The sequence below is a fragment of the Protopterus annectens genome, chromosome 6.part0 (genome assembly GCF_019279795.1).
Source record: "Protopterus annectens isolate FY-2018-M chromosome 6.part0, PAN1.0, whole genome shotgun sequence".
Lineage (NCBI taxonomy): Eukaryota > Metazoa > Chordata > Ceratodontiformes > Protopteridae > Protopterus > Protopterus annectens.
In genome coordinates, this window is record NC_056737.1 from 1,522,252,700 (window position 1) to 1,522,541,057 (window position 288,358).

The following is a 288,358-nucleotide window of genomic DNA, read 5'->3' on the forward strand; positions in this document are numbered from 1 at the left end:
CTGATCAGGGATGTATTTCCTTCTTGGGATTTGCTTTTTTTCTGAACTAGTTTCCTCCTTCTATTGTATAGCCTGTTTATTGCAGAGGTCCACCAAACTGGTTTCCTTCTCTTAGGTGAGTGAGTCTTGGTTTTGCTAGGGATGCCACCATCCATGCATCCTTGTAGGTGCTCATAGAGTGCATTTGTGAAGGTTTCTGCATCTTGGGCAGCTTTATCCTTTAGCGTGGGGGTTGTGAAACTTACCACCTCTGTCTTAAGTAAGGTGAAGTTTGCTTTAGAAAAGTTTTTTACTGTGGTTTCCTTAGTTGGGGGTGGTGGTGGGGTGTGGTCATCCAGAGTGATTAGTTTATGGTATGATCTAACCAGTGATGGGTTGACCTCTGGTGTGGAACACCTGTTACCCATGTTGGTGATGACCAGGTCCAATATGTTTTCACCTCTGGTAGGAGAGTTTACCAGCTGATCCAGGGCGTTTGAGTTGATGAATTCCAGGAAGCGCTGGGCCTGGGAGTTTGTACTTGAGTAGTTTTCCCAGTGAATGGTAGGGTCATTGAAATCGCCCAGTATCAAGGTGCTCGGTAGGACCTTCATGTTTTCCAGTGTCTCCAGAAAGGGGGAGTGGTGGTCCTGGGTCATGGAGGGTGATCTATAGCAGGCCACAATTTGCATTGCAGATCTGCCAGATGATAGTTGCACATGGATGATCTCAGAGGTATCATGCTGCGCCACTAACCTGGAGGTGTAGGTATACTTGATGAATATGGATACACTCCCTCCTTTTGTGTTTCGGTCCGTCTTCTGTGGCTGAAATGTGTGGTATGTGTTGTAGCCCGGTAGTGCTGGGGTACTCTCTGGAGCCTTGAACCAGGTTTCAGTCACTGCATAGATGTCGACTTTCTCCATACTGAGGAATGCTTTGAGCATGTGCATTTTGAGATTTAAACTCCTGGCGTTGAGTAGCATAAACCTCAGTTTTTTGTTAATTGTGCTGTTTATGGAGGTGGGTTTGACTTTTGAGCCTTGCCTAAAAAAGGCTCTATGAGGGCAGCAAGAGCCTTGGCCAGTATTCGAAAGCCTAGTGGTGACAGGTGCAAGCTGTCTTTTGAGAAGCATTGCGGCTTGTATAGCATGTTGTCCCAGGCTTACAGACACTGGATCCGCTTTGAATGACACCAGAAGCTTAGCCAATTGTTGAAATTGATAATTTTTTCTTTATACTGAGGCATCATTCTTGGTGAGGGCAGGATGCTACTCAGGTCAGGGTCATACCAGCCTGGGCTACATGATCAGAGAGCTCTTCCATGTCTCTTTTCATGTAGTCCAGGGAGGTACATCTCAGGTCATTCACACCAACATGAACAATGACAGAGTCATATTTGTACTTGTTCTGAAGTGACCTGAGTGCTTGTGTTATGTGGCAGATTCTGGCTCCCGGCAGGCAGCTAACAGAAACCTTCTGCTTGTCCAGCTTAGTGAGTGGGTCGTCAGTGTGCCTGACTATAGAGTCACCTATTACTAGTGTTTTAGGTATGTCATTTCGCCTTAAGGGCTGTGATTGTGCGGCACACGGATTTGGTGTTTTATGTGTTGCCTGGTTTGTGACGGGAGGTGCAGGTTGTTTGGGTGTCTGCTTTGGAGGTCTCTGATGCTTTTGCAGGTTTTTATTTAGAGCCTCCAAGTATGATTTTGTGCATTTAGATGTATTTTTTGCCAGTTCTGTTTTAGTAGGTCTGTGTGCAGCTGGAGGTGTGGTGCAAATGTTAACCTTCTCCTCTTCACTGTCTGTTCCAGTCTTGGGTGGAGACAGCTTAGCTTCCAGTTGTATAATTGCATCTCTCGCATATGTTACTGTTTTGTGGTAGGAGCAGAGGGTTGTCCGTGTACATGAGGCAGTTGTAACATTGCCTCAGGATACCCAGATTCACCAGCTGGACTGGAGAGTACACCTAAAATTGCCCTTTGGTCATGCCTTAATAGTTGGGTGTGCTGCTTAGTCACTTGGTTGGTGAGGGGTGAATAAAGAGCCTTGCCCTGCTGGGCAATCAGTGTCAGGGTATATTAGTGCTTGCTATTAGGTCTGAGCAAGTGCTGGGCTGTAGGATGCTTTTTGAGTGCATAGGTTGAGAGTTAGACTAGTTTCAAGGGAAAAACTGAAGAGGAGACTTAGTGGAGCCGGGAATAATTTAACCATAGCAAACTGGCGCTGCCCAGTGCACAAAACTGTGCAAACATGGTTTTTATAGTAGGGAAATAAAAGAGATAGAAATTAGCCCAAAATGGCCAATAAACTACTAACTTCTGGGCTGGAACCACTCCTCCAGGGGCATATAGGTTGCTCAAAGCTTCCCTCTTTCACAGGTGAACAGAGAAACTTCCTTCTATTCAAGTAAGTTATGGGCAACTCAGAAACTAGTATCACAGCCCTGAATTCAGCACTAGCCTGAAAACTGGATTTTTTTGTTTTTTTATTTTGCTTTTTTTAAAAGATAAGGCAAAACAGTAAACAAATACACTTAAAACAGCTTTAAATGACTACAAACGATCAGAAAAGGCTATTGCAATTTACTGTGTAGCCTACAACAGTTAAACAAATTATTTATACAAAAAACAACTTTTTACAAGTGCAGGCAGTCAAATAAGTACAATATGTGAAAAAACAAGCTTTTAAATCACAATAAACACTGGAAAAATCTGCATTTAGGTGGAAAACAGTTAAGTACAGCAAGAAAGTACAGAGAGCTGATACTTAATCACTCTGAAGTCTCTCTTCTAAGTTAGAAGGCTTGTATCAGTTTAAGGCTTTCTAGCGCTACCCAGTAGGTTAGCTACAGGAAAGATGGGAAACAAGCACAGATGTGGTCTTTTAAACCAGAAAGTTGAAAGAGACATACAAACTATCCAAATGGTCAATAAACTACAATTTCTGGGCCAAGAACCTCTCCTCTTGTGGTAGACAGGCTACCTCATGCTTACCACTCCCACTGATAAGCTGGAAGGCTTTCCTCCAATACAGAAAGGCTTGGGGGGATCAGAAGCTTACCAACAGTCCTGGATACAGCAACTCTGTATCTGGACTAGGCTAGTTGCAGGAAAGGTGGGAAACAAGTGCAAGTGCGGCTTTTAAACCAGAACATTGAAAGAGATGAAAAAAAAAAACTGCCCAAATAGCCAATAGCTACAATTTCTTGGCCATGAACCATTCCTCTTGTCATAGATAGGCTACCTAATGCTTACCACTCCTACTGATAAGCTAGAAGGATTCCCTCCAACACAGAAAGGCTTGGGGGGGGCTCAGAAGTTACAAAGAGTACTGGATACAGCAAATCTGTACCTGGACTAGACTAGTTACAGGAAAGGTGGAGAACAAGTACAAACACAGGCTTTTAAGCCAGCAAGTTGAAAGAGATGGAAAACTGCCCAAACGGCCAAATAAAACTACAATTTCTGGGCCAAAACTCACTCTTCCCATGGAAGATAGGCTACCTAGTGCTTACCACTCCCACTGATAAGCTAAAAGGCTTCCCTCCAACACAGAAAGGCTTGGGGGGCTCAGAAGCTTACTAACAATCCTGAATACAGCAACTCTCTAACCGGACTAGGCTAGTTATAGGAAAGGCAGGAAACAGGCGCAAGTGTGGCGTTCAAACCAGAAAGTTGAAAGAGATTGAAAAAAACTGCTCAAACAGCCAATAGCTACAATTTCTGGGCCAGGGATCACTCCTCTTGTGGTAGATAGGCTACCTGATGCTTACCACTCCCACTGATAAGCTAGAAGGCTTCCCTCCAACACAGAAAGGCTTGGGGGACTCAGAAGCTTACAAAGAGTCCTGGATACAGCAAAACTGTACCTGTACTAGACTAGTAACAGGAAAGGCAGGAAACAAGTCAAACACAGGCTTTTAAATCAGAAGGTTGAAAGAGATGGAAAAGCTTCCCAAACGGCCAATAAACTATAATTTCTGGGCCAGAAATCACTACTCCTGTGGTAGATAGGTTACCTAGTGCTTACCACTCCCACTGATAAGCTAGAAGGATTCCCTCCAACACAGAAAGGCTTGGGGGGGCTCAGAAGTTACAAAGAGTACTGGATACAGCAAATCTGTACCTGGACTAGACTAGTTACAGGAAAGGTGGAGAACAAGTACAAACACAGGCTTTTAAACCAGCAAGTTGAAAGAGATGGAAAACTGCCCAAACGGCCAAATAAAACTACAATTTCTGGGCCAAAACTCACTCTTCCCATGGAAGATAGGCTACCTAGTGCTTACCACTCCCACTGATAAGCTAAAAGGCTTCCCTCCAACACAGAAAGGCTTGGGGGGCTCAGAAGCTTACTAACAATCCTGAATACAGCAACTCTCTAACCGGACTAGGCTAGTTATAGGAAAGGCAGGAAACAGGCGCAAGTGTGGCATTCAAACCAGAAAGTTAAAAGAGATTGAAAAAAACTGCTCAAACAGCCAATAGCTACAATTTCTGGGCCAGGGACCACTCCTCTTGCGGTAGATAGGCTACCTGATGCTTACCACTCCCACTGATAAGCTAGAAGGCTTTCCTCCAACACAGAAAGGCTTGGGGGACTCAGAAGCTTACAAAGAGTCCTGGATACAGCAAAACTGTACCTGTACTAGACTAGTAACAGGAAAGGCAGGAAACAAGTCAAACACAGGCTTTTAAATCAGAAGGTTGAAAGAGATGGAAAAGCTTCCCAAACGGCCAATAAACTATAATTTCTGGGCCAGAAATCACTACTCCTGTGGTAGATAGGTTACCTAGTGCTTACCACTCCCACTGATAAGCTAGAAGGCTTCTCTCCAACACAGAAGGGCTTGGGGGGCTCAGAAGCTTATCAACAGTCCTGGATACAGCAAATCTGTACCTGGACTACACTAGTTATAGGAAAGGTGGGGGCCAAATGCAAAACAGGCTTTTAACCAGAAAGTAGAAAGAGATGGAAAAACTGTACAAACGGCCAATGAACTACAATTTCAGGGCCAAAACTCACTCTTCCCATGGTAGATAGGCTACCTAGTGGTTACTACTCCCACTGATAAGCTAGAAGGCTTCCCTTCAACACAGAAAAGCTTGGGGGGGCTCAGAAGCTTACCAACATTCCTGGATACAGAAAGACTGTATCTGGACTTGACTAGTTACAGGACAGGCAGGAAACAAGCTTAGAATTTTTTTATTTTTTTTTATTTTTTTTTTTTACAGAAAAGCAGCTAGAGCAGCAGTAAATACAGTTCAAATTGCAGTGCAGGCCAGCACACCCGAGTGTGTAGCAGCACTACTGCAAATACAGTTTAAATAAATGCAATTAAATTAACAAATGACTAAAAAACAAGTGCAGAAGGCAGTATATTAGAAGGCTACCAACAAGCAGTAATAAGTGCAGAGTAAGAGCGACTGAACAGATAACAGCACGCAGAAGAGCAACTAAGACAGTTACAGTAAGAGCAGCTGAATTTTATATATATATATATATATATATATATATATATATATATATTTTTTTTTTTTTTTTTTTTTTTGAGGGCGGGAACAGAGCAGGAGTAAGAGGCTACAGGGGTTGTCTTTCCCAAATGCTCTCTTTGTACACAGTAGGAGTGCCTGAAATCAGAATATGATCCCACTGCATTGACTTGAATGAGCAAATGAGATGGGCCCAGAAAGAGTATCCAAATACAAATCTACAAGAGGGGCGGGCAGTTTCAAAGCCACCAACATTAACACTAAAACAAGAACAGGGACGGTGGGTGGGGAACTAACTGTAGAGAGACAGCCACAACTTCAGTTGAGTTAATATTCAGTGAAAAACACAAATAAATAAATGAAATACAGTACTATATGAAAAAGAGCAGATAAAAGTGTACTTAAATTCACTTATATGTCCAGCTGATTTCAGGTAGATGTTAGCCGGCCAAAGCTCAGATAATAAGCAGAGATAACTCAAAATGTACCACTTATATAAGGTAGGACAGATTATCAGTATTGAGGTGAAACTACCCCCCACTGCTATCAATGGCAAAACAGAAATTCTAACAAGTACTCTGTAGAGAGTCAGCCACAACTTCAGTTGAGTTAATATTCAGTGAAAAACACAAATAAATAAATGAATTACAGTACTATATGAAAAAAGAGCAGATAAAAGTGTACTTAAATTCACTTATACGTCCGGTTGATTTCAGGTAGATGTTAGCAGGCCAAAGCTCAGATAATAAGCAGAGATAACTCAAAATGTACCACTTATATAAGGCAGGACAGATTATCAGTGATGAGGTAAAACTACCCCCCACTGCTATCAATGGCTACACAGAAGCTCTAACAAGTACTCTGTAGAGAGACAGCTACAACTTCAGTTGAGTTAATATTCAGTGAAAAACACAAATAAATAAATTAAATACAGTACTATATGAAAAAGAGCAGACTTATACATCCAGTTGATTTCAGGTAGATGTTAGCCAGCCAAAGCTCCTCAGTGCCCCATCTCTGAAGCCGTACTCACTGTTTGCTGTACTGTTGCATATGCGGCGCCCCCTTCCCACTTCCGGGATTAATCAGCTACAGGTTTACATAGATTTGCAAAAAAAAAAAAAGAGCGAAGCTGGAGTAGAAAAACTTATTTGCTGACTTCATTATTTTCAAGGAACACCAGTCTGTAAATCTAGCTGACGGTGGGCGTGTGCAGGACTCTACACTTGTGTTCCCGTTTAGGCACCATAATATAGGCTTATTGAGCGGTAAACAACATTTTGGAGATAGAAATATTGTCAGTGCATGTACTTGTGTCCTTGCCTTCTACTAGTGTTTATAAAAGCTGTTTTCTATAGGGAGTAGGGGGTGTGCTTGTAAGAAAATAAATGTATTTCACGTGTCAACATAGTTTTGAAATGTTGGCACCATCGCACAAAAGTACACAGAGCTTTTTCTACAAATGAGCTTTTGTGAATTAACTTGGTAACATTGAATGTATAATGCAAGGGATATAGATTTTACAATGTATTTTCACAATAACAGTTTTTAAACATTTTAGCTTAAAATGTTAGTATAAAATGTTTTTGGCTTTATTTGTAATCCTAGTAATAGTTATTGCTTCCACAACCTGTGTATAATGTACCAGTATTGCATTTTTAAACTATTGATAGGCAGAAAGAATGGCATGAAAAGTACTTTAATCAAGCGCCAAGTTGGGAATGGGATTCCAGAGTCTAATGGTGATGTCTGAGTTACTTCAGTCATAAAATAAACGTTCATTGAAGGGAACTGTTTAACTAGTTGTTTTTGTTAATTTACCCTGTGTAGTGTTGTATCCAGCCAAGGTTTCTTTTTTCTGGGATGGGGGGTGGACCGGGTGGTTAAGTAGACAGGGTGGAGCTGTTTGACAGGTATGAAAATAAACCAAGATGTATTTAGCAGCATGTAATTGCATACGTTTCACCTGTCCACAACTTTCAGGGACCACCCTTTATTTGACTCTCATTTTAGCTCTGTCCTTCTCCTAAAACTAGTGACATTTAGATAAAAGGTGGTGAGTTACACACAATAAGAATAATTAGTCGCAGACTTCTGTTAGATCATAAAATATATATTAATTCACGTTCTGTTATTTTGTCAATGTGTCAGGCTAGTAGTAGTAATGTCCCTGAATATTTCTATATTTTTCTCTGATTCATTTTGAGCTACGTCTCGTTATTCTATGGCTATGGCAGTACAAATGCAGAAAATTATCATAATGGTTATGTTGGTCTAGTTGGTCACTATTTCTTTAATTACAGATGATATTAAAATCATAGTACATAGCTAGAAAGGTCAGAATGAATATGTGCAGTCTTTTGGGTACTAACTAGACCCTAGCAAGTTGTAAATGAGTGGGTATGTAGGAGTAAATCAGGCTGGAAAAGAGGAACAATCCTTTAAAATAGGGACATTTTAATGTTCTGTGTGTGGTATCATTAAACATTTCATACAATATGAAATAAATTAGCAAATTCAGAAATAACACATTTTCTTATTGTGTAGATTATATAAAGCTGTGTTAGTAAAGCAGGTAACTTGTCAGTGTCAGTCTAAAGGTCTTGAGTTTGATTCTTACATAAGGCAGTTTGAAATTTTAGAAGTCTGGATAGCTCAATCTATACAGCGTCTGACTTTTAATCTATGGGTCCAGGGTACAAGTCCCTGTTTGGGCACTATTAAGTTTGTTTTGCCAGTTGATACAGAGGTTAAAGTTTTGCGCTTTAGTTGCCGTGTTACAGGGTTTGATTGCCTTAGCCTTCATTTGTTTACCATGTGACTTGAAGATGTCACTTAGTCACAGGTTGTGTCCAGAGGGCCTGCCAGCTCAACAAATAGGTAATTGATAGGTAAATAGGTAATCTGTTTTTTTTTTTTTTGTTTGTTTTTTTTGGCACTAGACCCTTACAAGAGGTGAATAGCAGTCTTTGTGCTCATAGTTAAATAATATGTGTACCCTTAACCATGCCAAATTTTAAGAAAATAAGTAAGTTTAGGAGAAACAAGCCTAAATCTGAAGCCAAAAATCATAGTGCTATGCTAAAATGATAGAAATTGAGAGGTGTCTTGCACACAGACACAAGGCCTATATTGTCCCATGGCCTCATCCATATATATATATATATATATATATATATATATATATATATATATATATATATATATATACTTTCATGGCACCTAACAGTCACAGTGTAAAAGTGCCTTCACAGGCATATTGCCTTCTCACACTCCCCATGTGGTCCACACTCTGATTATGCTATACACCTTTATGGCTGGATTAGGAAGAAGATAAAATAAGTTGTGACACTACCAGCCCAGCTATCTCAAATTTTGTAAATAATTCTATGTTATCTCTGAATGTTGATATGATTTATACAGAACTATATGTTATGTACAGAGCTTCAAGAATGTACCCACAACATACCCTGATGGAACTCAGAAGATTAACTTAGAAAATGTCAAGAAAATAAGTTGAAATTAAGTGCTTTACGGTGTTCTACAAAAGTTAGTTTTAATAGGTTCATAGGTTCATAGGTAGGTACTAGGCTATCTGCTCGAGGGCATTTATAAGCCAAGTCAGAGTGTGTCAGCTTTTGCCACCCCATTGATTAATTAACTGATCCTCTGTCAAGCAGAGCCAATGAAGTGATCCCAGGGGTGTATTTTCTGTTACCCATCCACTCGTCAATGTTTCTTTTGAAGAGTGTTAGTGAGGGGCTCTGCCTGATGTAATTTGGAATTTTGTTCCAAAGCATGGAGAGTCTCTGTGACAGGAATCTATCCCTCCAGCATGTTCTATTTATTGTTGTGGTGAGGTTTAGCTCACTAGAACGCATGGCTCACAGTGACTTGGATTTCTTTAGGTGGAGCATGCCCATCAATTCTGAGTAGGACATGGCTTTGTAAGTCAGGCAGAGATCACCACTGAGTAAGCGATATGCCACTGAGTACAGCCGAAGTTTTTTCAGTCGGGCTGCATAGGACATATGTTTGAGGCCAGTAATCCTCTTGGTGAGGTACTTTTGTGGTCTTTCCAGCTGTTAGAAGTGTCTTGATGGTACATCCCAAATGGAGCATTGTACTCTGTGAGGGGTCTAATGAATGACGAGTAGAGGGGCACTATAACCTCTTTATTTCTAGATGTGAACCCTTTAGTAATTAGATTGGCCACATAAAAGGATTTCCTAGCTACTTTGGCAATATGATTGTCAAAGAAGAGACTACTATCTACCTGGATCCCCAGATCTCTTATTACCTCTTCTGTATTAAGGGCGCTGCCACCTATGTGGTAATTGTGGGTGTTTTCTTTTTCCCAGACGGGATGACTATGCATTTTTTGGCATTTAGCTTGAGGCCATGACTTTGACACCAGATGTCCATCTCAGTAAGGCCCTTTTGGAGGATGTCCGTGTCAGCCGGAGAGTCAATTATGGCTCCCAGTTTGCAGTCATCAGCGAAGTTGGTTAGCCATAGTCCTCCTGTGTTTGCCTGTACATCTGAGAAGTATGTGCCAAACAGTAGGGGTCCCAGCACCGAGCCTTGCGGGACACCACTTGTAACTGGTTTAGAGTCAGACCTGGAGCCCGCAATTCTTACTGTGTGAGTTATGTCTGTAGGCCTGTTGGCAACCCATCTCATGACGTAGGGGTTTATGTTCAGGCTGGTGAGTTTTTCTGTAATACCTGAGTGGGGAATGATGTCAAAAGCCTTGGCAAGGTCAAGGTAGGCTGTGTGAACCACCTTTCCTTCATCTATGGCCTTGGTGACTGTCTTGAAGAAGTCAACCAGGTTTAGTTAGCATGATCTGCCTTAACAAAGCCAAACTGGGTTGGGCCAAGTATTTGGAGGTTCCAAATATCTTTGATAATGAGTTCCATGATGATGAGCTCCATAGCCTTGCAGACCAGGCTAGTCAGTCTTATGGGGCAATAATTACCAGGGTCATTTGTGGCCCCCCTCCTTTGTGGAGAGGAATAACCATTGTGCGCCATTCTATGAGCCCGTAGCCTGTGGAGAGACTGAGGTTGAACAGAATGTTTAGGTGGGGGGTTAGTTTATTCTGTAGTTCATTCAAGATGCAGCCTGGGACACCATTGATGCTGTGTTTTTGGCTTTTGAAAGGGCTGTTTTCACCTGTGCATCTGTGATTTTTGGGACACTCCACTTTTCCGGTATTGTCGTGAGCCCTTTTGGAAGTGATAGGGGGGTGAAGTTTGCACTGAATCTATCTGCCAGGATGTTGGCAATATCAGTAGGTTCAGTATATTTTGTGCTATTTTGCACAAGTTCAGTGCATATCTGCAAGTTGCCACTTAGATTCTTAACATAGCTAAAGAAGGCTTTGTGGTTATCTTTTGAATCCTTGGCTATTTTTCTTTCGAAGTTAGCCTTGGATGATTTCATGTGTGACCTTAGTTTCTTACTGATACTGATCAGGGATGTCTTTCCTTCTTGGGATTTGCTTTTTCTCTGAACTAGTTTCCTCCTTCTATTGTATAGCCTGTTTATTGCAGGGTCCACCAAACTGGTTTCCTTTTCTTAGAAGAGTGAGTCTTGGTTTTGCTATGGATGGCACGATCCATGCATCCTTGTAGGTCCTCATAGAGTGCATTTGTAAAGGTTTCTGCATCTTGGGCAGTGTTATCCTTTAGTGAGGGGGCTGTGAAACTTACCACCTCTGTCTTAAGTAAGGTAAAGCTTGCTTTAGAAAAGTTTTTTACTGTGGTTTCCTTAGTTGGGGTGGTGGTGGGGTGTGGACATCGAGTGATTAGTTTATGGTCTGATCTAACCAGTGACGGGTTGACCTCTGGTGTGGAACACCTGTTGCCCATGTTGGTGATGACCAGGTCCAATATGTTTTCACCTCTGGTAGGAGAGTTTACCAGCTGATCCAGGTCATTTGAGTTGATGAATTCCAGGAAGCGCTGGGCCTGGGAGTTTGTACTCAAGTAGCTTTCCCAGTGAATGGTAGGGTAATTGAAATCACCCAATATCAGGGTGTTCAGTAGAACCTTCATGTTTTCCAGTGTCTCCAGAAAGGTGGAGTGGTGGTCCTGGGTCATGGAGGGTGATCTGTAGCAGGCCACAATTTGCACTGCAGATTTGCTCGATGTTAGTTGCACATGGATGATCTCAGAGGTATCATGCTGTGCCCCTAACCTGGATGTGTAGGTATGTTGGATAAGGATACACCCCCAACTTTTGTGTTTCGGTCTGTGTTCTGTGGCCGAAACATGTGGTATGAGTTGTAGCCCGGTAATGCTTGGGTGCTCTCTGGAACCTTGAACCAGGTTTCAGTTACTGCACAGATGTCAACGTTCTCCATACTGAGGAGTGCTTCTAGGGCATGCATTTTGAGATTTAAACTCCTGGCGTTGAGTAGCATAACCTCAGTTTTTTGTTAATTGTGCTGTTTACAGAGGTGGGTTTGACTTTTGGGCCTTGCCTAAAAAGGCACTATGGGGACAGCAAGAGCCTTGGCCAGTATTCAAAAGCCTAGGGGTGACAGGTGAAAGCCATCTCTTGTGAAGTGACACGGCTTGTGGAGCATTTCGTCCCAGGCTGACAGACACTGGATCCCCTTTGAATGACACCAGAAGCTTAGCCAATTGTTGAAATTGATCATTTTTTCTTTATACTGAGGTATCATTCTTGGTGAGGGCAAGATGCTTCTCAGGGTCAAGGTCATACCAGCCTGGGCTACATGATCAGAGAGCTCTTCCATGTCTCTTTTCATGCAGTCCAGGGAGGTATGTCTCAGGTCATTCACACCAACATGAACAATGACAAAGTCATATTTGTACTTGTTCTGGAGTGACCTGAGTGCTTGTGTTATGTGGCAGATTCTGGCTCCTGACAGGCAGCTAACAGTAACCTCCTGCTTGTCCAGCCTAGTGAGTGGAACATCAATGTGCCTGACTATAGAGTCACCTATTGCTAGTCTGTTAGGTATGTTATTTCGCCTTAAGGGCTGTGATTGTGCGGCACACTGATTTTGTGTTTTATGTGTTGTCTGGTTTGTGATGGGAGGTGCAGGTTGTTTGGGTGTCTGCTTTGCAGGTCTCAGATACTTTTGCAGATTTTTATTTAGAGCCTCCGAATATGATTTTGTGTATTTATGTGTATTTTTTTAGTAGGTCTGTGTGCGGCTGGAGATGTGGTGCAAGTGTTGGCCTTCTCCTCTTGACTGTCTGCTCCATTCTTGGGTGGAGACAGCTTAGCTTCCAGTTTGGCTGTATCGTTGCATCTCTCGCATATGTTAGTGTTTTGAGGTTGGAGGAGAGGGTTGTCTGTGTACATGAGGCAGTTGTAACATTGCCTCAGGATACCCAGATTCACCAGCTGGACTGGAAAGTGCACCTGAAGCTGCCCTTTGATCATGCCTGAATAGTAGGGTGAGCTGCTTAGTTGCTTGGTTGGTGAGGGGTGAATAAACAGCTTTGCCCTGCTAGGCAATCAGTGTCAGGGTATATTAGTGCTTGCTATTAGCTCTGAGCAAGTGCTGGGCTGTAAGATGCTTTCTGAATGCTTAGGTTGAGAGTTAGACTAGTTTCAAGGGAAAAACTGAAGAGGAGACTTAGTGGAGCTGGAAATAATTTAACCATAGCTAACCAGTACTGCCTGGTGCACAAAACCGTGCAAACGCGATTTTTATAGTAGGTAAATGAAAGAGAAATTAGCCCAAAATGGCCAATAAACTACTAACTTCCGGGCTGGAATCACTCCTCCAGGGACAGGTAGGTTGCTCAAAGCTCCCCTCTCTCACAGGTGAACAGAGAAACTTCGTTCTATCCAAGTAAGGTATGGGCAACTCAGAATCTAGTATCACAGCTCTGAATTCAGCACTAGCCTAATGCAGCAAGGAGACAGGATGTCTAGAGCTAGACATTTTTTTTCTATTGTCTTAGAGAGAAGCAGTTACTAGGTTTAAAATGTAAAATGTGTTTTATTGCTTTATGACTTCCTAGCAGCTGCACAGATCTGAGAGATAAGTATTTCTCCCACAGAGATGTGAAAATTCTGTTAAGTTTCTGTTTAGCCTGGAAACTGAATCAAGTGGCAGAGGGATGTCATCCAAGCTAACCCAGCAGTAATATTTGATATTGATTTAAGAACTCTCTCAGAGAGACACTGTGCATTTTGGATTTTGTCTTTGACCTGAAAACATCCACTCATCATCACATCTGCCCTTCTCTGTAACTGAGATTCAGGGCATAGTATCTCACTTAGATATAGATAGGAATATAGTAAAGATTAGTGTAGATGTTTTCTATATTTATTTGAGACTGTCCTGCAATGTTGTTTTAAAATATTTCCTGTGATTTTCAACTCTGAAGATACTGTGTTGATTGACTGAGTCTTGTTCTTTTATTATTTATTATTAAATATATTTAAACCTATCTTTGTGGCTGATATTTGTGAGACATATTTAAGCTCTTAGAGTACTTGCATATGTATTTGGTTACACTGTACAGGCCACTCCTAAATAGCCTTGCTCTTGGTCAAAACTACCATTTGGATTAATAGTAACATTACATAGTAGGATTGGACATCCTTTGTAAGGACCCTTTAGTAGCTGATAAGACAAGGTTGGTGGCAGTGAAAACTACCTTATAGTCTAGGCAGAAGGGGGCATAGCTAGTAGAACTGTCCCAGCCTTCCCGAGGTGTGTGTCTGTGTCTGTGTCTGTGTGTGTCTATATCTGTGTGTGTCTGTGTCTGTGTGTGTGCTTGTGTGTGTCTGTGCGTGTGCTTGTGTGTGTCTGTGTGTATGTGCTTGTATAGAAACCAAAGCTCAAAGTGTGTGTATGTCAACTACTTGGGGAGAGGTACAAAGCACTGGTTGGACAGAGAGGATGCTGAAGGTCTTGGCTTGGCCCCTCAGCTGAGATCTTAACCCTATAGCTGTACTAGTGGGGAGTCTTATTGGGGATCTGGAGAAAAATTAGAAACCAGCCCCAGACTGACTGTGATCTCTGTGTGCTCTTAAGGGAAACTGTACTTTACTATGTGTATACTTGTCATCCTCCCGTTGTGTATACCCCTCACTGTTGCCAATGGTGAGGATTGAGGCTCGTTGATTACTGAGCCAGTGCACAGGCATCACAAAAGTAATTAGCACAGTTATATATTTCAGATTCTCTCTTGTACCCCCCCCCCTGCCCCCCAGGGCCTTCTCTTTCCATCCCTGATGCTGGATTTTGAAGAAAGTGAAAGAAAACAGGATTATGGACCGTGTTTCAGTTTGTTGCATTTGCAAGAAATCACTGTGTGTTCAAGTGTCCTGGCGCTCTAATTTTGGCTTGTGTTTTCTGTCAGATATAATCTGTCAAAATGTTCTATGGTCATCAGCTACTGTCTGAATTTCAAGATTTCATATCTATCAGAAAATGCTTGCTAATGGAAAAGTAGTATGACAGTTTAACTGCATTACAAGGTAATGGATCGTGTTTCAGTTTGTTGCATTTGCATGAAATCACCGAGTGTTCAAGTGTCCCTGCGCTCTAATTTTGGCTTGCATTTTCTGTCAGATATAATCTGTCAAAATGTTCTATGGTCATCAGCTACTGTCTGAATTTCAAGATTTCATATCTATCAGAAAATGCTTGCTAATGGAAAAATAGTATGACAGTTTAACTACATTACAAGGTATATTTTCTTCCTGTAGTATAACAAAATGTTTTACTGATTTTCATGAACTTAAATAATTGAAGGAAATAACTGTAGTGGCTTTCATGGGGAGTGACCTACCTGTGGGTGTGGCTCAAATAGGGGTGTTTCATGAGTATGGTGTGGGTGGGGCTTAAAGGGCGCTGGACCACTACTTTGCTTATGGCACCATTTCAGCTAAGGCCAGCCCTGGGTAGATGTTAGCCGGCCAAAGCTCAGATAATAAGCAGAGATAACTCAAAATGTACCACTTATATAAGGCAGGACAGATTATAAGTGATGAGGTGAAACTATCCCCCACTGCTATCAATGGCTACACAGATATTCTAACAAGTGCTCTGTAGAGAGACAGCCACAACTTCAGTTGAGTTAATATTCAGTGAAAAACACAAATAAATAAATTAGATACAGTACTATATGAAAAAGAGCAGATAAACGTGTACTTAAATTCACTTATACATCCAGCTGATTTCAGGTAGATGTTAGCCGGCCAAAGCTCAGATAATAAGAAGAGATAACTCAAAATGTACCACTTATATAAGGCAGGACAGATTATCAGTGATGAGGTGAAACTACCCCCACTGCTGTCAATGGCTACACAGAAATTCTAACAAATACTCTGTAGAGAGACAGCCACAACTTCAGTTGAGTTAATATTCAGTGAAAAACACAAATAAATAAATTAAATACAGTTCTATATGAAAAAGAGCAGATAAAAGTGCACGTGTGTGTGTGTGTGTGTGTGTGTGTGTGTGTGTGTGTGTGTGTGTGTGTGTGTGTGTGTGTGTGTGTGTGTGTGTGTGTGTGTGTAATATATGAATATATCTTGATTGCTGCATGTCTGAGGATCTTAGGAAATCAAAAGTAATGGTGTAATTTCAGGAATGCTTAGCACAACATAAAGTATATAAACTGTAGGTTGTTACAGGAAATAGAATTATTAGTTAAAAGTAAGTACAGCACATCACCTAGGTAGTATCACACCTGTATCACACAAACCAAGTCAGAATTCCCTGATCAGAATATCTTTTCCTAAATGAAGAGATCATGATGACTTAATTACTGCATTTTCATATATTCAATTTGCATGGAGTTCATTGGTCAATAACCAAGGGTAAAATAAATAATTCAAAGAGGTTGCAAAGTTAATTGAAGATTTCTGCTGTAAATAAATCACAAAAGTTAAATACATGAGGACTGTGCTCAGATCAGTGAGTATGAATTCAGTGGAGCTCGACTCAAGTGTTGCCGTAACATAATTTGTATCATGTGGTGCTTAATACTGCAATATGTATCTAGTTGAAACAAGAAAGGTTTTCTGAACCCCATTTATGCTAGGGTAGTACTAAACAAGGTAAACTGCTGTACTATGCAAACTTGTTTTGTTAATATTTGGAGATATAAGCAAAACTACAGCAGATGCAAGAGGTTCTACCACTGAAGTATTCATGAGTTTTTTTCTCATGGTCACGTTCAAATGAGGTGAGGTATGACAATAGTCTACAAGGTCATACTACAGTGGCAGTTTGTGGTAGTAGCAAGAAATATGTATACTAGATGTGTCATATGCTTTAAAATTTGCTTTAACAACAGTATCATATATTATTGGTGGTTTCATGGTCCAGCAAATTCCCAGATGGTTCTTTTGAATATCAAAATAGCAGAATGACTGTTGTATAAGCATTTGTAAGTGATCCAGCTTCCTTTGTCCCTATAGACTATTAACCAGTTTGAAGCTCTGGCTAGTACAGCTTCTGTACACTGCAATAAAACAGAAAGCATGCAGTGTGCATGCTGTGCACTGTAGAGTGCTGTAACAACCTGGAGATGGGACTGCATGAGTGGTCATGAAGGAACATAGGGCTGGTATTCACAGAGGTCAGCCTTAAAAATAATGAGATGCAAATGAGAAATGTATATGCTAACGAGGTTGTTTTGCAATTCACAGTCTGATATCCCTGCTGTACATGCATGTGTTGTTATATGCAAAGCTTTGCCTTTGATATTTGAGTTATAATACATGAATTTGTTTGCAAAAGCACTTTTGTGACACACAAATGAATTATTTCCACCAGCAACTCTTTCATTAGTTTGTATTAAGGATGCACAAGCACTAAAATGACACAATAGATTATTTTTCCCAATGATCACTTCAGTAGTCTGAACATGTATGCAAAAGCACTTCCCTGATACACAAATTATTTCCCCAAATGACCCCTTCAGAAGAATGTCCAGGTATGGATAAGCACCAAAATGAAACATTCACCCAAGTGACCTTACAGTAAAATGTCAAGTAATGGATGAGCACCAAAATAAAACATTCACCCAAGTGACCCCTTCAGTAAAATGTCAAGGTATGCACAAGCACCAAAATAAAACAGTCGCCCATGTGACCCCCTCCAGTTAAATGACCACATATGTACAAGCACAAAAATTAAACATTCCCAAGTGACTCCTTCAGTAAAATTTCCAGGTATGCACAAGCACCAGCCGATCTCACCTCGCATCTCTATATTCTCCTGGAAAACTGCTGCTTACTGGCATAAGTTCAGGGATATTTACGCACTTCGTATGCAAATGAGATTATAGAGTCATGTCTATGAATTGTACTCATACACAAAAAAAAGCATCTTGTTAAGGGACAGGTGGTTAGATTAGCTAGGATGATAAGTGAGATTGATATGTTTTATCATGAAAGAGATGTGTTATGTAATATGTTGAGTAAAAGAGGGTATTCACACAAATTTTTAGAACCAATCCTGCAAGAAGTCACTGAGAAAAGGGAAAAAGGAAATTTTTTTTCCACTTTTGGGTTTAGGTGTGGGCATGGACCCACAACCTGAACCACAAAATATTAATACTATTACAAGTAGTACCACAAGAGATAATCAGTGGTCCTTTGGGAGGGCATGGATTTTGACGTACACCCCCCCAGTTCTCTGAGTTAAAAGATCTATTGTATAAAAATAGTTTTTTACTGAACTATGATGAGCAAGTGGTGAGTAAAATAGGAGAAAAACCCAAAGTGGTATATAAAAAAGTATTAGTATAAAAATATGTTAGAAAGTAAGACGAGTGAAAAAAGTATGCAACAGGGTGGATATACCAAGAAATGTGGCCACTGCTCTCTATGTAGGTTTATATTAGAGGGAGATTATGTTGAACTACCTATGGGGTAGTGCGATCTTGGGACAAGAGCAATTGTGGTACCAAAAATGTTGTTTATTTAGCCCTTTGCCAGGTTTGTGAAAGATATGTGGGGAAAACTAAAAATGTTTTCAGGACACGCATTTACCAGCACACATGATATAGGGAGAGGTAATAATAAAAATGCTTTGGCAAAACACCTTATTCAGTTTCCTGAACATAATTTTAAATTTCATGTACTTGAACATGTTGTTTTGGATGAGAGAGGGGGACCCAGTGACACTTTTTTAGAGTATAAAGAATTGCTGTGGCAATTGTGGGTCAGTGCAGTGAACCCCCAGGTTTAAATGAAGTTATATCATTAGTTATTTTTTTAAAACTCAAATCAGAGTTTTATTTTTAAATTTATGTTAGATATTTTAGGGTTACTATATCATAGTTTTATTATATATTTAGGATATAATATATGTTTTTTATATATATGAATATGTGTGTTTCACAATAAAAGCATAGAAAGTTGTGTTATATGATGTACTGTTTCACATGTGTATGTTTTTATTATGAGTATTGGCACTTTAAAAACTAATGGCAACTCTTCTAATTAATCAATTAAGGTTAGGGTGGGGTCATATATGGGGCAGCCACGGTGGTGCAGTGGTTAGCGTTGCCACCTCACAGCAAGAGGTTCTGCGGTTTGATTCTCAGCTGGGGTGCCTTCTGTGCGGAGTCTGCATGTCCTCTCTGTGGTTGTGTGGGTTTCCTCCCAGTGCTCCTGTTTCCTCCCACATCCCAAAGACATGCAGTAGGTAAATTGGACACTCTAAATTGGCCCTAGGTGTGAGTGGGTGCGTGTGTGAGCCTTCTGTGGAAGGTTGGGTGCCGGGCTGGCAACTCAACACCGTCAAACTCTACTTCCAATCATGAGCAGACAGATGGTCCGCTGTGGCGACCCCTAATCGGGAAAAGCCAGAAGAAGAAGGGTGGGGTCATATATATATATATATATATATATATATATATATATATATATATATATATATATATATATATGTATATATAAAATGTGAGTCTTTTTTTATTGCATTTATTCTAAAGAAGTCATAGTTCCCAACTGACGGAAGCGCTAAATAAATTGTTGATTCCAGCTCGTGGTGGTCCTGTGCCTTTGTGTATTTTCATACACATATGTGTAAAGCCTTTTAACAGTGTAGTAGCTGCTCCCCTATCACTTAAGTGTTAAGCATGTTATGCTTTTGTGATAAGGAGGCAGGTTTATAACAACCCCTTCTCATATGGATATACATGCTGAAAGTCTGGGATTTGCATATCCACACAGTACCACCCCTCGCAGATCACTGCTACAAAAATACAAAGCCCCGAACTATGAATACCACCTTAGTAGGTTATACCATGTAGAACTGTAGGAAGGCACTGCACTGCACTGACCTGTTCTGTACCGTGCAGTGCCAGCGTGGAGAACTGCTATGTAGCAAAGTAATAATGACCAAATCATTTTCAGATATAAATCTCATCTGTAGAAACTAGAAGAAAAAACAGGTCCCACCACTTACATAAGACAGAATGCTGTGGATTGTCCTCCATGATCTCACAGTATAACTTCACCCATTGGAATGAGCAGACATATAGTTTACTAAAACTAAGTAAGTAACTTTTCCTAGGCCAGTGAACAGCCACGGTTGTATATTGTTAACATTCTCTACTACAGCTAGCAAAGTTTTTAAAAGTAAATGTTGTAAGCTATGCACAGAAACCAGGTATATAATCACCGGCCAGACAAATGCTTCCTGAACTCAAACTACTATAAATTGCTGAGAGAGAAGAACAAATATAGAAAGATACGTCAACAGTGTCTGCTCTGTTTTTATCTGACTTTTCTATTGGCCTAATATTGACCCACTTATCTATTATAACTTTATTTTTGTTTACTTTATAGAATCAAAGTGAAAATATATTATCTATATGAAGCAAGTAATTGTGCTCCACAATGTGGTTATTTCAGCCATTTCACATATTCACTATCAAAGTAAAATGCTCTTCTCCAAGTATCTATTAAAGCATTATTGTTAAATGACTATCTGTGATGTGCAACAATACACATATACACATGTACACAAATGCACCCACACATACACATGTACACACACACACACACACACACACACACACACACACACACACACACACACACACGCACACACACACACACGCACACACGCACACACGCACACACACACACACACACACACACACACACACACACACACACACACACACACACACACACACACACACAAAATCCATGCACTACTGCAACTTCCCTCAAGTCCTATTGGACCTTGTGACCTCTGGGTGATTGGTCTTTATACTACAATCTATAAGGATACCCTTGATGGGTGTTTTAGTATCCTATGAAGTCTGCTGTTTGATTCCTGCACATGCACAAGCATAGGTTCATAGGTTCATAGGTTGATACTAGGCTATCTGCTCTATGGCATTTATAAGCCTAGCCAAAGTGTGGTTGGCTTTCACCACCCTTTTAGATTAGTTGACTGTGCCTCTGTATAGTAGGTCACAGAAGGTAGCCCTTTTAAGGTTAGTTTACTGTATCTCTGTCAAGCAGCGACACAGAAGAGATCCCAGGGGTAAACTTACGATCTCCCATCCACTTGTCAAGATTTCTCTTGAAGAGCGTCAGTGAGGGGCTCTGCCTAACATGGATTGGGATTTTGTTCCAGAGTAAGGGGAGCCTCTGGGATATGAATCTGTCCCTCCAGCATGTCCTATTTATTTCTGTGCTGGGGTTCAAGTCCCTGGAGTGTGTAGCTCTAAGGGATTTGGATTTCCTGAGGTTAAGCATGTCCATTAATTCTGGGTTGGACAAGGCTTTATATGTCAGACACAAATCGCCTCTGAGTAGGCGGTACGCAACTGAGGAGAGCTGGAGTTTCTTTAGCCGAACTGCATAGGGCATCTGTTTGAGCCCCTTGATCCTCTTGGTGAGATACTTTTGGGGTCTTTCCAGTTGCTGAAGGTGTCGGGTAAGGTACATCCCAAATGGGGCATTATACCCAATTATGGGCCTGATAAGTGATGAATAGAGGGGCACAATGACCTCTCTTGATCTAGATGTGAACCCTTTCATGATAAGGTGGGCTATATAGAAGGTCTTTCTAACCACTTTGGCAATGTGATTGTCAAAGGAGAGATTGCTATCTACTTGGGTCCCCATGTCCCTAATTACTTCTTCCGTGCTTAATGGATTACCACCTATGTGGTAATTTGTGGGCACTTTGTTTTTCCCAAAGGGGATGACTATGCACTTTTTGGCATTTAGCTTTAGGCCATGGCTCTGGCACTAGTTGTCAGTCTCTGTGAGACCCTTTTGGAGGATGCTTGTGTTAGCCAGAGAGTCAATTACAGCACCCAGTTTGCAGTCATCTGCTAACTTGGTCAGCCATAGTCCACCCGTGTTAGCCTGTACCTCTGAGAAATATATACTGAACAAGAGAAGTCCCAGGACTGAGCCTTGTGGGACACCACTTGTAACTGGTTTAGAGTCTGACATGGCACCTGCTATTCTGACCATGTGGGTTCTATCTCTGAGCCAGTTTGCAACCCATCTTGTGACATAGGGATTGATATTTAAGCTGGTGAGCTTATTTATGATGCCCGAGTGGGGTATTGTGTCGAAGGCTTTTGCGAGGTCCAGGTAGGCTGCGTGGACTACCTTTCCTTCATCTATGGCTTTGGTAACTGTTTCAAAGAAGTTGACCAGGTTCAAGAGGCAAGATCTGCCCTTAACGAAGCTGAATTGGGTAGGATCCAGTGTCTGGAGGTTCCCAATGTCTTTGTTTATGATTTCCATGATGATACGCTCCATAGCTTTGCAGACCAGGCTAGTCAGGCTTATAGGGCGATAGTTTCCTGGGTCTGTTGTGGCACCACCTTTGTGGAGTGGGACCACTGTTGCTGTATGCCATTCCTTGGGTACATATCCTGTAGTAAGGCTGAGATTGAACAGTGACTTTATATGAGGGTTTAGTTCTTCTTGGAGCTCATGTAAGATGCAGCCCGGGACACCGTCTGGTCCCACTGATGCTGTGTTTTTTGCTTTGGAGAAGGCAGCTCTCACCTGTGCATCTGTGATCTCAGGAAGGCTACACTCTGTTGGAATAGACATTTGCTCTTTTGGGGGGGAAGGGGGGGGAGAAGTTTGTACTGAACCTTTCTGCTAGGATGTTGGCAATTTCTGTGCATTCTGTGTATTTTTTTGTCATTTTGCACTAACTCAGAGCATATCTGGGAGTTGCCTCCCAGGTTTCTGACATAACTAAAGAAGGCCTTGTGATTATCTTTAGTGTCTTGTGCAATTTTTCTTTCGAAGCAGGCCTTAGATGATTTTATGAGGGATCGTAGTTTCTTGCTAGTACTGATCAGTGACACCTTCCCTTTTTGGGATTTTGCTCTGTCATGTAGTAGCTTTCTCCTTCTGTTGTATAGCTTATTTATGGCTGGGGTCCACCAGACAGGTCTCCTGCCTTTGGAGGAGTGAGTCTTGGTTTTATTTGGGATAGCATACTCCATGCATTCCTGTAGGTGTCCATAGAATGCTTTTGTAAAGGATTCTGCATTTTGGGCCATATTTTCCAATGGCCCGGGGGCTTTGAAGGATTCCACCTCAGTTTTGAGAAGTGTGAAGTTTGCTTTTGAGAAGTTCTTCACCGTGGTTTCCTTGGCTAGGGGTGGGGACAGAATATGGATGTCCAGTGAGATTTGTTTATGGTCTGATCTTACCAATGAGGGGTATACCTCTGGTGTGGAACATAGAGACCCCATGTTGGTGATGACCAGATCCAATATGTTTTCCCCTCTTGTGGGAGTGGTGACCAGTTGTTCCATAGCATTTGAGTTTATAAATTGTAGGAACCATTGGGCGAGGGTGTTTGGGCTTGAGTAGTTTTCCCAATCGATGTTTGGGTAGTTGAAGTCACCCAATATAATAGTGTTTGGAGAGACCTTCATATTCTCCAGTGTTCTCAGGAAAGCCGAGTGAGGTTCCTGTGTTTGGGAGGGTGGTCTGTAGCAGGCTACAAACTGAAAGGCAGTTTTGCCCACTGTTAGTTAGGTATTCTATGTGAGTGCATATCTGTGTTTGTGAGTAAGTCTGCCAACACCTTTTTTTTCTGTTTTTTTTTTTTTTTTTGTTAGTTGTATAATGCAGGTGTTTGAAAAGTGGCTTAGGTATTTGACAGCTAGCTCTTTGGGGGAATACAGTGATGTTGTACAAGAGTGATGGTGAACCTTGTGTGCCAGGAGCTATTGAAATGCCAAACCCAAAATAATTCAGTGCACTTCACATGAGCAATCAATGCAAAAGCAGTGTTTTTGGTAACTCGGGTGTTGGTGATCTCTGACATGTCACCCAAAACATTGTGGTTTGTGTCATCTTCGACAAGTGTGTCATAGGTTCGCCATCACTGCACTAGACCTATGTGTCTTTGTTTTGTTTAGGGGCAGGTGTGGTGCTCATGTCTGTCTTAGTGAATCCTACCAGTATCTGTTGAAGCTCTCACCAGTGATTTATGAACTATAATGGCCTATCTTTTCTCATTCCTCAACTAGTAAAGTGCATGCTTGTTATTGTTGGAGAACTTCATTATGGTTGCTTTTTACTTGCAAAGAGAATCATGGGTGTCAGAAAAACAAGACTCATCTCTTCTAATGATCATGAGAAAACATTGCATTTATTTCCTTCTTTCTGCCTCTCATTACAGTGAATTAGGTATGCAGTAAGTGCAGGTGGGTAATAAATGATCAGCTGCAGCAAAGCAGCAGGGGAGAAGAAATTTTGGAGTAGTAATAAAAAGAGATTTTCTTTTTTTTTGGTGATCTCCATTTGACACTTTCCAGCACACATAATTTAACATTTGGAATATTAACTAAAGGAATATTAACTAAAAGAATTCACATTATAATTTAATTTCTTATATTGATCTTAAAAAAGTTATTTTACCTGCTAAACTTAAGTCACCCACTGTAAGTCATTTCTGTAGTTTAAAAAAGACATCTGCTAGACACAAGTTGCATGACATAGCATGAGATTACTCCTTTCATTTACAATGTCTCCTTTTTCTCTTTTACAACAATGCACATTTCCATCAATTTTCAATTTCCACCTCATGAGGCAAGGATAGATGCTTTAAAAAATGCACAAAAAAGACACACACCACTCCCATGCCAGTATCTGCTATAAGCAGCCACTGATTTTCCCAATCTATCATATTGCACTGATTGTGTTTCTTCTTCACTTACAATTTGAACAGACCCCTAGCTGAGGGAGAATGCTGAGAATGTTCGCTGGCCTGACACAAGTCAGTTTGATGAGACAATTACAATGTTTTGTTTTATACTATTCTACCTTCTTCAGGAAATGTTGTATATACAGAAAGGGAACTAAACACAGCTATCCATCATGGAATGAACACTACAGCAGGAGCCCCTGCAGCTGGAGGCATTGAATGATTAGTCTTTAAAAAAACAGCATCCCTGTTTTAAAGTAATTTGACAAAATGACTTCAAATATCATTTAAATGCATTTAATTCATTGTGACATTTGAAAGGAACACTTGCAATCATTAGGACACTTAAAGTAACTGCAATGCATTTCACTCCTCATTAGCAGTTAAAAGAGAAGAATTCTTTTTATTTAATTTAAAGCCCCACTGTTCAGGTGGTATGCCACACCTCAACTCGTAAGTGACCTGGGACACACTTGTTTAACACTAACTGTGTTTCATTAATTAAAATTCAGCAAATTAGTAATCCATTCAAAAGAGTAAAACACATATGCAAAACTTTAAAACATATTTACAGAGTAGAATTTCAGCTGATACATTTTAAATTTGGTTAGGCTATCTCTTTTGATAATATTTACAAATAATTTTCTATCCTTTATGCTATAATTATAATTATTTAAACTATGGTGCTTAATTGTTATGAAGTAATTGTTAAGTTGTTTTATACTGAGAAAAAATATTGTCACTGTATAATCTAAAATGCATAAAATCTTTTTGTTTGCTTAAAATGATATATGTACCATTAATAAAATGTACATTCAAGGATTTCCTAAGTACCATTCACCTTTTACTGCTCATTAAATCATGGGCCATGATTATATGGTTTCATTTAAATTGATACACATTAAATAACTTAGATACAGACTCAAATCAAGTGTATTTCTCTTTGATAATGTTAAAATCAGTAGATGTTACTGCTCTGCATAAATATCAGTTAATGTACTGCAACTCTACAGCCTTGCAATTCGAAATTGTTTTCTCCATATATTGTTCTAATAGATGCAGTGGTCACTCAGTAAGTATATCTTAGTTTTACTCTTGGCATATTTGTATATGTAAAAATAAAATGAGACACAAGCAATATTCTAGAATTATTTCATTTGGATGGCTAATTGTGATTAAGCAAACAGGCAGCAGTAGAAATGCAGCACATCTGTTTTGGAAAAAAATGCTGTGTCATATTGGAGCCACTTTATAATCACACAGAACTGTATTAGAATTTAACTGCTCTCTATTGCAAAGTTATCTGTTGTTTTCTTTCTGATTTACCTGATATTCATACTCTGCAGCAATTCATTAAGATGTATTTTGTATAAATTGTCCAAGTTTGACCTGAATTAGTTGTCTAACCTTCCTACTCAGATGTAAATCAAATTTTTTATGTTCATTATGGTACTGTAAATGTATTGTAATGTTCATTGTGGAACTGTAAATGTACTGTAATGTTCATTGTGGAACGGCAAATATATTGTAATGTTCATTGTAGAACTGTAAATATATTGTAATGTTCATTGTGGAACTGTAACTGTATTATAATGTTCATTGTGGAACTGTAAATGTATTGTAATGTTCATTGTGGAACTGTAAATGTATTGTAATGTTCATTGTGGAACGGTAAATGTATTGTAATGTTCATTGTGAAACTGTAAATGTATTGTAATGTTCATTGTGGAACTGTAAATATATTGTAATGTTCATTGTGGAACTGTAAATGTATTGTAATTCTGCTTATTCAATATGGAGCTTTTCTCCCCAGGCCTCCTCTAAAAAAGGACATGTGTCCAGTTGGACTTTCCCGGTAAACAAATGTAAATTAAATAAATAAAAAAGTAGCAAAAAATAAAATGTATCTTAGACATGAAAACAATCTGTTGGAGATGTCTGCCTTCTGAGAGGTTGTTTGACAGTTCAACTCAGGTGGATTTAAGACTGCAAGCTATTAATGAGCTTTGCCTTACATAGGAATCTCTATCTCTTAAATATTTCAAACAGTGAGACTCTGAGCAAGGCACTTGACCAGACATTGTGCCTAACTCACCTCTAAAATGTTACACTTGTGTCCAGTGGGATTACGTGTTGTAAAATAAAAAAAAAGGACAGGTTTTCATTTTCATTACAATTATTTAAATGGCTCTAAACAGCTCATGTGTCACACAGAGAAAACATAGAAGTTTATTTACATGACAATAGAAAACCATCAATGTTATTATCAATTTTGTTAAACTGCTTAACACAAAATTATAAATATGGAATAAACATGATTACTGAGCATTCTGATTGCTGGATGCTACTATATATAAATGTATACTCAAACCATAGATACGTATTGTTCAGTGATATTAATAGGCAGTTTACTAAATATATATACATATATATATATATATATATATATATATATATATATATATATATATATATATATATATATATATATATATATATATACACACACACACACACACACACACACACACACACACACACACACACACACATACATTGAGACTAACCTAACATGCATTAGAAGTCATAGAAACTGGGCAAACTATGATAAACTCACACACAGCTAGAGACTATTAATTCATAAGCATAAGCACAATTTACTTCAATTGCAGGATAGTTAATGAAGAACAAAAGATTAATTGGCTCATTAAATTAAAAATATAGCCCAATAACAGTGTGATTGAAAACTACAGGAAAGGGGTATTATATTCCTGTCCAGTTAGGCCTCTACCAGTAAAATGGGGCAGCAACTAATTCAGCAGCACACAAAGGGGAACGCCGGGGAGAAGAGAGTTTAGTAATAGGAAAGGGTTTGACACAGGAAAATTAGAGCACACATAGATGGGCAAAGAGCAATTCTTGAACAGAACTGGCATAACACAGGTATTCTTTCATTGCCATCTTTGCATAGGTGGCACAGTTAATGTTGTCTCCTCACAGCAAAAGGTTCGATTTCAGCTGGGATGCTTTCAGTGCAGAGTCTGCATGCCCTACTTGTGTTCACGTGGGTTTCCTCTGGGTGCTCTTGGTTTCCTCCCACTCTCCAAAGACATGTGTATGGAGCATTTCTCCCCAGGCCTCTGCTGAAAACAAGCTCAGTCCCAATCGGACTTTCCCAGTAAACAAACAGTAGATAAATATTTGTCTAATGTTGTCTTTCCAGATAATCACATACATACATGGAGGAGAATAAACAAGGCAGTCTGGGACAGTGACAGGAACTTTGAATTAGTGCTATTGAAAAAAAAAAAAAGTTTTTCGTTTTTTTCAGCTATGTAATAACTTATACCAAAAAATCTGTGAAAAAAATCAAGTGCATCTATGCATTTTTTGAAACATCTAATTTTGCCTAACAGAGGTAAAAATTTCAGGTTTCTTGTAGCTTACTCTTCAATCCCAGATGTTATAATTATTAACAAGATACTAAATGGTTTACTCACTGAAATACTGAGTGTCAGTAAAGTAAAAGTCCCATATTATAAGTAACCATCAAAACTGTTTTGATGAGTCTGTTGATTGATAGCATCCTTTTCATTATCATAACTGATTTAATGATTATATGAAATCTAAGGCTGTTTTCCATATAAATAAAGTAGATAGTTATCATACTACAAAAGCTAGATAGAAGTATTAAACAGCATTTAAATGCTAAACACATCTGATGTTGAGGAGAAGTGAAGAAATGTCCATTTATTAGTTTATTAGTTATTATACTATCAAGGAAAAAAATGTCATCTTTGTTCTCTTGTTTTCCATGTCTCATTATTTGCATTATTACCACTCTGTAAAGTATTGATTATTACTATTTCTGGAAAAGAAACATTATGTAATTGAAAGAGTTTGATGCAATCCTAATTGTGTTGAGGTATACCTTACAGTAATTTAATTACGGCAATCACTGCAATTCGTTAAAGGGCCTAACTACCACTAAAAAGGCCCTGCTGCCACAATGCAGTGTTTTGTGATTCAGAGAAATGTTAGCCATGAAGAGGAAGCATGTATAGATGAACTTGACTCTTTTTTTTTCACAGATTTTTCTGACTTGCAGTTATTATGATCATTACTGATCTTCATGTCATAGTAGTAAATTGCTACTCATATGGGCTTTGCATCTCTCCTATACATACAACATACAAGTACACAACACACACACACACACACACACACACACACACACACACACACACACACACACACACACATGCATCACAGTCCCAGTACCTTTTACTAAACTCTCTTCTCTCCTGTGGTTCCCCCACCCCCATCCCCATAATAGAGGAAGTCCCATCACAGCATGTGTTTTGTATATCCTGATGGCTAGTGTTTCTCCCACACTGATCCTCATCTTGCAGTTGGTGTCATTTTGGCAGTTAGAGGCAGGTTAATGTCTGGCTTCTAGTGTTTTCTCTCACTCCCTGATCTCCTTTCTGAAGTCAGTGACATTCTGGCACTTATAGATAGTGTAATCCCTGGAGTTTATTGTTTCTCCCTACCCCATATCACAATTCTGAAGTCTGTGCTGTTATGGCACTTAGAGGTAATGCAATACACTGTGTCTAATGGGTCCCCCACCCCTAATTCCCATACCACTGTCAAGGGAGGTAATTGAACAGACTTTTTGGCCATGTTCACTACTTGGACATGGTGGAACTAGCTGTAACTGTCTTCATGGCACAATGATTTTTTTTAATCACTCAGCATGTAGATGTTCTACTGGAGGTAGCTCTGTTGGAGAAAGCAAATGGCTAATTAACATGCTCCTCTCATCTGGACTTAGTCATCAGCATTCAGTACACCTGCAACACCAACTCTACACAGTGCTGCATGTCTACATTTTAGAGCACTGTAAAGCACTACACGTTTATGTGCTAGAGCACTCTACAGCTCTGCAGCACTGAATGTCTATATGCTAGAGCAGTGTACAGCACTGCAGCACTGGATGTCTGTGCTAGAGCATTGTACAGCACTGCAGCACTAGATGCCTGTGCTAGAGCACTGTACAGCACTGCACTACTGGATGTCTGTGCTAGAGCACTGTGAAGCACTGCAGTACTGCACATCTATGTGCTAGAGCACTGTATAGCACCATGTTAGGCCTGTTGCTGAATACCAAAAGTTTATTGTTATGTATTCAGAGAGGTGCACACATTGCCATACATACTTGAATTCCCATTCTTTATGGTTTATATATTGCCCATGGCTGGAGTCATAAGTAAAATTTGTCCACTTGTTTTGTGCATTTACATCATGGTCAACAAAGATAGATATAAAAATAAGAATATTTGCATTTCACATACTGATACATTAAACTGGTTTTGTAAAAAAACATTGCTAGCATTTTATTTCTGGTTATAGTTATATTCATAGCCATTCTAAACCTATTTGTTACAACAAATGAGACTGGATGTGCCAGTTAAAATATATATTTAACAGAAATTATATATTTGTTATTAAATTATGTAGGTGTTTCCTTGTTAGTCACTTCTCCTATTAAAAATGTGCATGCTGGCAAGTCTCGTTCTGATTAATGTGCAGAAATATAAAGCCCTGCAATAGCATCAACCATTTATCATCTGACATCATATCAGAGTTGCACTTAAGATTCCCTGCACAATATGTGCTATTTCTGTGTTGAGTCAGCAATTGCAGACTGTGTATCCAGCATAATAGACTAGTGTGTTAATTCCTGAACAATTCAATAGCATGACAGTTGTTATTGTTTTTGTTCTAAGATCAACATGTTATGAACTGACTAAGCAGGTTCTAATCTATATTCATAAAAAGTTAACCTTTAGCATTTCCACCTTCTTGCTACAATATTCATTACTTCACTTTTCAGATTTATTCTTTAGTTTTGATTTTATAAGTTTTGTATTTGTATATTGTAAGCAATGCAGATGTTTGTAAATCAGATCTGAAACTCACAACACTTTGGTTTAAACCATTAAGGCATCCTAAAAATAAACTGAGTAAGGTCATGACCTACATTCGATAAATAAGAAAATTATTCTCTGGAATTATAACTAAATAGAAATCCCGTTGTATAAACTGTTAAATTTTCTAGCAGATAAGCACCTGCTGCAAATTTGCTGTAAAGTTTTTTACTCAGCACTCAAAATAGCATTATGTTAATAAATTTTAAAATGTATTGATCACATGTTTTTATGAAAAGATTAGGATTGTTTTTAGTTGATAATATTGACTAGCTGTCTTTTAGCTGTTGTCTTATTTTTCACAAATGCAAATTGCAGCTGTCAGTTTCTCAGTGTCTCTGGGATTAGGAGACAAAAGTACTTCCTGGCATTATTTCAATACATCATTTTTCACAGGTCTCTCCTACAGTCACAATGCTTGTTAAATTTCAATCTTTACTCTTGGTTTCCAGTTTGAATCCTGCAGACATCTTTGTGTGAGCATTTTGTGTCTATGTTCCTTACAAAAAAACATACTTATGTGTTGAAATAGTGTGGTAAAGTGGGCAGTAATGATTGTTACTCTGGTTTCATTCCAACTTAAGATGACTTCTGTTTTTCAAAATGTGCATGTTTTTAAAGCATCTGCACATATTTTTATAGGGGTCACTATTTTTATTCCACGTCCCAAAGTTATGCAATTATATGAAGTGGTAATTCTCAGATTGCTCTTGTGTGGTTGCAGATAGTGCATATTTATTCTCTGATTTGCTAGTGCTTCACCCAGAACTGGTTCAATATCTTATGTCCACTGGTTGGTAAGATAGTTTCCACCACCATGTGATTTTGAATTGTATCAAGTGTGTGTGTGTCTTTCGGCTTTTCCCGGTTAGGGGTCGCCACAGCGGAACTCCGGTCCGCTAATGATTGGCAGTAGAGTTTTATGTGCTGGTTTGCCGGGCCTAACGCACAACCTTCAACGAAGGAATGCCCATTCACGCATGTCATCACACAGCAGACGCTCTAACTGAGAATCGAACGGGCAACGTCTAACTGTGAGGCGAGTGTACAAAATGGCCAGTTGGTAGCTGAACAATAAATGAGTTAAACAGTTTTTTTTTTCTGATCATTTATAGCAGTGGTTAGCATCAGTTCTCCGAGGTTCTCCTCTCTCCCTCGGGCGGGGGTGCCTGCTGTTGGTTGTCCTCCTCCTGGTCGTGGGTGGTCTGGTCCCCTCCGGGTTCAAGCTCACATCCCATCCCAATGCTGCAATTGGATTGGGGTGACTAAAAATGGCCTAGGTGTGTGTGTTGTGTGTGTGTGTGTCTGTGGGCGCTGGGCTGGCAACCTCGACACTGTAAAACTCCACTGCTGTTCAATGTGCGGACAGATCCATGATGTGTGGCCCCTAACTGGGATAATAAATAAAGAAGAAGAAGATGAGGTACATACAAGTAAAAGCAATGTGTTGAAATGACATTTTTTTGTGTTTCTAATTAAACATATCCTTATGCATGCATGGGAAAAATTTTCCTGTTGTTATTACCCATGCATCCAGGCTATCACTCCTGGCCAGAGATTTACATATTAATGTGTACAGTAAGGCAGAAGAAGAACATTCTGCACATAGATCTAAATAAAGTGTTTAAATCCCTATATTACTTAAAAACATTCAGCATATCTCTGAGCAAATCTAAAGAAAAGCATAATGAAGAGTATAAATAGTCAAACTTCACATTTTATAAAACATTTGCAAAAACATATATATTTAGCATGTTAAGGAGCAGGTAGTGGATCTTTTCAAAAATGTTCTTAAAATACTTTCAAAGGTGATACAGTGGAACAATATATAGTTGTCTCATGTGATGAAATACACCATGACAGGTTATGAGCTCAGAATACCACGTGTGCACTAATATAGTATGAACATAAATTTAAACTATATTTTTTCTTATAACATTATTTAATTTATATTATTATTATGCCTCTTTATTTCTCACTTTCACAACAGTTTGCATAAAGAAGTAAAATAAAGGCATAGTTCAAGGGAAGTTTAATTTAATATTATAAGCATCTTTTTATTTTCACTCATGTTAGCTCATCATTTTTAACTGTGAGTTTATAAATGCCGTTGGTTGTTTTTCAGTATGTGCATTGTGGTGTTATATTGAAAATACAAGGAACATCAGAAACATAAATAAAAGCTTGAGACCTTCTGTGAGAACTATTGTCATGTACTATCATATAAACGTCTTTATAAGTCGAAACATGCAGAAAGTGTAGTGGCTCAGTCATGCATGAAAAACATACTGGATACATACCTCTGAGCTGTCCGGATTTTTGCAGAATGTCCAGATTTTTGCCTCAAAATTTTTGTCTGGTCCTTATAAAATTTGTGATTTTCTGGCAAATTATTTGGATGATCTGATGAATGAACTCACTAAATAATGACATACATTTAAGTTTCAGACATCATGTCCTTCATAAAATACATGTTAACACAAACATTGTTATTCTAGCAACCTTCTAAGTTTATAAAAACAATATTTAAAACATGTCCCTATTTTTGGGCCTTTATCCACCCATTATATCAGCCTTTGTCCAGATTTCTTGGGCTAAGAGGATGAGAGGTTTGACTGGACTGTATGGTGGTTCAGTGTTTGCATTTCTGCCTCATAACTCTATGGATTAATCATGTTTTCTGGTCACTGCTTCAGCAGATCTTTCACACTCTGTTTGTGTCTGCATCAGTTTTTATTTTATTTATTTATTTTTTAATTACCCATAATATTGTTTATATCCCCCTGCTGTCATAACCCATGTCAAAGCTGAAAAGGGATCAACCTAGTTTACTGGTGCTACAGCCATCCAAAAACTTCATAAATTATATATTAACTTTTGGGTAGTCCTGTGTATAAATCACTCTTAGAACTTCATCATACATAATATCTTTTACTTATCCTGACTTATTAAACTTGTAATATGTTTAAGTAAACAGGTAACTATTTTTGCAACTTTAATAACAGCAATAAATACTTATTACTTATCTTTCAACTATTACTCGGTTAAAAAACACAGTTTTATTAAAACACTATCTCTGTTTAATTTCTGACTTAAGCATCTTTCTTTATCGAATGTAATTTAATCTGAAACTAGCCATACAATGCATATGTGTATGTTTTTGTCTGTGTCTGTGTGTCTGTCATAGTGTGTATGCATTTGTGTGTACATATTTATCTAGATAGCTATAGAAAGACAGAGATGGATATAGCTATAGATATATGTTTAAATATTTATTTCCTTGCATATTTGCTGGTTTTATATCTAAAGTGTACATTTCATTACTATGACTTATGAAACTGTGCCATTTAATTCTAATTTTGTTAAAGTTTCCTCTGTTTTGGTTATTTTTACATGTTTTATTTCTTGACTTCACTGTAAATTGGGTCTATGAGCTCCATTAGACTACTATAGTAAACAAATGAAAACAAAGGTATTCATTAATTAGTTAAAATAAAAAAAAAGTATTCTACAGTGAGTTAAAAAGAACAAGATATATATCTAAGTCATGTCTAATAAAGTTGGGAGAACAGTAGAATGTCAAAAGTACTTTCATTTTGCAGTGAAACTTTTGCTCTTCTGCATCATTACTATTCCATAACAACATCCATAACAACGTCTGGGATACAAACACATTATGGTAAACCTTCTGTTGATCTTCATAAGAATCATTCCATAACAAAATTTGGGGTACAAGTATTTAACATTTATGATAGTTTTTTGTTATGTGGTGGTACTTATGAGTTCAGTTAACTCTTCAGTGCATCTGGGTTATTTCATATATATTGCACTTGTGTTTTTTGTCAGCTATCAACAAACTGGATTGCATTCCTTAGCTCTAATATTTGGGCTAATATCTAGACTCCTTCCCAAAAATATTTATCTTTCATCTTCTTTTGATTACCTTTATCTTGGTAAATATTTGTTTTGGAAATATGCATTATTATTTTCAGCAAACAACCTATCTTTTGTTATCCTCTGTTCTGCTGAGCTCATTTTAAGTAAATATATATAATGTATAATGCTACTATTACATCTTACTAGACTACATTATATACACTGCAACAGTATTATATGGCAGCTAGAAGCAGAAAAGGGGCCCAAACCCACCTTATTTGCCTTCTTTTATGCCACTACTAGCTCTGCTGTGATCAAATATTACATTTCTTCTAAAAGCCATACTTTACATATTCTGCAAACAACTGAAACCTGTAATATTGCAATACTTTTCTAAAAGTCACAATTTATGGATTTTGCAAAGCACTGTAATACGTGATATAGTCATTTTTTTTCTAAAAGTTACATTGTATGTATTCAAAGTACTGTAATCTGTAATATATTAACAGTCTTCTAAACAATGTAATTTATGCATTCTGCAAAGTACTGGAATATGTAATATGGTAATACTGTTCTAAAAAGTCATAAAGTATATATCCTACAAAGTACTGCAATCTGTAATATAGTAGTATTCTTCTAAAAGTCACAATTTCTATGTTCTACAAAGTACTAGTTTCCGTAATATATTAACATACCACTAAATGGCATAATTTATGTATTCTATAGAGTACTGGAGTATGTAATATGGTCATTTTATTATAAAAGTCATAATTTATGCATTCTACAAAGTACTGGAATTCATAATATGGCAGTATTATTGTAAAAGTCATAATTTATATATTCTACAAAGTAATGGAATCTGTAATATGGAAACATTATTCTAAAAGTCATAATTGATGTATTCTATAAGCTAATTTAATCTGTACTATGGCAATTATTATGAAAGTGTTCATTTATATAGTGTACAAAGTTGTAGAATCTGTTATACAATATTATTATGACATTTGTTCACAATCTGCTCTGATCAGCTTTCATTTTTACAATTAGTGAAAAAAAATGGAATAAGCCATCCAGTCCATAGCTAGTGCACAGTAAGTAACCATTTACCCCTTAGCTTTTTTGAAGTTATCATACCCATGAGGCAGAATAAAGATTTAATATATCCCAATGTTTTTGTTGCAGTAACTGCATCATACTGACATTGGGTTACTGAGATAGACATGTCACTAGTTTCATTCCCTTGATTGATACCCCTCACCCCTACAATTCACAAAGGTTTAACATGTCTGTCTGCCTGTTACCACTGTTGGTTTGAACTGATCATAATTGTACCTTTCTTGTAACAATCATGTGAAGTATTTCTGTGTAATATACCAGGTGTCATTTGTTTCTACTGCACCATAACTCCACTGATTTAGCCAGAAGCATGGAAGTCACCACACCAGTGTGTACCAACCATTATGGCACAGAAGTGCAAATCATTTGCAGACACATTTACAGAAATCAACATCTGTTATATGATTTTAGACGTAGAATACAAAACAAAACTCATGTGACCTATGCTTATAAAAGTTAAATTGACACATTTGTTTAACTTAAACTGTAGAGTTGGAGCTATGCTGTGTATCATATTAGTATCTATAAAAGTAATTTATGTAGATTTTTTTCACTGTATTTACCAGATTCCAGTGCCAAGACACTTAGAATTTAAACTTTATTCTCTCACGTGCTGTTTCTGTTGTTTGCAATAATATGTCATGCCTGTATTTTCCACTTAAGCCAATTGGAGAAAGAAATGCAATTTAAGTATGGTACGAGTAAATACCACAACTGATTTACATCAGTTTTCATGCTAAAACTCCAGAGTTCACAAACACATTGCCTAAGATTAATAAAGGTTACCACAAAGTGTAAACCTTCTGTATTCAGGAACAGCCCTCCCACAATGCTTGCAATGTCCAGTCACTTAGAAAAGCTACCCTAAGGTAACCTTTATGAATCCCATCTGGATGCCCGTATTTTCTGTAAATAATATATTTTACATGAAAAAAATCTATTTTTATTGTCTTCCAACAATAAATCAAGCACAGGTTAATTTACTAGACTTTTGTTCATTATTGTATGAAACTCTGATAAATGAATATCAAAATAATGTAACCAAGTTTATCAAGACAGAAAAGCATTTTATTGAACATAAAAGCGGTGTGCATTTATACATTGTTCTTCAGCACCTTGATGCAGACAAACTGATAAGTAATGACTTGTAATGTTGATACAATGTCACCATGCTTTTGCAGTTGTTACAGGTTGCTTAACAAGGGAATTAACCTGACTGACTGGAGAAAACACTTATTTGTTGCTAGATAAAAAGTAATTGTAGCTGCAACTACCACCATGAGAAGTTAGCAGTGTTGTTGAAAGTTATATATTCTGACTTTCAGTCATTTTTCTTTAATCAAGTATGTTTGCATCCTCTTAATACTTAGGCATACTAATATAGTTGACATACAATGTAATTAATATGCATTTCCTTTTTTGTGTGTTTTCTGCCTCCACAACATGATAAACTTTGTCATCGGTGTTCATTGTTATTCTGTGGTTGACCTGACTCATTCACTGCATGTAATGAACAGGATAGCCAGCCTTAGGCATAGGCCAACTAGGCGGTCGTCTAGGGCGCCGTTCTAGTAGGGGCGTTTTTCCTGTATTTATTTGGTGTAGATAGACCAGAATGGGGGCACCAGGTGGTGTGATGGGGGCGCCGTGGAGCCTTTTTGCCTAGGGCACCAGTTGACCTAAGGCCGATTATGCGATTATTGTAACACCTTCTGCAGAGGCAAAGTTTGGTCTATAGAGAGGAGTAATGCCTGTTTTTCAAGGTTTTGTAATACAGTAAGTAAGTAGATGATGGTCAGTATATTTTATATATATATATATATATATATATATATATATATATATATATATATGTATACATGTATGTGTGTGTGAGTGTGCATGTGTATGTGTGTGTGTAAGTTGTCAACTTTAGTCAAACTAAAAAAAAACTGCATGTTCTAGTTCTTAAACAATGAATAGTTTATACTTTGTTTTACTGTGGCTAGCTTTCAGGTATGAGTTTTACATTTTATCATACTAATGCAAATTTCAGACAACATTCTTTTTAATAAATGCCAAATTCCTTAGTGGTTTTAGTAACTTCTGTTTAATCTCTTCTGACGTAACTGTCTTAAGAAATGTGTGATCAGTACACAGAGCATATGGCATGTATTAATACCAGTGTAAATTTCAAACTATATGTTTTTTTTCTGCTTGCAGCATCATAATTATTTATCAAAAATGATAGCATATGATTCTTCTTCATTCAGAGAAAAAGACTGTCAAAATTCATGTAGGTAGCATTGTAGTAGAATTAAAATGAATGATTACTATTAATTAAATGTCAAGAATCCTTTAAGTATGTTCTAGCATTTAACTATGACAATGCATGTTCATAGTAATAAAATACTTTTCTACTCTCTTTGTCACTTTAACTTGAAACATGTAATAATTATAGTAAACAAGTCAGTGCTATAGTTATAGCATTTGTGAACATTATGACATCAATATTAATTTATGTTACAAATGTGTGTAAGCGATGAAATGCAATCTGCATAACTCAACCTCATAGAGCAAGAAATTTAGGCAAAGCTATAAATAAAAGTGGGACAAAGGCCCAAAAATGGGGACAATTTTTAAATATTACTCTTACAAACATAGAAAGTTGATAGAATAACAGGTTTTGCTTAAGCATGAATTTTCTGAATGGTATGAAGTCTGAAACTCATATGTCTATCATTTTCTAACTTTGGTCTTTAATAATTTGCCGCTAATTTGCCAGAAAACCACAATTTTATGAAATACGGACCAAAATTTGAGTTAAAAATCTGGACATTCTGTGAAAATCTGGACAGTTGAGAAGTATTGTGCCTGCAGATGAAAATGCCTTTATGAAATCTGTGTTTCTTCATACAGAAATATGGCATAAGATCCAACATGTTTCAATAAACATTTATGAAATCTTTATGTTTACAGATTCTGTTTTTTTTCAGTACTCTTGAAATAAAATCAAAATTCACACTAGCAGATAATGTACAAAGGAATTATAGTCTGTAAATGACTGTAATTTTATTATCCAAATCCTGAAAACAGAGCTAAGCTATTTCTCATCATACTGGAATATTTATAGGGTTTGCAAATATATGCACACAGTTTCATAAGGCCTTGCTCTGAAGAATGTATTGTATCCTGAAATATAGCCTGAAAGGTTTGGCCTCACAGGGAGTATAGCTGCAACAAAGGAAAGCTAAGAGCCATTTGGTTTGTTTGTGAGCGGGCTGGGGCTCTGATTGGCAGCCCTCTACAAAATGCAATGTTTCTGCAACTATCTTACAATGCCAAATTACAAGCAGATTTATCACCTTCACGACACATAGGTCTGTGTCCTGGGAATGCTACTGGCTGGGAAACACAAAAAGAAATAAAAAAAAAAGCAGCGCAGCTTGCAATACTGGTCTTATCTTCACACACTCCTTTCAAAATGCAAATGCACACATTCTAATTACATGGAGACTGCAGATACATGATACATCATGGAATCTATTGCACACAGATATTACTCTGCAGATTATGATAAAACTCCAGATACAGCTGCAGTATTGAACTGCGGAGCCCTCACTGAATTCTAGTGCACTGCAAGGCTTGACTCTTATTCATATTCATGCTGTTGTTGGGGAAGTACTACCACCTCAGACCATAAATTCTATGCCTAACAAGCTTCCCGCTGACCTCCATCTTGAGCTATTTATATAGACGATTCTATTTGAGCTGCACATGTATAGATAAGAGTTATTCTTCAAGCCAGTGACCTTTCATTATTTTAAAGAGGAAATCTTTGCCCTGCCATTGCAGACATGTGGAAATTGTATTCACAATGGCAATGCGGAATGGAATGCTGAAAATGAGTAACTTGTGTAGACATAATTTTTTGTCTGCACAATGAAACAACATTGATGAATACTGCAATCTACTTGTCCAGTACTCTCTGTAAGATCCTAATAACATGTAACTATGAAACAGAGATTCTTTAAATGACATCTTGTTCCATTAGATGTTACAAAAATATACAAACTGCCTTATGCGACATGAATAACTTCTCTTAGCAGTGAAATACATGGAGAAAAAGATGGCATTTGTGCTGTTTGAGAAAAAAAAACTCTGGTGATAAGTCCAGTTTCTTCACATTACAAATGCAAAAAAAAAAAAAAAAGTAATTCGTACTGAAAATGCTTTTCCTGGGTGCAGAATTAACTAACCCAAGACAAAATTCAGTGAAGCCAGACTCCATGGGGGGGGGGGGGGGGGGGGTCAGATGATGAATTTCTTAATCCTGTATGCAACAATTACCTTTAAATATAGCTAGAGCACAATGTGTACATGTTGCATGTGATATAGAGACATGTGAAAGCAATTTTTTTCTTGAGTCTGAATGATAACATGTAGGGTGGCAATGAAGAAGAGCACAAATGTATGATGACTGTACCAGATGAAAAATGGAGGAAGTTAGTGGCAATCTGCCAAGATTTTTCCCAGTCATTGACTTTCAAAGAGGAGAGGGATCCATACAACAGAATTTACCATGACTTCTGGAAGCAGATGCTGCCTGTTTTTCTTCTTAGATTTTTCTGCAGTACTAAATAAATGAATGAATGAAGGTGACTGTTTTTTAGCAATAGCATTTTGTGTGATATTTCATATGAATTGCCAGATGATTTCCTTCCCCCACCCCAGTTTCTGCCTTTCAGGTCCAGCCTTTTGTCTGGCTATTTAAACAAGCAAATGTATGCAGTTTTATCTTTTGTTACTGTGGGCACTGATTTGATTCAGCTTACCTTCTTACTGCATAGCTATCCATTACTGTATGTCACCTCAGGTTTTAAGATACAGAAAACGGTTTCATTCTCTGAGTTTACCCTTTAATCAAATTAAAAATGAAAATTTGTTTTTATTTACTACACCAAGCATTGCAAACAGCATTGTCCTTATTGTGTTTTTCTATACTTATATACTTGAGAAACTTAATTGTATACAGCATTTAACTTGAGCACGTTACTCATTTGTGGCATCTGCTCCATTTGTTTTACCACATCGTGTACAGCGACATACACAGTGCTCTTTACGATCAGTTCAGTTATGGAGAACAGAGAGACCTTTAGAAATAATACAAATCTATGACATTGCATTTAATTTCATTAAACGATTGTAGTAAAAAGATAATTTCAAAAATGCACCTTGACTGAGTGGCCAGCAACATAAAGATATGAGACTTAACAAAAAAGTAATTTCCTCCAGTTAAAATATCCTGTGGTCAGATAAAAATAACCATAAAAAACTATGAGGTGTTGACATATTGTAGTGTGACAATATCACATTTTTGTTGCAAGAAAAACTAATTCCATATTGTCCAGAAATAGCAAATTTCCAGGTCAAAGTTAATGTTAGTAATTGAAAGACTCTTTTAGTAGCATGTCAACACATTTCTCCAGGAATACAGACATTATTTGAAGAGGAGGCCCTTCAATAGCTCATATACAATATAACTATAAAACTCTTCATTATGTGTTGCATAAATTTTGATTAGAAGCCCTCATTGGAAGATTTTAGCCATCCATCTTGACAGCTTTGTGCTTTTTCTCAGGTGATAAAAATTCTAGAAAAACAGATAAAACCTCAGGCCTTGACAGCATACTAGATCACATACTTACAACTGAAACAAGCCACATCAAATTATCTGATTTTATAGCTGACTCCATCAGTGACCATATACCTATATTTATTGTTTGGGGCCACATTGCTGCAGTCAAAATATAGGGAACATTGTTGTAAATTGCTTCAATAAATTTCCACATTCTATAAACTAGAAAATACTGTACCACATGCCACTTAATGATGATGCATATTATTTTAGTTCAGTATTTCTGAATGTATTCGTGGCACTGTAGATATATAAAACAAAAAAACCCATCCAGGACATATTCAACATCAATGTTATGGTGTTTTATAGACATATTTTCTGGCGCATCTCTAAACATTCTTAACTAAAGGAATACCCTATTTTATTTTTTCTAACCAGCAAACAAGTTCAAAAAATGGGGGGGGGGGGGGGCATTCTGGTATCATATAATAAAGCTACTTATTCCAGGACAAAATTCTACTCCTTCATTTTCCTCACTTGAATGGCAACCAAGAATGCTACTCATTTGGAAACTTTTCTTCCATTATAGCACAAAAAAGAAAAAAAAATGCTATTCTGAGGATTAGCTACTACCATTCTGTTTTTACCCCACAGACAATTTCATCAGGTTTACCACATACATGCTTCAATAAGTTGAAACCCAAGCTGATTCCATGATTTCATTTAATATGTGCCAAATTCTTAAAAAAATGTTGCAATGGATATTGCTCACTCAGTATTAATATTATTTAACATATTTATCAAAAGTGAATCTTGTTCCAGTAATCTGGAAAAGACCCTGTATTTATGAATAAAGATGAAACAGCAGTTGTATTAAACAATTATCATCACAGTTTAGCTTATCTCCATTATTGTAATTCTGGAAAATGCACTTATTAACAACTTCTTTAACATCAAAGCAGATACAACCGTATCTTAAATTTACAGCATAGTTTTAGGCTGAACTAAGAGACTAACACTACCTTACTGGTGGTTACACAACACATTTATGACCAAGTAGATTATCTTTGCCTGAGTCTATTTTGGAGTTCTCAGAAGCATTCAATACTGTGGAGCATACAGTAGTTTTCATTTGCCTAAACAACTGCATGATATCTCATCATACTACTAATTTGTACAAAACATATCGGGAATACTTCCATCTTCCAAATACTGCCTGTTACTCTTAAAGTCCCCCAGCCTCAGTTTCAGGCCCATAGTTTTTTTTTTTTGCATATATTTGTCAATTACATTGACTGTTCTTGTGAAGAAGCTGAACGTATCCAATATACTGATACCTCTATAAATTCTGTATGTTATACTAACAGCAATAGAGCTTTGATTCATTACAGCTATGAATTAAAATTATGAGGCTATGTCTTAGCTCTCCTAAACTCAAAAATATGCACTTCTCAAGCAAGAACCAAAAAATCACTATAACATCACTATCATATGCACTGAAAACTCTACTACCTATATTCCATCAAAAGAAAAATATTTCCATTAATCAATTTGCATAACTCACCAGGTGAGGCTGAAATCTCAGCAAAGTTGTTTGATTTCATTGCTGGTAATCAGAATTAAAAATGTCGCAGCTAGTAATGTATCCAAATCCAAACAAAAGCTATGTACTCAGTAAAGAGTTAAGTGTCTCAGTTATCTGCCATTAATATGCAGTTAAACCAATTGCTTCTATTTTCTGCTCATCTTTTAAGTCTCTATTTCTCTATAAACTTCAGATGGCTTGCAATAAAATAATCACATTTCTTGTAGGATATCATTGTCAAACCCACCATTCCTTTCCTGCTGTTGGAGTTTAGTCAGCAGATTCCTTTGTTTAGTTGACATTTGTTCATAAACTCCTACATACTGTTAACAGTCCTGTTTTTTCTCTCTGCTGCTCACTGACCATCAGTCTGCTGACCATCAAGCTTCACTACTGATTGCTCCTGATTTAACCATTCAGTGAGATGTAATTGTGGACTTGACAAGCATGCAGTCATTAAGTTTTTCAGTTTTGCATAGTTCTAACCCTGATTTTGTTGGATAACATGGACACCAAAATCACTGCAGGGGTATCCTACACTCTTCCCCATGGGTTGTGCAGGGCCCCTAACATATGTCACTAGAAAGCTAACATCACATGGTTGGTATGTCCAAGATCATGTCCCCTGGTCTTGTAGCCATTATGAATGTTTAAGCCTTCACTTGACTTGGAGGAGTCAGCTTTCTGGGATCACTGTCTCACCTCCCCCAGGATGGATCAGCTAGTGTACACTAGTCACTCCTGTCCTTCCCTGTGAGGCTTTTTCAGTATTTGAGATGCTCACTAATCGGTCCAAGGTAATTTGGGTCATCATCACAGATTTCCTCGCAGAGTAGTACTTTGACTAGTACTGTAGTGCGTTGAGAGGCTAACAGCATGTTTAGAACATCTATTAGCCAGTTAGAGCAAAACTAAATGAGGACTAAATATGAAGATGCTGTCTATATGGCACATGTGGGGGTCTCAGAAACCAAATTATTTAAAATATCTTGGAAAAAATCTACTGGCACAATGGAATTGACTGTATGTGTGTGTGTGTGTGTGTGTGTGTGTGTGTGTGTGTGTGTGTGTGTGTGTGTGTGTGTGTGTGTGTATGCATATTTGTGTGACTTCTGAGGTTTAACATCTTATCACTTGATACTAAAAATGCATTCTGACCAATTGTATTAATTATGTATTATGTTACAGATTAAGGACCTCCCTTTAGTAATGCAAACTTAATAATTAGTGCTTGTGGAATAGCAGGCATTTGTACTTGTTAATTTTTTGTAGACTTATACACTAACTGTGCTTCTTATGTTTACTCACATTTGCCTGTGTTATTTGCACAAAACATATACCCTATGAAACCCAATATAAATAGCATGTAGTTTTTCTTATCTTTATAATGCCAAGGAAACCTTAAATAATCATGTATTAAATTGTTATGCACTGTATGTATGTATGTAACATATTTTGTCAAAGTTTATTGGCCTAGGACTCTTATTGTACTCTAACTCATAAGATCACAAAGCTGATATTAATATGTAATGATTTTATGTATTTTAGTGTTTATGGAGCTTTTCCATCCACAAATTAACTAAAAATGGATTTCTTTAGGATCAACATTCTCAGTGAAGAAATGTAAATATCTATCTATCTATCTATCTATCTATCTATCTATCTATCTATCTATCTATCTATCTATCTATCTAATCTATTATCACTGATCCTTTTTTAATATATCGCCTACAACCACCTCTCAAAGACACTTACACATTGTTTTAGATATGTCTCTCTATTTTTACCCTTCATGTAGAGACCCATAATAATAAAGAGCCATGATGACTTAAAAAAGCAGCCTATGTAATATCCTATCTCCTTACACCAGGAGGAAGACGTTCCATAGCCATCAATATACTCATTCCAAGAATCAAATATACACAACCCCTTATTGTTGCAAACACAGCTGTCAATACTACATTATTACAAACCTCCGTGGAACAAAAAGCACTACACTTCATCACCTAGTTAAGAATAGAGATCACCACTGCCCTACAATAAAAAAATGATAGATGGCTTTTCAGTTTGAGCAATAAAAGAGCTATTGTTTAACAACCTTTACTTAAAAGCTTATTGATAATAGATATTGTCCACCTTTAAAGGTCAGAATCTTTAACAGGGATTGTAATTATACTCTTAGACATATAGACAACAATCATTTAACCAGACCCTCTTACAAATGAGCCATGGCTGAAAAAGCCTTCTGTAAAAATGTACCTGCCAGTTGGAACAAACCCCCAACAGAAATAAAACAAGTAAGCAAACTTGCCAGCTTCAATCTACAACTAAAAAAATATATCTGATAAAACAGCATGCCTGCAAATGCTTCAGACATATGGGCTAGAAATTATTTCTAAGGCAAGAGACAGTTACATATTACATCTACTGGCTTAATACTAATTCAGGTCTTATCAAATTAATTGTAATGCTTCTTTGGAATTGAACTGTAAATTAAGTTGCTCTGTCAGTAATGAACTGTGCCTCCCTTAAATAAATGATCTGCTCCTAAATGAAAGTTTAGTACTATGCTATGTCTACAACTATATTACTGCCAATTTCTTGTAAGTTTCTATGTAAACAATTTTGTATTTTTTCTGCCCTGGGTCATGACTGAAAAGGGTCTTTGGACCAGCTCATGGACCCGGTTAAGAAATGTTAAATACAAATAAATACATTTGCTTATTGTGCTTGAGTACTAAACCATCTGGAAGACTTTGAAGCTCAGCCAGTGAAGCAGAATAGTACAGTTTCCAGCAGATGTATGCCTTTCTCTGCCCAAATACGCCTTCTCATACCTCCCTTTACTCCTGCTCTACTTCCTTTCCTGCTACAACTTCCTACTTACTACACTACACACTAGTCCCACAATCTCTCATGAAAAGCAACCAAAAGGCATTAGCATATCTTCTATATCTGCTCTTCAGTCTTTTCTTTAGATACTCCCCTCCCAAAAATTAAAATTCCCCCTCCCCATACTTGGGGATGTCAACATAAACTGGTTAAACCTACAGGCCCCTACCTCTACTACTAGTATTAACTTTGTATGGCTTTACCCAACTAGTCTCAGCACCCACCCACCCACACAGACAGATCCCATACTCCTAGTACTCTGTTAGACTCGATTTTAGTTTCTGATCCCCTAAAGTACCATAACCCCGAAACCCTATCCAACTCTCTAAGTGATCACTCCCCCGAAAAAGTACTAAGATACACACCTCACTTCTCTAAGCCATATAAATACATCACTTGTCGTAAACTAGCTAACTTCTGCCCTGCAACTTTTAGTGATCACCTCTCTAGAATCAGCTGGTCACCCCTAACATTACTCTCCTTAGAAAAAGCTGCCCACTACTTTAACTCTACCTTCCTGAACACCCTGAGTTCACTTGCTCCTCTCTGTAGAGTCAGAATTAGATCTAATTCAGCCCCGTGTTTAACATATGACACCAACATAATAATGACAAGTAGAGACAGGATATGGAAACTAAGGCTAAAACTAAACTTCCTTCCCACCTGATAAAATATAAAGAACTCAGAAACCTGGCTAAAAACACATTATTAAAGACAAGAAGGACTACTACCTCAACCCCCCAGTTGCTCAAAATCCAACCCCAAATAATTCTGGAACTCAGTAAATCAAATTCTATACCTAGGTCACCCATCTTCCCCCAACCCATACCCTAATTACACCCCTGTAGAAACTGCCACCATTTTTAACACCTACTTCATTGAATCCATATCAAAGATGGTAAACCCTATCCCCCCCATACTAACTCAAAAGACTACACATCAACACCCCCCTACCTACATTCTTCTAAGTCTTTCTCCCTTGAACCTGTTCCCACTAACTATATTAAGTCTCTACTCTTCAAACTTAAACCTTTTCTTCTTCTGCTGATAATCTCCAACTCTATTTCCTACAAACAGATGCTGATTCCATTGCAATCCCTGTATCTATCTTAATAAACTGCTCCATCTCTGAATCAAAAGTCCCATCTAGTTGGAAAGAATTCTACACATTACCCATACACAAAGGAGGTAACTGTAATGAAATTTTCAACTTCAGACCAATTGCCATACTCTCTCCTCTCTCTGAAATATTAGAAAAATGCATTCACAAGCAAGTTATGCAGCACGTAATACAGGAAACCTTACTCACTCCAACCCAGCATAGCCTTCGCCCACAACACAGCACAACTACTGCCCTACTAGCCTTCATCCATACTATCTCTCTGGCAAGAGACAATAATAAACTTGTCTCCTGCCTTTTCCTCAACCTCTTTAAAGCCTTTGATACTGTCTCCCACTCTCTCCTGCTAAACAAACTGTCTAACCTCAACTTCTCCATTGCCACCATTGGCTGGTTTTCCAGCTATCTCTCTGAGTGTAAACAATCAGGGACATGGCTCTCAGCACTCTCCCCTTCTCTTCCTTTAAAGATAGGGGTCCCACAAGGATCCATCCTTGGCCCATTATTCTTTACACTAATCTTCTCTATACCTCCTGCCCCCAGACATCCCTCATATAATATGCAGATAACACTACAGTCATCACCATCTCAGACACTCCTTCAGAGCTTATCTCTGCTACCCAAGAATCCTTCAACTCTGTAGAAATCTGGCTGTCTCAAAATCAGCTCATTCTTCACCCTAAAAAACTAAACTCCTTTTTCTTCCCAAAAACCTCACCCACCTCAAAACTAATTGTGCTATACTATCCCTAGATAACACCTCCATCACTGTTGAAAACAACACAAAACTTCTAGGAGTCATAATTGATGACCAACTTAAATTTGATAATGCATATAAACAACTGTATCAAAAAACACATCAAAAACTTGGGCTAATCTATTGAAACAAAAAGTTCCTCACTACCAAAGCTAAAATTACCCTCTCACATGCCTACCTTCTACCTAGCCTACACTATACCTCCCAAATCCTTACAAATCTAAACTCTACATTACGAGCCAAGATAGAGACAACTTATAACAAGGTTGCTAGATTTGCAGCACAACATACTTACAAATCACACCATTGTCTTGCCCTAAAACACCTAAACTGGCTTGAGCTACCCCATCAGCTACTTCTCTCCCAACTTCTCATCGTGCAGTCAGTCCTCTACCAGAAATCTTACTGTCCCAGCTTATCTCCTCTCATCTCATATTACAACCCCACCAGGCCACTACGCAGCTCTCACCAAGACCTGCTACAAATACACAAACCCATGCCAAAATCAGTCAAAGCCTCTATAGCTACAATCCTTCTAGATCTTGGAACAATCTCCCACTAGAAATTAGGTCCCTTAATATAAATCAGTTCAAAGCAGCAGCAAGAGATTATCTAACATCCCAGTGGTCCTGCACTGTACACAACCTCCTTAAACCCTAGAGAATCCAACTATAACCCTTGTGTATCTCTAATGCCATGTCTTTTATATTATAAATGTCTCCAACCAGGATATTTTACTGCTACTGTATAACACTATAACAGACATAAAAGAAACTGTGATATATGATTGTTTGACTTATGTTAACTATCTTCTATAGTGAGATTCTGAAAATTGTATTTCTCTAATTGTTTTTGTCCTGATTATTCTCTGTATAACCTATTAGGTTCATAGGTTCATAGGTTCATAGGTTCATACTAGGCTATCTGCCCAACTATGCCTATCATTTTGCTGTGCCTCTGTCAAGCAGTGAGACTGAAGTAATCCATCTCCCATCCATTGGTCAAGATTCCTCTTGAACAAGGCCAGCAGGTGCTCTGCCTCACATGTACCGATTTTGTTCCACAGCACAGGGAGTCTCTGGGTGATGAATCTGTCCCTCTTTAAGTCTCCGCCCTTGTGGTTCTGAGGGATCTAGATTTTATATTCATCAAATCTGGGTTTGACATGGCCTTATATGTCAGGCACAGGTCACCTCTGAGTATGAGACTGAATGGAGCTGGAGTTCTTTCAGTCGGGCAGCATAAGACATATTTTGAGACCCTTTATCCTTTTGGTGAGGAAATTTTGGGGCCTTTCAAGCTGCAGCAGGTGTCTGGTCAGATACATTCGAACGGGCATTGTACTCAATCATAGGTCTAATGAGTGATGAGTACAGGGTTGATCTAGATGTGAATCCCTTCATGATCAGGTGGGCGATATAGAAGGTTTTCCTAACTACTTTAGCAACATGAGTGTCAAACAAAGGCTACTGTCAACCTGGTGATGACTTTTTCTGTGCTCAATGCATTTTTGGCGTTTAACTTCAGGCCATGGCTCTGGCACCAGTCATCCTTTTCTGTGAGGCCCTTCTGGAGGATATCTGTGTCAGATGTGTTTTGACTATGGCGCCTAGTTTGCAGTCATCCCTCCTGTGTTTGCTTCTACTTCAGAAAAGTAGATGCCGAACAGGAGTGGACCCAGGACTGAGCCCTGTGGGACACCACTTGTGACAGGCTTTGAGTCTGACATGGCTCCAGCAACTCTGACCCTGTGGGTTCTGTCACTTAGCCAGTTTGCAACCCATCTTGTGATGTATGGGTTTACATTCAAGCTGATGAGTTTCCAGGTCGAGGTAGGCTGTATGGATTGCCTTTCCTCATCAATGGCCTTGGTGACTGTCTGTCAACCAAGTTTAAGAGGCAGGATCTGCCTTGTTCCATTATGATCCTCTCCATGGCTTTGCAGATAAGGCTTGTCAAGCTAATGGGGCAGTAATTTCCAAGGTCTGTGGAGGCCGCCCTTATGAAGTTGGACCACAGCTGCCGTGCGCCACACCCTTGGGCGTGATCCTGAGGTGAGGCTAAGATTAAACAGCTGTCCTAACTGTGGGTTTAATTCACACCATCCGGTCCCATGGATGCTGTGTTTTAATAGATATCTCCTTTTGGGGGAAGGGGAGAAGTTTGCACTGAACCTGTCAGCCAGTATGTTGGTGATGTGTGTAGGTTCAGTAATTTTCAAATCATTTTGAACTAATTCTGAGCATATCTGGGAGTTTCCTCCTAGGTTTCTAACATAGCTAAAGAAGGCCTTATGATTGTCCTCTCAAAATTTGCCTTGGATGATTTTATGAGAGCTCTTAGTTTTTTACTTATAATGATCAAAGGTGTTTTACCTTTCAAGGATTTTGCTCTATCTTGTAGTAGCTTCCTCCTTTTGTTGTAGAGCTTGTTTATGGCTGGGGTCCACCAGACTGGATGCTTGCCTTTGGTACAGAGAGTCTTAGTTTTGTTTGGGATTGCCTGATCTATGCAGTCCTGTAGGTGCTGGTAGAAGGCATTTGTAAGTGATTCAGCGGTTTGAGTAATGTTTACCACTGGCTCAGGGAGAAGTGTGAAATGGGCTTTTGAGAAGTTTTTCACTGTGGTCTTTTTTGTTGCAGGTGGGGGCGGGATGAGGACCTCCAGCGAGATTAGTTTATGATCTGATCTCACCAGTGAGGAACATTTTGATCCCATGTTCGTGATGATGAGATCAAGTATGTTTTCTCCTCTTGTGGGGATGGTGACTAGTTGTTCCATGGCATTTAGTAGTGTTCCCAGTCTATATTAGGGTAGTTGAATTCACCTAGTATGATGGTGTTTGGAGATACATTTATCCCTCCAATGTTTTCAGGAAGGCCATGTGAGGTTCCTGAGTTTGAGTGGGTGGCCTGTAACATGCTACAAATTGCAGAGCAGTCTTGCCTATGGTTAATTGCACCTGGATGGTCTCCGATGATGTGCGCGTTGCCACCAACCTTGAGGTGTGGGTGTCCTTTATGAATATGGACACCTCCCTCCTTTCTTGGTGTTGTCGGATGGGGCCGAACGCATGATATGAGGTGAAACCTGTTAGTACTGGGGTGCTCTCAGGAGCCTTGAACCAGGTTTCTGTCACAGCACAGACATCGATGTTCTCCATATTGAGAAGGGCCTCGAAAAGGCATCTTGAGATTGAGACTTCTGGCATTGAGCAGCATTACCCTTAGTTTTTTTCCTTTTTGGTGTTCTACGGTGGTAGGTTTAGAATTTGAGCCTTGCCAAAAAAGGCACTATGGGTCTTTCATTTTAAAACTTAATGTTATATTGTGGAGCTTTTCTCAACAGGCCTCTGCTGAAAAAGGGCTACTCAGCTCAGTCAGACAATCCCGGTCAACAAATGCAAAATAAATAAATAAATAAATAAATAAATAAGTATACATTTTATAAATCAGGTTAATCATGACATTAAATCTTAAAACTCCACTTGAAAAGCACTATATGAGCAGAAGTCTGAATTGTTACTACATGGTTGTTGACCTGTTGTCAGACAGATGAAAACAGAACTGGGCAGTCTACACTGAGAAACTAAATTACTGTAACATGGCTGATTCATTATACAAGAAATTTAATAGTGTTTGCAAAGGAGTAAAGTTAAATAGGAATATTCGCAAAAGCATGGAAAATTGAATAATATGCACATTTTATTTTTGGGAAAAAAAGGACAGAAACCAAAAGGAGGGTAGGCATCTATTAGTATAAGTGGTTGCAACTTAACATCAGTACAGCCACTGGAGGGGATAGGATGGAGGGGATTTGAGTAAGTGAGTGAGTGACCATTGCTGCCTTGTCCATGCTTAAGGCAGGGAGATGGCTCTAATATACTGCTTGATTGATACCTAGGGGGAACAATAAACTTTGCATCTGTTGATCATGGACATTCTCAGAGCACACTGCCTGTGATGCTAACAGCACTAGCATTTGGAGGTATGAATACTTCTAGTGGGATAGGCAATATTAGTAGAATTAAGGAGATCTCCTTTGAAGGATAATGTAGATCAGAGTGCATATGCTGTGTGCTGTGTCTTTAAGAAGCATGTCAAAGATGTAATGTGCATGTATAAATGTCAGGCATGTGCCATTCCTAGAGCCATTTTGAGAGTGTAGCCAGAGAGTAAGCATGTATGATTCCAGCAGTTAGTTTGTATAGAAGTTACTTAAGTTAAAGTCAGTAAACTTCTTTCATAATGAGCTTGTATAGAATAAAGCTGCTTGAAGAGAACCCACAAAGACTCTTCTCTTGTGTCCAAAGTAGGAGAGTGACAGACAGAAATGCTGGCAGAGAAGCATGCTGAGTCTGGCAGACTAGCCTACTGTCTACCAGCCAGTGCTCACCTGTCTGGGGAACTAATGGGCTCATAAGCATTCCAACCACTGAACAAATGGATAGCAGGGATCTTACATATGTTGTAGGCATTTTAACCTCATCAACATTATGAAGTATGTGCTGTTGATGCACTTATCCCTGATGTCCAGCGGTTACCTCTCTCCTAGCTCTGTACTACCAGTGATGTCATAACAGCACTTTAGAGTGCTTCTGGTGGTTCAGCCAACCCCATTAGGATTTATTTATTTATTTATTTTACATTTGTTTACTGGGAAAGTCCTACTGGAGATAGGTCCTTTTTCAGAGGAAGCTCGGGGTAAGAAGCTCCAAAGTTAACATTAACAGTATACATATAGAATACAAAGTACAAAAATGTATAAACAGTAAAACATTTAAGTACATATGTAGTAAACAGATAAATCAAAATTACAAGATGCTAAGTAAGTGAGACTACAGTTACAATGTTGCTCTGAGATAGGCAGATTAGTACATAATTGTACCTGAGATAGCTAAACACATGTATAAGTCATATAATATGTTGAGTGCATTAGATTTAAGGAGAAAGAAGGAATGGAAATGTTGAGTTAGCATGAGGTCAGAGTTTGAAGAATGGAGAGATTAGAATAGTGCAAGCCTAGACAGTTCAAGTTGCAGAGCCATGTGTTAGACAGGTGTTTTTTAAGTGAATTTTTAAAGTCATGTATAGAAGCAGTAGATGAGATGGCAGAGGGTAGTTTATTCCAATATTTAGCTATTGTATGAGGGTAGAGGGAGGCTGTGTGCCTTAGGGTATGTTATGTAGTAATCACTGGTGTCTAGTCTATGCCGCCCCCAACCACATTCCATAGCAGCATTGGTGCTGGTAGGGTACTTTGCACATTATTCCCTGGTGTTCAGAGTTTCCCCTACCTTGATTCCTGTAGTAATGTTGGTATCAGTACAGAACTTTATCTCCCCACCCTCTCAAGTCCCTGTAGTAATGTTGGTGCCATCATGGTACTTAAATCATTCCCTAGTGTCTAGTGTGTCCCCTACTCCAAACTTCTTGTAATGCTGGTACCATCACAGCACTTAAAAGCATTCCCTGGTTCTGGAGTGTCCTCCACCTTCAATGCTCATTGGAATGTCTTGTGTCCCTCCACCCCCAGTTCCTGTAGTGATGTTGGTGCTGGTACAGCACTTCGATAATTCTCATTGTTGTCTAGTGGGCCCTCCCACCACACTCATTTTCAGTGGTTGAACATGGCCTTTTGGCCATGTTAGCTACCATGACATTGTAGGGAAGGCTAAGCTGATCTACACAGTTGAGGGCTTTCTTTTTTCTTGAATTACTCGCTGTGTCGATGGCTTCCTGAAATGGTTTGTGCAGGGTATACATGGGTAAATAACATATGCATCTTCCTTGGAATGTACATTAGCATTCAGTATGATCACCGGGTCAGTCTTTTGTGGTGCTTCAGGTATTTGTGGTGGAGGACTATGTAGCAAAGTATAAGGCTGTTTGTTGAAAACCAAAAAGGCAATGCACCATGTACATCGCTGTATACACATTGTGGTACCATTAAGAATTAAACCCTGGGTTTTTCTTTTGTAGGAACTGGGGTATATTGGACTAGGTAGTAAGTTTAAGGAATGGATTAAAGTTTTTTGTGAGAACACATCAGTATGTTTGGTAGTAAGAGGTCTGTTAACTAGGGTTGCCACCTTTTCAAATGTCCAAAGTGGGACATTTTTGGTGCAAATGTCAGATTTTGCAGGGCGAAGCATACCCACGACCAGTACAAAGGACAGAACTTCACTTGTTTGCCTAAATAAAAGCTTATACTTGTAGCATTTTAGTTGCTTATTCTGTTTCTTATAACATTTAGGTGTTTCAGATACAGAATAACTGTTTTATGCAACTATTACATAAAATACAGGAAATAATTTTGTCCTAAAATCTCAGGACATTTGACAATTTTACATTTTTTTGCAGGACACAACTGCCCAAAGAGGGAGTGTCCCTTGCAAAGTGGGACAGGTGGCAGCCCTACTGTAAACTTCAGACATAACAATAGGCAGGGGTACCAGGCAACGTGGTCCCTTTTCCCCACTCTTATTTGTTTTAGTGATGGAAAACTTGGCTCAGAGAATGAAATACATTTGGTAAATAAACAGCAAATTGAAATGTTTTAGAAAGTTTGTGGATGACTGTACACTAGCAGTGATTGACTTGACCTTGACCTTCCTGGTGTTACTGATGTTTTTGATAAATTTCAGTGCACAGCGAGACTGGAATTTAATTGGAAGAAGACATTTCAGGTTAAAAAATGGTCTGTTAGGTCCCCTAGAGAACAAGACAAAATTATTAGACACACCATTGCAAAATGGCTGTCCACTGAAATGCCAACACTTGAAATGCTGAGTGCTAGCATGGCAAAAGAAAAAACAAAGAAGGAAACTGCAGGAAAAGAGTGAATCTCAAACATCGTTCATCTCCTTTAAACTTCTGCATGCCAGATGTGGGAAGCAAGTCTCCCACACCCCCTGAACTTATATATACCAACTACAAGATCTCTATACCTTGGAGAAAAGGGAATATTCTGTGAAATGGCCACCTCAAGCTTAATATATTTACAAGTCCATTTTTTTGGTTGTTTAGTCTCCATGTTTCTGCACTCTCTGTAGTGGGTCTAGACATTTCAAATGGTTGCCCTGCAAAATATTTGGGTCTAAAGATGAAGGAAAATGTGAAAATTGTAGTGGCTATTAATTATAGAAATCTGTAGAGTATAATTGATTGTATCTCATTCCCTTCAGTACAGGTCCTTGTGCTTCTAACTCCCAGGAGATGTGTCTTAAGCATTTATAAAAATGAAGTTACCACTTTTCAGTTCAAACAAATATTAATATCTGTGGAATCATAAGTGTTAAAAAACTGTAAATGACAAACCATTCAGGATAAATTAATCTTTACATTAGTCTCATTCATTTGGTTTGATGATTTAAACTGGATTTTATATGCCAAAATAAAGGCAGTGAATATTGATTTTGTGATCTTGTATAAACAGCTTATAATATCTCAGTAACTATTCAAGCAAGACACACACTGCCAACAAGATTTTCTTCATACAGCTGTGAACTTTCATATGAGGATATGCAGTTCTGATTGTGTTACCTTAATGTTGACATATTTTGAGAAATATGAAAATTATTACAATACAAATAAACAGTATATAAGTAATATTCAATATCGCTTTAACTTCATTCGCCAGAGGTCAAATATCAATACAGTTATGTTTATTTTATTTATTTATTTATTTATTTATTGTATTTTATATTTGTTGACCGCGCTAGTCTAACTGGATATATGTCCATTTTCAGTAGAGGCCCGGGGAGAAAGGCTCCACATAAAACAAACAGCACATTAAAAATTCAGTTTCAAGACCTTAAACTTCAATTAAAGATACTAGTCATACAAAACATGTGCTACAAGGTAAATAAGCATATGTGATATAAGAAAGTAGAACAAAATAAGACACCCCTTAATTTTTTATTTATTTATTTTTTCCCCCAATCACTGTGGGAAGGAAGTATTCAGAAGGATGAGGAGATTCCAGAACAAAGTTTTAAGTAAGGAGCAGCAGGAGAGACTAGTTTAAAGAGAACAGAGTTGGGAGAAAATTAGTTGAGGGGTAGAAACTCAGAGTGACAGGGGAGAAGTTCATTAAGTCTGTCTTGGGTAGAATAAGTCCAACATAGAGGTAGTGGACGTTAAAGTGAAAACTGAGTAGAGGTGAAATAGCAAAGGAAGAAATAGATAATAATGACAACAGGATGAGAAAATGTTAGTCTGGGTTAGTACAGGGACACAGCCAGTTTGTCATCATGTATACATTAAGATGAAATCTTCTGATATCTTGTGTGTAGCAAGGTTTTGGAATTATTAATGCAAATATGAACACGCAATATTTGATGCCTAGAGGCGCATTAGGAGTTAACTGCAGAAACGCCTGGAGGTGTACTCGGCGGTAATGAGGTATATTAAGTAAACAGACATCAAAGTGTTTTTGTTTTTTTTTTATGTTGGAGAGGGAATATGTAATTCAGATTATGATTCACCAAAGAGTACTATGTATTTGTTGACATTTACCATTGAGTTTTAAAGAAAATGTCCGTTTAATTAAAATACAAAGGCTTTATGATAAATTCATTTAGAATCAGAATGGTTATAGGATTGCAAAAGAAAGGCTGCATCTATCAAATTATGCATCCTCCCACCGCCAAACATTAGAGTTTCAGACATCATGTCCCTCAGTAAATGTATGCGAGCTAATGCAAAAGCTGTTATTCTAGTGACTTTCTAAACTTATAACAGGAGCAAAGACAACCTGTCCCTGTTAGTATGCCTTCACCCCCCATTATTTTTAGCTTTGTCTCAATTCCTTTTCCTATGAGGCTGCGACTTACCATATATGTGTGCTGCCCCTATCTTTCATAACTCACAAACTGCTGCAAATGTTTAAAAATGCCAGAACACCTCACTATATATGTTAGAAAGTACTTGCCAGATTAACTTATCTGTTGGTGTAGAAGGTTAATGTTGTTATTTCCCATGTGAAGGGTACAAATTCAAATCATTTCCGCCCGTCTTTATCCTTTACTTTTTTCAAGTTTTAGATACTGTCATCCTTGGCATTTAGAAGTGGTTCAGAAAACTAATACCCTTTGTGGTTGGAAGGATGTGTGTGTGATTTGATTCTTTTTAGTGCCTTTAAGACATGCTATTTATTGTATCCCTAATGTTTAATGGACCATCAACAAACTTTGCATTCTTTTTTGCCTTTACAGGATGCTATATAAGGTAATCCTGGTGTCTATTGTCCCATCCCAATACCTATCATCTTAAAAGATTATCCCTGGTGGCTATTGCTTCCCTTCACCCATGTTTTTGTTACATCCATTTAATGCACAATGTAAATGTTATCCCTGGTAGCTTGTGTCCATATCTAACAATGATGTAAGAGATGCTCATTAGTCTGGGGGGTATGCAGGTATGACAGTTCCAGCTCACATATGCATTCACAGTTTCATTTAATACACACACACACACACACACACACACACACGCATGCACACACGCACGCACACACACACACACACACACACACACACACACACACACACACACACACACACACACACACACACACACACACACCTACACCAATACAAGCACCCTACTGGGACCTCCCAGGCAGATATATGTTCATACATGCAGTCCCTGACATACACAAATGCACACATACCACAATACAACCCATCTGCAAATCTCCCCAAAAGTTACTTTTGTGGCAATGGATGAGTCTGAGCTTTTCGGGTTCAGTGGGAAAAGTGGCCAGGAGCAGCCATGTTAATTTAAGAACCTAATTAAAGTATGCATTTCCTCTAGAATGTATCATTAGCATTTAGCATGGGTGCAAGGACAGCTCACCAGGCAGTCCCTGAATATGGAAAGGTTACCATGAGATGTGCTCATCATGTGCACCTTGCAATAACCTTTCTAAATTCAGACCATAGTGTTCAGTTGTCATTAAACTATTACTTCAACTGCTATCACCTACTGAAACCTCCAACCTCTAGCTGATCCATCTCACCCACCTGCCTTAATTTTGTTTCTGATCAGCCCCTTTATAGAAACACATTCTCTTTTTTTCCACTTTTGTACATAACTTATGTTTATAATTATGTAATACTGTATGTAGTGTAGCAGTAATCTGTTTTATGCAACCCTTTAAGTGTGTTACTGAGAGGATTTACATTTTATTTACTTTTATATTTATGTATTTATTGAACGTTTGTTTACCAGGAAAGTCCAACTTGGAACGAAGCCAATTTTCAGCAGATGCCCAGGGAGAAATGCTCCACATATTTCATCTACAATAAGTGAAAACTACAAAAAGGCTATGGCCTTTTCATTGCTTATCTATTTAATGGGTCATTTAACTATGTATATGATTCTGACATATAATTTTTGTCATTCTAATGAGCATGATTTTTGTCATTTTTATTGTTATGATGTGTCGTGTTGTTTTTAATGATTTTACTAGGATATTTAAATATCTTTGTATGATTTTAAATGGATTCCTCATTGACGGTCTAATTGTATTATCTTAGGGTTACCACCTGTCCCACTTTGCGAGAGGTAGTCCCTCTTTGGGCAGTTGCGTCCCGCAAAAAAGTTGAAAAAATGGCAAATATCCTGAGATTTTGGGAAAAAAAAATATCTCCTATATTTTATGTAATAGTTGTATAAAACAGCTATTCTGTATCTACAACACCTAGATGTTATAAGAAACAGAATAAGCAACTAAAATGCTACAAGAATAAGCTTTTATTTAGGCCAAAAAGTGAAGTCCTGTCCTTTGTACTGGCCATAGGTATGTTTTGCTCTGCAAAATCTGACGTTTGTACCAAAAATGTCCCAATTTGGGTATTTGAAAAGGTGCATGGATGGTTGTTTCTGATTCATGGGAGCATGCATTTAAATTTTAGGGTTTCTACTACATCTATATTTCGATGAAGTTCCTTTTTATTGGAATGAAATTGCTTAGTCCACTCATTAAATACATGTGTTGATTGTTTGTGGTGGTTCTTTTTGTGAATTACATTTCATGTTTGAATGTTTTCAACTGTAACTATCTATATTTCACTAAGATCTTGTAGAATTTTGTTCTGATACTTTCTATACTACAAAACAAAATGGAAGTTGATCCCTTGAGATCAGAGCTTTAACCAGCACACAATGTTCGCAGCTGGAGATGTGCACATTTTTAGTAATGTCAGAGTATGACCATCCCCTTTAAATAATCCATGGGTTGAATTATAGATGATCAAAACATCATCAAATAACCTGCATTAAAACTACCAAGGGGAAGCAAATATTTATTCTTAGTCTATTTCACTCTATTCTGAACTTGTTATAAAGTTACACACAGTATGGGATTGTTTGCATATTTTTATTATAACTGACGTACCATATTATTTAAAACAGAATTATTGAGGTAACCTTAGTAAGGGAAGGGATTCCTCAGCACTAAATTGTAAGTTCATGGTAGCACAAATCAGTGAATATCTGCAGCATAATTACTATGCTTAATGCGAATGTCAGGTCATTGTCATTTGTCTTGTGCACCATATAGCATAAGTCAGACCCAGTGTCTCTCTTCTGAATTTTCTCATGTACGGCTTTCCGTTGTTACATAGCACATTTGAATTTGTTCACTACATTTTAAGGAAATGTTCATTCTAACTGCGATTATAGGAGGCACTGCCAGCCATGCCATGGAGAAGTAGGGCAGGGGATCTAAAACCTGTGCCAGCACAGCTAGCTGGAATGTTGTAAGTAATTATATGACACTTGTATATTCAGCTGATTTTTACAGATGCTTGGGCTGAAGATATATTTGTGAGCTCTGCTTGTGTTGATTATGTTAAAATAAATGAAAGAACCAGTACGCCATACTCCAAGAATCAGTAGCCTTTAATTTCATCTTGTAACAAATGATAAAAACAATATAAAATGGTTACGTGCTTTTGTCTATATAATTTTCAGACAGCTTCCAAACTGTATTAACAGCTAAAAAGTTTTCTACTAAATATTCATGATATAATATAGACACCTACACAGAAAACCAATCACAGGTAGACTTCAGGGGCAGCTCGTGCTATCGGACTGCAGGACTGCAGCCCTCCCACCTAGAAATAAATAATGTGAAACATAAACTTTAAAAAAAAAATCTTTTTTTAATGAGTACCAGAACTGCTGCGCATGCGCAGACACACTCAGACTGCCCCGCAGATGCCCAGGAATCTGTGCGAACTCTGACTGCCTGAGTCAGCAGTCCAGATGCAGAGAAGGTATTTTCTGCCCTGCAGATGCCCAGAAATCTGTGCGGTAGACAACCACACAGAACAGAGGAGCTCTGGACTGCTTGATACGCAGGCAGGCCCAATCAAGAGAGAGGTGAGCAGGGATTCAAGCACAGGACCAATCAGGAGTGAGGTAAGTTGAGTTCTAAGCTCTTGCAGGAAAGCGTTAAGTTGAGCGCGGGTTTGCTGCTTTGAGACAATGAAGTTGGACCTGGTTTACTGCTTTTGTACCCATCTACAGGTAAGTGTGTGTGTGTGTGTGTGTGTGTGTGTGTGTGTGTGTGTGTGTGTGTGTGTGTGAAATGCCCTTGTTAACAGATAGTGGTGGGTAGAAATACTCAGGCTTGAACCCTGTAACTTGGATGCAGGTGGCAAGGACCTGAATTCCCCACCCACCACTATTTGTAAAAAATTGCAGATTTTTGCCTCATATTGGTTCTGTTCCTCATGAAATCTGTGGTTTCTGTATCTTCATTTTCCTTGCAAAGGTTTGTAGTGCAGTGGTGCACTGGTAACATTGATGCCTGACAAGCTACAGATTCTCTGGTTTGATTCTTGGCTCAGGTGCCTTCTGTGTGGCGTCTGCATGTCCTCCCATCTCTTACAAAGATGTGTCTGGAGTGTTTCTCCTTGCTCTGCTGAAAATTGGCTTTGTTTTGTTCCAAGTCAGACTAGTTTCCTGGTTAACAAATGTTTAGAAATAACATGCATTTGAATTTCAGACTTCATATTCTTCAGAAAGTACATGGTAAAACAAAACCTTTTATTCTAGCAATTGTCTAAGTTTATAACATTGATATTTGAAATTTGCCCATATTTTTGGGACTGTATTCCCCCATTATTGGCCTCGTCCAGGTATTTTGTGCTAAGGTTGAGAGCTATGTGAGAACTGAATTCACTGAATATGTTTGGCAGCTGCATTCCCACATCAATGGCTTTTTTCAGGTGTTTTTTGCTAAGAGGTTGACAGCTATGGTGAGAACTGAATTCACTAAATATTAGCCATTTAAGTTTGTTTTCCTCTGTTTCAGCTGATTTGGCATAGTGGTATGTTTCTCTGACTGTTTTGCACAGGGTCCCCTGGGTTCAAGACGTGGCAGTGAAGTGTACGGTGGTAACACAGCATTTTATTTTAGCAACTTTCCAACATTATACAAGCAATGTTTAAAATGTGTCCCTGGATTTTGACCTTTTGTCCCCCCCCCCCAGTAAATTTTGGCTTTTTCCAGATTTCTTGTGCTGCAAAGTTCAGAGATACAGCTGAGTGTCGAGTAGATTTTACAAGGAGCTGAGAGCTGCAGGGGAACAAAAGTTTGGTGCTGCTTATGCTAAGTCTGTTTGTGTTGTTAATAGCACAACAGGTAGTGTACTTGCTTTTGATGCAGAAGGCTGTGGGTTCTACTCCCACAGTATGTAGATGCATTGCTGATACTGTACTGTGTTGTAAAAGGGGTGGATGCTGCAGTCCTTCTTGGCAAAGATACCTAGTAACTATGAACCTGTTATCAGTTTGCTATCCATTCCCTATTGCGGTATTACTAGCTTATCATTTTTTAATGCATGCAACATAGGCAATTTATTCTTCAAGGGCAACAGGCACTTTATTTGTAGATGAACCAATGACAAGCTCCATGTGGGTTTACAGAGTGGTCCTCGCAGCAGGGAACTCAGAAAAGCAACTACCTTCTGGATTTAAGTATCTTTACTTTTTTCACTTGGAATAGCTACTGTAGCTTACCTTGAACTAGCCTGAACTGTTTTTTAACTGATTGCTGCATTATTTTAAAATCTGCACTTAAAGTTACATTTTAGTCGAATTTGATCGAAAGTTTGCTTGTTTGTTTGTTTAATTTAACTGTGGAGGCTGCCCACTAAAGTGTGCTAGCCTGTGTAACTAATTTATCACTGTTTCTGCATTTTCTGTGTGTTTCTACCAAAAAAAACAAAAAATAATCCTTGTTTTCCCGCCTTCCTCGACTAGTTTAGACCAGTTTACAGGCATTGTTGTATTCTGGGCTGTGGTGTAGTTCCTGTGTTGTCCATTACCTTACTTGGATGGAAGGAAGTTTCTTTGCTCACCAGTGGGAGTGGGGAGCCTTGAGCAGCCTACCTGTCCTTGGGGGAAGTGACCTCAGCACAAGAAGCTGTAGTAATTGGTTGTTTTGGACCATTTCTAACTCTTTTGTAGTTCACTGTTTAAAATCCACGTTTGCACGGCTTTGCACGGTCATGCGCATAGTGCAGCGCCGGTGAAACAAGGTTAAACTTTTTCTGGCTCTTCAAATTTTCCTTAGGGAAGCTCTACTCTTAGTATAACCAGACTACTCACTGTATTATAAGCCTAACACTTGTTCTCAATACTTCTCTACTAAGTAAGCACTCTTGTACTAAGTAAAGCACTACATCTACTTACCACCCCTGTGAATATCCACTTCCCTTAAAGGTATACCACTCCCTTATACTGTTCTAGCATGTCGAGTGGTAGATTACTGGCATCGTCTCCAGTTCAGCTGGTCAATCTGGGTATCTTGAGACAATGCTACAATTGTCTCATGTACACAGACAACCCTCTCCTCCTCCCAACCTCCTCCCAACAAACACAAATACATGTGAGAGATGCAACTATATAGCCAAACTGGAGGCTGAACTCTCTCAACTCAGGGCTGGCATGACCAGACAGGAGGAGATGGCAACCACATACACAACAATCCCAGTCCCACATAGACCTACCACAACTGCAAACCAAACACATCAAAACACAAAGACATACTCGGAGGCTCTAATAAAAAACTTACCAAAACAACAGAGGCTCCCAAAGCAGACATCCAAAAATCTACCACCTCAAAACAAAACACATGCAACACATACTTCAATAAATCAGTGTGTCGACCAATCACAGTCCTTAAGGCCAAACACCTTGCCTGATACACTAGTACTAGGTGACTCCATAGTCAGACACACTGATGTCCCACTGACCAGGCTGAACAAGGAGAAGGTGACTGTGAGCTGTCTATCGGGAGCTAGGATCTGCCACATAACACACGCACTCAGGTCACTCCAAAGCAAGTACAAATATGACTCCGTCTCCATGCTGGTGTGAATGACCTGAGACGTACCTCCCTGGACTACATGAAAAGAGACATAGAGGAGCTCTCCGATTATGTAGCCCAGGCTGGTATGACCCTGACCCTGAGCAGCATCTTGCCCTCACCAAGAATGATACCACAATACAAAGACAAGATGATCAGCTTTAACAATTGGCTCAAGTACTGGTGTCATTCTAAGGGGATCCAATGTCTGTCTGCCTGGGATGATATGTTGGACAAGCCATGCTGCTTTGCAGGGATGGCTTACACCTGTCACCGCTGGGCTTCCGGATATTGGCTAAGGCTCTTGCCACCCCATAGTGCCTTTTTAGGCAAGGCTCAAAAGACAAACCCACCTCCTTAGAAAACAAAATGGAAAAAACTAAGGGTAATGCTGCTCAACGCCAGAAGTCTAAATCTCAAGATGCAGGCACTTGATGCACTCCTCAGCATGGAGAACATCGACATCTGTGCAATAACTGAAACCTGGTTCAAGGCTCCTGAGAGCACCCCAGTGCTACCAGGCTATACCTCGTATCATGCTTTTTGGCCCCAAAACCCGGTCCGAACCACAAAGGGAGGGGGAGTGTCCATATTCATAAAGGACACCAACACCTCCAGGTTAGTAGCAACACATGAAGCATCAGAGACCATACAGGTGCAACTAACCATAGGCAAAACTGCTATACAACTGGTAGCATGTTACAGACCACCCTCCCAATCTCAAGAACCCCACTCAGCCTTCCTGAAGACATTGGAGGATATGAATGTATCACAAAATACCATCATACTGGGAGACTTCAACTACCCAAACATAGACTGGGTACATTATTCTAGCCCTAATACCCTAGCCCAAAGGTTCCTGGAATTCATAAATACAAATGCACTGGAACAACTAGTCACCTCTCCCACTAGGGGAGATAATATACTAGACCTGATCATCACAAACATGGGGACAAAATGCTCCACACCGAAGTATACCCTCACTAGTGAGATCTGACCACAAACTAATCACCCTGGATATACATATTCCACCTCCACCCCCAGCACAAAAGATCACAGTGAAAAACTTCTCAAAAGCAGACTTCACTCTTCTTAAGACTGAGATGGTATCCTTTAAGCCCACTGTGCCAGTGGATACCACATCCCACAATGCCGAATCCTTCACAAATGCTTTCTATGGACATCTCCAAGAATGCATGGATCATGCAATCCCAAACAAATCCAAATCCCTCTCCACCAAATGTAAGCATCCTGTCTGGTGGACCTCAGCCATAAACAAATTGTATAACAAAAGAAGGAAGCTACTGCACGTCAGAGCGAAATCCCATGAAGGGAAGACATCTCTGATAAACATTAGCAGAAAACTACGTTCTCTCATAAAAACATCCAAGGCAAACTTTGAGAGAAAAATCCCTAACGACACTAAAGATAACCACAAAGCCTTCTTCAGCTATGTTAGAAACCTGGGCAGAAACCCTCAGATATGCTCAGAGTTGGTTCACAACAACAAAAAATACACTGAACCCACAGATATTGCTAACATTCTGGCTGACAGGTTCAGTGCAAATTTCTCCCCTCCTTCACCCCAAAAAGAAGAAATACTTATCCCAGCTGAATGTAATCTCCCTGTCATCTCAGATGTCCAAGTGAGAACCGCCCTAAACAAAGCAAAAAACACAGCATCAATGGGACCTGACGGTATCCTGGGGTGCGTGTTACATGAACTCCAAGAGGAGCTAAACCCACACATAAAAATGCTATTTAACCTTAGCCTTACTTTGGGATATGTATCTGAACACTGGCGTACAGCAACAGTGGTCCCACTCCACAAGGGGGGTGCCTCTACAGACCCTGGAAACTACCGCCCCATAAGCTTAACTAGCCTGGTCTGCAAAGCTATGGAAAGAATCATTATGGAACTCATAAACAGAGACATAGGGGACCTACAGACACTTGACCTCACCCAGTTCGGCTTTGTAAAGGGCAGATCCTGCCTTTTAAACCTGGTTGACTTTTTTGAAACAGTCACTAGAGCCATTGATGAGGGCAAAGCAGTCCATACAGCATACTTGGACTTGGCTAAGGCCTTCAACACAATACCCCACTCAGGCATCATAGATAAGCTAAACAGCTTAAAAGTAAACCCTTATGTCACTAGATGGGTTGCAAACTGGCTAAAGGACAGAACCCATAAAGTTAAAATCACTGGAGCAATGTCAGACTCAAAGCCAGTCACAAGTGGTGTCCCACAGGGATCTGTCCTGGGACCCCTCTTGTTCGGCATTTATTTCTCAGATGTTAAAGCAAACATGGGATGGCTGTGGCTGACAAAGTTCGTAGATGACTGCAAACTAGGTGCCATAGTCGATACACCAGCAGACACACACATCCTACAAAAAGGCCTCACTGAAACAGACAATTGATGCCGTAGTCACGGCCTTAAACTAAATGCCAAAAAATGTATAGTCATCCCTTTTGGAAAAAACAAAGTACCCACAAATTATCACATAGACAGCAACCCACTGAGTACGGAAAAAGTAATCAGAGACCTAGGGACCCAAATAGACAGCGACCTCTCATTTGACACCCACGTTGCCAAAGTGGTTAAAAAATCATTCTACCTTGCACACCTCATCATGAAGGGATTCACATCCAGATCCAAGGATGTCATTGTACCCCTATATTCCTCCCTCATCAGACCCATGATTGAGTACAATGCCCCATTTGGTATGTACCTCACCCGGCATTTGCAACAGCTGGAGAGACCACAAAAGTACCTCACCAAAGGATCAAGGGTCTCCAACATATGTCTTATTCTGCCAGACTAAAGAAACTTCAGCTCTATTCAGTAGCATACCGCCTGCTCAGAGGTGATCTCTGCCTGATGTACAAGGCCATGCCCAATCAGGATCTGATGGACATGCTCCACCTCAAAAAATCCAAATCCATCAGGACCACGAGAGCTAAAGACTTAAACCTAGGCAAAGTATGAATAGGACATGCTGGAGGGATAGATTCATAACACAGAGGCTTCCCATGCTTTGGAACAGGATCCCAGTTCGTATTAGGCAGAGCCCCTCACTGACTCTCTTCAAGAGAAATCTTGATGAGTGGATGGGAGATCGTAAGTTTACCCCAGGGGTCACATCTGTGTCACTGCTAGACAGGGGCACAGTAAACTAATTCTATTATATAAGGAGACCTTCATTGTGTCACTACTAGACAGAGGCACAGCATTCTAGATTTATTCTGTACATTTTTGTACCATTTCATGGGGTGGAAAAAGCCACATCACTATGGCTAGGCTTACAAATGCCCCTGGACAGATAGCCTAGTACTATACTATGAAACTATGAAACATATAAAGTTGTTTGCTAGCAGCAACCTCTTTATTAGTTTCACATTTCTTTAATGTGGATTTTACTACTTCAGAGATTGTGCATATTTTCTGATACTGGTGAACTATAGAAGGTTGAGTAGATGTTTTATGATGGAAATGTTCTGAATTGGGCAGTTTTGTCATTGGTGCATGCATTTTGTTTCATTGTTTACTGGAAAAATGTTCAAAACAATAAAGTTAAAATGCCCTCTAACAACTGTACTGTATTGTACAAGGAATATAATGTAATACAGTCAGGAAGGTGTATCAAAGAGCATGCGTGTGTTTCATGTTCAAGGGGCCTATGATTTTGAACACAGCCCAGAGTTAATCTTTATCTGCCATTGGCAAAATGTATTTTCTTTAAATGTGGGTTTCAATGCTGTTTCAATGCATGTGAGTTTCAAGGGCAGAGAAGTTTTAATGCAAAGTCTATTTTCATTGTGAGACTGCTTTGTTTAACAGATATCTGTTAGGGTTTGTGCTGTAAAATACAAAATAAAACTTTCAAATGGAATCTAAATCATCGCAGAAGTAAAGCAGTATGCACATTACAGTGTTTATGGTAAATGGGGCAAAATAACCAAAGAATGGGACGTTGGAATGGCTGCAGGGGGGAGGCTCCATTCGACCATGATTTTGTGAGGGGGGGAAGGGTAGCAAACTCAGACAGCCCCGGTTGAACTATACCGCTCAATTTTCCATATTTTTGCAGAATGAATAGATATTTCTTCTTATTTTTGGTTTGTTCCTCATAAAATTTGTGGTTTTCTAGCAAATCATTTAGGAATGAAGTCACTAAATGGCAGACATTGAGTTTCAGATATCATAACCTTCAAAAAAATGCATGCTAATGCAAGACCTGTTATTCTATCAACTGTCTTAAGTTTATACAAGAGCAATTTTTAGTAGTGTTTGTATGTTCCCCCAATATATTTGGCCTTGTCCAAATTTCCTGCATTAAGAGGTTGAGAGGTACATGCAAATCGCTTTGTAGAATTAGGAATATCCAAACCTCTCAACTGTCCCCAATTTTGGCTCATACTTGGAGGGTTTACAATTATATATGACTGTAATGATCAGGGTTATACATTACTTTTATTTCAGAAATGTATGTAGAGGCTCTTATTTTGTTAGCTGCTCAAGTTAACATTGTTAATATTAAAAAGGTGTCCCTTTTGTGACAGGTTCCCAGCTGTATTGTGTGGCAACTTTATATTTTTGCATCACATTTTTGGTCTGTTTTTCATAAAATTGTGGTTTTCTGGCAAATTAGTGGCAAACCATTAAAGATTGAAGTTAGAAAATAATGGCAGACATTTAAGTTTCAGATTTCATACCCTTTAGAAAATTTGTACTACAAGATCTACTACTGTTTTATTATCTAAGTTAATAAGAGCAATATTTAAAAATTGTCCTTATTTTTGGGCCTGTGTCCCACTTCTAGTTCTATGTATGGCTTTGTCAAGATTTCTTTCTCTGAAGTTGAGAGGTATGAATGTCAGAGCCATCACTGTCAGCCAGAGACATTTCAAATTGTGACATACTTGTTGCACCCCATTCCCCACTGTAGTGGCTCTGGATGTGTCCAAGGAAGGCAAGGATCAGTTATGCAGTGTAAGTGTGCAGAGTATTCCCCCTTCCAAGGTAGACCACAAGTACGACCATGGCTTTTCATCTGTCCTTGATTTTGCAGAATGTTCTGGTTTTCTGTAAAATTTTTATACTGTTGATTTATGCTTCTTATTATTCAGGAAATGCATGCTGTCACAGTGTCCTGTTGCTCTGTTTAAGTAGCAATGATTTAATGAGCATCAGGTAAGCTTGTCAGAGATTGTAAGATGCAAGTAAGCTTTACTAAGCATACTGTTAAAGAATTACCAGCATTGAAAGCCTTTTTGTTGTTGCCATGCAGAGAATATTTACATAACTAGATAATGTATAAGCCTTGGGTACTGAAATGCATATGACAGTATTTGTAATAAAAGGACAGGATTATAGTATTTTCAGAAGCTCATTGCATTTATTGGAGACTTGCAGTCATCTTTTGTTGGAGACTTGCAGTCATCTTTGCAGGCTTACCTGTAAACTAAACAAAATGCCAATCTATCATGTGTGGTCCATAACTTGTGCAGGAATCCTTTAAGCAATTTATCTTGAGCTTATTTCTTGTTTGCTGTTCATTTTTTACTTTGATCATGTCTTCCCCATGAAACAAGTAGATAGTTGTGTCAGGCGGCAGGTCTTTTTTGGATAAGAAACATTTCTACAAGTGGGGGTATCACAGAGATTGCTACTTTCAGCATGTTACTTAGTAATTTTATAAAGCTGAATATAAATTATAATTAGAACTGCAGTGCAAGGAGTAGTGGTTTGAGTTGAGTGCTGCTTGTTTTTTTATACTTGATTTTGGCTGGCATTCCAGTAATGTATTTAAAAAGTAATTTATTTTTTCATGCCTCACAACTTGTTTCCATCTGGATATTAAGTAAGTTGTCAGGTAGCCAATGCATTGAAATATTTTTTTCTTCTACACTTCATTTTGTCTTGATTGGACTCTTGTAATGACTGTTTGGCACCCAAGGCAGCGTATTTAATTAAAGTTCCAGTTGTTGTGGTTTTGAGCATAGCTCCACCCCTTTCTAGTTGGCAACATCCCTTCCCATTGGCCCCACCCATTCAGCTGTCTCTTGCAGCCCTCCTTTAATTTGAAGTAACCAGCTGCCACTGGTAGACTTATATAACAAACTACCCAAAAACTTTAAAGACCTATTCCCAAAGTAAAATATATATAAAACTACTTCTAACAACTAAATCAAGGAGTAAAAAAAATCAAAAACCAAAAGAAAAAAATATGTTATTAAAGCTGGTTAGCTCTTGTTTTCAATTCACTCACTATAAATATATCATTGTTAATTCCAGGTGGAGCAGTCACATCAAGTCATAACTGGCAAAGCATCTCCCGGTGCAGTAAGATGTTCTTCCAGTCAGTGGAATAGGCAGTAACTAACATTTACTCAAGAATCAAAAACATAAACTTAACAAAGCCCTCACAGGTCAAAGAATGTTTACTGAGACCGCTTCTATTGTCAGCACATTGTATACTATGCAGGTGTTAATAAATTCTATGTTTAAGAGCATTAATAGTCTTGCCAATATAAAAAGTTTGACACTGCATGCAAAAAGCAAGATAGGCCACTCTTTAAGAACAACAGTTGAACTCACCACCTTTAACATTTCTTTTTATTTTATTGAAAAACCATCCCATGTAATTACTTTCTGTATACCCACACTGATGGCATCTGCCACATTTGTTGGTCACAGGCCAGACTGCAATGTTATACATGGGTGGTCTTTCTAAAAGATCCTTAATATTAAGACTTGATGAGTCTGCTCCACATGGAATTAACAATGGTATATCTATAGTGAGTGAATTGAAAAGAAGAGCTAACCAGCTTTAATAACATATTTTTTCCTTTATCTTTTTATTCCCTGGTTTAATTGTTAGAAGTAGTTTTATGCATATTTTACTTTGGAAATAGGTCTTCAAGGTTTTTGGAGGTTTATTATATAATTCTACCTGTGATTGGTCATCTATGGAGGTGTGTATATTATGTCATGGTTATTTAATGGAAACGTTTTCAGCTATTAATATGCTTCTGAAGATGTATAAAAGTTATATTGAATAAAGTGCTTAACCATTTTATTGTTTTTATTGTTTGTTATGAGCCTTTGAAATTAAAGGTTCTGATTTTGGCATTACAGCATACTGGTTCTTTCATTTGTTTTAGACTGAGTTTTAGTACCATTTCTGGGTTATCTCAATTATTTTTTTTTTGTAATTGTGCTAAAATGCACCAACAGTGCACTCCACTGAAATGAAGAGATATGTACATGTTTAATGTAACTAAATCAAATGTATGTGTTTTAATAGAGAACACTGGCAGAGCAAAGGTTAACCAGCTGGCTTATTTTAAGAAAAATAATGGAAATGTAAATGAGCTGCTAAATCATTAAAGGGTACCCCACAGAGCTGAGTAAGACTGGAGAGTGTAGGTCTGGGAGCAGCCATTATGCGTTACCTTTTGTAAAGAAAGGGGAAGTGTTGTAAATGCTTCTGGCTACTAGGCCATAAAAGCTGTAAATGTGCATTGGATCAGTCTACAAAAATCCTGTCTCAGACCTCAGAAGGAGATATTGTGGGAACCTAGAGTCAGGTGACCAGATGAGACCATCCTGCAGGTCATCTTGGATATTATATTTTACAGGGAGTAATCTCAGAATACAGAGTATTATGTTTAGAAGCCTGACTAGAAAGACTGCTCATGTATTTCATCTTGCTTTGCCCAAGTAAGTTATTCGAGAACAATACATTCTCTTAGATTCAGTCAGGAATATAGTGAAGCTTAGTTAGGGGGTGTTTTTCTTTATTTGTATGAGTCTGTCCATCAATGTTAATTTCAATATTTTCTGTTATTTGAACTCTGTGGTTTGCTGTAAATATACATTCAATATTTTCATGTTCTTTTATTATTTATTATTAAATATATTTAAAACTTTCATTGTGGCTGGTTCTTGCAGAGAGTATTTAACCTATGAGAGTACTTATAATTATTTGGTGACACTGTGTGGGCCACTTCAGAAGGCCTAGCTGTCTTGGTGAGCTACCACCATTCGTATTACTATTAATGTTGCAGAATATAATTGGGCGCCCTTTTATTAAGGGCCTTGGAGTAGCTGACTGTTGTGTGTTTGGTGGCAGTGAATCTACCTTATGGTCTGGGCAGAAGGAAGAATAGCTAATAAATCTGTGCCAGTCTATCCCAGGTGTGTGTGTGTGTGTGTGTGTGTGTGTGTGTGTGTGTGTGTGTGTGTGTGTGTGTGTGTGTGTGTGTGTGTGTGTGAAAAATTAAATCTTAAAGTGTGCGTGTCAGCTACTTGGAGCAGGGACAAAAAGCACTGGGTTTACAGAGAGGGTGATGGAGGACTTGGCTTGGAAACTCAGCTGAGGACCTAATCCTACAGCTACAGAACTATGGTGTCTTATTGGGGATCTGTAGGGAGACAGATATAGAGACATCCAGACCCTGGGCTGAGTGCGTTCCCTGTGTGCTCTTAAAAGAAACTGTACTTGATGCAGAGAAGTCTGCATCTGGAAATACTGCGGGTATCCATTTGTACATCCTTCTCCAGTATCAGTGGTGAGGATTCAGGCTTCTTAATTAGTTATATTGGTACCCACCGCACATTGGCAGCAGTGGTGGGCGTCACACTAACTTTGATCAAGAAATGGATTGTCGTGTCACATGCAACACTCTGAATGAAGTACTGCAAAACAATATTTAAAACATATTTAAGAAAACATTTTATGAGGTTCTTCATTCACTATAAGCAGCACCTCCAGCAACCAAGGTAATGTAAGTAAAGTAATTAATGCATTTCATAAATCATTGTAATGTACTTGTATGAACACAAGTATATACCTTGATACAATCATAGGAAACTCAAGGCTCAGCAGAAAAGTAATCACCACAAGTATTTGCAAACCTAAAGTGATTGCAATGTTGTATGATTTGTTTACCTGTTTATTTATTAATGCATGTATGTACATGTATGTAATAATAAGAAAAGTGAACTCATTTTCAGAGACCCTTTTATCTACAACCTGATCTACAAGATCAAGTATAAACTCAGCACACACACACACACACACACACACACACAAACACACACACACACACACAAGCTTGAAGCCAAAATCTCGAGTTTTCAGTAACTTGAAATTCTGCAGGGGAGCAACAACAAACTGCAAAACATTTTCCTAAGGTTTTTGCAGGGAGGCAAGCCCCTCTGTATCCCCCACACCCCCCCTCTTAAATATACCAACTCCGAGATCGCACTATAATGGTGATGAGGGAAACCTCCCATTACGCGCTGTATGGAGAAGTGCACAATGGGAGAATTTCCATTCCTCCACTATAGTGCGGTCACGAAGCTGGTATATTTAAGCAGGGAGAGTGTAGGGGGACTTGGACTCCTGCAAACATGTAAGTAAACTTGTTTTTTTTTCCCCTTCTCTTCCCTTCACAATTTCTAGTTACTGAAAACTTGAGATTCTGGGCTCGAGTTTATGAATTTCGAGCTTTCAGTAACTCGATCTTGTGAAGGGGAACCATATATATATATATATATATATATATATATATATATATATATATATATATATATATATGTGTGTAGGCAGCATAACATAGTTATTCAGCTGTCATGTCTTATGAGGAAACCAGGCTGAATATAATCTGATCAGAAGGTGAACATGCATATTACACAGTAAAAAATTCCAAACAGAACTTAACATAAACTTTCTGCCATCTCCCCCAGTAATCATACCCCTTAGAAGTCCTACAGTAATCAATGCAAGTACTCAGGCAGGTGTACTAAAGTACTTTTTAGAGAGTAATGATACTAAAAAGTAATTGCTTTCAGCAATAATAGAGTTTAAAATATTTCTCCATTGTTGTGCGGCTGTGGAGTTTTTATATTTTTGCATGTGTGGGGCTTCAGTTGATAGTCACTGTTGATATGACACCCCTTCTGGGGTTAATGCCTGATGGTGTGGATGATCTAAACATGATCTCTACTTTATTCCAAGCACATTCCCATTAGTTTTCCAAAAGTATCACACTGTAACATTTTAAGTGTGTATACACTGTGCTATACTTGCTCAACAGGAAGGATGTCATCTAAAAATTTGTCATTTCAATTTAATTTGAGACTCTCTGTTTTATCTGAAGCTTGGCTGTGCTGGCAGTGTGTTTAAGATGGCAGAGTCCATGCTGGAATTATCCACAGACACCACAGCAATAAAATCTACCCTGGAATCACTAATTTTGTTTTTTTTGAAGGACACTGCTGCATATGTCTCCTCAATCACATCTGATGTTACAAAATGCAATGAGAACCTGGAGCTTTTAAACAAGATGGAAGCAGCAGCAAGAGTTGAAAAGCATACTGAGAGCATCATAGTAAACACCAAGGAGTTGAGCATGCATATAGAATGATGGCCAGACATGTTAACTACTGACCATACCTCTCAACTTCTTAGTGCTAGAAATCTGGACAAAGCCTGACAAAATGGGGGGACAAAAGCCCAAAAATAGGGACATATTTTACATATTGCTCTTATAAACTTAGAAAGTTGCTAGAGTAAAAGAGTTTGTTTTAGCATACATTTTCTGAAGGATTTAAAGTCAGAAATTCAAATGTGTGTCATTATTTAGTGATTTCAGTCCTCAGATCATCCCAGTGACTTGCCAGAAAGCCACAGATTTTATGAGGAACATGCCAAAAATATGAGCCAAAAATCTGGGCATTCTGGAAAATCTGTACAGTTGAGAGGTATGCTGCTGACTATCCAAGATATCTTATTTTTCATTGCCTGGACTATAATAATAGGGAACATATTTTGAAAGTAGCTAGAGCTATGGACTCAGATGTCCTTCAGTGTGGCCATCAAATTCAAATTGTCCCTGACTATAAAGCAGCTCTCATTTTGAAAAGGAAAGGCATAGCACCCTTTATGATGTAAAGGACAGAACTAGATTTTGAGTTATCAGTATGATACATAGCTACATAGCTTCTGGTAAAAGGGTTGCTGCAGTTTTCCTTTCAATTTCCAAATAATGTAGAATTTTTTTTACAGGCCTTGAAGGCCAACCATAAAACGTCTTATGCAGATGTAGCTAGAGAAGGGTTCTATGGAGAATAAAAAGAGAAAGAAACAGTCTTCTATCTCCCACTCTAAATCTCCACAAGGGAAAAGAAGTAAAATGTCTGTGCCATTTTTATTGAAATCTATCGACCTGGGGCGTTGTCACAGATTATTTGACCATCTGTCTGGTAAATCTCTTTTAACAGCTGAACTGAGTATTTTGGCTGGGATGTGTTCTATACAAAGCAGTGAGGAGAATCTTCATGAGGATGATATTACTGTAAGGAGACAGAGAACTCCTGCTTTCATCCATTGACATCTCTAATGTGAATGACCTTTGAGCACAATTTGGCTTTTATACTATTTTTCAAGGTTATTTTAATTAACTACCTACAGTGTCTTATTTAGGTTTGGATTGGTGTATTCACATGCAATATGGGACTTACTGATGTAAGATGACATGTTCTTTTTTCCTATTCAATTAGGAAAACATGGTGTCTAATGAATATATGAAGTTTGGGCAGTAGACAAGTTATTGTTAAATTTATCTTGTTCAGGAAATTGTTTTTGCTTTAATAATGAGGTTGTTGCAGAGGGGTCTAAGCAGAAGACTTCTTGCTTATGTGTGTCTTGTCTTCATGATTATCAGATTAAATTTGTTTAGTAGGATTCGTTTGAGAATTTTTTGATTATGGCATATAGAAGCTGTGATCTGTCTTGTTACACTTTTTTTCCTTTGCTTCAAATAGTTATTGTTGTTTGTTGCAGGTTTGGTGGGACATGACCACAGGTCATTAAACTGCATATTCTATTCTAGTGGGAGCTGGGACACAGAATGAGAAGCATAGCGGTGTCCTTTTTGAACAGAAAGTGCATTTAGATAATGTGTTTACAAATGAAATTGAAATCTCCTACACCTTATTTAAAGTGATGGTGGAAGGGGAAAATCTTTTACAGTGGTGATATATCAACTAAAAGACGGGGAACATTACTACATGCCTCTATGGGATGGAAAATACATTTTTCTCAGAGTTATCATGCAGGTAGATGGATATAATACTGTCATGCATACTTGTCTGGAAGTGTATAGTAGTTAATTATTATGAGTCTAACGAGGATCAGAAGGAAGCATGAAAGTCCTTGGTATCTCAGCTTAAAGATTTTGTTCATGATGGATACTGCTTGCTACTGGGGGACTTTTTAATGTAGTTTTGGATCCATGGCTGGATAGATTACTTAAAAGGGTGATAAGGTATCCTTGTAAGGCAAACTTCCTCAAGACATCAACGGAGATGCTTAATCTGGTAGACTCTTGCAAATGTCTATATTCAGAGTCATGTGATTTTAACTTATTTGGATTAAGGAAGGGGTGGCTATCAGACTGGACTTTTACTTTTTTTTATCTAAAGTGTTAATCTCAAAATTGTTTAATGTGGGCATTTATCTGTCTCCTCTTCCTGATTATTCTTTGGTTGTGGCAGAGTTGAATCAGGGCTCAGCATTTAAGCCTGTTTACTCTTGGAAATTTCACACTATCTATCTGAGTAAGGAAAATAGGAAAGACCATATTAGGGAGTGGGCTAGATGATTTTGGAACCTACAGGAGGAAAAGGGTATGAGCACAGTTGGTGCATGGCAGTTTTTTACAATTCTCTGAGAATTCTGTATCAAAACATTGATAAACTACATAGGTGAGAGGAGAAGATACTGGTAGAGGGTAATGAACTGCAGCTAAGATCCCTGGGTAAACAGTATACTAAATCACAGGCTAAGAACAAGCAGGTCCTAATACAAATACAGATTCTAAAGAAAAGTTTGGAGACAATGTTGTAGGGAAGAGTTTAGGAAATATCGGACTGATTTAGTTCATTTTTCTGTGAGATGGCAAATGACTTATTGGTATTAGGCCTTTGAGATGAAAGTGGCATTATGACCATGAAAATAAGCAGGATTAATAACTTGCTGTGTCAGGAGTATGGCCAGATGCATAAGTTAATAAAGCCTGTATTTTTCCCATGTATTCCTTTTTTTTTCTAGTTTTGATTTTAAAAGAACCTCAGTGGATAAAGGGCAGTTGGTGGTGGACATTACAGGGAAATACGTCAGAGTTGCAGTTCAGAAGCTTGTGTTAGGAAAGGCTTCTGGAGTAGATGAGTTTACTCCAGATTTTTTCAAGAGGGATGCAGATGTGTCAGCGGAGCCTTTCAGAGCCTCTCTACAAGTAGAAAGGTTATGCTGCTTCCCAAGACAAGTGAACCAAACAAAGGTAATTTTTTTTCCTTGAAACCATGCAAGATAATAACTCCGCGGCTACTTAGAGGTCTATAACTTTGCTTCATTTAGATACAAATATATATGCCAAAATATTGGCTAACAGACTTAACAAGGTGCTGCCAAGACATGTTTTGAGAATTACCTGGAATTCTTGAAAAGAAGAGAAGGTGGTCCAGATTTAGTCTAATTGTGGTTGAACATACAAAAATTTGAGAAACACAGAGGTGCATTGTCTGCGGTTTTGATTCTAGACTTTCAAAAAGTCACTGATGGAACTGAATGGAACTTTTTGTGGGCTATGATGTTTATGATTAGTATTCCACTAGAGTTTCCTCATAAGTGTAAGCTTTTATATCAGAATTTCATTAACTTCTGATGGTGCACTTTCTAAGTCAATTAATCAAATAAAGTGATCTAGGCAATGGTGCCCCCTTTCACTGTTACTGTTAATAAAAGATATTTCTGTACTTGAGGACTTACTCTTCCATAGACATGCAAAGAATGCTATCTTTGTTTCCAGATCACAGTCAGTGCTTACATCTTGGTTTGTAGATGATTGTGTGATCTGACTGGAAAACCCCTGGGATAGTTTGGAAGAAATTTTGAATTATTTTAGGAAATTGCTAGAGTTTCAGGATTAGAATTTATTTCTAAAATTAAACTATTTCCATAGAAAAATCCGGCATTTACCATTCTTTTGAAGAATAATGGGAATTACCTTGTGAAATAGCCACAAGGGTAGAGTATTTGGTGGTGTGGATGGATTTAGATATGACACAAATTTTAAAGTTGGATTTCAGCCCTATTAGAAATCAAAATGTCATAGTTGGGAAGAGAATTTACCACAATTAGCTACCTCTCCCACTCATAAGGAATGGCAGTGTTTATTTATGAGCTTTGTCTGGATAAGTAATAGACCTAAGATATGCTGAAAGAAATGATATGCTCCACATAGCTGTGGGGACTCAGACATCCTAATTTATTAGCTTATGGGAAAACTGCAGTTGGATGGCTATATATACAAGTTAGGAAGCCTCACAAACCTGAATGGTTTAGAGTGCAGCTTCAAAATATGATCCTTTTGGACACATTGATTGCTGGCAAGTCCTCATATGAAGTCTGGGACCCAGAGGGATTGGTTTGAGAGGAGTTTTATTTGTTCACTTGGGTGCAAATTACATCTATGAAGGTTTTACTAGCATTAAATTTTATAGTAATTCCTCCATTAAATTAAAAAAAATAATAAGACTGATGTGAGTAGGTGGATAACTAGGGAATTTATATTTGTTATAGATTTACTGGACAAATTGGTTTCTTTTGCATCACTTATGCAGGAGTCTGTAATGTTAATCCCCGGAAAACATAGGCTTTCATGGTGGCAAGTTTGGCTGTTTAATGACCATTTGCACAGGATACATATCCATAAGTACATTTCTATCTCTTGGTTGACAAGGGTTCATAGGTTCATAGGTGTGTTCTAGGCTAATGGCCCTGGGGCCTTTACAAGCCTAGCCCATAGGATTATTCTGGCATCAAATCACCGGACCTTAGTTCCCAGTGCCTCTGTCAAGTAGAGCCACTGGAGTGATCCCTGGGGTGGATTTTCTATTTCCCAACCATTCATCAAGATTTCTCTTGAAGAGGGCCAGTGAGGTGCTCTGTTTGACATGTATGGGAAGTCTATTCCATAGCATGGGCAGTCTCTGTGTTATGAATCTGTCCCTCCAGTACATTCTGTTGATTGTGGTAATGAGGTTGAGGTCTCTGAAGCATTTGTAAGTCAAACAGAGATTACCTCTAAGTAGCTGATATGAGGCAGATAATAGATGGAGTTTTTTGAGTCTGTCCATATAGGACGAGTGTTTAAGGCCTAGGATCCTCTTTGTGAGGTACTTTTGCAGCCTCTCCAGTTGTTGCAGGTGTCTAGTGAGGTACATGCCAAATGGGCATTGTACTTGAAGATTGGCCTAATGAGGGAAGAGTAGAGGGAGACAATGACTTCTTTCTTCCTGGATGCAAAACCCTTAGTAATGAGATGTGCCACATAGAAGGATTTTCTGACCACAGTGGCAATGTGGTGGTCAAATGAGAGGTTGCTGTTAACCGGTGTTCCCAGATCTATCATAACGTCTTCTGTGTTCAGTGGCCTGCCATCACTGTGGTAATTCATGAGAACTGGGTTTTTCCCATAATGGATGACGACACATTTTTTGGCATTGAGCTTAAGGCCATGGTTCTGACACCAGTCGTTGGTGTCAGTGAGACCTTTCTGTAGTATGTCAACATCACTTGGGGAGTTAATAGCTGCCAACCTGCAATCATCTGCAAATGTTGTCAGCCAGAGTCCCTTCTTGTTGGTCTGGACTTCAAAGAAGTAGATACCAAACAGGAGAGGACCCAGGACCGAACCCTTTGGGACTCCACTCATGACTGGTTGGTAGTCTGACTTGGACTCACACTGTGGGTTTTATCTGTGAGTCAGTTTGCAACCCACCTGGTGATATAGGGGATGTTCCCTTGCTTAGTGTGTTTTTCTATGATTCCTGAGTGGGAAATGGTATCAAAGGCCTTGGCCAGATCAAGGTAGGCTGTATGAACCACCTCGCCTTCATCCGCAGCTCTGGTGACTAACTCAAAGAAGTCAACCAAGTTGAGCAGGCGTGATTTACCCTTCACAAAACCAAACTGTGTGGGATCCAGAGTTTGGAGATTCCCTATATCCTTGTTTATTAGGTCCATGATAATGTGTTCCATAACTTTGCATACCAGAGTCATCAGACTGATGGGGTGATAGTTCCTAGGGTTTGAAGTCACTCCTCCTTTGTGGAGAGGGATGACTGCAGCAGTGCACCATTCAGTGGGGACAAAGCCTGAGGTGAGGCTGTGATTGAACAGGGCACACAGGTGAGGTACCGGTACCCTCTGTAGTTCATGTAGAACACAGCCAGGAATATTGTCAGGTCCCATAGAAGCTGTATTCATGGCCTTGGACAGTGCTGTTTTAACCTGTGCAGCAGTAATACTGGGTACCTGGCAATCTACTGGTATTGTGAGTGGTCCTTTTTCGGGGGAGAGGGGGTAAAGTTGGCACTGAATCTGTTGGCCAATATATTGGCAATATCTGTTGGCTCAGTATAGCAGGTACCATTATGCAGTAGCTCAGAACAAATCTGGGTATAGCTGTGGAGATTCTTTACTTAACTATAGAAGGCCTTGTGGTTGTCTTTACTATTTGCTGCAATTCTGTTTTCATAGCTAGCTTTAGAGGATTTGATGAGGGATCTCAAGTTTTTGTTGAGGCTGATAAGGGAGTTTTTCCAGTCTTGGGACTTCACATTATTCTGCATCACTTTCCTCCTTCTGTTGGAGAGTTTGTTTATGGCAGGGAACCACCAGATTGGCTTCCTTTATTTGGAGGAGAGAGTCTTGGTTCTATTGGGTATGGTGAGATACATGCATTTGTGTACTTGTTCGTACAGTGCATTGGTGTATGATTCGGCAGTCATGCAACTAGTCTTCATTTGCATGGGTGCCGTGAAGTTAGCCAGCTCTGTTTTTATGAGCCCAAAGTTAGCGTTGGAGAAGTTTTTCATGGTGGTTACCTTTGCGTGGGTAAAAATCATACTCAGAGGCTCTAAATAAAAACCTGCAAAAGCATCAGAGACCTCCAAAGCAGACACCCAAACAACCTGCACCTCCTGTCACAAACCAGACAAGACATAAAACACAAAAACAGTGTGCCGCACAATCACAGCCCTTAAGGCGAAATAACATACCTAACATACTAGTAATAGGTGACTCTATAGTCAGGCACACTGATGTCCCATTCACTAGGCTGGACAAGCAGAAGATTACTGTTAGCTGCCTGTCGGGAGCCAGAATCTGCCACATAACACAAGCACTCAGGTCACTCCAGAACAAGTACAAATATGACTCTATCATTGTACATGTTGGTGTGAATGACCTGAGACGTACCTCCCTGGACTACATAAAAAGAGACATGGAAGAGCTCTCTGATCATGTAGCCCAGACTGGTATGACCCTGACCCCAAGTAGCATCATGCCCTCACCAAGAATGATACCTCAGTATAAAGAAAAAAAATATTAATTTCAACAAATGGCTAAGCTTCTGGTGTCATTCAAAGGGGATCCAATATCTGTCAGCCTGAGACGACATGCTCGACAAGCCGTGTTGCTTCGCAAGAGACGGCTTGCACCTGTCACCCCTAGGCTTTTGAATACTGGCCAAGGCTCTTGCTGCCCCCATAGTGCCTTTTTAGGCAAGGATGAAAAGTCAAACTCACCTCCGTAAACAGCACAATTAACAAAAAACTGAGGGTTATGCTACTCTATGCCAGGAGTTTAAATCTCAAAATGCACGTGCTCAAAGCACTCCTCAGTATGGAGAATGTCAATATCTGTGCAGTAACTGAAACCTGGTTCAAGGCTCCAGAGAGCACCCCAACACTACTGGGCTACTACTCATACCACACGTTTCGGCCACAGAACACGGACAGAAACACAAAAGGAGGGGGTGTATCCATATTCATCAAGGATACCTACACCTCCAGGTTAGTGGCGCAGCATGATACCTCTGAGATCATCCATGTGCAACTAACATCAGGCAAATCTGCAATGCAAATTGTGGCCTGCTACAGATCACCCTCCATGACCCAGGACCACAACTCTACCTGTCTAGAGACACTGGAAAACATGAATGTCCTACCAAAACCCTGATATTGAGCAATTTCAATTACCCTACCATTCACTGGGAAAACTACTCGAGTACAAACTCCCAGGCCCAGCGCTTCCTGGAATTCATCAACTCAAATGCCCTGGATCAGCTGGTAAAGACCCCTACCAGAGGTGAAAACATATTGGACGTGGTCATCACCAACATGGGCGACAGGTGTTCCACACTGGAGGTCAACCCGTCACTGGTTAGATCAGACTATTAACTAATCACTCAATGCCCACACCCCACCACCACCCCAACTAAGGAAACCACAGTAAAAAACTTTTCTAAAGCAAACTTCACCTTACTTAAGACAGAGGTGGTAAGTTTCACAGCCCCCACGCTAAAGGATAATGCTGCCCAAGATGCAGAAAGCTTTACAAATGCACTCTATGAGCACCTACAAGAATGCATGGAGTGTGCCATCCCTAGCAAACCCAAGACTCACTCCTCTAAGAGAAGGAAACCAGTTTGGTTGACCCCTGCAATAAACAGGCTATACAAAAGAAGGAGGAAACTAGTTCAGAGAAAAAGCAAATCCCAAGAAGGAAAGACATCCCTGATCAGTATCAGTAAGAAACTAAGGTCCCTCATGAAATCATCCAAGGCTAACTTCAAAAGAAAAATAGCCAAGGATTCAAAAGATAACCACAAAGCCTTCTTTAGCTATGTTAAGAATCCAAGTGGCAACTTCCAGATATGCACTGAACTAGTGCAAAATAGTACAAAATATACTGAACCTACTGATATTGCCAACATCCTGGCAGATAGATTCATTGCAAACCTCACCCCCCTCTCACCTCCAAAAGGGCCCACAACAATACCTGAAAAGTGTAGTGTCCCAAAAAATCACAGACGCATAGGAGAAAACAGCCCTTTCAAAAGCCAAAAACACAGCGTCAATGGGACCAGATGGTGTCCCAGGCTGCAACTTGCAAGAACTACAGAACAAACTAACCCCCCCATCTAAACACTCTGTTCATCCTCAGCCTCTCCACAGGCTACATGCCTATAGAATGGCGCACAGCAACAGTTATTCCTCTCTACAAGGAGGGGCCACAACTGACCCTGGCAACTATCGCTCCATAAGCCTGACTAGCCTGGTCTGCAAGGCTATGGAGCGCATCATCATGGAACTCAGTAACAAAGACATTGGGAACCTCCAAACACTTGACCCGACCTAGTCCGGCTTTGTTAAGGGCAGGTCATGCCTACTAAACCTGGTTGACTTCTTTGAGACAGTCACCAAAGCCATAGATGAGGGAAAGATGGTTCACACTGCCTACCTTGACCTCGCCAAGGCTTTTGACACCATTCCCCACTCGGGTATTACAGGAGAAACTCACCAGCCTGAACATAAACCCCTATGTCATGAGATGCGTTGCCAACTGGCTTACAGACAGAACTCACATGATAAGAATAGCAGGCTCCAGGTCCAACTCTAAACCAGTCACAAGTGGTGTCCTGCAAAGCTCGGTCCTGGGACCCCTACTGTTTGGCATATACTTCTCAGAAGTACAGGCAAACACAGGAGGACTATGGCTAATCAAGTTCACTGATGACTGCAAACTGGGAGCCATAATTGACTCTTCGGCTGACACGGACATCCTGCAAAAGGGCCTTACTGAGATGGTCACCTGGTGTCAAAGTCATGGCCTCAAGCTAAATGCCAAAAAATGCATAGTCATCCCGTTTGGGAAAAACAAAACACCCACAAATTACCACATAGGTGGCAGCCCCCTTAATATAGAAGAGGTAATAAGAGATCTGGGGACCCAGGTAGATAGTAATCTCTCCTTTGACAATCATATTGCCAAAGTAGTTAGGAAATCCTTCTATGTGGCCCATCTAATTACTAAAGGGTTCGCATCTAGAAATAAAGAGGTTATAGTGCCCCTCTACTTGTCACTCATTAGACCCATCATAGAGTACAATGCCCCATTTGGGATGTACCACACAAGACACTTTCAACAGCTGGAAGGACCACAAAAGTACCTCACCAAGAGGATTACTGGCCTCAAACATATGTCCTATGCAGCCCAAGTGAAAAAACTCCGGCTGTACTCAGTGGTATATCGCTTACTCAGAGGTGATATCTGCCTATCTTACAAAGCCATGTCCAACTCAGAATTGATCGACATGCTCCACCTAAAGAAATCCAAGTCACTTCAAGCCACGTGCTGTAGTGAGCTAAACCTGACCACACCACAAGATGATCAATTTCAACAATTGGCTTAAGTATTGGTGTCATTCAAAGGGGATCCAATGCCTGTCAGCCTGGGATGACATGCTCGACAAGCCACAATGCTTCACTAGGGACGGCTTGCACCTGTCACCCCTGGGCTTTCGGATATTGGCAAAGGCTCTTGTTACCCCCATAGTGCTTTTTTAGGCAAGGCTCAAAAGACAAACCCACCTCCATAGGTATCACAAGGGATAAGAAACTAAGAGTAATGCTACTCAATGCCAGAAGTCTAAACCTCAAGATGCACGCACTCAAAACTCTCCTTAGCATGGAGAACATCGATATCTGTGCAGTAACAGAAACCTGGTTCAAGGCTCCCGAGAGCACCCCAGCACTACCAGGTTATACCTCATACCATGCTTTTCGGCCCCAAAACTTGGACCGAACCACAAAAGGAGGGAGGGTATCAATATTCGTCAAAGATACCCACACCTCCAGGTTGGTGGCACAGCACGAAGCATCAGAGACTATCCATGTGCAACTAACAGTGGGTAAAACTGCCTTCCAGTTTATAGCCTGCTACAGACCACCCTCCCAAACCCAGGAACCCCACTCAGCCTTCCTGAGAACACTGGAAAATATGAAGGTCTCTCCAAACATCATTATATTGGGAGACTTCAACTACCCAAACATAGACTGGGAGCATTACTCTAGCTCCAACACTCTAGCCCAAAGGTTCCTAGAATTTATAAACTCAAATGCTATGGAACAACTTGTTACCACTCCCACAAGAGGGGAAAATATACTGGACCTGATCATCACCAACATGGGGACTCTATGCTCCAGACCAGAAGTGTATCCCTCACTGGTAAAATCAGACCATAAACTAACCTCACTGGATATTAACATCCTGACCCCACCCCCTGCCCAGAAAACCACAGTGAAAAACTTCTCTAAAGCAAATTTCACACTCCTCAAACCAAGGTGGAATCCTTCAAAGCCCCCGGGCATGTGGAAAATACGTCCCAGACCACAGAATCCTTTATAAACGCATTCTATTAACACCTTCAGGAATGCATGGATCATGCAATCCCTAATAAAACCAAGACCCAATCCTCCAAAGGCAGACATCCTGTCTGGTGGAGCCCAGCCATAAACAAACTATACAATAGAATGATGACGCTACTACATGATAGAGCAAAATCCCAAAAAGGGAAGGCATCTCTGATCAGTATTAGCAAAAAACTATGGGCACTCATAAAATCGTCTAAGGCCAGCTTCGAGAGAAAAATTGCACAGGACACTAAGGATAATCACAAGGCTTTCTTTAGTTATGTTAGGAACCTGGGTGGTAATTCCCAGATATGCTCAGAATTAGTCCAAAATGACAAAAAATACACCGAACCCACAGACATTGCCAACATCCTAGCTGACAGGTTCAGCGCAAAAGCCCCCCCCCAACAGGGCAAAAATCAATCCCAGCAGAGTGCTGCCCCCCTGACATCTCAGATGCTCAGGTAAGAGCCACCCTCTCCAAAGCAAAAAACACAGCATCAATGGGACCAGACGGTGTCCCGGGCTGTGTCCTACATGAACTCCAAGAAGAGCTAAACCCAAACATAAAACTACTGTTCAGTCTCAGCCTTACTACAGGATATGTACCCAAAGAGTGGTGTACAGCAACAGTGGTCCCTCTCCACAAAGGTGGTGCCTCAACGGATCCTGGAAACTATCACCCCATAAGCCTGACCAGCTTGGTCTGCAAAGCAGAGGATCATCATGGACCTCATAAATAAAGATATTGGGGACCTACAGACACTGGATCCTACCCAGTTCAGCTTTGTTAAGGGCAGATCCTGCCTCTTAAACCTGGTTGATTTCTTTGAAACAGTCACCAAGGCCATTGACAAGGGAAAGGTGGTCCACACAGCCTACCTGGACCTCACAAAAGCCTTTGATACAATACCCCACTCAGGCATTATAGATAAGCTCACCAGCTTAAATATAAACCCCTATGTCACTAGATGGGTTGCAAACTGGCTTAAGGACAGAACCCACATGGTTAGAATTGCTGGAGCCATGTCAGACTCCAAACCAGTTACAAGTGGTGTCCCACAAGGCTCAGTCCTGGAACCTCTCTTGTTTGGTATATATTTCTCGGAGGTACAGGCCAACACGGAAGGACTGTGGCTGACCATGTTCGCAGATGACTGGAAAATGGGCTCCATAATCGACTCTCCATCTGACACAAGCATCCTCCAAAAGGGTCTCATAGAAACAGACAACTGGTGCCAGAGCCATGGCCTCAAGCTAAACGCCAAAAAGTGTATAGTCATCCCCTTTGGCAAAAACAAAGTGCCCAAAAATTACCACATAGGTGGTAATCCATTAAGTACGGAAGAAGTAATTAGGGACCTGGGGACCCAAGTTGATAGCAATCTCTCATTTGACAACCACGTGGCCAAAGAGGTTAGAAAAACATTTTATATAGCCCACCTAATCATGAAGGGATTCACATCTAGATCAGGGGAGGTCATTGTGCCTTTTTACTCATCCCTCATCAGGCCCATAATTGAGTACAATGCCCCTTTTGGGATGTACCTTACCAGACACCTGCAGCACCTGGAAAGACCCCAAAAGTACCTCACCAAGAGGATCAAAGGGCTCAAACAGATGCCATATGCTGCCCGGTTAAAGAACCTCCAGCTCTACTAAGTGGCATACCGCCTGCTCAGAGGCGATCTGTGCCTGACGTATAAAGCCATGTCCAGCCCGGAATTAATGGACATGCTGCACATCAGAAAATCCAAATCCCATCGAGTTACGCACTCAAGGGACTTGAACCTCAGCACAGAAATAAATAGGACATGCTGGAGGGACAGATTCATAACCCAGAGGCTCCCTTCACTCTGGAATAAAATCCCAGTCCAGGTTAGGCAGAGTCCCTCATTGACTCTCTTCAAGAGGAATCTGGCTCCAGTTGAAAAGTGATTCAAGTGGACCAAAGAGGCCATGTTATATGCTGTTTATTAAACATCCCAGGATGTTACCAGGGCCCATCAATGCAGTGTTTTTGACCTTAGAAAGTGCATTGATGATCTATTCACTAGTAATGGTTTGACGGATTGTGGTATGCGGTATTTCCTTTGGACTATGGGGGAGGGTGGGTGTGGGAGTAGGGGGAGACATTTGAGCTGGACCTGTCAGCCAGAAGGTTGCCAATGACATCTGGCTCAATGTGAGTAATACCATTTACAATAAGTTCTGTGCATTGTTGTATATTTCCCCTGATGTATTGTACTTAAATGTAGAAAGCTTTGTGGTTGTCCTTTGCCTTATAAGCTATTTCTTCTTCAAATGCAAGCTTTAAAGTATTAATTTACCATCTTAGCATGTTTAGAATAGTCAGGGGACTTTTAGTATATATGGCTTTGTTCCTTCTATGCTTGGGTAAAAAATGTTTTCTTTTGTTGCATAACCAGTTGATATTTTGATTCCCCCAGGGTGGCTTGCCTTTTGAGTTTGTTTTATTTCTAATATGAATGGACACAGCTCACTCTATACAGCTATGAATATGGCTTTACAGAGATTTTGTAAATAACTCAGCATGTGTTATGATGTTTACTGGGTTTGGAATGCTTGGAATTTAACAAAGTTGTTGCTTAGCAGAGAGAGGTTAGCCTTGGAATAGTTCCTAAAGGTTTTGGTTTCTCTAAATTCCAGAATTTAATTTTTATTTCATATAATAATGCCTTATGGTTAAATCTGATGAGCAAAGACATTACATTGGATGAGAAACATCGACCTCCATTGTTTGTAAGTAAAAGGTCAAGGATGTTTGTAAGTGGTAGGAGAATCGACCAACTGTTCCAGGATGTTGGTAATGACAACATTTAGGAATCGCTGGGCTTGTGCATTAGAGGTGGTGTAGGATTCCCAATCTATAGAAGGTAGTTGAGATACCCCATTAATATTGTATTGGGTTGAATGGTGATAGGTAGTATGGGTTTCCTGGGGCATGGAGTGGGACCTGTAATTTGCAAAGATATGGTATGACACCCTGTTTATGGTAAGTTGCACATGTAGGTCTTCCAGTGGGTCATACACTTAAACTAGTTTGAAAATGAGGTTATTTTTAATATAGACTGATAATCTTCCACCTTTAATTTCCTACTGTGCAGTATCTGATCTAAAGGTATGAAGGATGTTATAACCCTGCATTGCTGGGGACCTCTCCATGACTTTAAACCATGTCTCTGTTACTCCGCAGAAGTCTACACTCTCCAGGGAGTGGAGTTTCTTGTTAAAACTTCTAGCATTGAGCAGTACAACCTTCAGATATTCCTTTATAGGTTCAGTTAAGTTGGTAGGGTTATCAGTTTGGCATGGTCTAAAAAAGGCCCTATGGTAGTGAGAAAGGTCTTTGCCAATATCCGAAAGCTTAGAGGGGACAGGTGCAGATCATCCCTGGTGAAGCAGCTTAGTCTATCAACCATGTCCTCCTAGCCTGTCAAATATTAGACCCCCTAGATTGACACCAGAAGCTAAACTAATTGTTAATATCAATTATTTTCTGATTGGTAATGTGGCATCATCCTTGCTGAGGGTAGTATGCTGCTCAGTGCTAGGCTCCTACCTGCCTGAGACACATACTCAGAGAGCTATATCATGTCTTGCTTAATATAATCAAGTGAAGTACATCTCAGGTCATTAACGCCAACATGAACTATGACAGAGTCATACTAGTACTTGTAGTTCAATGAAACAGCAAAGATGTGGTAAAAGTGCCCAAAACGTAACTAGTAATACAAAACTAGGCACCAGAGACCAGCAGTTCCAACACACAAGTGATTTAATGTTCAAACACAGCAAAAGGAACACACATCCACAAATAACATAAACACTGATAAAAACACTTCCCCTTACATTTTCATCTCATAGAACTTGGGATAATTTTCTCAGATGGGCAAAAACCTCATAGTTACCCAGTTAAGGAAAAGTTATTTAACTTGTTAAGTTAACTTGAAAAGTTATTTGTGGATGTGTGTTCCTTTTGCTGTGTTTGAACATTAAATCACTTGTGTGTTGGAACTGCTGGTCTCCAGTGCTTAATTTTGGATTACTTGTAGTTCAATGACCTGAGTGCTTGTGTGACTTGACAGATCCTAGCCCTCTCTCTTTACTCAGTCTGGTGAGGGGGTTACCACTGTGCCTCACTATAGAATCATCAATGACCAGGATATTTGGCTGTGCACTGATTTGTTTTATGGGCTTAGCAGTAGAAGCGTTGGATAACGTGTTACTCTATGTAGCTGTGGGTTGTGTTTTAACAGTGTTTACAAGATGAATGAGGATTCTTTCTTTGATTATACTGTGCAGGAGGTCTTGGTGTTTTAGGAAGGTTACCTATAAGTGCCTCAACATAAGTAGTTTTATGTATAGGGTCTTTAGCCTGTTAAGTAGACATGGTGCAAGTGACACTGACAGTCTCTACAGGGCTATCTTTTGTTGTATGAGAGAATTTTGCCTCCAGCATTATTAAAGTATATTTACACCTCTCATGTACTTTATCAGTTTTATTAAGAATACGTTTGTTGTCAGTGTACATGAGACAATTTGCTTCAATGCTTCAAAATAGCCATCTCAACCAGACTGTCCACTGAGAGAGTCAGGAAGTGTATTTCCATGGCTATTGATCTACTAGGAAGGAGTGAAGGAAATTTAAATACTGAGTAGGTCAATAACATAAGAAACTTGATGAGCAATGCTCAGCTATGTGTAAACTAGATGCTCTAGTAGTTAAAAAAATCTGTCTAGACAGTAATGCTACAAGAGTGTAGATCACAAACTTTCCTAATGTAAAATAACTGGTTTGGAACCCAAGTGCTTAAAAATGAACTCAGGCACTTTTAAAATAATATATACAATAAGCCTTCAACCAGTAATTCCCATCTCAGAAGGGTATAACCTATCATCACCTGCCAAAACAGTGTAGACCACAACCCTTCCTAATGCAAAATAACTGGTTTGGAGCCCAAGTGCTTAAATCAGAACTAAGACACCTAGAATAATAGGCACAATAATCCTTCACCAGCAATTCCCAGCTCAGAAGGGAGGAGGCTACCTTCTCCTCCCACAAGAGAGTAGACCACAAACATTCTTAATGTAAAATAAATTGTTTGGAACCCAAGTGCTTAAGCCAGAATGAAGACAATTTAGAATAACAAACACAACAAGCCTTCAACCAGTAATTCCCAGCTCAGAAGGGTGTAGGTTACCTCTCCTGCTGCAAGAGTATAGACCACAAACCTTCCTAATGTGAAATAAATGGTATGGTGCTCAAGTGCTTAAATTATAACAAAGACACCGATATAAAGGCACAATAAGTCTTCACCAGCAATTCCTAGATCAGAAGGGTGGAAGCTACCCTCTTCTCCCACAGGAGTGTAGAACACAGACCTACTTAATGTAAAATAACTGGGCTGGAGCCCAAGCACTTAAACTAGAACTAAGACACTTTTAGAATAATAGACACAAAAAGCTTTTAACCAGCAATTCCCAGCTTAGGGTGGTGAAAGCTACCTCTCCTGCCACAACAGTGTATACCACAAACCGTTCTTATGTAGGATAGCTAGTTTGAAGCCCAAGTTCTTAAATCAAACTAACAGGCTTAGAATAACCATTACAATGTAATCAGGCTATTAACAAGCAGTAATAAACGCAGCAGATTAAAAGCAAATAGTAAGGTGGACTTCCACCTGATCTCTCAGTGCTCAGTAGAATGAGCTGATGAGATTTGACTAAGACAAATTTCCAAAATCAGATTTATAGTAGGGGCGGGCAACTCAAAAGCCACTGAGTTTAAAACAACAACAGCAGAGGGGCGGCTGGGTGGGAAAAATCAAATATAAAAATAAATGCAGACAGAAATTAGCAATAGTCAGGCAGTGAACAGCAAGTCAAACAAACACTGCAGCTAAATAAAGATTTCACTAAATATTTGTAGTTAAATGAGGAATGCTATTTCTCAGCTCCTGGGTGGCAACGGTAGTACAGTGGTTAGCATTATTGCCTCACGGCAAGAGTTTCTCTGGTTCGATTCTTGGCTGGGGTGCCTTCTGTGTGGAGTCTGCATGGGTTTCCTCTGGGTAATCTGGTTTCCTCCCACATTTCAAAGATATGCAGTAGGTGGATTGGGCACTCTAAATTGGCTGTAGGTGCAAGTGAGTGGTACGAATGCACTACTGTGGCAGGGCTAGCCACCCGGTGGCTGTAAATCCTGGCTTGAGATGATTTCCACTATTTAAGTGACACCCTAACCCCATGTTGAAAAATGGGGAAAAGGGGGTTTGAGGATGGATGGATGCTATTACTCAGCTCTTCCCACTAATTAGATGGATGATGTTCACAGTCTGCAAAAGAAGTCTTTTCTAAGTGATCCTAGCTAACAAAGAAAAAGTAACCAAACCTTAAATAAATAACTTCAATGGAAAATCAAATGCAGACAGAGGCAGAGAACAGCAAGTCAAACAAGCACTACACTACAAGATCTACACTGAACAGTTGCCAGCACACAGCACTAAAGACCTATGATGCATGCACAAAAACTACAAGTGACTATTTTTTTAATTATGACATCACTGCACATATAATGTAATGCTGAGTAATGCTTAGAAAAAGTCAGTAGCATCTGCTCTAAGGAGAGTGATGTGTCCTTTAAGATCCCTTGTCTTTATAAATGTATCTTTTTTTAGTTAAACAGTGTGGGAGTTAAAACAGACACAAACCCACTTACAGACTATGTAACTGGTAATATTTTAGTGTACCTCTTAAATGTGAAATACTTTACACACCATATTGGTGTATATGTTGTATAAAGCTTCACAATCTCTGCAAAAATTAATTAATAGGCTAATAATCACCAGTGCACTTAATTAAAATAACTATATGCCATTATTGCCAAAGTGTGCCCTCTAAACATTAAATCCAAGTATTGATGCTGTTGGTCTTCACACATACTATGTAAGCCTCGGAGGAATTTGAGTATCCTTAGCACATTTTCACTGACTGAAGAAGGCACATACTGTACAGATTATCATTTTACGTAATTTGTTGCAAAACAGACACTTTTTTCTGTATTTAAAAATAAACATTTTCCTGTTTCCACCACAAATCCCATGTAAGGTACATTATTTTGGAGTGTTGGGAAATGTTTTACTTCAGAAGCACTGTCCTCCAAGTAAGATGTTAAACTGAGGTCCCGTGTTCTACAGTAGGTGGTTTTCAGGTTGATGTGAAAGATCCCATGGTATTTAATGAAAAAAATAATTGGGAGATTTCCTTGTTATTTGGACATATTTAATCTATCCTCAACACCAGTTTTGCCCCCCCCCCCCATGATAGGTTACAAATTTAGTAAGACACATGAAAAAGACTAGTTTCTGCAGTATGAAATTAAAACGTTATATCTCTTTCACTAACATCATGATATTTTGCTTTAATAGTTATGCCATTTTGTTATTAGCAATTTTAACAGATTGCCCAAAATATAAAATAATTCAACCCTCTCAGTCTCTCTCTTGCTTTTATTTAATCAATGCAGTAGAAAAAAAAACACAATTTAAGCTCACTTACTCTACCATGATAGATGAGTTTGCTGTGTCCTGACAACTTCATATGCCCAGAAAAATGTATGCATGCCCTCATAGACAAACACGAAAACACATACACGTGCACAAACATACCCACTCATGTACACCTACGTCCATCATATACACAAATGCATGCACATGCACACAAACACATACACACTCAAATATACACACACATACATACATACATGCAACCATACACATGTAGTTACAGAAGCACACACACACACACGCACACACACACACACACACACACACACACACACACACACACACACTTAAAAGCATAAGTATAAGCATGTAAAGCATATTTAAATCATCTGTTCATAACAATGTACAGATACTAGTAATGTCATTATTCCTCAGTCTGAAAACTCCCCAAATGTTGTTTGCTTGCAGGCATGCAATTGCCACCATAGAATAAGAAAATTTTGTGTTTTAGTCTGAATAATGAAGGTTATGCACTGAAGAATGTGTTAATGTTTTCTCAGCCAGTCAACTATAAAAGACAGGAAACAATTTTTTCTGGAACTGTTAATTTTTTAAATACCATAAAGTACCACTGGCAAAGGAAGGAAATGGCTCTCTCTTCCTATGAGCCTTTGATTTGGATTTTAATCTTGCTCAGTTAATTAGAATGAAATAAAAGGAAATAAGACAACTTCATAAAAAGCAGAAAGAAACCAAATAATTGAACAATGAAGATCTTACATGTATGCCATAATGGATGCATAGCATTACTTTAACCTGCTAACAATGTTGTCAGTGTACCCACTTATAAAAATGAAGAGAATGTCCTTCCAACTACAGCTGAAGCTTTATTCTTTCCCTGAATCATAATTAGAGGTCTCTGTACTTAGTGCACTACATTAAAATTGGAAAGTAACAGCAGTAATACAATTCCCAAGCAGAAATGATATTCATTGTCTTTCAAGAATGTTTACAATCACCAGTATATAAATATTTAATCCTAGAATGGGAAATTGAGTCTGGAGCTTGATCTTCAAAAAGTGACTAGATAACTGCAGTCTAAAACAATACATCAGTGAATGTAAAGTCCAGGTTAAAGATGTTTTAGAGAGGGGTTACTAGATGTTGTTTGCATGGTGGAATAAACTAAGGACAAAAGTTTTCAACCTACGTGGGTGCATCTTCAAGGATCTATTTCAGTAGCATTTCAATATTTTTTCTTTTTATGTGGTAAAAATAAAAGAAGGATATGCAGGGTAGGGAATGGATGACTAATTGGGGAGGAGGTTGGTTAGATTGATGGGTTGTTGGGGATAGGAGAATTTAATTGTGGGAGATGAGTGAATTCCATGGCAAGGTATTCAGTATTTGGTAAAAGAAGAGGTGAGGGGACTGATTTTTATGTTTACTGAGATAACTCTATACAAGATTTACCATTTCCCAATAGCTTGGGATGGATGTTTTAGTTGTTTTCATGATCAGACAAGAGATTTTTTTCCTTCACCTGACAGATTTTGGGTACGCTTTACATCTGTATGAATTTGAACAGAAATGTATGCACATTTGGGTATTTTCAATAGAGCCAAGCTTCATCACTTAATTTAAAGGGTACTTTTAATTCTGATGAGAGATAATAATTTTGTTTAGGTTTAAGAAATGTACTTTGACAAGGAGAAAGCATTGTCTACAAGTTGTTACAGTAGTGCAGTTAAAATGTTGGTTGCTGTTTCAGTGGTGGAGCACTGCAAAACTGACAAGCAATTATAGGATTCAAGTAAACTATTACATTTTAGATTTTTTTTTGTAGATTTTATTGCAAAATAGGTTTTGAAAAAGAAGGACACATAACATTGGACACAGAAATGGGAGATAGGACATCAATAACTGAGATGAATTGTGGTAAGTTAGTGATAAGAAGGTCTAAGAGTGTATGTTGACCTAAATTAAAGCCAGATCTGGTGAATTCTGTAAGAAACTACATGAAACCAAGGTAATTGAGGAGTTCACTCACTTTATTTCCTTGAGAACAGAGGAGGTTTGAACTAGACAGTCCTAGGATGATACAATTTTTTATAATGTTATTAAAAACTTTGTTATTAAGTGTTGAGATGTGTGCTGGTTGGATGGGGAAGAGAGAGTGGCTGCAGTAATATATTTTTTTAATGATTTCCTTAGGAGTATGGTCATTTCTGAGTTTTGGTCAGGGATGGATAGTTATTTTTAGGTTTGACTTGAATAAGAACGTTTGCCTCCACTGGTTTATTAATTGGCTGAAGGGTGTTAGTGTAGCTATAGACAGTGACAAAGGTATTTCATGGAAGGAGTGGTTTCTTTCACTATGTATCTGTTATTGCAAACATGTCTGGGTTGTGAGCCATGAGGAAAGCATCCATTTATTCTAACATGTAGTTGTTGGTCACTGCATTTATAAGACAGACCTTTAATGGGGTTAATTTATTTAGTAGTTTTACTGGGGGAGAGGATTACACAGCAAGAGGTTCTCCCATTCGATTCTTGGCTGGAGTGCCTTCTGTGTGGAGTCTGCATGTCCTCCCCATGGTTGAGTGATGCTAAAGACATGCAGGTGGATCTGAGCATGAATGGGCATGCCTTCTTTGAAGGTTGGGCATCAGGCTGGCAACTCAGCACCGTAAAAATCCACTGCCAATCATGAGCGGACCGGAGTTCCGCTGTGGTGACCCCTAACTGGTAAAAGTCGAAAGACTTTACTGGGGGAGAGGATTAGTAGCCAAAGATTGGATTCAGTATTGGTTCTCATTAAGAGGAGTATAACTGGAAAAGGTGGTGTACTTATTTTGGTTTTTGGTATCCATTTGTCTTGCAAATATGTTAACATTTCATAAGTGGGGGCTGAGAATAGGCAGGTGTTGAATTAATAATATGCTGGTGATTACATTGTGAGAGGGTGTAGGGGGTAGTTATGATTGGTTTATTGCACTGTAGAAGGGGTAGAGTAGAAACAGATGACAATGTGGACCTGGGTAGCTTGATGGTAGGTATAAATTTTAAACTAGGTGAGTTGGAGCTGGGTACTTTGATGGTAGGTAGTAATGCTATGCCAGGTGAGTTGTTGGTTTGAGGGAGAGTTATGAAAAATGATATGAAGAGAAATATTGGCATTACAGAGGAACCATCAGATGCAAACACAGAGAAAGTTTTCAACATATTGGGCAAAGTGTAGAGCTAACAGAACTACTCCTGAACAACAAACTTTTAGACAGTTGCGAAATATAACAAAAAAGCAATACTCACTGACAAAAAGAACTACTATTGTAAACTACAGCAAATGCATCAAAATAATCCACAGAATGTTTGGACTAGCATAAATAGACTCCTTCACCCTGGCCACTCTAGTACACCATTCCCTCTAGGCATTGATCATAATGCCCCACATCAAACTGCCAACACCTTCAACACCTACTTCACAGAGGCCATACAATCTCTAGCCAGTCAGCTTTCCACTGACAACTCAAGTCTCCCTACTTCTATACCTGGATCTCTACCAGCATTCCAATTTCAACCCATCTCTACCACTCTCATCTACAAAATTATCCTAAAACTTAAGCCTTGTACTCCTTCAGCAGACCAGTTACCTTCTGAATACTTGCAAAAAGCAGCCAAAGTAGTTGCCTTTCCTATATCCATCCTTATAAACAGAACCATTAATGAGGGAACCATCCCAGACATCTGGAAAATCTCCCACATGATCCCCCTACATAAAGGTGGTAAATCTAATGATTACTCTAATACAGGCCTATAGCTCTACTATCACATTTAGCAAAAGTTATGGGAAAATGCATTCACCATCAGCTATTAGACCACTTAACTAAACACAACATACAGGCTAACTGCCAGCATAGCATGGCTTTAGGCCATTTCATAGTACCACCACCACTTTCCTATCTTTGACCGAGTCCATTAATAGAAACCGTAATAACAACATCCTCTTTTCTGCACTCTTCATTGATCTTTCAAAAGCTTTTGACATGGTAAACCACCCCCTGCTTATAAATACACTTGAATCTCTTTCTCTAGACACCCAAGCTGTTCTATGGTTTAAGTCCTACCTCAACAATAGGCAACAGGCAGTTCTCTGGGAGAACAAACTATCATCCCACCTGCTAGTCACCCTTGGAGTCCTTCAGGGCTCCATTCTAGGACTCTTCTTTTCTCATTATTCATCAATGACCTTCATGTAGCAATCCCTCAAGCCACCTGCATACAATATGCCGATGATTCTATGCTCATAAGTTCTGCCAACTCTACTTCAGAAATACATTCACTGACTCAGAAGGCATTCAACTCAGTAGAGGCTTGGTTCTTAAAATGCTGCCTCCTTTTGAATGCCAAAAAACTAAGCTCTTACTCTTTACACCTACCAATAGGTCCTCCCCTATAGATTTCTCAGTCAAATCCAACAACGGCACCCTTATATCCCCCCAACTCTACCACCAAACTGTTAGGAGTCACAATCGACAATAACCTCAACTTCGATAGCCATATAAATAACACCATACAAACAGTAAACAGAAAAATGGGCTCCTTATATAGAATCAAACCCTTCTTAACTCCAACAGCTAGAACCACTATTGCCCACTCTCATTTAATCTCATCTCTTCTTTACGTCTCACCTATATATACTAACCTAAAAAAAAAATAATAATCTTCTCAAACTAGCCAACTCCTACAACAACATTGCCAGATTTGCCACTGGTAATGCATTTCAAACTCACCACTGTCAGAATCTAAAGCAGCTAGATTGGCTTGAACTACAAAACATTCTGATTTTTTCCCAACTTACCATTGCCCATAAGATCTTTTACCAACCAAAAAATACTCCTATACTCTCTAACCGTATTACCCCCAACAATAATCTCAATTCCCTTCTAGCAAACTGCTTGCTAGCATAAGCAAGTCCAATAACTTGGCAGGTGACTCCCTTTTCTCCAACACTGCTGGAAAAAACTGGAACCTTCTACCAACTGATCTAACTCTACTACCTTCACTGTCACTCTTTAAGCAAAAGCTCAAAAGACAACCTAAAACACACTGGTTATGTCCTTGCAGTAACCCTGACTAATTTTCAGCCTTCCCTACTTTTGTCTCCACACTGCCTCTTGTTACCTAATATTATACTGCTTACCCCTCTGTAAGCAGAAACTGTCACTAGTAAGATTAATATAACTTCCAGTATTTGTTTAATCTATCAAGGAACTTTAAATTACCTCCGATATCATGTTGTAAAATGACTTATATTATCCTTTATATCAATCCTTCTTAGTGTAAGTTCTTCTCATAAAGATTCCCTTTTTTTGTATTCTAATCTCCTTTCTACTGTCTTTGTGTTATAACTGTATATGATATTTTTGTGCTACTTTTGGACCTTTTCTCCCCGGGCCTCTACTGAAAATGGAAATATATCCAGTTTGACTAGCCTGGTAACAAATGTAAAATAAATAACAATAAAAAATAAACATGAGGAGAGGAAGTCTAAGATGACTGCTCAAATTAGTTTAGCAGACACATTCAGGTGGCAAGTGGCAATGGAAATCAAACCAGAAGAAGACAAAAATCAGGCAGAAACCGAATGTGACAAAAAATAACTTAAGAAAGAATATAAGGAGAAGGATCAGATGAGAATAAAAGAAACATGGAAAGCCCTAAATATAGTGAAAAGTACAGAGATCTCACCTCATGCTGATCAGGATTTGATGCAGGAATGGGTAAGGAGAGGTGAGTTAAAACCAAAAGATGACAGGTTAATGATGGCAGCACAGGATATTGGAATACAAATATCTTGGTTTAAAAAGTCTATTGAACATGTGGGGGAAGCAATCAAATGTAGTTTTGGTAAAAAAGATTTGGAAAGAGTTGCACACCTTGTTGCTGGGTATGATACAGCCATGGCAGACAGCCTGTACACTAAAAGGTGGCACTGGAGATTGTACAAACACTACAAAATAGAACTAGCCGAGAAGCATTAGAAACATGAACCACAAAGCATTATAGACAATAATAAAGTGCACATCACATGGGATCATCTATTACCAACAATCCAAAAAATAGATGAAGAAAAACTGAAATAGTAGTCCATGAAAAAAGTAAAAAGTAACCTTGATCATTGAAATTCCACACCTAACAATAACAGTGTTTCATGTACAGAGAGACACAGAATCATAAAATAACATGATTTGCAGGCAGAAATGAGAACAGTGTAGAAGAAGATACCCAAATGGTTCCAATAGTAGTAATAGGGGCAATGGGTTTACTAATAAAGAATCTTCAGTCATGTTTAGATATGCTAATAATACATTTAACTCCATAAGAAGTGAAGACCACGTCTGGCTAACATCAAAGACTGAAACAAAATCACAATCTTTAATTATATCCTGATTTAGGAATGAGGTACATTCCTGTCGTAGTATAAGAAACCCAAAAGACTTTGAGAAATTAAAACATGGAATATACCATGGGAAGGTGAATTTAGAAGGAAGAAGAAAAAGATGTAGCTTACAAGGGGGTTAAAGGTTCCCCTACACATTGATTTTAAAGATCTATGCTGAAAACGGACATGAAAATGTATTAACAGGAATGAAATGAAGGTGGGTTCAAACAGTGGTGAGGTAGATGACTGTGTGTCTAAGGGATAGCATTCTATTTAAAGATTTAATATAAATAGTTATACAGAGCAAGGTTTGATTCCTCCTCAAGGCATGCTGTTTATTGTATGGAATTTCTTTCTACCTCTCTATCTATATATTATATAGATATATAACTACACATATCTATCTAGCTACCTAGCTGGCTACTATGTTTGAAAGACTGCAGTATAGCAATCAATGGGAATTTATTCTCTTCCCACTGATGTGCGATCTTGAAGTTGGCTATATAATTAGTAGGGAAGGGCAGGCATGGTGGCAGTGCAAGGGCAGGGGGGGTCCCCTCTGTATAAACTATTGTTTTATGCTTTTTCCTCACTGTTTTCAATTCAGTCTTTGTAGATTGATCTTTTGTTGTTTTAATATTTGAATGATTGATGTATCGATAGGTAATCATATGCATAGACCGATAGATAGATAGTTAGATATGGCAGAGTGACAAGAGTGACTAGTCTGATAAACAGCTAGTGAAAAGCAACTGGAAGGACATAGTTTCCACTTATTATCTTCACTTATTATCGATAAAGTAAAGTGAGGTATGCTAGAACTATGCATAGTTTTGTCTTTGGCTTGTATAAATTTGTGATGAAACCAAAAATGAGATTTGTGGGCTATTTGTAACCATTTTTGTTGATCAGCATTTGCCATTAACTAGGAAGGTATAATAGGCATATTTCAGGATTGGTAATGACTGTATATGAGTAGAAGGATTGGGGTAGTCAGACAAAATGCAGTGGGAGAGGTGTGGGGGTCAATTAGGCTTTCATTTGTAGTGCTGAAACCCCTAGCAATACACGAGATACATGCAAGGTTAGAAGAGTTTCAAAAATGAGTTGGCAGATAGCAGTTATTGTTCTTATACAACAAAACATTTTAGTCAGTATAGTCAATGGCATGTTAGAAATAGTACAATAAGGAGAGGATTACATCCTGTGCAATGATATAGGCTCAGTAAGTTAGTAAAGAAGACAAAAGGTAAAGGAACACTTCATGGCCCTTATACAAAGACATTATTTAAGAAAGGTAAGCAATTTCATTCTAAAATAATGTAATTGTATGATAGCAATAATACACTCCTGGGTTTGGGTATATCAAGATTTAATCACTCTCTATTTTCATGAAAAACATCAGGTGACTTTACATTCATTAGCCCTTCCTCCATAACATTTTGTTTAAAGCTATCAACGATTCCATTCATCCTGTTTATTGATATTATATTCCTCAATACAGCTGTAACTACTTATCAACTATTTCCTCTCCTTGTTGGATCTTTTTATTACATAGAAGTTCTTGCGGTGCAGATTTTCATATTGTGTGAACTTGGTACAATATATATAAATGTGGAAGTGTATTTCTATGGCTTCGAGAACCTCATCACATGCACTTGACTATGTACTTTACTAGATATATATATATATATATATATATATATATATATATATATATATATATATATATATATATATATATATATATATAGGTTCATAGATTGGTACTAAGCTAACTGCCCTTGTGAGCCATTTTAAGCCTAGTCAATTATCCCTTGTGACACTCAAACCCTGCAACTTGTGTTTGTAAGGCAAACACCTTAACCATTAGGCCACCCTCACACCCCTCAAATATATATATATATATATATATATATATATATATATATATATATATATATATATATGTATATATATCTATATATATATCTATATATATATATATATATATATATATGTAAATTTGATTATGTTACAGTGGTTTGATGTCTGCAACAGAATAATGGTGTTATTATCAAATAACTCTTTTACTGCAGACACGCTTATCTAAATCCACAATTCACAGTACAAATTCTAAGTGTATTTAGTGGAGGCAGTCTGAAAAAAATATAAGCTAGAAAGCTAATTCTCCTCTAGTACCTCAGGCTTAGATATATTCTCTACAGACACTCTGATCATCAGTATATTGTAATAGTTTTTGGACACACTCGAAAAGATTAAACTACCATTGCAGATGCTGGAGACAAATGATTCATGAAGTTTTGCTAGAAATCAGAACTACATGTTCATGGTCTAAGATTACTTTCTGTTCGTATCCCAAGTTACTCCATCTTTGCACCTTGTTTCCCTATTGGCTATGTATGATTACAGTTTTCCTAATTTAAAAAATATGTTTCTCTATCAAACATATTCATATTTGTTCATAATTTAAGTAAATGGGTGCACAATATCATACCTCCTGTCTTTTACTTGATTGGGAAACATTTATTCCTATTAAATGCAGAACTATGATGTTTACATTTAGAGACTGGCTGTATAATCCTTGAAATTGTATTTCACAGCATTAGCTACCGCACAGAGTCTGTATTTAAGACGTTCCACTGAAATATTATTTTCTTTGATAGATGTTGTTTTCTGTGCTAAAGAATCTGGAGAATTTGTAGCCCCACAGTAGCTTTTTGTTGATTATGGATTTGACTTGTTTTTAAAAGAGATGGTATTATTAATGTTATCAGATGTTTAAGGTGTAAATTGTCTATATAGGAACCTATTTAATATTACTTACTATTCCAAATAGTATATATATATATATATATATATATATATATATATATATATATAGATAGATATATATATATATTATTTATCAGTATATAAACATATAAAAATATATATTTGGGTGTTTAATGATCCACAGAAAATACACCCTATTAAAAGGCAACTGATCAAACACAACTTGCCAGTTAGCAGCCTATTGAAAATAGAATAAAAAAAGAAAAATATTCTTTTGATTCCTCTTGTCAAACGAAGTTTATTAGGTCTGGTTCATGGTCTAATTCAGGCTACTGATCCACTTATAAGTGGTTTCTGGTATAAGAAGAAGAGATTCCTCTTTTCCTGCAGGGATTAAAGATTCTGAATCAGGACAAGAAGTAGGGGCAGATGAAAAGGTTTTCTCCTTTGATTCTACCTTTGAAGGATTATCTTTCTCTCAAACTACTTCCAAATTGTAGCAGTGTTTTAAGTGGGGAATCACTGAAGTTCTTCAGTCCCTCTGAAAATACTAAGAGCTGTTACACATGGAATTTCCAGAAACTTCTCACATCTGTTCTCTGCTGTCAGCACTGGAGGATGTATGTAACATTTCCTGCAATTTCCCGGATAGTCAGTCTGCTACTCCTATAAAAGCAGACAGATTTTATAAAGATCCTCAATCTTTCAGTTTTTTATACAATCATCCCAGGCCTGACCCAGCTTTAGTTAATTCAGCTGCTGCTCAGCCATTTAGGTATATTGGTGTTTAGCAGGATAATGACCACAAGGGCCTTTTTAAGCCTAGCCATGCATTCCAAATCTCTGACAAGTCCTCATACTCTTTCTTGATAAGTGTAATTGGGGGCATGGGAGGCAAAACATTTACACACAGGGGTCTGGGAGATAAACCATTTATAGGCTGCACATGTCCACAGGTGCCAAATGAAGGATTAATTTCCTGTCCACCATCCGATTGTCAAAGTTTACTTGAACTGAGTAAGAGAGGAACTCTGCACTCTTCACATGGATGTTGGGCCTATTCCAGAGAAGGGGTAGTTTCTGAGATGAGTTTCTGTCTCTCCAGCAGGTCCTATTTATACCACATGTAAGGTTTAAGTCTTTAGAATGGGTAATTCTAGTGCTGTTTGTTTTGTAGATATACAGAAGGTCCATCAAAGCAGGGTCTGATAATGCCTTGCATGCCAAGCATCGATCTCCACTCAACACCCTTTAACAGTACCATCTGCAACTTTGATTTTCAGAATTTTAAATTGTCATGCTCATATGTGAAAATTTATTCTTACTAGTTGTGAAAGTATGAGAAATGTTTTATCTTTCATGGCTTCTTGTAAAGACAAGTCTGCTTTGAGTGTTTTAGTCTTGCAGTCACAAGCCATTGTTTATGGTGAGTATATGACTCAGTTGATACTTTCTTCTGGGCTATGGCTACTGATACTGTGTCAAGGAGGTTTACCTGACTGCATTATCAGAGCATCCAGAAAGATGGAAAAAATTAGATTTAAATTCTCCTTTGATTAGAGAGTTACTTTTGGTCCCTCTACTGCAGAGCTTATCAAACAATAGGATGAGAAGGGTAAACTTATTCATTGAATTCACTGATATTTAGCCATCTTTTTCTAAAATTTCCAAGGGATTCTCTACCCCCACATCACATTTTGGTAAAAAAGAAAATAAAAAGTCTCATCAAAATGCTGGTAAACAGATGTTTAAAAAGCAATAGCAAGAAGGTTCCAAAAAGAAAGCAGGAGCCCCCCAAAACAAAGGACAGTCAAATAAGTCAGAATGACTATCTAAGGGACCATACCCCCCCCCCAGTTCCCTTCCAGAAAGTCTGACTCTCCATTTCTCTCTGTCAACAAACAATGTAAGACCAATAGGTTCTGAAGATCATTCAGCAAGGTTACTGATGGCAGTGGGAGGAATTGTCTCCTTTCCATAGAGTTATTCCTCATCCATTAGACCAAACTCTTCTATTTACCCTATTCTACAACACATATTGTCTCAGGGAGCAATAGAGACAGTTCCTACTTCCTAACTGGGGAAAGGCTTTTATTCAAGGATGTTTCTGGTAAGAAAGAAAGAAAGGAAGAAAAAGAAAGAAAGAAAGGAAGGAAGGAAGGAAGAAAGAAAGAAAGAAAGAAAGAAAGAAAGAAAGAAAGAAAGAAAGAAAGAAAGAAAGACAATGCTTGGCGACCAATTCTGGATCTTTCCTTCTTAGACTTATTTCTGATAGAGCCAACATTTAAAATGCTGTCAATTCACAACTTGTTACCCCTTCTTCACAATTTAAGTTTTTTGGTAACACTATATTTTAAAAAAGATGCTTATCATCACATTCCTATTCACCCAGACTTTGGGCATTTCTTAAGGTTTTGTGTGTCTGGATTCATCATCAGTTCTCTGTGGACTACCTACCGCTCCAAAATTGTTCAAAAAGTGTTAAACTCTAGTTATAACTCACTGCATGCTACAGGGTATCCACATTTTTCCATATTTAGACAACTTGTTTATTTTTACAGACCCTTTTTCTCTCTTGGGTGAGAGATCTCTTACACAAGCTGGGATTCCAATCATACATTCAAAAATCTTTTTTTGACTCTGTCACACAAGATTGTGCCCTTGGGCGTGCATGCTAGACACCTCAGTACAAAGAAATTTTCTTCCACAGGAAAAAAAAGCTACCTGTCTAGATCTGTTTCACATGTTTTCCTCTCAAACTTTAGTCTCTCCGAGGGAATACCTGAGTGTTCCCTTTTATTGGCATCTGTGATTGTCATGATACCCATGGCAATACCCTATATGAGAAAGATACAATGGTATCTGAAGTCTCTCTAGTCCAAGCCCCAACACCCAATACTGTTAGCCTCAACACCCATTATCATTAGCCCCAACACCTATTATTTCTTTAAATCCAATTCTTGGATTTGTCAGAAGAGAAATCACTTGCTGGAGACAGCAAATATCCCTAAATCTAAGTCTCCCATTCTTCCTCTTTGATCCAAAGCAGTCAGTTCCCACTGATGCTTCAGACTTTGCTTGGAGAGTAGCATCAAAATGGATGAAAGTGCAAGGTATCTGGAACAACAATGACACACACAAACACATAAACATCATGGAGATGCTTGCTCTTATCAAGACACTCAATTCTCTGAATCACCTCTGGTACGAGGACCTCTTCCAGTGGTTCCAGACAATACCACAGTGATGTGGTACATGAACAAGTAAGGGGGAACCAATTCTTGCCCACTATGTAGATTATATTAGCTTGGGATATAATTTTATAGCACAGTCTCCCTCTACATACACCTTACATTCTGTCAGAGCAAAACTGAGTGGCAGATAAAGTGAGTAGGACAAAGACAGAGCCTCACAAATGGAAGCAAGATCAGCAGGTCCTCCAAAAATTGGACCATCTGTGGGGAGTTTCTCAAATTAACCTTCTTGCCTTCTCTCTAAACAATGGTCTGACAAATCTCTGCTCCAGAATTCCATGCAAGAAGGTGTGGAAGACAGATGCCTTTTCTTTTCCTTGGACAGTAATGCTCCTGTATGCTTTTCCACCCTTCTCACTGATATCCAGGATACTTCTGAAGATTCAGATGAATCCTCCATGAACATTGTGGTGACTCCCTTCTGGCACAGGTAATAGTGGTTCTCCCCTCTTTTGGAATTGGCCAAGGGCAGCTACCATAAGCTCCATCTCAGAATGGATCTGCTCACACAAGAAAAGCGGTGTTTGACTTATCCCAACTGAAAGCAATTTCAACTGACTTCTTGGAAGCAGGGACTTAATTCTCTTAAAGCATGTATTTACTGTGGATATGCAGAAGGTACTTAGGGATTCAATAATACGTGTTAATGGAAAATCATATATACACAAATGGGAAAGGTTTTCTAATTTGTGCCATCAGTGTAACCAGCTCCCATTCAAGGCTTGTGTTTCTCAAATTTTACAATATTTATGTATGTTACTATCCTATGATCCTATGACCTATCTTACTTCTCTATCAAGTTTAATTTCTTGGACATTTCTACATGTCTTCCCATGGATCCTCCCCTTTCAATGCATTCTTATGATAGAATGTTTTTGAAAGGAGTTTTGCATTAAAGACTTCAAAAAAGCTGGTAGCTCCTCCTTGGGATATTAATTTTGTGTTAGAGAAGCTAACACTTGCTCCATTTGAACCAGCTCATAGGTTCATAGGTTCATAGGTAAGTACTAGGCTATTGGCCCTAGGGCCTATATAAGCCTAGCCAAAAGGTACCCTGGATTTCGCTACCCAAGAAAATTATTTTCCTGTGCCACTGTCGAGCAGAGCCGCAGAAGTGATCCCCGGTGTGAATTTCCAATCTCCCATCCAATCTTCAAGATTTTTCTTGAAGAGTGCTAATGAGGAGCTTTGTTTGATATAGATAGGTAGTTTGTTCCAGAGTATGAGAAGTCTCTGGGATAGGAATCTATCCCTCCAGCATGTTCTGTTTATTGTGGTGACAAGGTTTAGGTCCCTAGAGCATGTAGTTTGTAGGGACTGGAATTTCTTTAAGTGGAGCATGTCCAAAAGCTCTGGGTTTGACATAGCTTTGTGTGTTAGGCAGAGATCGCCTCTGAGTAGGCAATATGCAATGGAGTAAAGCTGCAGTTTTTTGAGACGGTCTGCGTAGGGCATTTGCTTGAGGCTGGTAATCCTCTTTGTGAGGTATATATGCGGCCTTTCCAGTTGTTGTAGATGTCTTGTGAGGTACATACAAAAGGGGCATTGTAGGCTTTTGTTTTTCCCAGCAAAACATCTGGCTGACTTGAAGTTGTTAATAAGAAAACTGTTTTACTGATTGCTCTGACTTCTGTAAGAAGAGTATCTAAGTTGCAAACTCTTGTGGAGTGTCAACCCCATATCATTATTCACAGAGACAGTTTCTTTGAGAACTGATCTTACTTCTGTGCCTAAAGTGGTATCTGAGTTCACCTTAAGCCAAGTTATCCAGCTCTCTGTTTTGTTCCTGGAACCCAAAAATGAGGGAGAAAGGCTACTTCATACCTTGGTTCTTCACAGAGCACTCAGATACTATTTTGATAGAACAGCATATTTCAGATCTTCAGATAAGTTGTTAATTTTATGGGAAGGTTAAGAAGAAGGGGTAGCCTATGTCAGTGCAGACTATTGCCAAATGGTTGTTTGAAGCTATTACCTTTTGTTTTTTCCCAGCAAAACAGTTTCAAGTTATTATCTTTTGTTTTTCCCAGCACAACAAAAGTATTCCAGACAAGATCAGGGCTCACTCTACCAGGGCCTTTGCTTCATTTATTGCATTTTGGAAAGGGATGGATTTTACAAGTATTCTAGAAGCAGAGACTTGGTCCTCTGTACATACTTTTACAAAGAACTACAAGTTTTATTCCTTCTCTGTGTCTAGATCAGGCTTTGTTAGGGTCAATCTCCAAGGGATTCTGAACCCTGTCCTTCCATGTCCCAAATGTAGTAAGATATGGTAATCTACCCATATAGCTAAGATAACTGCAGCTGTGATCACTATGACACACATCGTTCAGCTGTGTAGATAGTCTTACCATAACATTAGATGTCTGAATGATCACCACTGCAGTAGCTGCTCCCTTCTTCCTGTAAAGTATGCTTTTGCAAAGGTGAGGACATTCACGTGCTGTTACTCTTAGTATGTCCTCTCAAGACTCATCCTCCCTTTGTCAGTTGGCATGAAAGTTGTGAAGGACTTGTCACTCAAACTAGTCTTTTAGACTGCACTGCTTTAGCCGTCTAATGGTTTGGATACGTGGAAGGTGCCCTGAAGCTTTGGAAGCTGGTCGGCTGTTGTAGCCTTGACATGATACAAACAAATACATAAATAGATAGATATTACTATTAATGCTTGTTTATCACTAATCCAATTAGATTGTACAGGTCAGTATGAAGGTTAGCTTGCATAATTCAGCTGTCTTGCAAATGGTTAGATCATGTGTGTGCAGAATAAAATGAAGTGAAGGAAAATCAGACAAAATGAAATAATGTGAAATGATAAAGACTGATGGTCTGAGGATCAGCCTGAAGATCAGCCTTTTGGAATTCAAATATGGATCTCTGCTGGGATTGACAGTGAGGGCCACAATTTGACAAGGAATGATCTCTTAGATAATTGGTAAACTAACAGCCTTCTTACAGACATGCACACACATGCGCATACAGCCCTGTCATACCTACTTGTAGCCACTGTAGAAGCTACAAAAAAAATCTAATAGGAGTGAATGGGCAAACACTGTCAAAAGATGGTGTTCACTTTTTCCTCCTAGCAAGAAAATGATTTCAGTAGGGTGATTATCTAGCACATTATTCTACTGCTGCCACCATCTCTGGGAGACAGCAGACACCTAATTTGCATTAGTCCCACCCCTGGACTGCTGTAACAGCATGCTAATACCCAAGTGAGACTGGTCTGCACTAAGCCCACTACCAAGGAAAAACAGAAGTAGATGAACAGTCTATGAATTGGTCAAGATTACAGCAATGAAGAAACCATCCAAGTCAAGGCTCCCACATTACAGTAAGCCTTTCTAAATCCAAGAGAGTATTCATAGATTCATAGTTATATACTAGGCTAGTGACCACCAGGGCATTTATAATCCTGGCCATGCTATTCAACCCAATTGTGTCCCTATGTATCATGGGTTCTTATTAGGAGGGGAATGTTTCTTGTGGTTATGTTAGTTTGGGCTTTTCTGTCAACCTCTCAGAGCCAGACCAAGGGTAAATTTCTGATTTCCTATCCATTGGTTAAAGTTATTCTTAAATAGGGTTAGGCATGAACTCTGCTTCACATGGTTTGGGAGCCTGTTCCAGATCATGGGGATCCTATAAGATACATATCTCTCTTGCCAACATCCCTTATTTATGTCACACAAAAATTTAAATTCTTGGATCTAGTGGTTTTGATGCTGTTCATTCTGTGGATGGGCAAAAGGTCTGTCAGAGCTGGCTTCAAGGATGCCTTGTATGCCAGACATAGATCATCACTCAGAAACCTGTAGGAGACAGAATATAGAGACAGGGCTTTAAGGCAATCCATATAGGACAATGTATTTACACTCTTGATTTTCCTGGTAAGGAATCTTTGTGGGCATTCTAAAAATTGCATATGTTTGGTCAGGGACATGCTGAAGCGGGCATTATACTTAACCATGGATCTCATAAGGACTGAGTAAAGTGGCACTATGACTTCCTTGGAACTGGATGATTTCCTTACTATCCTGGCCATGTGTTGGTCTAAGGCCAGATTACCGTCTACTGTCTATTGTTATTAAACTGATTTATTGATTACAAATGGGGCAAAAAGCTAAATGCTTCATTTTGAAGAGTAAAAAAGAAATTACTTTTAGTCATCAACTATGTTTCCTATAGCTTCAGTTGTTCAATTGTGAGAAATAATTGTTCGCCACAAAACAAAGTAACTTATTATGTCAATGATATCAGCTGTATAGCATGTTACCATCTCTAAAGATAAAAAGAAGCACAGCAATAGGTCTACTACCCTAATATCAGTAATTCATGATGATAAGCTACTTGGTTAATGTATTTCCTTATTTAAGTGTTTAATACAAAGCATGTATTAGTACAGAAATGATAATCTGATGAGTTATACTTTTGTGTGTGAATAGTGCAGATGTAGAACATCCTTTGCAATGCTGTTGATGGTGAGAAAATTAATCTTGTAATTTATTCTTTATGTGACAAGTGCAAATATAGTATGTAACGTTTTATACCTTAGTATGTCAACAGCAAAAGAGCTAAATTCTAAAAAAATGGGATAATCATTTATTAAAGTCCAGGTATAAAATGGTGCCTGAGTATAATAGCTGTTGTGCAGTTATTCCCCGTGGATCTTGGGCAAAATGACTCTGCTGGTTTTTAGTGACAGAATGTTTCTTAAAACTTCTGATTTGGCAGATTATAGTTATTATGATTTATTTTCATATCTTTAGTTCATAGTGACAAAGGTCTGAGATGACAAAAATCCCCATTTCAGTTCTTCAGAAAACTTTCAAATGTGTAATATGCTGTATTTTCAGGGTTGGTACCTACTAATACCAAATGGTAAGTATTAAGTGTGGAGGTTATGTTTTGTCCCCCAGGTTTCACATTAATAGATTTTGTTTCTGCATCCCAACAAGTTGATAGATTCATAGGTGGCTACTGGACTATTGACCCAAAGGTCTTCATAAGACTAGCCATGTGTACCCAATACAATACTAGAGAAACCCAATATAAAGCAACTTGCCTAAGCTTGAGATTCTAGTTAGCAATGAATGCCCATATATAGGAGGCCTATGGTTTCCCATCCAGTCATCCAGGCAATACTTAAACAGGGTCATAGAGGGGCTTTGTTTGATGTGAATTGATAGCCTATTCCAGAGGAGTGGCAGCCTCTGAGAGACATATCTGTCTCTCCACCAGGTCCTGTATATGTCACAGGCCAGGATAAGGTCTCTGGAGCGGGGTGACCCTTGTCCCATTTGACTTGCGGATGTGCAGAATTTCCATTAGGTTTGGATCTGAAATTGCTCTGTAGGCTAGGTACAAGTCTCCTCTAAGTAGTCGATATACAACAGTGACTTCAGTCTGTCAGTGTATGACATGTGCTGGAGACCATGGATTTTCTTGGTTAGAAGTGTCTGAGGTCTCTCAAGTTGCTGCAGGTGCCTGGTAAAGTACAAAGCAAAGGGAGCATTGTACTCAGTTATTGGCCTGATAAGGGTTGAGTACAGGGGTGTTATGACCACTTTCACTCTTGAGGCAGTGCCTTTGTTAATGAGGAGTGTGGCATAGAATGCCTCCCTTACCACAGTAGCTACATGGTTGTCAAAGTTTAGGCTACACGTAATACTTAGCCACAGCATGTAAATTATGACAGATGTAAAACAATATTTTAACTTCTGACGTCTGTCATCATTGTTGTTACCTTCCTTGCCAGGAGGAGAAAGCATTTATCTTTAATTAAAATTAATATTAATTATTTTGTAAAGAGCACTTTCACAGGACCAAACTAGTCATCATTTATCGGGAGAAAGAAAACCAGTACAGCTTTTTATGAACCCTGCCATGTTAATCTCTATCACCATGACTTAAAAAGACTTGAGTGATGATATTTTCTGTTCTATGTGGAAATGTGTAAGAACTGAATTACCAGATTCCATTTCATATTAAGAAAGATAATTATGAGAGCATGAATAACAAAGTGACAGTGGGACAGTCAATAATTAATTTTCTTGATTTCAAACTTCAGAACTAACTGATGGCATTTCATTCAGAGGTACAGGCAGAAAGCACAAAGGAAAATGTAATAGCTAGCTTATAGTTGTTATGCCTGACATTCCATGAAAACGTTCCCAGAAGGACATAGTATTCTTAATATAAAGGAATTGTAGCATGAAGGAACTATGTGGATATATAGGTTAGGGATCAAGCATGTCACTCACAAACACAAATAGGACAAGAGAATACACATTAAAATATCAATTACCTACAGATGGAATATGTCTAGAGAAATGTCCCTGTCAGCTATGAAGAAGTAGTGGAAAAAAGAGCGTACACTTGTTTATTTTGTAACTACATATGGGGAGGATTGACAGAGGTTAATGAATATGGTGACAGAAAATATTATAGATGCTGTAGTTCAAAACAATGTTTCACAATCATTTAAGAATATTTAAGAACACACACACACGCGCACACACACACACACACACACACACACACACACACACACACACACACACACACACTCTCTTAAAATTGTATACATACAAGCAGGATTTTGCATTTAAAACTAGTGAATCTACAGTTTATATATGTTGAACAAGTTCATTCTAATATATTATGTAACTGAAAATAGCTGAGCAGGATAGTTATCGAAGCAGAAATAATGATAATTGGAAAAAATTACAAGCAAATGAAATGTAAAACAAAGAAAATTACGGGCATATTACTCACGTGCAGAGGTTTTATGCAAAGTATATAGATATGGAGAACACAGATCACAGACTGGGTGCTGTATCAAAGCTAGGCACTCAGTGGAGTAATATTGTCTCTAAGTGATTTGGTCACATTGACCAGTGTCACCTAAATGGGCATTTGCAGATCCCAATAACAAATGCAATTGACTCAGATTATAGGTAACAGAGATTTCCCACTGCCTCATGAAATTCTTAAGAAGACCCACCAGGATGTCTTCTGCCTCCTTATCACTTCAGTCTTGCTTTGGCACAACTGTGTGCAATATGAAAAAAGAACCATGATGCTCATGGGGTTCACCTTAAAGGTGTTATTTCAAAACTCATAATATATGTAAATGTTGTAATCATTCTGGTCATTAACCTGGATAAGTCTGTTAATACTATTTTGGAAGCAGTAGCACATGTAATAGATATTTCAGTTTCAATCCTAATGTTCATAAATCAATATATATATATATATATATATATATATATATATATATATATATATATATATATATATATATATATATATATATGTGTGTGTGTGTGTGTGTGTGTGTGTGTGTGTGTGTGAATTGCATTTGAGAGGAGCTTAAAATGAGCATCCAAATAGTCTTAAGTACATAGATTTCAAAAGTGCAGAGGGGGAGACTTCAAAATTATCTGAATGTAATTAGAGACAGGGAGGAATCATGCCTTTGAAAGTGTGGTTGGCTAAGTCTCACCATTTGGGGAGTCTTAACACTTCAAAAATAAATGCACAGTCAATTAAAACAGCGATAGCACACATCAGCTGTAGTAAAAAAACAAGAAACACAGGTAGAATTCTGTATGATACATTAGCATTATCATTAGATAAGATAGAGGTTTTGATTAAGTGGACTATGTGTTTATTATGATGGAGGCAGGATTGCCCTTTTTTGTAAGGCAGGGTACTGTGACTAAGGAAAAGGATTATAGCCCCCCAGTGGAACCAAACTGAACAGTTTGTATTGTCATATCTGCTGTTTTAAGGAAGACAATTTCAAAATGTAGCAAGCAAATTGCACATTCCCTTATGATATCTTTGTCTGGTATGGTGACAGTAATTTAACAGAGATTAAGGCATGAATTTATTATTTTTATACTTATTTCATTGAATTGCACTTCTTTAACTCTTATAAATGTGATATACAGCTAATCTACTACATTTAGCACAGTCATAAAGCTTTTATTTACTGTTTCACTGCATTTATGTACTGTTTTATAATGTTTTAACTGTATTTTTCATTGCTAGATACTGTTTCATTACTCTAATTGCATTTTTACTGAATTACTTAACTGTAAACTGTCTTTTCATACTGAGAGTTGTATTTTCTGTTTGTGAGTGCTCTATCTGTGTTTTTCTGTGCATTTGTGTTTTTTGTGAGGTTTCTCTGTTCTAGTCAGGTATCATATAACTGATTTGTTAGTAGTTAAAAGCATTCTCTAGAGTCTCATTGCTCCTTTATCTGTTTAAAGCTTTCATTTAGTGGCTACAGCTAATAGCTGCAATAGTTTCCTACCCACCCTCCCTATTGGTGTCTTGTTCTTATACTTGGTGGCTTTGCAGTTGCCTGCTCATACTATAAATTTGATCTGGGACACTCCTCCCAGTCTAGTGTCATTAGTCCATTCTACCCAATACAGAGAGAACATTTTAGAAGGTCAACCCACTTAGGTTCTTAACCTTGAATTGTCTTCTGTTCCTGCTTTCTCCTTTTCCACTTTACTAAAAAAAAAATTCTAAGTTTGTTTCCTGCCTTTCCTGTAACTAGTCTAGTCCAGGCACATATTTGCTATATTCAGGACTGTTTGTAAGCTCCTGAGCCCCCAAGCCTTTCTGTGTTGAACAAAAGCCTTCTACCTTATCAGTGGGAGTGGTAAGCACTAGGTAGCCTATGTACCACATAAGGAGTGGTTTCTGGCCCAGAAATTGTAGTTATTGGCTGTTTCGGCAGTTTTTCCATCTTTCTCAACTTTGTGATTTAAAAGCCCACATTTGCACTTATCCCCCCTTTCCTGCAACCAGTCAAGCCCAGATACAAATTTGCTGTATCCAGGACTGTTTGTAAGCTTCTGAGCCCCCCAAGCCTTTCTGTGTTGGAGGGAAGCCTTCTAGCTTATCAGTGAGAGTGTTAAGCACTAAGTAACCTATCTACCACAAGAGGAGTGGTCTTTGGCCCAGAAATTGTAGTTATTGGCCGTTTGGGTAGTTTTTCCACCTCTTTCAGCATTTCTGGTTTAAAAGCCTATGTTTGACCTTGTTTCCCACTTATTATGTAAATGGTTTGTCCAGATACAGACTTGTTGTATCAAAGACTGTTTGTAACCTTCTGAGTCCCCCAAGCCTTTCTATGTTGGAGGGAAGCCTTTTAGCTTATCAGTGGGAGTGGGTAATAGCTAGGTGACCTATCTACCACAAGATGAGTGGTTTCTGGCCCAGAAATTAAGGTTTATTGGCTGTTTGGGCACTTTTTTCCACCTATTTCAACTTTCTGGTTTAAAAGCCCACATTTGCATTTGTTTCCCATCTTTTCTGTAACTAGCCTAGTCCAGATACACATTTGCTGTATCCAGGACTGTTTGTAAGCTTCTGAGCCCTCCAAGCCTTTCTGTGTTGGAGGGAAGCCTTCTAGCTCATCAGTGGGAGTGGTAAGCACTAGGTAGCCTATCTACCATAATAGGAGTGGTTTCTGGCCCCAGAAATTCTAGTTTATCGAGTGTTTGGGCAGTTTTTCCATCTCTCTCAACTTTCTGGTTTAAAAGCCCACATTTGCGCTTGTTTCCCACCTTTCCTGTAACTAGGCTAGTCCAGATACAGACTTGCTCTATCCAAGACTGTTTGTAAACTCCTGAGCGATACCAAAGTCTGCTCTTCAATTTGTCTCTTAGATCTACTATTTCGCTCCTCTCCTGCACTTATACTAACTTATTAGTCTAGCACTTTACCAGACTTCTTGTAGCAATTATTGTAGTACACAAAAGTGCTACCAGCACTAAACGTTCTACAAGGAAACAGATCCAGTAATTATTATCAATGCCCACCCCTCCAGGCAAGTCTAAAGGTCAGGTCCCTGTGCTTTCTCCTATTAACCTGGTGAACTTGGGCATCCTGAAGCAATGTAGCAACTGCCTCAAGTACACCGACAACCCTCTCATCTTACCTCCCAACACTCAGACTTCCGAGAGATGCACTTATATATCCATACTGGAAGCCGAACACTCTCCAGCCAAGACTGGAATAGCTGGTCATGAGGAGAAGGTCAACGCTTGCACCACACCACATGGAACACATAGCCCTCCAGAATACATACCAGCACTGCCTTCACATAAAAAACCGACCACACACCCGCCTTTGTGGAGGCTCTCAATAAAAATCTACCCAAACAGCAAAGACCTCCAAGGCAGAAATGCACTCAACCACCACAACACAACACATGAGACAAATAAATATCCTAAACAGTGTGCCACTCAACCAAAGCCCCTAAGGCAAAACATCATGCCCAAAACACTCGTCATAGGTAGCTCGATAGAGAGGCACACTGATGTCCCACTCACTAGGTTGAATAAGGAGAAAGTAACAGTCAGGTGCCTGTCAGGTGGCAGGATCAATCACATAAAGCACGCACTCAAGTCCCTCAACAACAGGTACAAATATGACTCTGTCATTGTACATATGGGTTTGAATGATCTGAGATGTACCTCCCTGGACTACATGAAAAGAGACGTGGAGGAGCTCTCGCATTATGTAACCCAGGTGGGTATGACCCTAGCCCTGAGAAGCATCCTACCATCACCCAGAATGATACAACAGTACAAGCAGAAAATGATTGATTTCAACAATTGGCTAAGTTTCTGGTGTCATTCTAATGGGATCCAGTATCTGTCTGCCTGGGATGACATGACTGACAGACCTCAATGCTTTGCCAAAGATGGCCTGCATCTGTCACCACTGGGCTTCCGGATATTGGCCAAGGCTCTTACCACCCTATAGTTCCTATTTTAGGCAGTGTTCCAAAGACCAAATTACCACCACAACAGCTAAAAACAAATGCAATCTGAGGGTCATGCTGCTCAATGCTAGAAGTCTAAATCTCAAAATGCACTTGCTCAAAGCACTCCTTAAATTGGAGAACATCTACATTTGTGCTGTAACAGAGACCTGGTTCAAGGCAGCAGAAAGCACCCCTGCACTACTAGGCTATAACTCATTCCACACCTTTTGGCCCCAGAACTTGGACTGAAGCTCCAAAGGCATTGGTGTTTCCATATTCATAAAGGATGCCACACCTCCAGACTGGTAGCCCAACATAAAGCATCAGAGATACTTCAGGTGCAGCTAACATTGGATAAGACAGCGATTCATGTCTTAGCCTGCTATAGGTCCCCAACCATCTCCCAAGACTCACACTCCAGGTTCCTAATCAACCTGGAGAACATTAGGCTCCAACCTAACACTCTCTTACTAGGCGACTTCAACTACCCCTCCATTAACTGAGAAAACTACTCATGTACCAATACACTTGCCCAAAATGTCCTGGAGTTCATTAATTCCAATGCCCTAGACCAGCTCATTCTTACCCCCACTAGAGGTAGCAACATCCTTGACCTGGTCATTCCTAACATGGGTGACCATTGCTCTACATCAATAGTCTGCTCCTCCCTGGTTAGTTCCGACCACAAACTAATCACCTTGGAAATCCACATCCCTCCCACCTCGCAAAGGTAACCACATGAAAAACTTCTCCAAAGCTAACTTTGGGCTCCTAAAAACAGTGGTGGCTAACTTCATGACACCCATGCAAATGGAGAATAGTTATATGACCATTGAATCATACACCAATGCATTGTACGAATATTTACACAAATGCATGGCTCTCGCAACACTGAATCATACACAAATGCACTGTATGAACACGTACACAAATGGATGGATCTCGCCATACCCAATAGAACCAAGACACGCTCCTCCAAAAAAAATGAAGCCAATCTGATGGTCCCCTGCCATAAACAAACTCTACAACAGAAGGAGAAAACTGATGTGGAATAAGGTGAAGTCCCAAGACTGGCAAAACTCCCTTATTAGCCTCAACAAAAAGTTGACATCTCTCATCAAATCCTCTAAAGCTAGCTATGAAAACAGAATTGCAGCAGATAGTAAATACAACCACAAGGCCTTCTATAGTTATGTAAAGAATCTCCACAGCAATACTCAGATTTGTTCTGAGCTACTGCACATTGGTACCTCCTATACCAAGCCAACAGATATTGCCAGTATACTGGCTGACAGACTCAGTGCTAACTTTACTCCTCTCACTCCCACTCCCAAAGGACCAATCACAATATAAGCATATTACCAGGCACCCAGTATTACTGCTGCACAGGTTAAAACAGCACTGTCCAAGGCCAAGGCCAAGAATACAACTTCTTTGGGACCTGACTGTGTTCTACATGAACTACAGAGTGAACTGGCACCTCACCTGTGTGCCCTGTTCAATCACAGCCTCACCTCAGGCTTTGTCCCTATCGAAGGTCAGACTGCTACAGTCATCCCCCTCCAAAAAGGAGGAGCGCCTACAGACACTGGGAACTATTGCCCCATTAGCCTGACAAGCCTGATATGCAAAGCTATGGATTGCATCATCATGGACATAATAAACAATGATATAGGGAATCTCCAGACTTTGGATCCCCCACAGTTTGGTTTTGTGAAGGGTAGATCATGCAAGCTCAACTTGGTCGACTTCTCTGAGTCAGTCACCAGAGCTGTGGATGAAGGCAAGGTGGTTCATACAGCCTACCTTGATCTGGCCAATGCCTTTGATACCATTCCTCACTCAGGAATTATTGATAAACTCACCAAACTAGGCATCAACCCCTATACTACTAGGTGGGTTGCAAATTGGCTCACAGATAGAAAACACAGTGTGAAAGTAGCGGACTCCAAGTCAGACTCCCGACCAGTTACAAGTGCAGTCCCACAGGGATCAGTTCTGGGTCCTCTCCTGTTCGGCATCTACTTTTCAGAAGTCCAGGGCAATACAAAGGGACTCTGCCTGACCAACTTCACAGACAACTGCAAGCCTGGAGCCATTATTAACTCCCCAAGTGATGCAGACATCTTACAGAAAGGCCTCACTGAGACCAATGACTGGTGTCGAAACTATGGCGTTAAGCTTAACACAAAAAAATGTGTCATCATCCCCTTTGGTAAAAACTTAGTTCCCACTAATTACCACATTGATGGGAGCCCACTGATAACTGAAGGTATTATAAGAGATCTGGGGACTCTGGTTGACAGTAACCTCTCCTTCAACCACCACATTGGCACTGTGGTCAGAAAGTCCTTATATGTGGCACATCTCATTACCAAGGGTTTTGCATCCAGGAAGAAAGATGTCATAATCTCTTTCTACTCTTCCCTCATTAGACCAATCATCGAGTCTAATGCCCCGTTTGGCATGTACCTCACTAGACACCTGCAACAGCTGGAGAGGCCACAGAAGTACCACACAAAGAGGATCCTAGGCATTGAACACATGTCCTACACAGACAGACTCAAAAGACTCCAGCTATTCTCTGTCTCGTATACTTAGAGGCAATCTCTTACAAAGCCATGTCTGACCCAGCTCTGTTAGAAATGCTACAGCTAAAGAAATCCCAATCCCTCCACACCACACACACTCAAGAGACCTCAACCTCATTACCACAATCAGCAGAACATGCTGGAGGGACAGGTTCCTCACCCAGAGACTGCCCATGCTCTGGAATAGACTTCCCATACATGTCAAGCAGAGCACCTCGCTGTCCCTCTTCAAGAGAAATCTTGATGTGTGGATGGGTAATAGAAAGTTCACCCTGGGGATCATTCCAGTGGGTCTACTTGATAGAGGCACTGGGAACTAACGTTGGGTGGCAAGATGCCAGGGCACTTCTATAGGTTAGGCTTGTAAAGGCTCCAGGGCCTTTAGCCTAGTACACACCTATGAACCTATGAAATAAAATAATCTGGCCAGAAAGATGAGGAATGACCCCCTGACAAGGAGGAATATTCTCTCACTGCCATCAAGAACCTCGATGAATGATCTTCAGTACCCATTTGTCTGAAATCATCTGTTGCCAAAGAGAAAAGTGCAGATTCAGACTTTCTGGAAGTGAAAAGGGACTGTCAGGGTGAGAAGGAACAAGGTTCCTTATATAGTCAAATTGAATACTTAGACTGTCTTTAGTTTTGGGGGAGGAGGGTGTCCTGAATTTGTTTTAGAACATTCTTGTCATTTTGCAAAAATCTGATGATGGATTATAACATTCCTTAAGAAAATATGAAAAAGGAGGGCAGAAAATTCTCAAAGATTCCCTAATTTAACTTACCCCTTTCATCACACGTTTTGATCTCCTCTGTAGAAAAGGATCCAAAAAGTGAAATCTCTATCCAAAGAAGAAAATAAAGTCTCATCATTTACATCCTCTTAGTAGATTCTGCGAATGCAGCCAAGCAAACCTCCCCTAAACAGTACCAAAGACCATAGCCTGGAGGAGTTATCAACTGAGTCATACACACACACACACACACACACACACACACTGTAAACAGAGATTGGAGATATATAGATAGATATAGATATTGATATAGATATAGATATACATATACATATAGCTATATATGCATCTATAACTGTGTGAGAGTGTGGCTGATTGTATGTATATATGTGACACATGTCTTTGTGACTTACAAGGATAAAGATCTGACCTATGACCCAGGTAACATGAGTTTGAATAGCAGATCAGATGCTGAAGCAGGACTCATGGAAATCGAGAATCCTGAACTAGCTTGCCATTCTAGGGACAATGAACAGTGGTCATATTCAGCCAGTCTGCTCCCATACCAGTGGAAGTTTTTATAAAAAGAAGAGTAGTAACTGGAGGATGCAGGCTTGGTTATCCCAAATCAGTGATAGTAGCCATTGGTAATGTATGCATGCCCAGAGTGAGGTCACTGGAAGACTCTACCATGATGCAAATACTTCATCAGTCACCTGGCACAGAGTTAGAGCTTTAAAGAAATGCCTCCAGAGTCTGTATTCAGAATAATGCAAGCCCCTTCCTGGACTGAATTGTGCACTTTCAGAGCTGGGGCAAAAGTGATGGTTTCCATATGGTCCGAGTCTTAGGTATAAGCTAGATCTTTCAGGCCACATGTTAAGGTTGTCCTTACAGGAAGAAGACTCAGCAAATTTAGGAGTACATATGAGGGTAAAAATCAGTCTTTCAAATAATAAATCTAAACAGCAAAATTTATAAGGAAGTCCTTAGTATGTTGCTGATAGAATTTACTGCATATTCCCCATCATAATCATGAGCTTTACAGTTTTTGAAGGATTTGATAGCCATTCATCTCCCTTAAGACTAAACAGAAGAATCATTGATTCAGCTAGAACATTGACTGATTGTGGGAGAAATAGATCTATAATTTACATTTGCCTTTCAATTGTATGTTATTATACGGTTTTAAGCAAAGAAATGGAAATTTATACCAGTAAAATAAACCTTTTAGCCAATAAATATTTCACAGAGACAGTTCTTTGCACAGTCACTTATATTTTCAGCTGGTTCAGTAAGAATCGGTAGATACTTGGTATCATGTTGGAATTCTGTTCACATAACTTAGCTAATGCAAGGTCCAGCCTGAAGACAATAGTCATTTAAGCTCTGTTTTTGAAAGCAACAATGATAGATATGGTTTATGGATTTTAGTATTCTGACTGCTCTGTGACCTGCAGTGCTAGGAACTCTTCAGATCACCCCCTCAAATTTGCTAAGGCATATGACTTGAGAAGAATTAGGAAATAGGATTTGTATGATTCACATTTATTTTCTGGAGTCCTACCTAAAATATTATTGTGTCCTGTGCTATCCAACACCCTTTCTTCAAGCTGTTTTTGAAAGTGTGGATGGATGCAAAAAGATAGCTGCATCCTCCATATTTTAGTGTTTCAGTGGTCAGATCAGTATTCTAGAGCCCATTTATCTTAAAGTAAAGACTGTGACAGCTTCCTTATATTATAGTTTAGGACTAAATGACAGGTTCATGCTGGAAACCTGCAGCATGCTTAGATTCAATAAGAATAGGAACATTCTTCATAAACTACCAGGACCGTAATACACCAGAGCTTTCTGTTTTATGCATTATTTTACAAACATGATGCTGGAGAGTAGTCCCTCTTAGTTGCCCTTCCCTTACTGTAACAATGAGAATCTTGTTATAAAACATGCTTTAAAACTGAAGGGAAAAATAAAGCTGATACACTGTCAAAATCAGTAAGAGAGCAAATATTAATACACTTTTCCACATCAGTCATTTGTCATATTACATTTCTTGTTAACCTGGAGACAACTAAAGTTACACTAATGACAGCCCTCCTAACTTATCATTCAGTGGAAAATATAAATTAGCAGTATTTTACATAAGGTATACTACTCAGATGATGAAAGAGTTAGCACCAAGGAAATCTGTCTCATTACAAAGCAATAAATAATTGCTATATCCTTCATAGATATAAAACAACAATACATGCATTTAAACAGGTTATGAAAAGTGATTCTGTCTGGACACTGACTCTTGCACCCAAAAGTGTTAAGTGAACTTTAGAATTCAAACATAAGATCCAAAGCCATTGTTGCAGCAATTCTGGTTTTCTCAGGTTATAATCTCACCAAAGGTGCACCAAAAACCAGCAGTGCAATTAAAGGCAGTGTGTATTTAATGCACATGTTCTGCAAGTCTGACAGAATAAAGCTGATCAGTGCAAAAAAAAAAAATGTCTTTATTATCAAGGTAGCCAAGCATGTTAAGCATAAAAAATACAAAGCACCATGTTTAGCTATTCCTGTAACTTTCACAGGTGAGTCCTAATTTCATCTCCCATTAATCCATGGGGATCTACCACGAAACATTGAAAGGCTGTGTATCTTCTCACAGACTTAGCTTAAGATGACATTGTTTATCTTGCATATGTCTCTATGCCTTTTTGTCTGAGATGTTCAGACATACCATGGAATTAATGGGAAAAATAAACTTCCCACTTGATAATGACTGTAAGTGTGTCTTGGACATCAAAGATTTCTACTCCAGTTGTGAAAGGGTTTTTTTTTGACTTTCAGGATAGAAGACACACCGTTATATTCCTTTGTTTCTTGAAAGAATGTTGTTAATAATTATTCATGTCTCCTTCATAAGCACTCTAAAATCATTACTATGCATTATTGATGATACCAAAGCAATTTTTTTGTCTATAGTGCCCGAAGAGAGTCATTCCTTCACAGTGTTTGACAGAGAGTGAGACATAAATGATTCTGACCTTTGTTTAGGAGCTGGCTCTGCAAAGCATATACTGATCTGTCCATTGAGTGCATAACTGGGACAAATTTTCCCAATTGGTGGTACTTATTTGGCTAAGAATGCACCCATGCCCCTGCCATCCCTTACTTTCATAAACTAAAAATATATGGAGGCTTTATATTCCTGACCCTTCTTCCTAATTACTGACTTTTATCCAATAGCTTCTTATTTTGGGCAAGTAGAAACTGCATTTGATTCTTATTTGCTCTACAAGTCACCAAGGGTAATTCCAGCAGACTTAATTGTAGAAAGAAGCTGCTCTGTAACTAGAACCTTAATTTCAGCCAAATATTTGGATAATTCTTCTTGCGGCTGCTTTTTCAGATCTCAAGAGAGTCTGTTTATTGTAAAGCGTAACTCCTGGCTTTCTTGGGAAGTTAATTCAGGATAGTGTTGGATCAACAGAGAGTGTGATCTCGCTTTCCACTCTTACCTCTGTTACTAGGTTTTTGGGAGCATCAAATGACATATTGATTTTATTCTTTCCTCTTATTGTTTTATCAGGATCCAAATGAAATGCAAGAAGTTTTGAATGAGCATATGGCATTACTCCAGATGTGTGTAGAATGTCAGTTCATATGTAGAACTGGACACACTCAAGTGTTTCCATGTTTAAAAAAATCCATGTTTTAGTTACAAAAGAGGAAGAATTGTAAAGGAAAGTTTTAACCCCAAAATAAGTGTAAAAAAGTGACAATTTTAAGGAACAGACTTTGTGTAGTAGTGAGTGTTCTGATGTAAAAGAGATGATATTTTAAACATCCAGATCCCAGTTCTGTGTGAAATAAATAATAACTGTTGACTGATGTTAAACCAACATACAAATCTTTCAACTGTACCTTATTTAAAAGATTATTTTCTAATTTGGCTTTATAAAAGTTCACTGTTCTCCATTGACAATGGTTGTCACATATCCAATATGCAAATAATGTGAGTCATGTTGTTTTATTAACAGAACATACAGTAAACACCCAACAAACAATTTAACTATACTGTGAGAGCCCCGATTAAAACTTTCTGCAAATGCTCCACATTTTAAGATGGAAGTCCCACATTCAGAAAACTGAAGGCAGTGAACTATGCTACTGTGACGATTGGGGAAAGATGGGCGAAGGCTGCCAGCCTAGTCAAATAGAATTTGATACATAATTCTATCAACTGTATAAATAAATGTAAAATACAGGCATGTTTTCTTGAGTGTAAAAGAATACTGTGAAATGTGGAACTGCAAAATATGTGACAACATTCCACTCTACTGGCCCAGTGAAGCATGCTGTGACCCTTTCATGTTTTACAAGTCAGATCCAGTCAGTCTGGATAAAGGTTTCATGCCCATTGTTTTAAGGCTAAAGTTTATGACCAGAATTTACATGTGGAAGGTGCTTTATTGCTCTGGTTTCTGCTAGAGTGTATATGTGAAATGCCTTGTATTGTTGTAGTTTACTGAGCACATGTTATCTTGCTAAATAATGCAGTTTGTGGCCTGAGAAAACCTAAGTGTCAAAATGATGTAATTTGGGAGAGCCTCAGCAGAGCTGTTGGCTAGTGTTTAAAAAATATTGTTTAGTGAGAGACTGTTAGCATTTTGATCTTGGACATCTAATCCAGCACTGCTTGCTCTTTATGTATGCTCACATGTAAGTTTTAGCACTGTGATTTCTTGTAGGAATAGTTAAAGCTAGTAAAGATTAATTATTTTTCTTTGAAATCAGACTTGTACTACTATATTATTTTAAGTTTTTGTGTGATCTCTGAACTCTTAGATATCTCTGTGGTGTAGTAGTTGTGTCTTGTGTTTTAATTATTTATTATTAAATATTTCTAAAATCTTCTACCTGTGGCTGGTTTATGTAGAGATAAAGTATGCTTTAGAGTACATTATATATTTATAGAGTTTATTGTAATACGTCCTTCCAACAAGCCTTGAGACTGATTAGTCATACTACCATTGGATTATAATACTGCACAGTAATAATTGGATGCCCTTTTAAGGGCCTTTTAGCAGCTGATAATTAACTGGGTGGTGGCAGGAATTACTACCATATGGTCTGGGTAATAGGAGCACAGCTGGAGAATCTGTGCCAGCCTTTTCCCAGGAAAGTCTGTGTAGTTGTATAACCTCTTCTCAAAGTGTGTGTGTGTGTGTGTGTGTGTGTGTGTGTGTGTGTGTGTGTGTGTGTGTGTGTGTGTGTGTGTGTGTGTGTGTGTGTGTGTGTGTGTGTGTGTGTGTGTGTGTGTGTGTGTGTGTATGTATCAGCTACCTGGGCAGAGACACGAAGCACTGGTTGGACAGAGAGGGTAATAGAGGTTTTAGCTTACCCAGTTAGGCTGAGACCTGGACCCTATAGCCAGTTGGGAGTCTTATTGGGGACCTGGTGAGCAAAGGAGCAACCAGCCCCAGACTGACTGCGATCTCTGGTACACTTAAGGCAAATTGTACCTTACTGTGTGTATTAGTTATCCTTTCCTCCTCTCGGAGATGACCTCCCTGGTGTTAGTGGGGAGGACTGAGGCTCCTTGATTGTTGGGCCAGGGCATGGCCGTCACAGCTACCATCAGTTATTTTTATTTATCAATTCATTGTTTATTTACTTTTGACTACCTCTCAATTTCTTAACACAACATTTCTGGACAAAGCCTAAAATAATGGTGAGACAAAGCCCAAAATGGGGACAGAGTTTACATATTGCTCTTATAAACTTAGAGAGTTTCTAAAGCAACAGGATTTGCATTACATGCGTTTTCTAAAGAATATGATGTCTGAAACTCAAATGTGCCATTATTTAGTGACTTTAATCCTCAGTGATTTGACAGAAAACCACAAATGCTGTGAGGAGCAGACCACAAATAGGAGGCACACATATGGACATTCTGCAAAAATCTGAATAGATGAGAGGTATGACTTTTGTTAATCAGGAAAGTCCAACTAGAGAAATAACCCTATTCAGCAGTGGCCTAGGGAGAAAAGCTCCACACCTTGAGAAAGTCAAAACAATTAAACTATATTATTCATATGAACATAGTGTATACATAGTCATAATTTTAAAACATCATTGATATTCTTAAATACAACAAGTAACCAGTAAGTAATGAGCTATAGTTAAATAACCTAAAAAAGAGAAATTCATTCAGTGCATACAAAGACTGATTTAAACTTTTTGTTGTTGTACTACATATCTGGTTACAGTCACTTGTGAAACATTTTCCTCGAGTCCAATGTAAATGACTGATATTCTGAGTGGAGGTGGGTAGTTAAAAGCAGTTAAGTTGTCTACCTCAGTGGGTCTAGTGTTTAAAGTATATGGGTTATTAGTAATGAGAAGTGGACAGACAGAGAGGAGAAGAACAGAAAGGTAGAATAACATTGTTGAAACAGGAACTGGTGGGAGACATTGAGAAGAGTAAAGAAGCGTGATGAGATGATTTGTTGAATGAGGTAATAGAATTCCATGTTTACATTTGGATATACTGGTATATTATGTGCAAGGTTCTACAATGGAACATTGACTTACTAAGACTCGAAATGCCAAAAGGACAAAAAAAGGCCTGAAATTCAAAGGGGCAAAAAAACATTTTTAATTGTTTTTGCAAAGGGAGAAGTCCTACAAACCCTCTGATGTGCCCGAACTCTTTTACACAAGCAAACACACACAAACACACACACACACACACACACACACACACACACACATCTATATCTATATATATATATATTTATATATATATATATATATATATATATATATATATATATATATATATATATATATACACACACACACACACACACACACACACACACACACACACACACACACACACACACACACCAATATACCAATTCCACAGAAATCTCCTAAAACAAGTGCCAGTGGACATTTAGAAGCCACACCGCCAATGATTTCCTATGGGAAACGGTGTTCATTTTTATGCCACTCTTCTTTTTTCTTCGTGCAACTGACTCTCAAGCAATTTCACTTTGAGCATGTGTAGGGGAGCCTGTATGGATGGGTTATATGGTGTATACCTGTAAACCTGTATACCTGTAAGTCCAGGAGTGTATGTTTTTGGTTATATAGTTTATGAAGATATATGTATGTATGTATGCATATATATATATATATATATATATATATATATATATATATACATATATATATATATATATATATATATATATATATATATATATATATATATATATATATATATATATATATATATATATATATATATATATATATATATATATATATATATATATATATATACATATATACATATATATTTATATATATATATATATATATATATATATATATATGTATATATACACAGAGAGAGAGAGAGTTCTGTTTTGGATGCTGTAATGCTTTTACTAGTATCTGTTAAAGAAGAATGTATTAAATCAAATATCTACACAATATCTGGATGGTGCATTTAAGTTGTTTCTTTTCTAGCTCAGTATTTTAAACATTGATGCTACAAATAAAAATCTGCCTAAGCAGCAGAGACCTCCAAAGCAGACACCCAAGCAACCGCTACCCCAAAACAAAACATGTGCAACACATAGTTCACAAAGCCAGTGTGCTGAACAGTCACAGCCCTTAAGGCTAAACAGAACACCTGATACACTTGCAATAGGTGATTCTATCGTCAGGCACACTGATGTCCCGCTCACCAGGCTGAACAAGGAGAAGGTCACGGTGAGCTGCCTGTCAGGCGCTAGGATCCGCCACATAACACAAGCACTCAGGTCACTCCAAGGCAAGTACAAATATGACTCAGTCATTGTCCATGCTGGTGTGAATGACCTGAGACGTACCTCCCTGGACTACATGAAAAGAGACATAGAGGAGCTCTCTGAGCATGTAGCCCAAGCCGGTATGACCCTTGAGTAGCATCTTAACCTCACCAAGAATGATGCCACAATATGAAGACAAGATGATCAATTTCAACAACTGGCTTAAGTATTGGTGTCATTCAAAGGGGATCCAATGCCTGTCAGCCTGGGATGACATGCTCGACAAACCCCGCTGCTTCACTAGGGATGACTTGCACCTGTCACCCCTGGGCTTTTGGATATTGGCAACGGCTCTTGTCACCCCCATAGTGCCTTTTTTAGGCAAGACTCAAAAGACAAACCCACCTCCATAGGTATCACAAGGGATAAGAAACTATGAGTAATGCTACTCAACGCCAGAAGTCTAAACCTCAAGATGCACACACTCAAAACTCTCCTTAGCCTGGAGAACATTGATATCTGTGCAGTAACAGAAACCTGGTTCAAGGCTCATACCATGCTTTTCGGCCCCAAAACTCGGACCGAACCACAAAAGGAGGGGAATATCAATATTCGTCAAAGATACCCACACCTCCAGGTTGGTGGCACAGCACGAAGCATCAGAGACTATCCATGTGCAACTAACAGTGGGTAAAACTGCCTTCCAGTTTATAGCCTGCTACAGACCACCCTCCCAAACCCAGGAACCCCACTCTGCCTTCCTGAGAACACTGGAAAATATGAAGGTCTCTCCAAGCACCATTATATTGGGTGACTTCAACTACCCAGACATAGACTGGGAGCATTACTCTAGCTCCAACACCCTAGCCCAAAGGTTCCTAGAATTTATAAACTCAAATGCTATGGAACAACTTGTGACCACTCCCACAAGAGGGGAAAACATACTGGACCTGATCATCACCAACATGGGGACTCTATGCTCCAGACCAGAAGTGTATCCCTCACTGGTAAGATCAGACCATAAATTAATCTCACTGGATATCCACATCCCGACCCCACCCCCTGTCCAGAAAACCACAGTGAAAAACTTTTCTAAAGCAAACTTCACACTACTCAAAACCGAGGTGGAATCCTTCAAAGCCCCCGGGCCTGTGGAAAATACGGCCCAGACCGCAGAATCCTTTATAAACGCATTCTATGAACACCTTCAGGAATGCATGTATCATGCAATCCCAAATAAAACTAAGACCCAATCCCCCAAAGGCAGGCGTCCTGTCTGGTGGACTCCAGCCATAGACAAACTATAATAGAAGAAGGAAGTTACTACATGATAGAGCAAAATCCCAAAAAGGGAAGGCATCTCTGATCAGTATTAGCAAAAAACTACGGGCACTCATAAAATCATCTAAGGCCAGCTTCGAGAGAAAAATTGCACAGGACACTAAAGATAATCACAAAGCTTTCTTTAGTTATGTTAGGAACCTGGATGGGAATTCCCAGATATGCTCAGAATTAGTCCAAAATGACAAAAAATACACTGAACCCACGGACATTGCCAACATCCTGGCCGACAGGTTCAGCACAAACTTCTCTCCCCCCTCCCCACGAAAAGTGCAAATATCTATTCCAGCAGAGTGCTGCCCCCCTGACATCTCAGATGCTCAGGTAAGAACCGCCCTCTCCAAAGCAAAAAACACAGCATCAATGGGACCAGACAGTGTCCTGGGCTGCGTCCTACATGACCTCCAAGATGAGCTGAACCCAAACATAAAGCTACTGTTCAATCTCAGCCTTACTACAGGATATGTACCCAAAGAGTGGCGTACAGCAACAGTGGTCCCTGTCCGCAAAGGTGGTGCCTCAACGGATCCTGGAAACTATCGCCCCATAAGCCTGACTAGCTTGGTCTGCAAAGCTATGGAAAGGATCATCATGGAACTCATAAATAAAGATATTGGGGACGTACAGACACTGGATCCTACCCAGTTCGGCTTTGTTAAGGGCAGATCCTGCCTCTTAATCCTGATCAATTTCTTTGAAACAGTCACCAAGGCCATTGACGAGGGGAATGTGGTCCACACAGCCTACCTGGACTTCGCAAAAGCCTTCGACTCGGGCATCATAGATAAGCTATCCAGCTTAAATATAAACCCCTATATCACTAGATAGGTTGCAAACTGGCTCAAGGACAGAACCCACATGGTTTGAATTACTTTAGCCATGTCAGACTCTAAACCAGTTACAAGTGGCATCCCACAAAGCTCAGTCTTGGGACCTCTCTTGTTCGGTATATATTTCTCGGAGGTACAGGCCAAAACGGAAGGACTGTGGCTGACCAAGTTTGCAGATGACTGCAAACTGGGCGCCATAATCAACTCTCCAGCTGTCACAAGCATCCTCCAAAAGGGTCTCATAGAAACAGACAACTGGTGCCAGAGCCATGGCCTCAAGCTAAACGCCAAAAAGTGTATAGTCATCACCTTTGGCAAAAACAAAGTGCCCACAAATTACCACATAGATAGTAATCCATTAAGTACGGAAGAAGTAATTAGGGATCTGGGGACCCAAGTTGACAGCAATCTCTCATTTGACAACCACGTGGCCAAAGTGGTTAGAAAAATATTCTATATAGTCCACCTAATCATGAAGGGATTCACATCTAGATCAGGGGAGGTCATTGTGCCTCTTTACTCATCCCTCATCAGGCCCATAATTGCGTACGATGCCCCTTTTGGGATGTACCTTACCAGACACCTGCAGCAACTAGAAAGACCCCAAAAGTACCTCACCAAGAGGATCACAGGGCTCAAACAGATGCCATATGCTGCCCGGATAAAGAAACTCCAGCTCTACTCAGTTGCATACCGCCTGCTTAGAGGCAATCTGTGCCTGACGTATAAAGTCATGTCCAACCCGGAATTAATGGACATGCTGCACCTCAGAAAATCCAAATCCCATCGAGTTACGCGCTCAAGGGACTTGAACCTCAGCACAGAAATAAATGGAACATGCTGGAGGGACAGATTCATAACCCAGAGGCTCGCTTCACTCTGAAATAAAATCCCAGTGCAGGTTAGGCAGAGTCCCTCACTGACTCTCTTCAAGAGGAATCTTGATGAGTGGATGGGAGATCATAGGTTTACCCCGGGTATCACTTCTGTGTCACTGTTAGACAGAGGCACAGTAAACTAAACCTCGAAAAAGGGCATAGTAAAATTCATTTTAATGGGTGGCGAAAGCCAAACACACTCTGGCTAGGCTTACAAGTGCCCTAGGGCAGATGGCCTAGTATGAACCTATGAACATTTTTTTCTGTCAGCAGTAGTAGCATCATTAAATGTAACTGTTCATATCTGGGTACTGTAAGAAGACAATGAAACCTTACTATTATATTTCTATGGAGTGAAATCAAAGCTTGCTCGTGTTTTCAAATCTTATAATAATTCTTGATGATACAAATGATGTAGACTTGTAGATGTAGTATCACTTCTGTGTCACTGTTAGACAGAGGCACAGTAAACTAAACCTCAAAAAAGGGCATAGTAAAATTAATTTTAATGGGTGGCGAAAGCCAAACACACTCTGGCTAGGCTTACAAGTGCCCTAGGGCAGATGGCCTTGTATGAACCTATGAACCTATGAACATTTTTTTCTGTCAGCAGTAGTAGCATCATTAAATGTAACTGTTCATATCTGGGTACTGTAAGAAGACAATGAAACCTTACTATTATGTTTCTATGGAGTGAAATCAAAGCTTGCTCATGTTTTCAAAGCTTATAATAATTCTTAATGATACAAATGATGTAGAGTCTACAGAATTAAATATGAAACATCCACACAGCTTTTAATATACAGTGGAAATAAAAAGTGCACACACCCCTGTTAAAATGCCAAGTTTTTGTGATATAAAACAATGAGACCACAATAAATCATTTCAAAACTTTTCCCACCTTTAATGTGACCTATAACCTGTACAATTCAATTGAAAAACAAACAAATCTGTTATGGGAAAAAATATAAAAAATAAAAAACGTTCAATAAGCTGGTTGCATAAGTGTGCTGCTACATACCTCTCAACTGTACAGATTTTCACAGAATATCCAGATTTTTGCCTCATATTTTTGGTGTGATCCTCCAAAAATCTTATACTTTTCTGGCAAATAGCTGAGGATTGAAGTCATTAAATAATGAGAAATATTTGAGTTTAAGACTCCACATCCTTCAGAAAATTCATGCCAATGCAAAACCTATTATTCTATCAACTTTCTAAGTTTGCAAGAGCAATATATAAAATCTGTCCCTATTTGTATTCCCATCATTTTCGGCTTTGTCCAGATTTTTTGCTATAAGAGATTAAGAGGTATTAAACTAATACTTTGTTGAAGCACCTTTTGATTTAATTACAACATTCAGTCCTTTTGGGTACACACCTGCTATCAATTAAAGAGACTCTGATTAACCCCAAATAAAGTTCAGCTGTCCTAGTAGGATTTGCCTGACATTTACTCAGTTGCCTGCTGCAGCAAAGTCCATGGTTCGCAGAGAGCTTACAAAGCATCAAAGGGATTTCATTCTAGAAAGGTATCAGTCAGGAGAAGGGAACAAAAAAATTTCCACAGCATTGAATATACCATGGAACACAGTGAAGAGAGTCATCAAAAAGTGGAGAAAATATGGGACAACAGTGACGTTGCAAAGAACTGGACATCTCTCCAAAATTGATGAAAAGACAATGAAAACTGGTCAGGGAGGCTGCTAAGAGACCTGCAGCAACACTGAAGGAGCTTCAGGAATTTCTGGCAAGTACTGGTTGTGTACTACATGTGATAACAGTCTCCCATATTCTTCATATGTCTGGACTATGGGGTACGGTTGCAAGACGGAAGCCTTTTCTTACACAGAAAACATCCACACCCAGCAAAAATTTGCAAAACAATACATCAAGCCTCCCAAAAGCATGTGCGAAAATGTGTTATGGTCCAATGAGACCAAGGATGAACTTTTTGGCCACAATTACAAAAGATATGTTTGGCGCAAAAACAATACTTAGCATCACCAAAAGGACACCATCCCAATGGTGAAGCATGGTGGTGGCAGTATCATGCTTTGGGGTTGCAATTTTTCAGTTGGAACTGGGGCTTTAGTCAACGTGGAGGGAATTATGAACAATTCCAAATACCAGTCAATTTTGGCCCAAAACCTTCAGGCATCTACTAGAAAGATGAGGATGAAGAGGAATTTCACCTTTCAACGTAACAATGACCCCAAGCATACATCCAAATCAAGAAAAGAATAGCTTCACCGGAAGAAAATTAAAGTTTTGAAATGGCCCAGCCAGAGTCCAGATCTAAATCCAGTAGAAAATCTGTGGGGCGACCGGAAGAGGGCTGTGTACAAGAGATGCCCTTGCAATCTGATAGATTTGGAGCACTTTTGCAAGGAAGAGTGGGCAAATATTGTCAAGTCAAGATGTGCCATGCTGATAGACTCCTACCCAAGAAGACCAAATGCTGTAATTAAATCAAAAGGTGATTCAACAAAGTATTAGTTTAAGGTTGTGCACACTTATGCAACCAGCTTATTGTACATTTTTTAATTTTTATATTTTTCCCCTAACAGATTTGTTTGTTTTTCAATTGAATTGTACAGGAAAAGTCTTGAAATGATTTATTGTGGTCTCATTTTTTAAATCACAAAAACCTGGCATTTTAACAGGGGTGTGTACACTTTTTATATCCACTGTAAATGTAGAGAGCCTATGTCATTTTGTTAAGATATGAAAAGAATTTTGAAACAATATATGCTTAAATTATAATGCAAATAAATCATTACCATTAGCACATTATTTTATTTAATGAAAATAACACGTATTTTATAAATAAGCAAATGCTAACGTAATTTGCTGTTCAAAATGTTATAAATTATAGTCTAAACTGCACGAAGGATTAAATTCAACCAAAAGGCAGGTGAAACTACTGATTTAGCTCAAATTCGCTTTACAGAATAAATTAATGGATGTTAAGTTATCTGGTAAAAGAATGCAGTCATTCCTAACTTCAGCTGTACTTTTCTAATCTCCAACTATTGTTAGACTATTCAAATTCAAACATGCTGGAAAACAACATGCAGTAATCAGAAAAATTAAAATAGTTTACCAGGATGTTATAGAGAAGCTTATTTTGAAACTCATCTGTGTGCACCAGCAATTTTCAGTTTTAATCATCTGTGTCACATCACACCGTATAAACAAAGTGTGTCAAACTACAGCATAACACAAGCAAAGGTTTGTAATTCTTCATTTAAATTAAGTTTATCATGATGTTTTATTTCACTTCTGTTCACTGGAAGTGTGGACATCCATTTAGTGAGTTGAATTTTGCATAAATCACATTTCACAAACTCCTCTGTAAAAAAATGCCATTTTCCTTGCTTTGGTTTACACATTTTTTAAGTGTTCCACCTAAATAATGTGTTACTTTAACTATGCAACCTGTTTTCGTTTATTTCAGTTATACAAGTGACCAGATTCCAAATGTGCAAATGAACTTGCTTAATTATATACTATCAACATTTAAGACTTTAATGAAGCAAAACATCTCATCTGCAGTGTTTTGTTTTGTTGAATCCCATTAGCGTCATAGCTATTATTTGCTGAACAAAGGGATTGTTATCAAGATTGTCTACATTACCCTTTCTCTGTAAGAAGCCCCTTGAAGGACTATTACAGTTTTCTTTTAATCTGTCTTCTTGTTAGTTTTTATCTAGTTCTCAAGGACCCATGAGGTATTTTTGTGATGTAAGACTGGTTGCAGTGGACATAAAAATCTATGCACTTTTTGTTGTTTTAATCATATCTTCACTCAACAGTGAATTGTCAGTGGCAAGGTATAATATAGCACTGAGCTCAAAGATAGGTTTCTTTATTATAATACATGATGCTATATTACAGCGTCACTGTGCACAATTGATGTAACAAAATGAGTTGTAAAACACTGTTTATGCATTTCTTTACCAATTTTATTGGGCGGATTGTCTCCCTTGACTTTATAAACATTTCTTTTCATGGGAAACCTAGAACAACAGTAAAATGCAGGCAACTTGCTGAGTATTTATGTATGCAAGCAGGAACTGATGGAATCAAAACCTAGGTAAATGGATTTTGAGTGTAACTATTTTTTTTTAATTTTTGTATTTATTTATTTGTTAACCAGATAAGCGAACTGGTATAGGGACCATATTCAGCCTGAGCCATATAGGCAAAGAAGACAAAAGTAGCACTGATCGTTGAAATCGCCACACCCAGCGACTATAGTGTCTTGCGTACAGAGAGACACAAAGTCATAGAATACCAGGATCTGCAAGCAGAAATGTGAGCAATGTGGAAGAAAGATACCCAGACAGTTCCAATAGTAGTAGGTGCAATGGGTCTTAGAAAAAAGAATTTGCAATCATATTTAGATATGTTACCAATCCATGTAGCCCCGTACGAATTGCAGAAGGAGTCATTACTGGGCATACTGTGGGTGCTGCAAAGAGCACTTTTGTCTGACATCAAAGATTGTAACAATACTAATTTCATGAACTTTAATCATACTTTGACTCAGGAATGGGGTCCATTAGAAACTCAAAAGATTTAGACAAATTAGAAGAAGCAAGGACAGTATACATGTATATGTACAGAAAGCATTGCAAATAGGTCTAGGTTCATAGATAAAGACTATTATTTATTTATTTGTTTATTTATTTATTATTAATTGACATTTGTTGACCAGGAAAGTCCACTGGGTCAGAATAACCCATTTTTAGTGGAGGCCTGGGGAGAAAGGTTCCAGTAACAAATTAAAAATTATTACAGCAAACAACTAAACAAAAATTATTATACAATAGGATACGATTTACAGCAATAAGAAACCATACAAATATAAATAACATTTAAATGTCTTGCCAATATCCAGACAGTGACTAAAGGTAAGAATCGAATCCTGCACTTTGTGTTTATGAGGTAAACAACTGAACCATTATCCTAACCCCCAACCCTAATGTCAGCCTCCATGATATTGATATATACTCCCTTAATCATTGTGTTATATCGTCCTCCGTTGCAACCTCCAAAAATATAGCAGTGTGCAAGTAAGTGCTCATTATTGGCACCAAGCTATGGTAACTAATGGTAATATCTAAAATCCAAATATTGCAAGTTAGTGCTCATTACTGGTACCAAGCTTAATGGTAACTAATGGAATGCAGTATAAAAGAACCGCATGTTATAAACTGACGTAAGTGAATGTATTTGCTTGACTGCACTGATGCAACTCCAATATACTGGCTTTCCCACACCCACACTGAAGCAACTCTAATATAATGATTTATAGCATTACTAAGCTTTCCTAGACCTGACTGTTTATTTGAGACATAATTCTTAGTGTGTATACATTTTCTAGCAACTTGGTGTAAAGAACGGTGTTTCGCCTTAATGGCTAACAGTTACGTTTGAGATCATTGTCATAGATATAAATAGTAGTGCGTATGCACTATTCTGGCATTGTGGTGTAAGGAACTACATGGTTTGACCCTAGCAGCAAGCGGTTAAAGTTGAGACACACACTGGTGCGTTGTACTTACGCTAACTTACATTTTCACATAGCTGGATTGTGTTTATAATCTTACTAAATCTGCCAGCTTTGCAGATATCTACAAATACCATGCAAATCTAGATTGTAAGGGCTAACTAGCCACATTAGGAATCACACAGTGATTGTGCATACCGACCTAGCAGTTGCAGATATTAGTCACTGTTTTATTGGTCTGTGTTAACCTTCAACTGCTTATTAATATTGAGATTTGTCCTGCTGTTCTTGTACCAAATTGTCCCCCTCTTTACTTTACCCATACTTATCCTGCCTTCTTCATTTTCTGTTTTAGTTGCACATTCGCTGTTCCACCATCCAACTCTCCCCACACCTCCAGTGCCTTAAACGCACTCCCCACAGCATTAAGCAAGGTTGAAAACCTGAGTAGAATCTTCAGTTACCAGGAAAAAAGAAAATGGACCTGTATGTTACATCCCAATTACTTTTGTAAACACTTAATCTGGTATTAGGAGCTGTAGCCCAGATAAATTACTATAAACAGTATTTATCTGTTTTAATATACTGTAACTGTTAGCACTCACCACTCTCGGGTGGACAGCTGTTTGGCACTACTGCCATTGTGGTCCGGCAAAGGCCCTTTCCATAAACACTAACAGTGATACTGTCAGGAAAGTCTAAGTTTTTCCCCTGTCCCCTAGCAACTTCTGGGATTTGGAAGTTTGTTTTTGGAAGTGTGTTTGAAACAAACAATTAAAACTAATACTCAAACTTGGTTTCTTAGCTGAAAGCAATCTCACTAATTGTTTCTTCAAACCCGGTTGCATCCCACTCCATTCTGCCCTCAGTACGCTTGGGCTCCACTTCGCTCCCCTACCCTAGTTCCTTTCCCACCCACCATTGCTCTCCCTAGATTTATTCCCATAGGCTCCATCACTTACCAATCAAGTCCCATAACCTTAATCCCCTCCCACTCTTAAATTTTATGTATATCTCCACCCTTCACCTATCTCAACTACCACACATACTTCTAAACTGTCTATACCCTTGTTAGAAAAATATGTATTAACATATGTGTGCAATGCTTATTTTAAATAAGGGAAGATTAACACATTTTTATTCTATATGCAGCATTAGTTCTATTTGAAACTGAAAATATGCTTTTATGAAATTGTGCTTTCTGACACTGGAAGATGCACTCTGACCTAGTTTGCTAGCACAGCAAAATACATGTTTATCCTTTGGAAATGTACTGGAAAGCAGGTGATTTTCTGCTAGGTCAGGAAATTAAATAGAGAATAATAATAATTTCTGTAGATCCATTCATTATGAACAATAAGCTCTGTTCGTGCTAATGAAAAAGTGCGCAAGCTGCAAGATAGTTAGATACTATAAACAATAAAATGCTTCAGAAATCTGTACTTGCATTGTGCTTAAATTAGCCATAGTATCTAGACTTGTAACATCACATAGCAAGAAAGTTATAATTGACCGGTGGTCGTCAAGGCCATCCTATTTACTAAAAAAATCTGTTTTAAACTTTAAAGAGTCGGCTAGAAATGTGAGAAACATCTGTAAAGTAACAGAATTGTGAACTGGTGAGCTGCTACGTCAGTCGTAGTGGGCAATGTCTTGAAAGAAAGGTATAATAACTGTGACACTTCCTGATTTAGTCAGACAAACTCTGTAACTGCATTTTTTGACTCCTTGCATAAGAATAAAGATACCTGAACTGAACCTTATGCTTTTGATCTTTTGAAGTATTTTTCTCTAACATTTTTTGGTCCTTTGGAGCCAGAAACCCTCGTTTAGCCTGGGATCAGATGGGCCAGTGGCATGAAACTGCGCAGGGAAGATACCACATCGGATCTTCTTCATTGAAAGACCTCCGACTGAATTGTCGTGCAAAAGAGGCCAGACACTTTTCTGATCTACGACTGAAGGCGGGTTCCATTTGAACAGTGAGTGACCAATCGCTGAGGCTCAGGTAAGGTGAATCTACTTTTTTCTGTTTTAGATCAGGGACTTGATTGTATTTGTTCTGTGAGAATTTTTAAAATTCAGGGACAGAAATATTGCTATCTTGTCATAGATCAGGTAAACAGATTGAGTAGGTAGGTAGTCTGAAGGGACTGTAAACACTTGGTGGTACCACATTAAAAAAACAAAAGGGTTACGTAACATTTAAAAAGGTTAGAACAAAATGGGTAATACGTGCACAAAAACGAAAAGACCCCAAAGCCCACCGTTAACCGAAGACACAAAATATATGCAATCACAGCACGCTGACAATGTTAAATATTATACTAAATGGGTTAATAAATATGAATTTGATGGGAAACTTGAAAGATCCTCGCTTATCAAACTTATTAGACAGTTAAAAAACGATTCTAAAGGTCGGGTTAAAAAACAGCGTAAATTAGGAGTTCCTCAGGCACACAGGTGGATTGAGGAAGAAAACTGAAGAGAACAAAAGAATAAAAATTCAAAAGCAATGTTTCTAGACAAAGAGGATAATAACTTAGTTATAGCATCGGCTCCTCCGCCCACTCCGGTTTCAGTTCCCTTACCGGAATATGAAGCAAAAGAACAAACTGATCCACCTCCACGATATCCAGTTGTTCCTATAAAACCACTACCATTTGTTAGAGATTCTATCGAGACTAGGTCTCGAACACGTAATTTAAAAAGGGATATTGAATTATATCAAATGAATGGAAATTCACGGGCTATGAGTGAAGAAGAGATATGCCCACTCATAGAAGTACCAAATCCTCAGGCAGGACAAGAAGGGCAGGAACCAACTCTCTTAGTATACAGACCGTGGACACCGGAAGACATCCAGAAAGCCACAGAGGGAATTCCCAATCCAAAAGTTAATTTTAGAAAGTTCTTAGAAGACTTACAGGGCATGATATTAAGTTATCACTTAAACGGAGAGGAAGTAGAAAAAGTGGTCAGACAAATAGTTGGACCAGATTGGCACATGATCAGTGGCAACTGGAATCCCTGTGACGCTGCACTTAGGCCCCTCCCACATAGCAGTGCAGAACTAGACAACAGAGTGAAAGGTCTGACAGACCGAATTTCTGAGAAATGGAAGCCTAGGGCAAAGTGGACATGCATTAACCAATGCATCCAACAAGAAAGTGAAACTGTTGACAGATATTTTTCCAGATTATTGGAATGTTTTAACAATCACTGTGGAATGCAGGTGTCTGAAGATCAGACACAAGATTCCCCATATGAGCAGCAGTTAAAGAATGCATTTTTGAAAGGCAGTATTGCACCCATAAGTAGTTTCATTACTAAACACATGGTAGACCATCATACAAGCAGATTACAATCACTGCTTGAATATGCTAGACATGCCGAAAGGCATTTTAACAACAAAAAGAAAAAGAAAGCCCAAGTGTTTGCTGTGGAAGATGGAGAAGTTTATTTAGTACAGTCCGGACAAAAGGACAAAAAGAATGCCCAGGGAAACAAACAATCTGATCAGCGATCAGAGGACTTTGAAGGGAGAAAGAAAAGAGGTGAGTGCTTCAAATGCGGGAAAAAGGGACACATGGCAAGGGATTGCAGGAAAAATAAGAAGGCAGCAGTGGAAGACAAAAACGATGAGGGTGAGGACTGACTATATGAAAGTCAGGAATCACTAGATAGGAATAATAGAGAAAAGACAAATGACAATGTGACAGAAGGAGCAGAGAATGTGATAATAGAGGAAGTGCAGGAAGCTACCGATAGTGAAGAAAACGAAATATTAGACCTAGCCTTACTGAGTTTAGAGCTCTATTTGGCTGACACAAAACCAGAAGTGACACTCCTGGTAGAAGGAAGGGAAGTCAAATTTTTGTGCGATTCAGGGGCATCACGAACCCTGGTACACCCCTCCAAACTACCAGAAAATTCAGAATCACATGACTTTATACTAGTAAAAGCAGCTAATGGACAGCTGTATTGGGAGCCTCTCTCCCATAACATTACAATAACAGATCCTGTTTCAGGATTAACCCAGAAAAGCAAAATTGTTGTTTCTGCAAAATGCCCAGTGAACCTTTTGGGCAGAGATCTTATGCAACTATTAGGCATAGCAGCAGTTCCAACCATGCAGGGTATGGAAGCACAGCGACAAACTAATACTTTTGCAGTGTAAACAGAAGGTGAGACATTTTACTGGTACAGCCAGGACTTAGTTACGACTGGCCCTGGAGCAGTAACTGAAGAGTTAATGAATGTAGCTATCAGTAAGTTCCCCTCTCTTTGCATTGACATACAGCACCTGTTGTACTGTACTCTGTATTATTGTAATACACCAGGACCTGACAAAGGATATGAACAAGAATTGTTTAAAAATCATGCAAACAGATTAGTACTGTGTAATTTGTACTGGGACATGAAAGGGAACAGTGTAGTTAGCTGTTCATTACCCCAGGAGTTCTTTTCACTTTACAAATCAAATCTAATACTGCATGTTAGTTTAACTAAAGAGGAAGGTTTAAAATGGATAGACCTAGGAGAAAAAGTTACAAAATGGGAAAAACAGACAGAATCAGAACTGTCAGAACAGGGAATACAAAGACAGAAACTGAATTGGATAACACAAACACATCCAGCTGTATACTTGCAGTCCAGCAAAGACAGCTGAGAAGCCCTCTTATTAGAAGAGGAAGAAAAAGCTTTGTTAGACATACCAGAAACTCTCTGGTCAACAGGAAAGTCAGACGTAGGACTAATTCGCACAGCAGGACCATTTACTATCACACCAAAGTCAGCATTTAGACCACAAAAGAGACAGTACCTCTTGAGAAAAGATGCAGAGGCAGGAATTAAACCTATCATAGCAGCTTTGCTTAAGAAGGGAATACTGGTGGAATCTCCCGATTCGCCATGTAACACACCCTTATTCCCAGTTAGAAAAGCAAACAGAGAATGGCGTATGGTCCAAGATTTACAAGCTGTAAATGATGCAGTAATACCAAGAGCACCTACAGTGCCAGATCCACATACCTTGTTGAATGATTTAAAACCTCAACAGAAGTACTTTTCTGTGGTAGATATCAGCAATGCGTTCTTTTCGATACCGATACACCCTGACGGCCAGTATTGGTTTGCATTTATATTTCAGGGGAAGTGGTATACATATACGTGACTACCACAGGGTTATAGTGAAAGCCCAACAATATTCTCACAAGAGATGGCAAGTAATTTAGCAGGATTTATCCCACCGAGAGGTAGTCAAATTTTACTTTATGTTGATGACATCCTGCTGGCCGCCCCTACCCAGCAAGATTGTAAGGAAGATACTATAGCATTATTAAAATTCCTAGCAGTTGAAGGACACAAAGTAAGCAAAAATAAATTGCAGCTTTGGAGAAAACAAGTGAAATACCTTGGATATGTAATATCCAAAGATGGCAGAACATTAGATGAAGACAGAAAAGTAGCTATCTTACAATTACCAAAACCCACAACCAAGAAGGAAATTATGTCCTTCCTGGGTACGACTAATTTTTGTCGGAGCTGGATCCCAAACTATGCTTTGGAATCTGCACCTTTAACCGTCCTGATTTTTAAGAAGCCTATGGCAGCACAAGATTTAATACAGTGGACACCAGAAGCAGAATTTACTTTCTGCAAGCTGAAACAATTGATAGCATCATCATTAGTTTTAGGATTACCAAATTATCACAAATGTTTTTCGAAACTGTAGATTGCAAGCAAGGTTATATGACATCAGTATTGACTCAACAGCATGGGGACAAACAACGCCCCATTGCTTATTATTCATCACAACTGGACCCAGTGGCGCGGTCTCTACCTCACTGTGTACAAGCAGTAGTTGCAGCTGCAATGGCAGTGCAGGCTTCAGCCTCAGTAGTGTTATTCCACCCTCTCACATTGAGAGTGCCTCATGCAGTCGCAATCATTTTACTGCAAGAAAAAGTAGCATATCTTTCCCCTGCTAGGCATCTTTCTTGTATGATTATATTTCTGAGTCAACCTCACATGACAATTGAATGATGTACTACTTTGAATCCATCTACCTTGCTCCCAACTCCTGTGGATGGCACACCCCATAACTGCCTGCAGGTAATTGAGCAAAAGACACTGCCTAGAAAAAACCTTATGGATGTTCCCTTGGATTATGCCGAGGTGACATATTACGTGGATGGCTCATGCAAAAGAAGTCCTACAGGACAGAACCTAACAGGTTATGCAGTAGTTTCTGATACTGAGATTGTAGAAGCGAAACCTCTACCACATAACTTATCTGCACAAGCAGCAGAGTTGATTGCCTTGACACGTGCATGTACCCTAGCAAAGGGTAAAAGTGTAAACATTTTTACAGACAGCCAGTATGCTTTTTCTACTGTACATGTTTTTGCACAACAGTGGAAGAATCGAGGAATGGTGACATCTACTGGCAAACCGATTAACCATGCACAGTTTATTTTAGATTTGTTAGATTCTATTCAGTTGCCTCAGAAAGTAGCTATTTGTAAATGCATAGCTCATACAAAACAATAAGATAGGATTTCAAAGGGCAATGCGAGAGCTGACACAGCTGCAAAGCAAGCAGCCTCAGAAGCATTTCTTTTGAACGAGGAATTACAACCTTCTGAGATTTTAGACTTAGAAATGTTGAAAACAATGCAGACGCTTACTACACAAGCTGAAAAACAGAAATGGAAAAGACGAGGAGCAATTCTCAAGGAAGGGCTGTACATCTCCAAAGAGGGAAAACCGATATCACCGTCTAATTTATTTAGATATGCAGCTTTGTTAAGCCATGGGCAGAGCCATGTCTCAACAGGAGGGATGGTACAGTTAGTGAATCGGGTGTTCGCTATGTATGGGTTTACAAACTACACTAAAAATTTTTGCCTGTCATGCCACACTTGTAATAAACATCATGCACAAGGAGCATTAAAGCCCAAGCAAGGGAGTTTTCCTACACCACCATTTCCATTTCATACTATCTGTATGGATTTCATAGAATTGAGCAAATGTGAAAACAAAAAGTGCTGCCTTGTCATTGTGGATATGTTCTCCAAATGGGTGGAGGCCTTTATGACTAGTAAACCAGATGCAGCCACTGTTGCAAAGACCCTAGTTAAAGAAATTATTCCTAGATTTGGCATACCAGAAAGGATCTATAGTGACAATGGTACACATTTCGTTAACCAAACTATACAACAGTTAAGTCAGTATTTTGGGATTTCTTTAAAACATCACTGTGCATATCACCCTCAATCTGCAGGGTTAGTAGAGAGGCACAATAGAGTTTTAAAGAATAAGCTTAAAAAACCTATAGTAGAAACACAGAAGAACTGGGTGTACTGTTTGCCCCTGACACAGTTGAGCATGAGAACTGTTCCGAATGCAAAAGGATTGACACCTTTCGAAAAGATTTTCAGAAGAGCTTATTATATACCTCAGTGGAAACCTCTCATGCCTGTAGACCAGGAAGCAGATTGGACACTTGCAGAATACATGAGGAATATGCTAAATAACAAACATATTTTACAGTTTAATTCTGTTTCAGATAAAGACCAAACTAAACCATTCGAAGTAGCAGTAGCCCCAGGCACTTGGGTCTGGGTGAAGACAATCAAAAAGAAGAATTGGACGACACCAAAGTGGGAAGGTCTGTATCAAGTACTGCTGAGCACGCCCACAGCAGTCAAGATTGAGGAACGTTCATCTTGGATTCATTTGACACACTGTAAACTACTCAAAAACTTTGAACTTGATAAAACTCTTGCTAACACACAGCAGCAGTAAAATGATGACAAGACCTAGAGACAATAGAAATACTGAACGATTTCAGCAGTATATTCAGCGGTGTTGCATAATCATCTTAATAACTGCATTAGTGACAATGTTCTTTTTGCTGTGGCCTTTCTTTTCTTCAGCCACACCAGCTAGACTGAACAAATGTGATTCAACACTCATAGACTGGCATCTGAACTTTAACACTTACCAAGCAATCAAATATGTGTATGCTGAGACTTTTAATATTTCAAATTGTTGGATTTACACAGCTATACCAACAGCATACGGGGGATTATTGATGGCTGCTGTCCCCCTAGGGATCAATGAGACCTGGGAAAACTTGATTTTTGAGACTAAACCTGTGAAATTTAGAGACAAAATTGCATTATTTCTACCTGTTACACAAACAGGAATTGTATGCTTTTTTAAGAATGACACGATTCAGGTAGGTTGGAGTAGATTTAATGTAACAGTTTCTTACAAATGCTATGCTAAACCTAAAAATGCTAAAAATACAGAAACAATTTGTGATGCAGATTATGACTCATGTCCTTGCATAAAACTGTCAGTGATATACAACATAATCATGTTCTTTTAAAGCAACTATCTATTATAGGTAAGAAAATGTTTCATGCAGGGAAGGTGTATATCAATACTAAGGTAGAAAACTGTTATTTCATATGTGGGAAAAAGGCATATAAATGGTTGCCTGAGAATTGGTCTAGCAGTTGTTTTTTGGGTTACCTGGTCCCGGCCATATGACACACTACAGCTTTGCCTCATGGGAGAATTTGAAACATCAGAGACGTCGCAAAGAAACCTGAAAATCCAATCAAGAAACCTGAGAATCCAGTGGGACAGATCGTAGCAGGCTGGAGAAACCATAACTCCATGAAAGACAAAAGTAAATTAGCACACATGGACTTGAGTGACACTATCATATCCTGGGCTGGCATAGCCCCTGCATATGGTGCAGTTAAATCAATTTGGGAACTGAGAAAGCTATCCAAACTTCTCGAGGTCATGCAACTTTTTCTGCTCTTGAATTAATGACTGATGAACTTAATGCAATGAGAACTGTGGTACTTCAAAACCGCATGGCTCTTGACTTCACCCTAGCGGTGAGAGGTGGTACATGCACTTTAATCAAAGATGAGTGTTGTTCATTTATTCCCGACAATAAGCATGAAATTAACAATCATTTGGAAGTGATTCAGCAAGTGTCAGACATGACCAGGCCAGGCCCAAACCCACTGATGGACTTTTTCCAGAATTTGTTTGGGGGGTGGGGTTCCATCCTAATGAACATCCTGATTGCCATTTGTGTGGGATTACTTTTGTTAGGAGCATGCATTTGCTGTGGAATTCCCTGCATGAAAAAGTTAATCAAAGATTTTATAGACATGTCAGTTTTTGAGACTTTGTATCAAAGTACTGAAATTGAAGAACTGTTGAAAAAGGAAACACTTTCATAAGTTTAAACTGAATGACTCTCTTAGCTGCAAATCCTCAGAGGAAGAGGTTAGGAGAAGAAACAAACTGTTTATGCTTTTGAAATAGAATAAAAAGTATTAACAGGGGGAAATGTTAGAAAAATATGTATTAACATATGTGTGCAATGCTTATTTTAAATAAGAGAAGATTAACACGTTTTTATTCTATATGCAGCCTTAGTTCTATTTGAAACTGAAAATATGCTTTTCTGAAATTGTGCTTTCTGACACTGCAAGATGCACTCTGACCTAGTTTGCCAACACAGCAAAATACATGTTTATGCTTTGGAAATGTACTGGAAAGCAGGTGATTTTCTGCTAGGTCAGGAAATTAAATAGAGAATAATAATAATTTCTGTAGATCCATTCATTATGAACAATAAGCTCTGTTCGTGCTAATGAAAAAGTGCACAAGCTGCAAGGTAGTTAGATACTATAAACAATAAAATGCTTCAGAAATCTGTTCTTGCACTGTGCTTAAATTAGCCATAGTACCTAGACTTGTAACATCACATAGCAAGAAAGTTATAATTGACCGGTGGTCATCAAGGCCATCCTGTTTACTAAATAAATCTTTTTTAAACTTTGAAGAATCAGCTAGAAATGTGAGAAACATCTGTAAAGTAACAGAATTGTGAACTGGTGATCTGCTACGTCAGTCATAGTGGGCAATGTCTTGAAAGAAAGGTATAATAACTGTGACACTTCCTGATTTAGTCAGACAAACTCTGTAACTGCATTTTTTGTCTCCTTGTGCAAGAATAAAGATACCTGAACTGAACTTATGCTTTTGGTCTTTTGAAGTATTTTTCTTTAACAACCCTAAATATCCTTCCTTCTCTCAGAACAATTTCTCTTTCAATAACAGAATAATCTCAGTATTGCACTCTTTATTAACCCTCTCAATGTAAAGAACTTATTCCAACACATAACTAAAATGACAGCTCCCAAATGGATTTCTCAGTCACCCAAAGTTGTCACAGTCCAAATATACAATGTATCAAAATACTATTTACTCTTCCTTACAGCTTTACTAAATTTACTAATAATAACAAACTACATCACCTCTTTTCAGTCTAACCTTACCAACCCACCTCCATTCCGCTCTACCTCAAATATTCCTCCCCTAAAACTCAAACCAGTTAATATCTTTATAGGTAGCTCCTTATTTAATCTTACAACTTCTAGACAAGCTAAATTACCAAAACCTCGTTATACAAACTTATCCACTATACCCTTAGAATATGATAAAAACTCTTCCAAATACCTAAAACACATAATCCTAACTGTATCTAAGCTAACCCTATGTGTGACATACATCTAAACACAGGACCAACCAACCTTCTCAGCCTCAACATACCACCCTAGTCAGCAAACAAACAACAACCTGCCATCAATGATTCCCAGGACTGACAAAACTGATATATTAATTCTGAACATGAACATCAGAAGTATAAACAACAAATTCCATGACCTCCATGCCAACGTAGCTCACTACTCACCAGACATTGCTCTACTCATAGAGACCTGGTTAAAACCTGACACCAAAAGAAATGAAATACTCCCCCAGGCTACAGTATTATAAACTCTGACAGAATAAAGAAAAATGGCGGTGGTGTAGCACTACTCTATAAAAACACCTCTCCATAGAAACACTATCTGAAAAAAACTTTGAAATTGGGAATTCTGAAATACTATATGCCAAACTAAAGGTCAGCCCAAATAAAAAAATATATATATCATAGGTATTTACATGCCACCAGGTGATAATATTTCAATACTGGAAAACTTACTACACTGGTGTTTCAATAACCTCTCTCAAAAAACACTTATAATGGGTGACCTTAATATAGACTGGTCAGAATGCAATTCCTTACAACCCAAAGCTCATATTAACCTACATGGCTTCTCTCAACTCATCCAATTATCCACCAGAGTTAATAAATACTCAGACAGAAAGCCCACCCTAGACTGAATGCTAACAAACAGACCAGCCCTTTACCCCCTATCAGTTTGCTTACCTGACAGCCTCAGTGATCATTTTCCCACTTATCTAGTTAGAAAGAAAACAATGCAAATCAAACAACCCCCCCCTACAAATAAGAAATAAAAAGCAACTAAACCCCTACTAACTCACAGAAATCCTCAAACACTGCAACTGGACACCTTTATAAATGCTTCCCATGCAAGATGCAGTAGTTTACTTCAATACTACTTTCCTTATCATTCTAGATTCACAAGTACCTATTAGAAATATACGTGTCAAAGCTAATTATGCCCCTTGGCTAAGTAAAGATAGACTAAAGTTTCTCACACTTAGAGATAAAGCTTGGTCTACCTGGAAAACAAATAGATCCCAACTCTCATTCCAATCATATCGAGAACTTATGAATAAAGCTAAAAAAACAGATACAAACAGATAAAATTAACTATTATACTGAAATACAATCCAAGCATCACAAAAACCCACAAAAATTTTGGTCCACAATAAATAATATCCTTAACCCAGGGAAATCAGGTAGCCCCCACCCACCAACAACAATTCAGAAAATATACCCAGTCAGTTTAACAAATATTTTATAGAAACCATCCAAAAAACAAGTACAAACTCATATAGCCAAAAATCAAGCAGCTGAGTCCCTCTCCTCAGACTATATAGGTAAACTCTGGAATGCCCTACTATCTAATCTTACCTCCAGATCATCTCTAACAATGTTTAAGCCATCCCTAAAAAACTATACACTTAGCAAATGGATCTGCCCATGCACAACCCCTGGCTGATAACTAACTCTCCATCTCCACATGCTCCTCTCCAATTCAACTACTACTTTACTTCTACTTTACTTCTTATCACAGATCTCAAGCTTGCACTATCCTAGAATTAAAAGAAAGTAAAACACTATTTTTATCCTTCATTGTAAGGACCTTAGTCTTTATGGAACTGTATAAAGTACATTTAGGTTCATAGGTTCATAGATTAACTGATCAGAATTTGTCTGTTAAGCATTTGTAAAACTCATTATAAATGTTACCATAGTTGTATAGATCTTTGTTTCTTGTCTGTAATGCACTGTTTTATCAGGAGCTTTTCTCCCCAGGCCTCCACTGAAAAAGGACATGTGTCCAGTCGGACTTTCCCGGTAAACAAAGGTAAAATAAAATAAATAAAATAAAATAAATCTAAAATCCTAATATTGCAAGTTAGTGCTCATTACTGGCACCAAGCTATGATAACTAATGGTTATATTTAAAGTCCTAATATTGCAAGTTAATGGTGATATCTAAAATCCTAATATTGCAAGTTAGTGCTCATTACTGGTACCATGTTATGGTAACTAATGGTGATATTTAAAGTCCTAATATTGCAAGTTAGTGCTCATTACTGGCACCAAGCTATGGTAACTAATGATGATATTTAAAGTCCTAATATTGCAAGTTAGTGCTCATTACTGGTAACAAGCTATGGTAAATAATGGTAATATCTAAAATCCTAATGTTGCAAGTTAGTGCTCATTACTGACACCAAGCTATGGTAACTAATGGTGATATTTAAAGTCCTAATATTGCAAGTTAGTGCTCATTACTGGCACCAAGCTATGGTAACTAATGATGATATTTAAAGTCCTAATATTGCAAGTTAGTGTTCATTACTGGCAATAAGCTATGGTAACTAATGGTAATATCTAAAATCCTAATATTGCAAGTTAGTGCTCATTACTGGCACCAAGCTATGGTAACTAATGGTGATATTTAAAGTCCTAATATTTCAGATCAGCTGCACATTCTAAAAACTCCACACTGACTACTGAATTCAACAGATATGCTCCATTTAACCATAAAATGCATTTTTTCTGTCTTTGTTTTATACTTTCTTAATTTTCACTTAATGGTATAAAATAAGCAGAGTCTGTAGTTCAAATTCTAGTTCTTCATGCTATCCCTCAGAAAAATAACTGTTGTACTTATTTCATTAATTCAACTTCTCATGGACTGCCCTTTTATAACTATAATTTCTGTTTGAGAGTTAAGCAGAGGTAACGTTTGAATGAGGTAATGACCGGGTCTTCTTATGGAACTACATTGATGGTGTGACACTGAGGAATTATAGGTAGAGTCTGCAAGGAAATCTAATAATGAATTTCCATATTTGTTGGTCTAACCTTAACAGCTGTATGCATTAAAGAGAGATTTTCTTTCAGAGTTATCAAGCTCTAGTAGGTAAGATAAATGTAGCTCATTTGTTAATGACACCTCTAGTTATCATAAAACATGTCATAAAAGAAACAGTAGAATAAAATGTACTCTAGACAACCTTAATGTGTCACCCAAGTACAGTGCAAGGCCTATGTATAAATAATACTGGCATCAAACACTAGGCTTTAATCTTAATATACAGGAATAGTATACACTGAACTAATGAAAACAAGGGTGATTTTAAATTTAAAGATTGAGGCCCATCCCACTTTTTGTTTCTTTAAATCATCATATTGGGATAACAACAGCTCTTGGTAAATGTTCAGTGATGGCTAGACACACCTCCCCACATTGTGTGCCTGCAAGGTCACACTGCCAGACCTCTTCTGCAAGGCAAATAAATGCAGGGATGGAACATGCACTCCAATCATAAGACAATGCTTTCACGGTCGGGGGATCATGTGGTTCTGGTTAACTCAAAAAACACGCTTTCTTTTATATTGTACAGTGACATGACACTGAATTTATATATTGGTATATCAGTTTGCTGTGTAGTGGGGAAAAAAGAAAAGGAAAATAAATGTCCATGTATCTAGGGCTTCAAAACATTCATTTGCTGAGGACTTTTTTAAAATAAAAATTCACGACTTATTTCTGGGAAGTGCTACAAATTTTGAAAAAAAAAAACTGCCTTCTTATGATTTCCCACTTTATTATAAGTTAACTTCACATGACTGCCTAAAATTAACAATCTGCTTACCTCTACTCTAACTAGGCTCAAACAATATACTAAATATTGATGTGGGCTTTAAAGGCTTTACAAACTTGAATATAGTCTTTCTGCACCTTTTAAGAAAAGGAAAACTATCCTAATTGTTTAAATCTGCCTTCATGCGATATATTTCCCCTTGATATTACAGCCTTTTACATTGCCCTTGTATTAGGAATCTCTTTAACGGTGTGATAAGGACTGAATAACAATGAGAGTCAAATAATATTTAGAGGTTTTATCACCATCTCTATACCGGAAGAATGCAAAGTTCCTATAATCACGGCTGCACAGGTAAAAAACACACTCTCCAAAGCTAAGAACACAGCATCCATGGGACCTGACAATATCCCAGGCTGCGTTCTACACAAACTACAGAATGAACTGGCACCCTACCTAAGTACATGTTCAATCATAGCCTCACCTCAGGCTTTGTACCCACTGAATGGCGCACCACAATGCTTATCCCACTCCACAAAGGGGGAGCCACAACGGACCCCGAGAACTACCACCCCATTAGCCTGATGAGCCTGGTCTGCAAGGCCATGGAATGTATCATCATGGAACTCATAAACAAAGACATTGGTAATCTCCAAACTCTGGACCCTACCCAGTTTGGATTTGTAAAAGGCAGATCATGTCTCCTAAACCTGATTGACTTCTTTGAAGCAGTCACCAAAGCCATAGATGAGGGTAAAATGGTTCACACAGCTTATCTAAATCTCGCCAAAGCTTTCAACACCATCCCCCACTCTAGAATTATAGATAAGCTCACTAAACTAGGTATAAATAGCTATGTCACAAGATGGGTTGCCAACTGGCTCATGGACAGAACCCACACTGTGAAAGCGGATTCCAAATCCGACATCAGACCAGTGACAAGTGGAGTACCACAAGGTTCAGTCCTGGGTCCTCTCCTGTTTGGTATCTACTTCTCTGAAGTGCAGGCCAACACAGAAGGTCTTTGGCTAACAAAGTCTGCAGATGACTGCAAACTAGGAGCCATAATCGAAACTCCTAACGATGTGGACAAACTACAAAAGGACCTCACTGAGACAGATACCTGGTGTCAAAGCCATGGCCTGAAGCTCAATGCCAAAAAGTGTATTGTCATCCCCTTTGGTAAAAACTCTGTACCCATGAACTACCACATAGCTGGTAGTCTACTTAATGCCGAAAATGTGATGAGACCTTGGGACACAGGTGGACAGTAGTCTCTCCTTTGATAATCACATCGCCACAGTGGTCAGGAAATCCTTCTATGTGGCTCACCTCATCACAAAAGGATTCTCATCCAGAAAAAAAGAGGTCATTGTTCCCCTGTACTCATCACTCATTAGACCCATTATAGAGTACAATGCCCCTTTTGGTATGTACCTCACAAGACATCTACAACAACTGGAAAGACCACAGAAATACCTCACAAAGAGGATTACTGGCCTCAAACAGATGCCCTATGCAGACCGTCTCAAAAAACTACAGCTTTACTCCATCGCATATCGCCTACTCAGGGGCGATCTCTGCCTAACATACAAAGCTATGTCAAACCCAGAGCTGTTGGACATGCTCTACTTAAAGAAATCCCAATCCCTCCTAGCTACATGCTCTAGGGACCTAAACCTTGTCACCACAATAAACAGAACATGCTGGAGGGATAGATTCCTGTCCCAGAGACTTCCCATACTCTGGAACAGACTACCTATCTATGTCAAACAAAGCTCCTCATTAGCACTCTTCAAGAAAAATCTTGATGATTGGATGGAAAATGGGAAATTCACCCCGGGGATCACTTCTGTGGCTTTGCTCGACAGAGGCACAGGAAAATAATTTTCTTGGGTGGCGTAAGCCAGGGTACATTTTTTGGCTAGGCTTGTATGGGCCCTAGGGCTGATAGCCTAGTACCTACCTATGAACCTATGAACCTATAATTTCTGTGGGTCTTGTCTTATGCTTAATATCTTGTCTCAGAGCAAACATATCTAATCGTATTTACATCTTCACATGCATGGTGATGTTAATAATGTGCTTTTTACATACTACTCTGAAAGCTACCTTGACTCTTAAATGATTATATGCTTTAGTTTTAGCCAGAGTAAGCCTAATATGTTTCAAATATGCTTATTTCATTCTCTACCTAAAGTTATACTCAGTGACACTGCATTTCCAGCTTTCTTGGGAAAATTCCAGTAATTTAGAAATTTGTATTGTTTGTATATTGGAAAACATTCACACTTTTCATGTTTTTCATTTCACGTCTGAACAATCATTTACCATGACCAGTATTTCTTCTTATACATATATATGTGTGTGTGTGTGTGTGTGTGTGTGTGTGTGTGTGTATGTGTACACACACACACACATACACACACACACGAGAGAGAGAGAGATGCACTAAAACATTCTAATGGAATCTCTATTATGGTTAGAAAGTACTTTTGAAATCAAGAGTATAATTCCTGGATTTCATCTCATGAAAGTCAAATTTCATTTTTATAAGAACCATAAAATTAATGTCCCTGTCCATATTTTCAGGTTTACAAATAATACCTACTTGTTTATTACATATTTAAGTTTTCCAGCTCATGCTGAAAACTTCATTATCATCTTGGGATGTTTTTTTTTTTTTTTTTGCATTGCTGCATACATAGAGATTCAATTTTCATTAGAAATTCTCATATTACAAACATATTTGTTAAACCCCAACAGTTATTTCTTATGTAGTGCAGAATTCACCTGGGCATATCTCTCAATCATCCAGGTTTTTAGAGAATATTAAGATTTTTGCTTCAGATTATTCATCTTTTTCTCATAAATGATTTTTGAAAAATGATAAAAATAATGAAATGCATTTGAATTCCTGACTTCATAACTATTAGCGCGGTGGTGGTGCTGCGGTAGCATTGTCGCCTCACAGTAAGATGGTGACTGGTTCGACTCTCAGCTAGAGCGTCTTCTGCGTGGAGACATGCGTGAATGGGCGTACCTTCGTTGAAGGTTGTGCATTAGGGCTGGCAACTCAGCACGTAAAAATCAACTGCCAATCATTAGCGGACCGGAGTTCCGCTGTGGTGACCCCTAACCGGGAAAAGCCGAAAGACACAGCAACTTCATAACTATTAGAAAATGCATGCTATAAAAAACAGTATTCTAACAACTTTCTAAGTTTATAAGATCAGTATATAAAATTTTTCTTGATGTTAGGCCTTTGCACCCCCACGGAGTTGAGAGGTATATACCTTAGAAACCATTAAACTTTCAACCTCAGTGTCTGACTTAATCACACCCTATTCTATGCTAAGTGTCTTTTACTTAGACATAGTTGTTGCTAAATAAATATCCCTAGTGTCTGAGTTAACCACACCCTAAACAATGCAATGCATCTCTTACTTGGATCTAGTTGTTGTTATATTGACAATATTAGCCAATGATTTACTATTTCAAAGACCTAGAACATGCAGACAAAATTAACTCAGAAACTTGAAAACCAACTTCCATAGTCAGGATTTTATTTATTTATTTATTTATTTATTGATAGCATTTGTTGACCGGGAAGTCCACTGGGCCTGGAGGAGTCCATTTTCAGTGGAGGCATGGTGAGAAAAGCTCCACATTATTACATACAATTAATAAAATAAAACACTGTAGATACATGAATAAAACAAATGTTGTACTACATACAATTAGTTAGATCAGTTGTTGATATATAAAAATGTACAAACAGTAGAAAGGATAAGACCATTTGCTGTGATGACATTCCAATAATATGTAGAAAATACATAATCTTTTTTTTAGTGACAGTATAAATGGAAACAGAAGTATGAAAGTCAGAGTAGAAGAAGACAGTCTCTTAGCAGTATGTATGAGTATAGAAAGACAATAATATCTACATGTGAGTAAGTAGGATTCGAAGTAGAGGGGTGTAGATTACAGGGAGAAGCCGGTGAGCAGATTGTATCTGGATGAAAAGCTTGAGAGAGGAGGGGTGAGAAGGTCCAGAGAAAAGAGTAGGAGATATTAGAGAATAGAAATAGGGGAGGTTCCATAGTGGGAAGTTAGGTGTTGTGATTTTTTAGTGGGGTACAGGGGCATCGCCAGTTAGACACTAAATGTAATTTTAGGGATTTTTTAAAAGAAGCAGTCTTACAGGTTGATCTGAGAGGAGGAGGAAAATTATTCCATAACTCTGAGACAGCACGGGAGTACAGCATTTGGCCAGCTGACAGTTTGGGTTTCTCTATAGACAGCAACATTTTGTTTTCTGACCTGAGGTGGCGATTGGGCTGGTACTTGGTTAGTAAGGATGAAAGTGAAGGGCAATGTTCAGGTTGGTAGATTATTTTGTGGGCTGTGGTTAGTTGAAGGTAAGTAAGATGATGGTGAGATTCCAGCCAGTTTAGTTTATGCAATGAGGAGCAGTGGTGGGTAGAGTATTTAGAGTTTGTAACAAATTTGGCAATTTTATTGCAACAGGAATCAAGCTTACTTTTTAGGGTAGATTGTAGGTTGGTAAGGACGGGAGCACCATAAAGCAGGGTAGGAAGTAGGAAGGATGAAGCTAGGGCCTTTTTTTGCAGTGAGACTGAGGAAATAGTTATTTCGATATAGGGCACCTAGCTTTTGATGTTTTTTTTTTTTTATATTGCTTTGGGTGTGAAGGTCAAAGGTTAGTTTGTCATCAATGATGACACCTAGCAGTTTGGTACTAGGGACAACTTCTAGGATGGTATTGTTACATGAAGTCATTCTAAAAAGAGATTTATCAATGGGGTTGTTTTTGTGGGATCAAATAATAGAAGTTTTGCTTTGTTGGGGTTAAGGGTGAGGTGGTTCTGGGACATCCAATGCTCGGTAGATATGAATGCTTCTTGGGTAAGTTGCTGTAATTTGGTGAGAGATTTTGAGGAGGAGATGATAGTTGAGTCATCAGCGTATTGGATGACAGAGCTATGAGTAAGGGTTTGATGAAAGGTGTTGACAAATATACTAATGAGGAGGGGACCAAGAATTGATCCTTGGGGAACACCTGTATTGGCTGTGATGAAAGGGGAAGTAGAGTGTTGCCAATTAGAGGATTGCTGCTGGTTTTTGAGGTAGTTTGTAAACCATTGCAGGGTGGGGAGAGAAAGATTGAGGTTGGAGAGTTTGCTGAGTAGTTGGGAGTGAGAAATGGTGTCAAATTCCTTTGATAGATAGAGAAAGAGAGCTGAAACTAAGGAGTCAGTGTCACAAGCTCTATTTACTGTTTCTAAGAAGGAGATGAGGGCAGTGTTGGTGCTATGTCCCGGCCTGAACCCATGCTGAGTGGGAGACAGATGTTGGTATTAACTAGAAAGTATCTTAGGACCACAATAATGTTGTATAAGTTGTTGTGCCATGAATGCATTCATACTGGTGAAGATCTACATGTTCACAGGTCATATGGATTCTTCTTTTGTGCTTCAGGCACTGTGTTTTCTGGAGAACTTCCAGGCATACAGCAAATCAGAGACCTGTAACCCTTCATCATGCTAAGTCAGAACTTAAAATATTTGTACTGTGAGTCCAATGACATTGAGAAGAGGAATTTCCAAAAATAAATACCCAAAAGTGTCAGCTTGCAAAATTTGTACTCTTCTATAATGTATATATTTATGTATATATTTAGTTAGTTGGTTAGTCAGTCAGCTAGTTAGTTGTTCTATTGCTTGTTTGTTTATTTACTGGGATAAGCAGTGAGTGAGAATGATGAGTTATAGTAGGCCATCCTGACTGTGGGTCTACTATTGGAGTTCTTGGAGAAAGCTAGAATTACAGCCAGCAGGGATGGAGAAGGAAGCTACAAGTGGGATTATTAAACTCATTGCCTGAATACTGTACTCAGTGAAGTACATTTACCCTAAGTGAAAGGTCTGCTTTAAGTTTTGCTGCATGAGCTCAGCATGATTTAAAAAGTGATGCAAAATTAAGTTATTTGCTCTTCTTTTATGAAAGTTACATTCCCAGTGCATCTCAATGTGTTGCACTGTTTGTTGGCAACAATGGGAATAAAGTTCTTTGTTCAGTGAATTTATTAAGAATTGATTTTTACCTTTTTGGTGGGAGGTTCGGTTCTCAGTGCTCCTGTGACTGTAGTGGGGTGGCTCTTGTCCTTCTCAGAGTTTGTTGATTGTCTGACTTCTCCGAGTATAAGCCATTAAACAACAGACTAAGATGTGCAAAGAAACAAATGCATTTGGGGATGCATGATTAACCCTCATGTTCATGGACTGGACTGATGTGAGCCATTAATTAGGCAGCATTTGAGCCATTAATTAGGCAGCATTTCACTGACACTAGGCTGCTAGGCATTCTTGATGGGTATGGTACCTCATTCATATTCTCACACAGCACAGATCTGAAAAGAATAACAGTGAGTGCACAGTGGATATTACTCTCCCCATTTATCTGTGTGTGGGGGTAACCCATTTATATGTGTGTGTGCATAGGGGAGGAGTATCCCATTTATGTGTGTTGGGGTATCCCATTTATGTATGCGTAAGGAGGGTATCCCATTTCTGTGTGGGGGGTATCCCATTTCTGTGTGTGTGTGTGTGTGTGTGTGTGTGTGTGTGTGTGTGTGTGTGTGTGTGTGTGTGTGTGTGTGTGTGTGTGTGTGTGTGTGTGTGTGTGTGTGTGTGTGTGTGTGTGTGTGTGGGTGTGTGTGTGTGTGTGTGTGTGTGTGTGTGTGTGTGTGTGTGTGTGGAGGAGGGTATCCTATTTATATGTTTGTGGGAGTAACCCATTTATATGCGTGTGTGTGTGTGTGTGTGTGTGTGTGTGTGTGTGTGTGTGTGTGTGTGTGTGTGTGTGTGTGTGTGTGCGCGTAGGGAAGAGTATCCCATTTATGTATGCATAAGGAGGGTATCCAATTTCTGTGTGTGTGTGTGTGTGTGTGTGTGTGTGTGTGTGTGTGTATGTGTGTGTGTGTGGAGGAGGGTATCCTATTTATATGTGTGTGTGTGTGTGTGTGTGTTTGTGTGTGTGTGTGTGTGTGTGTGTGTGTGTGTGTGTGTGTGTGAGTGTGTGTGTGTGTGTGTGTGTGTGTGTGTGTGTGTGTGTGTGTGTGTGTGTGTGTGTGTGTGTGTGTATGTGGGCTGGGTATCCCATTTATGTGTATGTAAAGAGTGTATCCCATTTATGTGTGTGGCAGGTTATCCCATTTTTCTGTATGTGGGGGGGAGGGAGAGAGGTATTCTTGATAGGGAAATTTACACTTATAAAAGGGGGATTGAGCTGTCTCGGGTGACTTAAGTGCCGGTACAGATTTTTACATTAATAATGACTTCTTGCTGAAAGGCTACATGTTTAACTAGGTAATTTGTTAAGTTTACAGCAAGCTGGGTTTGTATAGCTATATCAGATGTTGTATGGATAGGCTGATAAACACTGACGTGTTCTATCTCAACTTCATTAAAAACTAAGGATGGACTGGAAAAGCTTTCCTGGGTGGGCATGTACAACAGAATGGTGTCTCCTTTGAAAACATATATTATTTATAGTTTTATGTTAGCATTTCTTGTCTGTGGAACTTGCATATTTGATCTATCTACAGCTGAAAGTTGAACTTGAAGAGGTAAAGGTATGAAAATTCACTCCTTGTCTTTTTCCTGGAAGGAAGTTTTTCACACAACAATGAGTCATGTTGAGAGTTTCTTTGGGGCTGAAGGTAAAAAAGAAAGATGCATTGTTTGAAGTTTTATTTTGCAGTTGTGTTATTTTGAAGAGGGCAAAGACGGAAATGACGTAGGCAAAAAAAACAGGACTGATAATATTTTTTGGAAATGGGATGAGTGTGGCCAGTTTAAAGTGAATTTCTTGGATTTCGAATGGTCTGGGTAACCTATTAGAAGGTCTTGGTTTTACCATCATGTTAAGGTGATTAGATGGTCTGTGATTTATAAATAAGAGAAACATGTAAGCCAGCAGGAACATCAGAGGATAATGTATTATGTAAGTAACGTATCTTCCTATGGGAACCACATAAGCACAAAATAATGACATTGTTGCTGTGTAAGCACCTCGTAGACTACTAGAAGAAGGACATATTTAGTTGATGAGAAATGCAAAATCTGATTTTAGTTGATGACCTATACTGTATTTCCACACAGGGGACTGTAGCCCAGGAGGTATCACTAACTTTGCCCTGTGACAAGGTCTATTCAGACTTTTCACTTAGGAATGATTGACATCACTGATAAATATTTACATTTTTGAGTGGGATGTTGCCTACATTGTCAGCTGGTTTGGGGGACTGATTTCCAGATGTGATAATTTTGCACTTTTTAGCATTTAATTTTAGCCTATTTTCTGTGCACCAGCTATTAATATCAAGTTTTAGCTTCTGTATGTTAGAAGGGGATTTAAAGATGACACCCAGCTTACAGTTATTAACAAACTTGGCTAACCAAAAATCTTAATTTCTTATTTGGAAATCAGAGAAGTATATGTCAACTAGCTGAGGTCCAAGTACATATACCTCAGGGACTCCACTGATTACCTTCATGGTCTCTGAAGATGAACCAGTCACCCTCACTGTGGCGGTTTTATCCATCAGCCAATTTCCTAGCCATCTAACTATGCAGGGATAAGCTTGGAGCACATTTAGCTTGTTAATTATGTCAGCATATGGTATGGTATCAAATGCTTTGTTGAGGTCAAGATATGCTATATGGACAGCATGGCCACTGTCCACAGCTTGTGTCACTGTCTAAAAATGTTAACCAGATTCATTGGACAGTATTTACTTTTAGCAAACCACATAACCACATTTTCATATGCTAGTCTATGCTCATGGGATGCCTTTGTTTTCCTGGTGGAATTTTTCAGTACCTTTTATTTTTTATTGTTAGTTGGTCCAGGGAGTTCTTGTTTATGAAATCAAGGAATTTGGAGCATAACCTACATTTAAGGCTTAAGTTTGCCATTTAATCAATGGGTGTTAAAGTCTCCAAGGATAGTTTAGTTTCTGTGTATTTTAAGTTCAGCCAGTACAGTTGTAGTTGGCAAGTGTGAACATTAACATGAGCAAATACTTTTTGCTACTGTAAAAAAAAAAAAAAAACATTTAAATGCTCATGTGAGCAAAAGCTCTGTTAGATGGAGTTTGGCACTGGGTCACACTGCAGCATATTAAGGGATTTTGCTGTTACCCTGTTGCTGTGTGATCTCAGAGACAGTATATTTAATTAGCAGTGGTGCACCATCCCCTCAACTTTAGATCCATTTTTCAATCCAGCACTCCTCCCTAAGAGGAGAAGCAAAAAGTTCTAACTCCCTTCCCCCTCACATTCTCTGAGAGAAATAATAAAGGTCATTTATCCAATCTGGGGGTCCTTATTTTTCTCTTAAAGATGAGTACTGGGTCCCTAATGCTCTATGTTTACTTGACAGCAAAAAAAAAAAAAAAAAAAAAAAAAAAATATATATATATATATATATATATATATATATATATATATGGGTTCCCTTCAGAAGCTCGAAATACTGAAATGTCGAATTTCAGTATTTCGAGCCCAAGAAGCCGAATCCACATAATAGTGAAAATTTAGAAGCGTGGAATTCAAAACCTCGAATACCAGAGGTTTTGAATTTTGCGCTTGTAAAGTTTCGCTATGGTCATGTATTCAGGTAAGTGTGTGTGTGTGTGTGTGTGTGTGTGTGTGTGTGTGTGTGTGTGTGTGTGTGTGTGTGTGTGTGTGTGTGTGTGTGTGTGTGTGTGTGTGTGTGTGTGTGTGTTAAGGGATTTGGGTAGGGGCTGTGGTGTGTGTCAGTGTGTTTTGTTGCTGTGATGTGTATATGCGAAGAGAAAGTAGCTTGTGCGGTGGTGTTTTGTGTGCTTGTATGTATTGCGATCTCGGAGTGAGAATATTTAAGTGAGGCGGGTGTGGTAGTTTGTAGTACAGTGATTGTGTGTGGTTGTGTGGTGGATGGTATATAGATATAGATATATAGTTACATATATGTGTGTATGTATTTATTTTTTTCCCTGATTTTGTGCTTCTTCCATCTTAAGGAGTAGTACCAGGTCATAATACCCCCAACTCTACTTCTGTCCTCACATTTATGTGACTAGCATAACACCGAAAAAAAAGAGATGTACATGGCACCCCCTAACACCTTATGCACAGGGAAGGTATCACTTTACCCCACTCTAGCTTCACTTCTGGAATCAAACCTGGTTTTCAGGGGGCATTGAGAGGGTGATGTAACATGCTATGAGCTGATAACTGATTATATTTAGTGTGATTTGTATCTAACTAAGTTCAATTTGTGGTTCTATAGGAATCTGCCTCAAGGTAATGCAGCCTTTAACAAATATGGATACATGCTTCAAGATTACAACAACCAAGGCCAAAAACACTGCATTTTTGGGGCCCAATAACATCCTGGGATTTTTAATAAATAGCATGAAACATGACATCCTCTGGTCCACTTGAATCAATTCTCAACTGGAGCATTTGGTCAGGTTTTCTGCCCAAGAAATGGAAGATGGCTATAATCATTCCACTGCACAAAGGAAGTATAACTACTGATCCAGGTAACTACAGGCCCATAAGATCTACCAGCCTCATATGTAAGACCATGGAAAGAATAATCATGGACATGATAAATGAAAACATAAGTAACCCGCAAATGCTGGACCCATCAACCTTTGGCTTTGTTAAAGGAAGTTCATGCCTATTAAATCTGTTGGACTTTTATGAGGTGGTCACCAAAACGTTGGATGAAGATAACACTGTGCACACAGCTTACCTTGACTTAGCCAAAGCTTTTGATACAATACCCTACTCAGACATTATAGACAAGCTCACTAATTTAGGTATAAGCCCTTTTATCACTCACTGGATAGCCAACTGGCTCACTGATAGGATACAGCAGGTCAAAATAGGTGAGGCTACCTCCACAAAGAGGCAGTCACTAGCGGAGTCCCCAAGGGCTCAGTACTGGGCTCGTTCCTTTCTGGCATCCATTCCTCTGAAATGGAAGCAAATGCTGAAAGTTTATGGCTGACTAAGTTTGCAGATGATTGCAAGCTGGGGTTATCATTGACTCCCCTGCAGATACTAGCATTTTTCAAAAAGGTCACCTCTCGCTAACAAATGGTTCCAAAGCCATGGTCTTAAGCTCATGCTTAAGAAATGCATAATTATACTTTCTGGGTAGTCAACCACCCCAGCTAATTACCATGTTGATAATACACCCCTAAGAGTCAACCCACTGGTTAGGGATCTGGGTACACATGTAGAAAGTAGCCTTACCTTCGAACACCCTATGGCCACAGTGCTGAGGCAATCATTTTATGTTGTCCAACTTATAAGTAAGGGCATGCCATCTAGGTCCAAAGTGGTTATTATCCCACTGTACTCTGCCCTTACCAGACCAACCATAGAGTACAGTGCTGCTTTTGGTACGTACTTGACCAGGCACATGCAGCAACTAGACGAACCTCGAAGGCTCATTACAAAAATGATACAAGGTATAACAAACCTGCCTTATGCAGAGTGCCTTAAAGCCCAGTCCCTCTACTCAATCTCTCATAGATTGCTGAGAGGTTAAATATGCCTGGCTTACAAGGCATCCTGAAATCCCACACTAATGAATCTCCTACATATTTGTAAGTCACAAAGAACAATAAATACACTGTCTAGGGACTTGAATTTTGTCTGTTACTTAAACAGAACTTGCTGCAGAGACAGATATGTGTCTCAGAGATTGCCCCTCCTATGGAAAAGGACTCCCATTCATGTGAAACTGAGTTCTTCTATTAGCCAGTTTAAGCACAACCTGGACAAGTGGATGGGGTACAGGGAATTTACACAGAGCCTGGCACCCACATCCCATATGGACAGAGGTAGCTTATAAATGCCTGGCCCTCAGTGTCCTATTTGGACACAGGACATCATTATTTTTTTGGGAAAACTTGGCTAGGTTTGGAAAGGCTCCCCTTGGTGGTTAGCCTAGTAAATGTTTATGAATCACATTTCCATTAGCTTAATAGAGGTCATCTATAGCTTGTCACAGGCAAGACTAGTGTTTTTTTTATAAATTATCTTGACTTATGGCATTTCCTTACACAAAATGTGACACATGAATAATCATCCCTCTAAATTATATTGATAATGGCTATATACACAAATGATTTTGATGTTGAAATAATGTCTACTGTCAATTCTTTTCCCATGTATCCAAGAATAAATAAGTGAATTATATAATGTGAGAAATTCAGCTTTCAACAATGGAGCTATTAAATATTCAACCAAATATGTAAAGCAATGCTATGATGACTACAATTGCAATATGTTTTATAATGAAGTGCTGTAAAGCTACTCCTATTATGTACAGAATTTATACAAATTCATATTGGTGTGTTTGTGCCATGTGCACCTGCCAGCAAGTCTCAAACATTACAACACGAAACACAAATAACTGAATGCACATTCATTGAACATTACAGAATCCTGAAACCTAAAACATTGAAAATAATAAAACTGCATCACTCATACCCAAATCACAAACCTACTAAACACTACATAAGAATGCATGTCATGCGGGGGGGCAGCCATTCTGCACCTCTGATGTAGGAGTCACATTCCTCACATCCCCATTCCACAGTTGCATAAATATGAAGAATGGAAGAAACTCCCAGAAGAAAGTAATCACTACCAGCACACACACTGAGAAACCTCATCTACAGAGAATTCCTACAGAAAGCAAAACTAGCATTCTCCATCTGATTCTGTAATTTTCTGTGGCCAATTCTCTCCAATCCTCAAACAGTTCTGTCCACAAAGAGGAACAGCACCAACATCAACACTGGCGCATTCGATCCTACGTGAGGTTGACACTCTGAGTATCAGTGCGTTCGAGCAGCACAGCAGCATTTCTAATGTGCCTGATAAATGAGTGTCTGACATTTTGCAACGTACACGTTTACGTGTGTGTGAGTATGTGTTATTCTTTATCACAAACATTCAGCAGCATAACAACATAACACAACAACTGGGGAAAAAAAACTGCATACAATGTATAGTTACAGCAACCACATTAAATTCGGGGGCTTTACCATCATAACCCCATACAAAAAAATAAATAAATAAATCATGTAATGATATTGCTGTACAGTGGGGACTAGGTTCCAAAGTAATGTATACTACTGTATTAACATAAGCAGTAACTGTAACCTATGTTACTCATCCATAAAATATACATTTGTCAAACTAAATGTGGTTCACTAAGATTAGTGACACAATTAATAAAAAACTGCCCATGTTTACGTCGCTTGAGCTGCAGTGCTTCAGCATATTTTCTACATGAATTACTGCAGATCGTTAGAAATCTGTGTTTTCTTATACCTTCAGTACTTGATCACATCATATCACATCATACCAAGTATGTGATGTTTTAGGATTCTGTTTTTAATAAGGTTCTCTCTTAGTTATGGTGACCTCTGAGAGTAATAAAATAACAGGGACATGGAGGATCCCATACAAGGCGAGTGCAGGGTCTTGTACAAAAGCGTTTCATAATGCTATAAAACTGCAGTCTTTGCACTCAGTCATTCACATAAGAACACTATATAAAAACTCACACTTGGTACAGGAAAGACTGAACAACAAGGCATCTGGCAAACATAGCACAAAACCAGAAGATGACTTGTCAACAGCTTGTAGTTTTATGCTGCTTTGTTTAGGCATCAATTCAACCAAATTTAGTACAGCAAAGCCTCATATATCTTGTTATGGTTATATCAAACCAATATATTGTAAGTGCTGTTCTGAACAGAACTCTTGTATCTGATGTCACTTCAAGGGGTTAGCACTCTAGAAAGCAAGTTGTGCCCCTCAGATATATATCTGCATCTAGTTTGTCACAAAATGGATGCTCTTCTCACCTTTTGCCTGGAATAGGTAGGACTTTTCATCAATCAACCATAGCATTTGAAAAACAATAGAAGTTCAATTTAATTTAATTTGCAATACCAGACATTTATAGACATGGAAGTTGACATGAATTTTGAAAATGTGTGTGATAGAGTATATGATGTTGGTAGTTGGTATTTGTTGAAACGTTTCAAAAATGCGGCACAGGAGAAACATTTTCAAATCAGGTGAACATTACTATGTGCAAGGCAACCCACATGGAAGTGTGTTTTTAAATCAGGTGAGGAACTCTTAGGAAAGTGTATTTTCACTTGTAGAAGGGTTTTTATGTTGCCAATTTCCATAACTATAGACTTTCAAAAGCCTGTTAGCCAGTAAGCAGAGCAGCCTTAAAGTTTGCATCAAAGAAATGTATTCCCATGCTGTTCTCACAGGTACCACACAGCAGGCATACTTGCCTGCAACCTAGGAGTGATTATATATAGCTGAGGTAACACTCATGCCTACCAAGGTACCTTAAATATTACTTGGAGTAGAAGCACAGACAAAAGTTATGAAACTTAGCTCTTACAGGGTATATGGAAGCAAACTCTTTTTCCAAGGAAACCACAATAGCTGCATTTGGTTATATGTATGTCATGGATATGGTTTCAGCAGTGGTTGTTTCACAAGTCATTCTGCCATGACTATAATATGAACAAAGTACTTCTGGTAGGGTACCGGTCAGCCATCACTCTGGCTTACAATACCCTTCCCTTCTGCCAGTTCTAACATTCAAGTCCAGTCATGTGGCAGTTTGCAGTGGTTATATACTGTGACATTTTCATGCAACACTTCTCATCTAACTATATTAAAGGCTGGTCTCAGTCAAGAATAACTCTATTTTTACATACCTGGGCTGCTAAGGCATTCATACTGCGAATATGTTGTGCCTTTGTGAAATAGGCACACACACACACACACACACACACACACACACACACACACACACACACACACACACACACACACACATACATATTATATATAGTTTCAAAACTTCGTACTTCAATAGGCTAAAACCAGAAGATCGAAGTTACATTTTTGCAGGGTGGCAAGTCCTCCTGCACCCCCCACACCCCCTTGCTAAATAAATATACCAACTCTGAGATCGTACTACAGTGAGGAAAATGTCACTACATGGCAATCTCCTTTCAAAATGTTTGAAGTTTCAAACGTAGATCTTATGGTCTCGGCCATTTGAAGTTCAAAGTTTTGAAACTTCAAGCTTCTGAAGAGGATCTATATATATATATATATATATATATATATATATATATATATATATATATATTAGACATACTATTCACAGGCAGAATGAATATGTATTGTTATATTCCCTATGTTTATAGTGGATTTAGTATGTTCAGAGGACACATAAAGCCTTCATCAGGAGCTGTTAGAAGCTCTGCAATCCCTGGTCATGTGCACCCTAGAGGATCTTTTGACAAGTCCAGGTAACACAGTGACATACTATCACTGTCACAAGAAGCCATAAGGACTTTCATCTTTTTTGATCCCTAAACCTAAGTCACTGTAGTCCCCATACTCAACCACAGTGTCATGGTTCATCCACCCCTGTGTGTGTCATCTGCACAACGATTTGTGACAGACTTGTGTCATTGTGTCACTTGTGCAAATTGTACAAAGTCATCCAGGGTTAAATACATATGTGAGTATTAGATCACACTTAAAGAAACAAAGATATTAATACTAATAGAAATATTTATTTATTTTATGGGGATGGGTTCATACTAACAATATTTTGTTAAGATAGATTGAGATCTCCGTATACATCAGGATATTCCCCCCCTCCCCCCCCCTTTTTACAAATGAAATTCTGATATTAAATATATGAAATTTGAAGGGGGATAACATCCATAACAATAATATGTTTATTATATAGAACATCTAATATTCGATTAGTAAAAAATGTATATGCACATATGGACATGAAATATGACTAACAATATACATCTATATATGTTTAATTAATTGTTTCTTTCTTTGTTTCGTGTATGTTGTATATAGCTCTATGATGGCTTATATAGAACTATTTTGTGCTTATAAGAAAGACAGGGATAGAGCAGATATATGAAAATAATCTATCCATACACATATTACTATGGTCTCTTTATGCAAAAAATTTTTATGAAAATACATGCATTATCAAGGATAGAGCTCATATATGAAACTGATATAAACTGCTCCTAATATAGGTTATAAAGGAAATACTGGCATTGGTTCTAAAATGTATATTTGTCAGTTTTATTATCATTCTTTATATTATACATATATATTTCTATATTATAGATTTGTTTTGTTAGATTAGTTAATATACAGGCTGCTATGTATTAAAATGTTGATTATATATACTTGTGATCAATAGTATATAGACTTTCTGACAATATACTATGTTACTTGAGTCTGATGGTTTTAAAAGAAATGCAACAAAAAGTGTTTCTAAGCTACACCCTGTTCTAATTAATTGAATAAGTGAGGATTCAACATCATTGGTTGATCAGCTCTTAATTTAATTAATGTATTTTAGATATAATGAATGAGTTTTGATAATGTTTATTGAATCTGAAGAAGCGTGTCTTTGTGGATGCACGCGAAAGCGCTTATTCTGTTGTTTTAATAAAGAAATATTCTTTTTACGTGGTGGTGGCTTCCAGTTTATACTACATTCACTTGTGCAAATTGTGCTGGCTTTGACTCACAAAACCCTTCATCCTGCCTTGGGTTGAGAGGATGTCTGATGCACGGTGTGACCAGACAATGTAGTGACCAGCATGGCCAGATGCTAAAATCTGTGTGAAACTGTCATTTTATAATTTTCTTGGCTCTTAGTTATCAAACAGATGCCACTTTACCAGTGCCACTGTGTACTGCTCCTGTCATTCTTTGGGGTGAGTGGGCTCCTTCTGAATATTTTGTCCATTTCTGCCTCCCTGTCATCTCGCACTGCTGTTGCTGCTATTTCTGTTACTGTGCTATGTGAGACAGGTCCAAAAAGAGAGTTGACATGGGACTGATCGTCTTGTTTCTAGGAATCATGTCACACAGCATAGCACAGGCAGAAATCAACTTGATGGCTTTGTCAGGGTGAAATTTTATATTTATTTATATTTTTATCTATTGCATTTGATTACCAGGTTAGTTCTGCTGTCCATTTAAACCCCTTCTCAGCAGAGGCCTGGATCAAAAAACTTCATATAAAGAATAGAACAAATAACTTTTGTAAGTATATACATTCTTGTTATAAAATATGTACATTTTATATACAGTCAGATGAAACCTTTTTTCATAAGGAGTGAAATATATGTTCAAAGAGAATTAGTTATGTAGATAGCATATACTGAGTCATAAATTAATTCTACATTTACTGTACAGAGTTGTTTCATATATGAATGTAGAGATTTTTTCCAACATTCAGTATCGCCGTTGATATAACAGAGGCATTTGAAGAAGCGTTTTTTCCATATCACTTAAAGACAGCTAAATTTACATGCATTTTGTTAGCAGTGAAAGATATATTGCAGTTGTACTAAATCTCAGGGGGATGAAGAGAAAGCCAGAGGTAAGTGAGATGGATGGGAAGGAGTAGAGAGAAAGAAATGGAAAGAGGGCTAAGAAGATGAAATTGTGTAGTACCTTTGAATAGGTAAAGTTGTTAGATCTGCTCTGGGTGGAGGGTTGTTAGCCCGGGGATGTGCAGGAACACAACCGGGAGTCATGACTTTTTTCAGTTTTAGCTTGAATGAATATAAATGGCAGATTAGTTTGATAGATGTATGGTTGGAGTTCCACTTTTTTGAGATATACTTTGAATATAGTGAGTCCTCTGCAGTGTTGTTTGATTTTTATACAAGTAGTAGACATTCCTCTGTGGAATAAAGGAACATATTGATATTATAATAGAAAATTATACCATTCAATGACAGGCATTCTTCAAGTTTATTGAGGAGTTTGAGTGAAGACTAAGAGTGAGAGGGTTAGGTGGTAAGACAACTCTAACCAGTCTAGCTGTTTCAATGTAAAGCACAGATGTGACTTATTTTGTAGCTTTATTTCAAATGTAGCCACTTTATAATAACATTGTTGAAGTTGTTCTATCTGTTGGGATTGCAAATTAGTGAAGATGGAGGTTGCATATAACAGTGTAGGTAATAGATATGTTGAGGCAATGTGCTTTCTGGCACAGTGTCTGTTAGGTTTGATTCTGTCTGGGGAACATATTTTTTTTTCTTGCTTATATCATGGTTAAATTTTATACTTTCATGTATGATTATTGTAGGAAACTAGAAAATATGTGAAACCAATACTCTGCAAAATAAAACTCCAAAAAGCAAAGGCTTCCGATGGTCAATAAAGGCTGGAAAAGACTGGAAAAAACTTTCATCTGAATAAAGTTTGTTTCAGATGAAAATGTGGAATAAAGAGTGTGTATGCTAAAAACAAGTTTTTTCCAGTCTTTTCCAGCCTTTATTGACCATCGGAAGCCTTTGCTTTTTGGAGACTAATTATTGTAGGTGTTTTGTGTGTGTGTGTGTGTGTGTGTGTGTGTGTGAGACAAGTTCAGTTTTTTGCATTGCTAGATAGTTTTTTGCTATCAGTGGCTAGGTGTAAAAATAATTAACTTTGTTTTTTATTGGGTGTGGTAGAAGTTCTGAATCTGTAAGTTATGTTTCAATGAAGGAGAGGGAATTTTGGGTAATTTCTTGTATTTTTTCTAGGGTATGGGTTAAGTAGATTCATGTGAAATCATTTGTATGATAAACTATGGTGGTATGCATAGTATGCATGGTTGCTGAGTGGAGGCTATTTAAAAAGATGTTGAAAAGTCCCTCATGGAACCCCCTTTGAAATGTGGAGGAAGGTCAGGAAACTGTTTTACCATTTTATGTCATGCTGTCTATTGAATAGGTAACTTTGAAAGCAATTTAGTGATGTGCTTGATAGTGCTAGGTCAGACAGTTTTAAGCAGTAGTATTGTGTAGGCTAACATATCAAATGCTTTTGACATGTTTAAGAGTACAGGGTTGCCTACATTTCTCTGTAAGTATAACATATTAATAGATGATTAGAGTGGTAGTGGTGTTGTGATCTGGGTGAACATCACTATAGGATTTTGATAGAAGGTTGCTTTCTGACATAGTTTAGTATTTGGGATTGTTTGTATTTTTTCCAAACCTTGGACAAGGTTGGGTCAATAAGATTGCTATTTGTCAGAAATTAGAGGTTTTAATGGAGGAGTCACCTTTATGTGTTGTCATTGCAGCTTTTAACTTATGCAGAAATTTCATAATTCATGCATTAGGGACTAGTATGACAGAAACATAATTATTATTGTTATGCTCTTAAGGCATAGGATGATTTGAGTAAATGGACCTATGGCTGATTGGAGAGCTTACTGTTTTTATGAAGTGTGAGTTAAAATGATTACCTATGGTACCTGACTGAGTGTTGACAGAAGGGGCTGGTTGGGATATTTGTCCTGGGTTTCCAGTCTTTGCCCCTCTGAAACATGACTAATTTTGTTTCTTTGGTCAGCCATAGGCTGGATTGGTTTTGATATATTTTATTCTAACAGGAGCTAGCTTGTTTAGGATGGCTAGAAATGTTCTGTTGAACTCGGATACAGCTTCATGTAAGGATTGTATTTTCAGAGGATTCCAATTACAGGATTTTGAGTTGTTTTGAGTACTTCCATTTGGAAGGACTTGAGATTTCTTTCGTGGTTAGAAACGTTGGCAGTGGTAACTGAAAGCATTTGGATGAGTGAATGAAGTAACAGCTATGAATAAAGTGAGGATCTAATCAATGAGAGAGATTATCTGGATGTTCTTGTATTACATCGAGCTGGGGAGGTGATGAGCTGTGATAACCCATAAAGGTTTATGGAGTTTATATGAGAGTTGGAGTTAGCTGTGAGACAGTTAATATTTATGTCACCTACTATCATTGACTCTTGATAGATATTTGAGGCTACCCAGATCAAAAGCTCTTCAGTGGTGTTGACAATATTGCCTGGGGGGGGAATGTATGTTGCAATGATAAATATAGATTTGTACTTGTAGAGTTTAAGGAAGGACATGAGCATTTCTGCATTTTTGAATTGATGGGGTAATTTTGAGTTGGAAAGAGTAGAAGGGAGTCTTTTTTAACAAAATTGCCACTCCTCTTACTTTTTTATTTTTTTTCTGTCTTCTCTAAGAATGTTATATCCAGAGGCAGGGGTGGCTGGTTACTTCAAAACTGGGAGGCATGCAGGAAGCAAGTGAATGGATGGGACTAATTAAAATGATGTGGGATATAGTATTATAACAGGTCAATGACCATCAGCTGTGATCAAACAACAGATGGTGTCAGTGACTTTCTTTCACAGACTGCCTCAGTAGCCAGTCATTATAGCCACTTTATGGACAAACACACGCACACATACACACATATATACTGACCCACATGCACTCTCATAGACATACCCAGACACACACACACACACACACACACACACACACACACACACACACACACACACACACACACACACACACATGTTACCACAAATAAAGCTGAGCTGCTTGTATGACTATGATTGCATACCTCAGATTTTTTATTATAATGGAATAAATAAGGAAATGCATAAATAATTGCCACACAGGAATGTATTTTCTCAGATCACTGATGTCAAAATAAAGTATGTAGCCTGCCACAACCTTTCAATATACTTGTCAGCCTTTTAGCTTGAGAATTAATCTTCTTCTTCTTCTTTCGGCTGCTCCCGTTAGGGGTCGCTACAGCAGATCAACTGTTTCCATTTCTTCCTGTCCTCTGCATCTTGCTCTGTCACATCAACAACCTGCATGTCCTCTCTCACCACATCCATAAACCTTATCTTAGGCCTTCCTCTTTTCCTGTTACCTGGCAGCTTCATCCATAGTATCTTTTTCCCAATATACTCTGCATCCCTCCTCAGCACATGTCCAAACCAATGTAATCTTGCCTGTCTGGCTTTGTCTCCAAACCTTCCAACCTGGGCTGACCCTCTAATATACTTATTCCTAATCCTGTCCATCCTTGTCACACCCAGTGCAAATCTTAACATCTTCAACTCTACCACGTCAAGCTCTGACTCCTACCTTTTTGTCAATGCCACTGTCTCCAACCCATATAACATAGCTGGTCTCACTACCCTCTTGTAAACCTTCCCTTTCACTCTTACTGGTATTTGTCTGTCACAAATCACTCCTGACACTCTTCTCCACCCACTCCATCCTGCTTGTACTCTCTTCTTCACCTCTCTTCCATGCTCAGCATTACTCTGAACTGTTGATCCCAAGTATTTAAACTCATCCACCTTCGCCACCTCTACTCCTTGCATCCTAACCATTCCTCTATCCTCCCTCTCATTCACACACATATATTCTGTCTTAGTCCTGCTGACTTTCATTCCTCTTCTCTCTAGAGCATATCTCCATCTCTCCAGGGTCTCCTCCACCTGTTTCCTACTCTCACTACAGATCACAATGTCATCTGCAAACATCATAGTCCACGGGGACTCCTGTCTGATCTTGTCTGTCAAGCTGTCCATCACCATTGCAAATAAGAAAGGGCTCAGAGCTGATCCTTGATGTAATCCCACCTCCACCTTAAACGCATCCGTCACTCCCACCGCAGACATCACCACTGTCACACTACCCTCGTACATATCTTGTACCACTCTTACATACTTCTCTGACACTCCTGACTTCCTCATACAATACCACAACTCCTCTCTAGGCACCCTGTCATATGCTTTCTCTAAATCCACAAAGACACAATGCAACTCCTTCTGACCTTCTCTGTACTTCTTCATCAACACTCTCAGAGCAAACATCACATCTGTAGTGCTCTTTCCTGGCATGAAACCATACTGCTGATCACTAATAATCACCTCCCTTCTTAACCTAACTTCCACTACTCTTTCCCATAACTTCAAGCTGTGACTGATCAATTTAATCCTGCTGTAGTTACTACAGCTCTGCACATCACCCTTATTCTTAAAAATCGGTACCAAAACACTTTTTCTCCATTCCTCAGGCATCCCCTCACTTTCCAAGATTAGATTCCAAGAGCTAGCTCGAGAATTAGTCAGGAAGCTAAAAAATGAGGGACAAATGGACCAAATCAGGGACAGATAGCGGTTTATGCATTTACAAAGCTGTTAGAATAACAAGCTATGCATTAGCAAGTCTTTTTTTTTTCTGAAGGCTACCAAGTCTGAAACTGAAATGCCTGTCATCATTTAATGACTTCAAGTCTCAATGATTTGCCAGAAAAAAAAAAAACAGACATTAGGAAGAACAGGTCAAAATATGAAGCAAAATCAGAGGCATTCAGAAAACTCAGGGACAGTTTAGTGCACTTCTGCACCAATAACATGGCTACATAATTAGCGAAAACCACTGCTAATTCAAAAAAATTAAAAAATAAATTATTTTTATTATTTAGTGAGATATGATTAATATTATTTTTCTTGGGTAGCTGTTCTAGATATTTAGATGCTTAGGACAGTATGTATTAATGTATTAATTTCATTACATTTATTATAGTCGTTATATTAGTTATTTTACTTGTAAGCAGGCAAGATACAATGTATCCATAGGTAATCTTTGATTAGGAAGCGTTGTGCTTTCATTATTAGTATTAGTCTTTATGCTGTAGGTTGAACACCATTATTTTTATGTTATCACATTTATCTACTTTATACAGTTTAATAATCAAAATACTGGGTTTTTTCTTTCAGTTTTAAAGCCTACTATTATTACAGTCTCAGTGTATGAATTTTTTATTATGTTAATAGAGAATTGCAAATGCACCTTAGTTAGCTGTGATCTGTACCTTTAAGGAGCTAAAGGGAGAGCAAGGGGCGTGGTTAAGTGCTTCAATGCTGGTATTTAAACTCACTTGTAATGGTGTGAATGTTTTGCTTGTCTGAAGAAGTTAGTGCAAGGTACTAACAAAAAGCTTTTATAGTGCCTTAATAAAATTTGCTGTTTCTTATGTTTTTTACATTTTGGACTGGCCTGAGTCGAGTTCTTGGCTTTTGAATTAGCAGTGGTTTTCGCTAGTTTGTTTTTCCAGTCTTGAAAGTTTATTTCTTTGGTGTTTTTATGTCCACCGCTTCATCGCCAGCAGGGACTATGCCAGAGCCAGGAGATTTAACTATTTTAATCAACCTTCTCACCGAGAAAGTAGAAAACTTAGCGCGACGTGTGGAATGTCTTTCGCAGAGTACTTCATTATTAAATGGACTTAATACTTCAAAAACATGTTCCTTGCGGATGCCTTTAAGGGGATATTTGGGTTTGACATCACCTAACAGAATTATTAATGAATCGGAGTGTCTACGTAACCTTACAACTCATTTGTTGACGCAAGAATGAGAAGGGAATATGAAGAATTTAGTAAGTGGCTGTATGAGCCCCCCAGGTGCACTTGGTTTAGCACATCAACAGAACAACATGTCGGATGGCCAAAAGGGAAGGTATGTGAATTTTAATTTAAATGAATGGCTTAATAGGTCGTTCCGTTTTGGATTTGAGAACGACCGAGCTAGTAATGAAGTTATTGAACACGAGAATGTGTGTCTACCTTCTAAATTACATGTATTTGATCAAAAACTACTTAAAAGTAGAAAGTTACAACTCGAGGTGGCATATTTCAATGAATGTAGGCAAGCACACATAGTCCCTAAAGGCCTCCGATCCTGGCAATACCCAACAGGGCTAGAGGAAGTTTCTAAATTCCACCAGGATTTGATAGCCCTGTTTGATAGACATGGGAATGAGTTGTTAAACCTAATTAGTGTACATTATCAAGAGACTATTAATGAGTTGAATAAGGAATTATACATTTTAGATGAAGAGATAAAAACTGATGTTTGTTTCCCAAGGTATAGATTTGAATATGAAAGGTCATATACTAGTATTGACCACTATATAACAAAGATTACCTCAACTAAAGTAAAAAAATTACAAAGAGACATAAAGGCTTACAAGGATGGTGTAGCATATCCAAATCCCCCTAAGTCTCTGGGTAATTTTCTGAAAATTAACCCTAATCTACTGAAACATCCAGTAAGCCCCTGTGGAGAGGGCGATATAACATCAGTGATGGAGCAGAACAAGGGGGCCAATCAAGAGAGACTGAGTCTAGAAGGAGTGGATGGAGCAGGGGAGCAGGGAGATAATATTGATAATCCAAGTCAATTTGATACAGGGTTGGTCGGGGTAAATTTTCAAACACAAGCCTCGTCTCCTCAACAAACGTCGAGCAGAATGACGAGAAACAAATACAAATTGAGGAAGAACTGATGGAAGATGTTAGATTTCCTAATACCCGATCAAATAAACCCTTTGAAGTGATATATAACACAGGGAAGGACTTCAAAATATATAATTACTCAAATTTTGTTTTCTCCCAACCCCTTGTTAACATTTTAGCCAAGGGCTTAACTTTTATACCCTCTAGACGTGCTAGTATTGATAAGTCAATTTTAGACCTCAAGCTCTTTGTGAGAAAGTTGAACTTGGCCATTTTATTGGGAGAAACGGTCCAACCAAGGCCTATGTATCACATTCCAAGTACATATAATCCACCTTTGGCCCCTTGCTTGGGAGTGTTTGAACACGTGTGATGTGGACATTAGGAATTTGCTTAAGTGTAAACAACAGACCCACTTCAACATTTCCAAGATTGAATTGGACTTATTGGAAGCTCTCAGTTCTTCTTCTATCAGAATAATGAAACCTGACAAAGGAGGTGGATTAGTAGCTATGGAACAGGATGAATATATAGATAGACTTTTAGTGATACTTTCTACAGAGACCTATAGAGAAGTATCTAAGAATGAATTGAATATTAGTATGAACCGTGTGCGGTCATACTTTGAGGACATGTTCATTAGTGGGTCTCTGGATATGGACATTTACAATTTTATTTCAGTACCCTCACCATGCATTCCAGCATTATTTGGGAATCCTAAGATTCGTAAAAGTATTGGTGATCCCCCGATGCACCAATTAGTGAACGCAATGGGTAGTATTACCTATGCAGCAGTGAAGGTAGTAGACACCATCCTCAAACAATATGTATCGCAGGTACCACATATAGCCAGAGATTCTTGATCCTTTTTGGAAAAAGTTGGACTAGCTACCTTTGAAGGAAATGCCTATTTTCTGACCATTGATGTCATTGATTTATATTCTTCAATTCCCCATGAGGTAGCACTTGAATTGATTCAATTGGAGATGATTTATTACCAAGCTCCACCCAAAGAGATATCTATGGTGAGCGAATTGTTGAATATTATTTTGACATGTAACTATTTCACATTCAATAACAGATGGTTCCATCAGTTGATTGGTGTTCCTATGGGGTCTCTGTGTGGCGCCAGTGTAGCTAATTTGGTCATGACTCATTGGGAAAGCACGTTTGCCTTTTCCAATAATATTATTGAAGAGAAAGTCGTTTTGTACATAAGATTCTTGGACGACATTTTTATCTTGTTTAATGGCTCACTGGAAGGAGCCCAAGGCCTAGTGATCAGCTTCAATAATTCTTCTGACTTTTTGAAATTTACTTGTACAATAGACATGGAGAAGATATCCTATTTGGATGTGGAACTTTATAAAGACAGAAGTCTAGGTCAGTTTGGAGCCAGAATCCATCGGAAATCAACTTTCTCTAATTCTTATCTACATTATGATAGTGACCATCCGCTTCATCAGAAAAAGGCTATAGTCAAAGGACAACTTGTAAGAGCAGCTAGGATGGTGTCAAGGGATAGTGAATTTTTGGAAGAGTGTGATTTCATAGCCAATTTATTTCTGGATCGAGGTTATCCAGAAATCTTGATTGATGAGTTGTGTCTTGAAGTTAAGACCAAGAGAGCTAATGGCTATTTTTCTTCTATCTTGAGTTATGTTGTTTCTGAATTGAGTCATTCACCATCACCTGTATGCGCTGATTTTCAGGGAAACATTTCCAGGTCCAACTTTATTTTAACTTTTAATACAGATGCCAATGACATAGTTACTATAATTAAGAGCAACTGGTGATTACAATCCCCTGAGTTACTTGGAGGTCCAATTTTTGATAAAGCCCCATTGATAACATACAGAAGGGGCCCTAACATCAAAAATATTCTGGAATCTATGCGAAATTTAGTAACACCAAGATCAGGGATGTATAAATGTAATATGTGCAAGTATTGCAGATTTGTCCAGGCAGGTACAGCCTTTACAGTCAATAACAGGAAATTCCTCATCAGGGGATGTTTCACTTGTTCCAGTACCCAAGTGGTATACCTTGCTCAATGTTCATCATGCTCCAGTTTTTACATTGGCAAGACTGAGAGGAAACTCCAGGAAAGAATGTACGAGCATTTGTATGCCATAAGAAGAATGAAAACAGACAATGCTTTGGCTATGCACATCCAGAACAACCGAAACCATGAGTTTACATTTATGGTTATAGATCATCTGTATAATACCAATTCTTATGGACCTGAGACATATAGATTAGAATGTAAAGAGCTTCTTTGGCAATTAAGATTGGAAGCATATCGCCCCCCTGGTCTTAACAGCTCGTTATCCATTAGTTGTTTTTTAAAACTTAAAAGTTTGAAGAGGTGACGAGCTGTTTATTCTCACAATTTTTTAAAATAAGAGTCAAAAAATGAAAAATGAGAGTTGACAAATTAATGGTTTCATAAGTCTTTATTAGTCAACAGTGGTGGAGGGTTAATAGTTATTAGTTATTGCTATGATTATACATCATGATTATTATTTTACAATACATATTATTGATTCATATTTTATTATTTAGTAATTTTAGGTCTAGATACGTTAACTCTTAGACCTGTTTTATTCAATGACAGTATTAAACCTATACAGAGTAACCTAAATTTATGTTATATTATATGTTACATGTCATATTTTATATTTCTATATTTTTATTATTTTTATTATTTAGTGAGATATGATTAATATTATTTTTCTTGGGTAGCTGTTCTAGATATTTAGATGCTTAGGACAGTATGTATTAATGTATTAATTTCATTACATTTATTATAGTCATTATATTAGTTATTTTACTTGAAAGCAGGCAAGATACAATGTATCCATAGGTAATCTTTGATTAGGAAGCGTTGTGCTTTCATTATTAGTATTAGTATTTATGCTGTAGGTTGAACACCATTATTTTTATGTTATCACATTTATCTACTTTATACAGTTTAATAATCAAAATATGGGCTTTTTTCTTTCAGTTTTAAAGCCTGCTATTATTACAGTCTCGGTGTATGAATTTTTTATTATGTTAATAGAGAATTGCAAATGCACCTTAGTTAGCTGTGATCTGTACCTTTAAGGAGCTAAAGGGAGAGCAAGGGGCATGGTTAAGTGCTTCAATGCTGGTATTTAAACTCACTTGTAATGGTGGGAATGTTTTGCTTGTCTGAAGAAGTTAGTGCAAGGTACTAACAAAAAGCTTTTGTAGTGGCTTAATAAAATTTGCTGTTTATTATGTTTTTTTACATTTTGGACTGGCCTGAGTCGAGTTCTTGGCTTTTGAATTAGCGGTGGTTTTCGCTAGTTTGTTTTTCCATTCTTGAAAGTTTATTTCTATGGCTACATAATTATACAGATATTGGTTCATTGAAATCTGTTAACTGTACCTTTGATTGACATCTGTTTATCTAACAAAATTTAAAGAGATGGTCAACAGCTCTGCAAGATCGCACAATTCTTGGATAGGGAAATTTCCTCAAGACTGTGACATCTCAGAGTTAGTATATTTCAATAACAGGGGCTACAGGAGTACCGTCCCCATATGAGAGTGCAGGGGAGCCTGAAAAAAATTATGTTTTATTAATTTTTTTTTTAATTTGAAGTTTCATATGCACCAAGAGTGTTGATCAGTGCATGTGTAGTGGCATGCTGACATTTGCAAAGTCGATGTTTCATTTAATTTCAATGCACACACACACACACACACACACACACACACACACACACACACACACACACACACACACACACACACACACACACACACACACATTTGACCATTAATAACACCACTTGTAAGACTGTGACTCTAGACCTCATAAGTTTGACTGTGATCAAAAGAATAATTAAATGCATAAATAATTGTGACACAGCAATGTAACTTCTCGGCTTCCTGCTGTCAGAATACATTGCAATCTCCCTACATACACACACACTACACACACACACAGAAGCACATACATCTCAACCTCTTAGCTCAAGAAGCAAGCAGGAAGAAAATATAACCGGACAAATAATTAGAAATCAGAGGCAGATATTTCCCTTAAGTAGGATGTTGCTAGACTAACTGGCTTTATATTAGCATGCTTTAGCTGAAGGCTATTAAGTCTGAAAATCAGACTGTCATGTAGTGACTACAGTCTTCACACTAATTTGCAAGAATATGAGGTAAAATTAGAGATAGGTCAGACCATCTATGTCTTGACACATACACTTATTATACATGCACATACATGCATACATCAACTATAATTACTGGTATAACTGCAACCGCACACAAAAGTTTCACTGTAATCAGTTGAATGAATAAATGTACAATTAACTACCACACATGAAGAACAACATACATTGTTCAAGCCACTGCAACCCCTTCCCCCACCTACCTCTCAAAGTTTTACCTGAAAAATGAAGAACAAAGGACCATAACTTTAATACATTCAAACTCTACAATATACATTTTTATACACTTTGAAAGTTGCTATAATAACAGGCTTTGTATTATTATGCTTTTTCTGAAGGCTACTAGGACTGAAATCCAAGTTTTATTAAGTCTGACATTTAAAAGGCTATCTTTACTTAGTGCAATTGTATTTGATTTGCCAGAGAGGCCAAAAACTTTGCAAGGAAAACATCAAAATATGAGACAACATTGTGGCATTCTGAGAAATCAGGGACAGTTCAAAGCATATATGACCCCCAGACACACACACACACACACACACACACACACACACACACACACACACACACACACACACACAGCAAAAGACTTAAATACTTACCTTCCTACAAGCTAATTAAGTCTCACATATAGGGTTAATAAACTGTGTGCATAACATACTAGTTTCTGCAGCACAACTAATGATTCAGTCTGCTCTGATCTATCATCATGAGTTTCAGTTTGGTAAATTCTACTTAAAAGTGGTGTGGTTGGAGAAATATAAAATCTGTGCACATATATCTTAGATATGCTCCTTTCTTCACAGCCTCATATGAGTGAGTAAAATATACAAGACAATGACAATTGGAAGACAGTACAAAAAGAAAAGCTAAAAAGACTACCTAAAAAATTAAATGTTTTCCAGGTAGCCTCAGGTAGACATTGACAAGATGTCCACCATGAGTATATTAGGAGGGAGGCAAATAAACATGTTTAAATATGCTTGTGACACAGGAGCAGATTTCAGGACTTGGAGTTACTGAAAAAGCAGTAGTGATAGACGTGCACTGTCAAAGTGCATTACGGCAATTTAGAATCTGAACAGTGTCCTAAGACACTGAAAAGGAGATCTGTTAATGCAATGCAATGCATGAGGTGAGTGACAGGAATTGTAACACACCCCCTGCACTGTCAAAGTGCTGTACAGCACTTCATAGTTAAATAGTGTCCTCGGATACACACCTGTCAACCCCATAGAGCAAGATCTGACCAAAGCCCTGAAAAAAAAATGGACAAAAGGACAACAATAAGGGAACATTTAAAATATTGCCCTTACAAATGAAAGTTGATAGACTAAAACAGCTTTTGCATTACAGTGTCATGAAGAGTATGTGGCCTGCAAATGACATGCTTATATATAAATAGTGAAAGATATGTATTTAAAATACTTGTATTCATTTGTTTTTTTAATTTATATGTCAAGTTTAAGTGTAGCTGAGTGCGTTTGCATGTTGCAGCACTTTGCTCAGCATTGATTCAACATCTTAGAGGAGCTAAATACAAATATATAGCTAAAAATCTTCAATGGCAAAATAGTGTAGAGGTTAGAGTTCCATCTTTGCATGCTGTAGTTCACAGTTTGAGTACCAAGACAGACTGTTCATTTTTACATGGGAAAGCATTGTTACATTTTCTTTTAATGACGTAGTAATTGATATTTGTTAACCAGGGTGGTGTGGCTGGTTCAAAATTGCAGTGTCAGTGGATATATGATGTGAAATCCCCCATGTAAACACAAGTGTCCCGTACAGTACAGTAACACCCCAAGGTAATGTAATCAAAGCACATAGGGAGACGTCATGTAAAGTAAAATATCTACACTTAATAATAATGTAGCAATAATGACCAATTAATGTGCAATACCTCATTTAAGTTTTTATTTGTTATGAAAAAATCTTGTTTTCCCTTAGCTCAGGTCTGCTAAATAGTGCTAAGCCACGCTAAGCAATGCTTAAACAAGAAATGTCTGAGAATACCTAGCAGTGCTCAGCTCCACTTAACTCGTTTGTGCATTGCTTACCATTTGCCACATTAAGCACTGGTCAACTCAGCTTAGCGAGGTTGTGCACTGCTCAGCTTTGCTCAGCATTGTTGAAAATGGATCAATGGTGGCAAAGGGTGGGAAAATAGCCTTATTTAAGCTGCACAGATGGGAATACAGGCAGAACTTGCTAGAGTTTAACCACTGCAGGAACTATGGGTGGAGTAGGAGAGGGAGCGGGCTCTCAGGCATTGCACTGGGGCATCCTTAAGCCAGTGTCATAGTTGGGCTCATGGTTAAAAATCATGATGACAGACTGCAGGGCCAGTACCAGGGCTCCCAAATCAAATCTGAGGCCTGGGACCGTCTGGCACATGACCTCACCAGTGCCACAGGAATCCCCCGAACTGGTGAGTAGGTGCGTCATCATTATGATGACCTGAAGCAGAGAAAGGGGGTGCTATTGGCCCAATGGATCCAAGATGATCAAAACCAGCATGCCCCAAAAGTTTGTAAGTATTTCACATGTTGCTTTATCAAATTATATCATGAATGTCAGATAAACAGGTATACATAATGGTGTGTTTTCCCTCCACGGCTGCAGAGGAGAGGGCTCATAACAGAGAGGCCCATGCTGGATGCCTATCGAGGATGCACCAACAGTGTGGTAAGTACAGATCTGACTTGCAGTATATAGTACAATAAATAGGAAAGTGTAATTGTGTACTGCCATTAGGTACAGTGTGTTCTGAGTGTACTGAATAAATTGTGTTCTCAGACCAAGAGTGATAGAACTGCGTAATGCCAGGTAATGTCTAATACAGAGGAAGTCAGCATGCAAGCTATTAGTGATAAAAGAAATCCAATACTGTACTAATGCTGTGCAGGAATGAATATGGAAAGAAAGTACACTGGGATTGACACTGTGAAAGTAATACATGAGAGTCAATCATCATCTACAGGATATGCAGTACAAATGGATTTAGAATTTGGTATTTAATAAACCACTGTGTCATGTTCCCCATAATAAAATATATTATTACAAACTGTTGTGTTTACTCTGGTCTGTTGTTCAGGAAATACAAGTGTACAGTTGCTTCACAGCGAATATGGCTATGGCAGCATGATTCCACTGAAGTTCCTTTGATAATAACCTGTGATGGTAAACTGTAGATTGTGGAGCTGTAAAACAAGATACACTGAATGTGATATATGTACTGCAGCAAGATCTGAGCCTTGAATAGTAATGTGTAATGATTCATAGTGTGTCCCCTGCAGCATTGTCTTGTGCTAACCTTTGCCTTTCAGCTATATGTACTCCTGAATGTAGGTATGCTGATGCAGGCAAGTATGAGACTGTAATAGGTGGAAACTGCAAATATTTGATAAGAAATAGATATGTTGGTTTATGTTAGTACGCACACAAACCATGGTTTGAATCCAGGGACTGACACTTAGATGTGCTTATACTTACACATACCTCTCAGATGTCCAGATTTTTGCAGAATATCCAGAATTTTGCTTGACATTTTTGGTTTGTTTGTCATAAAATTTGTACTTTTCTGGCAAATCATTGAAAATTAATGTCACTAAATAATGGCTTGCATTTCAGTTGCAGACTTTATAGCTTTAAGAAAATGTATGTTAACAGAAAACCTGTTATTCTATCAACTTTCTAAATTCATAAGAGCAATAGTTAAAATCTGTCCCTATTTATGAGCCTTTTTACCCCCATTATCTTAGGCTTTGTCCAGATTTCTTGAGCTAAGAGGTTGAGAGGTATGTTATACACAACTAATCCTGACTATGTCTGGAAACATTAAGGTCATTTTAACAGTTATTTCGTCTACAGGGATGGTTGTAATAGCTCTATGAAGGCTATAGTAAGAAACTGTATACAAATGTTCCAGTGTCCAATACCATGCCTACAAATGACAGCAGGATAGCTATATACACCAGTGCCTGTTCCTGATACATGTCTCTCAAGTGTCACACTGTCACAGCTACTGATCACTGTTGCCAATAACCTTGCACACAGATATAAATCCAGGTGAAGTATGCCAGTAGCACACTCACAAATCAGTGCAGGGTACACCTTGTTATTCATATATGTCACGCTGACATGTAGGAGTCCCCTCTACTCATGTACCTACAGTTCTCACAGTTTGCCCCAGTCTGTTTCAGGCTGACAGCTTAACAGGTGTGTATGTGCTACAAAAGCTGTAGGAGACCAGTAGATGTACAGTGAGTGCAGACCTGTAGATTATTGAGCAGTACTGTTATAAAAATGATAGCCTATACACTTGTTAATAGACTATTTTTGTCTCCCCCCACCCCTTATCTGCATCAATAAATATTCTTCATATACTACGGGTATGTTGTTCTCAAAACCTAATGTTGGGACTTGTGTCCTATTATTGTTCATATATTTCAATGGTTGCATACTAGCGTACCTTGTTGAAATTCTACTCTTGTTGGCCTTTTGCCGCACCTGTTACTAGCATGCTGGTCCAATAATGACTGTTCTTCCATTTATGCATGTGTTCTGTTCGCTATGAAATACTTCAATTCCATTTTTCTGGCTTAATGGGAACACCCACGCATGCTGTTATAACTAATGCTGAAATGTGTTGTTCATGACTAACCAATACACTTTGTTCAACCTCAACACCATAGCAACTTTGGGTAGGCAGATCCCGGCAGATCCACCTGTCCCATCTCAGCTGCCCATGGCACTGGGTCCCAGCACATCTGGGACCCACATGCAAATGCCTTTTCTGCTGGTCCTGCACAACACTTGGGTGGAACCACCTCAGGGGATGGGGCTTGTCCCCCCTCTGCACGTGGATGCGGAGAGGTCCCCATCACCCATCAGTTTCCACGTTTGGTACGCAGGGTAATTCAGCATGACTTGGATGTATGCCTGAGCCAGATCGAGGGCAGGCTGGCATACCTTGAGGGGCCTGCTGGCCCTGGCATCCAGTTCCCAGCACAGCCACCTTCCGGGCTGTGAAGGGGTACTGGTGACTTCCCATGGGTGGAGACCTTAGTTACACTGTTTCCATCTGCGGGCACATGGTCCTCTGATTCCCAGCCACTATCCCTGTCCAAGGTGTTTACCCACCTCATGTGTCATAGACCACCCCTGTCTGCTGTCTTGTCTGTTTGCAAAAGCAACCTCTCCTACCCAACTTACCTCCCCAAACATACCTACAACCCTTCCTCAACATCTCACTCTCACCTTAAAAAAAAAGGGCATTTGTACCCACAAAAAAATATCTTCCCATACATAATTTTCCATTTTGCCCCCATGTACTCTGTTATCAATCATCCCAGCAATTAATTAACCAAGTTATGTTGCCCACACCCCTCCCTATGGGATGTGAGGCTCCAAATTCCGAATTGTTGACAACATGAGCAGCTGTTGCTGTAGAAGAAATGGAGAGCTATGGTCCTTTCTTACACCTGTCCTGCACATCCCTAGCTGCCTTTGATAATGTTTGTCTCCTGCTTGCCACCATTTCACCACTTTCCTATCACCTCTTTTTTCTTTTCTTTTTTTGGGATTAGCATGGGTTTAACTAGGAATAAGTGCTGCTAAGCAAAGCTAAGGGGACTTAAGCATCTCTTAGTATCAGCTAGAGTCATGCAAACATGTGCAAATCCACATAAAACTGCTTTAATCACTCTGTCTCAATCAGCCCCTGTTCTGCCCAGCAACAAAACAAACAGTTCTGGCAGATCTTAAACCCAGGACCCTGTACACTACAATCACAGCAATGTACCACTACATCATCTCAGCTACAAGACTTTATAATCCTTTCATAAATATAACATGCATTATGGTCATCTAAATTCCACCTGCCATCTATATTACTGAGGGGTTTGAATGGGCCACTGTGAGAGGCAGAGTCCATGTTAGTGATTTGTAGTTCATTTCCTTTTTATTTTATTTTTCTATTTCTGCTGTGTTTAAGCCCCATGCCACACCACACTGCACAAATTGTTTTAGCTAGTGTAAACACTGCTGAGCAGAAAGGACCCTTCCCTAGACATGAACACACTCAGCATTTCTGAAATCAGCTAAGCACAGTTAAACAGCCTCAGTCATACCCCCTTGCTTAGCTGTGCTTAGCTGAGCACAAACAGAAGCTGCGGAGCTCCAATGTACTTACACTAAGCACGACACACACCCTTTTCATGTCAGCTGTTTATTCTGCCTACACCACTGCATTATAGTTCCTACACGGTTAGGTACCCGTGGACACGGTCTCCCATTTTGCAATTCAATAAATTTAGCTCATTTACACACCCCTACTGGCTTATTTCCTAGTTACACCATTACACTGAAGCCTATGTCCTTAGCAACCACTGTTACCTGCCATTGTTATGAGTCTGAATGCTGCCCAGTATAATGGCAAAATTAATTTTCACATTTAAATGTCTTTTTACTACTTTTTTTTATTTTGTGCACAATCGCATTTGTGCACCCCTGCGCTCCATTTAAACGGCCCTTTATATATTAAAAAAAAACCTTTTGATTTTTACAATTTTGCAACACTTTGGCATGCTAATGGCCACAGCTTTGGCCATTGGCATGCCTAATGAACATAATACATGCTTTACTTTAAGTTGTCATGCCCCCATTTTTATTTTTGTAGAAATGTACACAGTTACTAACCGCATATATTTCTGCTGCAGACACGGCTCCAAAACGGATGCCTGTCTGCTTCCTGGATTACAAATTCACCTCATTTGCATGGTTTTCACCAGCAAATGAGGTGATTTGCATTATTCCATCACCTCCATGCCAGAATAGTGCTGGGAGGCTCATGCATGCTCCCAGCCTTCTTTACTGGATCGCACAGGCTCCGAATTTCATGTTCGAGCCATGCCACTATGCCGATATGGAAAAGCAGCTATAATGAATCCTGGGATTAGTCCTAATTTTCAGTGTTTTATTATTGTTTTGTAATTCTGTTTTTGCATTAAGTTGTAGCTTTGCATGTTTAAATTGCATTTCATTGTGTATCATCGTAACTGGTTAGCTGGACCTTGCCATTGCTTCTGAGTATGCATTTTCTTTTTCATATTAGTGACACTAGAGAGACACAAAAGCCCTTATTCATTAATTTGTAAGTAAGAATCTTTAGAAGAAATGTTACTCTGCTGGTAATTTGTAGCTTTATCTTCCTATTCTAGAGAGGTGAGTAGGTATGGTCTCATCACTACTCCCCCTCCTCTTTTATCAACTACTCCAACATGAGTCTTCAGTTTTGCTACTGTTGTCTGGCCACAGTCAAGGCTTTTGCACTAGAGTTAATGAGCTTTGTGAAATTATTTCTGAAAAAATTGTATTTTCAGCTAATTCTTTGACTGTTTTTATTCCTTATTCCCTGATGCCTTTCAAACCTCCCATGACAGCCTAAATGGCTCATTCATTCCTCTGGTAGGTGAGATCCCTGTAGGATAGCTTTCCTCCTGTTGCAAGGGAAAAAGGTGGTGGTATTATTCATTCTTTGGGTAACGAGGGTGGTTTGCTATAAAATCCCAACTACTCCAACTATACAATCCCAGAAGCATGCTGAGGATTTCTCATGAAATGGGCCAGAACAAGCATATATCTCCCACTTCCCTAAGTGACGTAACTCCCATGGAAGTCTTTGTTGCATTGAGTTGGCATTCAAGTGTGGTTTTTGGTCTCTACCAGGGATTTTGCAATGGTAACTTTGTCCCATACATATGCACTTTACCTTCCTACCTGCGAGAGGTGAGTATTGTCTTATCACTCCTCCTCCTCTTTTTGTCAAACACCTCTAACACCTGAATCTCTAGTTTTACTTATTTTCCCTGTGCTATAGTCAAAGCTTTATCCAACTATAGCTGTAGAGCTCACACAGTTACATTTTGAGCTATTGTTTTTGAACACACATAGATAATCTCGACAAGGGCCTATACCAGTTTTGAAGATACTGATGTACAGAATTGTAGTAGTGTTTTCATTAAATTTCAGTATTATTGCTGAGAATTACCATAATTTACTTGTTTGCTATTCTTCAGGGTCACAGCTGAGAAGGTCCTAGGAGGATCAGTCTAAATATCAAGTCACCAATTAATTAAGTATATATTATATATATATATATATATATATATATATATATATATATATATATATACATATATATATACATATATATATATATATATATATATATATATATATATATATATATATATATATATCACTAACTGGAGAAACCAACAAATGAGAAAACTTGTCAATGATGTGAGAGTAGCAAACATGCTAACTCCATAGCTATTTAGCATATGATGTATATGGTTTTAAGGCTAATTAGTTAGCTACAGTGATTTGCATGTTATACTTCACACAGTTCTTCCACAAATATCAGCTGGAATGTAGGCCCCATGGATGTAGACTACTACACTAAGGGGGTGGGAGGCTGGCATAACGGTTAAGGTGCTTGCCTTAAAGACATAAGGCACAGGGTTTGATTCTCACATGGGGTAATTGGCTAGGCTTAAAAATGGCCTACAAGGGGAGTTAGCCTGGTACTAACCTATGAACGTGTGTGTGCGTGTGTGTGTGTGTTTGTGCTATTTATTAATCCTCATAACAAGGCATGGTGTTAGTTAAAGTGGAGAAATCTCTGTCAGTACTTAAAAAATACCTACAGAAGTGAAGAAACATATTTGCTGTAAATAATCTGTGTCTGGAAGTCAAGAAGCAGAATCTTACAAACAATAAATAAGAGCTCCAGCAGATGAAGTCCAATCCAGATAACAAAAGTTAATTCAAACGAAAAAAAAAAATCCTCTTGTCATCATGGATTGTATTTTATTAATACATGTGTATTAATAAAAAAAAATGTCTGTGGTAACCAGGGATGTTTTATTGTTTCATTAGAAAGAATCTTGACAGAGAAGTGAAAGCTTTTGGTCCAGAAATTTGATACATCCTTCACTGTAAGTAGATTAGCCAAAATATTTGAAAAAAAAAAAGTATAGTGCGTTGCATTCCTGCATGCAGCTGGAGAATAAACCATACAGATATTTAATTTAACTCTATGTTTTCTTGATAAGGAGAACAAGACAATAGCAGCACCTTTAGGGAAAAATAAATGTCAGCACAGGATACATTTGCTATTTAGTAGTTATTTGTTGTTTACAACAGCATATGGTCTGCAGAAAGTATAGATGGCATGTCACCTAGCTGAGGAACAGTGCCAAAGGTTGTGAATTTGATGACTTGCATGGCTCACTACAATAACTTCCAGTATGAAAAATGATGAAGTAAGTAACAGATTATTAAACAAAACAGAACTGGCCTCATTAATAGTCATTGGTGTGTACAGATCAAGTAAATTATTAGCACAAAAATAAAATATTTTACTAAGAAAATCAAGTGAAAGTGTTACTACAAAATATAAGAACTGAAAAACTGAAAAACGAATAAAAAACAGTATATAGATGTGAGAGATATGAAAAGGAGAGCTATGGCAGAATCAAAATATAGTCTAGATAAACAGGTGACCAATTTTAGCCCAAGCTTTTGCAGTCATTGGGTCTAGAAGCATGAGAGAAATAAATATTTTTCTTCTTTTTCTTTCAGCTGTTCCTGTTATGGGTCGCCACAGTGGATCATATGTTTCCATTTCTTCCTGTCCTCTGCATCTTGCTCTGTCACACCAACCACCTCCACGTCCTCTCTCACCACATCCATAAACCTTATCTTAGGCCTTCCTCTTTTCCTCTTACCTGGCAGCTCCATCCTTAGCCTCCTTTTCCCAATATACCCAGCATCCCTCCTCAGCACATGTCCAAACCAATGCAATCTTGCATCTCTGGCTTTGTCTCTAAACTGTCCAACCTGGGCTGACCCTCTAATATACTTATTCCTAATCCTGTCCATCCTCATCACATCCAGTGCAAAACTTAGTGTTTCGGTCCAGGTTACATGGCCAAAAAGTGTGGTATGAGTTATAGCCTGATAGTGCAGGGGTGCTCTCTGGAGCCTTGAACCAGGTCTCAGTCACTGCACAGATATCTATGTTCTCCATTTTAAGGAGTGCCTTGAGTGAGTGCATTTTGAGATTTAGACTTCTAGCATTGAGTAGCATTACCCTCAGTTTTTGCTTGCCTGTTTCTGTTACGGTGGTGAATTTGTCATTTGAACCTTGCCTAAAAAAGGCACTATAGGGACAGTAAGAGCATTAGCCAGTATCCGGAATCCCACAGGGGACAGGTGCAGGCCATCTGTGGCAAAGCATCGTGGTCTGTCGACCATGTCATCCCAAACAGAGAGATACTGGATCCCCTTAGAATGACACCAGAAGCTTAGCCAATTCTTGAAGTCAGTCATTTTGTCCTTGTACTGCGGTATCATTCTGGGTGATGGCAGAATGCTACTCAGGCTAGCATCATACCTGCCTGGGCTACAAGATCAGAGAGCTCTTCCATGTCTTTTTTCATGCAGTCCAGCGAGGTACGTCTCAGGTCATTCACACCAACATGGACAATGACAGAGTCATATTTGTACTTGTTGTGGAGTGACCTGAGTGCATGGGTTATGTGGTGGATCCTGGCACTCGATGCAGCTGACAGAAATCTTCTCCTTGTTTAGCCTGGTGAGTGGGACATCAGTGGCCTGACTATAGAGTCATCTATGACTAGTGTGTTGGTATGTTGTTTTGCCTTATTGGCTGTGGTTGAGTGGCACACTGAGTCTGTGGGCTATGTGTCATTTGGGTTGTGTTGAGGGATGATGGTTGCTTGCGTTTCTGCTTTGGAGATCTCTGTTGCTTAGACGGATTATTATTGAGAGCCTCCGTGAATGTTTTTGTGTTACTATGTGTAGATTTTGGTGGTGTAGATTTAGTGAGACTATGTGATGAGTGTGGTATGGTGCAAATGTTTACCCTCTCCTTATGACTGTCAAGTTCAGTCTTGGTTGGAGAGAGCTTTACCTCCAATTTGGCTAGATAAGTGCATCTCTCACAGGTTGTAGTGTTGGATGGTAGGAGTAGAGGGTTGTCTGTGTGCATGAGGCAATTTCTACATTGCCTCAAGATGCCCAGATTCATCATATAGACAGGAGAAAACACTGGGAGCTGACCCTTGGACATGCCTGAATAAAAAAATATTTTCCTCTAGATAAGTGAGGAAAGTGAGTACAAGAGCTGTTTTTCTCTAAGCAAGTGAGAAAAGTAAGTACAAAAACTGTTTTCCTCTAGGTAATGAGGAAGGTTGAGTGCTATAGTAATTAGTAGCTGAGTTAGTGCTTACAAGTTCTGAACAAGTACTGAGCATGAATAAGCAAATTTAAGTGCTAAAACTAAGAATCTGTATCTGCACTAGATGAGTTACAGGACAGAAACAAGAGCAAATGCAGGCTTTCAAATCAGAAAGTTGAGAGAGATGGAAGAGATTGCCCAAATGGCCAATAACTACAATTTCTGGGCCAGAACCACTCCTTATGTGGTAGACAGGTTACCTAGTGCTTACCACTCCCACTGATAAGCTAGTAGGCTTCCCTCCAACACAGAAAGGCTTGGGGGGCTCAGAAGCCTACATACAGTCCTGAATACAGCAAATCTGTATCTGGAACACTAGTTACAGGAAAGGTAGGAAACAGGCTTACAGTTTTTTTTTTTTTACAGAAAAGTAGCTAAAACAATTCACATGCAGTGCAAGCTAGCACACATGAGTATGTAGCAATATTAGACCAAACACAGTTTAAAAAATTCAATGAAATTAAAAAGGACTAAAAGCAAGTGCAGAAAGAGTTTATTAGGTAGAATGTGGTAAAGAGACGGGACTGGGGGTGTGCCTCAGATCAAATCTACAGTGAGGCAGGCAACTGCAAAGGCCACCATATTTAAACTACAAGCCAGAAATAGGAAGGGTGAGTGGGGCTAAACATTTTCAACAGAGATCTAAGCAACAATTAACAGTACAAACTATAAAACCAAAACAAATACTCAGCTCTGTATATTTGCAGATAGATTGGAAAGCAGTCTCTCAGAACAGGGAGACAACAGTTTCAGCAAAGATCTAAGCAACAATTAACAGTCAAACTCTAAAACCAAAAAAATATACTCAGCTCTGTATATTTGCAGATAGATTGGAAGGCAGTCTCTCAGAACACAGGTTCCAGCAATTAAATGCAGGCTGTTACTAACAGGTCTAATTTTAAGCAAGCGATCCTTGAGTTAGAAAACATACAAGCTGTAAAAAACAGTTATGCCAACAGAAGACACAGCAGAAAATAGGGGGAAGTGGGGAAAACAGTTTCAAAAGATATCTAAGCAACAATTAACAGTGCAAACTCTAAAACCAAAAAAAAATATACTCAGCTCTGTATATTTGCAGAAGCTTGAAGGATTTCAGGGTGTTAGTTTGTCTGAGTGAGAGATGAATGGAATTTCAAACTTCAGAGATGTTTGAGAAATACAGCAAGTCACCTGAAGTATTGTTTGATTTAATTGTGTGGAGTAAGATGTAGAGTATACCCCTTAGAACAAAAAAATCTGGACAGAGCCATAAATAATGAGGGGACAAATTACCCAAAATAGGGACACTTTTTAAATATTGCTGCTACATCTTAAAAAGTTGATAGAATAACAGGTTTTGCATTAGTATGAATTTTCTGAAGGGTATGAAGTCTGAAACTCAAACGTCTGTCCATATTTTCTTTTTTTTTTAAATAGCTTTATTGAGATAAATATTGACAAATAAACACAATCTAGAGATATGTACATTTTTCAATATGTGTAACAAAACAAAATGAGAAAATAAAGCAACAATTTTAAATTATATACAATAACATTCTCCACAAGGATCAAAAGTTAATAAACAAGAACATTAAAATATAAGGATTCATCATCTTCTTTCGGCTGTTCCCGTTAAGGGTCGCCATAGCGGATCACCTGTTTCCATTTCTTCCTGTCCTCTGCATCTTGCTCTGTCACACCAACCACCTGCATGTCCTCTCTTACCACATCCATAAGCCTTATCTTAGGCCTTCCTCTTTTCCTGTTACCTGGTAGCTTCATCCTTAGCATCTTTTTCCCAATATACTCAGCATCCCTCCTCAGCACATGTCCAAACCAACATAATCTTGCCTCTCTGGCTTTGTCTCCAAACCTTCTAACCTGGGCTGACCCTCTAATATACTTATTCCTAATCCTGTCCAACCTTGTCACACCCAGTGCAAATCTTAACATCTTTAATTCTGCCACATCCAGCTCAAACTCCTGCCTTTTTGTCAATGCCACTGTCTCCAACCCATATAACATAGTTGGTCTCACTACCCTCTTGTAAACCTTCTCTTTCACTCTTACAGGTACTCGTCTGTCACAAATCAATCCTGACACTCTTCTCCACCCACTCCATCCTGCCTGTACTCTCTTCTTCACCTCTCTTTCACACTCACCGTTACTCTGAACTATTCACCCCAAGTATTTAAACTCATCCACCTTCGCCACCTCTACTCCTTGTATTCTCACCATTCCTCTATCCTCCCTCTCATTCACACACATATATTCTGTCTTAGTCCTGCTGACCTTCATTCCTCATCTCTCTAGAGCATATCTCCATCTCTCCAGGGTCTCCTCCACCTGTTCCTTACTCTCACTACAGATCACAATGTCATCTGCAAACATCATAGTCCACGGGGACTCCTGTCTGATCTCGTCTGTCAACCTATCCATCACCATTGCAAATAAGAAAGGGCTCAGAGCTGATGATGTAACCCCACCTCCACCTTAAACACATCAGTCACTCCCACCACAGACATCACCACTGTCACACTACCCTCGTACATATCCTGTACCACTCTTACATACTTCTCTGATACTCCTGACTTCCTCAAACAATACCACAACTCCTCTCTAGGCACCCTGTCATATGCTTTCTCTAAGTCTACAAAAACACAATGCAACTCCTTCTGACATTCTCTGTACTTCTCCATCAACACTCTCAGAGCAAACATCGCATCTGTAGTGCTCTTTCCCGGCATGAAACCATACTGCTGATCACTAATCATCACGTCCCTTCTTAACCTAGCTTCCACTACTCTTTCCCATAACTTCATGCTGTGACTGATCAATTTAATCCCTCTGTAATTACTACAGCTCTGCACATCACCCTTATTCTTAAAAATCGGTACCAAAACACTTTTTCTCCATTCCTCAGGCATCCTCTCACTTTCTAAGATTTCATTAAACAATCTGGTTAAAAACTCAACTGCCATTTCGCCTAAACACCTCCATGTTTCCACAGGTATGTCATCTGGGCCAACAGCCTTTCCATTTTTCATTCTCTTCATAGCTATCCTTACTTTCTCCTTGCTAATCCATTGTACTTCATGTTTCACTATCCCTACATCATCCAACCTTCTCTCCCTCTCATTCTCTACATTCATCAACCCCTCAAAGTACTCTTTCCATCTCCTCAACACACTCTCCTCGCTTGTGAGTATGTTTCCCTCATTATCCATTATCACCTTTACCTGCTGCACATCCTTCCTAGCTCTGTCCCTCTGTATAGCCAATCGGTACAGGTCCTTTTCTCCCTCTTTAGTGTCCAACCTTTCATACAACTCTTCATATGCCTTATCCTTAGCCTTCGCCACCTCTCTCTTTGCCATGTACCTCATCTCCTTCTACTCCTGTCTACTTTCTTCATCTCTCTGACAATCCCACTTCTTTTTTACCAACCTCTTTGCCTGTATACTGTCCTGTACTTCCTCATTCCACCACCATGTCTCCTTGTTGTCCTTCCTCTGTCCCGATGTGATACCAGGCACCTTTCTAGCTGTCTCCCTTACTAGCTCTGCTGTAATTACCCAGCTATTTGGTAACTCTTCACTGCCTCCCAGTGCCTGTCTCAACTCATCCCTGAACTCCACCTCACAATTACCCTTTTTCAATTTCCACCATTTTATCCTTGGTGCTGCCTTCACACTCCTCCTCCTCTTCTTGATCACCAACGTCATCCTACAAACCACCATCCTATGCTTCCTAACTACACTTTTCCGGTCACCACCTTACATTCTCCAATCTCCTTCAAACTGGCCCTCCTACATATAGATATAATCCACCTGTGTGCATCTTCCACTACTCTTGTATGTCACCCTATGCTCCTCCCTCTTGTTAAAATACGTATTCACCACAGCCATGTCCATCCTTTTCGCAAAATCCACTACCATCTGACTTTCTGCATTCCTCTGTTTAACACCATACCTACCCATCATTTCCTCATCCCCTCTGTTCCCTTCACCAACATGCCCATTGAAATCTGCTCCAATCACCACTCTCTTACCCTTGGGTACAGTCTTCACCAATTCATCCAATTCACTCCAAAATGTTTCTTTCTCATCCATTGCACACCCAACTTGTGGAGTATATGCACTAACAACATTCATCATTACACCATCAATTTCTAGCTTCCTAAACATCACTCTATCCAACACTCTTTTCACCTCCAAAACACTCTTAACATACTGTTCCTTCAGAATAACTCCTACGCCATTTCTCCTCCCATCCACACCATGATAAAACAATTTGAACCCACCTCAGATACACCTAGCCTTACTCCCCTTCCAGCTGGTCTCTTGCACGCACAATATACCAACCTTCCTTCTGTCCATCATATCAGCTAACTCTCTCCCTATACCAGTCATACTGCCAACATTCAAAGTTCTGACCCTCACTACCACAGTCCTAGCCTTTCTCCTCTCTTCCTGCCTTCAGCCATGCCTTTCGCCTCTTCTCCTCCTTCGGCCAACAGTAGCCCAATTCCCACCAGCACCCTGGTGGCAGTCGTTGTTAACCCGGGCCTCGGCTGATCCGGTATGGAAATATTTACTGGTGACTGCATGAAATGATTTGGCTAAGTTTTATGCCGGATGCCCTTCCTGATGCAACCCTCCCCCTTTATCCGGGCTTGGGACCAGCACAAAGAAATGCACTGGCTTGTGCATCCCCAGTGGCATTAAAATATAAGGATTGCAAAATAATTTACATTATTTGTTCAGTAAGTCAAATACTTTTTTCCACACATGACATGAATTAGTATTTCTAGAAGATCTTGCAGTATTGGTCAAAATTTCTGGGTTACAGACTTCAAGAAATACATTTCTGAATTCAATTATTGAGGGTGAAGTATGAGACTTCCAGTTTCTTGTTATGATTTTTCTGGCAATGGATAAAATTGACCAAATCAAAGGTTGATTAGATTCTCTGATACAATTAGGAACAGGTGTGTTAAATAAAACTAGTGATCTAGAATGATAAAAATTATCAGTAAAAATAGCTTGTAAAAAGGAATTAACATTTGTCCAAAAATTATTTAATTCTATACAATCAAACATCATGTGTGCCCAATCTGCATTAACTACTTTGTTACATCTCCAACAATTGATATTTTTTATTAAATTTACTTAAAGAAAATGGGGTAATAAAAGACCTAAGCAAATATCTCCATGTAAAAATGTTCCATTTAAGAGATTAAGTGGTAACACTTGCTGACTGTAAGATATTTATTTTGTCAAAATTTGTAGGGGGATAATTATTAATTAAAGTAAAATAGTTCCAATAACTTTCTTAAGTATTATCTAAATCAAATTTAATTGCTTTATGTAAATGAGATAAAATATTTTTAGATGTAAAATTATGTTGTAAAGCTATTATCATATATTGAAATAATTTAGGTATTGTATTTTTTTTGTTATAGACATAGAATCAATTTTGTTTAGAACATATTTCCTAGCTTCCTGTAATCTAACCAAGAAAATAAATCTGATTGATATTAATTTTTTTAATATGTTTATAATTTTCAGATCATTCTTAGACATCAATTAAAACCAAAATATTAAGTTTTTCTGTTGAAAAGAAAGCATTTTATTATAATCAGATAAAAAGATGATACCTTGTGTGAAAGCTATAGGAAAAAGAATGTATATCCACTCTTTATAAATATTGAATTTACAAATAGAATTCCTAAAAGATTTCAAAAGCAGAATTATATAACTGGAGTTAAATTGTTGAGAAGAATAAGATAATAAATATTATTTTAGAACCCATATAAAGGAGTTATTTACTATATCTAACTTCTGAAGTTTGTTGTTATTTATAGAATTACTAATTAAGATTTCTAGTTTTTTTCCCAATTTGCCATATAATTATTATCTATAAGTTGGTAAATAGTTTTGGCCATTGAGGAAACAGAATAGATCTCCAGATTAGACATAGCTGTACCACCTTTTTCCCAAATTTTCATATGATTAAATAGAGCTATCCTGGGTTTAATTGGGGACCATAAAATTTATGTATCAAGGAATTCAATTTTTTAATAATCTAATTAGGGGGAGGTAATGAGATGGATTGTATAATATAGAAAATTTTAGGTAACAAAATCATCTTTATTATTAATAGTTTTTCATCCGTGGAGAAATTAATTTTATTTCATTTTTAATAAGATTTTCTGTTGCCAATAAACTCTTATTGTAGTTTATTTTAATGATATATTTTATGTTTTTTGTAATTATAATACCTAAGTAAAGTAATTCATGAGATTTTGCCAGATATTTACTATAAGCCGCTTGTAATTTAAATTTTGTATGACAATTTCTAAAATTTGAGTTTTATCATTGTTGAACAATAAGCTAGATTTCTTTTGAAAAAGTTCAATGTTTCTAAAGAGAGCATGAATAGATGAGTCATTATCGCCAAGAGTAATAAGAATGTCATCTGTGAACATTTGTATTTTGGAAGTTTATTGGAATTTAATTTAAATCCTTGAATATTTTCGTTATCTCTTATCAAATTGGCCCATGGTTCCATAATAAGGGTAAATAAAAAGTTTGATAAGGGACAACCCTGCTTAATTCCTTTAGTAATAAGGATATTTTGAGAAATATTAGTACCTATTTTAATATATGATTGACTACCTTGATATAATTGAGTGATTAAATTTATAAAGCTCTTTGAAAAGTTTAATTCTTCCAGTAATATAAATAAATAGTCCCAATTAACTAAGTCAAAGGCACAATTTATATATAAACTAATTAGTGTTAGGTTATTGTTCAAATATTTGACTGATTCTATTAAAGTTAATGTTCTTTTAATGTTATCATAAGTATTTCTATTAATTATGAATCCCGTTTGGTCATCTTCAACTAAGATAGGTACGACATTTTTTAGTCTTTCTGCAAATATTCACATACACATTTTATAATCAATATTTAGCAAAGAGCTAGGTCTATATGATGAACATTTAGCTGGATCTTTATTAGGTTCTAGGTTAGGAGAAATACTTCCAAGAGAGATGCATTAACGTATTATTTTGGGATAAATTATATACTTTATGAAGTAATTTTATAGCATTAGTTGGTAAAATTTTATATATTTCTGGGATGATTCCATCATTTCCTGGGGCCTCATTGAATTTTAAATTATTAGTCTGGCTTTGAATGTCTTTGAAGGAACGATGTTTAATTATAGAATTATCTTGTTTATTTGTGAGTCTTTTTTAGTGAATCTATTAATAAAGGATTTCATTTCTTGATTAGAGTCAATTATTTTTGATTGTTTTTTTAATATTAATAAAATATTCTCTGAATTCAGCTATAATATTTTGTATGTCTGAAACCATCTTTTTCTTTCTAGGGGAAAATTTATATGATTCATTTTATTTAATCTTTTGGTTTTGTTAGCTAATAAATTTAAAGATTTAGGATTTGTAGAAAATTTAAAAAATTTATATTTCTCTAAAATAATCATGTTTTTATGATTTAGGATTTCAGTATATTTACTATTCAAATAATTTATTTCACTTTTCTTGTCATTTTTATTTAGATCTGACTCTTGGATATGTTTCAAAGAATCTAGTTTAGTTGAATCTCTAATAACTGTTTATCCCAACTTTTCATTTTTATATGGTACCAATTAATAATTCTCCCATATAAAAATGCTTTTAGGGCATCCCACACAAAAATTTCTGAGGTATTATTATTTAGTTCTAGAAAATGTATTTCCAAAGTTAACAATTCTTTAAAATCTTTCAACTTTGTGATATAAGCAGGTATTCTTCTTATCTGTGTATTGTAGTTTGAATTAACTGAAATTTTAAATGTTATTGAATTATGGTCTGATATTGGGCAGGAAATAACCTTGGTGTTGACCAAAGAGCCTAATAAGTGATTGGAAAATAAGACTATCTATTTTTGAATAAATATTATGTCTATGGGAGAAAAAAGTATAGTTTAAAGAATCAGAATCTGCAAAGGAATGAATATCTTTCAGATGATATGATTCTAGAAATTCTTTTAATGACTTGGCTGAAGCTGTAACCCTTCTTTTATTATGTGATCATTATCATCATCATCATCATCATCATCATCCCCTTTTTCCCATTTACATGGGGTCGGGGTATCGTATTAACTGTCGCCAACTCTCTCGATTCAGTGCCACTCTCCTGCCTTCTTCAACACTCATGCCTGACTGTCGCAGATCTTCTTTCACACAATCCATCCACCTCTTTGCTGGACGCCCTTGCTTCCTCTTACCTTCTTCCTGTCTGTCCCAAATCTCCCTCACCAGATTGTCTTCTGCTTTTCTACACATGTGCCCATACCATCGTAATCTGTTCTCTTTGATCTTTTCTGCAATCAGAGCTACTTTGGCATCTACTCTTATGTCCTCATTTCTTCGCCTGTCCCGCAGTGTGCATCCTGCCACCTTTCTCAGGCACTTCATTTCCATCACCTCTAGCTTGTTCAACTGTTCTGCCTTTACTGCCCAGGTTTCTATACCATACAGTAGTACTGGTCGCACCACTGTCTTGTACACCTTACTTTTCAGCTTCTTTGGCATTCTTCTGTCATATACTACACCTGATACTCTATGCCAGTTGGCTGCAGCCCCTCTGATTCTAGCTTTGACCTCTTCATTCAGACTACCCTTCTCCTCAACCATCCCTCCCAGATACTTGAAGCTGTTTACCTGTTCCACTATCTTCCCATCTATCTCTATTCTCAGCTTCTTCTGATTTCCCCAATCTGCTGCTATTACCACTGTCTTATCTGTGCTTAGTTTCATCCCATGTGCCTTCAGATTTGCATTCCATTCTCCTATCCTTTGCTGACGTTCTAGATCAGAGTCTGCCTGTACTGCCACATCGTCTGCATACAGCAGCTTTGTTGCTCTGACCCCTCCAACCTGTTTGCTGATGTAGTCCATTACCAGTATGAACAGCAGTGGGCTCAGAGCTGAACCCTGGTGTACACCCACTCCCACTGGGAACCCCTCAGTGAGGCCAAACTTTTATTATGAAATGTTGATTCTTTATTATCTAAAATACAATTAAAATCCCCCGCTAATATTAAGGACCCCTTAGAATGTTGTACTATAAGATCAAGATAATGTTTTACTGTATTGATACATATTCCTGGTATCCAGTATAAATTCACTAACGTGAAAATGTTCTTATTAAATTCAACCAGGACAAGATAGAACATTCCTTTATTATCTTTATAAGTATTGGTAATCTTTGGACAAGGTAAAGTATTATTCCACAAAATTGCTACCCCACTTTTCTTTTGAAGATGTTCAAAACTGACTTATGTTGAATATGATTTAGTATCTAATTTAAACATATCTTCTGATTTTAAATGAGTTTCTTGTAAAAAAATTAATTGGGATTTGTGTAATATAAGATATTTGAATAAACTTCCCCTCTTATTTGAGTTATTTAATCCATTAACATTAATAGAGATACTCTTTAATGAAGTCATATGGAATCAAATTTGTGAAAAGGGTGTATTTTGACGAAAAAACAAATCAAATATTTAAGAATTAAAGGAATACGAAGGAAAAGTTTAGGTTGACTGCATAGTAGTAGAGATGAAAAATATGAGTGTATTACTATAATATTACTTTGTAATATGAAGAATGTAAAAAAAACTGTAACAAACTTTTATAACATAAACTAGTTACATCAACCCCCCATAACCTTCCTGGAGTATAATACTCCTAATATGACATATAATCACTCAGATTAACCCCTTGACAAGTAACAACCTCTGATCAGCATCTGTCAGAGAGAAAAATTTCTGATCTAAGTAAATCATTATTAGCTTCTATAGTAAATCAAGATATCTAATAACTTTAAATTAGTAACAGAAACATTAAGCAAAAGGCAAATATGATACATTATTTAAAAAGTATCGCTTTGAAGAATAACAGTATTAATTAATTTCAATTAGCATAAGTTAATACTCCTGTTTCATTAACCTTTAAGTTAAGGAGACTTCTAACTCCAAAAATATTTTATACATATATCAACCTTCATTATTATATTATGTAGCTACTAATTGTCTAAAAAAAATGACATTGACTATCCTAGAAGTGAATTCGAGTTCTATTAGTCTCACTATGAAACTAGATATTGAAGACAAATAACCATAACATATAGTTGATATGAATGCAAATAACAATGATGATAAAACAATTTATAAATAATATCTTTTCATATAAGCAAGGAATTAATAAAATTATACATAACTGAATCATAAATACAAGTAAATTAATATTCTAAAACTCTCATATTTTCTTAATATGATATTCTAATGAACTAAAGGAAGAAATTATATCTAATAAAGTACTAGTAAAGGTATGCATTGTTCTCCTTTGTAATAACTTAAACAATTGTATTTACTTTAATTGTATTTATGCATTAATAATGATCATGTAAGAACAAGTGAGGTGTTAATGAAAATTATTTCTAAATGATTGCTGAAATATAAGGAGAAATTTAGTTTTCATCTATAGCATAAATAAATTGTTGACAAAGTTGCTCACACCTTCTCGAACCACCAATTTAATGTGCTTTTTCTTTTCCTTATTAATTTTAGTCACATAATATTGTCTAGATTTTGAATTCATAATCTTCGTCATTCTATTTGACTAAGATCATCCAGACCCTAGTAATGTTATCCAACCAATTAAGTTGCTGTGAGAAAGTATTATTTTGCTGCTTATTAAAATAAATTAAACAATTATATATGTATACAAAACAGTCACAATAAATGGTACTTACGTACTATCGCACCCACACTCCACACTGCAGAAGTGACCCATTTCAAATCCGATCATTAGTCAACAGAAAGTACTGAAACTATCTAGGCAAGAGTGTGTCACTAAGATGTAATTTTCTGAGACGGTGGGAAATTCTGCACTTATTATATATATTGTCTTCAAAATAGTTGTGTGTCTTAATGTTAGTGTCTGATTACAAATTTTTCCACTTGTATTTCTATCTGTCTCTACAACAAAGAACCCCTGTCTGTACTACTTTGGAAATAAACACATTGCACATATATTCAGATTAGTAATGACATGACCACTAAACTGTGTTTTTACTGAGAATTGTATTGAATGTGGCACAGATTTGCAGCTCCCATCTATAATTACTTACTCTTCACCCATGTATGCAACTGCATAAATCACTTCAAAGTATCTCCTAAATGCTGTGCCTTTTCAAAAGTTCAAACTAGAACATTATTTGTGACATTTACAAGGCAAGGACTACTACCAGTCTATGCAGAGAGGCCTGAACATTACTTAACTTTTTCTGTCCAAATATAAAACTACCTCAACCCTATAAACTTCATGTTGAAGCAACATCTATTTTCTTGTGAGTTACTGACTTCAATAACACATACCAGTACCCAAAACAGACCGCAGAAAAGTCAAAAAGCAAGTTGCTTATGCAGTTCCTTCCAGACGTGGCTACGACAATACACAAGCACCCAATAAATTGATTATGGGTTATAATTATTAATCACAATCCTAAATTCGCATTGCATTTAATGTAGAAGTGTTAAATAGATATTCACTTATTACATATTGGAGAAATACATTTTTAAATGCAACAGGGCTAATAAACCCTTTATCTGTTCTGGTGTTTGTGACTGTAAAATACGCATATTACATGTATAAAATAGAAATGATACATTTTAAAGTAACCTTCCAAACCCATATTGCAACTAAAGAAACTTGTTAAATGATAATATTGGGATAATTGCATCAAAAGGAAAAATAAAGCTGTCAGTGACTATTATTGTTTGTATAAAGAGATAGCCTCACACTAAAACCTCAAAGATGAAAATAAAGTTACTGTATTTATATCACAATATATATTAATTTAGAGCAAACTGAAACTATGTTGAACTTCACATATAATCGTAAAATTTAATTATTCCTCAATTTTGTAATTCAAATCAACTGTGGCACAACTCTACTTTATGTGTCTAACTCTATTAGTATTAGAAAAGGGTTTTTGTTAACATATGAGTAATTATATCACTTCACCCACTACTTGCATCAATGTCTAATCTCCATTGCTTTTTTCTTTTTTCCATTTAAAGCATTCGAGTGTTCTAAAGCCTCTGACGCTTTACTTCTGGTTTAAAGATTTGAGGTTTCCATGGCAACAATCAAGATAAAACTCTTGGGAGAAAGTCATTATTAGAAGACCGATTGTGAAGTAGGTCTCGTGCTGATGCTGATTAACTGCAGACTTTCAAATTTTCAGTGGGGAAAAAATGAGTAGGAGACACTTTTAACATAAGAATAACTACAGCCGCCGATGCCGCTTGCAGTTGAAGACGCAAAGAACCCTGTCTGTTCAACTAACACAAAAGCCATTGTACAAGATACAAATAAATCCAAACAGCCTCCCCAGACCAGAGGCCAGCACTGTGAACAACAAAACACCCCAGTTTCAACCTCAGACAAACAGACCAACACAGCAACTCACCAACAAAAGACATAAATCAGCCAAAAAAATAAATAAAAAGAGAAAAAGCAAACATATATAAAGGAGAGGGAGACAGCAGCAGCAATGACTACTGCATACCACTAAACAACTCTGTACATTTCCAACAGCAACTATTAAACCCACAGCATCCCCTGACAATTTCAACAGCAACCCCAAACTTCAAACTCAGTCCAAACATCATCTATAGCAACATATCATGCTTTATAATAACGCCAGACACTACAAACAACAATGTTTATGATTAAAATAGCTACGGACATTATTAAGAGAAGGTATAAGCATAAAGTAACTTTATAGAAGAACTAAAATCATGTCTCTAGAAACTTCACAAAGACAATATAAACAGTCGCTAATAATACAATGCTAATTTAAACATAACACCTAATCATTGAGACATGTTATAAGAGAAGATATTTATCCAAATTAAGTAACAACCCTTAGATATAACTGAACTTTAAAACAAATGGCAACATATGAACTACAATAATAGCTCAGTATTAAGCAGTAACCCATACCTGTCAAATTAGAGACAACTAGACTTTGCATAATAAGCATCAAATAAAACAGAAAAGACTATAATTTAAAAAGTATAATAAACAGTGGTAAAAAAAATCTTACCTGTTGTTCCATTTTTCACAATCCCCAACCTTATGGGTCATTAGTATGATTAGAACAAATAAAAAAGGTATTCAATGTGCATAGAAACAAGTAAGAGCAGGATTTTTATTTTCTTAGCTTCTTCTTATGCTCATGAGTTTTCCATGTTCCATTTTCGGCTGATCTCTTCAAGTTAGCATTGGCCCAATCCATTTATGCTATTTTGTCCAAACGTTTGTTAGATTTAACAAAAGTAAGAGCACTGTCCAGCTCCTCAAATATTTTAGATGTATACTGATAGAATATTTTTAGCCTTGCAGGAAACAATAGATGAGATTTTATTTGTTTTTTTTTAGTTCTCATCAATCGAAGGAAAAATTTTCTTTTTGCAATTACCACAGGAGAGTAGTCATTATCAAAATGAACTATATTGTCTTTTATTTTAATTTGAGATTTTGCCCATGCTGTCTTTAAGACAATTTCCTTATCATGTGAGGAAAGGAATTTTACAATCACAGATTTTGCAGAGTTACTTTTGTTGTTCTTTGATGAAACCATAGATCTGTGTGCTTTTTCAATACCATATGAAAGAGCTTCAGGTAATTCTAGGATTTCATGTAACCATGAAGACGAGAACATTTCCTACTATCTCCTTCTATATTTTCTGGCAAGCTAAAGATTCTTATATTGTTACGACTTGACCTGTTTTCTAGATCATCTATTTTAGACAAAAGGAGAGTATTTTGTTTTAAAAGAAATTCTATATTGTGCTCACCTTCTTGTAGCCTAGAATCCATATCATTTAAGGCTGTTTCAAAACCTGAAATCTCTTCTTTCTGTTGTTTTAAATCTTTGTGTATAATGTCCATTTGTTTAGCAGAGCTCTCCTTAAAACTATCCAATTTCAGGTCCATTCTATCCATTTTAGTAGTTAGTTCTTGAATGTTAACTAACAAAGATTGTAATTCCTTTTTGAAAGTTGTGTCCTGATGAGAAGATTTGTTGAAGCTCATCTTGTTGACTGAAGCATTTCAAAAGATCTCTGAAGTTTTTGACAGGTAAAAATAAAATAATCAAAAAAAAATTATACTATCCTTGTATAAGGTATAAAGTATCCTTATATTAAAAAATAACCACATTTGTGACAGATATATTTTGAAAATTCTGTCAGAGAAAATTGGAATAGACAGAGCTGAAGAGAAGTGCTGTTACTCTGAAGCAAATCTTGGCCACACCCCCAGTCTGTATTTTCTGACTTCAACATTTTATGATTTATTGATGATTTGCCAGAAAAATATGAGGTAAAAATTTGGAAATGCAGTGAAAATCTGTACAGTTGAGAGGTATGATGGGGAGTAATGTTGGATAATACTGTTTAGTATTTGGCATTTTTCAGGTTAGAAAATTAGACTGTGAACAATTTTTAGTTGTGCAAATATAAGATAGCAAGGCACTTCTAACCAGTTTATCTGTTTTAGTGCAATGTGATGATGGGATCTATAAATCATATTAGCCCTGACATATTATTCATGGCATTAGCAAGTAGGAATGATATGTTAGTCTTGTAAAGAAGAATATCTCCCCTCAAATTTTCACTGACAAGTTTGAATTAAAATCTTCCTTCTACTATAAACTGGTAATTAAGATATAGGTCAGGATTCACGAAGCCTCCGTGTAAGAGTTATAACTCATACACAGAGGCTGCAGTTAAATGGAGTGATGTCAGCATGCCCTGCATATTAATGAGTGCATGCTGAATCACACTGAAGGCCAACACGGTCCGTGTAAGACAGTAGGGGGCGTGTCCATAGGCCGAGCCCTGTACGCGGACACGCCCCCAGAAGAGGAAAAGTACCCAAAGGAAACACCAACGACAGAGTCCACAGAAATGTGAATAAACAGAACACAACACATGCCCCCACAGACTATGAACATAAAAGAAATATAAATGAACATGTTATAATTTTTTTTAAACTGTAAAGATGTTTAACCGTGAGTGCGCTCGTTTGTGCGGGCGTGCCCGTAGCGCAGCTACAGTTAGCAATCAGTGGGAAAGCATATAAAAACTAAATATGCAAAATAAAACAGGAAGCAATAACGTAGCGGTAGAGATGCTGGCTGCAGAGCAGGCATCCATGGTTCGAGCCACCACAACACCATATTTTTTTTTTTTGCAAAATAAGCAGGAAACAAGTCCCTGACAAATATGTAGACATAAAACCACAACTCATGTAAAATGTAATGAAATAGCCCATTCATATTGAAGAAATGTGAGGTAACAAAAGAATAAAAAATGCCAGATGTGCCCATAGATGAGCTACAGTTTAACATGGTGAGTGTATCTGCCCGTAGATGAGCAGTGGTTTAACTGGTGCAAAATGAGTGCCCGTAGCTGAGCAGTGGTTTAACACGCTATATCTATGTGCCCCTAACTGAGCTGAGCGTAATATGCGTGCCGATAGCCAAATGAGGCTTAAAGCAGTGTACCCCGTTTGCGCGGAGCTGCGCACCGCGCAAACAAGCTAACTGACAGGCAACGTTGAGCAAGCCGTATCAAAACTGCCTTTACACAGACACACCCCTCAGCATGTCTAGACAGTCATGAAAAATAAAAAGCAGTGGCCAGGTTTGAACCCAGGATACTATACACCATAGTCAAAGTACAGAACCACTAAGCCATGACAGCAGTACCTAGAAATGCAATAATAGCTAATATATAGGAATGAATACAAACTACAGCATGACAATGCAGGTTTACTGAAGTTGATACAATTCCAAAATGGCCAATCACAGATATGTGTGGGAAAAACGGACTATATAAGCCCCATAGGCAGGAATACACAGCATAAACGATTGTAGAACAGACCTGCAGGCAGAATGTCAGGAGTAGGTGAGGGTAGTCGCTTTCGAGCACAGAGGTGGGGTGTTGAGGAGTCCAGGTACATGGCCTGGCTCCTAGTCCACAATCATGAGGCCCAACTCATGCAGGGCCAGGTCCTCTGGGGAGCATACAGGGCTGAGGCGTGGGACCAGTTGGCTCATAATCTTACCAGTGCCACAGGGATTCCAAGGACTGGTGAGCAGGTCCGTCACCACCATGCGGACCTGAAGAGACGCAAGCAGGACCAACTGAACCTTTGGATCCAGGAGGCCCGGCAAACACCCAACGCCCCACTACTGAGTAAGTAACATTTAATTATGTATGTAAAAAATGAAACTAGCTGATATTATGGAGATGTGTATTCCAATATTACTTCATTTATATTACAGCTGCAGGTGTCCGTTCTGCGAACCGCAGAGCCTATGGCGATAGGCTGGTGCGGTTGCGCCACCAGGCAGGTCAGTAATCCACTACCAGTAACTGTAAATAAATATGAAAGTATGACAGTCAGCAAAAGAGTGCAGTGTAGCCAGTAAGGAATAAAATCTGCAAGTAACAGTGTGAAAGTGTATGCAAGTATTGCCTGACTACAAGAGTTCCCAGCCTGTAAATGTAAACTAAACATGAAACTGTCCAACATATATTCTGAAATAAAAATGCCCTGCCTGTAAGAAAATAGTACACAACCTGCAGCAGGCTGAAAAGTATAGCTGCAGAAGATGATGAAATCACGTGTGTGAAATATATCCCTGTGGAAATACTGAAACATGACAGAAGTGAGACTGCTGGAAAGGATTGTAATAACTACTGTTAAAACATGTCAATAAAGCCTAGAAATACCATCCTGAATAGTAAAATGAAAGCAAGTGAGAGAGTGTGAGAAAGTGTCATGAATCCAGCAATGCAGTAGTAATAACCCCTGAATAAAGTATACTGCAGTCAAGACAGAATGAAATGCATGTGAGACTCAGAACCAAACAGCGAAATCTGTTCAAAGTGTTGCTGCATGTGGAATGTGTATCCCAAAATCTGGATATGTTGCTCCCAGTCTGAAATACGCAGATAGGATGATTGTCTGATATACCAAACATCCACACTTGTCTACAGGTATATAAAGCAAAAGTAGCAAGATGATGTAGCTGAACAAAGCCTGATATGAATGTGTATGAAGAACACTAAAATGTATATTGATGTTGCAGTAACAGTCCTATCAGCAAGGTGAAATAGTTATCATATAGGACACTGTAGTTAGAACAGTAGTGTGTATATAACTGTAGCTATTAGAAATGTACAGCATATGTATTGTTATTCGAAGGTGTTAATATTACTTTCTTTACCCCACCCTATAACCACATATAACCCATTCCACGTGAAAATGGTATGTGCAATCACAATTAACACCCCTGGACGTTTGTCCTGTTGGGTCATATATATTTGCATGTCCGTTGATGCATCTGCCCTGTTCATACATCCACACCTGATGGCCTGTTACCATCAATTATCCCTGCATGTTGTTGGACTGTGTATTTCTGTTCAAATTATGCATGTGTTATGCACGCTGTTCAATGGTGTGAATATCTGGGTGTTTGGTTAATGGGAATACTAATGCATGCTGTTACAACTAACTGTGAATGGTATTATATGTCACTAACCCAAACTGTCATGACATAATGCAAACCATAGTACGACAGGGAAGGCGGGTTCCAGCGGACCCACCTCTCCCACCTCAGCTGGCGAGTGCACCTGGCACTAGTGCCGAGTCCGGACCCTCCTCCGGTGGCCCTGTGCCACCTGCGGGTGGAAGCGCTGCAGGGGATGGGGCTTGCCCCCCCTCTGCAAGTGTGGCCAGAGGAGATCCATCACTCACCCTCCGTAGCATCCGGACTGTGGTGCGTAGGGAGATTTGGGACTCTGTCCTTGAGCCCCTACGCCAGCTCGAGGCATGGGTGGCGCAACTAACGGGCATGCCTGTTGCCCCGCCTACACTGCCCCCAGCACAGCCCCGTCCTGGGCAGTGAAGGAACAGTGGCAACTGCCTATGGGTGGGGATATCAGTTCCACTGTTGCCATCTGTGGGCTCATGGGCTCTGGATATCCAAACCTCCGTCCCCGTCAATTGTGTAACCCCCCCACACGTGTCATACACCACCCCTGTATGCGTCTTGTTTGTCTTGTGTGTTTACCTACCCAACCTACCTCCCCATCTGAACCGACTTCCTTCACCTGACATACCACTCTTACCTGAAAAAAAATAAAAAAGGGCACTCTGTACCCACAAAAAAATTACGCCCCATACATAGCTGCCCATTCCGCACACATGTCCGCTGGACATGGAACCTATCAATTACAATTGGCTGTACAACAAGTATTATTGTTGTCCTGACACCTCTCTCAGGGGTGGAAGGTTTCAAATGTCACACCAAATTACATACATATGCACAGCTGTTGCTGATGAAGAAATGGGCAGCTATGGGCTTTACCTACATCCCTCCTGCACATCTCAAGCTTGTTTCCCTACTGTCTTACCCTCTTTGTGACCCCTTTTTCACCACTTTCCTGTCTCCCCATTTTCTTTTCTTTCAAAGAAAATAGCGCGAGTGTGCGTGGAGCTAACCGCCAGTGCGCATGCGTGAGCTCCACGCAAACCAGCGCTAGCCCGGCTACAACTGCTTAAAAGTGCCTTAGTCACTGTGATTGACAGGTCCTGTACTCAGTTCAAAAGAAAAATAAACTCCCACTGTCAGTCCCGAACCCAGGACCTTGGAAACACTAGTCTGTACAACCTACCACTAAGCCATGACTCTTATACAAAAACATTGTGCTAAAATAAATATAACCTGTAAAAGTAGGGATGAATGTAAAGGGAATATAGGATGTGTAGTACACAAAGCATGTCAATTAAAATAAATGTCAAAACCACTGGATATCCATAATAGTAGTGTGTGAAAAGAAACAGCCATGCTAGTTGGCAGCCTGTAGATAATAAGGTCAGTTAAAGTACATAGATATATGTATGCATATGTACATATATATATATATATATATATATATATATATATATATATATATAGTTGTAGGAGTCAATGTGCATACACACTTGCTACAGGGAACATGAAAGAGGAATGGAGAATTGTGAATATACAACACAGCCTGAAGCATGAGAGAGATACTAACCTTTACAGTCACAGAACACTGTCCACAGCATACCAGCATGGTCCCCGCCCTCACAATTTGAAAGGGCAACGCCTATCACACATACCCTTTTATAGCACTGACCTGAAATCACAGTGAGAACTGCAATCAGTACACAACTGGCTGTATGCAATTAGCAAATGCTGGCCTTCAATTGGTGCAGAGGCCATCACATGGACCTATGCAGATACCTACAAAAGCATCCAGTTCTAACACTCCCCACATGCAATACATTCATTGCATTGTCTGTAAGCAGACAGAGGGAGGGCGAGAAGTGGAAGAGAGAGAGAGAGAGAGAGAGACAAAAATAATAAAAAAAAAAACAGACACTGTGACTCTCTGTACCCTGAAGCTGTCAGCACTGACAGTAGCAGCAGCAAGCAGAAGCTGTGGTAACGCAACCAGCTGCGACAAACAGAGGTAATGCAAAGTAGCAGGTTAATAGTGTGCATACTGTGAACCCTCCAAATGTGTCATAGGTCTGTATCCATAGGTATGTCCATGTGATATGTTGTGTGTACGTTGTTCCAACAAAAGGGGATGACCATACATCACATGTCAAGCAGTCATAGGCCAGGATCCTGGTAGCATGTGTCTGTGCATTGGCCTAGCAATGGCTGTAGTGACTGCTTTGAAATGTCAGCCAAGCCCAAAAGTCCGGATCAGCCCATCCCAAAGGCACACTGGCTGGGAACAAGTGTCTGCAGGTACCTGATGTCACTGCACATGCATCCCATACTGCATAATCCCATAGCGTAGCAGACCAGGCCCATTATGCATATGATGTGGTAATTCCCAGGGTCAGTCGAGGTGCCCCCTTAGTGTTGTGGGACCACTGTTGCTGTATGCCACTGTCCAGGTACATATCCTGTAGCATGGCCAAGATAAACTATCAGTGTTACATGCAGTGGTATGTCCCCTCAGAGTGCTGGTAGCACACATCCAGGGGGACCACGAGGTCACAATGATGCTGTGTGTTCTCCTCTGCTGAGGGCGGCCCTCACCTGGACATGTGCGATGATAGGGAGGTTACATCCAGCTGGGATAAATATCCCAAAGGTGAGGGAGAAGGAGGGGGATATGTGCACCGAACATGTCTGCAGGAATGTTGCCAATATGCGTGTGTTTGGTGAATGTTAAGTAGGTGTGGACTAACACAAAGCATATCTGAGGCATGTGGTCCATATGTGTAACATAACTGAAGAAGGCCTTGTGGTCATCCATAGTGTTTGTGTCCATTTCCCTCCCAGAGTAGGCTGTGGCTGTTGTTATGATGGACTGTAGTGTAGTACCATTGCTGACCACAGATGCCTACCCTTAATGTGAATGTGCTCTGTCCTGCAGTAGCCTCCTGCTATTGTTATACAATCTGCCTCTGTCTGGGGTCGACTGGACAGAATGTCTAACCTTTGTGCATAGGGTCTGGGTTAGACATGTGTGTGCAAGTGTCATGCAATCCGCAGCATGTCCGTGGTAAGCATTTGCAAAGGGGTCAGCAGTGTGGCTTGTGGCTTCCACTGGCCCAGTGTGCTGCATGGATACCATCCCAGTCCCAGCAAGTGAATAACTGTCTAACCACATACATCTCAAAGAAGTCTACTGTGCTGGTGGTGGTGGTGGGATATGTATATCCAGGCCGAGTAACGTCTGTCCACATCACAGTAGTGGACGGTGTCCCACATACAGTACCTTGGGATGAACCCCCAGAGTGAGGTTGTGCATAGCACCTGTCAGTGTGTGCTGACCGATGGGGCATGCTACTACGTTGTGTGGAATGTGGCAGGTATTGTTGCACAGGTGTTGGCTGAGCACTGATATCTGGCCATGTACCTGTGTATCCACCACGACACACACACATGCAACATATGGGAGTAGTAGTATATCACTACACATGAATATCATGTATAGTATGTGTGCCATACATTGCTGACATGGTCTGCTGATATCCTGTCTGTGTTCTCTTCCAGGGAGATGGCGCGACAGAGTAATCCCGCCTACTCCGTGGCGGAGGATGAGGAGATCCACCATAGCCTGGTGCGGGAGTATGACATCTTGTTTTCCCGCACCAGTCAGAACCAGCAGGAGAGGGCCGCACTGTGGCAAGACCTTGTCCGTAGGGTAAATGAAATTAGCACGCATAACAGGACATATGAGCAGGTACGACATCACTGCAGTGATTTAATCCGAAGTGTCCGGCAGCGTGCATCAGATATCCACAGGCAACAGGTCGCCACAGGAGGTGGGGTGGCCACACATCCCCCCTTCACCAGACTGGAGGGGCTACTCCTAAGTGTTGTGGCTCCAGCCCCGGAACACCAACAGCAGTACACCTGCATTATGATGGAGGCTGGTTCCACACAGCAGCACGACATGGAGCGTGCAGGTAATATGCCATATGTACACCTGACTGTTCTGTACACTGTATCATATGCAATATCAATGGGACAGATGTGCCCACTGACATTAATCTCATAATTTCTGCAGGTCCCTCCAGGGTTACAGAGAGACAGGCCATCCATGCTGGTGAGTGTGTTTAACATAACCTATAATAGTCCTGATAATGCTAGTGACAGTAGTGTAACTCAGTAGTGCTCTGTGTGTATACTGCAGGGTGTGCATGTGTGCATGTGTGCAGGTGTGTCAGTGCCCATGTGTGCATGTGTGCAGGTGTGCCTGTGTCCACGTGTGCATGTGTGCAGGTGTGCCTGTGTCCAAGTGTGCATGTGTGCCTGTGTCCACGTGTGCATGTGTGCATGTGTGCCTGTGTCCACGTGTGCATGTGTGCCTGTGTCCACGTGTGCATGTGTGCATGTGTGCCTGTGTCCACGTGTGCATGTGTACATGTGTACACGTGACCATGTGTGCATGTGTGCATGTGTGCATGTGAACATGTGTGCATGTGTCCATGTGTGCATGTGTCCACGTGTGCATGTGTCCACGTGTGCATGTGTCCACATGTGCATGTGTGCATGTGTGCCTGTGTGCATGTGTCCATGTGTGCATGTGTGTATAAGTGCATCACTGGTAACCATGTCTGGAGAATGTAAACTGTGTTTCCTGTCTTCATCCCACAGGTTCTGGGGCTGCTCTGGTGACCTGCAGCAGGGAAGCTGAATCCTGTGCCATGGCTACTGGTAATGATGATATATGTGTAATGGTACAGGAAGGTGTGTCAGGGTCTGCCATTGGTCAGCCAATTGACAGTACACAGCTGTCAACCCCATCATTGTGCACAGTCATCCTGTGTATACATCCTATGTCACCATTGTCCCTAGGTGATGGACAGGATACAGCGGGCATAGACCAGGGTAATGTGGTACCTGTGGCACATGCGTCCCCACACAGCAGCCATGGGCAGGGTCCTCCGATGGTACCACACAGACAGTTGCCCATGGGTTCTCATGGGAGCATCCGTGGGCGTACTGCCTCTGGCCGACGTGCCCAAAGAGGTCTGTCAATCTCAGCGATGTTTCGGACTGTCATGCAGGCTCAGTCACGTATGGAAAGGTACACCAGACAGGGTCTGAGGGAGCTCAGAGCATGCCGCACAGCCATGACAGACAGTATGCGTGACATTGCGGATGCTATCCGTAACTTCACCGATGTCATAGACAGACATTGTGGGGACATATTACAGCAGTTCCACAACCAGATGTCCATGAGCCAGGGCAATGGTGGGCGTCTGCAGCGTCGACGTGGCTGTATGTCGGCGCGGACGGCAACAGGCTCGCGCACGCCCCCATAGTGCCAGCAGCAGCCCCAGCAATGCTGGGTCTGTGCTGTCATCGGAACGCCCCAGGAGACCACGTGCACGTGGCTCTGGACAGTCCCAACAGGGACATGTGTCCAGTCAACACACTCCCGCTTCTGATGACAGTACCCAGTCAGGCTTTGTACTGGATACGGTCCGTAGCACCCCTGCCAGGCACAGGTACCATGTCCGTGCACACAGACACTGATCTGTATGGCCTGCGAGTTGCAGTCTGTGGCTGTCCACAAACCCCTGTATATGGCAGCCATGAGGTGGAACTGTGTGCGTGCATACACACATGCGGAATGTTAACACTTAGGGCAACCACATACATGCACACACTGCACCAACACTGCCCCACCCTGTACTGCTGCCCCTCACCAACACACATACACACACATGTCAATTGGTGGTATCAGTGGCTGACTCAGGCATACCTAATCCACACCCTGTGCATATGATGACACTGTGCCACCTCCTGCAATCTCCAACATCATTGCGGGAACAGGTAAACACGTTGCTGATGCACAGGGTGACTACATAGATGTGTATTAGTAGTATCATGTTGGTAACAGTACAGTGTGCTGCTATGACTGTGTGTGTACCCCAGCATGCCTGCTGTAGTACCTGTATGAATGTCCTGAATTGTTATCTGCACCCATAGTACATACCAAAGTATAACAGCTGCACATAATTGCATGCCGGTGGTAAGGTTGTCAACAGATAGCCGCATACATGGGTAGCACAGGGGGAAAGCTAACGCAAGTAGTGATATGCAATGGTGGACATGTACAGTAATGGTGTCAAGATGCCCACAACGACTATGCCATGTGTATGTTCACGCATCTAGATATGTGTGCAGTACCAATGTTGTCCAGACCACAAATAAGTATGACATAATATCGGTTCCACCATGGGCATCTGTGCTGCGTATTCCTGGGTACATGTTGATAGTGCCTACATATTTGCATTGTTACTTACTGTTATTGTTACCCCTTCTTTGTTGTATGATGCAGTACTTCCAGCCCTGTGTACTGTAGCCTTGTTTGCATGCATGTTCGCCTGGGGTCCCCTGGAACACTGCTTACACCTGCAATGCAGAGTTACAGTGCTTCTGTAGACTGCTAGTGACATCTGCATAGCGTACCATATGTATGTCAACCTTACACATGACAGAACATCACTGTCTGTCCTGTACGCATGTACGTTGCCTGTGACACATTGCACATGTCTTACCTGGCATTTACCCACGTGTGCAGTCATATATGTCAGTGCTATGAGACAGAGGCAGTCCACCCACACATACACACCTTCAGTATGTTGTTCCCCATTGGCCATATGTGTTGGTACTCACCATGGCAATCACACTACTAGGGTGGCATGTACAAAGGTAACCTGTGAATCGCCTCTATGGTCCAGTCGTGGTTTATGTGGGTCATGTGTCATTGTCACAGCTGCCACATGTATGCAGTCAGCCATCACCCTTGGCCAGGAATGTACAACACATGTGTGGGATGCCACCACACAGCCAATCTGGGGACTGGTCTCTCTGAACCCAGTGATGCCATACCCTGTCAGGTGGCATGTCATATATACTACATCCAGGACAAACGTCAAACCCAATCCCTGCTGCTACTATTGATAATACCCCTGAAAATGTTCCTGATAGCTTTGACCAGTCCTTTACTGAGACAGTGCAGGCCCTAGCTTGCCATCTACCTCCTAGCTCCCCTGGTCCTGAAAGCAGCACCCCTAGAAAACTACTTGCGTCCATCTGACAACCAGTCGCCACTTCACTTCTCCGTACCTTGGTTGTAACAGTGAAACCCACTACACTGTGTGCTGATCAACACCCTGCCGAGTACCTATCAAAACCAGATGATGCTATTGCTTACCCTGTCTCAAAGGTAATCAAAGGTACTATGTTAGAATCTAACTTTCCCACCATCTGGAAAATGTCATATGTAATCCCACTTCATACAGGAGGCAGCTCTACTGAAGTCTCCACTGATAGGCCAATAGCTATACACTCTCCACTTGCAGAGATTATGGAGACTTTCGTCATAGACAAGTCATGCACCACCTAATCCAAACTCGCATTATGGCAGACACTCAGCATGGCTTACGTCCTCATCACAGCACTACGTCAGGCCTCCTAGCCTTTACTAACACCATAAGCCATACTTGCAACATCAATTATATATCCACAGCCCTCTTTTTGGATAACTCAAAGGCATACGATATGGTTGATCACCAACTTGGACTCCACACCCTGCACAGACTGTCTAGATACTGGAGCCTTCCAATGGTGTCACTCCTACCTGCATGGTCAACAGCAGGCCGGCCTCTGGCAGAACAAACCCTCTAACCTTCTACCTAACACTCTCAGAGTACCACAAGGCTCTATGCTAGGGCCCTTGCTGTCCTCCATCATCATTAACGACCATTATACTGTCATCCCAAAAGCCAGCTGTATCCAATATGCTGTATACTCTGCTCTGATCTGCTCAGCCACATCTTCAGTAGAGTTATGGTCAGCTACCCAGACCACCTGTAATACAATAGCAAACTGGCTTTCTGAACATCGTCTGATCCTAAATCCCAATCAAACTGAACCGCTGTTATTCCACCAACATGTAGGTCTACCACGTTCACCGTTACCATAACATCAACTGATGGCACAATAATCTACCCTGACCCATCTCCAAAACTATTAGGTGTCATCATAGACAATAACCTCATATGTGACATACATGTTAACCAGATTAGCAAAGCCATCAATAGAAAGCTAGGGTCACTTTACAGAATTAAAGCCTTCCTAGCCCCTCCAGCTAAAGGTGCCATAGCTCGCTCACACCTTGTTTCAGCCCTTCTGTATGCATCCCCTCTACTCTCACATATGAACAAGACTGTCCTTAACAAGCACTGGATTTGCTACAACCACATTGCCAGGTTTGCCACTGGCCCGCCTGTTAGGACACATCATTGCATCAATCTAAATCAGCTTGGTTGGCTTGCAATACCCAGCCTAATACAGTATAACCAACTGATTATGGCCTATAAAATCCTCTATAATCCAGGCAATACTCCTGCACTTAAATTATAATCACCCCCTATAATGATCCTAGTCCGCTTCGATCCTCTAACATTGTACTACTTCAAAGTAGCGAGTTTATTAACACAGCTGGTGATTCTCTCTTTGCAAATCCTGTAAGTAGATCCTGGAACTCACTTCCAGCTGATATTACCCTAATGTCCACCTTAGGGCATTTAACAGTAGACTCAAACAACATTTGTCATGTAACTGGCTATGTCAGTGTATCAGGCCTGGCTAACTCGGATGTGTAACCTGTGTGAACCACTGTACTGTGTAATTACAATTTAATCCTGGCTTGTGCTCAGGTCTAACATTAACCTGTGGAACATGTTGGACCTGCTTACTTATGTAATCTCTGTAAATAATCTGTTTGTACTATGTCATGCTAGTATTCTGTAATGCTTTATCTGCTACCCTCGTAGCTTGTCTCCACGGGCCTACCCTGGGAATGGACATGCATCCAGTTGGGCTATCCCAGTCAACATATGAGGATAAATAAATAAATCAATACATGATATTACAGTGACGACAATACCAGTCAGACATTGACACACACTGACAGCATGCTGAACACACTGGGGCATACGTGGGGACTCAGACTAGCAGCCTGCCTGTGCATCACACACCTCCGCAGCTGGCACACAGGCATATGTTCCGTTGGAACAGAGCACATGCCACACATGGCACGCACATCCCCTGTGCCACACACCCACAGCCTGTAGGGCTACACAACACACCTGCTACAGACGTGTCAGGTACCTGTCATGTGTGCTGCACTGGGGTCCCGCTCAACAGGCTGTATCTGGTGAAGGGCACAGTGATATGACTCAGGGGCACTATGGTCCACCACAGCACACATGCATACAGGTCAGACAGAGGCATGGACAGATATGACTCACTCATTGACCATGCCAGTGTGGCTGCCTGGGACATACCTCCCTGGACTACATGATAGGGAACATAGAATGGATCTCTCAGCATGTGGCACAGGCCAGTATGAGCCTGATGTTGGTTGCCAACATACCCTCCCCAGGTATTCTACCACTATATGTGGGAAGGCTGTTGTATGTCTACATTATGCTCAGTCTCCACTGTCATTCATAGGGTATCCACTGGCTGTCAACGTGTGCTTACATGCTAGGGAAGCCACATTGATGTTCACGGGTCATCTTGCACGTGACACACATGGCCCGATGTATACTGGCAAGGCTCCTTGGTACACACATACTGCCTTATGCTGCAGGACATGGTTTACATAGCGACCTCCGTGGGTATCACACAGGTTAGGACACTAACAGTGCTGCTACACAACTACAGCAGTGTACACCGGAGGATGCATGCACCAGACACTGCCCTCAGCATGGTGAACTGCAGTGTCTGTGCAGTACCGGATGCATGATTCATGGCTCACAGGTGTTACCCATCACTGACAGGTTATGCCCCATACCATGCCTGTCGTCCCCTGCACATGTAACACACATGGATAGGGGGGTGGTATCCCAAGTTAACACAGATACACACACCTCCAGGTTGTTGGCACAGCACAAACCATCAGGGCATACTCAAGTGCAGCTGACAGTGTGTCGGACTGCCATCTGGTTCATAGCATGGCACACACAACCCTCACATACACAGGAAGACCACCTATTCTCCATAACAACACCGGCAATATGACAGTCCCATGAACTGTGTTTATAAGGCCATACTGCATCCAGCCGAACATTGTGTGTGAGCATTACTGTAGCTACAACACTCTAGTTGAAGAGTTCACAGCATGTGGTCACCGAAATGCAGTGGAATGACATGTTACCACTACCACAACAGGTGGGAACATACAGCACCTGTACATTGACTACATGTACACTATATGGCCCAGACCAGATGTGTATCTCCTGCTGTAGGTCTTTCACCATAGACACCCACACTGTATAGGGACATACCACGTGCGGACCCTGCACAGTAAGACACACAGTCATATTGGTATACATTGCTAATACCATTTATCCACACAAAGCATGTGTCAGACATGGTAACTACTGCAGGTCACAGGTATTTATGTGTATGTGTCACACACATACATCATGTGTGCAATGCCATTGCTGGGTTAGGCAATGGCATCCATTGTTATGTACAAACACCTGCACAAGGTCATACTGTGTGACACAACCACACGTGACAGTTGTGGGTTACCAAAACATGCCTATCTGTACTCTGACGATGGTAATAGACACAGTAGCAGAGCACACTATTGGCATTACTAGCCAACTAGCCCTGTCTGGCTGTGCTGATAGTGTGGTGACATCCCCTGTGTTTACTGGTGGGGTATGCAGCATCTGGTGTATAGTAGTATTTGCTGAAAGGATCTGTTCCCTCACACTTGCATTTACACACACCCTACTACCCCCACACACATGCACACTTGCCATATGCAGGATTCATTCCCCTACCTACCTATGTCATGACACGTGAGAGGGACGCATTAGCAAAGCGCACTGTTCGGTTTACTAGATAGTTCCTTGTCTCTGGCTATACTTATAGGGTGCTGACAACATCAGTACTTTGAAAGGGTAATGTGCATCAGGTAGTGTGATCACCTGATTGCCAAAACTAACATGTTTTTCATACGGAAATGCACACACACACATGTCTTTACAGGTTTCAAAATCCTACCTAATTACATTACGATACACAGGGGAAACGCATTAGCAGAGCGCGCTATTCGCATTACTGGGAGGCTTCCCTTCTCCTGCTGTACTTATAGGGTGCTGACATCATCTGTGTTAAGAAAGGGGCGTGTGCATCCTGTAGTGTGTTCTCCCAGTTGGCACAAGGAACATTTCCCTCATACATACAATAACCTCCCCCCATCCAAACACACACACTTGGCATCTGCAAGATTCAAACCACTACCTAACTATGTTATGACACATGAAACGGATGCATTAGCAGAGCACGCTATTCGCATTACAGGGAGACTTCCCTTCTCCTGCTGTACTTATTGGGTGCTGACATCATCTGTGTTAAGAAAGGGGCGTGTGCATCCTGTAGTGTGTTCTCCCAGTTGGCAAAAGGAACATTTCCCTCATACATATCTGCACACACGCAATAACGCACGCTATTCGCATTACAGGAAGACTTCCCTTCTCCTGCTGTACTTATAGGGTGCTGACATCATCTGTGTTAAGAAAGGGGCGTGTGCATCCTGTAGTGTGTTCTCCCAGTTGGCAAAAGGAACATTTCCCTCATACATATCTGCACACACGCAATAACGCACGCTATTCGCATTACAGGGAGACTTCCCTTCTCCTGCTGTACTTATAGGGTGCTGACATCATCTGTGTTAAGAAAGGGGCGTGTGCATCCTGTAGTGTGTTCTCCCAGTTGGCAAAAGGAACATTTCCCTCATACATATCTGCACACACGCAATAACGCATGCTATTCGCATTACAGGGAGACTTCCCTTCTCCTGCTGTACTTATAGGGTGCTGACATCATCTGTGTTAAGAAAGGGGCGTGTGCATCCTGTAGTGTGTTCTCCCAGTTGGCAAAAGGAACATTTCACGTGCGGACCCTGCACAGTAAGACACACAGTCATATTGGTATACATTGCTAATACCATTTATCCACACAAAGCATGTGTCAGACATGGTAACTACTGCAGGTCACAGGTATTTATGTGTATGTGTCACACACATACATCATGTGTGCAATGCCATTGCTGGGTTAGGCAATGGCATGCATTGTTATATACAAACACCCGCACAAGGTCATACTGTGTGACACAACCACACGTGACAGTTGTGGGTTACCAAAACATGCCTATCTGTACTCTGACGATGGTAATAGACACAGTAGCAGAGCACACTATTGGCATTACTAGCCAACTAGCCCTGTCTGGCTGTGCTGATAGTGTGGTGACATCCCCTGTGTTTACTGGTGGGGTATGCAGCATCTGGTGTATAGTAGTATTTGCCGAAAGGATCTGTTCCCTCACACTTGCATTTACACACACCCTACTACCCCCACACACATGCACACTTGCCATATGCAGGATTCATTCCCCTACCTACCTATGTCATGACACGTGAGAGGGACGCATTAGCAAAGCGCACTGTTCGGTTTACTAGATAGTTCCTTGTCTCTGGCTATACTTATAGGGTGCTGACAACATCAGTACTTTGAAAGGGTAATGTGCATCAGGTAGTGTGATCACCTGATTGCCAAAACTAACATGTTTTTCATACGGAAATGCACACACACACATGTCTTTACAGGTTTCAAAATCCTACCTAATTACATTACGATACACAGGGGAAACGCATTAGCAGAGCACGCTATTCGCATTACTGGGAGGCTTCCCTTCTCCTGCTGTACTTATAGGGTGCTGACATCATCTGTGTTAAGAAAGGGGCGTGTGCATCCTGTAGTGTGTTCTCCCAGTTGGCAAAAGGAACATTTCCCTCATACATATCTGCATACACACAATAACCTCCCCCTCATCCAAACACACACACTTAGCATCTGCAAGATTCAAACCACTACCTAACTATGTTATGACACATGAAATGGATGCATTAGCAGAGCACGCTATTCGCATTACAGAGAGACTTCCCTTCTCCTGCTGTACTTATAGGGTGCTGACATCATCTGTGTTAAGAAAGGGGCGTGTGCATCCTGTAGTGTGTTCTCCCAGTTGGCAAAAGGAACATTTCCCTCATACATATCTGCACACACGCAATAACGCACGCTATTCGCATTACAGGGAGACTTCCCTTCTCCTGCTGTACTTATAGGGTGCTGACATCATCTGTGTTAAGAAAGGGGCGTGTGCATCCTGTAGTGTGTTCTCCCAGTTGGCAAAAGGAACATTTCCCTCATACATATCTGCATACACGCAATAACGCACGCTATTCGCATTACAGGGAGACTTCCCTTCTCCTGCTGTACTTATAGGGTGCTGACATCATCTGTGTTAAGAAAGGCGGTGTGCATCCTGTAGTGTGTTATCCCAGTTGGCAAAAGGAACATTTCCCTCATACATATCTGCATACACGCAATAACGCACGCTATTCGCATTACAGGGAGACTTCCCTTCTCCTGCTGTACTTATAGGGTGCTGACATCATCTGTGTTAAGAAAGGGGCGTGTGCATCCTGTAGTGTGTTCTCCCAGTTGGCAAAAGGAACATTTCCCTCATACATATCTGCATACACGCAATAACGCACGCTATTCGCATTACAGGGAGACTTCCCTTCTCCTGCTGTACTTATAGGGTGCTGACATCATCTGTGTTAAGAAAGGGGCGTGTGCATCCTGTAGTGTGTTCTCCCAGTTGGCAAAAGGAACATTTCCTCATACATATCTGCATAGACGCAATAACACGCTATTCGCATTACAGGGAGACTTCGCTTCTCCTGCTGTACTTATAGGGTGCTGACATCATCTGTGTTAAGAAAGGGGTGTGTGCATCCTGTAGTGTGTTCTCCCAGTTGGCAAAAGGAACATTTCCCTGATACATATCTGCATACACGCAATAACGCACGCTATTCGCATTACAGGGAGACTTCCCTTCTCCTGCTGTACTTATAGGGTGCTGACATCATCTGTGTTAAGAAAGGGGCGTGTGCATCCTGTAGTGTGTTCTCCCAGTTGGCAAAAGGAACATTTCTCTCATACATATCTGCATACACGCAATAACGACGCTATTCGCATTACAGGGAGACTTCCCTTCTCCTGCTGTACTTATAGGGTGCTGACATCATCTGTGTTAAGAAAGGGGCGTGTGCATCCTGTAGTGTGTTCTCCCAGTTGGCAAAAGGAACATTTCCCTCATACATATCTGCACACACGCAATAACCCATAACGCACGCTATTCGCATTACAGGGAGACTTCCCTTCTCCTGCTGTACTTATAGGGTGCTGACATCATCTGTGTTAAGAAAGGGGCGTGTGCATCCTGTAGTGTGTTCTCCCAGTTGGCAAAAGGAACATTTCCCTCATACATATCTGCATACACGCAATAACGCACGCTATTCGCATTACAGGGAGACTTCCCTTCTCCTGCTGTACTTATAGGGTGCTGACATCATCTGTGTTAAGAAAGGGGTGTGTGCATCCTGTAGTGTGTTCTCCCAGTTGGCAAAAGGAACATTTTCCTGATACATATCTGCGCACACGCAATAACCGCCCCCCCCATCCATCCAAACACACACACTTGGAATCTGCAAGATTCAAACCACTACCTAACTATGTTATGACACATGAAACAGATGCATTAGCAGAACACGCTATTTGCATTACAAGGAGACTTCCCTTCTCCTGCTGTACTTATAGGGTGCTGACATCATCTGTGTTAAGAAAGGGGCGTGTGCATCCTCCACACACACTGAGCATTTGCAGGATTCAAACCCCTACCTAACTATATTATGACACTTGAGGGCGACCCATTAGCAGAGCACACTATCTGAATTACTGGGCATCTGTTCTGCACCTGTAGTATTTCTAGGGTGCTGACATCTTCATTTCCACAGAGGTTTGTGGTTGTCGTACTACCTGTCAGGTGGGGGATAGTATGTATATGCATTTGCAGCCACCTACATCAGGGTCAGATGTGCACATCGCACTGGCAGGTTATGTTCTATACCATGCTTTGGGACCACAGGACCTGTAACACACAACACAACCAGTCCAGCACACCAAACCCACATCCAGGAGACACACCTAGCTTCCCTGGGAACAGTGCCAGGATATGCAGGTATTCACATACACCATTCCAGTTGTTAACATCAGGTACAGGCATATTGTGTGTGAGAACTACTCAGGCCTCTACCACTTTACCCTACCACCACTACAATGTGTGGGTCCATGTACTATGGCAGAACCACACACCACAGCCACATGGGTTAATACATATTGCACCTGTCCATCTGCAACGTGGGTACTCACTGTTCCACACCAGAGGTAGACCACCATTGTTGATATCTGCCCATGTCCACCTTTCCCTGGACATCCATATCCCATCTCCACCCCCAGGCAAGGTTGTCACTGCACACAAACTGTGTTTAGCACAAGCAGACTCTACACTTGTGTAGACTGGGGTGGATGACTTCAGAGGACCCATGCTGGAGGACTATACTGGCCACTCAGCATAATCCTTGACACTTGCATCCTATGAGCATGTGTACAGTTTGCATTGGTCATTCAGATATTGGCAAAGGCTCTTGCGACCCCCATAGTGCCTATGTTAGGCAGGGCTCAAATGACAAACCCACCTTCATAGGTATCACAAGGGATAAGAAACTAAGAGCAATGCTACCCAACGCCAGATGTCTAAACCTCCAGATGCATGCACCCAAAACACTCCTTGGCATGAAAAACATCGATATCTGTGCAGTAACAGATGCCTGGTTCAGGGCTACTGAGAGCACACCAGCACTACCGGGTTTAACCCGGTTGATTTCTTTGAAACAGTCACCAAGGCCATTGACGAGGGGAAGGTGGTTCACACAGCCTACCTAGACCTTGCAGAAGCCTTCACAACAATACCCCACTTGGGCATTCTAGAGAAGCTCACCAGCTTAAATATAAGGCCCTATGTCACTAGATGGATTGCACAGTGGCTCAAGGACAGAACCCACATGGTTAGCATTGCTGGAGCCATGCCAGACCCCACAACAGTTACGGGTTGTGTCCCACAAGGCTCAGTCCTGGGACCCTCTTGTTTGGTATATATTTATTGGAGGTACAGGCCAACACGGATGGACTGTGGCTGTCCAAATATGCAGATGACTGCAAACAGGCCACCATAATCGCCTCTCCAGCTGACACAAGCATCTTCCAAAGGGGCATCATAGCAACAGACAACTTGTGCCAGAGCCATGGCCTTCTGCTGAACAGTGTTTAGAAAGGGGAATGTGCATCCTGTAGTCTGTTCACCTAGTTGCCAAAAGGGACATTGTCCTCACACACACTAACCCCCCTCAGCCAAAAACACACATTTGCCAATTGCAGGATTCAAACCCCTATCTGACTATGTTATGACACTTGAGACAGACGCATTAGCAGAGCACACTATTTGCATTACTGGGAGCTTTCCCTTCTCCTGCTATACTTATAGAGTGCTGACATCATCAGTGTTTAGAAAAGGGAATGAGCATCCTGTAGTCTGTTCACCTATTTGCCAAAATGGACATCACCTTCACACACACTAACCCCCTCAGACAAAAACACACACTTGTCATTCGTAGGATTCAAACCCCTACTTAACTATGTTATGACACTTGAGACAGACGCATCAGCAGAGCACGCTATTTGCATTACTGGGAGTTTTCCTTTCTCCTGCTGTACTGATAGAGTGCTGACATCATCAGTGTTTAGAAAAGGGAATGAGCATCCTGTAGTCTGTTCACCTAGTTGCCAAAAGGGACATTGTCCTCACACACACTAACCCCCCTCAGCCAAAAACACACACTTGCCAATTGCAGGATTCAAATCCCTATCTGACTATGCTATGACATTTGAGACGGGTGCATTAGCAGAGCACGCTATTTGCATTACTGGGTGCTTTCCCTTCTCCTGCTATACTTATAGAGTGCTGACATCATCAGTGTTTAGAAAAGGGAATGTGCATCCTGTAGTGTGTTTTCCTAGTTGCCAAAAGGGACATTACCCTCGCACACACAAACCCCTCCCTCAGACAAACACACACACTTACCATTCGCAGGATTCAAACCCCTACCTAACTATGTTATGACACTTGAGATGGACGCATTAGCAGAGCATGCTATTCACATTACTCGGAGGTTTCTTTTCTCCTGCTGTACTTATAGGGTGCTGACATCATCGGTGTTTAGAAAGGGAATGTGCATCCTGTAGTGTGTTTTCCTATTTGCCAAAAGGGACATTTCCTTCACACACACAAACCCCCCCTCAGACAAACGCACACACTTGCCACCCCTACCTAGTTATGTTATGATACTTGAGATGGACGCATTAGCAGAGCGCGCTATTCGCATTACTGGGAGGTTTCTTTTCTCCTGCTGTACTTATAGGGTGCCGACATCATCGGTGTTTAGAAAGGGAATGTGCATCCTGTAGTGTGTTTTCCTATTTGCCAAAAGGGACATTTCTCTCACACACTCAAACCCCCCTCAGACAAACACACACACTTGCCATTCAGAGGATTCAATCCCCTACTTAACTATTTTATGACACTTGAGATGGACGCATTAGTAGAGCGTGCTCTTCGCATTACTGGGAGGTTTCTTTTCTCCTGCTGTACTTATTGGGTGCTGACATCATCGGTGTTTAGAAAGGGAATGTGCATCCTGTAGTGTGTTTTCCTAGTTGCCAAAAGGGACATTTCTCTCCCACAGACTTACACACACACCAACCCCACTCACACACACACTGAGCATTTGCAGGATTTGAAACCCCTACCGAACTTTGTTATGACACTTGAGACGGACGCATTAGCGGAGCGCACTATTCGGATTACAGGGAAGTTTCTTTTCTCCTGCTGTACTTATAGGGTGCTGACATCATCTGTGTTTAGAAAGGGGAATGTGCATCCTGTGGGGAGGAAGACACCAAGCACATTCTGGTTAAGCTGTCATTCCCTAGGGCAAACAGCCTAGTGTTGACCTCTACACCCATATGTTTAATTGTCAAATGCACATTATTTATTGCTGATAGACTGTTTGCACATCTTTATTGCCATAGCATTCCCTGTTTGTATGAACAACTTGTGCATCTGTGGAAGATGTTTGCATATGGGAGGGATCCACTATATCACATATGTCTCTGTAGTCATTTAGCTGTGTGCACTGGGCAGACTGCTATAATGTGGTTGGTTCCTGGAATAACACATAACAATACCAGCTGTGTGTCCAACTGCTAAACCGAGATTTGGCCTAAGTGTGTGAGCATGCCCAGTTCAGCCTTCCCATGGCATGTTGTCAAAGTGTGTGAGCATGCCCAGTGTGAGCATTCCATATGTTGGACTCTGCAGCCCACCACATTTGTGGATGAGTGTGAACTTCAACAACTATCACCCGTTTATGGTTGTGTGTTGTGTGTCATGTTGTGTAGTTACTGTACAACTGCTTTGTGTGTGAACACAACAGGATTATACTGTGCCTGCAGTGTTTGCATTGGATACTTTGCATACAGTTGTCAACATCCTTTCACACTGACCTAACACTGTAGTACTGTATAGTGTACTGGTAGTACTTTGACTGTGGTGGACAGTATCCTGGGCTTTACTGCTATCACTGCTTTACATTTCAGTAGTGGGCACAACAGCCTGGTTATGGGCCAGTTGTGTACATCTGACCATGTTGCATTCTGTTCAGATATGAACTACTTAAACCAGGCTTGTCCAACATTGGTAGTGTATTCCACAACATAGGTGTACATTTGCAAACACTAGCGATGTGCCCTAGTCCATGTCTAATGCTAGTTGGAAAGTGCGTTTGTCCTTCAACATACATTGTAAGTGGAGTTTGCCATGACATATGTCATGGTTAGTATACTGTGCCTCTGTCTACCTGTGACATGACAGTGATACCCAGGATAAATCTACCATCTCCCATCCACTCATCAGGATTCCTATTGAGGAAGATTGATAAGTGACTCTATGGGTAGCCTGTGCTGGGGGTGGCTTCTGTGTTATGGATCACGCAGTACAGCTTGTCCTATGTAAGTCAGTGCTGGGGTTCAGGTCTCTCATGTGCATAGCTCACTGCCATTCAGATTGTACAAGGTGCAGCATGTTGATTGATGCCAGCAACACAGGCAACACATGGCATCTGTGCAAGCTCTTTGATACTCCTGATGAGGTACTGTTGGGGACTTTACAGTTGATGGAGGTGTCTGCTGAGGTACATCCCACAGGGGCTATTGTAGTCAATTGTACACTGATGAAGGATGACTGCAGAGCCACAATGACCTCCCCTTATCTAGATCTGACAGCCTTCATGATTAGGTGGGTATATGGTATGTTTCTGTAAACACTACAGCACATGTTTGTCCAATGCAGGATATCTATCACCTTGTGTCCCCAGGTCTCTCATTACATGTTAACTACATAATGGGTTAACACCTATGTGGTAATTGGTGGGCACTTACTGTATATCCACGGGGGTTGACTATACATGTTTCTGCACTTAGCTTGCTGACATGGCTATGGCACCAGTTGTCTGTTTCTATGTGGCCCTTTTGTGGGATGCTTGTGTCAGCTGGTGGATCATATGTGGTGAGCAGTTTGTAGTCCTCTGCAAACATGTTTGGACACAGTCCTTCCATGTTTGCCTGTACCTATGGGACATATATACCAGACGAGGGAGATCCCAGGACAAAGCCTTGTGGGATGCCAGTTATATCTGGTTTGTAGTCTGACATGGCTGCAGCATGTCTGACCATGTCTGTTCTGTCCTTGGTCTGGTTTGCAACCCTCTACTGACATGTGGGTTTATATTTAAGCTGGTGAGCCTATCTATAATGAACACGTAGGGTATTGTATAGAAGCCTTTGCAAGGTCCAGATACACTGTGTGGAGCACATTGCCCTCATCAATGACCTTAATGGCTGTTTCAATTGAGTCAAACATGGTTAGGGGCAGGATCTGCACTTGAGAAGGCCACACTGGGTTGGGTCCGGTGTCAGTAGGTCCCCAATATCTTTATGTCTGTGGTACATGCTGATCCTTTCCATAGCTGTGCAAACCGAGCTTCTCAGGATTCTGAGGTAGTAGTGTTCAGTATCCATTCAGGCAACACCTTTGTTGAGAAGGACCACTGTTGTTGTACACTGCTCTTTGGCTACATATTCTGTGGTAAGGCTGACATTGAGCAGTAGTGTGGTTTGGCATTCCATTCATCTTGGAGTCCATGTTGCACTAAGCCCAGGACACCATCTCATACCATTGCTGCTGTGTGTTTTGCTTTGTAGATGTTGGCTGTTACCTCAGCATCTGCAATGTCAGGGGTCCAGCGGTCTGCTGGGATAGATATTCTGCATTCGGGGGGGGGGGGGGTTGCACTGCACCTGTCAAGATGTATGTTGGCAATATGTGTGTGTGTTTGTGATATTTGTGTGATTCAGGGCATATCTGTGAATTCCCAACATGGTTCCTACCATCAGTTGTGAAAGCCTTGGGATTATCCTTAGTGTCCTGTACAATTTGTATCTTCATAGGTTCATAGGTTCATACTAGGCTATCCACCCTGGGCATTTGTTAGCCTAGCCAGAGTGTGTGTGGCTTTTGACACCCCTTGCTATGTGAATATTATGGCCATTTATGATTTGCTTTGCTGTGCCTCTGTCTGGACATGACACAGTGAAGACCCCCAGTGTAACTCTACAATCATCCATCCACTTGGCAAGATTCCTGTTGAAGAGTGTCAGTGAGGGGCTCTGCCTAACATGGAATGGGATTCTGGTCCAGGGTGTGGGGAGCCTCTGGATTATGTATCTGTCCCACCAGCACATCCTATTTCATTATTTGTTGAGGTTGACATCTCTCACTCTCACAGCTCCGATGGATTTGTGTTTTCTGGGGTGGAGCATGTCCATTACTCCTGTGTTGGGCATGGCCTCCTACAACAGGCATGCGATGCCTCTGTGTAGGCAGTATGTGACTGGATTTAGCTGGGGTGTCTACAGCCAGGCAGCATATGACATATATTTGGGACCCTTTATCCTCTTGGTGAGGTACCTTTGAGGTCTTTCTAACTGCTGCAGGTGTCAGGTAAGGTACATCCCATATGAGGCATTGTACTAGATTATGGGTGTGATTAGAGAAGAGTATAGGGGCACAATGACCTCTGTTGCCGTAGATGTGACTCCTTTCCTGATACGGTGTAAAATGTAGACAGTCTTCCTAGCCACATTGGCAATGTGGGTGTCACATAACAGGTTACTGTCCACTTGTGTCCCTAGGTCCCTGGTTACTCCTTCCATACATAATGGTTTACCACCTATGTGGTAATTTGTGGTACCTTGTTTGTTATTTGGTGGGACATTCATACTGTCCAGTGTCTTCAGGATGGCTGGGTGGGGTTATTGTGTGTGAGAGTGCGGTCTGTAGCATGCTACAGACTGCACAGCAGTCTTGCCTACAGTTAGTTGCACATGGGTGAACTCCAATGCCTTGTGCATTGTCAGTTACCTGGACGTATGGGTGTCTGTGCTGACTATGGATACTCACCCTCCTTTTATGTTTTGTTCCAGGTTTTGGGGCCATGACACATGATACGTGGTATAACCTGGTAGTGCTGGTGTGCTGTCAGGAGGCTTGCAGCAGGTTTCTGTCACTGCACAGACATCGATGTTCTCCATTCTGGGGATGGCCTCGAGCATGCATATTGGGGTGTACACATCTGGCATTGGTCAGCATTTCCCTTATGTTTCTTCCCACTTATGTTTTCTAGGGTGGTGGGTCAGTCTTTTCAGCCTTGCCTACAAAGGCTCTATGGAGGTGGCAAAGGCCTTATCCAATATTCAGACGCCCAGGGGTAACAGGTGCAGGCCATCCCAAGGACAGCTGCGTGGCTTGTCAAGCATGACATCCCAAGCAGACAGACATTGGATCCCCTTGGAATGACACCAGTAAGTGTGCCACTTGCTATGACTGATCATTCTGTGTTTGTACTGTGGCATTACTCTTGGTAAGGGTAGGATGCTGCGAACGGTGAGTGTCATACCGGCCTGGACTACATAATCAGATAGCTCATCTATGTCTCTTTTCATGTAGTCTAGGGCGGTACATCTCAGGTCATTCACACCAGCATGGACTATGACTGCATCATATTTCTACTTGCTTTGGAGTGACCTACGTACTTCTTTTATGTGGCATATTGTGGCAGCCTACAGGCAGCTTACTGTACCCTTTCCCTTGTTCAGTCTGGTGTGCGGGACAGCAGTGTGTCTGACTATGGAGTCACCTATTACAACTGTATCAGGCATGTTGTTTCTCCTTCTGGCCTGTGACTGTTTGGCACACCAGCTTTGTGTGCTATGTGTTGCATGTGCTATGTTTGGAGGCTGTTTGATTGGGTGTCTGCTTTAGAGGCCTCTGTTGGTGTGCTGTGTTTGTAATTTGTGCCTCTGGGAATGTTTTTCTGTGTTTATGTGTTTGGTTTGCAGTTGTGATAGGTCTATGTGGGACTGTGTTTGTGGTGTGTGTGGTTACCTTCTCCTACTGACTTGTTTTGGGAGTACTGAGTTGAGGGAGCTCAGCCTCCAGTTTGGATGGATGGTTGCATTTCTCACATATTTTTGTATTTCTTGGGTGGAGTTGGGGGTTGTCTGTGTACTTGGGGCAGGTGTGACATTGCCTCAGGATTCACAGATTCCACTTGTTGTGGCTGGCCTTAGTGGATTGCATGTGTGGACAGATTTTATTGCCATACTACTGATCAGTGATTACTTCATTGTTCATGTTTGCTCTATCATGTAGTAGCTTCCTCATTCTCTTGCATGTTTTGGTTATGGCTGGTGTCCACCATGCCAGATTTAGGCACTGTGTCTTGTTTTGATTTAGGACTGCATAATCCAAGCATTCCTGGCAGTGTTCATGGAATGGCTGTATTACAGGCTCTGAGATGTGGCCCATATTTTGCACCTGCACAGGACCTTTAATGGATTCCACATCAGTTTGGAGGAGTGCAAATATTGCTTAACACATGTTTTCCACTGTGGTTTCCCGGCCAGGGACTGTGGTCAGGATTTGTATATCCAGTGTGATTACTCTATGGTCTGGTTTTACCAGTGAGCAATACACTTCTCATCTTGACATCCAGTACCCATGTTGCTGATTATCACATCCAGTATGCGTACCCCTCTTGTGGGAGTGGTACGTTGTTCCTGGGCCTTTTGGTTTGTGGATTCTATGAACCTTTGTCCGACACTGTTGGAGCTAGTATAATGCTCCCAGTCTATGTCTGGGTATTTGAAGTCACCCAATATAATGTGGGTTGGAGGACTTGATATATTCATGTATTCCAGCATAGGCCGGATGCAGTTCCTGGTGTTGGGACAGTAGTCTGTAGCAGGCTATAAACTGGGGGGCAGTTTTAGCCACTGTTACTTGAGCATGGCTAGTCCATGCTGCTTTTTGTTGTGGTACCGACATGGGGGTGTGGTTATCCTTGACAATTCTTGCTAGTCACCCTCCTTTTGTAGCTTGTTCCAAGTTTTGAGGCTGTACAGCACAGTATGAGGTGTAACCTGGTAGTGTTAGGGTGCTGTTGTGAGCCTTGCCTCAGTTTTCTGTTACAGCACAGTTATCAACATTCTCCATACTGGGTGAGTTTAGACTGCATGCATCTTGCTGTTTCAACTTATCCCTTATCTTATTCTTATCCCTTCTGGTACCTATGGAGATAAGTTTGTGTTTTGAGCCTTACCTATTCAGGGCACACTGTGGGTGACAACAGCCTTTGCCAGTATCCATACGGCCTGCACTGATAGGTGCACGCCAGTCCTAGCAGGTGGTGCATCATGTCATGCTCAGCATGTCATCCCAGACTGGCACACATTGGGTCCCCTTTGACTAACTGCGATACTTCAGTCAATTGTTGCACTTGATCATCTCATTGTCATGTTGTGGCATGATGCTTGGTGAGGGTAGGATGTTAGTCAGGGTCCTCAGGTGTGCATATAGTACTTGGTGTTACATTACTTAACACATAGCATTCATGCCTCAGGTGGTGCTGCAGGGCTGCCTCTGTCGGATGCGCATATTACACTTCCCTGTACATGTTTGAGAGCAGGTTGTGTCATGTTAGGCATCCCTGTTACTATATGAGTGAGTCAGAGAGGGGTATCATTCCCAAGGTTCCTACTGGGCCAATGTATGTGCTATGCGTTGCCTCTTTGCCAAGGCCAGGGCATACTGGGCACGCCTCCTTCTGCCTACTGGGGCAGGCTCAGGTTGTTCCTCCTCTGAGTCACGCACTGCCTGTGATGGCCTTGGCAATGGTGGGGGGCTGTTTGGCCCGGCCCTATGCTGGTCCTGCTGCAGCTGTTTTCGCAAGATCATATTATGTAGCATAGCACATACCATGACAATTTGGGTACATGTAGTTGGTGTGTACTGCAAGGCTCCACCAGATGTGTCCAGACACTGGAACCGTGACTTGAGCAGACCAAACACACGCTCTATCACATTACGTGTTTGTGCGTGTGCCTCATTATGGCGTTCCTGTTCAGGTGTGTGTGCGTTTCTGATGGGTGTCATCAGCCACGACTCCAGTGCATAACCTGCATCCTCCACTAGGTGTCCGTGTGGGATGTCCCCATTGGCAAATGTCTGGTACAGCTGCGTCAAATGCCAGATGTGGGAATCATGATAACTCCCAGGGCAGCCAGCACACACATTCATTATTATGCCCTGGGCATCACACATGACCTGGCAGTTGATGGAGGGGAAGCCCTTGCGGTTTATGTAGGCCCTACCCGCCTCCTGCTGGTGCTTTGATGCATATGTGCGCAGTCTATAGCACCCAGTACCTCAGGGTATTCCGCTATTTGCTGGAAGAGACGCATATTGCTGGCCAATACCTCACGGGCACTGGGGAAATATACATGATCACGAACATGTGCTGACATGGCATCCAGGAACTGGTGTAGTACCCTGGAGGCTGATGCCTGTGATATCCCCATCATATCGCCAGTTGGTCTCTGGAAGGTACCTGTTGCTAGTATTCTTAGGCCAACACATACCTTGGTTTCCACTGGGATGGGTTCCCCTCTGTTGGTTTTGTGTGTGAGGCGTGGCCTGCACAGCTCAACAATCTGCTGCAGGAGCTCTCTGTCCACTCTATAGCTTCTACTATCTCCAGCTCATGTAACCCATGGTAGGTGACCCTGGGCCTGTACACTCTTCTCCGTCTCCTCACTGTGGGTTGTCTGGCACCATCTGCATTGTCACCACCCTCAGCAAGTCGCCTATGTCTCATTATGACAGCTATGGCAGTCCCTAGCATTTCTGCTCTGAGTTCAGCTTTTTCAGTTTTCACTTCTATTAGCTTACTCCTGTCTTGCAGTGTCTCTTAATGAAAACATCCTGCACTACTGTTTGCAGAGTTTTAAGTGCTGGGCTGGGCTACTATTCTGCCTGTGTAATTGCCTGCTTCTAATTATTTTCACCTGCTAGCTTCAGCAGTTATCCCTGCTAGCTTCCTATTAATTCTGTTGCTTCCTTTTTCCTTTCTGTTTCCTCAGGGGGGAGTACCTTGCATACTATCTGACACACGCTCACAGTGGCTTATACGTGCGCACACGTGCTTCCACGGTTAAGAATCTACTTATTCAGGTTTAAACGCGCGTACACCCACGCAAACACCGTTACACGTCTGCCAACAGCCTCCAACATACTCAGACTGCCTTACACGCGTGCACACCCGCGCAAACAGTGTTAAACATCTCCCAACACGCTCCCACATGCTCACACTGCCTTACACGCGTGCGCACTGCCTTACTCGCGCTTCATTGCGCACACACGTGCGCATGCACGGCCAGCAAGAAACTTTGGTGTAGGTAACAGTGTACACCTTCCATTTCTTGTCTTTCCATGACTTATCTAGTGGCACACCTCTTTCCATGATATGTGCCTGACATCTGTCATGTTACACTGGCCTCCAATGAACTGCGTTTCTTTCTACCATTCCCCCCTGTGATGTCACCTATCTCCTACTCTATTCCTCCCCCTTTTGTATCTCTTACACTACTCAGACCGTGCTCATTTGCTATGTGACTGTGAGATTCAGTATCCTAACCCTCATTTACATGAGATTGCCTACTAATGCTTAGTTACATGTCTTAGACTCAGCTTCCCCCCTTAGCAACCACTACACGGTGGCCATGTTGGTTTTGGTCTGCTGGTCCCTGCATTGTCATTCCATGTATTGCATGAAACCCACATTTGTGGGTTTATAACCTTCTTTTTATGTTTATACAGCGCTGCCCGTTTGCGCTGGGCTGCTTGGTTTAAACATCGGCGATTGCCGAAAAAAAAAACATATTTTTTATATTTTTGCATCGGGTTATCTTGCCAATGGCCACATATTTGGCCATTGGCATGCTGCCTGAATCATATGCAACCTTTTTGGAGCTGATATCGCTCCGTTGTGGATTTTGCAGAAATGTACTCAGTTGTCAACTGAGTACATTTCTGCAGCTAAAACGTCTCCTACACAGACTGGTTTCTGCTTCGTGGATCGCTAATATACCTCATTTGCATACCTTTCAGATGCAAGTGAGGTATTTAGCATGTCCACGCCCAGTCCGTGTAAGAGACGTTTTAGCTGGTCTCTTACACGGAGTTTAGGGCTGTTCCTGGATCGCGAGGCTTGCATGGAGTGTTGCACGTCTCTTACACTCCGAGCAAGCCTTCGTGAATCCTGCCCATAATCTTTGAAAATCACATGGATGATTAATAATGCTTTTCTGCATAATTAGCATGGAGTGGGATCAGCTAGGGATGACGGAGGTGCTCACTTAATAAGAAAAACTGAGGAAAAATCCTGCTCTCTATGCAAAGAATAGCTTGCTTCTTGGTATTTAACACCAATGGAAAACTTAGAACAAGCTTTCTTGCCAGAATATTCCAGTGCTGAATGCAATACTAAGGAAGGAATAAATATATTTTAGGAATGACCACCAGTTAATAAGCTGTGGTTGTTTGTTACTGTGTTTTTTAGAAGTGGTATTAATCTGCAAATAGTTTGCTTTCCAGATTCTTTTTTGTAAAACACAGTTTTGCATTTCAATGAGAGCAGCCTGCAATTATAGATTTTGCAGATATCTGCTGCTATTCAAGCATATATTACATCAGAGTGGAAGGTGCCTGCCTGGGACCTTGAACATTTCTAACCTGAAGATATAGGTATTATACTGTGGCCAAACTTTGGTTGGATCTGCAGTGGTGGAGGAATGTACTGAATTAAGAATATGAGTGATTAAAATCCTCAGCATACTTATTGAAAATAAATTGCTGAATGTTCCTGTTACTAATTTTAAGTGGAATATCTTGATGACTTATTAAATGTAATTTGTGTGAGTTTTAGCATCATCCTACTGCTTTTAAGTGTTGAGTTGCAAATTAATGATACTTACTTTAGACTTTGTATATGACTGCTGTATATGCCTAGGTAATATAAAGCTACCTGCTTACTATCTTCTTCGTCTTTTTTGGCCTTTTGAAATTTACATGTTTTTCCCCATTCTTCATGTCTAGTGAAAAGTGTACTTTAGAATGTTCTGATATGTATATTAATGACACTGCTTTAATATTTAAGATAATTTTTAGTTAAAGAATGTCCTTCTTAACCACATTTGCATCAGTTCATACCATATAGTGCTTGGGGCCTGGGGTCTTGATGAAAGAACAGGTGCTGCATATCACTCTGTCCTCATGAAACCTCGTTGCATATCTTTGTCTACATCCTTCATAAAGTGGTAGCATCCATTATGTTTTGTCAGCAACTTCTTTGTTTCTGACAAGATTCTGGGAGCATCCCCTGAGGCAATTACAGTCTGAATCTTAAACAATTAGTCATCATGGTTATGCAGAAATCCTTGTGACTTGTTAGCTTTTGTAAAGATCTCTTTTTGCTCTCTGATGATGGCCTAGGGATTGTTCCACATATCATTTATCTTGGTCAGTCTTCCAAAGACTTAAATCTTTTTGTGCCTCTGCTTGAAGTTCATCTGCCTTCTCCTAGATGGGTCCTAGAACGTCATCCTAGCCAGTCAGTTTATACTGCAGGACCATGACTCCTGCCAGGTTATTTACAAGCTCAGAAGTAGGTTCAGTTACTCTAACCTTCTGTTGCATCAATGACTTGGTTTCATTCCATTTCAGGTGACAACTCTGAGCCTTCCTTTGGTGAGCAAGTTTCTGGAAATGAGTGCAGCTTGGAATGAAAAAAAAACATGACTAATTAATAAAATCTGAATTCTTGCAATAACATTGAACATTTTTTAAACTTACACTTAATATTTGATTTATTATTATTATTATTATTATTATATTTGTTATGTATTTATGTATTTATTTACCAGGAAAGAGGTCCACAAAACAAATAATAGGATAAAGTACAATAAGGAAACAAAGAAATGTGGAACAATAATCATATTAAAATAGAATGTTTAATGTTGGCTTACTAGCAGAGTATTTTTTTCATTTTATTTCCACTTGCAACTCCAGTAACTTGGACTAAAGGATAAGTTTTGGGAGGCAGAAGCTTGAATAATAACTAAACATATGAATAAATTATTTTGTGTTTTGGAAAGAAGTATAACTTAAGACATACCAAAAATATTTCAGGTCAAGTCAATATCTTCAAGAAAGTTCTAGCTGTCAGTTTTGTGCATCTTACATGATTATGTAATACAAGTTCTGGCAAGGTCAGCTAAGATAACACAAATCTGCCTTCTCATCTGAGTGCTATGCAAATCTGAAAGAATGTAGGTTCCACCTTCTCAGCATATGATATCTGCATCCTGTGAGTTAAAGTATAGCAGTTAAGGCAATAGAATGCAAATCAGCTTGATCTTGTAGCCATGGGTCTAATTCCTACAACCTCTATCTGCGTACTGACTGATTCTGCTCAAGTAACTCACCCAGATCAAGGATACTAGTATCACTTCTCAGAACAAGCAGCTAGGTTAAATTTGATGCAGAAAACACATTAGTAAGGGATAATCACCTATGAAGAGTGATACCTGAGTGGCAAACAGTTAATATAACTTGATTTAGAACTGTGTCATTACCTCATTGTAAAACAGCAGAGAATGCAAACATGTCTTATAGAATCATAGTAGGCTAACTGCCTTTGTGGGTTATTTTAACTCTAGCCAACTTATCTTCCTGAGAGCCAAACCCTGTACCTCTTGCCTTTGAGATAAGCACCTTAACCATTATTCTAACCCTCAATCACAATGTCTGTTTGTTAATGCAGTGCTCAGCAAAATTGTTCCAGAAGGCTGGGTTTATTTATGCATTTATTTGTTTGCTTGCTTGTTTGTTTGATGTTTTGTTAGCTTATTTGTTTACTTAAGTTTGTTAACACAGATAGTGCACTGATCAAATCTAACAATTTTTAGGCACATATACAATAAAAATAATGCAGTGTAAAACAAAAATAAATAATAAAAACACAGAAAATATGGATGTTTTAGTAAATGTATAGAAACCTGTTAATATATAATATTTTAGTAGAGATTATTAGTTGCGTTGGGAATAATACAAAGCTGGAGACATATGATGCATCAGTCTACACACACACACACACACACACACACACACACACACACACACACACACACACACACACACACACACACACACACACGAGCACACAGGGAAAAGAAGAAAGGGAGAAGGGCTTAATAAGAGGTAAAATTTGGTGTGGGAGCCACACCTAAAATTTTAAGTACTATGTCAGAGGAGTAATTAAGGTAGTAGAATGTGTAGATGGTGAGAGATAGGTTAGGTGATTTTTTGAAGAGATATTTTTAATGCTAGATGGAAGCTGTAATAGGGATTTCTTTCAGACAGGAGGAAAGAAACTACCACAGTGAAGGAGCTAATGTGGAGATGACATGCCTGGTGTGACATACATTGATGGCAGGAGTTAAAAGGTATGGGACAGCTTGAGGAAAATGTAATGTTATAGCCCCATGATTTCAACTTAGTTTTGCATCCAGAGATGAGAGAATAATTTGAGGTGTATTGTTTAAATAGCTGGATTAAAAGTAAAATGTCCAGTCTATTTTTATGGGGAACCAATTTACTCTATATAGGGTGAAACAGTGATGCTGTTTAGGAGGTGAGTTTTTAATGCAGGAGCACAATTTATTAGTTTAGGTTTGAAGATTGTTTTTGAGGCAGTTGCTGGGATAAGAAGGCAATATTCTAGCCATGAAAGGAGGCAGTTACTTTGGGTTTAATTTCACCAAAATGTGATTGCATCCTCAGAATACTAAAAGAGATTTCACCATTTAACTGGCAAGGTAGACTGAACTGTGGTCCTACATAAAGTTTTTTCAACAAGCTCACCCACCTTTCACTTTATGAGGTAACGGTAATCTCCACCTATGATGGACAGGTGCTGTGTTTGGAGTGGATGAAACGCATGGAGCATGAGGATAAGACAAAGGAGTTGTTACTTATGGCAGTATGGCTAGAGAAGGATATTATAAAAGCATGGAAGGCACAGGGTATCAGCAGTGAGAAGGAAGGACAGAAAGTACAATAGTTAAGGCAGGTGGCAGTAGGTGACGATAATAGAAAGATGCAAATATTAAAGGAAATTGGCATACTGTGTAGGGAGTTAGGCAGAACAGAGTAGAGGAGGACGATAGCAGAAGAAGGGTGGCAAGGAGGGTGTGAGTGTTAATATGCAAGAGGGAATAAACGTTTGTAGTGGTCTTGTAAGAGGAATATGACTATAACATATATCTTATGTTTATGCCAGGTATGCATTATTATATACAGATGAAGCTGTGCTAATAAAATGCAACATGACATTTTATTAACTTACTTTGATCTATACAACAAACTGGTTTAAATCTAGAATGGTGGGGGTAATGTATTTATGATTTGTATGAAGTATATGATTTTATTTGTTTATTTATTGATTGATTTATTGATTGGTTGGTTGGCATTTGATTACTGGGAAAGCATGACAAGGTAGAAGGCCATTTTCAGTGAAGGCCAGGGGAGAAAAGGTACAAATTATAAAACATTTAAGAACAAAAATTTAACAATCTTTAAAAATAAAACAAAAACATCTGCAGTTTAAATAATTATAACAAATTAGACATAATATAAAAACATTGGTTAAAAATTTTTAAGTTATATAACAGTCACTTAATATTTAGAGAAATTTTAGTTTGTAGAGAAATTAAAGTTAAGATAGCCTAATACAAACTGGAATGGAAATATGAAGTTAGGGAAAAACAGGCTAATGGCATATTTAGAGAGAAAGTTAGTAAAGAGAATTTGATAAAAGTATGGAAGTAGGTGAAGAAGGGAGAGTAAGGAGGTGCAAGGAATGAAAAGGTAGTTGCTCATATTTAGGGATATACCATCCTGGTTTTGAGCAAGAACAACGTCTGATTTTAGCTAGGAAGGCTATCAGAGTGATTTTGAAAGATGGGAAGAAGTCTATTGACCTGATGGATACATTAAGGGATTTCAGGCCAGAGCATGGTTATATGAGTACAGACAATGCCTAGCAGATTTGATATATTTGTAGACAGACAGGAGTTTTTGGTCACTGAATCACAATGACCAAATGGGAACATAGTTGTATAGAATGGTTTTAGTGTTGGACAGGCAGATGGATGCTGGATAATGTTATAGTTTATAAGAAGCTGTGTATATGTTAAATGATGAGGCAGTTCTAACCAATTTCGGCATTTTAGTACTATCCAGTGGTGGGTTCTGAAAGAGGTATTTGCTGCATGTTTACCAACTTTGTTATAGCATTGTTCAAGGTTTAATTTTTGTGAAGCCTGGAGGTTAGTAAGGATGGGAGCACCATAAATAAGAGTCGGGAGGAGGTAAGTAATGACAAGTGTAGTTTTATTTGCATTGGTAAGAAAGTTTTTGGCTCTGTAAGGCATTCCTAGTTTTTGATGAGTTTTTCTTGTGTAATTTTGTATATGCAGGTCGAATGTAAGATTATCATCCACTATCACCTCTAATAATTTGCTATGAGATGTGACTTCAATGGTTGTCATATCAAGAAAGAGGACTTTAAATTTTATTTTTTCATGAGAAAGAGATTTGGGGAAAAAAAGTAGTAGCTTGGTGTTTTTTGGGTTGAGCATGAGTTGTGAGTTACAAAGCATGTTTCAGGGGCTGTCAAAGCTTCCTGAGTAATTTTTTAGAGGTGTACCATGTTGTCTGAATTACAAATGAGAGTGGAATTATGTACATATTGTAGCAGGGCACCTTATTGTGTGGATGTATAGAGCATGATGGTGAAAATGTTAAAGAAGATGGGACCAAGGATACAGCCTTGTGGTACACCAGTGGTGACTGTGAGGTAATTAGAGACCTTAAAATGCCATTTTACTGACTGATACCTATAGGACAGGTAGCTTTTGAATCACAGAAGTGTGGGCTGAGAGAGACCTAGTGAGGACATTTGAAGTAGAAGTTTGCTGTGACAAATTGTGTCAAAGGCTTAAGACAAGTCTAGAAATAAGGAAGAGACTAGTTTGACATTATCTCTAGCTTTATTGGCAGTATCTATATAGGTTAGAAGGACAGTACCTCTGCTATGGGAAGGACATAATTCATGTTGTCTATGGGATATGAGTTCTTCCTGCAGGAGATAGTCTAGTAATTGTTTCTGAATGCATTTGTCAAGTATTTTGGCGTTATAAGATTATTATAGGTTTAAAGTTATTAATGTCCATTGCACTTCCTCATTTGTGCAGAAGGAAAATCTGTTACCTTTTCCAGAGAGAGGGAACATGGAATTCCTAGACTGACCTATTTATAAGGACTGAGACAGGATAGGCAATGTTATTGGCTGTTATTTTTAGGTACTTGCTTGGAAGGTCATCAGCTGAAGAAAAGCATGGTTTAAGTTTGTTTAAGAGTAGTTTTATGTAGGATGTGGGCAAAGGTTTGAAGGTAAAAGTGGATGTGGTGATATCTGGCTGTTCAGCAGGGCTGGGATTAGATGGTGAGGGATGCTTGCTTAGAGATGCTATACTATCTATATAATAAGAATTGAACTGAATTTTGTAGATTCAAATGGTGAGTTAGAGGGAGAGGGGTTTGAAGTTTTGTCTGGAATCTAAGATTTCTTTAGTAGATGTCCAAAATTTTTTAGGGTTGTATTTAGTTGTTGTTTTGCCTTTCGGCTATGCCCAGTTAGGGATCGCCACAGCGGAACTCTGGTCCGCTAATGATTGACAGTAGATTTTTACGTGCCGAGTTGCCGGCCCTGACGCACAACCTCCAATGAAGGTACGCCCATTCACGCATGTCTCCACACAGAAGATGCTCTAGCTGAGAATCGAACAGGACAACGTCTTACTGTGAAGCGACAATGCTACTGCAGCACCACCATTGTTGTGTTTAGTATTATTTTGAAAGTTATTATAGTATATTTTTGTTTTCATTTATTTGCTTTTTAGTAAGACTGTGAACCATTCTGAAGTTTAAGATATTAAGGTGTTTTATATTGTTGCTATTCTTTCCGTGACTTTTATCTATCCTGCATTAGCAATCTACTCTTTTTGAATAGCCAAACTGCATTATTTGTTTTAGTCTCTTCCTCCTAGGAGGTACAAAACTATGTAGGAGATTTAGAAAAGTTGTATTGAATTCAGTTGCAGCATCAACTAATGAGAAGATTTTTAGGAAGTTCCAGTTAATAGATGATAGTGTAGTAATAAAAAATCCTGGGTTGAACTTGGAAAGGTTACATGTTGCTGTATAAATATGCTGTTTAACTGGATGTTTAAGATGTGTGGTTATTTAGATTGAGAGATAACTGAAAGAGTCTGACATTGCAAATGTGGTGGAATGTAAGATTTCTTTAATAGATGTCCAAAAACTTTTAGGATCGTGTTTAGTATTATTTTGAAAGTTATATATCCTGCATTAGCATTCTACTCTTTCTGAATAGCCAAACTGATAATAGGACCCAGTCTAATAGGGAATTTGATGTTTTTCTATAATGTGTAGGGCACTTAATTAAGTTGTGTGAAACCATATTAGTTCATGCTACATGGTGGGGAGTTAAAGTTTATAGCCAACCAATTGAGATTCACATCACCTAGTAGTATTTTTTTTTTTGGAAATGTTATGGATATCCAATGTAGGATATCTTCCAGTATAGCTGTATTGTCACCACGAGGGATGTAAAGGACAGTAATACATATTTGTTTATAATTTTTTTTTTTTTTGAGGAAAGCAGTAAGATGCTCTGCTGAACTGAATTTTGGTGTTGGTTTTCTGTAAGGAGAAATGTGGCAAGTGTTGGGAAATATTAAAGCAATATCACCACCATTCCACTTTATACAGTCATTACAGGTGACATTATAGCCAGGAACTATAACTTTGGAGTTTTTTCATGCTGGCTTTAAGCCAAGTTACAGTAGTAGTACAGCTTTTTCCCAGAGTTCCTGCAGTATCAAGGTCAGATGTAGTGACCACAGGATATTATATAATGACAAAATTCTCAGCAAACTTGTAAGAGTAGGACCTTGCAGTATCGAGGTCATATGTAATGAATGTAGGCCCTACTCTATGAAGGAAGATAGCGACTTTCAATAAAAATTTAGAAAAAGTGTAACTTCCTCTGGATCCTTGTTGGTTAGTGAAGTCTAATATTGTCAAATGTATTTTGTTTGACTTGATTTGTCGGACAGACTGAATGGGAGTGCAGTATTTGTGCAGGAATACTGATTACCACAGAAAATGTCACTGTTCCTTTCTGTGCTATTTTGAGAGCTTGAAGCTGGTATATTTAATGTAGTGGGGGGTGTAGATAACACTAAATTATGTTGCTTCCCCAAGCCAGACTTTTGATAGAATGGTGGACTTCAGAGAATTACCACAGATCTCTCCCATAAACACTATTAATGTCACTGCCTCCCTTAATACTATGCATGGCCTATGAAGCATATACTTCAGTTTGTTTTCTGCCATAAAAAAGGAAATAGAAAATCAAATTATCAATACTGTTAGTAAGAAAACTTCACCTTTTGCATTATTTCACCAGATATGATGGCTGTTTTCTTCATTTTTAAGTATAAATATTAAAAAAAATAGAATTCTTATAACACTCAATAACTGTACGTTTTATGAATTGATTTTGCTCATTCTTTTATCTGTCATAAATTAAAGCTGTATCTGATAAACTGAAAAAAAAAAAAAATATATATATATATATATATATATATATATATATATATATATATATATGTCTGGTCCCTTCACTGTTATGCTGTATATTTTCAAGGTGAAACACCACATTAGTCAAATCTAATCACAGTAGATGAGCTCCAGATGCAAACACATCTAGGTTTAACTTTGCTGCATTAGCATAACCAGTATAAAGACAGTTTTGTAATCCTCTTTATTATGCAGCAAAATTATGACTCACATGTTGCATGTTATTTGTTGTTGCACTAACACCATACCTTCTGTGCATATGCACTAAATATCATTATCTTCTTAGATCTCTGCAGCAAAGAGATTATGCCCAGCTAAACTAATACACTGCTCACCTCCAATTACTAAATAAGTATATAGACAATTTATGTATTTATTTTTATTTGTTAACCAGGATACAAGTCAGATTCAGAATGACCATTTTCATGTTAGCCCAGGAGAGTACAGTAGACAGTACAGTACAGTAGAAAGTAACCAAGCTGACATTGCCCAATGAATGCATATTAATGAATAGTGAAGAATGTAGCCTCCCACTGTTGACCATATATTCTAGCTCTAAAACACAAAAACTAAAGACTACTGTTATATAATGTTGTATATTTGTTTTACTCACTGATTCCAGCAGCCCTCAGTATGACTTTAGTACCTTTAAATGGCTACCTCTCGACAGCAGAAACTGTCTTCTTCTTCCTGGCTGCCATATTTTCAGAATTTTAATACAAGACCCGTGTCTACCCTTGAAATCAAGGCTACAAATATGGCTGCAAAGTTACACCCTTAGGGAGAGTAATAAAGACAATATATCCAGTGTCACACCATGCTATAAAACCTCTTTTGGAGAAAGAGCCTTCTAATTTTTATCCATCCATATGGAATTGTATTCCACCTGATGTCAAGCAGCAAAGGACCTTTCAGCTCTTCAAAACAAAATTGAAGGATCACCTAACAAAGGAAGCAGCCTATTTATTCTTTTGAGACAATGGCTACATTTTAACCAGCCACATGTTACCACCCACAGACTCTCTACATCTTTATTTTTATTTCTAACTAATAGTTATTTGTTCTTATGTCAAAAATGTATATTACTTTTACCATTTTTGCATTCCTTATACTCTGTAACTAGGGTGAGAAAAAGGGGGCAGCTTCCACAAGTGCAAAATATTTGAGACAGTGATCAACAGATACCAAATGGTCTTCAGTGCATTTCCAGCATTCAAACCTGAAGGTCGGTATTTCATTGTGGTCAGAACAGATGTGCATCAAATAACACGTGACTTTACAGAGTTTAAAAAAGAAAAGGAGGAATAAGTGTTTTTTTTTTTTTTTTGTAGTGCTCAAGTACTAGAGAACCTTTTTTGCTTCTCAACTTAAAGCTAAGGGGGAGCAAGATTGGGGAATGGCAGAGGGAGTCAGAACTGGTCTCTACGGCTCTGTGATACTGCTATTTTGCACTAGGATTATGCATTAAGGCACATAAAACAGGATATCCAGACAGTGACTGGTGGGGATGTACCAGAATGCAATCCATAACTATTGAAAGCACTGAAAGAGGAGTCCAGGTGAGTGGAAGAGAACTACATGCAGAATAAGGAATACAGAGCTCCATGTAATGGGGGATCTTCTCTGGAGATAGGTGATAATAAGCCCTTTACCTAGACCTCCATTTCATCTAAGGCCAACCCTGACTAAGGCCTCATTACTCCAAGGAAAATCAAGATATATTGAAAAACAGAATTCCAGTTTCTGGATGCAGTTTTTCCTTTCATAAATTTTAATTTAAATCCCTCACTAATATAGACTACTGTTAGTTAAAGCCTAATACATAAAGAAGCATCATTACTGTTTGGCTAGAAAATCCTGTTTCTTATTTAAACTGTTAATCATGCCAGAGTTTTGATGGCCATCCTGAACATATAAGCAATTTAATTCAAAATTTCACAGTAGAAATACGTTTGCAGAACTTGTGTCTTGTAAAATGAGTCAATAGTCAGTGCTGCAAAAGCCAGGCAAAGTAAGTTTATTTAATTATCTGTCCCAAAATATTAATCAGTTTTGTGTTGTTCATCTTGTCTTTCGTAAACAGAGGGATTGACTTAAGTAAGTAAAAACATTCAACAGTTGCATTTGCCTTGCATTTTATAGCAATCTTGTTTTGGTTCCAAAATCTGTAAACATGTCACACATTTCTGCTTGCTGTGACTCGTACCATTGCAGTTTACTTATTCTTAAGATGCAGAGTTGGGTTTTTCGATGGATTTCTTCTGTTGTTAGAATTACTTGAGATACTGTTTCAGACTTGGTTGTGACATCCTAAAAGTGGTTCAACCAGAGCAGTGTTTATGTTAACACATTTGCTGCTCACGATAATCAAGACAACTAATTCCAGTCTGACAGTTGTTTTTAGGTGATTTTGATCTCTTCACACAAAGAGCTGCATTTTCAAATAAGGATTGACATATCCTTGTGACATTTTCAGGGAATGATGTTATCATTACTACATATGTAAGAATGCTTTAAAGTGTGCTATTTACTTCAAAGTCACAGTAAACAGCTGCATCTTGAATATTTAAGGAAAAATTATTTTTCATATTAAAAAAATTTATACCACAGAATTTAAAAATAACAACAATAGCATTTTATATAGAGTTACACAGTCTTTATAGTTTATGCCAGCATTGTTTGTAACATGTCTTTCAATGTTTCATTTGCTGTGTCTTACATCATGATGTACTCATCCAGGCCCCACCTGCAATTGATCCCTTGAGACTGGTGCACCATCTTATTAACTAACTAATTAAAAAATATATTTTTTTAAACATATCACAGCAGTACATAAATAAGCATGCATATCAACAATAATCACAGTTACTTTATGACAAGCCTGCAATACATTGTACATGCCATACATAGCTATTTCCCTATAAGATAAATTGAAGTAATAATAATAATAATAATAATAATAATAATAATAATAATAATAATAATAATAATAATAATAATACAGGCATACATTCTGTGATCCACCTTAAAATAAGGTGACAATGGCCAAACACTCTGCAGCTCATGCAAGCTTCAATGGACAATTTTGGGGCATTGCCTTAAATGTTTGAGTAACTCATTAACTTCTAAGGAAGACTGTTTTGTCATGTTGGGCATTGTATGACTTCTATACTGTGTGTTGTATATTGATGCACTAACACACTCCTCTATTTGCACCTAGTTTGGTTTGCATGTATATCAGTAGTGTTGCATATGAGTTATGGGGATAAATGCTAAGCTGTAATATGAACAAGATTAGCTCTTTCATAAGTAGTTATATGTACGATAACTGAGACAAATCTGTGTGCTGTTTAATGTTTGTCAATCATCTTTAAATCATATGCTTTATTATGTTTGTCTAATTTAATGCAGTAAAATAAGTGCATCCTACCTGATTAATCCAGTATGCTACTTTAATACATGCATAAATAAATAAACACATCATTTTATAATAAAAATATTTTTCATTATGACTGTAATATCAGATTAGGGAGGACAACAATATGAAACATTAAAAAAAATAGACCATAAAAGGAGTGATAAATGGATGAAGGTATGCCATGGCTACTTAAAGTGCTGGCAGGGGACACCCTGGTAAGGGGAGTGGGAGCCTTTCTACAAAGAAGTGATAATATGTTTCCAGGAAATGGGGTTGCTCTTGGTCTTGGGCTCCATTTCAACCCTGCTAATTACAGGCTGGATAAATTAGGTTCACATTTTGAGACTTACTAGCCACTGAATATTTACATTGCATATTCAGGGAGATGTTGCAGGGAAAAAAATCAGGTCCTATAATCATTTCACAGTATTTACACAAAATCTCTGTCAAGGCTTATATCAGACTTTTTTCTAGTCTGGCTCACCCTAAAGCCCAAGACGTGTAGCATAGTGCCTTTTCTAAGACTTCTATCACTTCCTGTTATGATGTCACTGGTGTTCCTATTAAACCAGCCCCCATTATTAGATACTCGAGTACACACATTGACAATGAGCTCTCCTTTAACAACCATATCTATGTTGTGGCCAGAAAGTCCATCCTGTTCATATGTGTTATGTGTTATCACATCTCTTCTGGGTCTAGTGATGTTCTTATCCCCCTTTACTCTTTCCTCATCAGTTCAGTTAACATAATGCCCACATCCCTAAGCAGATTGCTTAATTTGAAAGGCTTTCAAAATTCCTAACTTGAAAAAAAATCTCTGGTTTATGCCACTTAAGCTATCCTGACAGACTAAAATCTTTTAGCATTTTACTCATTCTCTTACAGACTGTTTTTGCCTACCATTTTGTGTTGTGAAAAAACCCTTAATCTTTAACCTACTTAATCTTCATAAATACATGATCCAAGGACATAATCCTCTCCCAGTCGGCCATACCAGCTGGCTTGATAGTTTCTTTTCTACTGCATCCACCACATCTGGAATAGACTGCCTCTGTAAACCAATCAGAGTATCTCCCTCAGAGCCTTTGAAGCAGACCTTGTCAGTGGCACAGGTGACCATACATTCATGGCTGGCAATAATGTTAATGATCTCCTATCCAGGGGGTGTAGTTTAAATTTATCATTATGATGTGGCAAAGCTTCGCAGTGAATGCTCAGTCATGGGCATGTAGAAGTCTGTGCTCCTATGTACCCAGGGCTGACAACCTGTGCAAAGGGGCGCTAGTCCTAATAAACCTGGCCTGCTAATTAGTACCGTACTTGTCATGCTACATGCTTTGAGGCATGTAGCAGAGCATGCAATTGCCAGACTTCAATTCTGCTTTGAAGAGCAATGATATTGTATTCAGGCAATGCATAGTAAATTAATAACTTAGCACGTTTATTACTTCTTTGGATATATAAGCAGATCATTAAATCATGTAGAATATATAATACTTGTGGGTATAGTAACATCTTCTTGACTGACCATATCTTTTACTTCACAGAGATGTGCAAGGTGCCAGCAATTACATCTAGCATTTCAGTTGCATCAAAGGCCCTAACCTACATTAATTGATTACAGAGTTTAATATCCCAACATCAGAATTTAAGTATTTCCCATTTAAAAGGCCAGGGCTCCCTAAAGCCTGCTGGGGTGATATGCTTTATAGCAAAGTCACAGACCTTTTTAATTAGAGATCAACCTAGACTGTAATGATAGACCAAATTATTGCAAGGAGACAACAGAGTCTCTCATCATCAGAATTAAATTATCAGTGAGCAAGGATGGATCTTGCCTGGTGAAAGAACACTGGTATATTCTGTATCATGATCTAAACTGTAAAGAAGATATTTTAAGAATGAAGGTTGCTTGTAGGAGAGGTGGAAGTTTCAGTGATATGCTTGTACAGTTATTAAACTGCAACAATATTTGGCAGACTTATTCATCAGAGAACTTTGTGGTTCTTTTAATGCCTGTTATATGTCACGAGTAAAATAAATGCACTTCATTGTAAAAGTTTGTATTCATGGGACACCACACTGGTAATACGAGTGGTGTCATTTATTTGTTATTTTAGTAGTTTAGATTATATGGGAAAAACTAAAAGAAAGCTGAAAAATTAATAAAGAAACACATTAAAGATGTAAGATAAAACATAAAAGATGGAAAATCCTGTATCAGTAAGTATAGTAAGTAAACATTATGGTAGTATAAGCAATGTAAAAACTGTGTGCCTTAGAACAAGTTTAAGTGGAAGAAAGATATATGACCACCACGTAAAAAGTATGACATAGGAAAGAGAATGAAATTATCTTAAAGAGACTGAAATAATCTTAAAGTTTAAGTCAGTGAGTCCACTGGGATGAAATAATGAATTAAATGGAAGGTATTTGATTTTAATTAATAGATTTAAGTGTTTAATTGCTGTCAGCCATGTGATTTTACCTATAAAAATTATGTATTTTACTGATGATTTTTTAGAGTCCTGTAAGGCATGTTACTATCCAAGTGTTAGATATTTAGTAGATTTTAATTTTGTATCCAGAACTGTGAGATATAATTATTGTTTTCTTTTCATTGTTATATCTCACATAAAAACAGATAACAGATCAACACAAAGGCCATCCATTAGGAGCCTAGACTTCAGCCTTGGTAATAAATTGAGAAGGAGAAAAATTAGGTACTTGATTGCCAAAAAGAAATGAATGAACATCAGTAAAGACCCTGTCTAATATGTATCTGCAGAGATACAGCTATTTTATGGCTACCTAGCAGAAACCCACAGTGATCTGTATATATCAGGGAATATAAATATGTCCTTATCACATTCAGTCATAGATACAACAATATTTTATTTTCAACATTTAATAATGACATGGAATTCAGATATCCCACAAGAATTTGCCATAGTTGGAGAAAAATTAAAGTTACTTCCACAAATTAAACATGCTATACTAAACTCCTGCATTCCCTTCATTCATTACCACTCCAGGATAAAATTGTAAAGAAAAGATTATGCTTGACAGCCTAGACATTGACTTCACCATCTCTGCCTGACAAATCTCATCTTGTTTTCAAATTTCTTACTCATTTGAAACATCCATGCTTATTTTTGAGCAGAATGGCTTTCTTTTTCTTTATATCATATAGGCTGTAGCTACATATGTATGAGCTTTTCTTGTAATCATTTCAGGTTCTATCAGAGTTAGTCAGGTTTATCGGTAAAGAACAAGATCTACAGGCAATCTTAAAAGCCAGATGTCAACAGTAATTTTCTAATCTGGTTCTTCTTTGATTGTCATCCATAAGGAGTACACACATGCTAAGTTCACCAGTGTAAGCCTATTATTAATTCCAGAGAATATATGTGTCCCAATGCATAACTATTCTGCTGACTAACTTGGTGCAACAGATTTATTTATTTTATTTATTGAAAATTTGTTTACCAGGAAAGTCCGACTTGGAATTAGTCAATTTTCAGTGGAGGCCTGGGGAGAAATGCTCCACATGCATGTCTTTGCAACATCAGAGGAAACAGAGCACCCAGACGAAAAGTAAACTCCCACAAATGCAGAAAGGACATTCAAACTCTGGACAGAAGGCACCACAGCCAAGAATCGAACTGGAGAACCTGTTGTCGTGAGGCGACAATGCTAACTGCTACACCACTGTGCTGTCCGGCACTTTTCTTATTCCTTGCAACCTCAACTCCATGCATCTCATTTCCGAGCATGTACAGCCCAAAATTCAGCTTATCCTGGTGAGGATATAGGGAGTAAAACAACAAATAATGAACAATTAACATTCTTGTTAAAAATAAACTTCAGATACAAATGCATGACAAATATACATTGTATTAATTTCCAAGGATGAGAGACTAACTGATTCGCAGTAAATATACTGGAAGAAAGTCCTACAAGAATATCATAGCATCTTCTGGAAAAATCCTAGGTTCCAGTAAGCAAAAGTTGTTCTATCCTTTATAGTTGAAGAAATAGGAACAACTATAAACAACCCTAACCTGTGTGCTAAAATGCAGGTTTTATTTTATTTTGTGGGATGGAGTGGCAAAGTGGAGAAGAAGGAAAATACAAAAAATGAGGGTGAAAACAACAGGAAAAGAAAAAGCATGGCTCTGTTTCATTTAGTGTAGACATTAAATACAACAGATTCATCTTCTACAAAAAACTCGAAGCACAAACACTTTAAAGCACAAACAATAAACCAAGGCCAGCAAGCGTATCCTTAACAATTTATTGTTATTATACATACACATATCACAACCCTCCTACCATTACCTATTCAGGGCAGCTATGGTTGGATAGAAAGGAATTATATTGGATTCTCCAGTTGAAAGCAGTTGGGTGGCCAGGACTAAATGATCTTGCCTCTATTGGTTGTATTTTAAAACTAAAAGGCCTGAATAGGTAATGGTAGGTGGAATGTGATGTATGTACGTATAGTTTTTATATTTTGAATTACATTTCACTACATATGTTTTATTTTAAATTTGTGGAGTTGAAGGCTGATATGTTTTTAAATGTTAATTGAGTTGATGATGTCAGACCTTGTGTTTTTTTTAAATGCATTCAGCTATGTTTGTGCCTTGTCTGATGAAGTCTTGACATTGGTCAAGATGAAAGCGCTTACAATAAATTGTTAAGGATACACTTCCTGGCCTTGGTGTATTTTTTGTGCTTTAAAACAATTAATCTTCTGTTTATTTAAACAAGCAAAACCTTCTAATTATTAAATTCACGGTAGAGACTGACAGTGCATAATATATATGTCTCCTGATGTTCCATTCCATTGAATGAATACTACACTTACTTAAATATTAGCTGGCATTACTTAACAGGTGCTTTAACACTGCTTCACCTATTTCAGATATCAAGTATAAACTACATCCTTAATGCCAAAAGTGCTCACAATTCTGGTTAATAGGCAAAAGTCCATCATCTAATAAAGCAGCTGTCTGCTACTATCTGTCACATTTTCAGAGGACATTCTCATGCCATGCTGGGCTGCCCCTCACACAAACATTCCCTGTGGGCTTGCACATGTTTGTGTACTCTTGATCACCAATATCAAATTAGCTGACAATCTTACCAATTTGTCATGCCTTTCACAAGACAAATATTTTGCTCCATGACTTTGCCACAGGATGCATGCCACTGCACATGGGATGCACTTCGGTTACAGAGACCCGCCCTATGCATACATAGAGCAGCAGATGATAACTTCCTAAATTCTATAATGCATCCCGGTAATGTTTGTAGTACATGCCTCTTAACCAAAACAGCAAATGAAAAATCACTACTACACCTAACTGAAGTCACCAGAGATTGCAGACTAGATACTAATATATCTATGGTATTACATTAGGATGAAACAGCTATTCCTGAAATGACCTCCGGGTCTATAGCCTAGTAAACTCCTATAATCCTATTTTCCTATGACTTGGAGGTTTGCATACCAGACCCATGGCCAGGTCTTATTTTATATGAGACAGGAAGCAAGCAACCCTATGATGTAGTTTGAGCATGGTTTGGGCTGGTGGGAGAGGTGCCTTGCTTCACTGAGCCATGAGGTAATTTGATTAATTAAAAAAAAAAAACGCAGTAAACAGGAGGTAGAAGACTTGTCCATTTTCTGACCTATAGGTTGCTCCAATAATCCTAACTATTCCACTATTTCTTCTTCAGCCTATAACATTTTTCATGCAATTTTTGAATATGGGCAAGGAGAAACTATATTAGTTCAGTCTCAAGCAGGCATAGAGCAACAACAATAATAACCAGGTACTGTGTAATTTGCCCTTTATTTTTAGAAATAACTTTAGGTCAGAAAGTGGGGCTTCCCCTGTTTTGTTGGAAAATCTCTGCCAATATACCAGAACTACATGAAATAAGGATTTGTAGGTCTTATGCAGTAACTGGCACCATGGGTAATTCCAGCTAGGATATTGTCAGATTTGAAAAAGTTATTTTGGAAAAGCACTCCATTATCTCAGGAATGCTGTTCAGGGCTGTGATATTTCTTCCTGAGCTGCTGTGTTACAGATTGACTGACAATGAAATACCAGGAGAGAGGTACTTAAAATATAGTCTTGGTAACAATGGTTAGCAATCTGTTGTGGGTTTGATTCTTGTTAAAAAATAACTTCAGCTATATGCACTGTTTATAAAATACAGTATAGTCAGTTTGTCTGAATAAAACAAGGCAGGACCAAGTGTTAGCTTTATTTAATGCTTTGTGGCTTATTGCCAACACCAGATGCTTTTCCTTTTTCATTTTATTCTAACACTCAGCTCAGAACTCATGCTACAAATACTTTATGGAAGTAGGCAGCACACCAATTAAAAACTTTCAGTGCTGATTATACAAGTACATGAATATATGAACAAACGAATACCTAAAAAAGCTGCTCTGTTGATGCATTTCTAAGATTTTTAAGCCAATAACATATGAACACGTGAACAGATCAATATCTAACGAGGCTTGAACTATTGATGGGTTTGTCAACCAGTAGATAGTGTTTCCTGCTTGGCTGTTCTTCTACTCAGTGAGATACAAAACAGTCATACAACTCTCCAGTTGCATTGACTGAGAGGTCTGCAAGTCAAAAGGCAATCCATTAAATTGCAGTGCACAAAAATTAGTAGGAGGTACCCCAGGAATTAAGGAAAAGGTACCAAAGAGAAGAAAAACAAAACAAATAATCTATTGCATAACAGTTAAACCCTCACATGGATTTGGGGAGGTGAACACACATTGGGCATGAACCCACTCTACTGTAGACATTCACAACCTGAATCCCTGTGAAAGACGTGATTGTGTTTAACAGTCTTTAACAGAGTTTGGGTTTGTTTCTCCCAAAAAAAGTTTGCATATTCAGCTCACCTATGAGAACTGCAATCCCTAACTAATGGCATACATTTGTGCATACCCAGCAATAACTCCAATGCAACCCATTTATCTACAGACTGTATAAGTACAGGTCAGCAATAACAATATTATGCCTCTGGTTTTGGTCATTCATCACCTCAAATACAGTCAGCTGTGACTTGCATCCTGAACAACAAGTTAGTGAGCTATGCTGTGTGTAGCTGCAGTCATTGACCTATACTATTGATCCTTCAGACCTGAACAAAAGCTTTATACTGCCTTTCACCTCCTTCCGGAGCCCAGTTTTATGAGTTTGCATTGTAGGGGCTACAGGCTTTTGCGCTTTGCCTATCAACATGTTAACAGAATCTGCTTCATTGACTTGTTAGGGTACTAACCCTACTTCTATGTATCCAAAAAATGAATGACTACTAGTTCTAAGATAAAGGGAGGTTTTAGCATTCAATGTTAAAGGGAAGTATGCACTCACATCGACTGCCTTGAGTGTCAGATGAGGCAAAACGTTGAAAATCCACTTAGAAACTGACTCATTTAAATGGGCAATTCTGCTTACCCTGAGGTACAATGAGCTTGTTTATTATTTTAAGTAGGGGCACATGAAGCAAAGAATCCTCCAGGGTATGCAGAATTCAAAATAGCATCCTTCAGATCAGTACCACAATCTAGTGCTAGAGGAATTGATAACCAATTATTGTAGGACCACAAACATTATGGGACCCATTTAAGAACAAAGCTTCATAATGCTTTTTTAAGGCTTCTATATTCTTGTGGTGAATACATGGTTCTGCCTGTATTACAGTTATTTAGGTTCTCCATGTAAAAAGTGTAGCTTTTTCATATTGGTCAATAAATACCTCAGAAACTATGGATATGTTACAAACATCCATAAGATATTTGCTCCATTTCCCTCCAGAAATAAGAGAATTGCATAGGATTATAGGATCATAAGAGGTTACTAGGCTATCAACCCAGATGTCATTTCAAGCCTAGCCATTTCATGCCAATTTAATACCATAGATACTCTAGTCAATACCCAGGATTGTATTTATTAATGACTGCCCATGTCCAGGAGGGTTGTGAGCCCTATCCCCGGTAAGAATTTATGGTGCCCCATCCACTTGTCAAGGGTACTTCTGAACAGTGTCATAGATGTGCTCTGCTTCACATGAATTGGCAGCCTATTCCAAAGATGTGGCAGTCACTGCCAGACAGAACTGTCCTTCCAGCACATCTTATTCAAGTTGCAGGCCATATTTATGTCCATGGAATGGGTAGCTCTAGTCCTGTTTGATTTCTGGATGTGCAGCAAATTCATTAGGTTTGGGTCAGAGATTGCTCTGTAACCCAGGCATAAGTCTCCCTTAAGAAGTCTATATGATACTGAGTATAGGGATGGAGACTTTAGTCAGCCTGTGTAAGGCATGTGCCAGAATCCCTTGACCTTCTTAGTTAGAAGCCTCTGAGGTCTCCCCAATTGCTGCAGGTGCTTTTTATGGTGCATGCCGAAAGGGGCATTACACTCAATTATGGGCCTGATTAGTGACAAGTATAGATTGGTTATACCCTCCTTTGCTCTGGAGGCAATGCCTTTGCTAATCAAGTGTGCTACGCAGAAAACCTTCCTTACTACAGCAGGCACATGGTGGTCAAAGTTAATGTCCCAGTCCACTTGTGATCATAGGTACATAGGATATTTTAAGGAAGACAGCTAGCAAGTACGGCAGGTGCCAACTGGAGCAGCAACAAACCCAGGGATTCCCTTTTACAATATCAAGTGGGTCACAGACAGACAAATTCGGATACATGTAGATTTGTCACTACTTATGGTAGAAATAGCAAAAATTTGATCAACATCATTAACAATCATTGGAACATACTTAAGTCACATCCTCTTTTGGAAGGCTACCTGGGAGAACGGTGTTATTTTTCATAAGAAAGGGTAGAACGTTGGGTTCTCATTTTTCACATTATAAAAGAGCAAGCATCAAGGATGACACACTATCCCAGAGGACATTGACAGGGGACAAACTTATAGGTATATTTCCCTGTGGCCATTGCAGTTTTTGCAGTTACATTTTCAAAACTACAAGTTTTACCAGCAAAAATACTGGTCATCTTTATAACATTGAATTCTTTGGTAACTGCAGCTCTGATTGGATAATTTATCTGGCCACCTGTCCTTGTCAGGCTTTTTATGTCGGACAAACATCCAGGCAATTCCGCATTAGAATATCTGAACACCTAGGGGATATCAGAAATCATAGAATAACCAATGTACTATACAGACATACCACCAATCATCCTACTGCTAAATTTTTATTCATCATTATTGATCGTATAACTGGTAACCGCTCATTTAAAACTGGTTGGCATGATATTCTGAACAAAAAAGAGAAAAGATGGATCATAAAACTTGGGGGGCTTTTCACTCCAGGAATGAATGATAAACTATGATCAATGTCTCATTACTTGTTTAATATTTTCTATCCTAATATTTTCTATCTCTCTAGATACCACAACATCCGGATGACATTCCTCATTACATCATGGGACACATGATGGTTTCAAGTTTTTGTTAATTATCTATTATGTTTTTCATTATAGGTGTTTATTATAAAAATAACATTTGTACTTTACTCAGATATATGAACATATATGAATAATCATGATTTTTTTAAATTCCATCATTATTTCATAAGCCAACATATATTGACATGGCTATTATTATATGACTGTTTATGTTAACCATCTATTTTTTTTAGTTTTGTTAAAAACAGGAAGTGATGTCATTCTTTTCTGATTTAATGGAGCTATTTAAGCAGGTGACTTTTACATTTATGTAGTACGCTACTGAAGAAAGCCTTGTGCTGAAACCGGTCTAGTTTCAGTTCAATAAATACTTATCGGATCTTCTCTGGTGCTGGCATTTTTTCTTTCGATCTACTCAGCTCACTTGCCTGGCACCTGCCGTACTTGCTAGCTGTCTTCCTTAACATACCACTCCCCTTCTTGCTGGCTGTTGGCGCTTCGAGGATCTTGGATTTACGGCGCCATCTTCTTCTGTGTCTGTTGAGGAGGGTTCCTCACTGGTCATTGGCGCAATTATTGGCTTTTTTTAACTTCATTTATCAGTGATTATTTGGCTTTGTCGACCATTTGATGTTGGGAATTTGATTGTTTGGATGGGAGGATCTTGTTCCGGTTACCAGTCTTTGGATGCTTATCGGGGTATATGTATATGTATGCTGCTCATGGATGCCATTTTTCAGCGTTATATCTAGAAGAGGATCTCTATTTGTCTTAACTTTTTATTTCGTGTTAGGAGCTACACAACTACAGGATTTTTGGTATCAGTACTTATCCACATTTGGAAATTGTCTTTCTTTCTATGAATGGCATTTGCACGTGGGCCAACCAACTGGTGACAGCATATCAAGGGTTGGCGCTTCAGCGTTTTTTTCAACACAGCTACTTGATAATTTTCGATTTGGATTATTGTCATCATCTTTCAGGTACTGTTCTTTTATTTTTTTTTGATAACTACACGTTGTAGTATTTTCTTCTTGCCTATTGACTTTATTGTCTATAACATCCACATTTGGAAGATTGTTACCGATGGATTATATTAACATTAATTGGTGGCTTATATGTGTTTATAACATTATGGATCCACAAGGCCTCCTGATTCATATCAAGAACGGCACTATCTGGTAACCTGCATATAGCATTCAGCTTGCAACTATGAGACTTTACATTTGAACTTTTGACTTTATAGTACCATTTGGAATAGGTGCTATTCCAAATACCTGACGGTTTAGACCACAGTCATAGTAATTCAGTGAATTTATCTTTATTTCTTATGGACATACTCATACAACTTTACCAAATCATATTGATGTACAGCAAGGAATCTATGTTTGAGGTTTTGTTATTACCATTGCAGATTATTGTTCCAGTTCATGTTTGATTCCCAGTGGTCTCATATATATATGTCTGCTTTAGTCATTTTTTCTTAACAAAAATAGCACTAACGAAGCATAATACATAATATTATTCTATAACATTTTTATATGGGAATTGTTTTACATATTCATTCTCATATAGCTTAACCAAACTATATTTATGTACAGCAAGGAATTAATGTTTGATGTTTTGTTATTGTAGACTATTGCTCCAGCTTTTGTTTGATCTCTAGGGGTCTCATATATATATATATATATATATATGTCTGCTTCAGTCATGTTTTCCTAACAGAAATGGCACTAAAGTTGCTTATTACTTAATATCATTTTATAACATTTTTACATGGGAATTGCCTTACTTGTTTATGTACACTTGATCATCTCATGATACTTTGTGTGTTTTCATTAGATCAGTACACAGTCTGTATGACTATTTTCATTACGTTTATTCACTTATAATAACAACTGAATCACTACAGATGTGGCTATTTCAAGGGTATTCAGCCCTACATTGTAGTATCTGTGTGCAAGTATTTTGATAGACCTCTTATATCAGCTTGTTATTTTGTTGGATTGACCATAGGTATATAAGTTGTTATAACCAAACAATTTGGGACAGGAACATTCATTTTTGATTTTTGGCTAATGTCACTGATCTATAAATGTGATCTTTTAGTAATCAGAAATACACATGTGGCTATTTTGAGTGTATTCAATCTTATAGTGTAATTATTACATGCAAGTATCTTTGTGGACAGCTGACATCAGTTTGGGTTACTGTGATATTATTACTTTATTGGATCGACTCCAGATTTATGAGGTGTCTCTACTTAATAGCTTCGGATAGGTATATTCCCCATTTAGTATTCTGGCTCGTATCATTTTTTTGCAACTGTACCTATTCAGTGATCAGAAGTATACAACTTTTTAAAATCACATTCTGGTCACAACAACTATCTGTTCAATTTACCATATATTTCAACAGTCATTCGTAAGGTTTTCTGACCTTAGTAACAACAGATAGTAGTTCCTCCACTGACCGTGGCATTCAGACTTTCTCATCAGAGGTTGTTTTTTATTGGTCTGTCCGGGCCCTGGCTCCCTCTGTGACTTAACTTGTCATCTGCCTTTGTAGACATCTTTTGGGACCACGATTAGGATCTTGATAAACTTGCTCTGACAATTCCATATTCTTGGTAGTCCAGTTGCATTGCTCCTATTTTTCTCAGCCAAAGCAACTTATTGTCATGGATCTCCAAAAATTATTATCAGGCTTATGTTCTGATAAGGACGATCTTAAGATATTTGGCATTGGTATTGGTTCTACTGATATCACTAATTTGCTAACAACAGATCCAGTTGACGGTTGCGAACATTTATTTCAAAAGCTAGGTAAACAAATCAAAATGCTGAGAACAAATATCTGGCACCATAAACTATTCAAAGCATATCAGGTGCAGAAAATATCCCCCAGGGGATTAAGATGCAAAATCCAACCACTGGTTGGTACACCAGATGATATCTTACTTAAGGATTGGCAATCAGCACAACAGGAGGCCGCTATGGCTAGAGTCAACATATTGGCATCATTCTATGAAAGAACTGTACATGCCAATACTCTTGAGGTGGAAAAAACATGTAATAACCTCAAACAATTTGAGGAAAATACTAACTTCCAAAATTGTCTGAGCAAATTATCAAAGGAAATATCCACTTTGGAGAACAATCTCAAAAGCAAAAAACTTCATAAATTTGTTAGAGATAAGGAGGATTATGAGAGGGGCAGACAATTTGAGTCACAGAGGGGGCGCGAGTTTCGCTCAGGGCAGCAAGAATGCTCCCTTTGTATGGAAAAAGAGGCCTAGGTCGATTTTGAAAAAGACAGGATTGAGTAACACCACTTCTGGTGAGGAATCTTCCACAACGGACACAGAATCAATCAGTACTGGTGAATCACCACATGTCAAGAGGGGAAGAACAACCGATGTCCCTTTAGGGGTAGGAAACAACGGGCAGGAAGGAAACATAGGGGTAACAAGCCTAGAGGAGTTATTCATGTCAATAGTGAAATAAATGAACCATGTGCCAATGTGCTAAATATTTCCAAGCATGTTTTATCTGATGATCAATATTCTTTGCTCAATAAAGGTCTTGGTTTTATTCCCGGATTTTTTATTGATGAGAGCTCATTAGTATCAGATACCATTGATTTTTGTAGAAAGATTAACCTCAATTTGTTTTTTAAACAACAGGATAAATCTGATGATACTCAAAGATCTTCTGACTTTAGATTTCATAAATCTACATTTAATCCTCCGATGGATAAACATGTTGCTGTATTTCAGCAGGCTGTAATAAAGGACATACATTTTCATTTCAGCTCAGAGGATAACATGAGGCACAATCTTTCTAGGAAAGAACAACTTGCTTTAACACAACTTAAAAATAACACTGACCTTGTCATTGTTCCTGCTGACAAAGGGGGTGCGGTCGTAGTTATGGATACCGATTGTTATCGGGATGAAGGAAATAGACAACTGTCTAGCCATCATCATTATATGAAAATGGATATTGATCCCACACCCAACTTCCAATGTGAAATTAATGACTTCTTGGAGCAAGCTGTGGAAGCAGGTATCATCTCTGACAAAACCAAATTACATTTAATGGTCAAAGATCCTGCTAAGCAATATCTTTACTTACTACCCAAAATCCATAAATCTGTCCGCAAGCCACCTGGTCGACCCATAGTGTCTGGCATTGGGTCACTTACCGAACATTTATCCATCTTCCTAACTGAAAAACTCAAACCTTTGTTATTGCTCATTCGAGTTAGAATCCAGGATACTACTGAATTCCTGCAGATTGTTTCTGAATCTCAGTTGGAACCTGAATGGTTAATGTGCACTTTAGATGTAAAATCCCTGTATACCAGTATTCCACATTAGGCGGGTTTAATGGCTTTGGAATTTTGGCTAAACAAATCGAACATTTATCCTCCAGGATTGAATACATTACTGGTATGCTTGGCAGAGCACATTCTTACCAAAAATGTGTTCTATTTTCAGCAGGACTGTTACTATCAACTTCAGGGTACAGCTATGGGTACCTCATTTGCACCTATCTATGCGGATCTCTTCATGGGTTTTATTGAAGAACAGATCATATATGATGAAATGCACAATGTATATCTACCGGAGATTGACATATGGAGAAGATACCTGGATGACTGCTGGCTAGTGTAGAAAGGAGGTAATGACTATCTCCAGGAATTCATTGAACATCTTAATGGAAACATCTGGGGTATTGAATTTACTGTGGAATATCATCAGAAGGAAATACATTTTTTGGATGTCCATCTACAAAGACAAACTGATAATACACTCAAAACTTCTGTTTATCGAAAATTCCCGCAATACAATACCCTTCTGCATGCCAACAGTCTTCATCCAAAACATATCATAGAAAATATACCAAAATCTCAATTCCTCCGGATCAAAAGAATATGCTCTTCTGAACATGATCTCATTACGTACCATGAGGACTTAACCAGTAGATTTTTGTCCAGGGGATATTCCCCACACATTATTAATTCTGCTGCCAACTGGAGCAGCAACAAACCCAGGGATTCCCTTTTACAATATCAAGCAGGTCACAGACAGACAAATTCGGATACATGTAGATTTGTCACTACTTATGGAAGAAATAGCAAAAATGTGATCAACATCATTAACAATCATTGGAACATACTTAGGTCACATCCTCTTTTGGAAGGCTACCTGGGGGAACGGTGTTATTTTTCATACAGAAAGGGTAGAACGTTGGGTTCTCATTTTTCACATTATAAAAGAGCAAGCATCAAGGATGACACACTCTCCCAGAGGACATTGACAGGGGACAAACTTATAGGTATATTTCCCTGTGGCCATTGCAGTTTTTGCAGTTACATTTTCAAAACTACAAGTTTTACCAACAAAAATACTGGTCATCTTTATAACATTGAATTCTTTGGTAACTGCAGCTCTGATTGGATAATTTATCTGGCCACCTGTACTTGTCAGGCCTTTTATGTCGGACAAACATCCAGGCAATTCCGCATTAGAATATCTGAACACCTAGGGGATATCAGAAATCATAGAATAACCAATGCACTATACAGACATACCACAAAGCATCCTACTGCTAAATTTTTATTCATCATTGTTGATCATATAACTGATAACCGCTCATTTAAAACTGATTGGCATGATATTCTGAACAAAAAAGAGAAAAGATGGATCATAAAACTTGGGGGCTTTTCCCTCCAGGATTGAATGATAAACTATGATCAATGTCTCATTACTTGTTTAATATTTTCTATCCTAATATTTTCTATCTCTCTAGATACCACAACATCTGGATGACATTCCTCATTACATCATGGGACACATGATGGTTTCAAGTTTTTGTTAATTATCTATTATGTTTTTCATTATAGGTGTTTATTATAAAAATAACATTTGTACTTTACTCAGATATATGAACATATATGAATAATCATGATTTTTTTAAATTCCATCATTATTTCATAAGCCAACATATATTGACATGGCTATTATTATATGACTGTTTATGTTAACCATCTATTTTTTTTAGTTTTGTTAAAAACAGGAAGTGATGTCATTCTTTTCTGATTTAATGGAACTATTTAAGCAGGTGACTTTTACATTTATGTAATACACTACTGAAGAAAGCCTTGTGCTGAAACCGGTCTAGTTTCAGTTCAATAAATACTTATCGGATCTTCTCTGGTGCTGGCATTTTTTCTTTCGATGTAGATAGGATATTGTTGTTAATTAGATAGTGTAAAGGGACATTGTTTTTACTGAAGGAAATTATAATGCACTTATTTGCATTCAGTTGGAGATTGTGACTAAGACACCAGTCGTTGGTCTGCATAAGACCCTCCTGACGTATCCAGGCATCATTTGGGGATTCAATAATTGCACCCAGTTTGCAGTCATCCACAAACGTGGTTAGCCATGACCCTTAGTTTTGGTCTGGACTTCTGAGAAGTATATGCCAAACAATAGGGGGTCCAGCACTGACCCTTGTGGCACCCTTCTGGTGACAGGTACACTGGTTGATGTGCAGTCAACCACTTTGATATTGTGTGACCAGTCTGTGAGCCAGTTGGCAACCCATCTTACACAAAAGGGGTTTACATTTAGCTTGCTAAGTTTATTGGTAATGGCTGAGTGTGGGATTGTGTCAAAGGCCTTTGCCAAGCCAAGGTATGCTGTGTGCACAGATTTGCCCTTGTCAATGGCTCTGGTCACATTTTCAAAGAAATCCACCAGGTTTAACAGGCAGGATCTGCCCTTGACAAAGCTGAATTGGGTCTGATACAGGGTTTGGTGGTTGCCTATATCTTTATTTATGAGGTCCATGATGATACATTCCATGGCTTTACAGATGAGGCTGGTCAGACTTATGGTCTATAATTCCCTGGGTCTGTTCCTAAGCCACATTTTTTGAGGGGAACAAAGCTAGTGGTTAGGGTATGATTGAATAGGGTACTTAATGGTGATGCTAGTTCATGTTTTAGTTTATTTAGAAGACAGCCTGTGATGATGTCTTATCCCACAGAAGCTATGACTTTTGCCTTAGACAAGGCATTAAAGAACTGTTCTTTGGATATGTAGGGTGGGGGGAAAGTTGGGGGCAAGGTTTGTGGTACGGTTGGAGGGGATTGTCCACTAGCAAGTCTGTTGTGTCTTTAGGATCAGTGTATGTGATACTGTTAGTCACAAGTTCGGCACATGCTTGGGTCCTACCTTTTAAGCTACATACGTAGCTGTAAAAGGCCCTATGATTATCCTTGGTTGTGATTGATTCTCTCAAAGTTACCCTTAGAGGATTTGACATGTTGCTATTTGCCTGTTGAGGCTGAGGAGGGTACTTTTCCACTGTTGGGGCCTCACCTTTGTTTTCTCAGACAGAAATTTTTTTGCATTTTTTGTAAAGTTTGTTGATGCTGGATGTCCAATAGGGTGGCTTTTTTTACATGGTGCTCTGGCTTTGATTATCTCTGGAACAGCCAAGTCTATACACTTTTACAAGTTATTGTACAGAGCTTTAGTGTAAACTTTGGTGTAGTTAACAATTCCCGGTAGGGGCTGGGGCTTGGAATGCATTTATACCTTCCTCTAGGAAGGTATAGTTTGCTTTGGTGAAGTTTTTTTCATCTGATTTCAACCTTTGTGAGTTCTGGTGTTAGTGCCAGTTCAAAGGTGACTGATTTGTGGTCAGATTTAACTAATGAGGGTCCAACATTTGTGGTGGTGCATTTGTTTGTCATGTTAGTGAGGACCATATCTAGTATGTTTGTTCCTCTTGTTGGAGTTTGAAAAATTTGTTTTAAGACATTTGAATTAACAAAGTCAAGGAACTTTTGCACTAGTGAGTTAGGGTTAGAGTAGGTTTCCCAATTGATGGTGGGATAATTGAAATTTCCTATGACCAGAATGTTTGGCAATATTTGGTTTGACTCCAGTTTGGTCAAGTACACCTTGTGCACACTATGATCCATGATGTTAGGGTCTATAACTAGCTATGACTTGAATAAAGGGTCCTACCCACATTAATCTGAACATGGAGTAACTGCATGGAGTTGTCAATTCTAACTAGTTGGGGGATGAATGTATCTCTAATATACATAGAAACACTGTGGCTGTTGGTTCTCACACATTCGTTTTGTGGTCTGAAGGTGTGGAAGGCATTGTAGCCTTGCAAGGCCAGGATAGTCTCTGAGGCCTTGAACTAAGTTTCTGTGACTGACATCTACATCCTCTAGTGATCGAACTGCTTCTAGGGTGTGCAGTTTTTAGTTTAAGCTGCTAGCATTTAGCAAAATAACCCTTATTTTGTTATGGTTGGCATGGTTGGTATTTTCATGTAAGCAATTTTGTTTTTGAGACCATGCCTAAAAAGACTCTATAAAAAGCCTTGCCAACAGTCAAAAGCTTAGTGGTGCCAAGTGAAAACCATCTCTGGAAAAACAGCAAGATTTCTTGACCATGTCATCCCAGGCTGACAGAAACTGGATCCCCTTTGAATGTCACCAACAAAGCCAATTATTGAAATTGATCTTTTTTTGTTTATACTGTATCATCATTCTAGATGACGGTAATATGCTGCTCAAGGCTAGGGACATACCTGCCTAGGACACATACTCAGAGAACTCAATCATGTCTCTCTTCATATAGTCCAGTGAGGTACATCTCAGGTTGTTCACGTCACTATGAGCTACAACAGAGTCATAATATTATATGTTGCTTTGAGACCTGAGTGCAGTTGTGATCTGATGAATCCTGGCATGGGACAGGCAGCTGACCATGACTTTCGCCTTCTCTAACCTGTTGAGTGGGACATCTGTGTATCTCACTATGGAGTCTCCAATGATGAGTAAATTTGTTTTTTGAGTGTTACACCTTAAGGGCTTGGTAGGTGAGTGTTAATTTCTTGGTAAGTAAGACACTGGTGTTGATGTGTATCTTTTTGGGTGCTGTGGGAACTGTGTTAGTTTTAGCACTCTTTTATTTTGGAGGTCTCTGGGGTTTCAGTAAGTTTTTTGGAGAACCTCTGCATATGTTGTTGATTTATGAGTTCAGTGTGCATAAGTAGTGCTACAATGTGCATAAGTAATGGTTGGTGAGTTAACAACCTCTTCAGTGTTACTGTTAGACTTGAAAAACTGTTATCAAAAAGGGGGTGCTTTCACGACTGATCTAGGAGGGGCTCTGTAGATGGGTATATCTGACAAGGTTTTTAGCTGGTGGTTTAATAGGTCACAGCTCACTAGCAATACTTCTTAGACCAGAGATGTACTAAAAGACGAGGACTACTCTAATGTCCTACAACTGTATCTAAGAGAAAAATTGTTGAAATTACCTGCCTAGCTATGGCACACAATTGTGCAGCAGTGTGTGGTGCTGCATGATGGGTAAACAAGCAATAACCCACTCAAATGTGGGGCTTAAATACCAGAAGCTGAAACCTTTAAAAAAAATAAAACTTTAAAAAAACTCAAAAGAATGAATGAAGGTGCTTACTCCAAGCCCTAGATCAATCACCCTTCACCAGACAAGTTCTGATAAGCACACTTCTCTCACAAGGGTGCAGAAATTCCCCTTTCAGTCAAAGATGATTTGGAAAATGTGCTCAGACTATGATGGCCACTACAAACAGACCCATATGCAACAAACCTGAATCTGGACTATGCTACAGGTACTAGCTACACTAATTTATATGGCAAACACTAAAAACTGTTTAAAACAGCAGTGAGACACTAAAAATGTTTTAAACAGCTGAAAAAAACAGCAAGGAGACAATAAAGAATGTTTTAAACAATGAACAAATCAGTTATTTAAAACACTGCTTTGAAGGAAAACAGAACAAACAGAAAATCTGCTTTGCAAACACTGAAAAGTAACAACAATTACTTCACAAACAGTGAAAATAGCAAAAAAAAAAAAAAAAAGTTTTGCAACAGCGAAAACAGCAACACAATGTTTAACAGGCACAGTAAACAGACACATTCAGTACAAACAGTGCAGTTTTGTCTACAGTATTAACAGGTGTAGTAAACAGTATAATCAAGCAAAAAAAAAAACATTCCAGTGTCTGAGTGTTGCTTATTATTTCAACTTTTGCAACCTTATTTTTTAATTGACTGTCATATTCTTTTTTTTTTTTTTTTTTTTTGTGACTTAAATTTTGGTATATTACCAGGGTGCTCTAGGGTCAGGCAGGACTCTAATGTCCCTTGCTGTAATGACATTTTATGTTTGGCCTCTCTTATTGCATGTACTCCTCTTGCATTTACTTATTTTCTTTGGGCTGTTTGCACCCAAACTGATTACTGTTTTTGTTCTCCTACCTTTGAAGTGGTTTCTTCTTCCTTGTCTTTTGTGCCTTTTACTGCTCATTGAACTTTGTCCTTTATCTTTGGAGTTTCTTCTACATTGTGTAAGGGTAGAGATTTTTCTCATTTTACTGGTCCTTGGACTTTTACTTCTGCCTAGCAAGAGGTCATTACTGAGTTATGACATGATCATTTTACTCTGTTGCCTTTTTATTCTTCTCTTTCTGCTTGGTGGTTGGTCTTTAAAGATATGTTTGTTTCCCGTTATTCTTGGTTTGCCCACTCTTATTATTCCCCTCTTAAGGATTTTTCCAACTCCCTTTCCAGTCTGCTGTGCATTATGTGCCTGCCAGTGCCCTTCATGAGTTGTATTTATATAACCTTGCTAGGGTGAGAGTGGTGCTTTGGAACTTAGCCCATTCTTTGAAAGAGAGGGGTTAGGAGTTTCTCCTTTATGTTGGTAAATGTACTCTTAGGAAGGAGACCTTTACTGACAGTTTGTTGTCTTCTTCAGGTGATGTTGTTACCACTAAGGAGGGTATTCTGCAAGAATTTAATTCTTAATTGTCCACTTTGTATGGTGGTTCACCTGTAATGCTTGCTGCTTTTAGGTCTGGCTCTTGATGACCCTATTACTTTGTTTGAAGTTCAAAGGGCTATTGATTCTTTCAAGGTTGATACTTCCCCAGGGTTGGATAGTCTTTCTTACCATTTTCACCGCTCTCTCTCAGATGCTCAGTTGTCTGTACTGGTGCGATTGCTTAATGAGTGGTTTTCTCATGGTTTTTCCCATCCTGCTTTATTACAGACAGCCCTTAAGTTCCTTTGGAAAAAGGATGAACTCAGGGTCTTGTCTAATTGGTGTCCAATTTCTCTTTGCAATACTGATTATAAGTTCTTTTGTAAGATCTTGCAATTACATCTGTGATCAAAGATGCAATATTTGTTGGATCCTGGAGTCTATGGTATTTCTGGTAGGCCTATGCAGGATTTGTTCCCTTTGTTGAAGTCTCTTGCCTCCTTTGTTCATGCTTCTGATTCTGCGCTGCTCTCTTCTGACCTGACCAAAGTGTTTGACAATGTTAGTCATTCAGCCTTGTTGGTCATTTTAAAGGCTTATGGATTTGGTTATTATTTTTTTGACTGAATTGTTTCTATTTATTCTGCTTCTTACAGGTTCATAGGTTGATAGGCTATCGGACCTAGGGCCTATACAAGCCTAGTCATAACAATTTCCTGGCTATTTCTTCCCACACTATTTACTTCCCTGAACCCCTGTCTAGCAGGGTGACTGACGTGATCCCTGGGGTGAATTTCCTTTCTCCCATCCAGTCATCAAGGTTCCTTTTGAAGAGAGCTAAAGAAGTGCTCTGCTTGACATATATGGGCAGTCTATTCCAGAGTCTAGGGAGTCTCTGGGTCAGGAATCCATCCCTCCAGCATGTTTTTTTTTATTGTGATGACAAGGTTTAGATCCCTGGAGCATGTGGCTCTGAGGGATTGGGATTTCTTTAAGTGTAGCATGTCCAACAGCTCTGGGTTTGACATTCAGTTATTATTCTGTTATTCTTCCTGCGGTTAATGGCTGGATGGGAGCTGAAGTTGCCATGAAGAATGGTGTGTGTCAAGGTTGTCCCTTGAGTAGTTATCTTCTTGCTCTGGTGGTGGGTGCTGTGTTTTTTAAGGTGAGGGTGCACTTTTCTGTGTCTGCTTTTTCTTTTTTATGTTCAGGAATTTTGGTGTTCATTTTCTGTCTTACACAATGTTACTATTGTTGCAGTGTCTTCCATTTGTCTTTTGTTTTTTTTTTTATTACTGGGCCTTTCTCTTAATTTTGTCAAATTCTGTGGTTTTGGTACAGTTCTCCCATGTTGAGGATGTTTCTTTTGCTAACACTGGTATCTTGGATGTGGTTTTTGGTTCTCCTTCTTATGTCTCTGAGTCTTGTGAAGCTCTTCTTAGTAAAGCTATTCAGCCCTTGGCTTTCTGGCATTTTTTCCTTTGTCTTTCCAAAAAAAAAAGGACTATTTGTTAAATGGTGCCTTTTTTGGGCACTTTAAGGTATGTTTTTTTTTTCTCTATTTATTTCCATGTTCTTGGTCTACCCGCCTTTTGTCTGAGGTCTTTTGTTTTTTTAGGGGCACTTCCTATACACCTGTTAGGAGTGGTATTTTGAATTCTCCTCCTGCTTCTGGTGGTATTGGTTTACTGCATCCTGTCCTATTTTTGTACACTTTGTTTCTTTTTCCTGCATTGTGGCATTTCCAGGCTGCAGATCTTTCATTGCTTGGTCGCTTGCTCCCAGCATTGTCTGGTCAGTTTTGGCAGACTTGTTTGGCTGGGAAGCATACGTTCAGGGCCCTTTTATTGGAGCTGTGGGAAGTCCAGTCTTTGCTGCTTGCTTGGCAAGTGACTTTAGACTCCCTCCCGTCCAGTAGGAAAGTATGGTATTCTTCTCTTGTGGTCCAATTCAAGACCATTAATGGGGATCAACATTATTCCCCTGGGAGATTGTTGAGTTTGAGTCAGCATAGGCAGTGTTATGATTTGCTTCCTCATTGGCATGATTTGTTGCCTGTTACATCTTATGTTTTTCACCCTGTGGGGCTGCAGTTGTGCCCACATGATGGGTATTGGGTTTTACAGACAGCAGAGTATTTTTCCTTCAGTGTCCCAGGTGGCTGGTTTGTGGGAGGGTGTACAGTGTCATTAGTTATTGCCACATGTGTTTTCTCTCACTAATGAGAAATATTTATATGGGGACTATGGTTGTACCTGGATACCAGCTGCTGCTAGGTCAGATTTTCTTTTCATGTTTGCTTTATGTCTTCTTTGGGCTGCCCATTGTAGTGAGGTACTTGCTGGGAAGATTATTTCAGTCCCTGATTTGTTACAGCAGTTGCAAATGTGGTTATGGTATAAAGGGTGGGAGTTTGAGTAATTTGCCTATCCATGGTTGTTTCTTTTTTTTTGCACAATGGGAGATTTACCTTTGTTGATGAGTGTGTTGCACTGTTTTTATCAGTGCATTTTTGTGTTTTAGGTGTATATCTCTCCTGTTTTGATTTATGGAGTATATTCCACCAGCTGCTGCATTCCATTTGTTGAGGGCTTCCCCAGCTTTTGAACCTCCTTGCGGCCTTTTCTTTCTTCTTTTTTTTGTTCTCTTTTCAGTATTACATGTCTATTTGCATTTGATTTAGTATTCCTTTCTTACTTTTATATGCTTAGTTTCTTTGGGGTGTCTTTGGATATTAGTAAGATGTTACTCTTTGTTAGTTATTTTTATATCCTATAGTACTATTTGGTGTTTTGTTTCTTTCTTTTTTTTTTTTTTTTTTCTTCCTTTTGTTGAACTTCTTGTCAGGCCTTCTTTATTGTTTTCTTTCTCATTCTCATCCTTGCAGGATTGTTACCTTTGCTGTTAGTTTTTTATCTTAGTCCTTCTTTTTGTCCTAAGTATCATATTTCTGTTAGGATTATCTGGTCCTATACAGCTGTTGTCACTTTCTTTGTCAGTTTTGCAAGGTCTTTTGCTTCTTTTCTTTCTTTTCTTTTTCCTGCTCAGTTTGACTCCAAGCCCTAGACCAATCACCCTTCACCAGACAGGTTACAAGCATCACAATTCTTTCACAAGGGTACAGAAGTCCCCCTTTCAATCAAAGATGGCTTGGAAAATGTGTTCAGAACAAACAGTCACTACAAACAGACCCAGAGGTAGCAAACCTGTATCTGGACTACGCTACAGTTACTAGCTACACTAATTAGGCAGGAAACACTAAACATTTTTTTAACAGCAGAAAAACAGCAGTAAGACAATGAAAACATTTTTTAAACAGCAGGAAAAAACAGCAAGGAGACATTAAAGAATGTTTTAAACAGCAAACAAAGTTATTTAAAACACTGCTTGCAACTTCTTTATGTAGTTATTAGCATTTTATGATGTATCTCTGATATTTTAGTTATTTATTTGAATTTAACAAAGGTATATACTGATCACAAATGGCCAATTTCAGCTGCAGTCCAAGGATGAAAAGTGCAACAGTAACAATGATAATAAAATTAAGTACAAAAATGTAGACAGAGTGTGCAATGCAGTAGTGTGGCAGCTCTGGGAAATAGTGTGAAATTTCAATTTCAATACCTTTGCTTGAGGATTCAAATCCATACAAGTCCCAGTTGCAATGTAACAATATATACACCAATGTTAAGTATAAATGTAAAAGCAAGGCAGGCATTGTTATGCACCCAGAATGAAAAACACTATATGAAAATTTTTAGATAATTGCCATCACAAAAGCACTTGCAAAATTACTATGAAGATTTTACTTAATAAATGATCCACAGGGGTTGGATCTAGGGTTTTCACTATCACTAAGGCCCTCATTTGTGTACTGACATCACAGGGTTCTAGCATTTTCACTATCACGAAGTCCCTCATCTGTGTGCTGACATCACAGGGTTCTAGCATTTTCACTATCACAAAGTCCCTCATCTGTGTGCTGACATCACAGTCAGGCTGGATGGGTAATGGGGAGTAGCTGGAGTGCTTGCAGTTTTCTTGGCTTTTAAAGTAGCATGCCAGCTCTAGCCTTCCCTCAGCTTCTCATTTTTTCTCTGAGCTCCAACCTTCATTAGACCTCAACTATCAAGACACCCAGCAAGCTATTGCCATCCAGGAAAAAATAATCCATCTTCCCTTTAAGTTCTGTCAAACACATGAGCAGCTAACTGATCTCAGGTTGCCTGAGCCTTGTTCAAGGATTTAACCCCATGCATACATACATACATACAAATATTTCAAGCATGGGCATTAATGCCCTTCCAGCTTACCAATATACCTAAATGCTTGTTCCCATAAGTATCCAGTCCAGGCTGTTCTTAAAAATATTTAAACTAGTACTTGCTTTAATGTAATTTGGTAGTCTGTTCCATGTATTAGCTACACTGTCAGAGAACCAGTCAGTACACTTCTCATTCCTATAGAATCTTCTACATAGGCTGTCTGCTGATTCTGTAATACTTTTTGTTAACCCCAAATATTCCCAGAGGTAGTTGTCACTAAATGCTCTACATGCCTGAATAACATCTCCTCTTAGATATCTGTAAGAGACACTGTACAAGTTAAGATATTTTAGTCTTTCACAATAACTTAAATTTTCACATCCATGGATACCCTTGGTATATTTTCATTGTAGTCGTTCCAGTTTACTCATGCTTGTTTTCTTATAGGGTTTCCATATTGTTATTCCATACGCAAGTTTGGGTCTAATGTAACAAACAATGACTTCATTATTTTTGATTTCCTAGATATTATAAATCTTTCAATACAACATATAGGTCTATAATTACCATTAACCAACTGTTGATATGATTAGAAAAACTCATAGCTGAATCTACCCACATACCCAGGTCCTTAAATGTGTCTACAGTTTCAATTACTGTGTGCTGTATTAAATATTCACCTTTCAATTTATGCTTACCAAATTTCATATACTTAGTTTTTGATGTATGTATCAGCATATTATTCGCCTGAGCCCAAATGGTCAATTTAGTCAAGTTATTTTGCACACATGCTTTATCTGTAACACATGTAATCAGTTTACCCAGTTTCTGGTCATCAGCATATAAACTGTAGAACACCACAGATGAAAAAAGTTAGGTCTGAAAGATACAATCTAAACAAGTAAGGGCCTAGTACAGAGCCCTGTGGGACACTCTGACTGTAACCAAGGATTTTGCCTGTCTAGTTGCTATATGATACTTGCCATGTCCTATTTGTAAGCCATGCAGCTATCCATCTTATCAAGAGTACATCAATACCTAGTTTTACTAATTTATTGATCAGTGTTATGTGTATGACCCTGTCAAATGAAGAAGATAAATATGTATAAATTACATCACAGCACAATTTTTCATTCATTGCTGCTATTATAGTGTTATAGAACATCATGTTACAGGTGGTAATAGATCTGTTTTCAACATATGCTTGCTGATATATGGTTTCAAGTCCCAATCTTCCTAGTTCTTACAATAACTTATCCAATATTACCTTCTCCATTATTTTTCTACAACATGAAAGTAGACTTAAGGGTTTCTATGACTCTGGGTTTGTCCTACTCCACTTTCCCTTAAAAACAGGTTTAAAAAGCACGTCTCCAAACTTGAGGAATCTCCCCATATTTATATGACCTAGTGAATAATAGATATAATGGTACGGTAAGTTATTGCTGAATTGTTCTCAGGTCATTGTTACTAATTCAGTCTCCTCCCTGTGCTTTGCTTGGATCCAGTTTGCACAGTTCTTTTTCAATATAATCTTATTTGATTCCAGTATCTGGGGTTACCTGGGTGTCACTAGGACAACTTACTGCCCCTTTTGTGGAGCCAAACTGTTTTGCATAAGATTCTATAAATATATCTATAATCTGTTATGTTTGAGAATACATTTTAGAATCTACACACAGCTTATCAATTTGTGTGTCTTTACTCCTTCCACATCTTATGCATCTATAAAAAGGTTTCCTATTATGCTCAATATCTTTATAGGCCATAAGCACAGGATAATATTATCAGAGTTTTTGATGAAACAAATGTTACACATTTGTGATACAAAACTATAAAAAAGAAACAGCCCTGATGTAATAACTGTGATGCAGTATGGCAACCAATGCTTTCTGAGCAGTAAGAACAAGGCTGTCTTCCTGCTAATGCAAGTTATACTGGAAGCTCACTCCAACCAGTGCTAATGCATACTGGTACAAAAGACCAACACTGGTTTATCTGTGTGGGTGGGGTTACTGCTTCAGAAATTTGACTGATTTATAGACTGTGGGTGGGGTTACTGCTTCAGAAATTTCACTGATTTATAGACTGCTGCTTAAATAACTCACTGAAGTTGCATACATTTTCAAGAACCCAAGAACTACTACATTTTATGCCATCTTTCAGTGCCTGAATCTTTTGATTTTTGAAAATGTTGTTATACTAATATTTATTACTCACATTTTTTATTATATTACTAAAGTTTTAGTCTCATTTTCTCTGTATTTCTGCTGTAAGTACTTAGATTTACACTTAGATTTAATGGATGCATGAAACAGTTGCCCCAAGAAGGACAGCAAATCATATGTTCTGAGAAAGTCATGTATTGGGCAATTACTGGGGATAAAGCCTGCTACTTAACTAAGAACCACCTGGCAAGGAAAATGACAGGCAAGAGTGCCAAACATATGTTCAATTATCAATATTTACTTTTATCAGCTACTATAGTCTTCCCCAAAGCATATATAGGAATAAAAAAAAATGAACATGACCAGAGGCAACCCAAGCCCAAAAAATTTAGTCAGCATAAATAGGTAAACAACAGCACAGCTGTAAGAATAATGAACTGCTCACATCTATTGTTGATCCAGATTCCCTCCCTCCACTGCAGGTGGACACACATACATTCAGTTTTATTACAAAACAACATCCCCCTTTGGAGTGTTTCCAAGAAGACACAAAACGTTAATTTTTTTTGCTTAATGTTATTTCTTGGTGATTCAGTGAATACTGAATTCTACAAACAGGGTTAAAATAGATAATTTATATCATCTAACAACATTAATGGAACCTTGATGATCTGGGGAAAGAAGTGTGAAAGAAAATAGCCCTATTAATGGTGAATCTTCATGCAGTGAAAGCAATCCACAGAGTCGGATGGGATTTTACGAGTTGATGGTAGCATTTGTGCTCCCTGATACAATAACATGGTTAACAAGGAGGATATATGAAAGGTCAGAGGTAAGAATTAAGATGGTTTCCTCTCTGACAAGGTGCGTTTTGAACAAAGGATTCCAGTATGGATGTTCTCTTCCTCACTGTTATTTCTTTAATATTTAGGGATGTTGGCAATGGAAATAAGGATTTTCAAATGCAAGGATATAACTGGAACAGCACTTAAGAAAATTTAGCTTTATCTGCAAATGACATTATTTTGTGCTTTATAAATCCAAAAAGGAGTGTTGTGTTGTTCAGGAAAACTTTGAAAAGGTTACATAGTTTTGAGACGATATGAAGATAAAACAAAGGCTATAGCAATAAACTGCGTACTGATGCATGAACATATTTTACATCACCTTGTATTCTAGTTATAAAATGTTGTGTGAGTTTGCATCCATTATGTTACATTGACCATTTTAAATTATCCTTAACTTTGTACTAAACATGACCATGGATTTTTATTTGAGAAAACACTCTTAAGTTGACATCAGTAAATGCAATTTTCAGTCCATAGACTCATACTCAGCTGCTGGATTGCCCATGTATCAGGCTGTTTCTTTTGATGGTGCCCCATATCTAGAACACATACTAGAATTATTCACTCTGGACATCTGATCTTTCTTTACGGATCAGTCTTGATGCTTTATGACTTTTACTAGGAGATACTGAAGGATTCTCTCTGTCTCTGTAAATCATGGCTATCAGACTACTGACAATTTTTATTTTCTTGTAACAGTTTTATTTGTAATTATTCTGGTTACTGAACTTGATATATAACATATCTATAACACTTCACCAAGTGCTTATGTTAGGACCAGTGGCTAGATGAAAACGTGTCTGAGAGTACAGCACACTAAACCGAGTGCATGGATTTTTGAGCTAGATAATGCTGCACAGATTATGTAGGGTGCTCTATTGTCCTCCGCTTCATTCTAGCACTTCGAAGACCATTGTACGTGTCATGCCTAAACAAGATAAGAAATATTAACAGTAATTTTTATATGAGATTTGCATCCCACATTCAAGGCAAATGCTGTAATGTAAAAGTAATTATCAAACATAAATTAAAGCTAAAGATACCCATAATAGAGCTCCATAGAGGGGTACTTAACTGTATGCCAGGAAGAATGTCAAGATGCTAGATTGGTGAGGTTTGTAAGAGCATGCATATCCAAACTGTGTCAAGAAAGAAATGGAGATGATTTCAACAAATGTTCTTCTTATACCATCACTGTCCTGACCTCTGGGTGGCAGACAGATGGGTGAAGTCAGGAGGGAAAGCAGAGCTCTACAAGGCAGTCCAGCCAATGGTGTCTCTGCAGGCAAGAATACCAAATGTCACGACTGTAACTGTGAATGTTATGATGAACATCTTATTCAGTTTCCTGCACTTTCTTTCACAGTAGTATTGCTGTGTCTACTGATTCCCTCCCAGAATTTCCTTTACATTGTAGTGATTTATAGGCATCATTAATGGAACTAAAATAGGGAATTTGCATTTCCACCTTCTGCCCATTAACAATGAGCTAATGAAATATACTGAACCCCTGCAACAGATCATTGCTATATTCCAGAATTGCAAAGTGACAATTGTTAAAGCTATTGCAACTGCTCCTTCCTCACAAGATTTTTCACTGTTTGGATAGTTGTCTTTATATATTATCTATACCTAATTAGCATACTACATGTTTTAATTCCCACTTTCATACCATTTTCTGAATTCCTGATTTTTCCTCTGTGGACCACTGTCAGATGTGACAACATCAGATACATTTTGTCCTGACAAAATAAATTGTTGATGACACTTATTCTTGTAGAGAATGCCAGTCAGATTATTTCAAGGTACTCAGAAAATAGTGTAAACATATTGGTTACACAAATCCCTTAAGATGAAGCCAAGTTGCAATCATTCTACACCACCAGTGAAGACACTGTTCACTATCAGGCAACCATGATAGCAATGAGCTTCTCCTTTTCTGGACTAAAGTTATGGCATCATCTGAATATGAAACACCTCTGCACTACTTGTGTTGTTTGTTTGCTTGTTTATTTATTTTTTTACTTAATTGGTTGTTTGTTTGTTAACCCTGTGAAAGAGCTCTTATGAGAACATTTTTCAGCCACAACTGAGCCCAGATGTAAATAAAAATAATAGAGGTGTAAAATGAATAGCAGAGCAAAAACAATACACTAAATATTTCCACATATACCATAGTATGAATCATCGTTGGGAACACTAAACCAGGAACAGATTAATAAGAAACACAAATAGGACTGTGTTCAAACTAAAGAATATATAGACACTACCTCACTTACTTGCATCTGACCACTGCACAAACATTAATCTTCAAACATTTCCTTTGTCCTGCCTTTAGTTCAATATTTAGTCACTATCTACCCACAGGATCTCTCAGATGTGAAAATCAGCAAATATTGAAGGTCCACAAACCCATACTACCAATCGGAGAACATTGATACTGCTATACCATAGCTTCAGCCTGAAATGCCCTCCCATCAACAATTAGATCTATTCAAACCTTATTTTCCTTCAAAATCTCGCTACACATGTATCTTTCCTCAATCCTCACACTGGAATGGCACGTGTATTATAACCCTTAAATCTTAACACCCTCTCTCCTTCCACCTATTTATCCTTCAATTTCATCCCATCATTTTATTATCTCATAATAATACCTTGTCATAACAATGGCTCTTCTTTGGGAGTAGTTCATATACTCTTAGCCCATCCACCATATTTCTTATCCCTGCTGTAACATCAGCATGTAATAATTGTTTAAAATTTGCTTTACATTGAGGAAATTTTACTTTTATGAAGCTTCTCATGTAATTGGTTATTTCTTCCCTACACAATATGTATTTTCTTTTCATGTAACTGCATGAATATTTTTGCAATCTTTTTGTAATCTTTTGTAATCTTTATGAAATTGTTTATATGGAGCTTTTCTCCTGGGGCTTCTACTGAAAATGACTCATACCAGCCCAGTAGACTATCCCAGTAATCAATGCCAATAAATAAATAAAAAAATAAATATATACAACAACCTCAACATAAATATTCAGAAGTTAGATGATAACAAACATCTGATCCGCATTATAGGGAGACTTGAGGCATTGGGTAAATCTATATAATCTCTTATCCAGTAGTAACTCTTAAACATGCGCATCTCTTATTCCAGTGCTAAGTAAGATTTCAGTTTTTTTTTTAAGAGTCAGATAAGTTGTAGTTCTAATATTACTAAACAGTGAATTTGATATAGCTGGGGCAAGATCATAAAAGGTTGTCTAAGAAATAGCTTGAGAAATTTGTGGTCTATTTAGTTTAAATGGTGTAACTTCTAAGAATGTAGTTGGTCTCGCACATGGACTGTAATTGTTCTGTATGAGTCAACTGATACCAATTTATACTTAATCCTCCCTTTCAAACTAGCTGCCTACGGGTTAAAGAGGTATCAGCACCTGTTACAAATGATTTAAAAATATATCCTTTGCCAGTATGACTGATCAGGGATATAAGTCTTGGGTCATGAAACGTTCATTTTAATAGTCATGCAATTGGAAATAGAGTTCTACTCTACAAAAAAGTAGGGGTTAATTTTAAGAGTGTCATTTAAAATGCTAAAGGTATTCTAATGTATCATTCACAAAATCTGAGATATTAATTCAGTAGCAAAATCCTCAATTGTCCACTTTTTAGACTCTGAGATATCCAGAGCAGCTAGGCCTGACTTGCGATCTGGGATAATAAAAGAATGTGTGCCTAATGATAGAAGATCCATGCAAAAGACACAAACCATACTCCAGGATGACCAGGATTATCTTTTTTAAAATGATTCATTGATTAAACTCTATATATTGGATAAACTTCCGTCAGCCTTTGAAATGTGATGCTGATGTATTTTCCCTTTGTAAATGCCTAGAATGCAGAACAGCTGAGCCTAAAACTGGATCACTTATTAAGCAGAAGTCCAGTATCTCTGTACTATAGCTGATACTGGGCTCTGATATTCCCAAAACTTTTTACTTTGCCTCATATCCATCTTGAAAAAGTAGTATGAATCCAATTTGTACAGAATATCTTTCTTTCAGTTCAGGGAAGAGTTAAGACAGGCACTGGGTGGCAGTGAAGAGTTACCAAATAGCTGGGTAACTACAGCAGAGCTAGTAAGGGAGACAGCTAGAAAGGTGTTTGGTATGACATCTGGACAGAGGAAGGACGACAAGGAGACATGGTAGTGGAATGAGGAAGTACAGGAGAGGATACAGAGAAAGAGGTTGACAAAGAAGAAGTGGGATTGTCAGAGAGATGACAAAAGTAGACAAGAGTATAAGGAGATGAGGTGCATGGCAAAGAGAAAGGTGGCAAAGGCTAAGGATAAGGCATATGAAGAGTTGTATGAAAGGTTGGACACAAAGGAGGGAGAAAAGGACCTGTACTGATTGGCTAGACAGAGGGACCGAGCTAGGGAAGATGTGCAGCAGGTAAAGGTGATAAAGGACAATGAGGGAAACATACTTACAAGCGAGGAGACTTTGTTGAGCAGATGGAAAGAGTACTTTGAGGGGTTGATGAATGAAGAGAATGAGAGGGAGAGAAGGTTGGATGATGTGGGGATAGTGAATCATGAAGTGCAATGGATTAGCAAGGAGGAAGTAAGGATAGCTATGAAGAGGATGAAGAATGGAAAGGCTGTTGGTCCAGATGACATACCTGTGGAAGCATGGAGGTGTTTAGGTGAAATGGCAGTGGAGTTTTTAGCCAGATTGTTTAATGAAATTTTGGAAAGTGAGAGAATGCCTGAGGAATGGAGAAAAAGTGTTTTGGTACCGATTTGTAAGAATAAGGGTAATGTGCAGAGCTGTAGTAACTACAGAGGGATTAAATTGATCAGTCACAGCATGAAGTTATGGGAAAGAGTAGTGGAAGCTAGATTAAGATGTGATGTGATGATTAGTGATCAGCAGTATGGTTTCACACCGGGAAAGAGCACTACAGATGCGATGTTTGCTCTGAGAGTGTTGATGGAGAAGTACAGAGAAGGTCAGAAGGAGTTGCATTGTGTTTTTGTAGATTTAGAGAAAACCTAGAGAGGAGTTGTGGTATTCTATGAGGAAGTCGGGAGTGTCAGAGAAGTATGTAAGAGTGGTACAGGATATGTACGAGGGTAATGTGACAACGGTGAGGTCTGCAGTGGGAGTGACGGATGCATTTAAGGTGGAGGTGGGATTACATCAAGGATCAGCTATGCAATGGTGATGGACAGGTTGACAGACGAGATCAGACAGGAGTCCCCGTGAGCTATGATGTTTGCAGATGACATTGTGATCTGTAGTGAGAGTAGGGAACAGGTGGAGGAGACCCTGGAGAGATGGAGATATGCTCTAGAGAGGAGGAATGAAGGTCAGCAGGACTAAGACAGAATATATGTGTGTGAATGAGAGGGAGGATAGAAGAATGGTGAGGATGCAAGGAGTAGAGGTGGTGAAGGTGGATGAGTTTAAATACTTGGGATCAATAGTTCAGAGTAATGGTGAGTGTGGAAGAGAGGTGAAGAAGAGAGTACAGGCAGAATGGAGTGGGTGGAGAAGAGTGTCAGGAGTGATTTGTGACAGACGGGTACCGATAAGAGTGAAAGGGAAGGTCTATAAGAGGGTAGTGAGACCAGCTATGTTATATGGGTTGGAGACAGTGGCATTGACAAAAAATCAGGAGTTAGAGCTGGATGTGGCAGAGTTAAAGATGTTAAGATTTGCACTGGGTGTGACGAGGGTGGACAGGCTTAGGAATAAGTATATTAGAGGGTCAGCCCAGGTTGGAAGGTTTGGAGACAAAGCCAGAGAGGCAAGATTACATTGGTTTGGACATGTGCTGAGGAGGGATGCTGAGTATATTGTGAAAAGGATGCTAAGGATGAAGCTACCAGGTAACTGGAAAAAAGGAAGGCCTAAGATAAGGTTTATGGATGTGGTGAGAGAGGACATGCAGGTGGTTGGTGTGACAGAGCAGGATGCAGAGGACAGGAAGAAATGGAAACAGATGATCCGCTGTGGCGACCTCTAACAGGAACAGCTGAAAGATGATGATGATGAGTGTAGCACATTTCATGATAATGTATAAACTTCACAGATGCAAGAGTAAGAGTTAATTCAAGTAAAAAAAAAAAAAACTTTTAGAATTCCATACCGCCCAGCAGAGGTTAATTTAAGTAGTTAGTTAATTCCCAAATGAATTCCCTCAGTAAATAACACATCTAATGTACAAGTTCTAATTCCTTAACACAACCTGCATCTTTTAAAGTAAATCATTTAACAGTGCCTGGCATTAATATTACTTAACTGAAGCGTTCTCACATGAGTGAGAATCATTGTTATTAGTGATTCTTTCCCCTCCTGTTACTCCATTCCCAGTATATGTTTGACTATATGCTAACCTGCAAGAAAACACAGAAACAAATATGTTAACAGAGTCCAAAAATAAACAACTTATAACATGGCACAAAGACATCTACCTAGATTCGATTACTCATGGCATAAACCATATATATATATATATATATATATCTATATATATATATATATATATATATATATATATATATATATATATATATATATATATATATATATATATATATATATATATATATATATATATATATATATATATATATATATATATATATATATATATATATATATATATATATATATATATATATATATATATATATATATATATATATATATATATATATATACATACATACATATATACACACAGTCAGAGTGTCAAACAGTCACAGCCCTTAAGGCCAAACAAAATGCCAGACACACTTGTCATTGGTGATTCCATAGTCAGACACACTGACGTCCCACTCATCAGACTGAGTAAAGAGAAGGTCACAGTAAGCTGCCTGTCGGGCGCTAGAATCCGCCACATAACGCAAGCACTCAGGTCTCTCAACAGCAGGTACAAGTACGACTCAGTCATTGTCCACGCTGGTATCAACGACCTGAGACGTACCTCCTTGGACTACATGAAAAGGGACATCGAGGAGCTCTCTGATTATGTAGCCCAGGCAGGTATGACCCTGACCTTGAGCAGTATCCTACCTTCACCTAGAATGATGCCACAATACAGTGATAAGATGATCAGCTTTAATAATTGGCTTAAATTCTGGTGTCATTCAAAGGGGATCCAATGTCTGTCTGCCTGGGATGACATGCTGGACAAGCCACGCTGCTTCGCAAGGGACAGCTTGCAACTGTCACCCCTGGGCTTCCGGATATTGGCAAAGGCTCTTGCCACCCCCATAGTGCCTTTTTTAGGCAAGGCTCAAATTCTAAACCTACCACCCTAGAACACCAAAAAGGAAAAAAACTAAGGGTAATGCTGCTCAATGCCAAAAGTCTCATCTCAAGATGCACGCACTCGAGGCCCTTCTCAATATGGAGAACATCGATGTCTGTGCTGTGACAGAAACCTGGTTCAAGGCTCCTGAGAGCACCCCAGCACTAACAGGTTTCACCTCATATCATGCGTTCCGGCCCCAAAATCCAGACAACACCAAGAAAGGAGGGGGGGTGTCCATATTCATAAAGGACGCCCACACCTCAAGGTTGGTGGCAACGCACGATGCATCGGAGACCATCCAGGTACAATTAACCATAGGCAAGACTGCTCTGCAATTTGTAGCATGTTACAGGCCACCCTCTCAAACTCAGGAACCTCACATGGCCTTCCTGAAAACATTGGAGGGGATAAATGTATCTCCAAACACCATCATACTAGGTGACTTCAACTACCCTAATATAGACTGGGAACACTACTCAAGCCCGAACACTCTAACCCAAAGATTCCTGGAGTTCATAAACTCAAATGCCATGGAACAACTAGTCACCATCCCCACAAGAGGAGAAAACATACTTGATCTCATCATCACGAACATGGGATCAAAATGTTCAACACCGAAGTATACCCCTCACTGGTGAGATCAGATCATAAACTAATCTCGCTGGAGGTCCTCATCCCGCCCCACCTGAAACAAAAAGACCACAGTGAAAAACTTCTCAAAAGCCGATTTCACACTTCTAAAAACTAGTGTGGTCTCCTTTAAGGCCCCTGAGCCAGTGGTAAACATTACTCAAACCGCTGAATCACTTACAAATGCCTTCTACCAGCACCTACAGGACTGCATGGATCAGGCAATCCCAAACAAAACTAAGACTCTCTGTACCAAAGGCAAGCGTCCAGTCTGGTGGACCCCAGCCATAAACAAGCTCTACAACAAAAGGAGGAAGCTACTACAAGATAGAGCAAAATCCTTGAAAGGTAAGACACCTTTGATCATTATAAGTAAAAACTAAGAGCTCTCATAAAATCATCCAAGGCAAATTTTGAGAGAAAAATCGCCAAGGACTCTACAGAGAATCATAAGGCCTTCTTTAGCTATGTTAGAAACCTAGGAGGAAACTCCCAGATATGCTCAGAATTAGTTCAAAATGATGTGAAAATTACTGAACCTACACACATTGCCAACATACTGGCTGACAGGTTCAGTGCAAACTTCTCCCCAAAAGGAGAGATATCTATTCCAGAGGATTGTAGCCCCCAAACATCTCCAACGCCCAGGTGAGAACTGCCCTCACTAAGGCAAAAACACAGCATCCATGGGACCGGATGGTGTCCCCGGCTGTGTGCTTCACGAACTCAACGAGGAATTAAACCCACAGTTAGGACAGCTGTTTAATCTTAGCCTCACCTCAGGATCACTCCAAGGAGTGGCGACGGTGACTGTGGTCCCACTTCATAAGGGCGGTGCCTCCACAGACCCTGGAAATTACTGCCCCATTAGCTTGACAAGCCTTATCTGCAAAGCCATGGAGAGGATCATAATGGAACTCATAAATAAAGACATAGGGAACTTGCAGACTTTGGATCCAACCCAGTTTGGCTTTGTCAAAGGCAGATCCTGCCTCTTAAACTTGGTTGACTTTTTCGAGACAGTCACCAAGGCCATTGATGAGGGAAAGGCAGTCCATACAGCCTACCTCGACCTGGCAAAGGCCTTCACACAATACCCCACTCAGGTATCATCGAAAAACTCATCAGCTTGAATGTAAACCCATACATCACAAAATGGGTTGCAAACTGGCTAAGTGACAGAACCCACAGGGTCAGAGTTGCTGGAGCCATGTCAGACTCAAAGTCTGTCACAAGTGGTGTCCCACAGGGCTCAGTCCTGGGTCCACTCTTGTTCGGCATCTACTTTTCTGAAGTACAAGCAAACACAGGAGGGTTATGGCTGACAAAGTTTGCAGATGACTGCAAACTGGGCGCCATAGTCGAAAACACATCTGACACAGATATCCTCCAGAAGGGCCTCACAGAAACGGATTACTGGTGCCAGAGCCATGGCCTGAAGTTAAACGCCAAAAAATGCATAGTCATACCCTTCGGGAAAAACAAGGTTACCCCTAGCTACCATATAGGTGGCAATCCACTGAGCACAGAAAAATTCATCAGGGATCTGGGGACCCAGGTTGACAGTAGCCTTCGCTTGACACTCATGTTGCTAAAGTAGTTAGGAAAACCTTCTATATCGCCCACCTGATCATGAAGGGATTCATATCTAGATCAACGGAGGTCATCGTCCCCCTGTACTCATCACTCATTAGACCTATGATTGAGTACAATGCCCCGTTCAGAATGTATCTGACCAGACACCTGCTGCAGCTTGAAAGGCCCCAAAAGTTCCTCACCAAAAGGATAAAGGGTCTCAAAAATATGTCTTATGCTGCCCGACTAAAAGAACTCCAGCTCTATTCAGTCTCATACCGCTTGCTCAGAGGTGACCTGTGCCTGACATATAAGGCCATGTCAAACCCAGATTTGATGAATATGCTTCACCTCAAAAAATCTAGATCCCTCAGAACCACAAGGGCGGGAGACTTAAACCTTGACACGGTTATAAATAGAACATGCTGGAGGGACAGATTCATCACCCAGAGACTCCCTATGCTGTGGAACAAAATCCCGGTACATGTGAGGCAGAGCACCTCTCTGGCCTTGTTCAAGAGGAATCTTGACCAATGGATGGGAGATTGCAGATATACCCCAGGGATTACTTCAGTGTCACTGCTTGACAGAGGCACAGCAAAATGATAGGCATAGTTTTTATTCAAACTAAAGGGGTGGCGAAAGCCACATAACTATGGGCTAGGCTTATAAATGCCCTTGGGCAGATAGCCTAGTATGAACCTATGAACCTATGAACCTATGAACCTATATGTGTACATAGATATTGTCAAAAAGAGGCTGCATAGTTAAGGTATCAGACTTCTTGTGGGTCTGATAATTTTTTCATGTCAAACTTGACATCAGCTTGCTTCTGCCCATTTCTGGCTGTCAGCTGAAGTCCCAGCTTTTGTTAGCACAGTTTTTCTTGGACTTCAGATTAACAATTCGGTAGTCAATGTTCAAAAGAATATAGTTTTATTGAATGCAAAACTGTGGCTGTTAACTATTTATTACTGCAGTGTATTCTCAGCCATTAATAACCTGCAATCATCACCCAGAGTGTTTGAGAAGTTATAGTCAGAAATAATTCATAGTTGTCCATCCAAGTTAATCTGCCATGTAGCCCATGTCTTGTACAATCTGTCCTAATTTTAAGATAGCCTATACAGTATAGCACAACTTTTGTTTTCTTGAGTTTGGCCTTGATGATATAGTAGAGGATTCTGGGGCTAGTCATGATCATGTGAAGTGTCAAACAGCCTGCAATGCTGTAAATTAAGTTTATTCATCCAACACACACTCCAAGTAGTTCATGCAACCCCACACGGTCTTTCAAACACAAACACACATTGCATTAAACTGATTCTACATCTGTAATTCTCTAAATCAGCCAACTTGAATAAAAGGCTTTGAATGTGTATAATACAAACAACATTCCTACTAACTCACAAATCTATTTTTTGCCGGAGAAGCCTAACATATTTTTTGTCCTGCCACACATATATGACTAAATCCACTCAATTCAATGATGGTTGTAGCAAATGAGTGCTGGAAAGGGGAGGACAGCAAGTGTGACTTTTCCAGATCTCTGTCCCTGAAAAATGTTTGAAGTAATTGAAAAGGCCTGAATAGTTTGATGTTATTTGTTGTTAGTTTTAGGGATACTTGAGTTTAAAAGAATATAAAATGAAATGGACTCTATTATTTTAGCTTAACTAATTCCTGCCAACACTAGGAAATAACAGATCTGATCAGACTAAGCACAGATTTGAAGGATATCACAGAAAACAGAGGTACTGAACAAATAATTCACTTCAGTAGTCACAAAATATATCAAAGAGGGGGTGCCAGCATGGAAGACAGTCATGGTAGAGTGTTTACACCAGTAGATGGACTCCAGGACAGAAAAGAGAGATGTGAAGGGGCACCTTACTATCTTTGGAAAATACAATGCATGGGAACCCAACAGAATGCATCCAGAATTCTCAGGAATCTAACCAACATCATGTATGACTTTTGGGTAGAGATTATTAACAGATCACAAGCTAGTACAGAAATTCTCAGCGATTGGAGAACAGCAAGTGTAGTGCCAATGCACAAGTGGGAAAAGGAAAAATCCATGGAACTAAAGACTAGTGAGCTTAACAGTACTAGCAGGGAAAGTCATAAGGGAGGCTGGTAGCAATTGTAGGTACAGCAGGAACCAATGTGGATTTGTGTCCAGAAGCATATGCCAGCACACAGGATCCAGTTTTATGAGTGGGTTACAAGTGATCTTCATAGAGGAGTACCAATAGACATCAACTACATAGACATTAGCAAAGCCTTTGACTCAGTTACTCACAGCTAAGAGACAAACCATATGTACTGGGAAAAGTACCTAGACAGAGAAAGTGAACTGTTGCATAAGTGAATGATAGGAGACGGATTGCTGCAGTGAAACAGGAACTGTCAGGAATAAAGAAAGTGACTACTAGAATACTGCGCTAGTAATTCCTGAGTCTGCTACTTTTGCTGGTTGAGCACAGCCATACATATGTTATAAGAGAGAACTCCTTTCAGTGTGATGAAAGCACTGCATCTTTACCAGGTTTCAATATCTATCATGTATTTAGATCCATTGAAAACTCTGCTTGGGAAGGATCACTATTTGCTACAGATCCAACTATATCTATACAAACTCCTTGTGACCTACAAATACAGTTTATTGACCTTCACATTATCCTAAACCAGACAAATTCTCAGTTTATAGTCTACTATAGGTCATTTTCAAAGATTGTGGAGGCCCATAAAAGATTTCTAAATGTACTTACTGAGTTTGCTGTAAATAAATAAATGGCTTTTTGATGGGTGAATACAGCTGTCCATAATTAACTGGAACACCTATACCACAAAGGTGTGCATTCCCAAAGACTGATAGGAAATCTTACACTTTTGCACAAATGGATAACCATCCCCACAGAGGTCAACATCTTCTTGACACCATCATACCTAGTTGAACTACTCCAATGGCATCATCATTTCTGCTGATATCTGATCCTAAATCAGTAATCCTCTGGTAGAGGGTCTATACACCCACCACAGCAAACACTGTTTAACTCAACAACACTACAAAGACAAGCCCTTTAAAGTTATATGATCTCTAAAAAATAATCTACAAAATTTCCAGCCTCCATGGAGCTTCCACTGTCACTTGTGCCAAATAATTCCTCACCTTTCTATTAAACAGCAAAAAACAAGTGTTCTTAATCAGAACCAGATATCTTAGGCAATGTAAAAATATTCCACAATTGTGGACTGCCAGAATTGATCAGCTTTATAACAAAAGAAAAGAAGATAATTGAGGCAAATAATAAATAATAATTTATCCGCATTAAATGTTCTATCAAATAGATCAGCAAATACCTGAAAGCTGCAATAAAGAAAATCAGAGCAGAACATGCATTAAAATTAGCACCCAATTCCAGTGATGATTATAAATCCTTAATTACAACAGACAATTAAGAAATAAAAAACAACAATAATCTGAGTTAATTCATAGTGCCATTATCACTAAAAATCCTATTGATAACATTCTTGCAGATAAATATGATGTTAACATTTCACCAAAAATAGTCAATAAAGTCCCTTCCTCCTTCCAAGATGATTACAGAACATGTCCTCAATGTACTCTCTAAAGTTAAAATACCACCTATGTTAGTGCCACACATACAAGCTCTGATCTAACTACCAGCCAATGACTGAAATTTTGTAAATTCTTCTTGTGGAAGAATAGATCATTAAATGAATTATTCCTCACAATCAGTAAAGAATAACATTGATGGATGAGAGATCCATGCCATATACCATTACTGGTAATTAAAGCACTGAGGCACCTTTGGATCATCAGCATAGATTTCAGTGGAAATAAGCAGACCACCAGATCCAAAAACATACATTACAATCTTGACCAAGAGTTCATAGTGACCACTTCAACCTCTACCTTAGCTAAAGCAATATTAGGGTGTTCTCCTAGTAGATAGCTGGCTCGAGTGGGTACTTTAGGTTGTAATGAGTCTGTACATCACTTTTTGTTTGATGTGCATGTAGGATCACACTGCATATGAATGGATAATTTCCTTAGGTTCATAGGTTCATATGTAAGTACTAGGCTATCGGCCCTAGGACCTACACAAGCCAAACCAAATGAGGTTCTCCTGGCTTTCGCCACCCAAGAAAATTATTTTCCTATGCCCCTGTCGAGCAGGGCCACAGCAGTGATCCCCAGGGTGAATGTCCTGTTTCCCATCCAATCGTCAAGATTTCTCTTAAAGAGGGCTAATGAATAACTTTGCTTGACATGAATGGATAGTCTATTCCAGAGCAAGAGAAGTCTCTGAGACAGGAATCTATCCCTCCACCATATTCTGTTTATTGTGGTGACAAGGTTAAGGTCCCTGGAACATGTGGCAATGAGATATTGAGATTTCTTTAAGTGTAGCATGTCCATCAAGTCTGGGTTAGGCATGGCTTTGTACATTTGGCAGAGGTCTCTCGGAGTAGGCAATATGCGATGGAATAGAGCTGGAGTTTTTTTGAGACAATCAGCATATGGCATCTGTTTGAGGCCAGTGATCCTCTTAGTGAGGTATTTCTGTGGCCTTTTCAGCTGTTGCAGATGTCTTGTGAGGTACATGCCAAATGCGGCTTTGTACTCTATGATGGTTCTAATAAAGGACGAGTAGAGAGGAACGATGACCTCTCTTTTTCTGGAGGAGAACCCCTTTGTGATGAGGTGTGCCATGTAGAAGGATTTCCTGACTACTGTGGCAATGTGATTATCAAAGGAGAGACTACTGTCCACCTGTGTCCCAAGGTCTCATCACACTTTTGGTGTTTAGTAGGCTACCACCTATGTGGTAGTTCATGGGTATGGTATTTTTCCCAAAAGGGATGACAATGCACTTCTTGGCATTGAGCTTTAAGCCATGACTTTGACACCAAGCATCAGTCACAGTGAGGCCTCTGTAGACTGTCCACATCCTTAGGTGAATCGATTATGGCTCCTAGTTTGCAGTCATCTGCCAATTGCATTAGCCAGAGACCAGCTGTAGTAGCCTGGACTTCAGAGAAGTAGATACTGAACAGGAGAGGACCCAGGTCCGAACCCTGTGGTACTCCGCTTGTCACTGGTCTGAAGTCGGATTTGGAGTCGGCTACTTTCACTGTGTGGGTTCTGTCAGTGGGCCAGTTGGCCACCCATCTTGTGACATAGGGATTTATGCCTAGTCCAGTGAGTTTATCTATAATGCCAGAGTGGGGGATGGTGTCGAAAGCCTTGGCGAGGTCAAGATAAGCTGTGTGCACCACCTTATCCTTGTCTATGGCTCTGGTGACTGCTTTAAAGAAGTCAATCAGGTTTAGAAGGCATGGTCTACTTTTTACAAACCCAAACTGAGTGGGATCCAGAGTTTGGAGGTTACCTATGTCTTTGTTTATAAGCTCTACAATGATGCATTCCATGGGCTTGCAGACCAGGCTTGTCAGGCTAATGGGGAAACAATACTCTGCTGTTGGATGGACCTCTTTTACCAATGAATGACATCAATCTATCTTTTAGGTATGCTCACAGTGCCACTTTCTTTAGACACAGTGTGCCACCTGTTAAAATCAGGTGTATTATTTTATGGTTTTAATTTGATGGAATATCCATCATACTCCTCAACAGTATCTCGACATTCTTCACAAACATATTTGAAACAATGTGTACTTAGTAGGCATAATATGTAATGCATAACTGAAATCAGATGTAACAACCACAATAAATAAATTCAAATAAATAAACAAGGATTTTAACTTAAGCTTCTTACAGAACAACATTCCTTATACTCCTAATACTCAGGAAGCAATGCAGAAAACTGCCATCTCCCTGTA